At 43.2% G+C, this 288,358-nt stretch overlaps 1 protein-coding gene and 1 long non-coding RNA gene across 5 annotated transcripts; one reads left to right on the top strand and one right to left on the bottom strand.

Annotated features, from left to right (window-relative positions):
• Positions 1-89,205: 89,205 nt before the first annotated feature.
• On the bottom strand, positions 89,206-255,920 carry LOC140728256 (aryl hydrocarbon receptor-like). 4 transcript variants are annotated; one of them, XM_073046745.1, is made up of 11 exons: positions 255,531-255,920; positions 255,241-255,428; positions 155,512-155,633; positions 137,965-138,054; positions 118,122-118,245; positions 106,364-106,503; positions 103,273-103,475; positions 102,607-102,716; positions 99,209-99,350; positions 95,335-97,300; positions 89,206-90,005 (listed from the first exon to the last, which is right to left on the bottom strand). In XM_073046745.1, exons 1-11 carry the CDS (start codon positions 255,587-255,589, stop codon positions 89,988-89,990), a joined length of 3,162 nt encoding a protein of 1,053 aa, XP_072902846.1. In that variant the 5' UTR covers positions 255,590-255,920; the 3' UTR covers positions 89,206-89,987. The 4 variants fall into 4 exon arrangements, with proteins under 4 accessions (XP_072902846.1, XP_072902844.1, XP_072902843.1 ...); XM_073046743.1 differs by having other exon boundaries at positions 89,206-90,008; positions 255,531-255,919; XM_073046742.1 differs by lacking the exon at positions 89,206-90,005 and having other exon boundaries at positions 95,014-97,300.
• Positions 255,921-256,052: 132 nt separating this feature from the next.
• On the top strand, positions 256,053-273,668 carry LOC140728257 (uncharacterized). Its single transcript, XR_012099039.1, has 3 exons — positions 256,053-256,643; positions 258,694-258,827; positions 273,387-273,668. It is a non-coding gene; the product is annotated as an uncharacterized lncRNA (long non-coding RNA).
• Positions 273,669-288,358: the final 14,690 nt, after the last annotated feature.

Below are 288,358 nucleotides of genomic sequence, written 5' to 3'. Positions count from 1 at the left end.
AGTCGAGGATCCAGTTGCAGAGGGAGATACAGGGGTTCGGCAACCTTAGCCTTCAGACCCCTTGCTTGTTGTTGTGTTTAGTATATGTTCTCTTTTGTTCGTGGCCCCTCATGACGTGTTATTTTGCAATCTATTAGTTATCGCTCACCTCATCTCTGCTCCTCTGCTTTTGAGTCAAACCTCCTCTTCATTTCCTGACACCCTGTCACAGAGATGTAATGTCTGGCAGCAAAACCATCTCCCCACGTTATCTCCACTTGACTGATAACCACTTTACACTGCCATGGACTTACTTTTTGTTCTAATTGTGCTCTTTTCTTGCATAATTTATGTTTAATTTATATTGTTTTTATGAATGCCGTTCGTATGATGCTAGGTGCTTGTGATGCCAGTGCAGGCTTTTCATTGCATGTGAGCATACAGGTACAATAAACTCAACTTTGACACACTTCATAAAAATATAGTGATTATCCACATTAACTATGCCTCTTTTGATCTTGTATACCTTTAAATGGTCACACTTCAGCCTCCTACACTCCAGGGAATTTTTTTAAAAGTCCCAGCTTTTGCTTTTCATTCAAGCCCTCCAGTCCTGTCAACAGACTCGTGAATCATTTCAGTATCCTTCCTACTGCTGGGCACCTAGAGTTGCACAGAATACACCAAGTGTGATCTCACTGATGACTCGTATAATTGCAACATGATATGCCAATGTCGTCAATGCTGTGACTAACGAAGACCAGCATGCCAACCCGCTTCACAGGAAAAACTGAGAGTTAAATGGTATAATCAGGCGATTTTCCTGAATCATTTTTACCTGTTAGATCACCCATTAAAGGGTGCTCGGGGAAACTTCTTTCTTAATCTTCCATGTGGAATGGTGTAGGTGGTGGAGCTGCTGTTTCACAGCAGCGGAAATCCAGGTTCAATCCTGACCTCGAGCATTGTCGATACTGAATTCTCCCTGTGACTGTGCAGGTTTCCTCCGGGAAACTCCAATTCCTTTCCTTTTCTTTTCCAATCTTTTTATGAATATCAAGATAATGGATATAACATAATATCGCTACAGTTACTGGGATTACATTGTTAATGGATAACATATATAATTATATATTCAGTTAATACAAAGGTAATAAACCTCCCAAAAACATTCGAGTACAAGCGTAGAATACATAAAAAAGGATTAACATATCCAAAAAGAAAAAAAAAATACCCCCCCAAAAAAACTAATCTAAACAATACTAACCAGAAAAAAACTTGTCCTTTCCAATCCCGAGGTTGTACAAAGTGATGAAATCTGGGGGACTTGATGGATATGTGGTGAAAATACAATGGGAATGTTTAGAATTAGTGTAATGTTGGCAAGGATTCGATGGGCTGGAAAGCCTGTTTCTGTGCTGTATCTCTCCATGATATACACATCCACAGACTGTAGTATTAAATAATGCATCACATCTTTGTCTGTGACATGGGAACAAGTTCAGTGTCATAGTACTCCTCCCTCCTCAAGTACTTGGTACAAAGAGTGTACACCTTTATTGGAACTGGGGTATAATTACAGCATGATGCCATCAGATACCCTCATGATTCAAAGATTCACAGGGAAGCCAGAAAGCACAACTTTAGGAGGGAGATATCAGAGCAGAAAAAGGTTGTGGAAACATGTAGCTTTACAGAAAATGATGAAAAGAAAATATCTTTTTACATTGGACAAATGCCCACTATAGCCATCCTTCAATCACTAAGCCGGTAGTGTGAATTTTCTGCAGTTAAATACCCCTCTGGAACATCTCACTATAAATAGCTACTTGGAGTCCATCTCAGGAACAGCTGTCACAACAGATCTGTTCACCCTGCTGAAGATTAGCTGCAGGAACAATAATGACTTCCTCCCCCTGCCACTCACAGCCCTGCCTCAGAAGCAGAAGATGCCTGCGATGTAGTGACAGGACTTGGGCAGTTAATGGTTCACTTTACCGTCATAAAACACAGAAGTTAGCATACATTTAGAAATCTTTGCGATGACTCATTTAACAATTAAAAGGGGAAAAATAGATTTTATTTTATTTTCTTTATGAAATTGGGAAGGCTAAGGCAACACTTTGACCATAAGTAAGGCTGAACGTATTACAGGATACTGTGTCAGTACCTAAAACACAATATTTACAGCAGACTAAGGCAGAGCTTCCTGCTACAACCTCTACTGTGAAGGACTATGAGACGTTAAGGTATAGGAGCAGAATGAAGTCATTCAGCCCATCGATACTGCTCTGCCATTGTATCAGGCTGATGTTGTTAATCGAACCTGTTTTCCTACCTTCCTGTAACCCTTAACCCCCTTTCCAATCAAAAAACTATCAAAGTTCAAAGTAAATTTATTATCAAAGTATGCATGCCGACATATACCACCATGACATTCTTGATCTTGCAGGCTTTCTCAGCAGAGTGGAGAAATACAAAAGAATAAATGAAAAACTACACAAATAATAAATAACTAAATAAATAAATGCACAAACAAACAAATAAATAGATAAATAAGTAAGTAATACTGAGAAAATCAGTGGTAGAGTACTTGAAAGTGAGTACGTAAGTTGTGGAATCAGTTCAGTGATGAGGTGAGTGTAAGTTCAGGAGACTGATGGTTGAAAGTTAATAACTGTTCCTGAATTAGGTCATGTGGGGCCTATAGCTCCTGTTCTTCTTGCCCGATGACAACAGCAAGAGGAGAAGATGTTATGCAAACAGTCAAGGTACCCTGTACTATGCACCTATGGAGGATTGTCAATGGTTTAGATGACGTGCCAATCTGCACAAACTTTAAGAGAGCAGAGCTGTTGCCGTGCCTACATTGTAACGGCATTTACATGCTGGACCCGAGACAGATCCTCTAAAATAATAATGCCAAGAAATTTAAAGTTACTGACCCTCTCCACCTCTGATCCATTCCCCAATGAAGACTGGCTAATGGGCTTCTGGTTTTACCTCCTGTCATCAACAATCAGTTCCCTACCTTAAGTAGACATAGGCACGATCTCCACCACTCTTTGAGGCGACAATTTCTAGAAATTCACTGTCCTCTGGCTGAAAAAGTTTCTCCTCATCTCAGTTTTAAAAGGGCTTCCTTTTATTTTGAGGCAGTGCTCTCAAATCCTAGACTCTCCTACAAGTAGAAACATCTACTCTATCCAGGCCTTTCAGTAGTCAGTGAGCTTTCATGAGATTCCAGGTCCCCTCCAACTGTCATCCTTCTAAACTCCATCAGGTGCAGACCTGAAGACAGCAAATGCTCTCCATAGGTTAAGTCTTTCGTTCCAAGGATCATTCTAATGAACTTTCACCAGACCCTCCCTAGGACCAGCATTAGATACAGGGCTCAAAATTGCTCATGATATTCCAAATGTTGTCTGACCAACAGCTTATACAGCATCAGCAATACATCCTTTACTCCACTATGGACAGTCCCACACCTAGCCATGAAAGGAGGAGGGTTGGGCACGAGGCTGGTAACCCCATCCTGTTAAAACCCAGTGCAACGGAAATGCCAACAGAAGCTCCAAAGACCTCATCCCTGGGAGAGGAGTGCCCTTCAAAGTTGGGCTCCACCTGGGGACAACATGAAAGGCTGGCCCAGTACAGATGATTTGGGTGTGCTACTGTCAGTAGCCCATGCCCCAGTAAGGGTGATGGGCTAAGAAGTACATCCTTGCTCTGATATTCCAGTCTTTCTGGATGCTAACATTGCACTTGCTTTCCTTGCAAAACATGGAAGTACCAGTCCCTGCAGGTTCTCCTCCAGGTGGTACCCAATCCTATGGGAAACCGATTACTAATCCTTCATTGACACCGGACTTAAGTCTGAAACTCACTACTCCTTAGCACTGTGAGTGTAGCTTCATCAGAAGAAGTAGAGAGTTCAAGATTGAAAAGATTTACAAAAACATTGCCAGAACTCGAGGGCTAGAGATAAAATGAGGGTTTGGGCAGGCTAGGACTTTATTTCCTGGAGTATAGGAGTCTGAGGGGTGACTTTATAGATGTGTTTAAATCATGAGGGTCATAGATAGAGTGAATGCACAGTTGTTTTCCCAGGGAAAGGGAATCAAAAGATAAAGGGATAGGTTTAGGGAGAGAGGGGAAAGATTTAAAAGTGACATGAGGAGACATGTGTTATACTGAAGGTGGTGCATATATGGTTTGAAGAAGTGATTGGGGCAGGTATGTTAACAATATTTAAAATACATTTAGCCTGGTACATAGATAGGAAAGGTTTAGAGGGATATGGGTCACACACAGGCAAACGGGACTAGTTTAGATTAGCATCTTGGTTAGAATGGACAAGTTGGGCCAAAGCACCTGCTTCTATGCTGTATGACTCTATAAATCATTCAGCACCAGCTCATCAAAGGCAGTTGTGGATGGGCAATAAATGCCATCACATTCTCATGGAAGCATTGAGAGAGACAAGAACTGCTGCTCTTGACAGTGGCCAAAACCAAAAGATGATCATGTTCTCTCTCTCGCAAGGTCCAACTCCAGATCACTGACACACAACATCTGACGCAGTAAAATATATGAATCCAGAGAGCTAGAGGCATGGATAAAAGATGAGTTTTAAGGATAAGTACAATAGACACAGAGGTAGAGAGGGTTAGAGAGAAAATTCCAGGGCAAAGGCCATCCTCATTTGAATGCATTTTCACCACAGAACATAGAACAGTATGGAACAAGAACAAGCACTACAGTCCATGGAATTGTGCCATGCTAATTAAACTAGTTAAAAGTAACTAGTAAACTAGTAATTAAAATAGTAATTAAACCAATCCCTTCTGCCTACACAATGTCCATATCCCTCCATTCTCCACCCATCCATCATCCTGTCATGGAGCATCTTCGATCAGTGGCAGAATCTTTAAAATTGGGGTATTAATGGAACCAGATATGAAGGAGCCTAAAAGGATTACAAGAAATGGGAGATGTCAAAGGAAAATCAGGAAGGAATCAACTCCAACTGGAAGTCACTTAAGAGCAGGAGCATGGGGAACATGGCTGCACATGAGTCAGAATTACTTAGAAGATGGAATCATACAGAACAGAAACCTGTCCTTTGGTGCACTCCGTCCACCCCGACCATCAGATGCCATCTGAAACAATCCTCCATGCCTTCGGCCAATGTGTCCACCACTTGATTAGGTACACCTGTAAACCTGCTCGTTAATGCAAATATTTAATCAGCCAATCATGTGGCAGCAAATTAATTCATGAAAGAATGCAGATATGGTCAAGAGGTTCAGTTGTTAATCAGTCCAAACATCAGAATGGGGAAGAAGTGTGATCTAAGGGACTTTGACCTTGGAGTGATTGTTGGTGCCAGATGGGATGGTTTGAGTATCTCAGAAACTGCCGATCTCCTGAGATTTTTGTGCATGACATTCTCTAGAGTTTACAGAGGATGGTGCCAGAAACAAGAAAAAAGTAGTGAGTGGTAGTTCTATGAGCAAAAAGCTTTGTTAATGAGGCTTTGACCAGAGGAGAATGGCCAGACAGGTTCAAGCTAACAGGAAGGGGACAGTAACTCAAATAACTCCGCATTACAACACTGGCATGTAGAAGAGCATCTCTGAACGTACATTACATTGAACCTTAAAGTGGATGGGCTACAGCAGCAGATGACCACACTGTGCTCCACTCCTGTACCTAATGAAGTGGCAACTGAGTGTCTGATCTCATGGCATTGCCTCAATAAAGGGAAGTGTGTTTAAAATGGGGATGAGGAGGAAGTTCTTCAGCCAGACAGTAGTGAATCTGTGGAATTCATTGCTACAAGAGGACTGTGCAGGCCAAGTCATTGGATGTATTTAAGACAGAGATTTACAGGTCCTTAACTGGCAAGGGGTTTAATGAATACAGGTTGATGGCAGGACAATAGGGTTAAAACAAAATTCAGCCATGATTGAATTGCGAAGCAATCTCACTGGGGTGAATGGCCTAATGCTATTTCTATATCCTGTGGTCTTAAACTCTGTCCTTTGGTCTTGGGCATCCTGCCGTGAGGAAAAGTTATTGATTATCTGCCTATATTTTCTCCTATTAGTCTTGTACACCTCTATCAGGTCAAGCCTTAGTCTTCCCCACTCCATGGAAAACAAACCCAGTGTGTCCAGTCTTTCCTCATAAATGAAGCATTCCGTCTCAGTAAACACCCTGACGAATCTCCTTTGCATCTTCTCCAGCACCATGTGGACAGTTGAGTTTTGAATAACCTCGAGCTCAAGCTCACAAGCAGCAGAATGAAGGAGACCAGCTGAGAAAATGTTTTCAAGTCTAGCGGTCATAAAGAGGTGTCAGTACTTTCTGCAGCAGGACAGCAGAGGCTAGTGCAGTCATAGGTGAAGGCCTTGTTGGTGTCACGGTCTTAAGTAATCACAGCTTTAATCATAGCACTATAGTTGTGTACAGTCAACTTCAGCTTCACGGTTTATGGCAGAGCTGAAGATACTGGTTTCGCACTATCTAATTTGTAGTCAAATGTTTCACTTAGGGTATATTACAAAGACATCTACTGATCAGTATCCATCAGGACAGAAAGGAAAAAGACTAATCTAACTTGCTGAAGCAAAATACTGATAACAGTGGAAACAGGAAGAAAAAAATTATAATGCTGGAAATAGTTAACAAGCTGGAAAAGTCACAGGCAGAAATATCAACTCAACTTCTCTCTCTACAGATGATGTCTGACCTGCTAACTAGCTCCAGAATTTTGTTTTCAGTTCCTAACTCCTGCAAGTACAACTACAAGGCCCTGCCTTTCCTCAATGTAATAAGACAGGTGTTGAATAATTTGTCAATCACCTCTTTGCCATCCGCAAAAAGAGGTATTTTCCCAATTTCCCAGTGGCTAACTATTCTATCTCCTGTCCTCAATCCCATTCCAACATGTCATTCCATATCTTCCTCTTCTGCCATGATGAGGCCATTCTCAGGGTGGAGGAGCAACACCTCATATTCCATCTAGTTAACCTCTAACCTGATGGCATGATAATCAATCTCTCAGCCAGTAGCTTGCCAACCCTTCCGTCTTTTTCTATTTGTAATTCTGGATTCTTACCTCTTCTCCTCACCTGTCTATCATCTCTCTTCCTTCCCTTTCTCCCATAGTGCATTCTCCTCTTCTATCAGATTCCTTTTTCTCCAGCCCTTTGCCTTTTCCACCTATCACCTTGCAGCTTCTTAATTCATCTCCTCTCCCCACCCACATGGCTTCACTTATCACCTTCTAGCTTGTTCTCCTTCCCCTCCCCCCACCTTTTTATTCCTGCATCTTCCCCCTTCCTTTCCAATCCTGACGAAGGGTCTCGGCCATAAATGTCAACTGTTTATTCATTTCCATAGATGCCGCCTGCCCTGCTGAGTTCCTCCAGCATTTTGTGTGTGTGTGTGTTGCTGTTGAATAATTTTTCATGAGGCATATATTCAGTAACCTTACACATAAATCCAAAGAAGGTGATCATTTGGCCCATGAATTCCATTCTCCCTCTCCTTATCCTCCTGTGCCCCTGTAACATCTTACAAATGTCCATCAACTCCCCGTTGAGTTAGTTTTTGCCTAGGGCTGCTTACAAGCAAATTACCCAACCAGCAGATCTTTTGGATGGGGGGTGGGGGGGGGGGGAACTGGAGTACCTGGTGAAGAGTCACATGGCCATAGGGTGAAAGTGCAAACTCCACACAGACAGCACCCAAGGTCAGGATTGCACCCGAAGGCGTGGCACCAGCTCCAATGCCAATGGGCCGTAGATTCTACTAATGAACACTCATTAAGATAAAGATACACACATTGTTTACAGAAAAACCTCAGGCAGGATTGTGATCCATGACAAAAATCACGGATGCAAGAATTATTTTGGCTGTAACTGACAAATAAAGCTAAGTTATTTGTTTTTATTCAATAAATGTACTGTACATTCTTACAGCAACTTCTAGCTGAAGCAAGTGAGTGTTCACGTACGTCGGTGTACTTTAGTGCACGTACACTTGACCGTCGCTGGCCTGTCACTGTGCATGTGTTGCGATAGATGGTGTGGACTCCCTGCATTACAGTTAGACAAGACGCTGGCCAGGTGGACCCATGCCAGATACCTTCAATGAGTTCCAGGTTGCACAGCCCGGGTCAAGTTGCTCGTTTCAGTCAGTTGTGGATAAACATGGCCACTAGGCTCAACGCCCTGGGCCACTGCCACACACTCTGGATTAAGATCCACTACACACACCCTGAGAGATGGAGATCCAGACAGCGGGCAAAAAGGTCAAGCCTAACTCCTGTACCTCTAACATCAGGCTCCTGCCAGGAACTATAACCTTTGGGCAAGGGTAGGGATGCCACACCTCAAGGCTAGTAACCACTGCCGCAGAGTGTGGCCATCTCGAAGAAGGCAGTGAATAGAGATAAGAGGATGGGGAGGAGATGCTGACAGAGAAACAACGAAGAAAACGGGAAAATAAAGCAGAACTCAACTGTTACTACAGCTGCAAACTGCACAAACAGTTTAAACCAACCGCACATTCAGTTGTGACAGTTCCAGTCTGTTTGTATCATATTTGAGATTTCAGATAACGTGTGCGTGTGTGTGTGTGTTTAAAATATCCTGCACAGGAATGTTTCAGGAGCTTCTGATGCGTGCAGGGGGAAGCTATAGAGTATGAGAACTGCTGGTTTACAGGGCAGAATCAACCCACGTTGTACCTACACATCTCCCAACCTGATTGCCAGTACTGTACACAGAAGGGAAGGTATGAAGGGGTTCGCACTGAAATACTCAAGGCCGCTGTAAGACTCAGCATGGAGGATGGTTGCCGGGGATAAGGAGTCTGGAACCAAGGGCCACGGTCCCTGAAAAAGGGCGGCCATTTAGGACCACGACGAGGAGGATGGATTCCTTCATTGGGAGGGGGAGGGTTAACCTTTGGATTTCTCTCCCGTGGAGGGCTGTGAGAGTCAGTGAGTGCACTCAGGAGCAGAGACTGATTGATATCTCAGTGTTAAGATGGAGGAATTTGGCGATAATGCATAAAAAATAGCTCTGCGATAGAAGATCAGCCAGGATCTCACTGAGTGATGCAGCTGGCTGGAAGAGTCCGATGACCCATGCCTGCTCCTAGGTCTTGTGCTATTAAGTTATTGCCAGCTCTGACTGCCCTTGCCTGTGGATTAATGCTGTGGCTTCAAATCACAGTGCACTAACCAAAATCTCGGCTGACACCCTAACACTCTGATCTTTTACTTCTCCTCACCTGTCTATTACCTCCTCTTGCATCCCCTCCTTCCCTTTATCTATTGTCCATTCCCCTCTCCTATCAGATTCCTTCTTCTCCAGCCCGTGACCTTTCACACCCACCTGGCTTCACCTATCACCTTCCAGCTAGCTTCTTTCCCTTCCCCCCACCTTTTTTATTCTGGCCCCTTCCCCCTTTGGTCTCAGTCCTGAAGAAGGGTCTCAGCCCGAGATGTCGACTGTTTATCCATTTCCATTGAAGCTGCCTGACCTGCTGAGTTCCTCCAACATTCTGTGTTTGTTACCCTAATGCTGTACTGTTCAGCTGGGTGATATTTTCTAAATACAAAAGGTCCTCTGGAACGAGCGAGGATATCAGTATTATTCCTTGTGTGGAATGACCTGACTGTATGGCACAAAAGGATTTTCACTGTGCATGTGACAATATTATACCTACCACTGGTGCTCGGGATTAACTGCCTTGGAGTTGCTGGTGGGGAGATGACTATCAGACCACCATGATGTGCGTGTAATGAAGCTGCATTTGGAGGTTAGTGCAATGATTAATATAGACCATGATATACACCATGGCAGGATTCTAGGGAACAGGAGCTTGGTATAAAAGTCCAAGAAAACCTGAAGGCAGCAGGTGAGGAAGATAAGGTAGTTACGAAGGGAAATGGGATTCTACCTTCATTAGCCAAGTCACAGAATATAAAAGCAAGAAGGTTATTGTACAATTAGCTGTGTCAAATTTGGAGCATACTCTACATATAGAGTCTGACACCACACTTAAAGAAAAATGTGATAGCACCAGAGAGATTGAAGTGGAAATTTACCAATGTATTGCTCAGGATTGAGTACTTTGGTTTTGAGGGGAGATTGGAGAGACGGGGTTTGTTTTCTCAGAGAGGAGAAGTCTGAGGACACACCTGATGGAGGCATACAATATTCTGAGGGGCACAGGAAAGTATGACAGTGAAACCTTTCTCCATAGCAGACATTTATAAAACCAGGGGAAACTTAATTAGGGTAAGCAATTCGAAGGGAGTGGAGGAAGAATTATTTTCACCCAGAGGTTGGCTAGAAACTGGAACACACTGCTTGAGGGGGTGGTGGAGACAGGGACACTCACAACATTAATATCTCACTGGAAGAACACAAGGCAGAGAAGGCACAAGCCATATGCTGATTACAGGTGGATATTTGATGGTCAGCAGGGACATGGTGGGCCCACAAACCCATTTCTGTGCTTAACAGCTCTGTGACCCTACATGTGGCCGGGGCTGTTTCATGTTCAAAGCAATACACACCAAATGCCGGAGGAACTCAGCAGGCCAGGCAACATCGATGGAAAAGAGTAATCAGTTGACGTTTTGGGCCGAGACCCTTCATCAGGACTGGAAAAGATGGAGGAAATGTCAGACTGAAAGGGTGGAGGGGGAGGGAAGAAGTAGTACAGGGTAGCAGGTGATAGGTGAAACCGGGATGGGGGAGGGGTGAAGTAAAGAGCTGGGGAGTCGATTGGTGAAAGAAGTAAAGGACTGGAGAAGGGCAAATGTGTTAGGAGAGGGCAGAAGACCGTGAAGAAAGGGAAGGGGGAGGAGCAGCAGAGGGAGGTGATGGGCAGGTAAGGAGATAGGTGAGAGAGGGAAACAGGAATGGACAATGGTAAAGGGGGGGGAAGAGAAATTAGCAGAAGTTAGAGGAATCGATGTTCATGCCATCAGGTTGGAGGCTACTAGACGGAATATAAGGTGTTGCTCCTCCAACCTGTGTATGGCCTCATCACAACAATAGAGGAGGCCATGGACTGACATGTGAGAATGGGAATGGGAAGTAGAATTGAAATGGGTGGCCACTGGGAAATCGGGCTTTTTATGGCAGATGGAACGAAGGTGCTCGGCGAAGCATTCTCCCGATCTATGCCGGGTCTCGCCGATAAACAGGAAGCCACTCTGGGAGCTACAGTAGATGGTCCCAGCAGACTCAGAGGTGAAGTGTCGCCTCACCTGGAAGGACTGTTTGGGGCCCTGAACGGTGGTGAGGGAGGAGATGCAGGGGCAGGCGTAGCACTTGTTCCGCTTGCAAGGATACGCATCACGTTCAGTCAGCAACATCCTATTTCCAATCACTCGGTTGCAGAGAAGAAAGCAACAACTTTTGCCATGTGGGTTTGAGCACATATAAGATGTTTAAAAACTGACAAATCCTCCACTGATTAAAATCCTTTCTCCCAACAGGGCATTTGCTGGTTCCCAGTCAGCGAAGGCAAAGCCACCATCAACAATGCAGAGGGCAGCGTCAGTCAGCACATTACTGAGCGGTGATAAAAACATGTGCATTCCTTGATCTAACACCAGAGTCTGTAGTGAGACTGGGCACACCTCTGTGGGCCGCTCGCTTCAGTATTAACACTGAGACCCATACGCAGCCCAGCGCGTTATTAAAGTCTTTCTAGCACTTCCGTCAGTGCCCTATCTCATGTATTTGAACAGGTTAAATAGATTGTTTAATAAACTCCTTTAAAGGCACTGAGTGAATTCAATTTATTTGAACAATACATCATTCATTCAGTAGTTGTACTTTTAACTGGAATGAAAACAGAGATGGCTAATTAATGTGAAATCTTTGTATAATGGATGAATAGCCTTACATGTATAATTAATGGCACATCATCTTACTCACTGGCTGAATAAAGCCTGGTGCAAAGGGAGCCTGTTAAAATCCATCATTATTTCAAAAATAATGCAGATTGGAATTGGAACTTGGTTATCATTGTCACATGTACCAAAACACAGTGAAAAGCTTGTGTTGCTTACTGCCCATACAGATCAGATCACAGTGCATTGAGGTCGAACAAGGTAAACAGTTACAGAATGTAGAATAAAGTGACAGCAAACAACAGGGTGCAGGATCCTAACAATGCAGATTGTGAGATCAAGAGTCCGCTTTGTTACCTAAGAAACCATTTGATAGTCTTATAACAACAGCAGGGTGGAAGCTGTCCGTGAATGTGGTTGTTCAGGCTTTTGTATCTTCTGCCCCATGGAAGAGGGGGAGATGGGAGAATGGACAGGCTGGGAGGGGTCTTTGATTATGCTGGCTGCCCACTGAGGCAGCGAGAGGTATGGACAGAGTGAATGGAAGAGAAGCTGGTTTCCGTGATGTGATGAGTTGGATCCCAACTCTCTGAGGTTTCTTGCGCTATTGAGGCAGAGCAGCTGCCGTACCAAACAGTTATGCATCCAGATATTCTACTGTGCATCGATAACAATTGGTAAGGGTCAACGAGGATGTGCCAAACATGTTAATCTCCTGAGAAAGTAGAGGCATTGTCAGATTGTGTTTGATGCACCTTCAATACGCTAAGGGTTGATGAATGATATACAAGGATATTCTGCTGGGCTCACTTGTAAAACATTACCTTCTTCTTATCCTTTGAAAGACCCTGAGCTTCCATTCTGGTTTTGTGGTTTCTGAAGTAGATGCTAAGACCGAAGTGGGAACCACAGACAGGAAGAAGCTGAATGGGCAGAACATGGTTTTGAGAGAAGTTTCCTTCTGAAACTTCCACAGGGCAACTGTGTACTTCCAATGGGCAGGCTCAGTGTTTTCAATCCCTTCTCAAATGCTCTCTCACTTTGGGCAGTCATCGAACTTCACAGGACAGAAACACCCACAATGTCCATGGGAACGATCAACCACCCAACCACATAATTCTTATTTTATTTCACCAACAGTCCAATCAAAGTGGTTAAAGCAGATATAATAGTGGTGTTTAGGAAACTAACAGGAAGGCATGGAATGCATAGAAGGGGGGTGGGGGATTGTGATCATGTACAGGCAAAAGAGAATTTATTTAATTCTCTATCATATTCAGTGCACTCTTGTGGGCTGAAGGATCTGTTCCTGTGCTGTACTGTTCTATGTTCTACCAACTCCCTCTCAGACTCTGCCACTGACTCATACACAAGGGGAGATTTACTCAGGGGCCAATTAACCTACAAACTTGCCCATCTTTGGGATGTGGAAGAAACCGCCACTGTGGTAGGGAGAATGTACAAACTTCACACGGTCAACACCCATGGTCGGGATCAAACCCATATCACTGCAGATCTATGAGCTGATCCACTGTGCCACCTAAAATGGGCCGGAGATTCCCAGGAATCAGGAAGGACATTGCAAATCTTCAAGGAGTCCAGTGTTGGGCAGCAGCCGATGTGGACAGCCTGACTTGATTGTTGACGATGAGTTCTGGCCAGGAAGAGGAGAATCTCACTGATCTACATGGCCATCCAGTTTCCTGGGTGTCAACATATCCAGGGATCTACCCTGGGCCCAACACATTGATGCAATTGCAAAGCAGGACATCAGCGGTTCTATTGGTTAAATAGGAGTTTGAGGGCTTTTGGTATGTCTTAACGATGCTCGTAAATTTCTACAGAGGTTCAGTGGAGAGCATTCTGACAGATTGCATGATATGGGGCCCCCAAAACACAGAATCACTAGAGGCTGCAGAGGGTTAGAGACTCAGCCAGCACCATCACAAGCACAAACCTCCCACCATCAAGACATCCTCAAGAACCAGTGCCCCAAGAAAGCAGCATCCATCAGTAAAGACCGCCACCATCCAGGAAACGGCCCCTTTGCCTTACCAACATCAAGGAGGAGGTACAGGAGCCTGAAGATGCACACTCAATGTTTTAAGATCAGTATCTTTACCTCCTCCATCAGATTTCTGATGGTCCATGAACCCATGAACACCACCTCGTCGCTTGTCTTTTGCTCTTTGTATCTACTTCCATAAGTTACAGTAATTTTTATGACTTACATTGTACTACTGCCACAGAAAAACAAATTTCACAACATTTGTCAGTGATTATAAACCTGATTCTGAATTTGGAGGATTTTGCAAAGGGCGAGTTGGTCACATTCTCCCAGTATCCCGAGGAGACTGCTGCACGTGCTCCAGAGCAGGAAGCACTGTTGTCCTATCGACCAAGACCTTTGTGCCAGGCCTGCAGTCTCATCTTCAGCTACACTTTCCCTCTTCATCCACTAGCTATGTTGGCGTACCAAAGACAGTGGTGGCTTTTGTCATTGATGCATGTCTTCATCAAAGAGTGGCCCACTGGCTCTTCCCAGGGTTTAACTATAAGCCTTTATTGCTGAGTGACAGCATGGAGCAGCAGGGATGGTTAGGGGGAGGACATTTGGTCTTGCAGCATTCCTGGTAAGCTTCAGTGAGGAAGTCACAGATGTTTTGAGCATGCACGAACACAAGTGCTGCCTGCATACCCCAGCTTGACTACAGAGGCTTGGGTGAGTATGGGTCTGGAGTGTGGTCTCCATAGGTTGAATAACGTGCTCCATACCAGACAACATCCCAAATTTCATCTGCACTCTCTCCAGCATTAATACAACCACATTTCCACAAACCAGATGAGGGGGAAGACGGGTGGGTTAGGGAGGGAGGATGAAGTCAGAAGCTAGGAGGGGTTAGGTAGAAGGAGAGCTGAACAGGGTATCTAAGAGGAGAGGACAGTGGTCCATGGAAGAAAGGGAAGGAGAGGGCAACCCCAGAGAGATGATGGGCAGATGAGGAGAAGAGAAGGGGTGAGAGGGTAACCAAAATGGTGAATGGGAAAAGAGAGGAGAGGAGGCGAAGAAATTACAAGAAGTTAGAGAAATCAAAGTTCACACCATCAGGTTAGAGGCTACTCAGGAGGAATATGAGGTGTAGTTCCAGTTTTTGTGTGTGTGTGTGTGTGTTACACAAGATTTCCAGCATCTGCAACACTTCGTGTTTACCGTCCGCTGACCCTCGCCAGCTTTTGTACACGCACCGCGGAGAGCAGTCCATCTCAACGCATCACAGCTTGGTATGGCAACCGCTCTGCCCAAGACCGCAGCAAATTGCAGCCAGTTGGGAATTCAGCCAACGTCATGAAAACCAGCAACCCTCGAGGGGCTCTGCCTCAGGGAAGCAGCCAACGTAGTCGAAAGCGGCTCTCATCCCTGACATCCTCTCTGCATTCGGGCAGGTGATACAAAAACTTAAGAACACCTACCACCAGGAAGAAGGACAGCTTCTATCCTGCTGTTAGAAGGCCCTTGAATGGACCTTTTATGTGATAAAGATGAACTGCTGATCGCTCAGTTTAGCTTACCACAGCTCTTGCACCTTATTTGTTTACCTGCACTGCAGTTTCTCTGCCACTGTAACACTGTATTCTGCATTCTGTTATTGCCTTCCCCTTTGTACTCAATGTACTTAAGTCACTATGATCTAAACGGAATGATATTATAAAGCTTTTCACTCTATCTCTGTACATAGGACAATTATAAACTAATTACCAACTCTCTCACACTCACACACTCACCTACACACAAGTGGCTAACTAACCTACCGACCCACATCATTCAGACATGGGAAGAAATAAGAACATGCAGCAGAGCCTATATGGTCGCAGGGAGGACGTGCGAACCCCACACAGACAGGATTGAACCGTGTCTCCGAGGCTGTGGGGCAGTGGCTGTATTGGCTTTGTTATAAGCCTGCGGATGAACCCAGCTCAGTAAGATGAGCCACAGGGGGATTCTGGAATGAGTAAAAAAAAAAAAATCCCAACTTCACAATAGCTGAAGTTGATAGGAATTCTGTGGCATTAGTGCTTGGGCCTTCACTTGTGATGGAGGAGGGTGGGGGAGTGGGGGAACGGCGAAGCTGTGGATTAGCGCAGGCTTGGATTTGAAGCGTGGGAGTTCTGTGTGCTTAACAACAGGTAGTTGTGGCAAAGCACATTGGGAGCTATTGATGGATTCCACTTGCTTTCAATGGGGCTCTGTTCCATAATCCCTTCCCATTCTTTTACTTGACATAACATGCCCTTTGTGGCGCTTAATGGTCTGCATAATTTTCATGTAGAGCTTTGCACAGCTCACGTCTAATTAGGCAATGGAAGCTGCTTTTTGAATGGGAGAGGGCCTTGTCAGAATCGAAAGCCAACAATTGCTGTTAGATTGTCAGCGCCAAAGGTTAAGCCTGCTTACTGCTGAGCATTTGAAAATGAGCAGGGCCCTTCGGGGAAAGGATTTGCAGAGAGGCTGGTGGCGGTTGAGGGAGGCCGTGTTTTCCACTGAAACCAGGAGGCATCTCAGGTTGTCAGCCTGTCAGCGGCTTGTTGGGATTGGTGCTGGATTTGTTGATCCCAGCTGGACTGTGATCATGGAGAAAGGATTTAGGGTTCATAGAGTTCACAATGCAGAAACAGGCCCTTCAGCCCAATTCGTCCATACTGGCCAAGATGGCTGCATGCAAAAGAAAAGCTACGCACACTAATCTGCTGTTTTTCAGTCATCATTATCTATCGTTACCATGTTTACTGTTTATCCTGGGAACCTCAATGAGCAAGCATTATACCCTTGTGATACGGCAATAAACTAATCTGAATCAAGCTGCCTATCTACACTAGTCCCCTTTGTCTGCATTTGCTCTACATCCCTCTAAATCTTTCCCTTCCACGTATCTGGCTAAACGCCTTTCAAACATTGGAATTGCACCTGGCTCTGTCACCTCCTCTGGCAGTCTGTTTCATTTACCCACCACCTTGTGCGTGGAATAAACATGCCCCTGTGGCCCCGTTAAAATCTTTCCCCTCTCACCTTAAACTTACGCCTTGAGTTTTGGTCTCCCCCACACTGAGGAAAAGACTGTGATTATTTACTCTATCTATGCTCCCCTTGATTTTATACGCTTCTAAAAGGTCACTGCTCAGCTTCCTTCACTGTATTGAGTCGTATCCTCCTGCCTTTGCAATGTTTCTGTACCCTCACAAGCAGAGTTGCTTAACTAACAACTTGTACAACTGTACCATGTCCAAGCTCCTGTACTCAATGCCCCAACTGATTAATGCATCCTCCTAACCACTCCACTTACCTCTGTCGTTGAAAGGATGAATATTGGTAGGACATGCCTCATGAGTGACAAGACCCACAGTAGTACTGAGGAACAAGGGGGCCTCGCTAAGTCCAAAGATCCCTGGAAGTGGCAGCACAGGTGGATCGGGTGGTGAAGGACACTGCATTTATTAGTTGGGGTATAGAACATCAGAGCGGGGGGGGGGGGTGTTATGGTACACCAGCCATCTTAAGGGGCAGCACCATAGCCTAGTGGTTAACGCAAAGTTTTACATCGCCCGCTGTTAAGATCAGGGATCAATTCAGCCTGGTGTCTGTAAGGAGTTCGTACATTCTCCCTGTGACCACGTGGGTTTCATCCCATATACCAAAGATATATGGTTAGGATGGGCATTTGCTATGTGGGCTGCTCAGTGCAATCCTTGCTGACTTGATTCGGTGCAAAAATGACATATTTCACTGTTGGTTTTGACTTATGCTGCATTTAGCAAATAAAGCTATTCTTTATAAAATCAGTGATCTTGGTCAAATTTCTATGGAACGTAATTGGCCATGGCAGGCAGATGAGATGATGGGCTTCCGCTGGACCCCATGAGCAGCTCATTGAGACTGCAAACAGCAACACTCAAAATAAGGAGGAAACAGGAATGTTGCATAAATAAATGTGAAACGTATCAGATGGCTGAACGCAGCCGTCAATAGGAAGCACGCAAGGTATGAAGCATTGATATCAACAGGCACTTTAAGAGACAAGTTATTTGCTACCAATGAAACACAAAGATGTTCTTTCAACCTTCATGTGATCAGAGGAAGTCCCAGATGGCTATCTAGCCATCCAGCCTAACCAAAAATCTACATGACCCATCATCTGATAATATTCCCATATTATCATTGTGCCAAGGAGTTATAAAACTACCGTAGATTCCGGACTACAGAGCGCACCTGATTAAAAGCCGCTGGCTCTAATTTTAGAAATAAAATCAATTTTTTAATTGTAAAGGCCGCATCGGATTTTAGGCCGCACCGGATTTTAGGCCGCACCGGATTTTCGGCCGCAGGTGTCCCACGTTGTAATATGAGATATTTACACAGAAAGATATTACACGTGAGGATTTTTTTAACTTTTAATTAAATCCATATGGTAACAAAAACAAATACATATTGCAAATGCTTTTTTTCGAACCGTGCCCGTACGCGGCTACTTTTAAATATACGTTGCGTATACTTCTTTACTGAACAACATTCCAATATCTCCTAACGACTGGTAAAAAAATATATATATTGCAGCCTACCAGGAAAAGTTATTGATCACCTTTAACTTAAAAGCAGCGTTCGCTCGGATCCAAAGCCGCTCGCGTAATGCGCTCCCCCCCTCCTTTCCGTTTATTGCAAACGGCATTTAAAAGCAGCGTTCGCTCAGATCCAAAGCCGCTCGCGTAATGCGCTCCCCCCCTCCTTCCCGTTTATCGCAAACCGGCATTTTCCCACAAGACACCGCGAAACCGGGTGTGACGTCATAGCATCCCGCGATGTAGTACAGAAAACAAATATACCGTAGTTAAAACTCTTCTAACTTTAACTAGAAAATGAATTACTAAGCGAAAATATTATAAACTAAGTAGGCAGCACAATGCTTCGAGTGTTTTCCATGTTGATGAGGGTGAGTACAAATGACTGATTTACAATAATTTAATTGTGAAAGTGTGCTTGATTTATCGTACAATTTCATTGGACCTCTGTGAACTACTCATCAATTTTATTGGTCTACTGTTACGAGGCAAAATGTTTACGAGGCGGCATGAAAAAAAATCATGCATTAGCCGCTTCGGATTATTGGCCGCAAAGTTCAAAGCTGTTCAAAATGTGGGAAAAAAGTAGCGGCTTAAAATCCGGAATCTACGGTATTCATTTTAATTCTTGTGAACATTTGTCCATCTTAGTGAATATTTATACTGAGATTGATTCAATAAAAGTTTAACTGAGTTCCCCTTGAAGAATGGATACATAGACACCTCAGTACAGAAGGGGGGAGTCCCAGGAATACTTGGCTGCCTAGAGCACACAGGAGTGGTGACCCAGCTCATCTGGGAGGGAAGGGAAAACACAGCAGACCTTGCAGCACTCTGGCTAGACCTAATCAACGCCTATGGATCCACCCCACACAAGCTCGTTGAAACAGCTCTGACAAGACACTGTGTTCCAGAGATGATCCACAACCTCGTTCTGGACTATTACAGCAACTTCAGGTTGAGAGTCTTCTCAGGGTCATTGACATCCACCTGGCATCGGCTGGAGAAGGGCATAATCCCTGGCTGCACAATCTCGGTGTCACTCTTCTCATTGGCCATGAACATGATTGCCAAGTCAGCGGAGGTGGAATGTAGAGGCCCCATGTCTAGATCTGGCACTCGGCAGCCCTCTATAACAGCATTCATGGACGACCTGATGGTGATAGCAACATCCGCCCCTGGGTGCAGATGGATCCTTCAAGGGCTGGAACAGCTCATCTCATGGGCAAGGATTAAACCAGCCAAGTCCAGGTCTCTGGTCCTGAAGGAGGGAAGAATGGCCGACCGGTTCCGCTTTACCCTGGGAGGGATCCAGATTCCAACGGTGACAGAAAAACCAGTCAAGAGCCTGGGCAAGATCTTTGACAGTTCCCTAAAGGACACAGCCACACTTCAACAAACCAGGAGTGACTTGATAACCTGGCTCACCGCAACTGACAAATCGGGGCTTCCAGGAAAATTCAAAGCCTGGATGTACCAACACGGAGTCTTGCCAAGGCTACTCTGTCCCCTTCTAGTCTATGAGGTGCCAATGTCAACAGTGGAGGCTCTAGAGAAGACCATCAGTCAGTTTCTCCGGAGGTGGTTGGGGCTCCTCCGGACATTAAGCAGCGTTGCCCTGTTTGGGCATTCCACCAAGCTGCAGCCCCCCTTCAGCAGCCTATCAGAGCAATTCAAAGTCACTCGAGCCAGGGAGGTTATGATGTACCGAGACTCCGCTGATTTTAAAGTCGCTTCTGCAGGAATCCGCGTAAAGACCGGAAAGAAGTGGCAGGCACAGGAAGCTGGCAACAGAGCCGAGGCAGGGCTGTGGAACAACACTGTGGCGGTGGGGCGGGCAGGACTGGGTTGTTTTCCCAAACCATGCTACGATAAAACCTGCGGAAAGGAGAAGTGTCAACCGGCTCAGGACGCAATACGAGCAGAAGTGGAGGAAGAACGATAGAGCAAGATAGTCGGTATGTACAAACAGGGCATCTGGGCTAGATGGGAGCACACGGAACCTAGTGAGTTCACCTGGACAGAGCGCTGGAGAGCCGAACCATTGCACATCCAATCAGTGTATAACGTTCTCCCAAGCCCGGCCAACCTACACAGGTGGAGCATGGCAAACACTCCAGCATGCCAGCTGTGCCAGAGGAGGGGCACTTTGGAGCATATCCTCAGTTGCTGCCCGAAGGCGTTGGGGGAAGGGTGATACCACTGACGCCATGACCAAGTCCTAAGGTCTATGGCGGACGCAATCAGCACAGCAATTCAAGACAGCAAAAGTCAGTACACTCCCAAACAGTCCATCACCTTTATTAGAGCGGGGGGAGAAGGCTCAACATCGACCTAGCTCCTCAGAAGGGCTTCTTGCCACTGCCCAAGACTGGCAGCTCAAGGTCGACCTAGAGAGGCAGCTCAAATTCCCAGAGATCATCGCAGCTACTTCGCTCTGCCCGGTCATGGTGTTAATATTGGAGTCTACAAAGCAAGTGGTCCTGCTGGAACTTACTGTCCCCTGGGAAGACCGGATTGAAGAGGCCAATGAGTGCAAGAGGGCTAACTACACAGACCTTGTTGCAGAATGCTGGAGCAGTGGCTGCTGAGCCAGTCAAGGTTGGGTGCAGTGGCTGGAGAGCTTGCTGTGAGCCAGTCAAGGTTGGGTGCAGTGGCTGGAGAGCTTGCTGTGAGCCAATCGACGTTGGGTGCAATGGCTGGAGAGCTTGCTGTGAGCCAATCGACATTGGGTGCAATGGCTGGAGAGCTTGCTGTGAGCCAATCGACGTTGGGTGCAATGGCTGGAGAGCTTGCTGTGAGCCAATCGACGTTGGGTGCAATGGCTGGAGAGCTTGCTGTGAGCCAATCGACGTTGGGTGCAATGGCTGGAGAGCTTGCTGTGAGCCAATCGATGTTGGGTGCAATGGCTGGAGAGCTTGCTGTGAGCCAATCGACGTTGGGTGCAATGGCTGGAGAGCTTGCTGTGAGCCAAGCGACGTTGGGTGCAATGGCTGGAGAGCTTGCTGTGAGCCAATCGACGTTGGGTGCAATGGCTGGAGAGCTTGCTGTGAGCCAATCGATGTTGGGTGCAATGGCTGGAGAGCTTGTATTGAGCCAGTCGAGGTTGGGTGCAATGGCTGGAGAACTCGCTGTGAGCCAGTCGAGGTTGGGTGCAATGGCTGGAGAACTCGCTGTGAGCCAGTCGAGGTTGGGTGCCAGGGCTTTGCTGGCCATTCATTATAGCGGACTCTTAAACTCCTTGGAGTAAAAGGACTGCAGTGCAGAAGAGCCATCAAGAACATTCTGGAGGCTGTGGCTGTGGATCCGGAGAGGGGATCCATGGATTAGTGCACCTCTTGGACACGAGTCGGGGGCTGATCACCCCTGGCTGGGTCATCCGGGCGAGGGTGTCTGATGATTAAAGACCTGAAATATCCTATGACCCCGGGTTCATCACTGAAGACGTGTCCAAGTTGCACCAGAAGGTGTATTCTACAACTACGTACTAAACTATTACATGCATGGTTCTGGTATCTTCAACTACAACACATATTGTGTATCAATTTTTTTTAAACTATCTAGGACAGAGGGCCCTGGTCCAATCACCTAATCCTTTGACAACTCAAACCACTGGGTTCATTCAGCTCAGTGACCATCCTCTCGAAGAGCAATGAAAAGTAACTAAACCTATATAAGATTGCTACTTGTACTGGAAAATAAGCCAATCACTAGACTTTATTACGCATAATTGTAACAGACTTATAAAGCATTCCTAATTTTCCTAAGAGTCAGTGCAAATATAATTAATTTTTTCATATTGAAGTCCTAAATAAATATTTGGAGTGCTGCAGGCGCTGACTGCCCAGTTTTGAAGATGATAATCCATAATAATTGTTGGAGTAACAGTGCCCACTTGTTTTCATAAGGAGAGCACAATACACGGATGCTGCCCGACCTGCTGAGTTCATCCAGCTTTTTTGTATGCACAAGAATTGCCACTTGGGAAGCTGTGGGCACACAATGAAGAGCACACGAATTGCTGAAGTTCACAGTTGCGTGTCTACATTTTTATGAGACACTCCCTGGAGACTCACTTCCTGTTGGGAGTGGCACCTCACAGAATCACCCCTTCATTTTCAGTTGGGTTTTCAAAGTCCTTAATCTAACAACCATTATGCTAAAAGAATGGAAGCAGTTTAACAAGGCAGATCACCACCTCCTTCCAGGAGAAGCAGACAGAGATAATAAATATTGTGTTTTGATATGGAATATAAAAATACACATGCCAGTAAAGTCAAACCTGAGTCTCTTGATAAGAGTATCTTCAACCAAGTACAAATGTTTCTGTAGATCTGATATATCAGGACTCTCATTCAATTCTTTAATCACTTTTGAACAGGAAATGCTTTAGAAATCATTTTATAAATATCAAAATAAATTTAATTGTAAAATATTTACAAGAATAAACTGCACAATGCCTTTTCACCCTTACGTTCATAGACAATGTGTCAAGTAGTGTTCTATTACATTCTTTAAAACCAATAGGACTATTGCCACTCATGTGGCCCTCTCAGATGGTACACTACTACAGTACATCAGGGGCTTCCTCATCCAACCCAGCCCCTCCCTCTCTAGTAGTGGAAGAACCCTATAATGTTATCCTTTCCCCACTGAACCCTTGCAGTCGCTATGTATCCCTCAACATGGACTTCTGCAGCCTGCAATATGCCATTTGGCAAAATCAAAATGCTTCGAACCATTCTTTTCAGCTAGATGGCAAATGAAGGCTTAATCAAAAACTGTAGGCCTGAAATGCTGACTGTTCTCTTTCCACAGATGCTGTCTGACCTGATGAACATTTTCCAGCATTTTCTACTTTTATTTCAGATGAAAACTTAACAGACTTTGAACTTATTATGAAAGTAGTACCCCTGCACAGAATTTTCTGATAGGAATAAGGAACTTACATAAAGAATTTGGACTCCATCCCAAGCAAGCAGGCGAGGATTGGGTAAATGAGGGAGTGGTTTACAAAGTGCCTCAGTGGCTGGTGTCAAACACCATTGGCCTTCTCAGCCATTCTTCAGTTGACAGGTTTAATACTGGATACGGCCTTACCTCACACTGACCAGGGGTTAAGTGTCAAATAGGTTACATTTGGCACACACATCCTCACTGAATTGTTTCAAGATGAGCTTTCAGGCTCACTGGCTGCATTCATAGCCCGTCTCACAGTAACTGTCACACTCTGAACCAATGAGGAGAGCTGGTGCCTCACGTCACCACAGATCCTGACTCCCATCAACGCCCACCAAGGTTCAACTGCTCACCACACACTTGGGGGGGGGGGGGCACGATTTACAGTGGCCAATTAACCCATCAAACCAGCATGTCTTTGAGATGTGGGAAGAAACCGGAACGCCCTGGAGAAACAGATGAAGTCAGGAGGAGAACGTGCAGACACCACACAGACAGCGCCCGAGGTCAGAGTTGAACCTGGGTCACTGGGGAGATGGCGCAGAGGCCCTATTAGCTGTGCCGCTGCACCACCCCATTTCAGGTGGATGGCATAGGTGTACTTAAGGGGGAAAAAAGCCCAGAGGGAAACAGGAAATAGAAGGATATTCTGTGAAGATGACCAAGAAAAGGAAGGAAGCTACAGCCTTGGTGTGTTTTACCACATCAAAGGTGCCTTTCTCATAGAATCATAGAGAGAGATGCAGTGGAGAAACACGTCCTTCAGCCTACAAAGTCCATGCCAACTAACATCCACCTGCTTACACTAATCCCACGTTAACGCACTAATTTTATTCCCATCAGTCGCCTGCAGAGTCTAGCATACTGGCGGCAACCTCAGCAGACGAGTAACCCGCCAACCCACACATCTTTGGGAGTGGGAGGTAAGTGCAGCAGCCAGGGGGGAAACACACATGGTCACGGGGAGAATGTGCAAATTGCACTGTTCCTGAGGTCAGGATTACACACGAGACTCTGGTGCTGTGAGCTGGCAGCTGTACTGACTGGGCAATTCTGCTGTTCATTAGCTAGAACAATCTTGGAGAATGTTCTCAGGAATTAAAATGTCGTATGAGGACAGGTCTAGTAAAATAGGTGCCTTGACTAAATTCTAGAGCTCTAATGGTGGGTTTTGATCGATTGGAGAAGAAAGGGTTAGTGGTGAAATGTGACCCGACAGATGTAACCAAATGGCAAGGCAACCAGAATTGTTATTGAACAGCCAGCCAGAGGCTTGATAGGCATTTGTACCAGAGTGCAATGGCAAGAAGGATGTCAGCGTTGCAAATCAAAATAATTTCCTTGCCATAACATTTAAATAGAAGCAAATTTTACCAAATGCTACCATGGGATAACTTGTAGTGCACAGATCTCCACATCGACCGGGTCTCTGGCACAAAGTCTGGCACTGCAGCTCAGAAGAGGAATGGGGAGAAGACAGTGGTGATAGGAGATTCCATAGCCGGAGGAACAGAGACAAGATTCTGTGGGAGCAGTAGAGACACCTGAATGGTATGATGCCTCCCATGTACTAGAGTCAGGGATGTCTTGGATCAGGTCCACAATATTCGAAAGGGAAAGTGTGAGAAGGCAGAAGTCTTGGTAAATCCTGGCACCTACAACATGGGAAGGAAAAGCGAGGAGGTCCTGAAGAAATAATTTAGGGAGCAAGGTAGAAAGCCAAAAAGCAGGAGCTCCAGGGTAGCGATCTCTGGACTGCTGTTGCTACCTGTGCCATGTGCCAGTGAGGTTAACAATAGGATGATTTGGCAGATGAATGCATGGCTGAGAATATGGTGCATGTGGCAGGAGAATATGGATCACTGGGATCTCTTCAGAGGAAGGCATGGCCTGTACAAAAGGGATGGGTTACACCTGAACCCAAGGGGGAACAATATCCTCGTGGAAAGGTTTGCTATAACTGCTGGGGTAGGGGATGGGAAGCAGACTGATGGGGCAGTTGGTGTACAACTAAATGCAGTGCGTAGTCAGGAAGGACAGGCAATTGATAGAACAAAATTGAAGTCAGTGGGATGAGTTGCAGTATAAAGGGGTGACAAAATTGAAAAGGGTGTTGGATACAGGATTGAACTTTTTACATTTGAATGCAAGCAGTATACAGAATAAAGTAGATGACCTTGTAGTGCAGTTAGAGATTGGCAGATACGACAGGCTGTATCACTGTTTGGGATGGGGTGCGGGGGCAGGGGGGAGAGCTACTGCACAGGACCGAAAGAAGCTGCAGAGGGCCGTAAGTTTAGTCGGCTCCATCTTGGGTACTAGCCTACAAAGTACCCAGGACATCTTTAGGGAGCGGTGTCTCAGAAAGGCAGTGTCCATTATTAAGGACCTCCAGCACCCAGGACATGCCCTTTTCTCACTGTTACCATCAGGCAGGAGGTACAGAAGCCTGAAGGCACACACCCAGCAATTCAGGAACAGCTTCTTTCTCTCTGTCATCAGTTATTTAATATATATTATTTCTGGGTTTTTTGCACAATTTTTAATCTATTCTATATACATATACTGTAATTGATTTACTTATTTATTATTATTTTATTTTTTTCCTCTTTGTCTATATTATGTATTGCATTGAACTGCTGCTGCTAAGTTAACAAATGTGACGACACATGCCAATGATAATAAACCTGATTCTGATTCTAACTCTGATTCTGATAGGATGTTGTAGGCATCACTGAGTCATGACTGAAAGAACATTATGGTTGGGAGCTTGACATCCAAGGATACACATTGTAGCAAAAGGACAGCCAGGTAGGCAGAGTGGGCGGTGTTAGTAAAAAATGAAATCAAATCCTTACAGAAGGTGACACAGGATCTAAAGATGTAGAATCCTTGTGTGTAGATTTAAGAAACAGCGAGGATAAAAAGACCTTGATGGGGGATACAAACCATCCTCTAAACAGCAGCCAGGATATGAGCTACAAATTACAACGGGAGAATGAAAAGGCTTGTCAAAAGGGCAATGTTACAATCATCATGGGGATTTCAACACACAGGTAGATTGGGAAGATCAGGTTGGTGTTGGATCCCAAGAGAGAGAATTTGTAGAATACCTACAAGGTGGCTTTTTAGAGCAGCTTGTGGTTGAGCCCACTAGGGGGTCAGCTATTCTGGAATGAATTGGACTTGATTGGGGAGCTTAAGGAGTGATCATAATATGATAGAATTCATCCTGCGGTTTGAGAGGGAGAAGCTAAAATCAGATGTACAGTGGAGTAAAGAGAATCATAGAGGCGTGAGAGAGGAACTGGCAAAGTTGATTTGAAGGGGACAATAGCAGGGATGACAGCAGAGCAGAATGGCTGGAGTTTCTGGGAGCAATTCAGAAAGCCCAGAGAAAGGCAGGATGATGTAACCGTGGTTGACAAAGGAAGTCAAAGCCAACTTAAAGCAAAAGAGAAGGCATATAACAAAGCAAAAAGTAGTGGGAGGTTATTAAAAACCAACAGAAGCCAACTAAAAAAGCAATAAAGGGAGAAGATTAAATATGAAGGTAAGTTAGCCAACAATATCAAAGAAGATATTGAAAGTTTTTCAGATATATATAAAGAGTCAAAGAGAGATGAGAATAGATATCAGACCACTGGAAAATGATGCTGGAGAGGTAATAATAATGGGCGAAGAAATGGCGGATGAACTGAATAAGTAATTTGCATCAGTACCCACTGTAGAATACCTTGGCAAAGTTTGAGAGTGTCAGGGAGCAGAAATGAGTACAGTTGCTATTACTAGGGAGAAGGTGCTTGGACAACTAAAAGGTCTGAAGATAGATAAATCACCTGGGCCAGATGGACTACAAACCAAGGTTCTGAAAGACTATTGTCGTACAACCATCTCCAAACATTATTACACAGTACACTACACTCATTTCAAGTGTAGTGCTTTGTGATTTCATGTTACAAGCGAAAGATTTTACCTCCTCCAGTACAAAAATTGGAAGTCATGGAACCTTTATTGCTCCATAACGTGTTTTAGGAACTGGGGGATTACTTTTGTTATCAAGACTCTTACCTTGGTCATGAAGGAGCCAGCTCCTTGTGTGGCACTCCCCCATGACTACCCACAGCCCACCAGAGTTCCTCCTTCATGTGTTGGCCTAGTTAGCAATGGTTAGTCAGATACTGAGACCTGGAATAGAACAGCCAAGTCCCATTCAATCTTAATCTAAGAGCAACAATGTATTTTTCATGAATAAATACTGCCCCATCAGATGCAGGGAGCCTTGGTGGGTCTCTTCCCATGGTCTCAATGGGCTCCCGTTCACTATCTTAAACCGCCAATCTGACGACATAAATATCAATTTCTCTGCCATCCTATGATTTCTCTCCCCCTCCCCTTTTCTCTTTTTCAAGTACCAGTTCTGACTCCCCTCTTACCCCTTCTTGTTTCCTCAGCTGCCCATCACCTCCTTCTGGTGCCCCTCCTCCTTTCCTTTCTACAACTGCACACCCTCCTCTCCTCTCAGCTCTTCACCTCATCCACCTCTCCGTCTCAGCTTCTCAATTCAACCACTCCCCACTCACCAACCTATCACCTTCTCCTCCCCCCACTTTCTTAGTCTGGTTTCTTCCCCCTTCCTTTTCAGTCCTGATGAAGGGTCTCACCCCAAAACATTAACTGTTTATTCCCCTACCTGACCTACTGAGTTCCTCCAGTAGTTGCTTCACTTGAAATTTTTCAGGCTTCCTGGGGCCAGTCAGGGCCTTCATTCCGCTCTGCCAACAGAAGGGATGCCAGACTTCCACAGATACAACTGAAAACCCTCTGCCCAACCTGAACAAACACTGACCAGCAGAAAGAAATGAAGTATCTTGATTCCCATTCAGAGTAGTTGGGAGAGACATCAGAAATGAAAAAAACAATCATTTGCAGTAAACCTATGTTTATCAAGATACTTTGACATCTGGTGTGAATCCCAGCACTCTTCACCTTCTCTGTGATCTTAGTTCCCACTCTTCCTTCTCACTCACCAGAGCCCCATTCCCCATGTTCCCTCTCAAATTACTTTCCGTTCCAGACAATTTACGATCAGATTGTGTAACATCTAAAAAGAAATTAATGGAGTTCCAAGGTGTTAATAGAAATAACATTCAGTACTTCAGAGAAGTTTCTGATCCCTCACTGGAGTGTGCTGGACTATTAGTGTTTTCTGAGAAGTCTCACTAGCTCATTTCACTGAAGAACCTGCTTTCAGGTAGAGATAGACAACCCTGGAAATCCCAACAGGTCTGCGTAGTGGATAACTTCAGCCTAGTGTTCGGCGGCCCCTTCATCAGCAGTCTGGAGATTGAGGTCATGAGTTCATTCACGGTGTTGGTCGAAGCCCAGAAGTCAATCAGAGGTCCAGAAGTTGAGGCCCTATTGCCAGAACATGGGTCTGCAAGTCCCTGTGAGTACACTAAGGAAGTCAAAGGCCCAATGTCTGTGTGTCTAAGTCCACCAGAGGCTGGAGGCCCCGCGATAGCCAGTCCTGGGCTTCGAAGACTCAGCTTGTTTTGCTGTTGTTGTTTTGTTGCTATTGTCCTGTCGTGGTTGTTGCTGTGTGCGTGTTCTGTGAGCATCGTGGGCATGCTATATTAGCACCCCAAACCGCAGGCAGGCCTCCAGCACATCCTTAGGTTGCATTGGTTATTAACGCATTTCACTGTATGTTTCGATGTACATGTGATAAATAAATGATTCTGAATACGGATCTCTGCGGCTGTAGCAAAAGAAAATGTTGGAGGGAGCCAATTTAAAACAGGTCATATGAACAGGAAATTCACCTCATTCTCTTACAGGACTTTCCAACATTTGTCATGCCAATGAACCTTACCATTAACCGAGGGGTCTGTGGACCCCAGGCTGGGAACCCCTGTCCTAGACAGTCAGCAGATGGCACCAGTGAAAAAAATAAAGGCTAACAAAGGAGGTGGCATTCATCATCTCTACAGTAAATGTGCAGTGGGTGAAATGCAGCACAGGATTATCCCTCCCCTTCCATTCTTTGCACATTTAAAACTGGCCTTCAGTTAGTAATTTGATGTGTAAAAGGCAAACTAGTTTGCACTCTTCCATTTACCATCCCTGCTTTCCCTCAGCTGGTTTCACAAACTCTCTCTTCTACAGTTCACTTGAGGTAGAGATTGGAGATGGAGAGTAGGCGGTCGAGGGAAGGGAAAGGCTGGAAAAAGTACTGGCAAGACTATTAAGTTTCATAACCTTTTCTTGGCAGGAGAGCTTTTTGTGCCTCTACACACGCAATGGGGCTGCCAGTCATTGAGTTTTGCAGTAATCCTACTGCTAATTTCCAACAAAGAAATGGTACTTAGCCAAAATAAACCAGCCCATTGTTTCACAAAAAAAAGTTCTGACCAGAGATAATGTGGAAGGTTTTTGGATTACATTGGTGCATACCAAAAAGGCTTCTGGCAAAGGCCCAAGAAACTGCTTCCTCCATCACAGTGAGGTAGCTCTGTATTGTTAAGGGGAATGATGAGACACTGAGAAATCTGATGGTACTTTTGAAAGCAGGATACATGAGCCAAACAACTTCATTTTATTTTCAAGAAAAGTCAATGTGATGAACCAGTCAAGTCAAGTCACTTTTGTTGTCATTTCGACCATAACTGCTATGTACAGTACCTAGTAAAAATGAGATAACGTTTTTCAGGACCATGCTGTTACATGACACAGTACAAAAACTAGACTAAACTACGTTAGAAACAACACAGAGAAAAAAAATACTACTACACTAGACTACAGACCTACACAGGACTGCATAAAGTGCACAAAACAGTGCAGGCATTACAATAAATAATAAACAGGACGATAGGGCAGTAAGGTGTCAGTCCAGGTTCTGGGTATTGAGGAGTCTGATAGCTTGGGGGAAGAAACTGTTACATAGTCTGGTCGTGAGAGCCCAAATGCTTTGAAGCCTTTTCCCAGTTGGCAGGAGGGAGAAGAGATTGTATGACGGGTGCATGGGGTCCTTCATAATGCTGTTTCCTTTGCGGATGCAATGTGTAGTGTAAATGTCCGTGATGGAGGAAAGAGAGACCCCGATGATCTTCTCAGCTGACCTTACTATCCGCTGCAGGGTCTTGCGATCCAAGATGGTGCAATTTCCAAACCAGGCAGTGATGCAGCTGCTCAGGATGCTCTCAATACAACCTCTGTAGAATGTGATGAGGATAGGGGGGTGGGAGATGGACTTTCCTCAGCCTTCGCAGAAAGTAGAGACGCTGCTGGGTTTTCTTTGCTACGGGGCGGGTGTTGAGGGATCAGGTGAGATTCTCCGCCAGGTGAAAACCAAGAAATTTGTTGCTCTTAACGATCTCTACCGAGGAGCCTACAATCTGTACAATAGATTGTAGAGTCTACAATCAGAAGGAAGCTCAGTCACCAAATAGTTCTTACTGTGGAATCTCGGTGACATGGGTGATGGGCAAGCACAAACTAACTTTACCAAGGGTCAAGCTAATGAACCAGAAAAAGCACAAACCCATTGATCCAAAGAAAGGGACCCACGCTTACATGGCACTTTGCACAATCACAGGGTATGTTGGTGTGTTTTACAGTCAGCGAGTTACTTCAGTGTGGTCGATGTCAGAGAGTGGACGGCACAAGAGGCAGAAGACATGGTTCCCGGGTTAGCATGTTAGTGGTGAAACGCTATGTGACCCAGGCCTATTCCCACCACTGTCTGTAAGGACTCTGTATGGATCCCCATGGCCACGTTGGTTTCCTTCCACATAGTACCAAGGATACATGGGTTACTAGATCAATTGATCGCATGGGTGTAATCGGGTGGGGTGGGCTCATTGGGCCATTAAGACCTATTGCAGTGTTATCTCTAAGTAAAAACATAATGAAACAAAATGAGAAAATCAGGAAGCATCTGTGCCAAGAGAAACGAAGAGTCAGATCTGATTGCATATCTTTCTTTCCCAGTTCTGATAAAGTGTCCCAGGCGTGATGCACTGACAGAATCACTCTCCACGGATGCTGCATGACCTGTTGAGTGTTTCCACCAAAATTATGTTTCAGATTTCCAACATTTGCAGGTGGTTTTTTTTTACCATTTTGATAACCAGCAAGATCAAAATGCTGAGATGTTTTCAGTGATATTGATACAGAGGTAAAAGAAGGAGAAAGAGCCAGGAATAATTCCACTGCTTTTGGTTTAGTCTTCAGTCTGAATGCTAGTTAACATCTCTGTGCCCTGCACGTGAGTGGGATGTGAATCACAACCAGTGAAACTCGGAAGTCGATCAGAAGCCCAGATTGAATCCCGAAGGTCAATCAGAAGTCCAAAAGTTGATGCCAGGTGGCCAAAGCCCCGAGCCTGAGAATCCCAGCAAGTCCATTGGGGAAGTCAAAGGTCCAGTATCTGTGAATCTGGAGGCTGGAGACTGCTTTGAGAACACTGACTGGCACATGTTCAGGGAGGCTGCAAACGATGGCGACTCTACCAACTTAGAGGAGTACACAGCATCAGTGAGCAGCTACATCAGCAAGTGCATTGATGATGTTACTCTGTCCAAGACCATCACTATACGCGCTAACCAGAAGCCATGGATGACCGCGGAGGTGCGTGCGCTGCTGAGGTCCCGCGACTCTGCCTTCAGGTCAGGCGACAAGGCAGCTCTAACAACAGCAAGGGCCAAACTGTCCCGAGCCATCAGAGGGGCAAAGTGTGCACATGCCCAGCTAATCCACAGTTACTTCCAGGACAGCGGTGACACGCGGCGCATGTGGAAGGGCATCCAGGACATCACCAATTACAAGACAACATCACCCTCCCAAATATGCTGAATAACTTCTACGCCCGGTTTGAGGCGGAAAATGACATGGCGGCGAGGAAGTCCACCCCTCCTGCGAATGACCAGGTGCTGTGTCTCACCGTGGCCAACGTGAGAAGAACCCTGTGCAGGGTTAACCCACGGAAGGCTGCTGGACCAGACAACATCCCTGGTAGAGAGATCAGGGGATGTGCAGACCAGCTAGCAGATGTTCTCACTGACATCTTCAACACCATCACACTGAGCACGGGGGCTCCCCAGGGCTGCGTGCTCAGTCCACTGCTGTTCACTCTGCTGACCCACGACTGTACTGCAACACACAGCTCGAACCACATCATCAAGTTCACCGATGACACGACCATGGTGGGTCTCATCAACTAGAACGACGAGTCAGCTTACAGAGAGGAGGTGCAGCGGCTAACGGACTGCTGCAGACCCAGCAACCTGTCTCTTAATGTGAACAAAACTAAAGAGATGGTTGTTGACTTCAGGAGGGCACGGAGCGACCACTCCCCGCTGAACATTGATGGCTCCTCAGTAGAGATCGTAAAGAGCACCAAATTTCTTGGTGTTCACCTGACGGAGAATCTCACCTGGTCCCTCAACACCAGCTCCATAGCAAAGAAAGCCCAGCAGCGCCTCTACTTTCTGCGAAGGCTGAGCTTTCACCCCATCCCCCATCCTCATCACATTCTGCAGGGGTTGTATTGAGAGCATCCTGAGCAGCTGCATCACTGCCTGGTTCGGAAATTGCACCGTCTCGGATCGCAAGACCCTGCAGCGGATAGTGAGGTCAGCTGAGAAGATCATTGGGGTCTCTCTTCCCGCCATCACGGACATTTACACTACACGCTGCATCCGCAAAGGAAACAGCATTATGAAGGACCCCATGCACCCCTCATACAATCTCTTCTCCCTCCTGCCATCTGGGAAAAGGCTCCGAAGCAGTCGGGCTCTTACGACCAGACTATATAACAGTTTCTTTCCTCAAGCTATCAGACTCCGCAATACCCAAAGCCTGGACTGACACCCTGCCCTACTGTCCTGTTTATTATTTATTGTAATGTCTGCACTGTTTTTGTGCACCTTATGCAGTCCAGTGTAGGTCTGTAGTCTAGTATAGCTTTCTCTGTGTGTTTTTTTTATTATGTAGTTCAGTCTAGTTTTTGTACTGTGTCATGTAAACCATGGTCCTGAAAAACGTTGTCTCATTTATACTATGCACTGTACCAGCAGTTATGGTCGAAATGACAATAAAAGTTGACTTGACTTGACTTGGAGGTCAAAGACTCCTGGAGTGCAGGGGCAGTGCCGGGGTTCTGGGATTAGAGGGCTGTGTAAGTGTGTCTGCGGATGGGAGGGAGGGAGGGAGGAACAGGGGCTTGCTTTGCTGTTGTAGGTTTGTCTCTTGGCATGTTCTGTTTTGTTGCGTTCCGTGTTGTTCTGCAGAACATGATGGGTGTGCTATGTTGGCACCGGAATGAGTGGCGAAACTCACGGGCTGCCTCCAGCACATCCCTGGGTGTGCTGGTTGTTAATGCAAACAACACGTTTCACTGCATGTTTCAATGTACCTGATAAATAAATCTGAATCTGAAAAGCAATACTGTTGATCAGTGTCACCACACACAAAAAGGCATGGTTTTAAGGTGAGAGGAAGGAGTTTTCAAGGGTGCTTGAGAGGAAAGATTATGTTTTACACAGACCATGGCTGATAGGTGGAACTCGCTGCCAGAGGAGATGATAGAATTGAACACAATTTAAAAGCCATTTAGACAGACACTTAAATAGGCAAGGCATGTGTGGTGAACTACATATACCTGTCTGGACACGCCACCCTGCTGACTGCTCCTGTGGCTCCTCCCACTGACTGTGGCTCCTCCCACGGACCCCGGTATAAAGGCGATTGGAGACACCGCCCCGGTCTCAGTCTCCAGGATGTAGTGTGGTGGTCAATTGCTGCTTGTTCTTTCTTCCAGCCAATAAAAGCCTATATCTCGCCTCACGTCTCCGAGAGTTATTGATGGTGCATCAATTTTATTGGCTGGAAGTTTTAAAACATGGGAAGTATTTTACATCCGGAAAAATTAGACTTGGACCCCCAAGCTCCAGAAGCAGCTCTTGCCTTTGAACTCTGGCTTGCATGCTTCCAATCATACTTGGAAGCGATTCCAGTGACTGAGCCTGCCACAATGTACAAAATACTACTATCCAGAGTAAGTCCGAAAGTATTCTCCCTTATCAGGGACCTGCCGACCTACCAAGGGGCACTGGACGCCCTCAAAAGACAGTAGCTGCGGCCGGTGAACACCGTCTATGCAAGACATCGCTTAGCGACGCGGCGACAGCGACCCGATGAGTCGAGCGGGCAGTTTCTCCGAGCCCTACAGACACTCCTGCGGGCCTGCGACTGCAAAGGACTGATGGCGGAACAACATGCGGAGCTGCTAGTACGAGACACCTTTGTTACAGGGATCAGGTCAGTGTACGTGCACCAGCGGCTGCTGGAAAATGCTGATCTTACTTTACGCTCGGCGATCGAGACGGCCGACACGCTGGAGGCTGCTCTGCACAACACTGACGCTGTCCAGCCACGCGATCCCCCGTCGGTTCCATGGTCGCTGCAGACCCCGCCACCCAGATCCACCACCGCCACTGCCACTCGTGAGTCCACGAACTTCCCGAAACCAACCACAGCTGCTGCCAGTTGCAAGTCCGTGCAGTGTTACTTCTGCGGACTTGAAAAGCACCCCCGAAAACGTTGCCTGGCCGGAGAAGCTACCTGCTCCAGCTGCAGGAAGAAGGGCCATTTCGCCAAGGTCTGTAAGTCTAAACCACGAGCGGGGTCGGGCAGTGCTGCGTGTGAGGCATGGGGACCGCCATCTTGCCTGCCCGCCTCGTGCGAGACATGGGGGTGGCCATCTTTGTCGGCGCTACCTCACCCCGCCTTCGACCCACCGGTGCTTACCGGGCACCAAGACGGCGGTTCAACTCTGGCCTCCATAACCCTCGACCAAAGCGCCCCACACCAGCTTGCAAGGTCAATGATGGACATCCTGGTGGAGGGGCACAGGACTAGCTGCGTGTTTGACACGGGCAGCACTGAGAGTTTTATTCACCCGGACACGGTGCAATGCTGCGGACTCGTGACACGGCCGGTAAGCCAGAGGGTCACCATGGCTTCTGGGTCGCATTCCACAGACATCCGGGTGGGTTGTGTAGCGACATTGGTGGTGCAGGGCACAGAATATCGGGACTTTGCGCTACTGGTCATGCCTCAACTGTGCGTGCCTGTGCTATTGGGGCTGGACTTCCTGAGCCACCTCAAAAGTGTGACTATGGCATATGACGGGCCCCTCCCACCACTCACTGTCAGGAATCCTCAGTTTTGTGGGACTTCGTCATATACCCCACTTCTGACCACACACACACACTGACCCACACATCCCACCCAGCACCATGCCAACAGCTGCGCTACTGACACCACTTGCAGCCTCTCAACCCTCAAGATCCCTCCCCCATCGCTGTTCGCCAACCTGACCCCCGACTGTAAACCTGTGGCAACTAAAAGCAGGTGGTACAGCGCAGGGGACAGGGCCTTCATTCAGTCGGAGGTGCAGCGGCTGCTCAGGGAGGGGATCATTGAGCCAAGCACAAGCCCTTGGAGGGCCCAGGTGGTTGTTGTTCGGACCGGGCAGAAAAATAGGATGGTCGTGGACTATAGCCAGACCATCAATAAGTTCACGCAGCTTAACGCATACCCCCTACCCTGCATCACGGATATGGTCAATCAGATAGCTCAGTACAAGGTGTACTCGACAATAGATCTGAAATCCGCTTATCACCAGCTCCCCATCCACCCGGAGGACCGCCCCTACACCACCTTCGAGGCGGGCGGCAGGCTCTATCACTTCCTGCGCGTCCCATTCAGTGTCACAAATGGTGTCTCTGTCTTCCAGAGGGAAGTGGACCGGATGGTGGACCAGTGCCAACTGAAGGCCACATTTCCCTATCTGGATAATATCACCATCTGTGGTCATGACTGGCTGAATCACAACACCAACCTCCAACGATTTTTCCAAGTGGCCAAAGCCCTGAACCTTACTTATAACAGGGACAAGTGTGTGTTCGGAACCACCCGGCTCGCCATCCTTGGGTATGTTGTGGAGAACAGGGTCATTGGCCCTGATCCCGACCGTATGCGCCCCCTGTTAGAACTCCCTCTTCCCACCACCCTCAGAGCCCTCAGACGGTGCCTGGGCTTCTTTTCCTATTACGCCCAATGGGGCCCCCATTACGCAGACAAGGCCCGCCCCCTGGTCAAGTCCACCACTTTTCCCCCTCTGCTGAGGCCTGCGCGGCCTTCAGCCACATTAAAGGGGACATTGCCAAAGCAACGATGCATGCGGTGGACGAGACCATTCCCTTCCAAGTAGAGAGTGATGCCTCCAATTTCGCACTTGCTGCTACCCTCAATCAGGCAGGCAGACCAGTAGCATTCTTTTCTCGTACCCTTCAAGACTCTGAAATTCGGCACTCCGCGGTGGAGAAAGAAGCCCAGGCCATAGTGGAAGCTATTAGGCACTGGAGGCACTATCTCGCCGGCAAAAGGTTCACTTTGCTGACCGACAAGCGCTCAGCTGCGTTCATGTTCAGTAACCAACAGCGGGGCAAAATCAAAAATGATAAAATTTTGCGGTGGAGAATAGAACTCTTCACCTACAAGTATGGTATCCTGTACTGGCCTGGAAGGCTCAATGAGCCCCCTGATGCCCTATCCCAGGGAGCGTGTGCCAGCACACAGCTCGACCAGCTATACGCCCTCCATGCAGATCTTTGCCACCCAGGGGTCACCCGATTTTAGAATTTCGTGAAAGCCCGGAACCTGCCTTACTCCCTTGAGGACATCAGGACGATGACCAGGGACTGCCAAGTCTGCGCTGAGTGCAAACCGCACTTCTACCGTCCTGAAAAGGCGCAACTTAGCAAGGCCGCCTGCCCCTTTGAGCGACTGAGTGTTGACTTTAAGGGCCCCCTTCCCTCCACCGACCGCAATGTCTACTTCCTCAACATTATCGACGAGTACTCGCGGTTCCCCTTTGCCATCCCCTGCCCCGACACCACTGCCACGTCTGTCATAAAAGCCCTGCGCCAGCTCTTCACTCTGTTCGGATATCCCTGCTATATCCACAGTGATAGAGGGTCCTCCTTTATGAGTGACGAGCTGCGCCAGTACCTGCTGGCTAGGGGTATTGCTACTAGTAGGACCACGAGCTATAATCCCTGGGGAAATGGACAGGTGGAGAGGGAGAATGCCACAGTATGGAAGGCCACACTTTTAGCCCTTAAGTCAAAAGGGTTGCCGGTCTCTCGATGGCAAGAGGTCCTCCCCAAGGCACTCCACTCTATCCGCTCCCTGTTATGTACGTCCACCAATGCCACCCCTCACGAGCGCCTATTCTCTTTTCCCAGGAAGTCTGCCACTGGGACCACCCTACCAGCTTGGCTGACATCCCCAGGGCCAGTGCTGCTCCGGAAACATGCAAGGAGCAATAAATACTCCCCGATGGTCGAGAGGGTTCATCTACTACATGCGAACCCCCCAGTATGCCTACATGGTCTTACCTGATGGGCGGGAGGACACGGTCTCCATCCGTGACCTGGCGCCCGCAGGAGCAGCAGACCACTACCCCGAACACTCCACGGTAACTATGAACCCTGTACCCGAGGTGACACTGCGCACACCAAGCCCTACACAGACCCCTCACGACACTCCTATACCGGGCGTCTCGCACGCGCATATATCAGGCGCCTCGCACACGCATGAGGGATCACTGACGCCTAATGGGCTGACACCTCCAGTCAGGCCGGAACCAGCTCAACCACCATCTCCGGTGCAATCACCACCACCAGCACCTGTGCAATCACAGCCGGTGCTACGTAGATCGCAGCGACAGATTCAACCACCTGATAGACTTAACCTGTAAATATACTTGTAAGAAACTTCGCCCCATGGGGACTCTCTTTTAAAACAAAGGGGGGGTGAATGTGCTGAACTACATATACCTGTCTGGACACGCCCCCTGCTGACTGCTCCTGTGGCTCCTCCCACGGACCCCGGTATAAAGGCGATTGGAGACACTGCCCCGGCCTCAGTCTCCAGGATGTAGTGTGGTGGTCAATTGCTGCTTATTCTTTCTTCCAGCCAATAAAAGCCTATATCTCGCCTCACGTCTCCGAGAGTTATTGATGGTGCATCAGCATGGAAAGATACCCTCTTAATGCAATCAAATGGGACTAGTGTAGATGGTTAAAAAAAGATAAAAGTTTCAAAGTGCATTTATTATCAAAGTATGTATGCAGTATACACATTGATGAAGGAAGAGCAGTAGATGTAGTGTATATGGATTTCAGCAAGGCATTTGATAAGGTACCCCATGCAAGGCTTATTGAGAAAGTAAGAAGGCATGGAATCCAAGGTTACATTGCTTTGTGGATCCAGAACTGGTTTGCCCACAGAAGGTAAAGAGTGGTTGTAGACGGGTCATATTCTGCATGGAGGTCGGTCACCAGTGGTGTGCCTCAGGGATTTGTTCTGGGACCCTTACTCTTCATGATTTTTATAAATGACCAGGATGAGGAAGTGAAGGGATGGGTTAGTAAGTTTGCTGATGATGCTAAGGTTGGAGGTGTTGTGGATAGTGTGGAGAGCTGTCAGAGGTTACAGTGGGATATTGATAGGATGCAAAACTGGGCTGAGAAGTCACAGATGGAGTTCAACCCAGATAAGTGTGAAGTGGTTCATTTTGGAGCAACTAGAGACCAGAAACACATAATTGTAACTCATCCACAGGCAACAACAAACATGAGGAGAGAGCGATTGATCGAACCTTCCTCCGGGAGCAGCGAACAGGAGCGAGGGAGAGACCCCTCACTCGCACGCTGAACACCCACTTGCCTTCTGCTCTCATCCTCGTCACCTCGATTTCAATCTTCCTCGAAGCTTTGATTGTCGAGATCAGCAACAAGTAGAGTCAGTCATGGGCCTCCAGGCCACACACTTTGCTCGAACCTTCACCGAACACCCTCAGGGATCGTAAAGCACCAGATTGCTCAATCAGCCTGAAAACATACCATCAAACTGTAGATCACAGGCTGAATCATATTTGAAAGAGAAGCAATGAAAGTAGAAGAACTCCGTGAGCTGTCTGAAGAATGTCTCCCTTGATCATGTTGTTTGCTGGCGCCATCTTCTTCTAGCCTGGAAGCGGTGGGCTGAACAACGCGGTTCTGTGCTTAACAACTCCACGGGTCTATGACGCCCTTCGACAGATTTGGGCTATTTGCCAACATCATATGCAGCCTCCCTTTCCCTCCCCCACGACGCCACAAAAAGTTGGAACGAAGCCAAGCTGCACTTGAACGTTGTTTAAACCTTCGGCCTTTGGCCGCACTGACAACAGCTCTCCGGTAGTTCAGGAAGGATTGCCCTGGCTTCAATACTGTGCGTGAGATGACGGAGACAGAAGGCTAAAATTGACCCCGCACAGCCCAGTTCAAAGGAAGCAAGATGTAGCGGGTTGTGATCACCGGCAGGGCTTCAGCATTCAACTGGCATCCCGCCCGGGCAGCGTTCATACCCATCTGGCTGGCAGCCTTGCAGAGAGGGTGGATCAATCCCGCCCCACACAATACAGGCTGAACTCTCTCCTACACAGGGGACAGCCACTCGAAGGGAGTTCCATTTTCCAGTCAGGAAACGGGGAAGTCTGCAATTACATAAAAATAACATTCCTCATTACCAACTCAGGGCCATTTATTTCACCTGTTCAGTCATATCAGATTCTACATATCACAGCGAGCTCTTGCGTGATTTATTGCCTAACTGCAGGGCAGACAGGAAGCTGAGGTAAACACAGGAGACGCTATCTCTGTGTACAGCTGAAGGAGATGCACGAAAGCAAACCACAGGAGATTCCTCAGAACTGCGAGATTCCTGGGAAATTGGAATTGAAATTGGGAATGGGATTAGCCTCCAGAGCTCCAGCAGGACCACTGCAAGGGATAAGGTGCCCAGCTGAACTGTGAGGCACTGCAATGGCCCAGGCACACCAGGGCACAAGACAATTGAATTTAAATGAATTGAACTGGCTTGATTTCTAACATCCTTCATATACATGAGGAGTAAAAGTCTTTACATTACGTATCCATCTAAATGTGCAATGTGCAATTTATTGTCATTTATAATAAATAGTATGTACAACAGGATAGTCAATATAACATAGAAATACAATTGTATCAGCGTGAATTAATCAGTCTGATGGCCTGGTGGAAGAAGCTGTCCTGGAGCCTGTTGGTCCTGGCTTTTATGCTGTGGTACCGTTTCCCAGATGGTAGCAGCTGGAACAGTTTGTGGTTGGGGTGACTCGGGTCTCTAATGATCCTTCGGGCCTTTTTTACACACCTTTCTTTGTAAATGTCCTGAATAGTGGGAAGTTCAGAACTAAAGATGCGCTGGGCTGTCCATACCACTCTCTGCAGAGTCCTGCGATTGATGGAAGTACAGTTCCCAGACCAGGCAGTGATGCAGTCAGTCAGGATGCTCTCAATAGTGCCCCTGTAGAAAATTCCTTAGGATTTGGGGGTGCATACCAAAGTTCTTCAACCATCTGAGGTGAAACTTCTTGGTGTTCACCTGATGGAGAATCTCACCTGGTCCCTCAACACCAGCTCCATAGCAAAGAAAGCCCAGCAGCGTCTCTACTTTTTGCGAAGGCTGAGGAAAGTCCATCTTCCACCCCCTATCCTCATCACATTCTACAGGGGTTGTATTGAGAGCATCCTGAGTAACTGCATCACTGCCTGGTTTGGAAATTGCACCATCTCGGATCGCAAGACCCTGCAGCGGATAGTGAGGTCAGCTGAGAAGATCATCGGGGTCTCTCTTCCCGCCATCACGGACATTTACACTACACGTTGCTTCCGCAAAGGAAACAGCATTATGAAGGACCCCATGCACCCCTCATACAATCTCTTCTCCCTCCTGCCATCTTGGAAAAGGCTCCAAAGCATTCAGGCTCTCACGACCAGACTATGTAACAGTTTCTTCCCCCAAGCTATCAGACTCCTCAATACCCAGAGCCTGGACTGACACCTTGCCCTGTTGTCCTGTTTATTATTTATTGTAATGCCTGCACTGTTTTGTGTACTTTATGCAGTCCTGTGTAGGTCTGTAGTCTAGTGTAGTAGTTTTTTTTTCTCTGTGTTGTTTTTTACGTAGTTCAGTCTAGTTTTTGTACTGCGTCATGTAACACCATGGTCCTGAAAAACGTTGTCTCATTTTTACTATGCACTGTAGCAGCAGTTATGGTCAAAATGACAATAAAAGTGACTTGACTTGATTTGAAAGAGGCGCTGTTGTGCTGGAAGATGGGATTATAACCAAAGGGCACTCACTGGTCAACATGGTGGCGGGGGCCCAAAAGGCCTGTCACCATGCTAGATGAGCCTATAGCATTTTGAGGTCCAAATCCCAGCTCCAACAAGCCCATCCCAATGCCACACCCCAAACTCCCATCAACCAATCTAACAGGATGCTGTCTGGATTAGAGAACATGTCTGATGACGCAAGATTGAATGAACGAGCTAGCGCTTTTCTCTTTGGAATGACAGAGAATGAGAGGTGACTTGATAGAAGTGTATAAGATTATAAGGGGCATAGATCAAGTACACAGCCAACACCATTTAACCAGAGTAGCAGTGGCCACAGTCAGAAAATATCCATTTAATGTGAGTGGTGGAAAGTTTAGGGGAGATGTCTGAGGTAGGCTTGTCAGGTGTGGTGATAGTGGCTGATACAATAGGGACATTTAAGAGACTCTTAGGTAGCCATATGGATATAAGAAAAATGGAGAGTTATGGGCTGGTTAGGAGGGAAGAGTCACATTGATTGTGGAGTCGGCACAACGTTGTGGGCTGAAGGACACGCATTATGCTGTACTGTTCGATAGGCTGCACCGCTTTCAGTCAATTAAAACTTACTGGATTTTAACCATTCTCACTCCTCCCGGCAGTTAATTACAACATTTGTTTGCAGTGTAGAATTCAGGAGAACGGCTCACCGTCGACAACAGCCAGGAGCATGACGAAAGACCTTTCTGAGGGACATGAAGTAATTTAGAATTAAGCTCAAGCCACAAGATTAAATTTAGGTTAGCTTTATATGTCATATGTGCATCAAAACATCAAAGCATACAGTGAAATGTGTCGTTTGTGTCAAATTAAATCAGTGAAGATTGTACTGGGCGGTCCGCGAGTATCGGCATGCTTCTGGCTCTAAATAACATGCCACAACTCACTAACCCTAACCGTGCGCTTTGGAGTATGGGAGGAGATTGGAGTACATGGGGAAGCCTGTGCAGTCATGGGGAGAACATACCAACTCCTTACAGACAGCGGCGGGAATTAAAGCCTAACCAGTGATCGCTTGGTGCTGTAAAGCGATTGCACTAACCACAAGGCTACCATCCCACTCCACGCAGATGCTAGAAGAACTCAAACAACGCAGGTGCTGGAGGAACAACACACAAAGTGGGTCAGGCAGCATCTGCGGAGGAAAGTGGTCAGTCGACGTTTTGGGCCAGTCTGGGGACCAAGTAAAAGAAGCAGTGGAAGAAGGCAAGTGAGAAAAAACCGGAGGCAACATAGAAGTTGACCAGAGAAGCTGACTAGCTCTGCTTATAATGTTTCCACTGCTTCCCCCCACCCCACTCCTGGTGCCTCATCCGAACATGTGGGGCTTCCCTCCCTTCCGGCTAGGGAGGGGGTGAAGAGTCGGGCACAAAGCAATCAACTCAATGCTGAGGGACGCAAATTTCATGCATGCTGCCGTCTCTGTCACATGACTCCAAAGTTCAAAGTTCAAAGTAGAATTTATTATTAGAGTACATACATGTCACCACATACAACCCTGAGATTCTATTTTGGCAATTCTTTTTTTCTTTTTCTGCAGGCATGCTTAACACACATAACACAACTCTTCCTCCTGTCTCCCACGGTGACGGCCCATTGCACCGCCTCCCTCCTCCTCCCCCCACAGTGCAGCCATGTCATTTCTGACTAATCAACATGCTAAGCGGTTGTGATTCTGCCAGCTAGGACCACACCAGGCAGCGAGCCAACTCTGGAATTCAGTAATGAGGAAGGAGAAACCCAGTGCAAGGGAATGCATCAAAGTCCTCTGGGAACAGACGCTGTCCACAGCAGTGTCCTCAGACATCACAACTGCAGTTCAATCTGAGAGAGGAAGTTTTCAGAGAAATGGACAGGATAAGGCTGCTTTTAAATTCTGCTTCCAGTATTTAGTTAAATATGAAACAAAGTTTAAATTATTCAAACAGTTTCTTGGACTAATGCTTTGCATGGAGTGGAAATGTCAAGTTCCAGAGGGCATAGATTTAAGACAAGAGGGAGGAAGTTTAAGGGAGATTTACGTGACCTGGTTTACACTACTGCACAGTGCAGGCCTTTCAGCCCACAATGTTGGCTCACCTTTTAACCTGCTCTGAGATTTTTATATATACAAACACAGAATGTGGAAGATACCTGGGATATACCACCTGAGGTGCTGGTAGAAGCTGACACGATAGCAACATTTAAGAGGCATTTAGACAGGCACATGAACAGGCCAGGAATAGAGAGATATGGATCACGTACAGGCCTCATGTTCGGCACTGACCGTAGGCCGAAGGGCCTGTTCCTATGCTGTACTGCTCAATAGTCTATGTTCAATATTACACATCAATAAACAATTCATTAACAATGTTATCCTTACCCAGTCATCATTACTCCTCCAACTGCCCTTCACTCCACCCCTGAAAAGGGAACAAGGGCTTCTCAATGGGCGGGACTTTGGAGTGCAATTCTAGAGGTTCCTTCTGAACGTCACACTTCAGAAATGAAGATCACACTGAGGCTGTGGTGGCTGTAACAGAGAAGTAACACATAGATTAAATTAAAACCAAAGTAAACTGGAATACCTTGTTTTCCTGTAGTAAAGTTTTATTCAGTATGAAGCTTCGTTCTTTGGGTCAGAGTGATGTGAGCCCACAAGGGAGACTTAAGTGCCAGAGGAAGACAAAGGAGTTTCAATTCAACCCATTGCTCAGGCAATACTATCACAGCCACACAAGGGGCTACCTTTCCAAAATTCAGTGACAGCAGAATTGACTTTTGGAAGCTGAGCAAAACTTGCAACTGACGTTGCAGTGCACAGTCAGTGCAAGCTATTGAGAATGTATTTCAGTCCCCAAAAGGCAGCAAAATGATTAACAAAAGAGACAGGTAGATGAGAAAATGCAAGATTATTCACACTCGGAAGAAAGGAAAGAAGAAAAGTTGTTCAAAGTTATTATACCCTCAGTGGCCACTTTATTGGGTGTAACCCGGAGTGATCTCCTGCTGCTGCAGTCCATTCACTTCAGGATCGAACCGTTGTACATTCAGAATGCTCTTCTGCACTCCACTGTTGTACCGCATGGCTCTTGAGTTCCTGTCACCTTCCTGTCCGCTTGAACCAGTCTAGCCATTCTCCTCTGACCTCTCTCATTTACAAGGCGTTTCCACCCACACAACAGCAGTTCATTGGATTCTTATTTTTAGTTTTTGCACCATTCTCTGTAAATTCTAGAGACAGTAGTGTGTGAAAATCCCAGTATATCAGCAGATTCTGAGATATTGAAAGCACCCCATCTGGCACCAACAATCCTTCCGCAAAGTCACTTTGATCACAGTTCCTCCCCATTCTGATGTTTGGTCTGAACAATAACTGAGCCTCTTGACCATGTCTGCATACTTTTATGCAATGAGCTGCTGCCACATGATTGGCCGATTAGTTATTAGCATTAATGAGCAGGTGTGCCTAATAAAGTGGCCACTGAGTGTATGTTATATAGAGGGACCTTTATACCAAGCCTGGAATAGAACTTGCACATACAGCAAGCTACAAGGCAGGCAATAATACATTAGCCTTTATTAACACTATGCACGCTTTGAAAGGGAGAATAAAACTACAGCAATGAGGATCTGGTGACCCTGTGATCTCTGTCTCAGAGGCGGACGTCAGAACAGCTTTCAAGAGAGTGAACCCTTGCAAGGAGACGGGCCCCGATGATCTACCTGGTTGGCCTCTGAAAACCTGTGCCAGCCAGCTGTTCAAAGACATTTTCAATCTCTAATTGCTACAGTCAGAAGTTTCCACCTGCCTCAAAAGGACAACAATCATACCAGTGCCCAACGAAAGCAGCATGAGCTGCCTTAACAACTATCATCGAGTAGCATTTACATCTACAGTGATGAAATGCTTTGAGAGGTTGGTCATAGACTCCAACCTGAGCAAGGACCTGGACCCACTGTAATTTGCCTTTCACTGCAATGGCTCTACAGTGGAGTCGATCTCAATGGCTCTTCATGCAGCTTTGGACAATATTAATACTTAGGTCAGGTTTCTGTTTATTGACTACAACTCAGTGTTCAACACAATCATTCCAACAATTCTGATCAAAAAGCTCCAAAACCTGGGTGCCTGTACTGCTCTCTGCAACTGGATCCTTGCCTTCCCCACTGGAAGATCACAGTCTGTGCAGATTGGAGATAACGTCTCCATCTCGTTGATAACCAACACTGGTGCACCTCAAGGCTGTGTGCTAGCCCACTGCTCTACTCTCTCTACACCCGTGACTGTGTGGCTAGGCACAGCTCAAATTCCAAAGCAAATTTGCTGAATGCGGAATTTCAGATGGTGATAAGAAGGCGTACAGGAGCGAGACGGATCAGCTGCTTGAGTGGTGTTGCAGCAACAACCTTGCACTCAACGTAAGTAAGACCAAAGAATTGATTTGAGAATTCAGAAAGGGTGAGACAAGGGAGCACACACCAATCCTCAGCGAAGGATCAGAAGTAGAAAGAGTGAGCAATTTCAAATTCCTGGGTGTCAACATCTGAGGAAATATCCTGGGCCCAACGTATCAATGTATTTACAAAGAAGGCACGACAGCGGTTATATTTCATTTGGAGTTTGAGGAGATTTGGTATGTCACCAAAGATACTGGCAAATTTCTACAGATGTGGAGAGCATTCTGCATCACCATCTGGTATTGGGGGTGGGGGACAGGCACTGCACAGGATGGAAACAAGCTGCAGAGAGTTGTAACCTCAGTCAGCTCCATCATGAGCACAAACCTGCAGCATATCTACAGGGAGAGATGCCTCAAAATGGCTGCATCCATCATTAAGGACCCCCGTCACCCAAGGCATGCCCTCTTTTCGTTGTTATCATCAGGGAGGAGATACAGCAGCTTGAAGGCACACGCTCAATGATCCACCTACAGCTTCTTTCCATCTGCCATCAGATTCCTGGATGGATGTTGAACCCATGAACACTACTTCGCTACTGTTTTTCTCTCTTTTTGTTCAAAGTTCAAAGGAAAACATTACCAGAGTACATACATGTCACCACATGCAACCCTGTGGTTCTTTCTCCTGACGGCATACTCAGAAAATTTATAAAACAGTAACTGTAAAAAGGATCAATGGACAACAAACTGTGCAAATGCAAATATAAATAAAGAACAGCTGCGTGAAATAACAGGATAATGAGTCTTTAAAGTGAGATCATTGGTTGTGGGAACACCAGAATGAGTGTAGCTATCCTCTTTAGTTCAAGAGCCTGATGGTTGAGGGGTAGTAATTGCTCTTGAACCTGGTGGTGTGAGTCCTGAGGCTCTTGCCCCTTCTAGCTGATGGCAGCAGCAAGAAAAGAGCATGACCTGGGGGGGTGAGGATCTTTGATGATGGATGCTGCTTTTCTACATTAACGTTTCATGTAGATGTGCTCAATGGGTGGGAGGGTTTTTCCCATGATGTACTGGGCCGAATCCACTACCTTCTGTAGCGTTTTCCGCTCAAAGGCACTGGTATTCCCATACCAGGCCACAATACAGCCTGTCAACACTTTCCACCACACATCTAAAGAAGTTTGTCAAGGTTTTTGAAGACCTGCCAAATCTCCACAGACTCCTGAGGAAGCAGAGGCACTGTCGTGGTTTCTTTGCAATTATATTTATATGATGGGTCCAGGACAGGTCCTCTGAGATGGTGACATCCAGGAATTTAAAATTACTGGCCCTCTCCACCTCTAATTCTCCACTGAGTATTGGCTCGTGGACCTCTGGTGTTCCTCTTCTGAAGTCAACAATCACTTTCTTTGTCTTACTGACATTGAGTGAGAGGTTGTTATGACACCATTCAGTCAAACTTTCAATCTCCTTCCTGTCTGCTGATTCAGCATCACTTTTAATCTAGCTCATAACAAGGGGTGTCATCAGCAAACCACTCAGACAGGAGCTGATATGTTTCAGCACCAGCCTCTCAAAACACTTCAGGACTGTGGATGTAAGTGCCACTTGGCAATAGTCATCAAGGCAGATAACCATGCTCTTCCTGGGCACCGCAATGATTGAAGCCATTCTGAAGCAGGTGGGTGCCACACACGGCTGAAGGAAGAGGCTGAAGATATCTGTGAATACACCAGCCAGTTGGTCAGCACAGGTCTTCAGTACTCGACCAGGCAGTGAGGATCCAACAGAATGATTGCTGGACTGTCCTAGAAGGGAAAGGATGACCGATCTCTGCCTATTCTATCACAGTAAGGAAGTGGTGAAGAAAGGGTTTAGCATGCTTGCTTTCACAGGTTGGGGCATTTAGAACAAGATTACAACTGTACAAGTTGCTGCTGAAACCACATTTAATTGGTCTAGGAATGTTGTCATTGAGGGAAAGTGCAGGAGATATTCATAAAGCTGTTACTGGGATTGGAAGGCCTGAGTTGCAAGGAGAGGCTGGATAGACTGGGACACATTTTCTTGGAGTGTCAGAGGCTGATGCGCTACCTTACTAAAGAATATAAAAATCATGAGGGGCATAGATAGGGTGAAAGGTCACAGTGTCTTTCTCAGGGTCAGGGAATCTAAAATTAGAGGGCATAGGTTTAAGGAGAGAGGGTAAGAGTTAAAGGGGATCTAAGGGACAAGATTTTCAACAGACAGGGTGGTGGGTATATGAGATAAGCTGCCATGTGAAGGGTAGAGGAGAGTACATTTAGATAGGTTCAAGGATAGAGAAAGGTCAGAAGGACATCTGCCAAACACAGGCAAATGGGATTAGCTCAGTGCTGCATCTTGCCTGGCACAGACAATTTGGGTTGAAAGGCCTGCTTAAGACAAGTTGGGTTTAAGGGTCTGTTTCTATGGTGTAGTATGACTCAATATTCTCTAACAGCAGAGGAATGAAAAGTTCCTGCACTGTAAATTTCGGCAAAGGTAGATGCTGTGAGACATTTCCCCTCAAGCAGGAGAGATTGCAGTTGGTCACATTCACAGGACATGGGGATTTCGATCTACATTTAGAGAGTCCCAAGCTTTTGAGATTCTCAACCTCTGTTGGTTAAGCCAAGCCCAAGACTGATACATTCTTGGACTTTCTGCTGGTCAAGGGAAATGGGGCCCCTAACTTGAGGACCTGCCATAACCTCACAGAACACAGCGAGGGCTCAAGGGGTTACATGGCCATCTCTCTTCCTAAAATGCTTGCCAAGTTATAGCTTCAACTCCCACGCTCAGTTTGAGAGCCAGCCTAATTTCAGATGATTTATTAAATCTTGCCTGTTCCAACAGCTCAAGTAAATATGAAAGACTCAGCAGTCCATTTCAAACAGCAGAAAGAGCTTTTCCAATGGTAGCCAACATTCCTCTATCAAACAGTATGAATCAATGTTAATACTTCCACGGTTTGACACACAGTAATGAAATACTACCTTGATAGATGTGCTCTGTCTTCTTCTATCTTATGGACAAACTGAAAAGTTTAAAACTGAGCTCTATTTGTCACATGGACATCGAAACCGACAGCAAAATGCGTCCATTGCATCAAATCAGATCAGCAAGGATTGCGCTGGGCAGTCTGCAGATGTCACTATACTTGCGGCACCAACTTAGCATGCCTGAAATCACTAACACTAACCATATATCCTTGGAATACAAGAGGAAACCGGAACACCTGTAAGAAACCAATGCAGTCACAGGGAGAAGGCACAAACCCCTTACAGACAGTGGTAGGAATTGAACCTGAATGTTACAGCTATCACTGTAATAACATAACACTAACCGTCGTGCTACCATGACACTGGGAGCTTATCTTGACTTATATTATCCAATCTCATTAGCAATCACATCCCTTAACATAGAATTATCCAGCATGGAAACAGAACCATCAGCCCAACTCATCAATGCTGGCCACGATGACTGTCTACTCAATTCCTTTTGCCCATTATCCCACTGAGCCTTTCCTGTCCACATAACATTGAAGCAACAGCATCTGTCTCTCCCACTTCCCCTGGCAACTCATTCCTTATATCCACCATCTTCTGTGTGAGTAATTTGCTCCTCAGATCTTCTTTAAGTCCTCCCCCACTCACCTTCAACCTAGGCCCTCTACTTTTAGACAAGTTTACACTGCGAACATTTTAATAACTTCCAAGTAGTTGAATGAATGGTGAAGTTGGCTCCAGTGAGCTACTCCCAACCCTCTCCATCCACCCAATCCTGATTCTGTCAATTCTGGCTCCATTCATAAGGTGCCCTACCATTCTTGACCTGTGCCAACCATTAACTGAACACAATAGACCAGTGCTTCTGCATAAAAGCTAACGAGTCCACTCGGATCAGCCAGTATTTACCTCCTCAGCTGGGCATTAGCCCCACCTTCTGCTATTCTGCTCAAAAATCTCAGAATGCTGGAACCTTTCATGGAAAGATTTCTTCCAACTTCCTTGAGCTTTGGCTGTGGGGAGAATGTTAATCTCCTTTCTGGAAACAGAAGGTACTACGAATACTCAACAGGTCAGGCAGCAGCTGTGGGGAGAGAAACAGAGTTAACATTTCTCTTTCCACAGATACTGGCTATTTCTAGCATTTGCAGTTTTTGTTGTAGAATCACTACAGCACCTCACCTCCTGAAACATCCAGAGGCCAGCAGAACTAGAATTCATTTCAAAGTACTAAAGAAACCTGGTAACATAGGCAGATGGTCAGTGAGGAGCCACGCACAGTTTAACATTTAACTCCCTGATAAACTCATTGTATCCAGCTGCAACTGGTCCACAAGTCACAATGGAGTACCATCATTCTTCACCTAGCAGCATGCAGCTCTCCCTCCCACTGAAAAATCCAAACAAACAAAGAGGTATAGCAGTGAAAAGTTCACGTAGACAGCTTTGCCTTGCTGAACTTTTACTGACAGCACTGTGGGTTCCCCGATCGCTCCATTACTCACTCTACGAAGCCTAGGAGCAGACAACTGTCACTGAGATGGATGAAGTAGTTCACTTCTAATCGTCAATATTTCAAGGAGCGTGTACATGACCGCGTGATGTGACAAGGCTTCAGGCATTGATATGTACCACCAGCTGAGAAGGCTAGGGGGCTCCCAGTCATTGTGAGAGTAATCAGCCTTGATTATTTCATAAACATCATCTGAAATGAGTGAATGTGAACAGGAACACTGTTGGGTCAGATCATGGGTGAACTTTCAAAGTTCCTTCCTACTCATACAGAAGCAATGGGTTGGAAAATGTTCAGGTCCAGCAGTGTACCCAGCACCAGTCCACCACTGATATATTCAGATGTTACTTCCAGTCAGTTTTAATGCCACTCTCCCTTCATCCGATGCTACTTCTGTGGCCAGCGAGGACACAAAGATCATTGCCAAAGGAGCAGAAATCTCTTCCCTTGCTTCCCATAGTAACCTGGGGTGTCTCCCATCCAGCCCCTGGGATGCAGAGCAAGGGACAGAGAATAGTACTGAATAGGAACAGGACCACAATGTTGTGCTGAAACAATTAAACCAGTTATCAAATGGCCAACTAACCTACAATGCCCATATCCTTCCATTTTCCTCACATTCATTTGCCTTTCTAAACCTGAACTGTTATCCATCTTAGTGTTTTTCAAAAATTCCAGCAAATCCTCTTACTTAACCTCAGCATGTTCTACGCTGATCTCATATTCATCAAGGTTCCTCTCACTGGTGAATACTGAAACAAGGTATTCGTCAAGGGCCTCCCCTTCCTCCTCCGACGCTAGACACGTTTCCTCTTTTATCCCTGATCAGTCTTACCCTCACACTAGTCATCCTCCTGAGCTTCACATATGTGTAGAATGCCTTTTCCTTCATCCTGCTCATCAATAAGGGAGAAAAACTTTATTTAGGTTTTGCCTTTCACATTGGCCAGACATATGCTCCTGAAGTAGAGAGGATTGACAGCTTCAAGTTCCCGGGAGTGAACATCCTCAATAACCTGTCCTGGTCCAAACATGTTGACATCACTCACTAACACCTCGACTTCCTCAAGAGGCTAAAGAAATTTGGTGTATCCCTTTTTACCCTCAACTACATTTATCATTTATTAATCAATGCATCATAGAAAGCATCCTATTCAGACATATCATTGCTTGGTACGGTAACTGCCTTTGTCTACATTATTGCTGATTCAGATTTATGTATTTATCACAGTACATCGAAACAGTACATCTTTTGCATTAACAAACAACACAACCCAAGGATATGCTGGAGGAAGCCCGCAACACATCCTTAGGCTATATAGGTTGCTAACATATGCTCCGATTTTGTTTCATCACATCTTGTGTGGCATCTTACCAAAGGGTTCCCGAAAGTCCAAACACGTTATTTGGACTCCTTCTCAGCAATGTCCTCAAAAAGCTCAAAACACATTTTTTCATAAGTTCATGTTGGCTCTGACCAACCTTTTTCCGAGTGTTCTGTTGCCATGCCTGTGCTAACAGATTCCAGCATTTTCAGATGAACTGCTCTGTAATTCTACAACTTGGTAAAACTTGGAATTACGTTCCTTCCAATTTGTGGGGACCATTCTGAAATCTATGGATGCAGTGACTAATTTTGGATTTGAGAAAACAGAGGGCACTTTGTAAAGCAAATGTCTGGAAGCTGTGGACAGCTGGAAAAGATAAAGGCCCGAAAAACAGCCAAGGTCAATACTGAGACATCTCCCACCTTTCCGATAGTCTGATTAATCCAGTGCAAGAGAAACGTCCATCTCGAATCGTCCTGTGTCTGGTTTCTATCACACTGGGGTAATGTTAGTAAATGTCATTTCCTGAAGTAATTAACTGCTCTGGTCTTTAACCTTTCAGGTAACAGATGCTACATTGAAGAATCCTTGTGCTAGAGGGGATTTCAGTGACTATCCAAGAGCACTTAGATGCTCCAGGTATCCAGAGTTGCTGAAATGGGTGAATGGTGGGGTGGGTTGTGTGCAGTATTAACAAAGAACTAAAGGACATTTTTCCTTGTCTAGTCATTCACATGGCTCTTAACTACATCGAACAAAGGTAGATTCTTGGCTAGGAAGGTAAGATAGGTTTTTGATCAGTAAAGGCATCAAAGGTTACAGGGAGAGACAGGAGAATGGGATTAAGAGGATAATAAATCAGCCATGATTAAATGTGCTGCTCTTGGACTACAGTTCAGCATTTAACACCATAATTCCCTCCGGGCTCGACAAGAAGCTCGGAGACCTCGGCCTTCATCCTGCCTTATGTAGCTGGATCCTGGACTTTCTGTCAGATAGCCAATAAGAGGTAAGAATCGGCTCCCTCACCTGCCCCTCTGACCCTCAATACAGCTGCCCCTCAGGACTGTGTCCTAAGCCCCCTCCTTTAATTTCTGTATACCCATGACTGTGTCACCACCCACAGTTCCAAACTGCTAATTAAAATTGCTGATGACACTACACTGATTGGCCTAATCTCAAATAATAATGAGGCAGCCTCCAGAGAAGAAGTCATCACCCTGACACAGTGGTGTCAAAAAAACAACCTTTCCTTCAAAGTCACAAAAACAAAGGAGCTGGTTGTGGATTACAGGAGGAATGGAGACAGGCTAACCCCAATTGACATCAATGGATCTGGGGTTGAAAGAGTGAACACCTTTAAGTTCCTCAGCATACACATCACTGAGGATCTCATGTGATCTGTACATACCGGCTATGTGGTGAAAAAGGCACAACAGCACCTCTTTCACCTCAGACGGTTGAAGAAGTTTGGTGTGGGCCCCCAAATCCTGAGAACTTTCTACAGGTACACAATTGAGAGCATCCTGACTGGCTGCATCACTGCCTGGTATGGGAACAGTACTTCCCTCTATCACAGGACTCTGCAGAGTGGTGTGGTGCATTCAGGACATTTTCAAAGAAAAGTGTGTAAAAAGGGCTTAGAGGATGATTGGAGACCTGAGTCATCCCAACCACAACCTGTTCCAGCTGCTACCATCTGGGAAACGGTACTGCAGCATAAAAGCCAGAACCAACAGGCTCCGGGACAGCTTCTTCCACTCAGCCAGCAGACAGTTGCTGACACAACTGTATTTCTATGTGATATTGACTAATCCTGTTGTACATTCTACTTATTATAAATTACTATAAATTGCACATTGAACATTTAGACAGAGATGTAACATAAAGATTTTTACTCCTCATGTATATAAAGGATGTAAGAAATAAAGTCAATTCAATGCGATGGTGGAGCAGACTCAATGGAACAAATGGCCTAATTCTGTTCCTATATCTTATGGCCTCTTAAAGATTAGAAGGCAAAGTGAAAGTAACAAAATTTTAAAATGCCAACTCCACAATCATTGAATGGTGCTACTGTTAGATTTCAGTCCTGACCTTGTGTGCCGTCTCTGTGTGGAGTTTTTCATCGTTCCCCCTGTGACCATATGGGCTTCATCCTGAAACTCTGATGTCCTCCCACAAGCTGCTGGCTAATTGACTGCTGCAACTCCCAGCCAGTATGCACCGTTACTGACTGTACACCTTTGCTGCTCCCAGCTAACAGTATAATAGAGACACTTTCTCTTGGCAATGCTGAACTCCAGGCCATCTTAATTCAAAAGGAAAACACACAACAGATGGTCTTCAAATTGGATGACTCCTGGCAACCAGTGGAGATGGCGATGGTAATAGTACTCTTGCTTTGAGAAGACAGCAGTCTCTGTACATGCGCAGCTGTGTACGGAGACTTGTACAACTTCATTACACTCTCCTAAGGGGTAGCATCAAAAGATCACAACTACACAGACACTTTTAGAACAAGATTTGCCTTTCTAAATGAAGTTGCTACAAAGTTTTACAATCAAACTCCAAGACCCAGGTCGCCTTTGGACTTTGGTAGTGCTGGATGACTATCTGCTACTCCCATTAAATCCCTGACTTTTTTTTCAGTGTAATAAATTTTTTAGTGAACCCAGTGAGTTCAAAGGAAGTGGGAAAGGAAGAAGCACTACAGACCCCATCTCTGGCTATGAACATCCCCATGTTTCTGATTCCCGATGTTCCAGTCCCCAAACTCCGCTCCAGCTGCACACACTGACTCATATTCCAGACTAACGAGTAAGCCAGACACTGGATTTCTGAAAGACTGGAATATCGGAGCTTAACTGGGCATATCAGGACATCACTGCAGGAGTTCCTCAGGGAAGTATCCTAGGACTAACCATCTTCAGCTGCTTCATCTATGACCTTCCTTCCATCATAAGGTCAGAAGTGGGGATGTTTGCAGATGACTGCACAATGTTCTGCATCATTCATGACTCCCCAGATAGTGAAGCAGCTCACACCCAAATGCAGCAGGACCTGGACAATATCCAGGCTTGGACTGACAAGTGGCAAGTAACACTCGAGCCACACAAGTGCCAGGCAATGACCATCTCCAGCAAGAGAGGCTCTAACCATCATCCCTTGACATTCAGTGACATCACCATCACTGAATCCTCTACTTTCTACATCCTTGGGGCTACCATTGACAGGAAACTGAACTGAACTAACCATGGCTACCAGAGCAAGTCAAAGGCTAGGAATCCTGTGGCGTGTACTTCACCTCCTGACTTCCCAAAGCTTGTCCACCATCTACAGGAGAGTAATGGAATACTCACCACTCGCCTGGATCAACACTCAAGAAGCTTGACACCATCCAGTACAAGGCAGCCCACCTCACTGATACTCTTTCCACAGACAAAGAGTAAAATTAGGCCATTCTGCCTATCGAATCTGCTCTGCCATTGGATCATGGCTGATTCACTTTCTCTCTTAATTCCACTCTCCTACCTTTTCCTCATAACCTTTGATGCTCTGACTAATAAAACACCAATCAACCTCTATTTTAAAAATACCCAAAGCCTTGCCCTCCACAGCTGTCTGTGGCAATGAATTCCACAGAATCACTGCCCTCTGGTGAAAGAAATCCCTCCTCATCTCTTTTCTAAAGGGACATCCTATTTTGAGGCTGTGCCCTCTAATCCCTGACCCTCCCTGTAATGGAAACATCCTCATCACGATCGTTCTATCTAGGTCTTTGAATCTTCAGCATGTTTCAATAAAATCAAAAATTCCAAGAGCTTTGGAAGGATGGAGGATCAGGGAGTCAGTCTGAGGCAGCATGGAAATTGCTTCTCATTATCTTGGATAACAGGCCACACAACAACTTTGATTCAGCCCAAGTCTTCATTCTCTCTCTCCATACTTGCCTACACCCAGACTGGGGTTTTACTGGAGGGTTCGGGCTAGATATCAGCTTGTTTAAAAGATGTCAGGAAAAAAGTGCTAGGCAATTCAAAGTCCTTAAGGTGGATAAGTCACCTGGGCCAGATGGACTACATCCCAGAGTCCTGAGAGAGGTTGCTGAAGAGATGACAGATGTATTGGTCATGATCTTTCAAGAATCACTTGATTCTGGCATGGTCCCAGAGGACTGGAAAATTGCAGATGTCACTGTACTCTTTAAGAAGTGAGGAAGATAAAAGAGAGGAAGTTATAGGCCAGTTAGCCTAACCTCAGTGGTTGGGGAAGTGTTGGAGTCCATTATTAAGACCGAGGCTTCAGGTACTTGGAGACTAATGATAAAATAAGTCAAAATCAGCATTGTTTTAGTAAAGGGAAATTTTGCCTGACAAATCTGTTAGAGTTTTTTGAGGAAGTAACAACAAGGATGGACAAAGCAGAGGCAGTGGATGTCATTTTCAGAAAGCATTTGATAAGGTACCACACATGAGGCTGCTTAATAAGATAAAATCCCATGGCATTACAGGAAAGATGCTGGCATGGATAAAGGAATGGCTGACTGGCAGGAGGCTCCGAGTGGGAATACTGGTGGCTTTCCTGGTTGGCTGCTGATGACTAGTGGTGTTTCTCAGGGGTCAGTATTGGGACCGCTATTTTTCTCATTGTTTGTCAGTGATTTGGATAATGGAATTGATGGCTTTATGGTAAAGTTTGCAGACGATACAAAGAAAGGTGAAGGGGTAGGTAGTGCTGAGGAAGCAATGTGATTGCAGTAGGACTTAGACAAATTGGAAGAATGGGAAAAAAATGGCAGATGGAACACAGTGTTGGAAGTGTATGATCATGCATTTTGGTAAAAGAAACAGTAGTGCAGACTGTTATCCAAATGTGGAGAACATTCAAACATCAGAGAGGCAAAGGTATGTAAGAGTCCTTGTGCAAGACTCCCAGAAGTTTAATCTACAGGTTGAGCCTGTGATGCAGAAGGCAAATGCAATATTAGCATTTATCTCAAGAGTAATAGAATATAAAAGCAAGGAGATAACGCTCAGGCTTTATAAGATGTCAGTCAGGGTGCACCTGGAGTATTATCAACAGTTTTGGGCCCCATATCTCAGAAAGGATGTGTTGTCATCGGAGAGAGTTCAGAGGAGGTTCATGAGGATAATTTGGAGAATGAAGGGGTTAACATATGAGGAGCGTCTGCCAACTTTGGGCCTGAGCTCACTGGAATTTAGAAGAATGGGGGGCGGGGGAGGATCTCATTGAAACCTACCGAATGTTGAAAGGATAAATAAGGTGGATGTGGAGAGAATGTTTCCTATGGTGGGGGTATCCAGAACTAGAGGGCACAGCCTCCAAATTGAGGAGTGGCCTTTTGGCACAGAGGTAAGGAGGAATTTTTTAGCCAGAGAGTAGTGAATCTGTGGAATGCTCTGCCACGGACTGCGGTGGAGGCCAAGCCCATGGGTATATTTAAAGCAGAGGTTGACCATTTCCTGATCAGTCAGGGCATCAAAGGATATGGAGAGAAGGCAGGTGTATGTGGTTGAGTGGGATCTGGGATCAGCCATAATGGAATGGCAGAGCAGACTCGATGGGCTGAATGGACTAATTCTGCTCCTGTGTCTTATAGTCTTATGTTGCTGAAGGAGCAGTCAAGGAGTGCTCCACACACGTAAAACAGACCCAGATGGGACTAAAAGTGCAGTTGTCCATGAAACTAGGAAACAAATGGCCGAAAGCGGAATGGAAAATCAGTTGGTGTCAGGAGTTTTGAGGAAAACTCGATCATGTGCTTCAATGCTTATCAAGCTCTTTCCTCATTGGTCCAAATTTAAGGGAAGCATTCTTTGCCTCTTTGGCCATACTGATTGATAAACAAACCATGTCACTACAACCCACGAGAGGAGCAATTCCATATAGCCTCAATAACAATGGAGTTTCGCTGATCTACCACCAAAGCCTGTTTTACTGCTGACCTACAATCTTTAGTATGAATTTTCCCAAGTGCACTGGGCAAGACTGTAAATATTCAGGGTAATTCAAAATGTCCTTTCCTCTCCATATCTGTCTAACAAGATTCTGACAACGCGAAACATGCTACTCAAATGTGGGAGCAAATTAGCATGCAGGGATGCTATACAAACACACGAGGGAGAAGGGAAGAGGATTTGTTCTTGGGAGGTGAAGGAGAATGGGTGGAAAGCTCACATGGAGATAAGCAGAGGCCTAGGCTACTCGGGACAGGTGGTCTCCTAGGATCTATATGACCAAGTTTGCTCTGCATTGAGTCAGAAACAAGAGAAAACCTACAGATGTTGGAAGACCGAGCAACACACACAAAATGCTAGAGGAACTCAGCAGGCCAGGCAGCATCTAGGAAAAGAGTACAGTCAACGTTTTGGCTGAAACCTTTTGCATTGACTCTGACTCTGCATTGAGCCAGTTCTGCTCTGCCGTAAATCCCACAATAAGTGGTAGGAGAGGTCATTGAGACTTCCTGATTATGACACACACTATAGTTATAGAGTCATTTAGTCATAGAACACTACAACACAGAAACAAGCCCTTCAGCCCATTTAGTCTGTGCTAAAATATTACTCTACCTCATCCCCTCGATATGCACCTGAACCATTGCCCTCCCACCAATAGTATTGATCCAAATTTCTCTTAAATGCTAAATTTGAACCACATGCACCACTTCCACTGGCAGCTCATTCAACACTCTCACCACCCTGTGAGTGTAGTTCCCCCTCATGTTTCCCTTAGATATTGCACCTTTTATTAGACCACCAGGTTTGCGGATGACACCCAGACTGGGGTGTGGTGGACAGTGAGGAAGGCTATCAAAACTTGTGTGGTAACTGGAACAGCTGGAAAAATGGCAGATGGAATTTAACGCAGACAAGTGTGGCAGATTCGGTATTTCCTACCCATGGTCAGGAACAAGAACAACAACTTTGACCGAGAAGGCAGGGGCTTGCATGGGTGTCAAACTGGACCCCAGCTAGAGAGCCTTGGGTGACAAAGCTCGTTGATGTGGCAGAGCTGGGGAAAGGGGTAGTTAGGAAAACAAGAAACAGTCTGGTTCGCTAAGTAGCAATGCAGTAGCTAAAATCTATTGACTTTTTTAGAAAGTTACAAAACAAATTGATGATGGTAGTTAATGTGGTGCACAAGGATTTTCAGATTCAGATTCAGATTCAGATTCAGTTTATTGTCATTTAGAAACCATAAATGCAATGCAGTTAAAAAATGAGACAACGTTCCTCCAGAATGATATCACAAAAGCATATGACAAAACAGACTACACCAGAAAATCCACATAACATTTGGCAATCCCCAATCCAGAGTCCAGAGAGGCTGCTGCGTATTAATATCGTGCTACCGTCTTAGCGCGTTCCCCGGAAAGGAGCTCCAAATCCACCAGACAAAGAAGACCAAAAACTAAAGCTACAAGACCTGCACAAAACCACATAGTTACAACATATAGTTACAACAGTGCAAACAATAGCATAATTGATAAAAAACAGACCATGGGTACAGTAAAAATAGTCCAAAGATGTTAAAGGACTGTAAGTTCAAAAGAAATCACCAGTTTCCTCAAGTCCCCAGGGTCCCGACAGACTCGCCATCCCATGCTGGTGGCAGAAGGGAATACCCCCGCTATGGACGTCCACGGCACCGCACGACTCAGCCTCGCAGATGCAGCAGACAATGAAAGCTCCGTCAAAATCAGCCTCGCAGACGCAGCACACACCAACAGCGACCTGACCGCAGCGGACTCCCAGTCCGTCGAACCTCCGAGCCGACGACCATCCCCTCCGGCACAGCTTCTCCGAGCACCATCCTCTGCCGAGCGTATTAAGACGGCCCCGCCAACGGCCATCGGTAACGCGACCCCGAGGACTGGGGGCCTGTTCTTCCCAGCAGAGTCCTGGACCTCACAGCAGCAGCAGCAACGAAGAAGGTCTTCCTGGAGATTTCCCGATGTTCCTCCGTGCTCCCACGTCCGTTTTCAATTGATTATGATTGCGCATGGCACCCCACTTCACAAATAACAGATAATCAGCTCCTTGGAGTTAATAAAGCATTTGACAATGTTGCCCATGGAAGATTCATCCAAAAAGATATAATGGAATTAGTGGCAAGGCAAATATAGCCTGGGGCAGTTGCAGTCAGGTGAAACTGCCAGAGACACCTCTGCTTATTGCAGACAAGATAGACTGGATTGACTCTAGCTCTGTGTACTCAGGACAGAGGAGTGATGCCTCTGTAGTGAGACTTTCCCAGAAAGGTCTTCCGAAAACATAGATTCCTTTACACAATAGGAGGTGCCAGAGACTAACAAAATAATAGAAGGAAGTAAAACATACCAAACAATCAAGGGTCTATTGCCATTACTAACCTCAAAATATCATCGGCTGTCTGCTTGAAGTTTCGATTGACTTTATCACCTCTATTGTGAATAACAATTGATCTTGCGTGGAAGGAATTCAAACATATACATAATCAATATCGGCAAATGATAAGCCAATTCTGTATACAAATAGTAATTTTCTGTTCAGACTTCAGAACAATATGGGTGACAGAGGCCCATGCTGTTCTCCCTCTGCACAAGTAAAATAAAAAGTATGCTTGGGTTGTAAGAGTGTGTGTGTGCTGGGCTCAGTTATTTTAGTTATTTTATTATGGATTTCTTTAGGGGAGAAAGGAAATTAGCCCTGGTAGTCGATTAGTCCTAAACCCTACACTGTTCATATTTCAGCAAGGGACTGAGTTTACAACTGGAACGCAAATTTCCTCCTGTGTGGTGTAGTCAAGATACGTCACCTTAGTCACCAGCATCAGAAAGCTGCAACGTTAAAAAAAAGACAAGGTCGCAGTGGGCTGGCTTAGGGACCCCACGAGGTATTGCCACAGTTCGGGTTGGAGGCCATGCAAACCAGAGGAAAGTTCAGTAAGTATGCTGTTCAAAGCAGGGAATTGTGAAATAAACGAGTGTGTGTCTGTGCATGTGTGTGTGCGTGCCCTAATTGTGTATGCAAAAATGACAGCATGAAAGTCCCCTGTCCCAGGCCTCTAAAGGACTCTGGAAGCATGCATGTTTGTACCATTAAATATTAAGTGTGTCGAGAAGTATGTTGAAGTGTGTGGAATGGACTGAGTGCCTGCAGATGTCTTGTTAAAGAAAGGAAAAGGTGAGAAGATTGTAGATAGTTCACAATCAGGTTTGTTATAACTGGCGTGTGTTGTGAAATTTGTTAACTTAGCAGCAGCAGTTCAATGCAATACATAATATAGAAGAAAAAAAAATAATAATAAATAGATAAATCAATTACAATATACATATATTGAATAGATTAAAATTGTGCAAAAAACAGAACTAGTTGTATATTAAAAAAGTGAAGTAGTGTTCACAGGTTCAAAGTCCATTCAGGAATTGGATGGCAGAGGGGAAGAAGCTGTTCCTGAATCGCTGAGTGTGTGCCTTCAGGCATCTGTACCTCCTACCAGATGGTAACAGTAAGAAAAGGGCATGCCCTGGGTGCTGAAGGTTCTTAATAATGGGCGCTGCCTTTCTGAGACACCCTTGAAGATGTCCTGGGTACTTCGTAGGCTAGTACCCAAGATGAAGTCAAGTAAATTTACATTCCTCTGCAGCTTCTTTCAGTCTTGTGCAGTGGTGCCCCCCCCCCACCCCATACCAGACAGCGATGCAGCCTGTCAGAATGCTCTCCACGGTACAACTATAGAAGATTTTAAGTGTATTTGTTGACATACCAAATCTCTTCAAACCATAATGAAGCACAGACGCTGTCTTACCTTCTTTATTACTACATCGATACGTTGGGACCAGGTTAGATCCTTAGAGATCTTGATACCCAGGAACTTGAAACTGCTCACTCTCTCCACTTCTGATCCCTCTATGAGGATTGGTATGTGTTCCTTCATCTTACCCTTCCTGAAGTCCACAATCAGCTCTTTCGTCTTACTGACGTTGAGTGCCAGGTTGTTGCTGTGGCATCATTCCACTAGTTGGCATATCTCACTCCTGCATGCCTCTCGTTACCATCTGAGATTCTAGCAACAATGGCTGTATCACCAGCAAATTTAATGTAGATGTGAAATGCAAAAATGGTTAGACGCAGAGAAAGTGAGCAAAAGTTCAAGAAGAAAAGACAAAGAAGAGCAGGCAAAGTATAAAGCTACCACAGCGTTTGAAAAGAAACAATTATCACCAGAGTCTGACAATGAACTAGGTGCTGAACTCCTGCCTTCCCCAGGCACCGTTTCAACAAAGCCCATGCCAAGTGACACCTCTTGAGTACTCAGTGTGGCCGGCGTTAGTCAGTGCCCTGCCACAGGGTATGGTTCCCAATAGCAATACGGGAAGTGGGTGGGGGGCATTGCTGAAGGAATGAGTGAAATGTTGTTTAAATGTACCTTGAGCTGATAAATAGGAGCTCTAAAAAACTGTTTCCCTCCGCTGTAGATGGGCATTAAAAAAAAGTGCAAGACAGGAGACAATGATGTTATTGAATATATAGAAAGGGTGCATAAATGTTTTCAAAAGTATCCTGCAAGCAGGAACGCCCATCATAATAAATGTTTGTGTAAGTAAGTTACAACCTAGGTTAAAAGAAAAATATATACTGTTACTTGTGTGAGATGAAAGAATTAAGTAAGATTGTGTGGGTTTTACAATATTGCCAAAAGCAATTACAACATCAAAGGACATAGCTGTTGAGGGGAATGAGGACAATACTTGTGTGAGGCTTCCCGGCTGCTCCACTATCCCCTCTGGGCAATATTGTAGATTACAGTACTTTAAAGGTATTGCAATAGTTGCTCTATACAATTTGATTGTTATTTAACTTCTAGCTTTGTTTTATATTCAATTATATTGATGGTGACCAAATTTTGACTAATCATTACCAACTTAACTTCTGCTTAAAATTTCACCTTAAATTTCAGTTTTTACCATTACCTGCTTTAAAGTGAATTATCACAGAGATGCAGACAACATGCATGTATTACACCAGATGACCCTGAGGCTCTAAACGTTCTGGTCTGGTGTCTTACTGGCATGACAGAATAGATTAGTTCAAATTTCCTTGAACTAAATAAGGAAAAAACAGAAATTTTGGTTATTGATGGCAATAAAAAAAGTGTGAATCTTAGAAGTAACCTTGATCATCTGACCTTACAAATCATGCCAGAAGTAAAAAACGAAGATGTCATTATTGACTCTGAGCTAAAATTCAAATCACATATTAACCATATTATGAAGGCTGAGTTCTTCTGCTTAAGGAACATTGCAAGAGTTTGATTTCTTATAATATCTCAAGATGCAGAAAAATTGATTCATGCTTTTCTTTTTAGCTGAATAGACTACTGTAGTCCACTTTTTTCAGGACTGTCTTAGAAAGATATAAATCGGCTGCAGCTTATTCAAACTGCAGCAGCAAAATCTTAGCCAAAAAAAAATCTGAGCACATTTCTTCGGTTCTGGCATTATTGCCCTGGCTGCCTATACCCTTTAGGATCAAATTTAAAATACTCTTAATATAATATGTAATGCTCAGCTATATCGGCTTGTACGTATCTAGGGGAGACCCCGCCCCCCGCCCAACCTTGTCTCGCGGTTGCATCGGTTGCTGTGCAACGCCACCTGATACGGCCTCAAACATCAATCATCAGCCACAATGAAATGGTGGAGTAGACTAGATGGGCCAAATGGCCTATTCCTGCTCCTATATCTTATGGCCTTATCAGAATTGCATATGCTCATGTGGAGTGCTGAATCCTGTTATCATTAATGAGAATATATCCATATAAGTTTTATCTGAAAGTTGTGTAATTCTTTTGATGTCTATTACTCCTCTTCCTCCTTCTGTCCTAGATAGTGTAAATCTAAATGTGTTCAAGTGTACATAGTGTTTTCTAAAATATGTCATTTCAGTTCTTATTTTTCTTAGTAAATTTTCCCAGTCAGTTTGGATCAAAATATTAAGCAAAAGAATATGTTAAATGGGTATAACAAAAGTGTTTATTGCCTTTGTTATTTTCACTGTTGAGCTCTGTTTGACAGATATTCTTGAGCCTCGAAGTAACTTCTGCCAAAAGAGTTCCCTTGCTTGTGTTGATATCCCAGATACTTGTATGCTTCATATTCATCCATCGGTTGTATTGTATCCTGCTGCTCTATTTATATTCTGTTAGCTCTATTGCACCTTTCTTTAGGTTTAATGTTCTACAGTCTGAAGTTCATGTTTATATCATTACAAAATAGTTCTACTACTTCAATTAATTGCTTTAGCTTTACTGATGAAGGAGCGTATAATTTCAAATTGTCCATGTACTGTATAGAAGGTGTGTCAAGGTATAATTTGTTTGGGTCTCTCCAGTTTGGTACCCTATTTTCATCTGATTCAGTAAATTAGAGAGCAGGTTCAAAGCTAGAGAAAACCAGAGCTGGCTTAGAGAATCCCCCTGGAAAGTGCCTCAGTTTATTTTGATAATGGTGGCTTTTTTGGTTGTTAATAGATAAGGTGATTATAGTATGCCAATGCTTCATCAGATGTTGTAGGAATTTCAAAACTACTGGGAGTGTAGTTTATAAATATATTATGAAGTTTAATTAACCATGAGTGTTGGTCAGAGTCAAATGCTTTTTGATCGTCAATATAACAACATGAAAGAGTTCTATTTTTTGCCATTATTCTACTTATTATCAGTTGTTCTTTACATCCTTTCATTCCCTTACGACATCCTTTCTGTTCTTCTGTAAGTATATTGTGGCTATCTAAGTGAATGGTGATTAGTTGCGAGACGCATGATGTCACACGTTTATATATAGTTTGTAAACAAGTGACAGGACGATATTTTGATGGGTCATTTGTGATTTCTCCTTTAGGTAACAGATGTTCTATCTTCTGTCAAAAATATGGGTACCTTTTCAGGATTTTTAAAAACTGTTGATATTTATTAATAGGTATGGATGAAGGCAAGTAAAATTTTTATACCAATAGTGATGAATATTATCACTGCTGGTACTTTTCCAGTTGTGGGTATTTTTTATAACTGCTCTTAGCATATCCATTGAAACTTCAGGAAGTTGCATTTTTCAATTGTGTGAGTGTGTTCTTTGTCCTCCCTAATTCAGCTTGTTTCTTCATTGTTTGTGCTCCAGTTGACCAGATGTTGGACCAAAAGTTTAGATAGATAGATACTTTAACAAACCTCTTTGTTTGTTGATAATTCTGTGCTAGGGCTGGTGACATTTTAATATTAATGTTATTATTATTTATACACATATGGCTCATGTGACAATGTAGTTGTTTAGAAAATACTTTTCTAAATGTGAAATAAAATTCTAAATGGGTTTTACAGTTCTTTGATCCAACAAACATGGAAATAGGATGGTGGCTACCGTAGTGGTAAAGGTGGGGATGTCCACGAGGGTCATATTTTTGATTGTGGACAGCTGGGCTCAAAGATGCCCTTGGGCCAAGGCAACTTTGATAACAGTTTCTGTCTCCACCACCACCAGCACCCTAGACTGTGCAATTTAAATAATGCATTCCCAAACTCTACTTAAGAATTTGTACAATTTAAATTCTGACCATTTTAAAATGCTACCTGGTGTAAGCCCGCATATTATTTTTCTTTGATGGCTTTTCCTCCCGATCTGATACTGAAAAGAATTAGTGAAATATTTTTGTGAATATGTGGTGTGTGCACGTCCTGTAGCTGCTGAGGCTCCACACCTACCTTCCGTCTGGGTCTGTTCAAGAAGCTGAACCTTTTGCCTTAAGAAAGGCCTGAAAATCTACTGGTTAGGCAAGGAGTACATTCAGCCAGAGACTCATTCCACCGAGATGTAACACTGAACGTCATAGGAAGTCATTCCTGCCTGTGGCCATCAAACTTTACAACTCCTCTCTCGGAGTGTCAGACACCCTGAGCCAATAGGCTGGTCCTGGACTTATTTCCACTTGGCATGATTAAGTTATTATTATTTAATTATTTATGGTCTTATATTGCTATATTTCTACACTACTGGTTGGCGTGGCTGTAACGAAACTCAATTTCCCTCGGGATCAATAAAGTATGTCTGTCTGTCTGCAGTCTCACAGCCGGTGCACTGAACCTCATTATGCCTTAGGAACAGCACGTGGCAATGGACAATTATGGAAACTACATTGGTTTCTCATCTCTTTTGAACACCACTAAAACACAGTGAACTATGAACCTTTTCCTGCTTCAAGTAACTTCTGCAATTGCTGTTATAAACTATGTGGCCCATACCAACAGGAATGATGAAATAACAAAAGGGAGCAAACAAGCTGACTCCTTTGTTTAGGCAGCAACAACAGATCTGGCCACGTAACAGTCCACTGTACTTTCCAAATTGTATTGATGGACTAGTACAATTACAGCTGGAAAATCTTTACGGACTTTGTGTGCACTGTATGCAAGACTATGTGCGACACAATCCCAAGAGACATTGCCGGTATCAGCTGGTGCTGGGTCCTCCCTCAGGAGGTTATTTGTGCACCTCCAAAAGGCATCTACTAGAAGTACTGGCTGTGATTATGCCCCTGTTATTGCATTGTTTGCTCCATGGGTAGAAGTTTACCAAACTCAGAAAAATGATGCTGTAACTGTTGCTAATTTTTACTATGAGAATTTATTCTGTTTGGATCTCTGAGAAAAATATTGTTATCTCTCTTCATGAATAAAATTAATTATGAACTAACAAAAGCCTTTTAGTGTAAGCATCATTTCACCTGTCCTTACCAAAGTCAATCTTACAGAGCAGCTGAAAGACAGAATGGAGCCCTGAAAAACAGGTTAGCTAAATTGTGCAATGAGATCACGCCAGAGTGGCCAGAGGCACTTCCACTGGCCCTCGCGACAGTGCGCTGAATGCTGAACTGTGTAACAGATCTTTCTCCGCATGAGATAGTTTAGGAATACCCCATGTGCTTACCAGTCACCCCCTCCTTTTTTAATTAAACAGACAGACATCCATGTTATGAGCAAAAGCACGTTGCAGTATTGCATAGGACTAACACAAGCTTTGAAGGTTCCCATCAACGGGTACTTGAAGCCCAGAAGATTGTGTTTGCTGAAGTGTGTCAGACCCACCAACCAGGAGACTGGGTGTCGTTGGGCGCCTACAGACGAAAGAACTGTCTGCAGCCCCGCTGGGAACGTTCACTCCAAGTGGACATAACAACCATTGGGTGGATCACTGAGGCGTCCTTCCCCCCGATTTGTGGGAGTGTTGCAGACAAAGGGCCCAAAGCATTGTTGGGGATCTCAACAACCCATCCCACAATCTCTTTGACCCACTACCATCAGGAAGGAGGTACCAAAGCATCAGGACTAGTATTTCTGAACTGGGTAACAGCTCCTTTCCTTAGGCTGTGAGACTAATGAATACCCTGCCACCACCGAGGCTGCGTCACTAGGACGATGAGCTGATTACTGCTTACCTGTGCTGTGCTTTACTACATGCATTTCGAATTATATTTTACTAACTGATTTATAGTATAGTATTTTGGTGTATGTGCTTTGTGTGATCTATGGTGTGTGGGTACAACGTAGCCCAGAGGAACATGATTCTGTTTGGTTTTACACACGCACAGTCAGATGACAATAAACTTGAAGTGTTGCTGACCATATATACCACTTTAAGGGTCCAGGGGAAGCTGATGTGGGTAGGTGCCTCACACTCTAAACCAGCAGTGCCACCGGACCAGGGAACAGGTGGCAAGCAGAAGCTTGATAATAAGGATGGATGGACTGATCTTTGCTCTTTGCCACCTTAAGTAACAAAAATCTATTATACAATATTGGTTAATCTGGACGTCCATTTTCTGCCTGAGTGCAGAAGTGTCCCGGAACACAAATACTTCTACGCCTCAGCTATTAACATGCTTTGCGTACTAACTGGTCAGGTTATTGGGTGTGCTCTATAAATTCAGAAGGTGGATTGCCAATGCATTTCTACCCCTGGATCATAGCGAGTTTGATTCTGTGTTTTACTTTGATGATGAAATCGGGACTGTACAGGGAGCAGGGAACTGCTCTGCCTACAGGAATGACTCATGCCCACACAGCTGCTGGTATCTATCTACCCACAAAGGACTGCACAACTCTACTGTGCTGAAGCTGCTTCATGGGGATAGGGGTAAAGTACGTTACTGTATCCAGTTAGGGACGGCACTAGACTCAGGTAACACTAAATGCAACAACTATCCCACCGGTGACCCTCCGAGTCCTGTTAATGGTAGTTACTGGATCTTTGGCCTGAACCAAAGCCGTAGAGGGGCTTGTTATTATCTGGCCCATGTAGTACCATATGCGTGCCACCTGCCCACTCTCTCTCTACATCCTACTGTGTGGGGCACCCATCAAAGGACTATGGAGACCGAATGTTTTTGGATTGTAGCATTCCTGGTCTGGGAACCAGCCATACTGGCTTGTGAAAGCATTGACATGGCCTCAACACTGCTGCAGAGACTGGCTACTAACACAGCCTTAGCACTACATGACCTGAGCCAGGCCATCAATGGCATTACTGCCAAAATGCTGGCAATCTGCACTGTGGCTCCCAAAATCAGCCAGCGTTAGACTTCCTTTTGTCTAAGAGAGGTGGTACTTGTGCCAAGAGTGTTGCACGTGCATCCCTGATATCAACAGCCAAATGACCCTGATTAAACTGTCATGGAGTTTCAGAGGCACTGAGTTATTGAAATTCTGTAAAATTCACGTTGTCCTCTATGGGACAAAGAGGAGGGATGTGGAAGCAAGGATAACCTGGGGCAGCTGTAGTCAAATGAGGCCTTTGAAGTGAGACCAACAGAGAGACCTCTGCTTACTATGGAATGACAATGGCAATGTGTGCTCAAGTCAGATGAGTGAGGCCTCTGAAATGAGCCTTTTCCAGAAAGGTCAAAGTTCAAAGCAAATTTTATTGTCAGAGTAGATGTCTGTCACCACATACAACCCTGAGATTCATTATTCTGCTGGCATACTCAGCAAATCTATAGAATAGTAACTATTAACAGGATCAATGAAAGATCAAGTAGAGTGTATAAGACAGCAAACTGTGCAAATGCAAATACTGTATAAATAAATGGCAATAAATAACAAGAACATGAAATAACAAGATAAATAGTCCTTAAAGTGAGATCATTGGTTGTGGAAACATCTCAATGGATGGCCAAGTGAGTGTAGTTACCCACTTTTGTTCAAGAGCTTGATGGTTGAGGGGTAGTAACTGTTCTTAAACCTGCTGGTGCAAGTTTTGATGCTCTTGTACCTTCTATATGATGGTAACCCCACTTAAATAAGAAGATGAAAACACTTCTGTGGAGTAGCCGGATGGTGGCTGCAGTCCGGAATGTACTGCCTGAGAAGGCATTGGAAGCAGAGCATCTTACAGCAGCGAAGAATCACACAGGCTTAGAGGGCTACAGACCAAGCTCAGGGACAGGGCATTAGCACAGATGGATACTAGTTGTTTGCCTCGAGCTGAAGGGCCTGATTCTATGGATAGTAACTCTGTCTCTATGAGCAGGTGTGCTCTCACCAGTGCGCTGTTGTAGGAAGCCAGTCTCACTTCCACACGGCACCGAAGGCCAATTTAACTTCTGCTTTCCAATTTGTCGCTGTACCTGCCTGTTCACCATGTGTGTTCATTGATGACAGCATCCACATTCGCCTGCACTGGTTTTCTATTGTCCCTACTAACATTCCCCATACTGCAGTTCCCTCACCTTGCTTACCCACCCACCCACCCACCCTTGATCCACCTGTAGCTGCTACACACTCTGAACCTACCTCATCACAAATGTGGACTGTAACCCAGCTATGATCCCTGGAACACCTGAAAGAGACACTTATTCTGACTCTTGTTTGCCTGTTCATTACTACCCCTCGAACCAAGTTTCCACATTACACCCAATGCCGTGACTTCTGTCCTTGAGCAGTGACCTTCCCGGTGGTGATTTACTGAATCCCTTTTGTAAATCCTAGTTCACAGCATCCATACGTCATCCATCCTGCTCACTACATCCTCAAAGAATTTTAATATTTCTCAATTTCTTCTCCCAATATACCACGCTGGCCCTGATTCACTAGTTTACTGCTTTGTCAGTGTTATTCCACTGCATTCTTAATAATCGAGCCCTGCTAAGTGATGCAAAGCTAATTCCCCGCATTCAGTTTCCATCAGCTCTTGAACAGGGCGTTGCATTTGTACTGCAACCTTGCTAGAACAGCAGGGATCTTGGATGGCCGCAGTCTTTGCGTCCACCAACTATGCAGCCTTTTCCACTGAGCCAGGAATGCTAACTATCAGATCCAGGAACTTGCTAACCTTTCATCCCAGCACTGGCACCTTGTTTCCAGGAACAGTAAAGAAGGATTATGTAGACAGAAGAATGGAGAAGAGGGGAAGGCACTTCGCCAAAAATTTAATAAAAGCAGAAGATGGATTTAACATGATTTCAGGCTCATATTAAATCCAAGTGGGAACATCAATTCACAATGAGATGAGCCCACTCCCCAATCTGGATGCTCAATCGCCAAACAGGAAAATGACCAGGGCTCAAGCCCGACAAGTTTCTCACCACTTCTGACCCATAACCTGCAAGGATAACTGAGAAAGCTCTTGGCAAGTGTAAGAGTACGCACTTAACATCAACTATGGGAGAATAGTTTCTGCAAATTCACACACAACTCAGCAAAAATGCACATATTTCATCTGAAGGCAAGCAAATTGCTTGCTTCATCATAATGAACTACTCTAGTTACTCTTATAACTATAGCTTAGAGATCAGATTAAAAATAAAATTCAAACCACCACAATATCCAATCCCTGGGACAACTTGCTGTTGCTGGGTTACTTTATTAATCTGTGCTTGTTTTTTTTCACATTAACAACAGCAGTAACAAAGAGAATGGCAATAAAACTGACAGCCCAACAGAAGGTCCGTATGAAGCCACTGTCAGTGACAAAAGGCAAGTACAATCTGTACATTTGCTCTTTTACGGAGGCTACATTTACCATTCTCCTACACCTTCCCACTGGGGGCCTTTATTACTTGGAGTTCACGTATAAAAGCCTGCCTGATGTTTTCCCATACAACGACATGTCGGCTCCTCAAACAATGTTATTTCCGAACAATACTCAGAAAGTGTATATGTCCTGTGATGTTCTTTGCCCGATTAGGGTGAAATGCTCTCAACCCCATACACCTGCAGAAAGAACTAAACTGTTCTAAGAATAACCTTGTAGCTTTATACATTGTTCTATATTCCCCAACCTCAAACACCTAATGGCCAAATGTGGCCCATTCTATTTACCTAGGGAGTTCTCCTCCATAATCCTGACCACAGTTTATGTGCCACCAGTGTCTGACTATAATCAGGTGCCTGATACTGCATGATGCTGTCCACAAACAAGAAACCATCCATTCCTAGTTGGGGACTTTAACCAGGCTTGCTTGAAGAAAATCCTGTTCGATTACCATCAGCACATAACCTATAGCACCAGAGGTCCCAACACACTAGACCACCGTTATACTAAGATAAGGAATGCCTACCATTCCTTGCCCAGACTGCATTTCGGTAAATCCTATCACATGGCTGTCCTTCTCCCATCTGTACACAGGCAGAGGCTAAAGGGCACGGCTCCAGAGATAAAGACAACAAAGAGGTGGTCGAGGGAGGCAGAGAGCAGCACTGGAATTGCTTTGAGTTAGACTGGGCCATGTTCAAGGACTCATCTAGGGATCTGAATGAATACACAATGGTTGTCACGGACTTTACTAAAACAGCTATTGATGAGTGCATCCCCACAAAATCATTTAGAGTGTTCTCCAACCAGAAGCCCTGGATGAATCATGAGATCTGCTATCTGCTGAGGGCCAGATCAGAGGCATTCAAAACAGGTGACCAAGAAAGTTACAAGCGGTTCAGGTACAATCTCAGGAAAGCTATCTCACAGGTGAAGTGGGAATTCTGGACTAAACCTGAATTAGCAAAGGATGCTTGACAGTTGTGGCGGGGCATGAATACCATCACCTCTTATCAAGTTAAATCAAGCAACAGAGGGGACAGCAGTGCTTCACTTCCAGATGAGCACAATGCCTTCTTTGCTCGCTTTGACCATCAAAACATGGAGGAAACATCACAAACCCTTGTAGCCCCAGTGATCCTGAGATGTCAATTTGAGGCCGCCATCCGAGCAAGCTTCAGGAGAGTAAGACCACAAAAAGCATCAGGCCAAGTCAGGATACCTGGCCAAGCACTGAAGACCTGAGCTGCTCAACGGGCCAGAGTGTTCACTGAGATCTTCAGTGGTCTGAGGTCGCCACCTGCTCCAATTATACCGGTGCTGAAGAACAATGTTGTGACCTCCCTCAATGACTATCATCCAATAGCACTTACATTCACAGTGATGAAGTGTTCTGAGAGTTTGGCGATGAAACATATCAACACATGCTTGATCCACTCCAATTTGCCCACCAGACCAACAAGTCCACAGTGAATACCATCTCATTGGCTCTTTACTCAACCCTGGAAAATCTGGACAGCAAAGATCCATACATCAGGATGTTCTTTATTGACCTCATCTAGACATTCATTATCATCATTCCCTCAAAACCAATCAATAAACTTCAAGACCTTGACCTCAATACTTCCTTGTTCAATTGGATCCTCAATTTCCTCACCTTCAGCACACAGTCAGTTTAGATTGGCAACAACATCATCTCCACAATCTCCATCAGCACAAGTGCATCATACTTAGCCCCCTGCTCTACGTGCTTTACACTTATGACTGTATGGCTAAGCACAGCTTCAATGCTATATTCAAGTTTCCTGATGGCACCACTGTCATCAGAAGTGGTAACGAATCAGAATGTAGGAGGGAAATTGAAAATCTGTCTGAATGGTGCCATAAAATAACCTCTTATTCAATGTCAGCAAGACCAAGGAGCTGACTATTGACCCTAGGAGGAGGAAACCAGAAGTCCATGAGCCAGTCCTCATCAGAAGATCAGAGGTGGAGAGGGTCAATAATTCCTCGGTGTTATTATTTCAGAAGACCTGTCCTGCACCCAGCATGTATGTGCAATTATAAAGAAAGCCCAATAGTGGCTCTACTTCCTTAGAAGTTTGTGAAGGTTTGGCATGACAGCTAAAACTTTGAAAAACTTCTATAGATGTGCAGTGGAGAGTAAATTGCCTGACTGCATCACAGCCTGGTACAGAAACACCAATGCCCTTGAATGGAAAATCCAACAAAAAATAATGGATGTGGCCCTGTCCATCACAGGTAAAGGACTCCCCACCATTGAGCACATCTACACAGATCACTGTCCCAGGAAAGCAGCATCCATCATCAGGGACCCCCACCACCCAGGACATGCTCTCTTCTCACTACTGCCATCAGGAAGGTGGTAGAGGAGCCTCAGGACTCACACCATCAGGTTCAGGAACAGTTACTACTCCCTCAGTCTTCAGAGTCTTGAACCAAAGTGGCTAACTTCACTCAACTTCATTCCCCCATCATTGAAATGTTCCCACAACCTATGGATGAGCTCACTTTCAAGGAGTCTTCGTCTCATATTCTCAATATTTATTGCTTATTTACTTATTTTTATTATTTCTTTCTTTTTATTCGCACAGTTGTCTTTTGCGCACTGATTGAACACCCAAGCTGGTGCAGTCTTTCACCAATTCTTTGATGGTTATTATTCTATTATGGATCTATTGAGTATGCCCACAAGAAAACTAATCTCAAGTTTGCAGATGGTGACATATATGTACTTTGATAATAAATTTACTTTGAATTTTATATCACTGGGCAGGAGTCTTGAACACAACCAATACTGAAAAGATTCAGTATATCCAAAGTCCAGCTTAGCATGGGATACTCTACAGATGCTCTGCAATATCACATCAAGGTTTAACTTCAATAGTTTCTAGCATACTTGGCCAAAGTGGTCTCTGCTGGAATTTGCTACAGTCTTCACCAATCTCCCTTTTCTCACCCTATTAACATGCTCCTTCTCCTTGCTGACTGGCTTCTTTTGAAATGCATTTCATCTTACTCCCCTTATCTACATCCTCTAAATTCATGCTTCGTTCTAGATTCATGCTCTCATCCTCCAGCTGTAGAAATAAACAAACAAAACACATTCTGAAATACAGTGCATTCTGGTTAATTGGGGCAGCCACTTATTTGGGACAACTCTTAAAGAACAAAAACTAATCAAGTTAATTGTCTTGAGTCCCTTCGTTCACTTGGGACACTATGCCACTTTACTGAGGCTGGAGACTTGCCAAACAGTTTCTAACTAGCGCCAGTCACGCGCATTTGTGTGGGGTTAACAATTTTTAAATAGCATCACTTGCGTGTGTTTGTGTTCAAAAAGCAATGATCTTTATAACTGATAACTGGTGAGAAATAACTCGGAACTGTTTCGCTCAATGTGGTTTCAAACATTGAGACTTGTGATTGCCAGAAACTGCTGAGAGTGAGAATGAAATGATTTCACTACTTCAACTAGTTAGAACTGTGAAGAATTTGAAAGTATTGACAATCATCTTGAATGTTCCCTTTGGTCCCCACCAGACAGTCAGCTCTCACCTGTGGCTCAATAACCACTTGCATGCAACAGTGGCCAAGTCAGTACATCGCTTTGACTGGCAGGCTAGACCAGGTGAGGTTCACCAGCAGTTCTCATACCCCGGTGAGATAGGGATATGCACGCAAAGTCAGCTCCAGCGGACTGAGTGGATGAGGTATACAGTGAGATCCAATGGCCAGGAAAGCGATTCTGCGATGTTCCATGGGAAGTGAAGGGTATGAAAAGGCACAGTAGTCATGGTCATTGACTGAAACCAGGAAGATTCCAGATGTAACGTCTACTTGTATCACTGGAACAAGACCTCCAAGGTCAAGAGAGGGGAACTGCCCAAGAGCAGTGGCTTTTCCACTTTAAAAACCTTCCCACACAGGTTTCCTGTCATTGTTGAATATGATGGACAACCACTAAGAGAGAGAATGAAATGATTTCACTACTTCAACTAGTTAGAACTATGAAGAATTTGAAAGTATCGACAATCATCTTGAATGTTCCCTTTGGTCCCCACCAGACAGTCAGCTCTCACCTGTGGCTCAATAACCACTTGCCATTTGTATTGGTATTGTTTTAATTTATTCTGTATTTCATTTAAATGCATAATTTGCTACTCAGTTAAATAGCAGTTTGTTCTTTTCATACCTTTTAGACCATTTCCATGAAACTTTGGTTAATTGAGGCAGCTGCTTAATTGGGCCAAAATGTACTGGTCCCAATGTGCCCTAATTAACCGGAAATCCACTGTCTGCCTTCCTTTAATTTCCACAATCCATGCTGCAAACTAGCCCAGACCCAGAGAGTGAAGGATAAACTCCATTCTCAACAGAAGAGTTTGAGTCAGAAAGGAAAGAAGTTTGGCCATCCACTACTCAAGATCCATTAGGTGATAGTCTCCCTCTCCCAATGGGTAATGTCGGCACAATCTCAATTCTCAGTGGTGAAGCCAAACCGTTTCACCATGTGACTGGTAGCAGCGTGAGGGCAGTCTATGTTTGCAAGCAACAGACTGCCAGTTTTGTGAAGAGTGAGGAAAAGTTACAAGGCATGGGTACACACAGCTCCTCTCTGGAACACGTCCCTAGAAACTGTCCTACCATGCTTGATTGGTGACATAACCCCATATACCTTGCATTTAGAGTTCATATACCCTTTAATACCATTGGACTATAAAAAACATCCATTTAAAAAAAAATTAACTACTGACAGCATTAGTTGACACAGAAAGTTCCAAATTTCCAACTCCCAAAAAACCTGACTCCGATTTTACTCTCTGCTCACAGTCCCAGACACCCCAACCTATTGAAGTCCATTCCGTCTGCAATAATCACTCCTCAATTGCTTGAAAACCTTTGATGAAATGAATCAATAACCTTCTAAACTTCAGGTAATTCAGCTTGTGTGAAAAGTCTTTAGTGCTGAAGGAATGGACTGTACATAAAGCATAGCCAAGGACTGGAGGAAAGTTTCAAAAGTTATATACTACAGCACAAAGACAGGCCCTTCAGTCTAGAGAGTCTGAGCTGATCATCAGGAACCCATTTTTGCTAATCTGACACTAACCCCGTTTTATTCTCACCTCATTTCCGTGAACCCAGATTCTGCCTCCTACCTACAACACTATTGGCAAGTTCCAGCATCTCATTAACGTACCACCTTTTGAGTTGTGGGGGGAAATTGGACCATCCAAGGGAAAACCATGCACTCACGAGGAGAACCAGCAGACTCCACAAAGACAGCATCCGAGGTCAGGATTGAACCAGAGTCATGAGAGGCGAGGGGCATTGGCTCCAACAGCTCCACTGAGCTGCCCCACTCATACTTCTCAGTTTTGGAACCTTAACTGCTTATATTTTATCATTCCTGGCATACTTCCTTCTCTTGTTCATTGGCTGGCTTACAAGTAACTAAATGAATGTAGCAAATGGTCTCCAAATTAGAATGAGCCCCATTCACTACGTTTCAATACCAGCCCCGAATTTATTTAACCTTAAAAATAAATTATGTTGCATCCTCCTAACCTGAGGTGTACTTAACTGTTCAACATTTGATCCCACACCCTTATTCCTCAGGGATACAAGTTCTACACCAGAAGATGTAGGAGTAAAATAGGCCATTCGGCCTATTGAATCTGCTTCCCCATTTGATCATGGTTGATTTATTATCCCTTTTAACTGTAATCGCCTTCCTTCTCCCCATAAACTTTGACGCTCTTACTAATCAAGAACCTATCAACCACTACTTTAAATATACCCGGTGACTTGGCCTCTACAGGTTCACTAGTCTCTTGCTAAAGGAGGACTTGGGCTTAGAATCTCGTCTCTTACTCCAGTGTAGTGCTGAGAAACGAATATGCTGTCTGACCCGTCACCTTTTTCTCCATATCATCTACTCCCCTCTCAGGTGTGTATGCTCAACATATACTGTAGCTGATGAGCTGAATGTGGCCAAATGGACAGGCCTACTTGGGGGGGGGGGGAGGGGTGAGATGAAGGTGACCTTGCTCGAGGGTGACGGGAATTTAGCAAGTGCAATCTGCAGGAAATAGATAGGTGCCATCTCAGAATGGCTATTGCCACGTCTACCACCTCCCCCCCCGCCCCCCGGGACTTCTTCCTCCACCCAAGCCTTCCCTTTGGCTTCAGGTGCTCTTGTGTCCAGAACCATTGCCACTTCCCAATGAGTGGCAGGTGCCTTTCTGCCAGTAACCGTAAGCTTTGACCTTGGAAATGCATTGATAGCTGGCTAAATCCCGACACACCCCTCACCTCAGGGTTTACCAGCTATCAAAAGTACGATTATCTTTCAGAGACATTGAAAAATAATCAAAATATTGGTAGAGCTGTTAAAAAAAATTTTTAAATTGTTGGAAATAATTTGGAAGATGTGTAGCTCAGATGGTTGATGGTTGGGTTTAGTTGTTCTTTGATCTTGGCAATTCACTTGCAAATGTTTTGTCACCGTGCAATGAGACACCATCAGTCCTGTTGATTGTCTCCCAGCTTGGCCAACGTAATATTTGCTGCTGACCCCACAGTGGATTTGTAGACCACATTGGTCTTGTCTAATAGATTGGTTCACTCTTTTGGCCAAACTAGGAGAAAGCTATCCATAAGGATCTATTAACGTCAACTGGCTATAATGTGGTATGACCGACTCTCCCTCATCTCTACCCATGAAGATCGAGAGGGGCACAAATTCGACAGGGCATCAGTGGAAGTCATGGCACAAGCAAACATGTGGCATGCTAAATAATTTCCAGAAGTGTGGTTTTCCGCAAACTTGTAGACCTCAGTCTTATTTATGGGCAAAATTCCAGACCACAACGTACGAAGCTTACCACACACAATCAGCAACAAGATTTCCTACCCCATATCACAATTGTTTCTGGAATGAGGACTAATCAACTGATTAACAAGTATTTAAAGGCCAAGCATTCAGAGGACACACCACACTCAACAGTGTTAATGGTGTCCCCTCACATGGTGACAAAAAGTTTGCAGTGAATTGCCAAGATCTGAGAACAACTCAACCCAACCAATAAAAATAGTTGTTAAAATTAAAACATTTAAAGCAATTAAAAATAGTTCTAGGGACTCGATGAATTCAAAAGTTACCAATGACCTGAAATTTGCTCATCTCCTTTGAAGACCTTATCCACTGAATTTGACTTACTCTGCAGTGTAACCACCATGACGCTGCAGGAAGAACTAAGATCCATAAGAAATCATCACATAGAACGATACAGCACGGAAAAAGGCCCTGACGAGCAGTTTTGGTTGTGTCATCTACATAACTGGACCAGGACAGACTATTGGTGATATTCACTCCTAAGATCTTGAAGCTCTCAACCCTCTCGATGTCAGCATAAGTGTAAGTAGAACAGGTGCATAATCCACCCCCTCCCCACCACCCTTTCCTGAAGTCAATGAAAAACTCTTGTTTTGCTGTCACTGAGGGAAAGGTTGTTGCCATGACACCGTGTTCTTAGGCTCTCCATCACCTTCCTGTATTTCATCATTATTTGAGCTATGACCCACTACGTATCTGCAAGATTGTAGTTGGAATTAGCAGTACCTGGTCACACAGTCATGAGTGTGTAGGGAGTAGAATAGTGGGCTGAGAATGCAGCCATGTCAGGCACTAGTGTTGAGAATAACCATGGCAGGAGTGTTGCTTCCTATCCTTACAGATTGCAGTTTGTGGGTCAGGAAGTCAAGCATCCATTTGCAAAGGGAGATGTTGAGTCCTAGGTTTTGGAGTTTTGGGATGAATTGAATGGAACTATAGTATTAAATGTAGAGATGTACTCAATAAGCAATAGTCTACGATAGGTGTCTTTACTGTCCAGATGCCCCAGAGATGAGTGTAGAGCCATGTAGATGGCATCTGCCATAGACTTGCTTCAGCAGTAGATTAACTGCAGTGGGTTGACGAAGTCTCGAAGGCTGGAGTTAAAGCATCTCGTGTACAGCCTCCCAAAGCACTTCATGATGGTGTATGTCCGAGCCACCAGATGATACCATTAAGGCATGTTAGCTGGTTTTTCCTAGGTAACAGGATGATAGTGGTGCTCTTTGAGCAGATGGAAACCCCAGACTCCAGCAGCAAGAAGTTAATTCAAGCTTCAATTAGCCATTCCAGCTGATCTGCGCAGGATCTAAGGACATGGCCCGAGGTACTGTTCTGGCCAGATGTTTTCTACAGGTTCAAACTCTGGAAGACTCATCTTACATCCACATCTCTGACTGTGGGCTTTAGTGCATTGGTAGCTGCCCAGATGATTGGTGACATTTCAATTCCCTTCAGATCAAAACATTCATGGACTGTGTTTGGATGATTTAAACTCTGGGGCAGATGGACTGAAAAGGTAGGGTATCAGGATGAGATGCAAGGGTCGGACCTGTTCTGCTTACTACTGCAGAATGTTTACTCAGCTCTGTGCTGATCTGAGGCTGTGGCCTGCTCCGGGCTTCGTGTCTAAGGACTCACTTCTGTTCTGAATGCTATTTGTTCATTTGTACTGTTTGCACATTTTATTTTCTCTCTCTTGCTGTGCACATTGGGTGTTTGACTTTCTTTTTTTACTGGTTCTTTTGGGTTTCTTTGTTCTGTGGCTGCCTGTAAGGAGACAAATCTCAAGGCTGTATAATGTATACATATTTTGATAATAAATGTAGTTTGAACTTTGAAAGTTTAGAGGAAAGCAATGCGCTGTTGTTGGTGATACTGCCCAAATTCACTCTGTAGCCCATTGCAGCATGCCCGCCCTGCCACAACTGATGGCTTGTCTGGAAATTGGTATTGTCTATTGGTATCAATGGTTACTTTATGCAGGTCATATCTCAATATTGTTTGTAAAGGTCAGGGTACCTAACTTGAATGGTGCAATCCTAGACTTCAATAGCGGGTGAATCTCCCAGATCATTTATGGCTTCTGGATTGTCCTCCTAGGTGCATGGTTCTCAACACACTTGCTGACAAAGTCCACGACGTGATGACAGCTAAACATGGACAAGTGTATCGATTCAAAGCAATCATGTAGAAGTGCATTCGCCTCCTCAAACCAGCATGGTATGACTTTCTGTGCTGGAAGCCTATGCTTCAACTTTTATTTGTATATGGATGACAGGAGTCAAAGCAGGTCATGGTCTTGCTATTTAAGGCTATCAAAACCTAGTCTTAGGTGGGGGACGTAACTCTAACTTACGCAGGGGAAGGCAATAGCTAATGTTCATATTAATTGGCATTGAAATCTTCATGAACTAACTTATCCTTAGATATATGAGCCCTGTGCACTACTTTGAAAATTAGCTCGTTATCATTCTCATATAAGTCCAGTGTGTGATAGATGTCTCTGAGACAGCCTCTTTAACCCACATGTTTTGGTCATGTTCCTCTTTGAAAAGATATTGGGAAGATATCTTTGACATTATTTCAATGGTTTTGAATATTGATTTACAACCTCATCCTATCACTGCAATTTTTGGTTTACCAATGATAGAACCACACCACTTAACCTCTTCAGCGCGTTAGATGATTGCATTTCTTACATTAATGGCTAAAAGATCTATTTTGCTGAATTGGAGAGAGATTAATCCTCCCACCACATTTCATTGGTTCTCTCAAACTATATTATGTTTAAACTTAGAAAAAATCATAAGTGTTATATATGATCCATCCATTAAATTTGAAAAGACTTGGAAGCCTTTTATTCAACACTTTCATATGATGCGATTTGACCTCCTTCCAAACCTATTCTCATGTGTTAATCTATGCAGGGAGGTTCAGAGTTTACGACACTAATGGTCCTTTCTTTTTTTTGATGTTATAAACAGCCCACGTTCTTTTCTTAGTTTTTTTTGGTTAGTATTGTTTAGATTAGTTTTTTTTTGGGGGGGTATATTTTCTTTTTTTTCTTTTCAGGTATGTTAATCCTTTTTTATGTATTCTACATTTGTACTCGAACATTCTTGGGAGGTTTATTACCTTTGTATTAACTGAATATATAATTATTTATGTTATCCATTAACAATGTAATCCCAATAATTGTGTAGCAATATTATGTTATATCCATTATCTTGATATTAATAAAAAGATTGGAAAAGACAAGAAATCTTCATGAAGAGATCAGAGAAAGAATTAAGTTACCACCTTCTGTAATAACACATCATTACAGCAGGCATTCAGCCAGAACCAAGGTTTCTTAAGCAACACACACAAAATGATAGAGGAACTCAGCAGGTCAGGCAGCATCCATGGAGGGAAATAATCACTGAATATTTCAGCCTGAGATCCTTCATCAAGGGTCAAGTTAAAGGACACACATTTTCCTCTGCTTCATGACAGAGCAATATTTAGCTGTACAGCCACAGAGCCCCCTCAGTACTATAACTAAGGATGTATACATTGGGTGGCTGGAGTTTTGTACTTAGAACCCCTTGAACCGGTCACTGGCATGTAAACATTCAAATGAGTTCTTCCGGTTGTGATGTGTTCCCACTGTAATTTGTAATTCTGCAAAGTTACCTGTCCATATTCAAAATGTTCAAGTTAAGTAGAAGCTGATAGACTTTGTAGTTAATCACTTATAAGGCCAGAAGACATAGGAGCAGAATTAGGTAGAATTTATTGTCATCCTCAACCCATTCTTTTGAAGCCCTGACTAATCCAGAGCCTATCTACCTCCGCTTTAAATATGCTCAATGACTTGGCCTCCACAGCCATTCATGGCAAAGAATTCCACAGATTCACCCCCCTCTGGCTGAAGGAATTCATCCTCATCTCTCTTCTAAATGGATGTCCCTCTATTTTGAAGGCATGCATCTGAGCCTAGATTCAGCCACTAGAGGAAACATCCTCTCCACATCAACTCTATTTAGACCTTTCAATATTCAATGGTTTTCAATGAGATCCTCACCTCATTCTTCTAAACTCTAGTGAATACATACCCAGAGTAATCAAATGTTTCTCATATGTTAACTCTTTAATTCCCTGTATCATTCTCTGAACCTCCTCTGGACCCTCTCCAATGTCAGCACATCTTTTCTTAAATAAGGGGCCCAAAACTGCTTACAATACTCAGCCTCAGATCGTTCCTCTTATATTCTAGTCCTCTCAAAATGAATGCTAACATTACATTTGCCTTCCTTACCACTGACTCAATCTGCAAATTAACCTTTAGAAAATCCTGCACAAGTACTCCCAAGTCCCTTCACATCTCTGATTTTAGAATTTTCTCCCCATTTAGAAAACAGTCTATGCCTTTATTCTTTCTACCAAAGTGCATGAACATACAGTTCCCTACACTAAATTCTATCTGCCACATCTTTGCCCATTCTCCTGTCCAAGTCCTTCTGCAGACTCCCTGCTTCCTCAACACTACCTGCCCCTCCACCTATATTTGTATTTTCTAACTCCCTCTTTAGAATCTTCTGCAGCTGATTGAGGACCTCTTGGACCCCAGCACCTGGGAGACAACACACCATCCTGGCTTCTCTTTCAGCCACAGGATCTGCTGTCCATCCTCTAGCTATCAAGTCTGCTATCACCATCACTCTGCCTGACTTTACCCTTCCCTGCTGAGCCTCAGAGACGGCTAGAGTGCCACTGGCCTGGCCAATGCTGCTGTGCCCTGATAGGTCATCTCCCCTAGCAGTATCCAAAGCTGTGTACTTATAGCAGAGGGGAGCTGTGCACTGACTGCTTACTCCCCTTACTTGCCCTGATGCCCACCCATTCACCATCTCAACCTTGCACTCTGGGTGTAACCAGCTCAGATTCCCCTCATTCTTCTAAACTGCAGTGAGTACAGGCCCAGAGCCATTAAACACTCCTCATACGTTCATATTTTCACACGCGGAATCATTCTCATGAACCTCCTCTGGACCGTCTCCAATGCCAGCACATCTTTTCAAAGCTAAGGGGTCCAAAATTGCAGTCTCACCAATGCATTACAAAACCTCAGAATTATATCCTTGCTTTTATATCCTAGACCTTTCAAAATAAATGCTAACATTGCCTTCCTTACCACTGTTATGTTTTTCAACTCCAAAACATAAAATTAATTGGAAGAAAATCATGGATCTGGGGATAACTAGTTTTCCTTTAGTTTTATACTTTCAGTGAGGTGCACAGTTATGACATGGTGGCATCTTTCCTGATGAGGAGTCACTCTGCTTGGCAGGAGAGACTTGTGTCTGCGAAACAATCTCAGGTTCTGGGGCCTCCTCCGTGGTGGTTGTAGGAGTTGACTCTGGGACTGCAGGAAGTGGTTCTGACTGCTCTGGTTACCTTTCTTCTCAAACACTTGACTCTGGTCTCCTAAACAGACTGATGTGTCACCTCTAAATGACATCAGATACAATCTACACTGTGTAGGAGACAGGTCTGGTTCTGTCTTTAATCTTTCCAAGTACCCAATTTTGATCATTTCTGTAGCTTGTGCAGGAATGAAACATCGAACCTCCTTGTTTGAGGAGCCCTCAGTCTGTCTCAGCTGTTTGTCCTGCATACTCCTCCTGAGACAGGGTTTGAGGAGATCCAAGCGTGAGTGCAAGGGAGGACCCAGGAACAGCACAGCTGGTGAGTTGTTGGTTGTGGTGTGTGCTGCATTGTGATATGCAAGGAAAAAATTGGCAAGCTTCTGATTCAGTGTCGGTGTAGGGTGATCTACTGACATTGCACACAGAGCATTCTTTGGACCACAGGCAACACTTCCTGCCAAGCCATTTGTAGCTAGGTGGTACAGTGCAGATGTAATGTGTCTTATTCCATTCATTTTCAAGAATGGATGGAAACTATTCCATCTATGGTCCGCTGTCATTGACTAAGTGTTCTGGAACACCAGTCCTTGAGAAGAGGCTTCTCAACACATCAGTGCGAGGCTGTATCAGAGGCTACTGGGAACACTCTGGCCATTTGGGAGCTGCATCCACAACTACCAAGAAATATGTGCCGATAAATGATTCGGCATGGACAGGATGGGCCGAAGGGTCTGGTTCTGCCCATTATTTAAACTCCACTTCCACCACACACAATATTATGCTTTTAATCAAAAATCTGTCACGAAACACGACAGCAGCCAATGTCCTCCATGCCCTCCAACACCACACGAGGCCAGTTAGTGGCCTCTTTGCACTGCTGCCTATAAAAGTCCAAGAAGAAAAAAAACTATAATGGTTTTAAATTCACCTCAGACTTCAACATACTTAAGAATGTACAAAAAAAACTAAGCGGGCCTCCTGAACAAATACCATTATGCAGGTGATCAAAAAATGTTTAAGTGGCGACTCCATTTTATAAATTATTTACATAGCACTTCTTGAAATTATTAATGTCAGCCATAGGGGAAGAAGTCCTGCAGTGCACAAGAAAAAAACTAAAGCATCCAGGAAGATCATCAAAACGTACATTTGACTGCATTCTGTTGATTACAATGGAGGTAAAACACCCCCCTATCAATTCCGTTCACAGAAAAAGCTCAGGCTCCATAATTAAGTTCTATTGACTGATATTTTAAAATGATCAGCATATTTTATATCAATACTTAAAGAAAGTGTGAATGCATTCTTTGTAGCAGTAAAGCACACTTTTGTAAATAGTTGTCCATCTTTACAACACAGCTACACAAGAATAGCAAGTTCAAGCTTCAGTGCGCAAGAATGTCAAATCAAAACAAGTTACCCACTTTGCTAACACAAAAAGGAATGAATTTACCATGACCTAATCGCATCCAATATTTTTAAAACAGAATTCACTTTCTCTTAACTCAAGCACTACAAACAAATGTGTCGGCAAAGCAAAATGTTGCTCAGACTCTTCCTTGAAAAGTGTTTCTCTCCACACATTACTGAGAAGACACATTCCCAAAATTAATATGCATGAAAACAAAAATTCAAAAATATGACCCCGGTTTGTTTTTTAAGTAAAGAGGAAAGGCTTTATTTAACATTGAGACTGCTGTTCTTCCGGATACCCTTCAGGGACTGGGATATGAATTCATGAACAATCAAGCATTGTTAAGGACGAGGCGATGCTCAAAGTATACTTACTGGCTCAGACTGTGAGAAAGGAGATGAAAAGCTGGCATGAATGACTCTCCTTTCATTAGCTCAGGACATCCTACAGCCAATGGGGTGTTTCTGAGGTGTCGGCACTGTTGTAATGTAGGGGAATGATTCAGTTTAACAGTACACAGCTATGTGAGGTATATCATGGTCTGTATACCTGTATCCACAAAATGCTTGCAGTCTCCCACTCTCTGCTCCATTCATCTCTGCACTGTTGAGGCAGCCACAGGGAGCATGGGTCACTCATTGCCTCTCACTCTGTTAACTCATCCCAGAAGAAAGTTTGGATGCTCAGGTGAAGTATCAGGAGCTTGTCCAGAGTGAATGTAACTTCTTTATCAAAAGGGAGGAGGCCTGTCAGGCACTCCAGCTTGGAGTTTAACCTGCCCTGGTGCCTTTTTGAAGGGTTACATTTGACTCCATCAGCCATCACTGACTTCATGCTAGTAACAAGCAAAACAAGATAACATTACAATCAACGCACCTTCACAAAACAGCCTAACAACAAAAGACCTCCCCACCATTGAGCATATCTACACAGAGCAGTGTCGCAGGAAAGCAGGGACCCCATCATCCAGGCTATGCTCTCCTCTAACTGCTGCCATCAGGAAGAAGGTACAGGAGCCTCAGGACCCACACCGCTGTTCACAAAACAGCCTAACAACAAAAGACCTCCCCACCATTGAGCATATCTACACAGAGCAGTGTCGCAGGAAAGCAGGGACCCCATCATCCAGGCTATGCTCTCCTCTAACTGCTGCCATCAGGAAGAAGGTACAGGAGCCTCAGGACCCACACCACCAGGTTCAGGAACAGTTACTACCCCTCAAACATCAGGCTCTCGAACCAGAGGGTGTAACTTCATTACCCCATCACTGAAATGCTCCCACAACAAATGGATGGACTCAGTTTCAAGGATACCATCTCATGTTTTCAATATGTTTATCTATTTATTATTATATATTTCTTTTTGTATTTGCACAGCTTGTTGTCTTTTGCACACTGGTTGAACACCTAAGTTGATGTGGTCTTTCATTGATTCTATTATGGAGTTATTGAGTATGTCCACAAGAAAATGAATATCAGGGTTGTATATGGTGGTAGATATGTACTTCGATAGTAAGTTTAGTTTGAACTTTGAAGTTTCAGTTAAATGCCATGCCATAGTTGCATTAATTGTCCCATAACAGCTTACATCAATCCTCATGCCAGACTGCATTAATGCCCTACAGCGATGATGATTCATTTCCCCAGAGCACAGATGGTATTAAATGCCATGACATGGTTTGCAATATTACATAAAAGCCATACAATGCTTTGTGCTAACCTACTTGCCAGAGCCTGGAGTAAGTCCTATATCACTGTCTGCATTAACCCTATTGCAATATTCTTCTTTAACCACAGTACAACCTACATCAACGCCAATGCAACATTGTAAACTAACCCCAATGCAACATTCTGTATTAACTCCCAGACTCAAAACGTCATTACTCACAATAATGAAACATTCTACATTATTCACGATTAAATATTCTGCATTAATCCCAATGCAACATTCTGCACTTACTCGGAATCCAACCAAACTCCCGACCCCACCCCGAGCCAGTACCAGACGTAATCCCAGACTCACTCACATCTTCTGCTTCCCTCCCACGTATATCTCTACAACTCTGTGGACTCGGGCAGCTGTCCACCTCCCCCCCCCCCCACCTCCTGAGTGTCCAGTCCCCTCAGTTCCCTGCTCCGGACATCCACGGTCCCATGCAACGCTGCACGCCCCGAGGTTCAAAATAACCAAGCAATTCAATCAAATAACAGCCACTCCAAATGCACACACTCCCTTTTCTCTGTACCCCTTCCCTCCTGGATAATTCTCTGTAAGCATAGATCATTCATTATATCCCACACAGATCACTCAGTACCTCCCTGATACTTTCACCAACTGTAACCCCACTTCCCATTACTCTGCACCAACACCTTCACCCATCCTTCCCTGTCTACATAGAGAAGAAACTTCCCCAGTTTTATTATGTTTAGTCAAAACCTTATTTTCCTCTTTCTTTCACAGCCCACCTGACTGTCAGCTTCCTTCAACAAACACCAATCCTCTAAAGTAGGCGCTTTACCCTTTCTCTGAATGACATTTAGAGGCATTCCCTCTGCCTCCTTCAGGTATCTGAAGATCAAATTCTGGTTCCTGACCCCCAAAGCTTTAGGAAGTGAGGCTCCACCTTCACCCTCCCTACCCTGTCATAGTCATACAGCACAGGAACTGGCCATTCGGCCCAACAAGTCTGACCCATTTACTCTAATCCTACGTTAATCCCATTTTAAATTCTCTCCATATTCCCATCAAGTCAATTCAGATTCAGCCCCTCATCCCCACACATGCAGCCATCTAATTTCAAAACCCCACGTCTTCCACACGTGTGGAAACCAGAGCCTTCAGTGAAAACCTGCATGGTCACAGAAAGAACATGCAAACTCCACGCGGACAGCATTCAAGATCACAATTGAACCAAGGTCACTGGAGCTGTAAGCCAGTGGCTCTCTTGCTTCCCCTAAACATCTAAACGTAAGTGCTGATAACATTTCCCCAAACTCTTTATAAAACAGCTCCCCTCATCCCTGGCACCAACACAGTATATTTGTGCAGCTTCATCTCCAAGTTTTTAATCTTAGTGGGGCTTATAGTTCGTGTGGAAACAGGTCTTTCCTCTCTACTGTCCACATTGACCAAGATTTCCATCTAAGCTAGCTCCATTTGCTTCTCTTTAGCCCTTATCACCCTAAACTTTCCCCATACAAGATCCTTTTAAATTGCTGCACTTGCTTCAACTACTTCCTCTGGCAGCTCATTCCATATACTACTTACCTTCTGGGTGACCATGTTACTCCTCAGGTTCTTAAAAAATCTCTCCCCTCTCACCATAAACCTATGCCCTCTAATTCTTAATACCCCAACCCTGGAAAAAAAGTGCATCCATTCAGCCCATCAATGCCCTTCCTGATTTTACATGCCTCTACTAGGTCAACACTCATGCTTCTGCACTCCAGTAGATGAAGTCCCATCTCACTCAATCTCCCCCCATAGCTCAGACCCTTGAATCCCAGCAACTCTCTCATAAACCTAAACGGAAGCACAGCAGCCCAATCCCTAAGCTCAAATCCTTACTGATGAAGCCTTCTTCACCACCCTGTGTATCTGCGATGCCACTTTCCGAGAAACATGCTTCTGTACTGCCAGGTTCATCTGTTCTACAACACAATCTAGGGTCCTACCGTTCATGTGAAAAGTTCTATCCACACGTGGCTTCCCAAAATGCAAATCTGAATACAATTATACAAAATAGACAGGGTGAATAGTGAGAAGCTTCTCTCCTTAACCAAGGAGGTCATAACCACAGAGTCTTATTTAAGGGGAAGGAGATTAAGAGAGTTTTTGGAAATGAAACTTTTCACTAGCGAGTGGGTGAAACATTGAACACACTACCTGTGGGTGGTGGAAGTAGGCATTCTCACAACACTTCAGAGGCAATACATCTGTGATCCTACAATGTCTGGAAGAGCCTGCCAGCATTGCATGTTTGGATTTTCCTGCAAAGCATGTCAAGGATGCAGTGCCCTCCACCTCATGCACCATTAGATTACAAAGTGCAGAGAAAACATCAAAAACAAAGAGTGGAATGAGGAGAAAAATTATGTTAACTGTATCCACACAGTTGTGTATCACTTGCGCTCTAACTTAGTGACATAAACAGTGAAACCATTAGGGGGATAAAGTAATAAGTTTTTTTTGGGAATGATGGTTTACTGCCCAAAAAGTGTTTTAATATTAAACAAACTGATACAATTTGTCAACAGCCATCTCTGCTTAGACATTTATAAAACATAACATTTCAGTAAAAAGTAGCAGTAAACTGTTTTTTGGCACAGGGCTGAACAAAGTCTGGTTTATCAACTTACATAACAGATAAATCCTTTATTGTGACATTTGAAATATCAAAACACAATCTTTCTCATACAATATGTCTTACACAATTCTGATCTTTAAAGTACTGATTTAATATATAAATAGCTTAAAAAGTTGAAATGTTTCTGCTGTTCTTTTCGTAAAAAAAAGTTTCCACTTCAGAAGTTATACCGAGCGAACTCCAAACTCCAATGTCTCACTGGCATCCACCTGGGTAGTGGCTTATATCTGCCTGTTATCGCACCTCTGCACTTGGATAGTTAGGCTCCAAAATAAATGTCTTTGCTTTTCAATTAATACTTAGCAATCAGTTAAAATATCCTCAGTGAAAGGCTGCTTTTGGGGACCGACCCTCTCAACATCTCCTTCATTAAAAGGTTCTCCATTCACAAAGCAGACAAAAAAGCAGCAGTGAGCTTTAAAACTTCGATCTTGTCAAAAAAAAAGATGAAGTGCTTAGCTCATGACTATACAAGAAACATCGATGCAAAGGATTTACATCTCTTTCGATACAAAAATATAAAAGTTAATGTTTTATACAGGGCAATAGAAAAATCAATCACAAAACATGTGGAGTATATGATGCTTGAGATGCATAACAGTGGATCTGCATCTTTAGTCACTTCCTCCTTTTTCTGAAAGTCCTGCTTATAGGAAACACTATTAAACATTCAGGCATCATGGATGACCTTCCTCAGTCCGATAAAGCACAAACAATGATGGCTCGGTGCTCTTGGAAGAAACAGAACAGTAGGGACATCCAACATTTACTTCCCTCAATTTAGAGCTTCTCCCTGCTGGAACATAAGCAAGTAATGCATTGAGTACAGAAGGGGATCAGAGAATTATACATTCAAAATGGAAAAGTCTTGCACTGATGAGAATGACAAATAGTAGTGGCTACAGGCCAATCCATCACAGGAAAAGCTCTCCCCGTCCTTGAGCACATCTACAAAGAGATAAGCATCCATCATCAGGAACCCCCATCATCCAGGCCTTGCTCTCTTCTCACTGCTGCCATTGGGAAGGAGGTACAGGAGCCTTAGGTCCCATACCGACAAGATCAGGAAGTTACTACCCTTCAACCATCAGGCTCCTGAACTAATGTGGATAACTTCAGTCACCTCAACACTAAACTGATTCCACAACCTACAGAATCATTTTCAAGGACAGGACTCTACAACTCATGATCTCAGAATTATTTATTTATTATCATTACTATTATTTGCTTTTTTTGTATTTACGCATTTGTTTTCTTTTGCACATTGAGTGCTTGCCAGTCTATGTTTTTCATTGGTGAGGTTGTGTAGTTTGTCATTGATTCTATTGTATTTCTTTGTTCTACTGTGAATGCCTGAAAGAAAATGAATCTTAGGGTAGAACTTGGTGACATATACTTAACTTCGATAATGAATATACTTTGAACTTCAAACCCTTTAGTTCATTAGAGTCCTGATCTTCATATTCATACAGAGATACAGCATGGAAACAGGGGCTTCATCCCGTCTAAACTCTGCCATCCCATCAATCTCCTACATTAATCCCATCCTTTATTTAATGAATCACTTTCAAGTGATCGACACATCTGTCAGTTGATGCAGCCATTTTGTAAACAAGCAGGAACCACGTGCAGTGATAAAATGAAATGTCCAATAAATAAGCTGGTAAAAGGGGAACAAAACTTACATTCATATAGCACCATTTATATCTAGGATGCTCCAAATAACTCAACAGATGACAGCTACTTCGTAAATTCTTTGTTGTAATGCAGGAAGTACAGCAGGCCAGGTACACACCTTAACTCACCAGAAGCAACAAAGAGTCCGAGGGATACAGTACAGGAGAAGACCCTTTGGTCCTGTCAGTCCATGCTGATTATCAACTATTTTTTAAAAATATAAACACACTAATCCCACTCTAACCCATTTTATTCTCCCCACTTTCTAATCAACACCCCAGCCGCTCTTGATCTGCTCACCTGCACACTAGGGGAACTATACAGTGGCCCATTATCCTTTCACCCAATAAGTTTTTGAGATGTGGGGAGGGACCTATGCAGACACAGGAGATCATACAAATTCCAATAGTCAGCGGGTCTACAATAATACTACAGTCGGCCCTCCTTATCCGTGAGGGATTGGTTCCAGGACCCTTCGCGGGTACCAAAATTCACGGATGCACAAGTCCCTTATTCAACCTGTCTCAATCCGGTGGACCTTAGGACCCAGCAGAACCCCAGACCTTATTTAACCTGTCTCAGTGCGGAGGACATTAGGACCCGGCACCAGAGCTCTGAATGCACAGTGTTTCTGTTCACGAAAATAATCACGATCACAATTGAAAATAAAGTGGAAATAATAAAGCGATCGGAAAGAGGTGAAACACCATCAGTCATTGGAAAAGCGTTAGGCTACGTCAGTCAACGATTGGAACAATTTTAAAGGATAAAGTGAGAAAGGCCCTGCCCCGATGAAAGCTACAATTATTACTAAGCAAGGCAGTGGTTTAATTATTGGGTTTTGGGGTTTTGAGTTTTTGATCCTCCACATCAACCCAGCACGGTGGAGAGCGCATTCGGAAGTGATCTGTCACTGGCTCGCACTCGGGAACGGTTCCCGAGCCCGGCACTGAAACATACGTTCTTAAGTGTTTTATATGCATAGAAAGGTAAAACATATACTATATACTAAAACAAACGTTTGACTAACTGATGCTTAATAATACCGGACGTACCTGTTCCGACTTTCCGACTAAAAGAACTTGCGATTTTTTAAATCCCGATCCACGATAACCCATGTACATCCTCCCGTATACTTTAAACCATCTCTAGATTACTTATAATACCCAATACAATGTAAATTCTATGTAAAATAGTTGCTATACTGCATCGTGTATGGAATAATGACAAGAAAAAAAGTCTGTACATGCTCTAACAACAAGTGCTGGAAGAGCTCTTCCGGGTTTTCGCGATTCGCCATTGGTTGAATTCGCGGATAAGGAGCGCCGACTGTACTATCCTCCTCAAAGGCAGTGCGATGATGACCAGATGATCTACTCTTTCTGAAAGCATGTTGATTGAATGATAAGGACTCTGCTCTTCTTCAAGGTAGTGTCTGAGGAAGCACACTGGGGTATGGATTAATGTTTACTCTAAAAGAAGGTCTCCTGGACTACTGCTAATGGGGAAAAATGTAGAAGGAATGTTCTTGCGTTGCATCTGTAAAGATCTTCCGATGGATAGGATCCTCATTCTTTTCATAACTTTGGTATAAAGTCGACTGTACCCTATCAGATCAAAATACACAATACCCACACAAAAAGGCAAAAGGAACCTTAAGTAAAAACAGCGAAGGATGGAAATGCTCCATGGGTCAGGAAACACTGGCAGAAAGAGAAGCATAATTAACATCAGAATTGGGAGCAAGCGAATAAAAGGTGGTGGGCTGGATGGACAGGAGGAAGGACATGTCTATGGTTCGGTGAAAACAGCACAAAAAAGTTAATGGGGAGGGGGGAAGAGTGTGATTTGAGGACAATCATTCTAGCAGGCTGCCTGTGTTGTGTCGACATACTAATGTAGATTTTGTTTTTGATTTTCAGAAAGCTACAGACAAGCCACATTTCATGAGGTAGTCAGTAGTGTCAACGGGACAAAAATGATGATGTACGTGAACAGTGGGCACACGCCCATGGTTTTGTTGTTTCAGGGACAGGTGCACAGCTACTATCTGCAGTCAGGCCGTGGAAACCACATGGAGAATTGGGATTTATCTTCAGTGGCAGTCCAACATAGCATGGGATAAAAGCAGACTCAATTGGCTGGTCAGCAGAGAAAGAAGCAGAGTTAATACTCCAGGCTGATGATCTTTCTTCAGAACTGTGCTGTTCCAATGAGAGGTCATCAACCTGGAATACTGACTCTGTCTCCCTCGCCACAGATGCTGCCTGGCCTGCTGAGAATCTGCAGCTTCTTCAGGGGTTGTCTCCTTTCCAGTGCCTGCAGTTTCCTTTCCCCTTTCATGAAAATGAAGTTTGATCTTCAGAACAAGGTGGTCTCCAAGAAACACAAAGTCACATCATCAGCATTAGAGAAATTTGAAGCAACACTGAAATAGTTTTAATTGTTCTCCTTCCAGGGAGAACCATTTTCATTAGCATGGCACTGAGTAAATTGTACTTTGTAATCTGGTTTATAAGGTTTCAGTTATTCCGGAACAGTTTCAATCATGCTGGCATCATTGAAGGGAACAGCTAACATTTAGCCCTTCTCTACCCAACACAGTATTATCAAATGTCACATTGAAAGGAGTGTAGAAAATTAAATTGGCAAACACTTCCAAGCATTCAGTCCCGGCAGAATAAGAGGATATAGACCCAGGGTGAAGAAAGGCAGGTTGAATACTGGGCTTCATTTGAAAACTGGGCTTTGAGGATGAAATCATTTATGAACCACTTAATTATACTCATTGGCTAGTATTCCAACAGGATAAGATCAATTAAACAAAATGGACCATCAAACAAAGACACATTATCAGGTACAGCCCTGGAGAGTTTGAAGGCCATTGACTCGAGGCAATTTCCCTCTCATTAGTCATTGTTATTTTCTACTTCTATTAAGTTACAGAAGGGAGAGAGTACAGAGTAAGCAAGATCAAGAGATCAATAGAGAGGGAACTCTCCAACTCCAAATATGTGTACCTATCAGCTCCCCTCTTCATTCCCCCTCCCCTACCTACCCACCTTCTCCCTCACCTATCAATTGCCAATCCTTTCCCTGTCCCTACATTCTTATTCCAGCTTCTTCCCCTTCTTTTCTAGTCCTGATGAAAGGTCTCAGCCCGAAACATTGACTGTTTACTCCTCTCCACATATGCTGCCTGACTTGCTGAGTTCCTCCAGCATTTTGTGTTTGTTGGTCTAGATTGCCAACATCTGCAAAATCTCTTGCAGTTCCGAGGAAGTCATGTTTTCTCATCAACACTAGGATGAATGACCACCGATGATGCTGCAAAGTTTTATTTGGCTTGAGGAGTATTTCCTGTCAGAGTTGGCTTCATGAGTTACTGTTTGTGGGTGTTGGAGATGGAAAACTGATGGAGTGTTGCTCTAATTGCAGGGGTTAAAGCATCATTGGGTTTGGTGTACAGAGCGAAAGGTGCATCAAGGGAGTGATGAACTGAGGGAGAGGAGCATTGTGGAAGTAGTGCAGTGAGGGAGTAGTGTGCTGAGGTAATGTAGCCCAACATTTTCCCATTTCTCCAAATAACTTCTATTAAAAAATTGAGCATCAACTATTGCGAATGTAACAGGCCCAAATTTGCCCCATTCATTTGTGAGTAAAATATTTTTTTCTGTTTTATTTAATTCTTTATTTTCCAACCATGTCCTGGTTATGACAACCTTCACCCCCATCTCATTAGCAGTGACCTTGTTCCCAGCCAAGTGATTGCAGACTTTCATTTATTTTTCAAGAAGTCAGTATTTACTGCCCTTCACCAATTGCCCCAAGAAGGTGGTGCTGAGTCACTTTCTGAAGCCACTGAGATCCTTTTGGTGAAGGTGCTGTTGGGGAGGGAGTTCCAGGATCTAGACCCAGTGACAATGAAGGAACGGTAATATATTTCCGAGTCTGGATGATGCGTGACTCAACTCTACCATGGATGGACCTCAAGCCAGGGCTGAAATGGCTAACACAAGAGGGCCCAGGTTTAAGGTGCTTGGAAGCAGGTACAGAGGAGATGTCAGGGGTAAGTTTTTTTTTAAAACACAGAGAGTGGTGAGTGCGTGGCGATGGTGGCAGAGGCAGATACAATAGGGTCTTTATTAATAGACTCTTGAATAGGTACATGGAGCTTAGAAAAATAGAGGGCATTGGGTAACCCTAGGTAATTTCTAAAGTAAGTACATGTTCAGCACAGCATTGTGGGATGAAGGGCCTGTATTGTGCTGTAGGTTTTCTATGTCTCTAGTCTACTGGTATATGCTGTAGCACACAGCCCTTCATTCTTGTGCGGATTCAACACATGTACAATAAAACATGTTCAAGTGATTCAACGTTTGACTTAAACGGACTCATTCCTCAATACTAGTCGTTTACCAGCTGCACGGACTTTTGATCCTCACCTTGAACTGATGACTGTAATTCCAGGTGACATGGCTAGTTGGAATTTCACAGATGGAGTTCTCTGACAGATCATTGAAATTTGGCTCAAACTGACAGGTAGACTCATAAGAGCTCAGATCCCCATTGGATATGATCGAGGAGCCCACAACAGAATTAGATGGCTTGTTCTCATAGTAACAAGTTGGCTGCAAGGGACTGTGGTTTGGAGGTATCTTAATTTTACTGTATTCTGGGATGGCAGCAGTGCTGCCAATGCCGGGAAATGTCAGTCCGTTCCTTGTGACGGGGATCTGGTTTTGGTATTCACACGAGGCAAACATGCAGCTAGGCGAGGCCCCCAACGACAGCGGATTTACTGAGGTTGTTTGGTCGACAGCAACACTACAGCTGTAGAGGAGCTGCGTGGCACCGGCCTGCTCCGCATTCGCCACAGCGGGAGCCTTGTCCTTGGCGGCCTGCGCCAACATGCAGGAGGACTGCGCCACCAGCTGCCGCATGTGGTCCCGCACGGCAGAGGGCTGCAGGGAAGTTTGTTGCCCACTCTGCACTGGGGGCCACTGCAGGGCTTGCTGCTGGGCTGTGCTTACAAAGTGCTTCTCCTGTTGCCCATTTACCCCCAAGTACTCAGGCCTCTGTTGTAAGGACTGCTGCAGGTCCCTTTGTAGCATCTCTGCAGGTGAGATGCTCCCCGACTGCTTTTGTCGCACAGTGGCTGAACCCCCACAGCCCACCTTCTGCACAGCAGACCTGCAAGGCCTCTGAGGACTGTACGAAATGGGGCTGGGTGTGTCAGCTACCACGTTGCTGCCAAATTTCATTCTGACAAAGTCTTGTGGGAAAGGTCCCAATGAAATTGGGTTTCCTGGCCGGATTTCAATGTGCTGGTTGGGCATGGGCATATGTGCATTTGGAGGTCCAACTAATGTTGCGCTGGGTGACTGAGAAACCACTGCCTTCTGAGAGTTTGCCAACACTGTGGTTTGACAGGCAGGTATCTGGGTGCAAGACCTTGTTGTGGATGGACAGGTGGGTATCAATGTGTTCTGTGGGGTGGAGACAACTGGATTTTGGGCCACAGCCATTACTGGGTTCTGGATTCCAAATGGTACTGGATTCTGGGCTCCAGCCAACACCGGGTTCTGGATTCCAAATGTCACTGAGTCCTTGGCAGCCGTCATTGCTGGGTACTGGGCTCCAGCTATCATTGAACGTTGACAGCCGGACACTGCTGAGGTTTGTGTATTAAATCCAAATGGCTTTTGCTCCATGGATTCAAGAGAGATTTGTTGATTTGGCTCAATCGAGTTTCCCTCTGTGCAGTCCAGACCCGCGTGTGAGAATTCATCAGCTTTTGAACTGTCTTTTGTCAGTATGTCCTCGACACATGAGAGTATAAAATCTGTGCTGAAGATCTCATTCAGATCATCACCAATGGGAGAACTACTGTTCATTTTCATTAACACCTCTTCCCATCGCTCCAACTCTGCCTGCTCCACATCCACATCCAGATTTTGCATAGTGTTGCAGAGATTGTCCTCATCAGCATTCTTATCAGACAGTATATCCATAACCGCTGCCAGAGGATCATCCTGGCCTGGGAGTGCCTCCTGAAGTTTAGAATAATTCTTTCCACCAAGGGCCAAATGACAGAAGTCCCCAGGCACATTCAGAACAGCACAGTCATCAGCAAAAGCTCTGTCTAGGTTAAACTGCGTTTCATGGGGTGAGACATATGCAGATAAATTCTGTGTCATCAAGACACCCAGAAGAGAGCTAGGATCAATTCCATTCTTCCTCTCCACGCTGTTCTCCCCATTAGAAAGCTTATTAACCTTGGAGCTTTTCCCTTTAGCCAGGGATGGATCCAAATGAATCATGCTGCTGTCGTACAGAACGGCCTCCCCTGTAGCGAAACTGAAGAGCCCGGACGCTCTTTTCTGGAGGTGCTCCTCGCCCTCTTCGTTCCTGAGGATAAAGAGAAAGAAAATCATTTTCAGCTCACATTAACCCTACTCGTGCATGGCTACCAGTCAAGATTCAGATCTGGTGTATCCCAACGAAGTGACTGTTCCCTCTTGATACAGCAGGAGTGGCTGAGTCGGCCAGGCTCAACGATTCTATAGGATAATAGCTAATCTTCTGTCATAAACCTACCAGCTGGTCATATCCCCATGTCCTCCGCTTAATAAGCTTCCATGACAACTGTGCATCAACAGACAATGCAGAATCCTGTTTCTGAGGATTAAAATGACTATTCCCCAACCTAATTGAAGAAATTTCTTCTCATCTCAGTACTTACTGGCTGACCTGTTATCCTGACACTATAAACCTAGTGTTATCACGGGAGGGGCAAGCTTCCTGTATCTGGCTTGGCTGTTCCACTTACTAATAGATTTTAAGCCAAGGTTGTTTAGGAAACCTGGCAGCACTGGGTTGATTGTCAGACTGCAGAATCTACAGTAACTTAGGGCAGGCCACAGATCCAAGTGGCCAATGATTTTCCAGAATTCCTCACCAGTGATAAACAACAGGAACTTTGTTCCTGATTCTAATTCTGGTCCATCAGAGTTGATGCCTTCAGGTCACCCTGACAGAAGAAATATAGAATGCATTGGGACTTGCTGAGATTGATCTATCAATCACCCATCACTCAGCAGTTAAACAACCAGCAGAACTATGGGGTGGACCTTGAATAGAAAAGTCTTCAAGCGATGAAACCAAAGAAAGCAAAAAGAATTTCTGAAATTACTTTGTATGCAATTCCTTAACTTACAAAGATTGAGGGACTGGTCTTCAATTTAAGCTAACCTTTGTTATAATAAATAATGCCCTACTTTCCATACCTCAGTTTATTTGACCCTGCAATCCTAATACAAATAAGTTGTTCTGTAATAGACTATGCACCAATCTCGAGCACTAAAAGCCGCTTGCTTCAGCACTTTAGCCAAGTTGGTCAAATGTAGTAAAAATGTACGTCGTGAACGTGAATATTTGCCCTTTGCCCTGTGCGGAAAATGTAGGGCAAATTCAATTTGTTTAATTACTGCTCTGCCATTCTATTCCAAACCATCCAGGAACATGTTACACAACTCACTAGCAATCTGTTTATTTATGTTCAATTAGTTTCAATAGGATCACTCAGCTCCAGATTTCAATTATGCCTTGGTCCAAACGTAGTGAATTGATCTCTCTATCAGAGGCAGTGAAAGGTGTCTAAGTAGAGTGGATGTAGAGAGGATATTTCCAATAGTGGGAGAATCTAGGATCAGAGGGCACAGTATCAGAATACAAGGACATTCCTTTAGTACAGAGATGTGGAGGGAATTCTTTAGCCAGAGGGTGGTGAATCTGTGGAATTCATTACAGCTGTGGAGATCAAGTGATCGGGTATATTTAAAGCAGAGGCTGATAGGTTCTTGATTAGTAAGGGCATCAGACGTTACAAGGAGAAGGCAGGGGAATGAAGTTGAGCGGGAATATAAATCAGCAATAGTCAAATGCCAGAGAAAACTCAATGGGCTGAATTACCTAATTTTCTTCCTATGTCTTATGGTATCAAAATACTCAGTTCATTTCGCTCAACTTTATTAATTAGCCACTTAATGAAGTTCCTAGGAATGAATCCCTTTCATAAACTGAGCAAAGGCCATGAGGACTAACTCCTTTCAACACCAGCATTCCAAGATGAGGACTGACCTTGGTGAACACATGGTTTAGCTGTCGGGAGAATGAACAGCAAGTCTGAGTTTGTTCAAGTGAATGGCCAAGCTAAAACAAATGTCTTGTGGAGTGCACGGCATGTGCCGCGAGTCCCTAGAGAGCATTGCGTGCCAGAAAATGTAAACAAAATGCTCATGCAGACACTGCACTTACGTCAGGACTCTCTGCTTGCAAATGATGTAGTCGGGTCTGCCTCCTCTGTAGATCAGCTTGGCGTTGGCCTGGACCCAAAGCCATCTGCTCTGTTTGGTTAGCAGCCTGAAGACTGTCATCCCGGTCTCCCCGGTTTTAATCACTGAAACAGTGCACAATTGGATCAGAAAGCACGGAATACGAAAAGGCTTTTCATCCTTTATTCATTCCTCACGTACATCAAATGCAATCGATTTGATTCTCCCCAGTCTATCCCAAGAGAAAGATCCACAAATCTTTGCCTTCAATATTTAAAATAATATCTTTCCAATTCTGCTCTGCTTTCAAGCAACATAATTTCATCTCTAATGCCCAAATATTTGGTTTTCAAACAAATTTCAGCTCAAGAATTTCCAGGTTTCCACAAAATAAAAGGCAGTCATGGTCAGTGAATGGCAAGGAGAGTTCTGTTCAGCTAGTCCTGTGGTCGACCCAGGATACGTTAGGACAGCTGAGTTCATTGGCAGGCAGCAACTGCCTGGAAAAATATAATTATCCTCCTAAAACTCTTCCTGTTGCTTGTTGGACCACCCAGGAAAAATTCCAAAAACTTTACAAGGGAAGGAAACTGAAAGTGGAGGAATACTAGGTCCAAATCCAAGGGGAGTGGTTTAACCAACATTTTTTAGAACAAGTTTATAGCTAAGGGACGGCAAAAGGTTACAGGTAGGAAGCTTGGAGGCAGAAAGGAGGCCTTCAAATAGCTGTGTGGAGGAAGCTGGGACAAGCGGAGGCATGGAGGAAGAAAGGGGAATGCCCCCCTTGTCCATACTTTGGAGAAGATGTTTCTATGAAGGCTGGGCTGTGGGGAAGGAATCCACTCTCTATTCTGAATGTGTGGTGCAATCATGAAGCCAAGGTCTGGGTGATGCCGTCAGTGTGCGTAACTCTTGGGACATCAATCATCTGCTCTGCCGGAGATTTTGCTCCTTGAGGTTGGTCCCATACAATGCTATTCAGATGACAGCTTTACTCCACGTCTGCCACTGAAGACATTCACAACGTATGTGCAGTTACTTCATATTCCTGTAATCTAACACATTCCCAAACACATCATTTTATCTATGTCCCTGTAAAATGAGAAGAAATAAAACCGGCAGGCATTCAGCCCCTTGTGCCTGTTCTGCCATTCTGAACAAACCTCTTGTGGCCCAATATCCAACATTCCATGAAGATGCAAGAAATTGCAGGTGATGGAAACTGAAATTTAGTGTAGTACAAGTTCCACCAGCATTTTGTTTCTTAGAGTCATGAGCACTACAGCACAGAAACTGGCCTTTTGGTCGAGCTAGTCCTTGCCAACCTGGTCTTCTGCCTAGTCTCATCTACCTGCACCCAGATCATAGCCTTTCTATCCCCACTCGTATACCAGAAGAAGAAATCGATGTTCATGTAATCAGGATGGAGGCTACCTAGACAGAATACGAGGTGTTGCTCCTCCGTCCTGAGAATGACCTCATCATGGCAGAAGAGGAGGTAATGGAATGACATGTCGGCACAGAAATGGGAATAGGAATTAAAATGGTTGGCCATTGGAAAATTCTGCTTATGGCAGATGCAACAGAGATGCTCAACAAAGCAGTCCTTCATTTTACGACGGGTCTCAACAATATAGAGGAGGGCAACTCTTTAACCTGATCCAACTCAGCCTCAGACACAGCTGCTTGTTCCTGTGACCTATGCACAGGCCACAACACTGGTTTGCCTATCTACAGAACATGTAGGTATGCTTACCTGTATCTATGCAACCTGCACAGGTACCATATCACTGGTCAGACAACCTATGCCTGTATGACCTTCATCAGTTGTCTGCTTACCTGTACCCATTGGTAGCCTGCCTGTGTCAGCTAGACAGGGACCACATCACTGCCCTGCCTACCTGTACCTGCCTTTGCCTATTCAGAGGTCTGTCTTCCAGCACAGTCACCACCCGCTCATGTCCAGAGGCTCACTCTGTTCTAAACCCACCAACTTTCTGTCTCACCCAGTCCCTTAATTCACACAGAAGATGAAAAATCTCCAGCAAACACTTCGGACTGGACTTAACAGAGGATGCAGTAACAAGTCTGATGTAACCTCTACCTCATCTGGTACTCATGGTTGGCCAGCTGACTGGCTGAACTGGCAGGTGATGGAAACGTAGGTACTGCGTTTTGCTGGCCAGACCCCTCCCTCTTGTAAGAGCTCAGACAGAATCATATTTGCATCCTACACGTGTCAGGGTGTCAGAGTGAGTTGATACACTGTGCCTGCCTTGCCTCAGTGGGAAGTTTCAATGCCTCCGAAACAGAAACCATCCCCTCCACATCCAGGGCCAAAACCAATGAGGACAATCAGCCAATGGAGTATTTCAAAATCAAAGTTCAAAGTAAATTTATTATCAAAGTACATATATGTCACCATATACTACCTTGAGGTTCATTTTCTTGCAGGCGTTTATAGGAAAATAAAGTAATACAATAGAATTTATGAACAAAACATTTAGCGATAACAAACAACCAATGTGCAAGAGAAGACAAATTGTGCAGATTTTAAAAATAACACTGAGAACATGAGTTGCAGAGTGGAACAAGAGTGTGTGGGTTGTGGAATCAATTCAGAGTTGAGGTCAGTGCAGTTATCCATGCTGGTTCAGGAGCCTGATGTTATCCGGGTGATAACTGTTCCTGATTGTGGTTCCTGTACCTTGTGCCGGATGGTAGTAGCGAGACGAGAGCATGGCACAGATGGTGGGGTCACTGATGATGGACACTGCTTTCTCCTGGCAGTGCTGCTTGTAGATGTGCTCAATGGCGGGGAGGGCTTTTCCTGTGATGGACTGGGCTGTATCCATAACTGTCTAGGGAAGCTTATATCTAATATTTGGAGAATATTACATTGAGTATGATCTCTTCTCTCAGATGAAAGATAGCACTGCAATATCAAGAGGGGACAGGAGTCATCCCTAATGGACTGTTCAATAACTGTCAGTAGACAGTGGCGGGAACTCTGTGTAAACTGTCTTTCATCACAGAAGATTAAATTTCATATGTTCTTTGATGTCCATCAATCGTTTTGTATCCTCCTAGGCTTCTGAAGGGCACAATATAATTGTATTATTTGATCTTTAATATATAGCCAGAGGTTAGTCTTTAATCTTAAAACCATCCTTTAATGACTTTGCAAAATGACAATCAAAACTCCTTCCCTATTTTCTTCCTCCGATCAACACACAGTTTGATTTCATCCATCTCCCTCCCCCACCCCCAGCACTGTGCCTCAAGTCCCACTTTGTTGCCACAGCTCTCTGTCTACCCAGACCATCCCCCCACCACCTCCAGTCACTTCCCCAGCGCCGAGCGCTCTTCTGCTATACTCACTTCTCAAGTGATTGTCGGCGCAGTACATCATGTCAGCTGCGTGAATGAACTGGTAACCGGTGCCTCGCATCCGCAGCTCCATTTCCGTGTAACCCAGTATAAATTTGCCCCTGTAATGACGGGGTAAAAACAACAGCACGCAGGTGAGAACGCGATTGGGAGGCCAGCTCAGAGGCAACCGAGCAATGCATGGCTCCTCATCCAGCCGGTCGCCAGCTCTGAACACACTAGTGCCCAAGGATTCCTTGACTGCAACCTGTTGTGGCAGCAGAAACGCTGCACTGATCCGTCTAATTGGCCCGGGTTTTGAAAACAAAGCGTGGAACTCTACCGATCCTTCAGGCAGTACCTCGAGCAGGAATGGGCCACTTGGCCCATTCTGTCAATGCTGACCTACTGACCAATCCCACCCCAGATTACAGTAATTTTCACTGTAACCTATTCTTCATACATTCCCAAACTCAACGTTTTACTATCCACCGACCACAAGGGGGGCATTTACAATGGCCAAACAACCCAGACCTCCCCACCACACCCACACTCAGTCATCTGCTGGCTGGAACAACCCTGGCTCTTCCACGGGAAGAGGGTGAGGGACAGAATTTAGGATTGACCACTTCCCACCCACCCGCCCGCCCGCCCGCCCCACCAACCCGCACAACGTACTTGGTGTCACATGCGAGTGGAGTGAAGTCGAGCTTATGCTTGGTCTGGAAGATGAGGGTCTTGGTGCGGACCTCCAGGATGGAGGGGGACTGGAGGGGAGTTGCCAGGGCAAAGAGGGCCAACTGCGGAGGGATGGGAGTACCATCTTCGGCTTTCTTGTTCTGTCCGTGCAGAAATTTCAGCCGTCCTTGGAAGTTCAGGGTCTGCAATTCAGACAGAGTCACTCAACAGGCACCAATAGAAAGAAGGATACGATCAGTGGAAGAGTGTGGGCATTAGTAGATCCCTGGCATATATACAAATAAATGTTCTGTAAAAGCAGGAGAAAGGCTCAAGTCCTGAGACAAGCTTGATCCCTGTCACCGTGTGGTTCGTTTGACCACATCCTTGTCTCCAGGTCAAGAGGCTGAGGTTTCATGTCAAGGTGCAGAAGCTCGACTACAAAACCCGAAGCAGACACTGCAGTTCTGTAGAGGGGGTGTGCGCAGCGGCATTTAACTGGATGCTAAACCAAGGTCGTATATGCTCTCCCAAGTGATAGATGCGGCATTCATTCTGAAGGAGTCTGTATGAACAACAATAAAAGAATTGGTCTTTAAATCCATATTGCTGGATGTGTGCAAACTGGTGGTCATGTCATCTACAGAGCAATCGTGACAACAATTCGGTAGTTTGGAACTTTGAGGTAATAGGGATGTGATTATAAATACAATTAATACACTCGGCAGAGGATGGTACTCGGAGAAGCTGTGCCAGAGGGGATGGTCAGAGGCTCGGAGGGTTGACGGACTTGGAGTCGGCTGCGATCAGGTCGCTTTCACTGTGTGCTGTGTCTGCAAGGCTGGGTCCAGTGGCGCTTTCACTGTGTGCTGTGTCTGCAAGGCTGAGTCGGGCGGTGCCATGGAAGTCCATAGCAGGGGTATTCCCTTCTGCCGCCAGCGTGAGATGACGAGTCTATTGGGACCTTGAGGAGTTCTGGAAACTGTGTGGTGGTTTCTTTCAAACTTATGGTCTTTTAACATCTTTGGACTATTTTTACTGTACCCATGGTCTGTTTTTTTAATCAATTATGCTATTGTTTGCACTGTTGTAACTATGTGGTTTTGTGCAGGTCTTGTAGTTTTAGTTTTTGGTCTTGTTTGTCTGGTGGGATTGGAGCTCCTTTCCGGGGAACGCGTTAAGATGGTAGCACGATATTAATACGCAGCAGTCTCTCTGGACTCTGGATTGGGGATTGCCTAACGTTATGTGGATTTTCTGGTGTAGTCTGTTTTGTCATGCGTTTTTGTGATAACATTCTGGAGGAACGTTGTCTCATTTTTTAACTACATTGCATTTGTGGTTTCTAAATGACAATAATCTGAATCTGAATCTGAATCATTTCTCTTTGTGGAAGTGAAAAGAGGTGCATACATGTTAGCTGAGTTGTGGGCATACTATATTGGCACAATCCTTGCTAACTTGATTTGATCGAAATGACACATTTCACAATTGCTGTTTCTTCCTCACATGGACCAGCAGCCAGCATTGCCCTCCCTCTCACCAACAACTTTCAGATGAGTGATCACCTCCCATCAATGGGAAAGTCTGAGAGGCCCATATAAATGCTTCCATTAATGTCACTCCTAACAAGTTGCCTGTATGAACCCACACTGTTGGGTCACCCAAGTGATTTTTTTCCTTCTTTCTTTTCTTGTATTCATTAAAGTGAACATGCTACCCTCTGTCATATTTTGACGCCATCTTTAATTCTAGTTTGAAGTTGCTGAGCCTCTTCACCTCTTCCCCTGATGAGAACTGACTCAGGGACCTCTGGTTTCCTTCTTCTGAAGTCAATAATTGGTTTTGCTGACACTCAGTGAGAGGTTGTTATTATGGCACCTCTCAGTCAGATTTTCAATGTCCCTTCTACGTGCTGATTTTTCACCACCTTTGATTCGGCCTATGATGATGGTATCATCAGCAAACTTGAACATGGCAATGGAGCTGTGTAAAGTGAGTAGAGCAGGGGACGAAGCACACAGCGTTGTGGTGCACCTGTGCTGATGGAGATTGTGGACGTTGTTGCCAAACCGAACTGACTGGGGTCTGCAAGTGAGGAAATCGAGGATTCATTTGCATAAGGAGGTAGTGACCTGCTTCATGAAAACAAAAGCAGCCTCTCCAGCCACTTCTCCTAACTGAAACACTCCATCCTGATGAATCTGCCCTGCATCTGCTCTAGCCTCAGGTGACATCCTGGTAAATCTTTTCTGGACTCTTTCATAGAACATAAAACACTGCAGTATAGTACAGGGCGTTCAGCCCATGAGTTTTAACCTAATCTAAAATCAATCCAACCCTTCTCTCTATTTTCTATCATCCATGTGCCTATCTAAGAGTTTCTTAAATCCACAAATGTATCTGCCTCTACCACCATCTTTAAAAAAAGAACTTACTTCTAACATTCCCCCTATGCTTTTCTCCAATCACCACAAAATTATGTCCCATTGAATTAGCCAATAGTAGAGCTGCTGCCTCATAGTGCCAGCGACACAGGTCCCAACATGACTGAGAGTCATCTGTACGGAGTTTGTGCATTATCTTTATGACTGTGTGGGTTTCCTCCAGGTGTTCTGGTTTCCTCCCACATCCCAAAGACATGGAGTTGTTGGGTTAATTGGTCGCTGTAAATTATGCCTAGTACGTTAATGGTAGAATCTGGGATTGGAAGTGCTGATTAAGACTTGGAGGGGTTATGGGAATAAAAAAAATACTAAGTATAATCGGTATAGGATCAGTATGAATGTTGATCAGCATAGACTCAGCAGGAAAAGTTCCTGTTCTGTCCTACTTCTCAATGAGCACTTGACATCTGTGTCACCAAGGCTATGGACCAAGTGCTGGCAAACTGGAACGAGGAGAGGACTTGATGGTTAGTGCAAACACGGTAGGCTGAGGGGCTTGTTTCTGTGCTGTATGACTCTGATATTGTTTCAGCTGGGACGGCAGCTGGTAGGGAAGATAGCTCGACAATTTGAATGAATTGTTTCAGTTTTGTGCGAGGCCTCTACATGTTGAGAAGAAAGTTAAGAGCTCAAGGTTTACGTACCAGGAAACCTGACGAATTGTCCAGAAGACATCGGAATCGACAGACAAAATTCCTCTCCATAAAAGAGGAATTCTCAGGAGGAAGTTGAAGAGGATCATAAGTGACAACATTGGGGCAGAGGTTATTGCTGTCTGGATTAGCTGGATGGTGAAACAGAAAGAGATGGTTAAGTCAAATTAATACACAACTATGAAATAAAAAGGCTTGAAATATTCAGACATTTTGGACAGAGTATGTAAAGCTGTTTACTGAAAACATGCCTTTAACTAAACAGGATGGGACAGACTTGCCTTGTGGTACCAGTGCCATTCGTTAGGAATTCATGAATGAGTTGCTCTAATCAACCAGAAACACCGTTCTCCCTCACTCTAGTTCTGTGCCCGTTTTCCCCCACCTTCTTCTTTCTGCCGGGATTATGCAGCTCACTCAAACCTTACCCGTTGCGTGCTCACAGACATAAGAAAGGGATGCACATCTTGAGATGACACACTGAACAGCACAGGCTTCAACCAACCCGAACCCTGATGCTGATTTCTTGCTTGTGTCTGCTTTCTTTACAAGACTGATTAACGAGTCACATGGAACATTTGTAATAGATTACTGCTTGAGTGGATTACCAAATCATGATCGTATTACAATGTTTGGGTGCTGTATTTTACCATTAGTAACTGGCACAATTCATAATTTAAACCATTCTTTGGTAAATGAAAAAAACAGAAACCATTTAGACAAAAAAAAATGCCTTACACCAGCTATGGGAATTTTGCCAGATACCAGTGATTGCAGAACCTTGGTTGAACAGTTTCTGGTTCATTTCTGTTGTTCCAAGGAACAATTGAAGGGAAAAAAAGTTGCGTTAGGTGAAAATTTACAGGAAAGTCATAGCTCGACATTGACAGTGCCAATATAAAGCGTCTCTCCAAAGGATCAACTGACCATCTAAAGAAATCCTATCCCTCTGGCTCTAGACAGGACGTGATATTCTGCCTTCACAATACTTCCTGTATTGTCCTTCTGGCCAGAGGAGTTATTATTGAGGCCATGTCAAACCTGCAACAGCAAACCAAAACATACCCACCTCCCCCGATCCATTCCTTACCTCTCTCTGCAACTTAAAAATAATACTCTCTTTTTAATTAAAAAACAGGAGATTCTGCAGATGCTGGAAATCCAGGGCAACACACACACAAATTGCTTGAGGAACACAACCAAGTCATGGAGCATCTGTTGGAGGGAATAAATAGTCGACGTTTCAGCCCAAGATTCCTCATCAGGACGGGAGAGAAAGGTGGCAGAAGCCAGAATATAAAGTTCTCCCCCTAAGGAATGACCAAAAGCTAGAGAAATCAGTCTTCATGCCCTTCAGGTTGGAGGCTACCAAGGCAGATATTAGGTGCTGCTTCTTCAGACTGAGTTTGGCTTCATCATGGCAGTAGAGGTGGTCGTGGACAGACATGTCAGAAGCGAATGGGAAGTCGAATTGAAATGGATAGGCATTGGGAGATCCTGCCACTTGCAGCAGGCAGAGCTAACATTAGCACAAGAGATTCAGCAGATGCTAGAAACCGAGAAGGAACCTTTTCTCAGTTCCTTCAACTCCGCCTCATCTGTTCCCAAGATGAGCTTTGCCTTTCCAGGATATCAGAGCTATCAAAGAATGGCATTTCTCTTCATCCACCACTGATGCTGCCATCATCCACATCTCCTCCATTTCCCGGTCATGCGTGCTCACCCCATCTTCCTGCCGCCATAACAGGGATAGAGTGCCTCTTGTCCACACCTTCCACCCCATGAGCCTCTGCATCCAACACATTAGTCTCTGTAACTTCCGCCATCTTCAACAGGATCCTACCATCAAATGTATCTTTATTTCCACCCACTCTCTGGTTTCCGCAAGATTGCTCCCTCCATAATTCCTTTCTCTATTTGGCCCTCCCCACTAATCTTTCTCCTGGTACGTATCCCTGCAAGTGACAGAAAGGCTACACCTGCCCATTCACCTCCTCCCTGACCTTCATTCAGGGTCCCAAACGGTCCTTCCTGGTGAGGCAATGCAAATCTTTTGGGGTCATCTGTTGTATACAGTACTCCCAATACAGCCTCCTCTGCATTGGTGAGATGTGACGTAAATTAGGGTATCGCTTTTTCGAGCACCTCTGCTCCATCTGTGTAAAGCAGAATTTCCTGGTGGCCAATGGGAATTCTTCCTCTTCTGACGTGTCCATCCATGGCCTCATCTTCTGCCACGATAAGGCCACAGCTCCAGGTAGCCTCCAACCTGATCGCATTTGATTTCTCCTTCTGGTAATTTTTTTTCTTTTCTCCATCCCCTTCCCTCTTCTTCTATTCCCCACTCTGGACTCTTACCATCCTCCTCACCTGCCCATCACCTCCCCCTGCTGCCTCACCTCCTGCCTTTCTCCCAGATTCCTTCCTCTCCAGCCCTGTACCTTTCCCACCCACCTGGCTTCACTTATCACCACCTGGCTATCCACCTTTTCCTCCCCCCCCCCACCAACCTTTTTATTTGGGTGTCTTTCCCCTTCTATTCCAGTCCCAATGAAGGCCCAAAACATTGACTGTTTATTTTAACCTGCAGTGTTTCTCCGGCATTGTGTGTGTGTTGCAGAGCTACTTTCCCCTCTCTCTCTTTCACAAGGTTTACAGCCCAAGACATGAATTTTGTTTCTCTCATTCCACAGATGCAGTCTCTGACCTGCTAAGTGGTTCCAGCATTTTGTTTTTCCATTTCAGATTTCCACAACCAGTAGTTTTAATTTCCATTGAACCTAAAGAATCACTTCGTTAATACGTGATTAACGTATTGCATAAAGTAACCCTGTCACACCAGCAACAGGTGTGTTACACAGATCATGAGATCCTTTCCTCTTTCTGCTACAATTTATGATTGAATTGCTGATGGGCTTTTGTAGGTCATAAGGACAAAGATAAAAGAAATCTCCCCAATTATCACACTTCAACCTTATGTGCCTTCCCCTAAATTATTAGCATACACAGAGCAAACAATGGAAATAAAATCTATCCTTCTATCACTGTAAAAATAGCTGTGACAGCATCTTCTCTTTTTGTCATGTGACATTCCATCAACAATATTCAACAACACCAAGTCCCAAGCCCTGAGCAGAGATGGGATCAGTTCTCTTCAGTAATGCCCTGCAATATTTATATGGCCAGCATTAATTCCACAAATAATACACAGCAGAATTATCTGTCACTCACCTACTGGCCTGGTGGGAGCTTGCTAAGTGCTAACGGAATGCTATATTCATGACAATAGTGACAACCCATTAAAATGGCCTGTGTAAAGCAGCCAGCGAGTGAGTGGGTCAGTGAAGGAGTGGAGATTTGAGGCTTTGACTTGAGAGGCTTCGACGAGAAGAGGCGGAGGACGAGCTTGTTCCCAGTTATTCTTTACAATGCCTCCTGAGACGGTGATGTGCCTCTCCTGTGAGATGTGGCAGTCTTGGGGGAACTCCCTTCTCCCGCAGAGTCACTTCTGCCAGAAGTGTATGCGGCTGGGCGATCTGGAAGACCGTGTGAGGAATCTGGAGCAGCAGCTGGATGACCTTCGACTCATAAGGGAGAATGAGGCAGTCATAGATGAGAGCTACAGGGAGGTAGTCACACATAGGCTGCCGGAAGCAGGTCGTTGGGTGACAGTCTGAGGGGGGAAAGCGAAGGGGAGTAGACAGGTAGTGCAGAGCACCCCTGTAGCCATTCCCCTGAATAATAAGTTTACTATCCTGGACGCTGTTGGTGAGGACGACCGACCAGGTGTGAGCCACGGTGGCAGGGCCTCTGGCACTGAGTCTGACCCTGTGATGCAGAAGGATGGGACAGAGAAGAGGAGAGCTGTTGTCATTGGACACTCTATAGTCAGGGGAGCAGACAAGAGATTTTGTGGATGTGAGAAGGAAACCCACATGGTTTGTTGCCTCCCGGGTGTCAGGGTCTGGGATGTCTCTGACCGGGTGCATGACATCCTGGTACGAGAGGGAAAGCAACCAGAAGTCGTGATACATGTTGGGACCAATGACATAGGCAGGAAGAGGGATGAGGTCCTGAAGTGAGAGTTTCGGGAACTAGGCAGAAGGCCGAAGAACAGGACCTCAAGGGTGGCATTCTCAGGATTGCTGCCAGTACTACGTGATAGTGAATGTAAGAATTGGAGGAGATGGCAGTTGAATGTGTGGCTGAGGAGTTGGTGCAGGGGGCAGGGTTTTAGATTTTTGGGCCATTGGGATCTCTTCTGGGGAAGGTGGGACCTGTACAGATTGGATGGGTTGCACCTGAACTCGAGGGGGAGCAATATCCTTGCTGGTAGGTTTGCTAGCATGGTTCAGGAGGGTTTAAACTAATTTGCAAGGGGGATGGGACCTGGAGCGATAGAACAGTGAAAGAAGCGCATGGAGTAAAGCCAGATCTAACATATAGAGAGGCTTTGAGGAAAGAGCAGCAGAATAAAGGGTGTAAAGGTAGTAAGGTAGAAGGGCTAAAGTGTGTGTACTTCAATGCAAGAAGCATCAGGAACAAAGGTGATGAACTGAGAGCTTGGATACATACATGGAATTATGATGTAGTGGCCATTATGGAGACTTGGCTGGCACCAGGGCAGGAATGGATTCTCAATATTCCTGGATTTCAGTGCTTTAAAAGGGATAGAGAGGGGGGGGTAAGGGGAGGAGGGGTGGCATTACTGGTCTGGGATACTATTACAGCTGCAGAAAGGGTGGGTAATGTAGCAGGATCCTCTTTTGAGTCAGTATGGGTGGAAGTCAGGAACAGGAAGGGAGCAGTTACTCTACTGGGGGTATTCGATAGGCCCCCTGGTAGCAGCAGAGATACCGAGGAGCAGATTGGGAGGCAGATTTTGGAAAGGTGCAAAAATAACAGGGTTGTTATCATGGGTGACTTTAACTTCCCTAATATTGATTGGCACTTGTTTAGTTCCAAGGGTTTAGATGGGGTGGAGTTTGTTAAGTGTGTCCAGGATGGATTCCTGTCACAGTATGTTGACAGGCCAACTAGAGGGAATGCCATACTAGATCTAGTATTAGGTAACGAACCGGGTCAGGTCACAGATCTGTCAGTGGGTGAGCATCTGGGGGACAGTGATCACCGCTCCCTGACCTTTAGCATTATCATGGAAAAGGATAGAATCAGAGAGGACAGGAATATTTTTAATTGGGGAAGGGCAAATTATGGGGCTATAAGGCTAGAACTTGCGGGTGTGAATTGGGATGATGTTTTTGCAGGGAAATGTACTATGGACATGTGGTCGATGTTTAAGGATCTCTTGCAGGGTGTCAGGGATAAATTTGTCCTGATGAGGAAGATAAAGAATGGTAGGGTGAAGGAACCATGGGTGACAAGTGAAATGGAAAATCTAGTCAGGTGGAAGAAGGCAGCATACATGAGGTTTAGGAAGCAAGGATCAAATGGGTCTATTGAGGAATATAGGGTAGCAAGAAAGGAGCTTAAGAAGGGGCTGAGAAGAGCAAGAAGGGGGCATGAGAAGGCCTTGGCGAATAGGGTAAAGGAAAACCCCAAGGCATTCTTCAATTATGTGAAGAACAAAAGGATGACAGGAGTGAAGGTAGGATCGATTAGAGATAAAGGTGGGAAGATGTGCCTGGAGGCTATGGATGTGAGCAAGGTCCTCAATGATTACTTCTCTTCAGTATTCACCAATGAGAGGGATCTTGATGACGGTGAGGACAATATGAGTGAGTTTGATGTTCTGGAGCATGTTGATATTAAGGGAGAGGAGGTGTTGGAGTTGTTAAAATACATTAGGACGAATAAGTTCCCGGGGCCTGACGGAATATTCCCCAGGATGCTCCACGAGGCAAGGGAAGAGATTGCTGAACCTCTGGCTAGGATCTTTATGTCCTCATTGTCCATGGGAATGGTACCGGAGGATTGGAGGGAGGCGAATGTTGTCCCCTTGTTCAAAAAAGGTAGTAGGGATAGTCCAAGTAATTATAGACCAGTGAGCCTTACACCTGTGGTGGGAAAGCTGTTGGAAAAGATTATTAGAGATAGGATCTATGGGCATTCAGAGAATCATGGTCTGATCAGAGACAGTCAGCATGGCTTTGTGAAGGGCAGATCATGCCTAACAAGCCTGATAGAGTTCTCTGAGGAGGTGACCAGGCATATAGATGAGGGTAGTGCAGTGGATGTGATCTACATGGATTTTAGTAAGGCATTTGACAAGGTTCCACACAGTAGGCTTATTCAGAAAGTCAGAAAGCATTGGATCCAAGGAAGTTTGGCCAGGTGGATTCAGAATTGGCTTGCCTGCAGAAGGCAGAGGGTCATGGTGGAAGGAGTACATTCAGATTACGTTTTGTGATTTTTATTAACGACCTGGATGTGGGGGTAAAAGGGCGAGTTGGCAAGTTTGCAGACGACACAAAGGTTGGTGGTGTTGTAGATAGTGTAGAGGATTGTCGAAGATTGCAAAGAGATATTGATAGGATGCAGAAGTGGGCTGAGAAGTGGCAGATGGAGTTCAACCCGGAGAAGTGTGAGGTGGTACACTTTGGAAGGACAAACTCCAAGGCAGAGTACAAAGTAAATGGCAGGATACTTGGTAGTGTGGAGGAGCAGAGGGATCTGGGGGTACATGTCCACAGATCCCAGAAAGTTGCCTCACAGGTAGATAGGGTAGTTAAGAAAGCTTATGGGGTGTTGGCTTTTATAAGTCGAGGGATAGAGTTTAAGAGACGCGATGTAATGATGCAGCTCTATAAAACTCTAGTTAGGCCACACTTGGAGTACTGTGTCCAGTTCTGGTCGCCTCACTATAGGAAGGATGTGGAAGCATTGGAAAGGGTATAGAGGTGATCTACCAGGATGCTGCCTGGTTTAGAGAGTATGGACTATGATCAGAGATTAAGGGAGCTAGGGCTTTACTCTTTGGAGAGAAGGAGGATGAGAGGAGACATGATAGAGCTGTACAAGATATTAAGAAGAATAGACAGAGTGGACAGCCAGCGCCTCTTCCCCAGGGCACCACTGCTCAGTACAAGAGGACATGGCTTTAAGGTAAGGGGAGGGAAGTTCAAGGGGGATATTAGAAGAAGGTTTTTCACTCAGAGAGTGGTTGGTGCATGGAATGCACTGCCTGAGTCAGTGGTGGAGGCAGATACACTAGTGAAGTTTAAGAGACTACTAGACAGGTACATGGAGGAATTTAAGGTGGGGGGTTATATGGGAGGCAGGGTTTGAGGGTTGGCACAACATTGTGGGCCGAAGGGCCTATAATGTGCTGTATTATTCTATGTGCTAAAAGTAGCAGGTGGGGCCAGTTGTGAGATGCTTTAGAGCACCCTATAAGACTTGTGAAAAGTGCTATATAAATGTATTTCTTTCATTTTTTGCAGAATGATCATTGAAATTAAATTGCTCATAATCTGCATTTCCTTTTGTAGTTGCCAGTAACCTACAAACTCTTTTACTGAATGTTGTGAAAATACAGTGAACTCCGGTAATTCACTAATCGATTGTTTGGAAATTATCGTCTGGCTCAATGTGTGCTGATTCTTGCATTCCCTTGAACTCAGTTCCTACACTCCCTCTAACTCATATGGACCCCAGTTCCCAAGCTCTCTTCACCTCCTCGGAACCCCAATTAACACACTAACTTACCGGGACCCCACTTCCCACAATCCCTCTGGGACTCGACATTATGCAAAACGCAGGACCCCATCCCACACTCAGACCAAGATCCCACATTCCCTCTAACTCACTGAGACCCCCACACTCCTTTCAAATCACAGGAACCCCTGGTGACTGCCCTCCCTGTAAAAAAACTGGGACCCCAGTTCCAGTCTCTCTTCCTCTCACTGGGGACCTGATCCCTGGCTCCTTTCCACTCTGTGAGGCCCTGTTCCCACACTCCCGCTACTACACCAAACCCCATTCCCACTTTCCTTTGAATCTAACTGAGAAAATGTATTATCCTACACTGCAACATTGAAAGTGTGCTGGAGTATTGCATCCAATAGTCTGGAAAATCTCCCAGCTTGACACCACAGATTCACAAGCTTCACTGTCAGAAAAGTTCAGTCATCCCACTCGTGGACAATGAACTCTTGGACACTACCTCACTTTTTAAAATACGTATTATTTCTGTTTCTTGCATGATTTTTAATTTATTCAATATACATATACTGTAATTGATTTATTGATTATTATTATATTTTGTTTATTTTCTTCTAGATTACGTATTGCATTGAACAGCTGCTGCTAAGTTAACAAATTTCATGACATGTGCCAGTGATAATAAACCTGATTCTGATTCCTAGTTTTTCACAATGCTTGCGATGCAGCGCTGGGTGAGCGGCTCACATCCAGTGCGGGAACGCTCGTCAAACAAATAGTGGCAAGGCAGAGTCGCTGCCGAAACCCCTTCACCACATCATCAGTTCCTGGGCTACTGCTATGACTGGCACCCTTTCCTGACCCGAACCATGCCGGCTTCAGTGTTTGACTTGAGCCCAAGTTGACATTCCAACTTTATACCCTTCGTGACACAAAAAATACTACTTCCTCTTTAATGTGGCTGAATTCCACTCCTAACGTTGTCCTACTGTTACTGAACTTCTAATCCTGTTTGCACAGTGAGCTTGCTCCCACCCTCCGCGAGCTTCAGCTGATCCAACATTCCCCTCTGTAGGGAACCAAGTGCCAGAAAGATGGAACTGAGATTCAGGTTGATGAACAGTCCATGAATCCACTCACCATGTTGCTCTCACTTTGCAAAATTTTTATATAGTTCTCATTGTAACTTAGTAATTTTTTAATGTGTTGCACTGTACTGCTACCACAAAACAAATTTCACATCAAATGTCAGTGATGATCAATCTGAGTCTGATTCTGAAGGCAAGACCTTACTGAATGGAGGAGCATCCTCAAGAGGTACAGGAGCCTGAAGATCCAAACTCAACCCAGGAACAGCTTCTTCCCCTCTGCCATCAGACCTCTGAATGGATAATTAACCCATGATCACTCTTCCTCCTTTGCACTGTTTATTTATCCTTCTAATTATTTATGTAGTAACTTTTAAAAAATTTACACTGTATATTGTAGCTTTTAAAAGTTTGTGACCTACACTGTACTACTGCCATAAAACAACTAATTTCAGGACTTGTCAGTGACAGTAAAATTGACTTTGATGAGTTCAAAGGCCCATTCTAGCTCCTACTCTTCACATTGTAAGAAGCATCCAGGTCTGAACCTGAAATGTTGAAAAATGTGAGTCTACGAGAAACAGTGAAGATGGAAGTGATGGAGACCAGCTTCGAAATATATCCAGAGATTCAGCCTCTATAGAACTGGTGGGGAGTTCATAACCCTCCTGGAGCAGGGATTCCTCTTCAGTTCCATATTAATTGGACAATCCCTTATTCTGAAGCTGCGCTGCCTTAGTTTGCATGCCTCTCAACGGGAAACAAATCCGGTCTCACAAACCTAAATAAAATCACAAAACACTGGAGACACTCAGCAAGTCGGGCAGCATCCGTGGAAAGAGAAGCAGAGTTAATGGCTCAACTCCAACTACAAGTCTGCAGAAGAAAGTAGGCCAGATCTCAATATTGAAGAGTTGGAGTAAAGGAAGGATAGAGAGTTTACCAATTTGGTGTCATAATGGGTACAAGTTGCAAACGCCTGAAAGCACGTACACCAAGCAAGGTCAGCTACACCCTGCTGTTATAAGATAATTGAATGGTATAAAATATAAAATAGACTCTTGACCTCACAATCTACCTCGTTATGATCTTACCTGCTCTGCACTTTCTCCGTAACTGTTACATTTTATTCTGCAGCTGTTATAGTTTTATCTTGTACTATCTCAATGCAGTGTTGTAATGCATTGATCTGTTTGAACAATAGGCAAGGCAAGCTTTTCATCCTACCATGCTTGATGTGACAATAATAAACGCTCCAGCTCAATCAAACCAGGTGCCTGTCTCCCTATCCCCATATGTAACACTCCATGTACACAAAACATAGAAAGTATTCTGCCTTATTGTCCACTTTCTGAAACATTCCTTGCCTCCTCCATTGAAGCACTCTGTGCTAGTCACGAAATGAACTGCTACAACAGTCTCCAACCTCTGTTATTTGTGTTGTGGCTTTTGAATGTTTGTCATGACCCTTGTCTAGGCTGAATTTCAGTCCGTGTGCGTACATCTAACATCTGTGGGTTTCCTTGAGATGTTTTGCCCTAATTTTTCATTTCATTATGTCAATCAACTTTTGCCTTTTGAAACTATTTCTAATGTAATGCTCCCAGTGTGCATGGAAGCACACTGGCTCCAGGCTCTCCTCTGCCTTCCCTACTTGTTTGACTCAGAAACATACCACTGATCCTTCACTGTCACTGGGACAGATCCTGGAACTCCATGGACCACAAGACATAGGAGCAGATTTAGGTCATTTGGCCCATCGAGTATTTCGACCATTCCATCATGGCTGATTTATGATCCCTCTCAATTCCATGCTCCTGCCTTCTCCCCGTAACCTTTGACATACTTACTAATCAAGAACCTATCAACCTCCGCTTTCAATATACCCAAAGACTTGACTTCCGCTGCCATCCATGATAATGAATTCTGTAGATTCAGCATCGTCTGAAGAAATTCCTCCTCATCGCTGTTCTAGAGGGATGTCCTTGTATTCTGAGGTTGTGCTCTCTGGTCCTCAACTGCCCCACTAAAGGGAACATCCTCTCCACATCCATTCTTTCTAGGCTTTCAGTATTGGACAGGCTTCAATGAGAAACCTCCTCATTCTTCTAAACTCCAGTGAGTACAGGCCCAGATCCATCAAGCACTCTTTATATGTGAAACCTTTCATTTCTGGTTGTTCTCGTGACTCTCCTCTGGACCCTCTCCAATGCAGCGCATCCTTTCTTAGATCAGGGGCCCAGAGCTGCTCACCATACTCCAAGTGCAGTCTGACTACTGCTGAATAAAGCCTCAGCATTATATCCTTGCTTCTACATTCCTTACCCAGCACTGCCATGGCAGCATCCTCAAGCCCTGAGTCATGAAGACAGCTCAATGCCATTTCCCTCAGGCCATTTAGAATTGGGCGACTGTCACTGGCCTTGCCTACAAATCATTCAAACTAAAAGTGAAGCCGGCACTTCAGGATCCAGAAGCAGCAGACAATCGGCTGGGCGAGCTCAGTGGGCACTGCAGCATCCGTGGGAAGCAAGGAAAGCTGGTATCTTGCATGAAAACCCCGCATCAGGACCACCGAGTTCCTCCAGCAGACCGTCGCTCCTGATTCCAGCACTTGCAGTCTCTTGTAACTTCAAAGCTTACTTTCCTCCTTAAGTGAAGAAAAGTTTGACTTTTTTTTTCCCCACAAATTCTTTACAGCAAATGAAGAACACAAGAGGTTATGCAGCTGCTGGAAACTCAGAGTAACACACATAAAATGCTAGAGGAACTCAGTAGGTCAAGCAGCATCTGTGGAAAGGAATAAAGAGCCCAAGGATCTCAGCCTGAAATGGCAGCTTTATTCTTCTGCAAAGATGCTGTCTGACCTGCTGATTTCCACCAGTGGTGTCACAGCCAATGAAATATGAGTTTTGAGACACAGTCACGGTAATAATGCAGAAAATGTCATTCTTCAGGTGCACTTTGGCACTGTTCCCAACATGGTTAACATGAGTACAAAAATGAGATTTTGACAGAGAAATCAGCAAGTAACTCACTGTCTTTGTGGGGATTGGCTTCTTGACAAGCTGGTGGATTTAGGGCCCAGTGGAGCTGCCGTCGAAACAGGGGCCGGTCATCCGTGTGTATCAGCTCAAATACACTCTGGTGCACCAGGTCCGACTGGAAAAGAACAGAATAATCCCATCAAGCCAATTGACCGGTCAGGCAGCACAGGGCCCAGAATAAAGAGCAGCTGTGAAACCCAGTAGAGGCGCAGAAAAATTCTCCACATTCCTGGGAGCAAAGCATTAGCAAGCCAAAATAGAGTAAGGGGAACTAGAAATACTGGAAATCTGAAGCCTAACAAACAAAAGGATTAAAACTACAAAGCCAGTGAATCAGAAAGAATAGATGTTTGGTTGTCGTTATCCCTCAGAGCAGTCATGACAAGAGGAGGTCCTCAGAAAGCTGGCTGGACGAAAGGAGGGGCAGGGGCAAGATTAAGTTTCAGTTCAAGAAATATTAAGCACTTCCACACAGATGTGTTTAAAATCAGCTAATGGGTGGGTGGGGAGTTATCAAGAGAGAGGGACCAGGATTAGAAGTGGGTTCCATTGGTACAGTAGAGAGGAAGCAATACTTCGCATTTGTTGGTGAGAGAGAGGGGGCAGTGTGGGGAGATCTGAAGATAGAGGGGATAGTCAGAAAGAATGGAACAAACTGGAGGCAGCAACAGGAAAAACAGCTAAAGGAGTGTGAGAGAAAGAGGACTGGAGGAAGAGTGTGAAAGGGAGAGGTTGAGAGAAAAGACAGTGTGAAAGAAAGGAGAAGAGGAAATGAGAGCGAAAGAGAATAACAAGAAGGGGATAAGACAAAGTGGTAAGAGGTCATGCAGTGAGAAGGAAAGGCTTGACATAACTAACCATGTGATTCTCTGCTTACCCTCAACTTACTCCAATGTCATTGTCATAGTACACTGACAAAGACCCTTCAGCCCAACTAGTACATGCTAGCCAAGAGACCCAGCAAAGCTAGTTCTGCTTGCCCATTTATCTATCTAAGTGCCTCTTAAATATGGTCATTGTATCTGCCTCCTTAGTATTCTTACTGGTGTCCCAAATGAGTTAATGTAAAATGGGTCGGCCATAGACAATTTCAATACCAACTGGATGATAATTAAAATTAGTCATTCATTCTTTATTGAAAATAACTTGGATGATGACCCAAGAGTTCAATGTCACCATTATGGTCTTGAGGCTCAAAATATCACTTTCTCATTCCAAAGCCGAATGGCCGCTATTTTAGAACAGAGCTTTGCAATGGTGAGGTAGTCAATGGCTCTCCTTGAAAACTTCCTTCAGCCTCCATCTCCGCTAACTTTCACAGCCACCACTGGGACAGACTGGTGTGGAGAGACAGATTCCATTCTGAGTAGTCTGGTGATCACTGATGCCCTCAGACTCACTGGGGCCTGGCCTGGTAGCTGACAGCATGGATCCTGTCTTCCTATCCCAACGAGGCTCTCTCAAATTCAATTAAGGTGCTCTGGGACACTGAGTGCGTTTACTGTATCAACCACCCACTCAGAAATACACTGCTTTTAAGAGTTGAAAAAACTGTTATTGATATTGGCTAGGAAGCTTCCTCCAAGAGCAAGCAAACATAAGCAGTATCTGCTTCTCTAGCAAGCCAGGATACAACCTCATTCACAGCACAAAATGCAGACGTTTCCTATTAAAGTGAAGTCTATCCAAAAGTGCAGAGCAGATTTATTTCCTGATGCTGCTTTAACATTGTCAATGTTCCTTAAGCACAGCAGCAGGGAGTGGGGAATGTGTTTAGGCAGGGGCTTCCAGCAAACTAAACACTGTGCCGTTCAAGGGAAGCAACACCTCAGGCATGCAGCACTCCTGCACCACACAGTTCTGAGTTATCGGATAGTCAGTATCAGCTTACTCCTGACCATTCGGATTTAATCATTCCTGCTGGTGGAATAGGAGGCATCGCTCCCCCGAGGACAACACTGCATTCACTTAAATAGGGGCAACGAGACTCGGTTTGAGGTTTCTGTCTTCTGATACACTACAGGAGCCCACCTGCAACAGGCATCAAGTGAAACAGAGCTCGCCGTTCAACTTTCAGGAAATTATTTTCTGTATTAACTGCTAAAAGACTGAGCTCCAGACTGAATGCGTTGACGTGGGGCTCCGGGCCGACTGCACGAACCTGGATTGATAGCGAGGACACAGGATACTAGCAAATCTTAACTGCACTTTCAACTTCACAGTTCTGATATTCAGCCATCATAAGAACAATTGAAACAGGTTTCATATCAGGTCAGTCTCCAGTGTTAAGCGCTGCAATGCCCACATTGGTGCCTGATCCACATTGTCCCTTGGCTTTCCCAGTATCTAAAAACCTAAAGCCCACTCCATGAATACACTCAACGACTAAGCAGCCCAACTTCCTATGGCAGGAAATTCCAAAAGTTTACAGTCCATCAGATAAAGGAATTTCTTCTCAGAGGGGGCTCCGCTGTGATCATCTAGCTCTTTCTCATCTGCTCACTAATGCAGGATTTTATATCTCATTGACATTCTCTCTCGTTCTAGAGATAGTTATAGAAAAATACAGTACAGAAAGGCCTTTTGGCCCATCCAGTCCAGGCCAAGCCATTTAAACTGCCTTCTCCCACTGACTTGCATTGGGACGATAGCTCTCCATATTCCTACCACCCATGTACCTATCCTGACTTAAATGTTGAAATCTAGCTCACATGCACTTGTGCTGGCAGCTCATTCCACACTCTCACCACCCTCTGAGTGAAGAAGTTTCATCTCATGTCCCCCTTAAACTTTTCACTTTTACCCTTAACCCATGACCTCTGGTGGTAGTCCCACCCAATCCCAGTGGAAAAAGCCTTTGCATTTGCCCTATTTATACCCCTCATATTTTTGCATACCTTTATCAAATCTCCTCTTAATCATCTGCATTCCAAGGAATAACCTATTCAATCTTTCCTTATAACTCAGGTCTTCCAGACCTGGCAACATCCTCTGTACTCCTTCAACCTTAGTTACATCTTTCCTGTAGGTAGGTGACCAAAACTACACACAATACTCTACATTGGACCTCACCAATGCCTTATACAACTTCAACATAACATCCCATCTCCTGTACGCAATACTTTCATTTATGAAGGCCAGTGTGCCAAAAGCTTTCTTTACAACCCTATATACATGTGATGCTCCTTTCAATGAATTATTTGTATTCCCAGATCCCTTTGTTCTACCGAACTCCTCAGTGTCCTATCGTTCACTGTATGAGACCTACCCTGGTTTGTCCTACTGAAATGCAACACCTCGTACTTGTCTGCATTAAATTCCACCTGCTATGTTTCAGCCCATTTTTCCAGCTAGTCCAGATCCCGCTGCAAGCCATTTTAGCCTTCCACGCGGTCCACTATACCCACAATCTTGATATCAGTCACAGATTTGCTGATCCAGTTAACTACATTATCATCCAGATCACTGATATAGTAACAATGAACTCAGCACTGTTCCCTGCAGCACTCCACTAGTCACAGGCCTCCAGTCAGAGAGGCAACCATCTACTACTACTCTCTGGTTTCTCTCACAATCAAATATCTAATCTAATCTTCATCTTGAATGCTGAGTGACTGAGTCTTCTTGATCAACTTTCCATGTAGGACCTTGACAAATGCCTTCTGAAAGTCCATGTGGACAACATCCACTGCCTGCCTTCATCCACTTTCCTGGTAACTTCCTCGAAAAATATAAAATTGGTTAGATATGCCCTACCATACACAAAGTCACGTGTCTATCATATATATCCGGTTCCTTAGAACACATTCTAATAACCTTCCTACTGCTGATGTCAGTCTCACAAGCCTAAAATTTCCTGGCTTATTTTTAGAGCCTTTCTTATTCAGCAGAACAACATAGGTTATCTTCCAATCCTCTGGTGCCTCACCTGTTGCTAAGGATAATTTAAATACATTTGCTCAGGCCCAGCAATTATTGCACTTCCCTCCCATAGGGTCCGAGGGAACACCTTGTCAGACCCTGGGAGTTTATCCACCTTAATTTACCTCAGGACAACAAACACTCCCTCCTCTGTAATCTGTACAGGGTCCATAAGGTTGATGCCACTTTGCCTCACTTCTATAGACTCTGCATCCGTCTTCTCAGTAAATACAGAAGCAAAAAATTCATTTAAGATCTCCCCCTATTTCTTTTGGTTCTACACATGGATTACCATTCTGATCTTTCAAAGGACCGATTTTGTCCCTGGCCATCCCTTTGCTCTCAACATATCAACAGAATTCCTTAGGATTCTCCTTCACCTTGTCTACTAAGCAACCTCATGCCTTCTCTTAGCTCTCCTGATTTCTTTCTTAAGTGTTCTCTTGCATTTTTTAATACTCCATAAGAAACCTCAGCTGTTCTCACCTGCCTGTACCTGCTATGCACTTCCTCTTTTTTTGCTTAACCAGGGCCTCAATATCTCTTGAAAAGCAAGGTTCCCTACACTTGTTATCTTTACCATTTACTCTGACAGACACATAAAAGCTTTGTACTCTTAAAATTTCCCTTTTGAAGGCCTCCTACTTACCATACACCTTTGCCAGAAAACAGCCCATCCCAATCCACACTTGCCAGATTCTTTCTGATACCATCAAAATTGGCCTTTCTCCAATTTAGAATTACAACCTGTGGACCAGACCTATCTTTTTGCATATTTACTTCAAAACTAATGGTATTGTGGTCACTGGATGCAAAGTGTTCCCCTACATAACGTCTGTCAACGACTAGCAGATCAGATATCGCATGGTCTCTCTTTGTGATTTCCATGTACTGATTAAGGAAATTTTCCTGAACACATTTAACAAACTCTATCCCCTCTAGTCATTTACAGTATGAGAGTCCCAGTCAAAATAGGAAAGTTAAAATCACCTATTATATCAACCTCATGCTTCTTACAACAGTCTGCGATCCTTCTGCAAATTTGTCCCTCTAAATCCCACAAACTGTTAGACGGTCTGTAATATAGACCATTAACATGGTCATACCTTTCTTATTTTTCAGTGGCACCCATAAAGCCTCACTAGATGGGTTCTCAAGTCTGACCTGACTGAGCGCTGCTGAACATTTTCCCTGACCAGTAACACCCACCCCTCCTCCTTTAATCCCTCCCATTCTGTTACATCTAAAACGATGGAAGCCTGGAATATTCAGCGGCCAGTCCTGCCCCTATTGCAACCAAGTCTCACTAGTGGCTAAAAATCATGATTCCAGGTGTTGAACATTGCCCTTGGCCCATCTGCCTTTCCTATGATACTTGTTGCATTGAAATGTAGCAGCTCTGTCTGGTGACGTCATTGTCGGAAATGGCAGCTTAAGTCACTAGGTCCTCCGGAAAAACACATATTAAGCCCCATTAACCCATCAAATATAGTATTTTTCGAAAAATATTTGAACTGAAAAGAGGGGCAAGAATGGGGAAAAAGAATGAAAATAAAAAAAGTGACACTGCGGAGCCTGCGGCCGAGAGAAGTGCAGCGAGCAGCTCTCCTACCCAACCGCGTGCTAGCGAGGTGGACACTGGGCCTCGTTCAGGCAAAGCGGCAAACATGATCGAAATTCTGAAAGAGATAAGGGGAGTTCCAGAAAGATATAAAGCAGCAGCTATATGACATTAAGTCAGAACTCACCAGCGTCAATCAAAAAATAACGATAGCAGAGACTCAAATTGAGAAGGTGGAAGATCGCGTTCAAAACATTGAATGAATACTAAATAAGACAATAAAAATATTAAATCACCAAGAAGGTAAACTGCTTGACCTGGAGGGAAGATCACGGCGGAAAAATATCAGAATATACAACGTTCCTGAAGGAGCGGGGAGCTTGTCTATGACGAAGTTTATCGGAAAGTTGCTGTGGGACGCGCTGGAGCTTCCCTCGACTATGCAGCTGGAAATCAAGAGAGCGCATCGCGCGCTCGTCCCGAAGTCTACCCGGGATAAGCCACGCTCAATAATAATTAAATTCCTTCGGTACAGTACCGAGGCGGAGATTCTACGAAGGGCCTGGGGTAAGAAGAGGGTGTTTTTAGATGATAAGTGAATATATTTCAACCAAGATTACCCCCCCCCCCCCCCGCAGTCCTGCAGAAATGTAAAGAATTCTCTGAAGTAAAGCGAGTACTAAAGCAAAAAAGGATTAGATTTCAAACTCCATACCCTGCTAAACTTAGAGTGTTTTATGAAGATGGGACGCGGTTGTACCAGACAGTGGAAGAGGCGACTACAGACATGAAGGCCAGAGGGTTGCCTGTCAGCGTGATCAAACTGAGGGAAAGCCTGACAGAGGAATTATCCTGCTCCGCTTGGGAAATAGTGTGAGAATCGAGAAGGCAGGAAACAGGAGGAGGCCGAGAGAAGTATATCAGAAAGAGATCGGGAGTTTTCCAAAGACAGTCCTCAGCCCTTTCAGAAGAGCCATAAGGTTTGGCTAGCTTTAAATATGTTGAGAAGCTAAACGGAAGCACAAGTAGACAGTGATATACCTATCTCCAGAAATACTTATTATAATGTGGATTTTATATTACTTAGTTGTTATTCTTTATTCGCTCACTTCTCCTTTTTCCCCACCAAAATGAGAATATATATATGTGTGCCTATATGTGTATGTAGTGTATGTATGTAATATATATGTGTGTGTGTATGTATGTAATATATATGTGTGTGTGTGTGTGTGTGTGTGTGTGTATATGTATGTGTATGTGTGTATAAGGAGTACACAAGGAAATCTTTTCTGTGTAATGGATTTGTTCACTGACTTTTATGAATACTGCAATGGGGGCCCTCAACTCACAAGTAGGAGGGGTTATCCCCCACAGCTAGACATTTCCTCTAGCTCAATGCAGGGTCATCTACTAGAGACCTTAGCCTTGGAATCACACATTCGTTGCCATTTTTGTTATTATTTACGTTTCTTGGTTCTTATTTGTTCAGGGAGTAGATCAATTAGGTTTTATTCTAATTTCAATGATACATTGACAGATATATAGATAGCTAAGGACAAAGTAAAATTCATTTCTTTTAATGTCAATGGGCTATTAAATCCAATCAAACGTCATAGAATTTTATCCAAAATGAAAAAAAGAAGCCCATGTAGTATATTTACTACATTTAAGTGATAATGAGCATAGAAAACTAAAGAGAATGGGCTTCACTAATTTGTTTTTCTCCTCATATAAATCAGGACATAGGAGAGGAGTTACTATTCTTATCTCAAGTAAGCTAAATTTTGAAATAGTATTCAAAATGGGAGATAAAGAGGGCAGATATATTCTGGTAAGGGGGGGAATATAGATGGAAATTCAGTTACTCTATTGAATATATACGCACCCCTGGGAAATGATAGTGGTTTCTTTCAGAAGATTACTGATATTATGGTAGTGGAAACAGAAGATCTCCTGATATGTGGGGGAGACTTAAATTTACAACTACAACCAAACTTAAACTCTTCCAATGGAAAAACCTTTACATAAGAAAGTTAATACACTTTTTGAGGATGTTGGTTAAATTGATATATGGAGGGACCTTTTCCCCCGACAGAAGGGATTACACTCATTATTCTGCTCCCCATTCTGTATATACAAGAATAGACTATTTCATAACATTTGGAAAAGACAAAGACAAAATAAACACCTGTGGAATTGGAACAATAGATGTAAGTGACCATGCACCTATATATTTATCTGTTGATTTTGACCTACAACCAAAGAATACTATTTGGAAACTAAATTCAAGTCTACTCAATGATCCGTACTTTAAGGAACAAATTAAAAAAGAAATTGGTCTCTACTTAGAACTTAGTGATAATGGAGAGGTTTCATCTCCTGTTTTGTGGGATACTCTAAAGGCTGTCTTAAGAGGGAAAGTTATAGCGATACCTTCATACAAGGAAAAAAATAAGGAATAAAACATTAGAGGAATTACAAAATAGGCTGAAGGAACTAGAGAAAAACACAAATTGAATCTGGCACAGGATACATTAAGGGAAATTAAAAGAAGTAGGAATGAAATTAATAGTTTGGCTATGCAAGAAATCAGGAAAAATGTAATATTTCTGAAACAAAGACATTATGAAAGTGGATCAAAGTCTATGAAAATACTGGCGTGGAAACGGAAAAAAAAGATAGTAGAAAATACAATTCATAGAATTAGGGACCCAAGAACGAAAATGATAAAAAAAATAAGCTAAGGCTTTTGAAGTGTTTTACAAAACTCTATATTCCAAAGTTCCAGGGAGAAGCATAACCCAAATTGACACCTTTTTTGAATTCTCTAGAGTTACCCACTTTAAGCGAAGAACAAAATAGAACTAAGACTCTTGACATAACTGAAGTTGAATTAAAAGCTACAATTAGTAGGCTTAAATTAAGCAAGTCACCAGGATCAGATGGGTATACGGCAGAGTGGTACAAAGAATTTAAAAATGAGTTAATTCCTGTTTTACTCCCCACACTGAACTGGGCTCTAAAAAAGGCACAAATGCCACCCAGTTGGAAGGAAGCGATAATCTCAGCTATACCGAAAGAAGGCAAGAATAAAATGGAATGCGGGTCATTTAGACCAATATCTGTTCTTAATGTAGATTATAGGTTATTTACCTCCATCATGGCCAAACGATTAGAGGAGTTTCTACCCATACTGATACGTAACAATCAGACAGGTTTTATACGACAACGCCAGACTCAAGACAATATACGAAGGACACTTCACATTATGGATCATATACAAAAAATAAAACCAAAGCAATAGTGATAAGCGTGGATACTGAAAAGGCATTTGATTCAGTTAATTGGAATTTTCTTTACAGAGTTTTACATAGATTTGGTTTCCAAGACACAATTATTACAACTTTGCAGACACTATATGACAATCCTGCTGCTAGGATTAAAATCAATGGGTATTTATCAAATAGTCTTACCCTAGAAAGGGGCACGAGACAGGGTTGTGCATGGTCACCGCTACTCTTCGCATTATATCTGGAACCATTAGCTCAATACATCAGACAAAATGAAGATATCAGGGGAATTACCATTAAAGGGACAGAGCATAAATTGGCTTGTTGTGCGGATGACATTTTGATCTATCTAGGGCAACCAACGTACTCTTTACCTAAATTGATGCAATCCTTTGAACAATATGGTCAATTATCAGGATACAAGGTCAACATAGATAAAACCCAATTACTTTCATATAACTATAGCCCACCAAGAGAAATTGAAAGTAGATATCCCTGGGCATGGCACACACAGTCTTTCAAATATTTGGGCATCATTATGCCGAAAGATTTGGCAAAATTATCAGAATGTAATTACCAGCCTTTATATAAAATTTAAGGAAGATATGGCAAGATGGAACCTGATTCCTTTTCTCAGTCTCAGTTCAAGGATTGAGTCTATTAAAATGAATATACTGTCCAGACTGTTATATCTCTATCTCTTTCAGACCCTACCAATAGAGATTAATCAAAATCAATTCAATGAATGGAACAAGATGTTACCAAGGTATATTTGGCAGGGTAAAAGGCCTAGAGTTCATCTCAAAACTTTGCAATTAGCAAAGGAAAAGGGGGGGGGGGGTGGGGCCTACCTTCTCTTAGAGATTATTATTTTGCAGCACAGTTGCGAGCTGTGATATGTTGGTGCAACCCATCATAAGACGCTCAATGGAAAAACATTGAGGAGCGGGTATTTCCCATCCCAATACAAGCAATTTTGGCTGATAACAACCTGCAAAGGTACATAAATACTATTGATAACCCATGGATGAAATTGACTCTTAAAATATAGAAAACTACTATAAAAGAATATAATCTAGAGGGAGATATTGTAGTTCTTAAATGGTGTGCATATGACTTGGATATTACACCAAATAAATTGGATGCTAGATTTAAGGACTGGACAGCCAGAGGAATAACAGTTCTTTGCAACATAATGAAAGAAGGAACACTGTTCAGTTTTGAAATGCTTAAAAAGAAACACTTATTAGAAAAACAAGATTTTTATTGGTATTTACAGATGTGACAATATGTTAATAAGATGCTTAAAAATGTAACCAAGGCAAGTACATGCTTGATAGAGCTATTTAGAAAAGCATATAATTCAGATAACAGTAGTAGAATCATTTCAAAATGTATAAGGGATTGTCAAATCTTAAAACACATTCGACTTCATACATTAAAACAAAATGGGAGAAGGAAGGAGGGATAATTATATCTGAGGAAGAATGGACAATAATATGGAGGTATCAATGGAAGTGTACCAGTTCACAGAAATGGAGGGAGTTTGGATGGAAAAACTTGATAAGATATTTTATTACACCCTCTCAGAAATCCCATTATGATAGTAACCTCCCTGTTTGCTGAAGAAATTGTGGAAATTAAATGCAAATCATTATCATATTGTTTGGGATTGCCCTATTATCAAAAACTGTTGGAGGGGGATACACAATGCCCTTACAAGACAGCTTTAAATGTGAAATACCCTTAGAGAGTAAGACCATATATTTTGGATATATACCTCAAGAACGGTTGAAAAGAGATAAATATTTAATGAATATACTGTTGGTGGCTGGTAAAAAGACTCTTACTAGGAAATGGTTATCACAGGAGAGCCCAACTTTAAATACATGGATGGAAATTACAATGGACATTTACAAAATGGAGAAGATAACAGGATCTGTTAATCATAAGTTGGAACAATTTGATTCATACTGGGAAAAATGGTTTAACTACATAATGCCTCATAGGCCTGATTTTATTCTCACAAATCAATGAATATGTTGTAAAAAAAAAGATCACTCCTTACTTGTACATAGTTCTTTCCTTTTGCTTGTTTTTTCTTTCCACTCTTTTCTATAAGTGTATACCTCAGATAAATACTTTGTGGAGATTTGTGATATATATAATTATATGATGTATATGTACAATGTCTGAAATACATCTTATGGAAAGATGTTTGTTTGATGATGAACTTCAATAAAAAAATAAATTACAAAAAAAAAGAAATGTAGCAGCTCAGAACGTGTTCAACCATTTGATTACTGGCTTTGTCTAAGGACTTAACAACATCTATTTCCATCACTTCTCCATCAATTGTTCCGGCACTCTGGCTCCCATTCCCTACAACTCCAGTTTAAACTCCACTGTGCAGCATTAGCAAACCTTCCCGCTATGATATTAATACCCTTCCAGTTCAGGGGCAAACCATCTCTTTTGTACAGGTCCCACCTTCCCTAGAAGGGAGCCCAACGATCCAAAAATCTTATGGCCCCCCCCCCCCACACAATCACCTTAGCCACATGTTAAAACTATATAATCTTCCTATTTCAGGACTCCCTCGCTCAAGGCACAGGTAATAATCCTGAGATCACAACCCTGGAGGTCTTACCCTTTAACTTAGCACCTAACTCCCTGAACTCACTTTGCAGAACTTTGTCATTCCTCCTACCCATGTATGTCATTGCTACCTACATGGACCATGTCCTCTGACTGTTCACACTCCCACTTAAGAATGCTGAGGATACAATCCAAGATGCCCCAGACCCTGGCACCCGGGAGGCAACATACCATCTGGGAATCTCATTCTCGTTCATAGAACCTCCTTTCTGTTCCCCTAACTAATGAATCTCCTAACACCACTGCTTGCCTCTCCTACCACCCCCCCCCCCCCCCTTCCGAGTCACAGGGTCAGACTCAGTGCCAGAGACCTGACCACTGTGACTTTCCTCTGCTAGGTCATCCATCACCGCCACCCCAACAATACCCAAAGTGGTATACCTGTTGTTGAAGGAGATGGCCACGGGGTACACTGCACTGACTGTTAACCTCTTTCCCCTTACTGAGAGTCACCCAGTCTCCTGTGTCCTGCACCTTGGCTGTAACTACCTCTCTATATGTCGCATCTATCACCCCATCAGCCTCCCGAATGATCCAGAGTTAAGTTCTAGCTCCAAGTAACTCGCAGTGTTGGAATCTGCAGCTGGATGCACTTCTCACTGGTCAGGGTACCTGCCATCCTACATCCTGCAAGAGGAGCATTCAACTATTCTGCCTGGTATCCCTACTGATCAAATATGAAGAAACAAAAACAATAAAATGTGATGGGTGGGGGGTGTATTCTACCTATAGTTTTTTTTTGCCTTCTCTCACCGAAGCCTCAAAAAGCTAAAATCTAAAAGATCTCCACTCTATCCTTGACCACTCCAATGATAGCCACTTTAACACCAGGGCTCCACTTGCCCCTGCCTTACTTGAATTTGTTTTTGCCAATCAATCCCAAGTGCTGAATGAGATTCATTCTCTGAGATTCCAATGAAGAATGGTCAATCTCATACAGTTTTTTCTCATTCAAGCAGTTGCTGATCCCAGGAGATGGTCTGATAAATCTGAGGTGCAGAACGGCTCTGCACTTCTCTGATAATCGGAATAATATTCGAATTGTTGGATTAAAAGAGAAATCAAAATCTGCCAACACACTGGATTATTTTGCTAAAATGTTTCAGTCTTTATTTCCGGAGGTCTGTTCGCAACTCCCGGAGATCAAATCGGCTCACAGAATTGGTGCTTTAAAATCTTTGGATGAAGGTAAAAACAGGCATATTGTTGTTCGTTTTCTCCGTTTTAGAGACAAGGATCGCATTATTAAGCTTGCAAGTAAACAAAGATTATTTTCATTTGAAGGCTCAGAAGTCCGTTTTTTTGAAGATTTTCCACACAAAATTGTTAAGAAACGCGCTGCTTTTGCTCCTTCTATGAAACTAGCCTATCAAAAGAAGCTCTTCCCATTATTACAATACCCAGCAAAATTAAGGATCATTATTAAAAATTCTGGAGTTCGTATTTTCTATGATCCAGTTGAAGCTTTGCGTTTCATTAACTCTTTGTCTGACGACTCCGATGGCGAATCTGAAGTCTGAAGATTGAATGATTTATAATAGTTTGATTGACTCGTGGTGTAAAGTGAAGAAATTGGAAGATTTAATGGTTATAAACATTTTTACCTTAAAATGTATTTTTATCTCCGAAAAAGACTGGTTTGGGTGGTTTTAACCTCCGAAGTGGGAGAACTGTTGAAAGACTGTAGATAATTCTGAACCATCTAGACTTTTTTTTCCGTAGCATTTAAATGTACCAACTGTTTTTTTTTGTTCCGTATGCTTTTGTAAAGTTTCTTTTAAGTAATTACCTGGATTTTCTCACGTTTTAAAGAAAGACTGGACAATTTAAAGATGGCGATTGTTTTTTCTTCTGTGCAAATATTTCAATGACGACGAATTTGAAGCCTTAAGTTGATGATTTATAATGGTTTGAGTGTCTCGCGGTGTAAAGACTGATAAAATTGGAAGATTTGATGGTCACAGAAAGTCTTCATTTTAAAATGTATTTTTATTTCTGGAAAAAGACTTGTTTCGAGGGTTTTAACCTCAGAAGATAAAGTGCGAGAACTGTTGATAGGCTGTAGTTAAATTTGAACCATCTAGAACTATTTTTTTGTAATTGTTTTTTTTAATTCCGTATGCTTTATTGAAGATTTTTTAATTATTCGGATTTCCTTGTGTTTTAAAGACAGATTGGACAATTTAAAGATGGCGATTGTTTTTCTTTTGTGCAAATATTTCAAGAATTGTTTTGGGTGTGTTTTTCTTCCCTTATCTAATACTATGAAGGTTACTTTCAAATTGAAGGTCGTTTGGTTTTACAAGAAAAACACTATCCTTCCAAGTTAATTATACTGAGATATATGTTGACTGTAATGAGATTTATATTCGGTAGAGGAAGATAGAGATTACTTTTTTATTATTATTTTTTATTATTTAGCTAGGCGGAGTCGTATTTGCGTCTATGCTTTTCTTGGGGCTTGTGTCGATTGATATCGACTTGTTTCTGGGCTTTGTAGTTTGGGTGTTTTTTTTCTTTTTTTATCCCCATTATGGAATCCCGGAGCATACACAAATGATTTTTATTGTTGTTCATCTCCGCCATTTTCGATCACTTTATCCTGACATGCGTCTAACTACTTTTTTAAGATACAAAGTATCATGATGACATCTAAACAGTTAAATGTTTTAACTTGGAATGTTCACAGCTGGAATCACTTTATTAAGCATAAGAAAACATTCAAAGTTATAAACCAATTCCAGCCCGATATAATTTTTGCTCAAGAGACGCATATCAGGTTATGTGATAAAAATCGATTTTTTAAATTTTGGAAGGGTTCTCTATTTCATGCAAATTCCCAGAGTAAAACTAGAGGTGTCATATATTTTTATCAACTCTAATATTCCTTTTAATCAGGAGGATATTATAGCTGATATTAATGGTAGATTTTTAATTGTTAAAGGAATAATTTGTAATAAGAAAATGGTTTTGGTTCATATTTATGGACCAAATGTTGATGATCCCTCATTTTCTAAAGCCATTTTTGCTCTATTACCTGAATTAAATGAATATATGTTATTAATGGGTGGCAATTTTAATACTTGCTTAAATCCTTTAATGGATAAGTCATCATCCAAACATCAACTTGCTAACCATTCTGCATCACTTATTAATTCCTTTTTAATTGATTATGGCTTAATTGAGGTCTGGAGGCATATGCATCCTAGTAATAGAGACTTTTTCTCACATGTTCATAATAAATATTTGAGAATTGACTATTTTATAGTCGACCCTCCGCTTTTATGTAATGTTCAGAAATGTGAGTATGATGCGATTGCTATCTCTGATCATGCTCCTTTAAATTTAATATTTGAATTGAAAGATGTTGCTTCTACATTTTGGCGTTTTCCCAGAACGTTTATTACAAAGCGCAGAATTTGTTGAGTTTATTGAAACTCAGATAAGAGAGTTTTTTCTCTTTAATAATATAGGAAACGTCTCAAAGTTAGTAATTTGGGATACATTAAAAGTTTATCTACGTGGTCAAATTATATTGTATATAGCTAAATTGAAGAAACAAACAAGAATGGAATTAAATAAAATTTCTAAACAAATTAAAGAATTAGATAACATTAATGCAATCTCTCCAAAAGTTGTTTCATTTAAAAGAGTAGAACTACAATCACAGTATAACTTATTACTAACATATCATACTGAAGGATATTTGCTTAAATTGGAAAGTCAATTTTATATTTCTGGGGATAAAAATAATAAGCTCTTAGCTTCCCAACTACGAGCAGTTAGAGCTAAAAGACAAATTTTAAAGATTCGTAAAAACAATGGCGATATAGTAAGTAACTATGAGGATATTAATAACACTTTTCAAGATATTTATTCTGATATTTATAGATCTCAATTTCCTGCAGATTCCTCCAAAATGGAAGCTTTTTTAACATAAGATTAAATTTCCACAAATTTCTGATGATCAACAGATGCTTGATGCTCCAGTTACCAAGCATGAAATTCAGAAAACTATTTTATCAATGCAATCAGGTAAAGCTCCTGGACTTGATGGTTATTCGGTGGGATTTTTCAAAAAAATTGAAATATTTGAAAAATTGAAATATCCGTATCTTTTGGAAATATTTCATGAATCCTTTGAGAAGGGTAATTTACCTTCTTCTTTTTATGAAGCATCTATTTCCTTAATTCTTAAAAAACATAAAGACCCTGTTGAATGCTCAACATCTAGAACTATTTCACTGTTAAATGTGGATGCAAAAATTCTTTCTAAAATAATGGCTAACCACTTGGAAAATATTTTAATTAAAATCATCTCTATGGACCAAACGGGCTTTATTAAAGGCCGTTACTCTTTCTCTAATGTTCAAGATTGATGAACATTATTTATTCACCATTATCTAAGCAACCTCAATGTGTTATCTCTCTTGATGCAGAAAAGGCATTTGATAGAGTTGAGTGGCCATACTTGTTCAAAGTATTAGAAAAATTTGGTTTTGGTAATAATTTTAATAGATGGATTCAAATGATCTATAAGAACCCTATTGCCATGGTCATTACCAACAATTACAGGTCTTTCTTTTCACTTTCTCGTGGTACTAGACAGGGAAGTCCATTAAGACCTTTATTATTTAATCTTGTATTGGAGCCTTTAGCTATAACATTACGGGAGGCCAAAGTCATTCATGGTATTTCTATAAATGGAACCATACGTAAGATATCTCTTTATGCAGATGATCTTTTAATTTTTATTTCAAATCTTGAGCAATCAATTCCTAATCTTTTGGAAACACTTAAAGATTTTGGAAAATTTTCAGGATATAAACGTAATTTGAATAAAAGTGAGTTGTTTCCATTAAATGTTCCTGTTAGCACATATAATAATATTCCTTTTAGAATTGTTAATACATTTAGATATTTAGGTATCATAATTACTAAAAAAAATAAAGATCTTTATAAAGCTAATATAGTTCCTCTAGTAGACTCCATGAAATTACTATTTTCTAGATGGAATCCACTTACTCTTTAATAGGTCTTATCCACGCTGTGAAAATGATGATTTTACTTAGATTTTTATATATTTTCCAAAATATACCTATTTTTTTAACTAAAATTTTTTTTGATCAAATTGACTCTCTTATTTCTTCCTTTATTTGGAACAATAAGAGACCAAGAATTAACAAGTATCATTTACAAAAATCTAAAAATGATGGTGGACTTACACTTCCTAATTTAAGACTGTATTATTGGGCTGTGAATATTAGACAATTATGTTTTTGGTTATATTGGCTCGATAAGAGCCAAAAATCACTATGGGTTGATTTGGAATTAAAAGCTGTTAAACAATTTCATTTAACTTCAATATTAGGAGCTCCATTACCTTTGGAGCTCTCTAAAATTACAAATTTAAATTTTTACCCGGTTATTAAACAATCTTTACAGATTTGGATTCAGTTTCATAATTTTTTTAATTTTAAACAATTTAAGTTGTCTAGTTTTTTATACCAAAACTTTTCATTTAAACCTTCAATAACCAACCCCATTTTTCTCCTGTGGAAAAATAAAGGGATCCGTTTTTTTACAGATTTCTTTTGTGATGGTCAATTGATGCCTTTGAAGAGTTAATTAACAAATACTCTCTCGCTTATACACATTTTTTGCAATATTTTTAGGTTAGACATTTTTTACAACAATATTTACCTAAGTTTCCATATTTACAAGAATCTGATTTGTTGGATACCATTTTGAAATTGAATCCCTTAGTGAAAGGTTCCATTAGCAGAATTTATAATTTATTTTTGTTACAAAAAGAGAACCTATCACTAAAGGTTAAACAAGATTGGGAGAGAGAACTTAATATGACCTTCATGAATGAAGATTGGGTTCGAATTTTGAAAAACATAAATTCTTCTTCTATATGTGCCAATCACTGTTTAATTCAATTTAAAATTGTCCATCGTTATTATTTAACAAAGGAGAGACTATCTAAAATATTTCCTAGTGTAGATAATTACTGTGATAGATGTAAAACTGAAGTAGCTACTTTGTCACATATGTTCTGGTCATGTTCTTCCATTAAAACTGTTTTGGAAATCTTTATTTTCTACAATCTCTAAAGCTCTGAAAATTAATTTACAATCTAATAGATTGACTGTTCTATTTGGAATAGTTCTGCATCATATTCAGGGTATTTCATCTTCAGATCAACATGTATTTGCATTTGTTATATTGTTGGCAAGAAAGGCTATATTATTAAAATGGAAAGACATCTCTTCCCCTACATTAATTGAATGGTTTTCTCAAGTAACATTATGTCTCAGTTTGGAAAAAATTAGAAGTAGAACTTTTGAACCTCGATTTGATTTTGAGAGAAGATGGGGTTCTTTTGCCAAATATTACCATTTAATTTGAATTATTTTATATGGTTTCCGTCCAATTTTATTAATTTAAAAAAAAAGTGAATTGGCGGTTGATTACTTTTTTTTATATATCTAGATGACGGTTGAACGTTTTGCTTCCGGGGGATGATTACTAATGGGTTTTTTTTGTAGTTAATGGGGTTTGTTTTCTTAGTAGATGGGGTTTTTTCCCTTTTTTCTATATATAATTTTTTTTTTCATTTTTATATGTTACAATCAGTTTCTTTTTCTTCAGTTCTATTAATTGTATACATATTAATTTGTTGAAGTTTTGTATTATTCTATAGCTGTAGAAGATTATGTATCAGTAAAAAGATTCTAAAAATGAAAATGAAAAAAGTGAGAGTATTCTTCATGAGGGTGAACCCTCTGTCCCAGAAAGCATCTGTCCCAGACAGTGTCTGGCTGAGCAATGAAGGCCTGCGCTAATCAAACAAGCTGGAGTGTTTACTGATATCTTTAACCTCTCACTTCGGCAATGAGGTACCCACCTGTTTCAAGCAGGTTTCAATCATACCAGGATGGTATCTTGCCTCAATGACTATCATCCAGTAGCACTTACATCCACTGCGATGGAGTGGCTTGAGAGGTTGATGATAAAACGTATTAACTCCTGCCTGACAAGTGACTTGGATCCACTCCAGTTTGCCTACCATTACAACAGGAATTGCCAATTCATTTACTTTTCCCTCAGTTCTGGAACATCTGCCCAGTGGAGATACATACACCAGGATACTCTTCATTGATTATAGCTCTGCCTTCAACAGTATCAGCCCCTGAAAACTCAGATACCTAGGCCTCAATACCACCTTGTGCAACTGTATCTTTGATTTCTTCACTTGCAGACCTCAGTCAGTTCGGATTGACAACATCTCCTCCACAATCTCCACAAGACTGTGTGCTTAGCCCTCAGCTCTATACTTATACCCATGAGGCTAAGTACAACTCCACTAACTTAAGTTTACTGACTACATTACTGTTGTTGGCAGAATCAAAGGCATAGGATTCAGTAGGTGATTGCAGATCGGATTCAGAATTGGCTCAGCGTGAGGAAACAGAGGGTGATGGTCGAGGGCTGTTTCTCGAACTGGAGACCTGTATCTAGCAGTGTGCCACAGGGTTTGGTGCTGGGACCTTTGTTGTTGGCAATTTAAATAAATGATTTGGCTTTGAGTGACACATCATGGTTAGTAAGTCTGCAGATAATACTAAAATAGGTAGTGTTGTAGATAGTGTAGAAGGCTATGAAAAGTTACAGGGATATCTTGATCATCTACAGTAGATATCACTCTCTCACTCCAAAGCCCAATGGATAACATAGGCCGCTGTTTTGGAGCAGGGCTCAGGATGGTGAGGAAGTCAATGGCTCTCCTTAAAATTTTCTTCAGCCTTCTCCTCTGCTAACTTTCATAGGCACCACTGGCACAGCCTGTCTGGTGCAGAGAGGCAGGCAGGCAGACAGACTACCCAGGTATGTGGGCTTAGAATTGGCAAATGGTTCCCATCCAGATAAATGTGAGGCGTTGCATTTTGGGAGATTGAACCAGGGAAGGATTTGTACAGTGAGCGGTGAAGCCCTGATGATGTTATGGAACACAGGGATATAGGTGTGCATGTGCATGGTTTGCTGAATGTAGCACCAGAGGTAAATAAGATGGTGAAGAAGGCACAAGACAAATTACAACTCACAATGATGCGGAACCTATAACATATTAAAACACCCTAATGTACTTAGAGGAAATTTTGTCAAAATAACTTTCATGCAGCCCACTTATCTGGATAGAGAGCTTAAGGGCTTGGCTAGGGAGTTGGGACTTACGGGATGCCTTACATACCTCAGGCTTGAGAAGATTGAGTTTGATCCTGGCTTTACATATTGTGTATTTCTGACTTTTCTTTAAACCAGATTGCTGCCTGACCCAGAATTTAACAACAGGGGCTTCCAAAGGGTGCTCCTTCACTCAGCATGGTTTCAGACTCACCTGGTGGAAGCCAAGGTAATCCTGGATGGTGGGCGATGTATAGAAGACATAACCTTCAGCGGTGACGACCAAAATAAAGCCATTCAGAGCCTAGGAAACAGGACAGAGAAGCATAAGTAGGAGCATTGTGACCTTGAGTACATCAGCTGACCCCAACCACCACCAAGAACGTTTTGGATGTCGAGCCTGGCTGGCTGATGGCCATAATAAACACTCACCTTTAACCACATTGAAATGAAAGACAAAAATGGGGTGAAATTGGATTTGTCATCTTCTCTCTTTTGGTTGCTTATAGGGCCATTGTGTACAGCACATGGACCAAACAATATGCAGGACAAGCAAACCAACGAGTATCTTTGGCTTGTCATGCAGGATGGCATCTTTGAGCTGAGGGGGATACAGGATTTTCGCAACTCCAACAGAGAAGCGGCTCAACTCCACTCATGTAGCAGGCCACGTTTTCCGTGACCGGTGCTGTGATGAGAACATCATGTGAGGATAGAAGCCATCCCTCTCACATAGAGAAAAGTCTTCAGTATTGTTACGGATTCAAGCAACAATAAATATATGAGTTAGGCAGGGGTTTTTATAACAAATAGCACATTTATTAAACAGTGAAAACAAGCCCCCAAAAGTAAACAAATCACTAGCGTAACCGGAAATCAGCTGCTGTGCAGCAGTTTCAACAGTTCTTAAAGCGATGAAGCTTAAACAGTTTTTTTTTTCTTTTTTTAAAAATTTTATTTAATTGCGTTTTTAAGTAATTACAAGTGTGGGAAAAAAAGTATATATCCCTTCCCCCCTCCCCTTAACCCCTCCCCCCTAACTTCCCTATATAAAAAAAGAGAAAGTAAGAAAGAAAAAAAAAGAAAGAGTGCCTGGTTGTTGGAAGATCTCCACATGCTCCATGGAGTTCTTAATAACTTTAGTATATATATTTATTTCCCCAAGTAACCAATTGTTTCATCTTCAGAGCACCTATATATTTAATCCTGTCTTTTGTAAATAAGGGCACCAAATTTTCAAAAATATTTCATATTTATCTCTTAAATTATAAGTAATTTTTTCTAATGGAATACAGCCATAGATTTCTTTCTTCCAACAATCTATACTTAAATATGTATCTGATTTCCAAGTAACTGCAATAGCCTTTTTGGCTACTGCCAGTGCAATTTTTATGAATTCTTTCTGATATTTATTTAGTTTGAGTTTCGGTTTTATCCCTTCAATATCACCTAGTAAAAGTAATATTGGATTATGAGGAAGTTGTATTCCCGTAATTTGTTCCAGTAAAAGTCTTAAATTTGTCCAAAAAGGTTGAATTTTAGAACAAGACCATGTAGAATGTAAAAATGTACCAATTTCTTGGTTACATCGGAAACACTGATCAGATAAACTTGGATTTAATTTATTTATTTTTTGTGGTGTAATATATAATTGATGTAGAAAGTTATATTGCACTAATCTTAACCGAACATTTATTGTATTTGTCATACTATCAAGACATAGTCTTGACCAATTTGTTTCTTCAATTTTAATATTCAAATCACTTTCCCATTTTTGTCTTGACTTATGGACTCCTTGTTTAATTGCCTGTTTTTGAATCAAATTATTTGAATATATTCCCTAGACTACAATATTTATTTCAATCATTACCAATACAATTACCCCAGAAGTTTTTTCAAGAGTTAAACAAATATGTGAGGAAGTTTCTCTGGAAAGGTAAGATGTCAAGAATATCGTTGGAAAAATTGACATGGAAATTTGATCTAGGAGGGTTACAACTTCCAAATTCCAAGAATTATTATAAAGCAAATCAACTTAGATTTATTGCATCTTTTTTTGAGAACGATAAACCGGCATGGATTAGAATAGAACTAGATAAAATAGGAGAAAACGTACCAGAAGATTTTATATATAAATGGGAATCTAAATGGATACGGGAAAAGAAAGAATCTCCTATATTAAAACATTTGATTGATTTATGGAATAAGATAAATGTTGATGATGAGACAAAAAAATCTTTATTAGCAAAGAGATCTTTAATTCAAAATAGACATTCCTTTTACAATGGACAATCAACTTTTATATAATTGGTTTCAAAAAGGGATTAAATACATAGGAGATTGTTTTGAAGGAGGTATATTAATGTCATTCAATCAATTAAAGAGTAAATATAAAGTATCAAATAACACTTTATTTTGTTACTTTCAACTAAGGGCTTACATAAGAGAAAAACTAGGTCAAACAATGTTATTGCCGAAATCTAATGAAATAGAAATTTTAATTCAAAAAGGAAATATTTAAAAATTTATATCTTGTATGTATAATTTGATTCAAAAACAGGCAATTAAACAAGGAGTCCATAAGTCAAGACAAAAATGCTTAAACAGTTCTTAAAGCGATGTTGCAAAAAACAGTTCTTCAAAGTAGTATTGGAAAAGTTCAAAATGCTCACAGACCATTTAAGGGAGAGACTTTTTAAGACGATTTAAGTTCTCTTTCACGTCGTGATGCTTCGGTTCCCAAATCGAACTTTTCCCACAAAGAATTTTACGAAGATGAGATGTAACGGCTTAAAGGCACTGACTTTTCCTTTACAGAACTGTTCCCAATCCTTTCTGCTATTTCACAAGGATTAACACGATAACAGTCAACGAATTCCTTCCGAATAAGGATCAAACAAGGTCGAACCTGTTTCACCGTCGAAATCGATTCTCCTCAATCTTTTAACTCCCGAACTCCGATCTTCACTCTCCACTGATTCTCAACTAGCAGTAATATACAGAAACTGCTGGCAATGACCTTTTAAACTTTAGGCATTAGATAAAACTTCATCTTTCAACTAAACTGCGTCATAACATTAAATCACGCAGTGGCATGAAGTCAACATGGCAAATCCAGCCACGAACTGCCCCTCCTCACAAAGAGGGGTCTTCCTTTTATACCGTGTAAAAAAAAACTGTCACATGACCTCTACTGGCGGGAAAATGATGTCACTCCATCATCACAGGACCATTACCTCAAGTCCAGTATAACTTCAACCCCAGTCACGGGACAAGGGTACCACTGTCCCGTGTCACGGGTACGTAACACCTCCCTCCAAAAAAAAAATTTTGTCTGTCAAGAACAAAAATTTAAAAATTTACAAGAAAAACAAATGTATAAATTTTATAACATACACAATATACAATACAGTATCATCATATAACATCTTACAACTCACAATACAGTAGGAGTGTTACAATTGAAAAAAAACCACTCCAAAAAAAAATTACATTGTACATTCAACATCGAGATAGACAATCAGCAACCACATTTTTCTTTACCTTTAATATGAGTTATCGCAACATTGTACTCTTGTTACATCAAACTCCAATTTAATAACCTTCTGTTTTTGTTTTTCATCTTACTCAGAAAAACTAACGGATTATGATCAGTGTAAATAATAAGTGGTTTTTGAGTTGTACCAACATATACCTCAAAATATTCTAAAGCTAAAACAAGAGATAACAATTCCTTCTCTATTGTCGAATAGTTTCTTTGATGCTTATTAAATTTCTTAGAAGAGTAAGCTACTGGATGATCAACCTCATCACCCTCATTCCTTTGCATCAATACTGCTCCTGCAGCCTCATCATTAGCATCTACAGCTAATGAAAAAGGTTTTTCAAAGTCAGGTGCCTTAAGCACAGGTTGTTGACATATCATAGTTTTCAATTTTTCAAATGCTTCTTGACAAGGCACTGTCCACACAAATTTCACATTCTTCTTCAAGAGGTTAGTTAATGGAAGGGCAACATTAGCAAAATTCTTACAAAATTTTCGATAATATCCTACCATTCCCAAGAATCTACTGAGAGTTTTTTTTCCCGTTGGAGTGGGAATCTCTAAAATTGCCCGAAGTTTTGCTTGAACAGGAGCTACCTTACCTTGACCCACAACATAACCAAGGTAAGTCACAGCGGCATGTCCAAATTCACTCTTAGCTAAATTAATAGTTAAGTTAGCTTTTGAAAGCCTTTCAAACAATCTCTCCACCACAATAATGTGTGCTTCCCAAGTATCATTTCCTGTCACTAAATCATCAATATAAGCATCAGTATCTTTCAATCCCTGAATCACAGAGTTAATCATCCTCTGGAAAGTACCTGGGGCATTCTTCATCCCAAATGGAAGAACATTATATTCATATAACCCAGACGGAGTTACAAATGCAGAAATCTCTCTACCTCTGTCCGTTAATGGAACACACCAATACCCTTTCAATAAATCAATCTTTGTAAGGAACTTTGCTTTTCCAACTTTATTTACACAATCATCTACTCTAGGAATTGGATATGCATCTGTTTTCATCACAGCATTCACCTTCCTATAGTCCGTACAAAACCTAATACTACCATCTGGTTTTGGCACCATAACACATGGTGAACTCCAATTCGAGTTAGAATGCCTAATAATATTATTCTCTAACATATATTTAATTTCTTTCTCAGCAAGTTCACATTTTTCTATGTTCATCCTATATGGGTGTTCTTTAATAGGTTTGGCATCTCCAACATCTACATCATGTGAAGCTATAGTAGTCCTTCTCAGACCATCTGGAAACAAATCCTTACATTTAAAAATTAATTCCTTCATCTGTTGTTTCTGCTCTAGCTGTAAATGTGCTAGTTTCTCATCAATATTTTCCAGAAAGGTTGAATTTGGTAAACTAACAGAAACAATGTTGGCTTTAGAATGAAATTCAGATGAATCATCTATCATGTTCCTAGTTAAATCAAACTCATTCTCACTAACCACAACAGTCACATTATCAGATTGTTTCCCAAAATATGGTTTTATCATATTTATATGGCAAAGCTGTGTTGACCTTCTATGATCTGGAGTTTTTATCACGTAATCCACATCATTGATTTTAGACACAATTTCATAAGGACCATGAAATCTAGCTTGTAAAGGATTCGTTTGCACTGGGAAAAGAACCAACACCTTATCTCCAGGCTTAAACATCCTCACCCTAGCTTCTTTATCATACCAAATTTTCATTTTCTCCTGAGCCAATTTTAAATTTTCCTTGGCTAAGCTACAAGCTTTATGTAACCTGTCCTTAAATTTCAAAACATAGTCCAACAAATTAGTGTGTATTTCCTTACTAATCCACTGTTCTTTTAATAAAGCTAAAGGTCCTCTAACTCTATGCCCAAACACAAGTTCAAATGGACTGAAACCTAAAGATTCTTGTACCGATTCCCTTACTGCAAACAAAAGTAAGTTTATACCCTCATCCCAATCACTTTCATTTTCCACACAATATGTCTAATCATATTCTTGAGGGTAGAATGAAACCTCTCCAAGGCACCTTGAGATTCTGGATGGTATGCAGACAAAGTGATTTGCTTAGCTCCCAATTTATAAACTATCTGTTGAAACAATCCAGACATAAAATTACTGCCTTGATCAGTTTGTATTTCCTTAGGTAATCCAAAATAAGTAAAGAATTTTATAAGAACCTTTGTCACAGTTTTAGCTGTTATATTCCTAAGTGGTACTGCCTCTGGAAACCTAGATGAAGTACACATGATAGTCAACAAGTACTGATAACCAGTTTTTGTCTTTGATAATGGACCAACACAATCTACAATAACTTTAGAAAATGGTTCACCAAATGCTGGAATAGGTTGTAATGGAGCCACTGGTGTAACTTGATTTGGTTTTACCCACAATTTGACAAGTATAGCACGTTTTACAAAACATCGCCACATCTTTTCTTAGACCAGGCCAATAAAAATGTTTTAAAATCTTGTCCACAGTATTCCTTACCCCTTGATGTCCACCTAAAGGCACACTATGAGCTGAAGTCAAAATCTCATTTCGATAAACTTTAGGGACAACTACCTGGTAAACAATATTCCATTCCTCACTTGCAGGAATTGTAGGTGATCTCCACTTCCTCATCAACACTCCTTTTTCCAAGTAATATCCTACTGGCACCTTCTCAACTTCACTCTCTAGTAGAGCTTGTTCTCTTAATTTTATAATCTCAGGGTCTCTATTCTGCTCTGTTATCATCTCCTTCCGAGACAGAGATAAATCTTCATAGTCAGACTTACTCCCAGAATCTTGTTCAAACAACGAAGGTAAGAAAGTCTCTGACACATCCTCAAAACTCGAATCCTGAGTTGAACAGTCATGAGTAACAACCTCATTCTGCGCATCAATCTTTTTAGCCACAGCTCTCGTCACAACACAGGAAAAATCTGTGTTAGAATTCATCTCTGGTTCCTCTGACTCCATTGTCAAATGCACTTCAGGAAAAACTTGTCCACCTGCCAAGTCATTACCTAACAATAAAGAAATACCCTTCGCAGGTAAGCTATGCTGTAATCCTACCTTAACAAATCCGGTAACTAACCCTGACTTTAAATTTACTTTATGCAAATGTACAGGCATAAAAGCACTCCCAACACCTCTTATATAATTTACCTCACCAGTATCAGACTCCTCATTAAACTTCAATACACTGTCTAACATCAGTGACTGAGAAGCTCCAGTATCCCTAAGGATTTTTATTGGCACCAGAGTAGATCCTTCTTTCAAGGATACAAACCCTTCAGTTATAAAATGATCATATCCATTTTTAACTTTGTCAGACTCTAACAAAACCTCATTTGTGTTTATCAAACCCTGTAATTTTACAGTTCTTAAAGCGATGAAGCTTAAACAGTTCTTAAAGCGATGTTGCAAAAACAGTTCTTCAAAGTAGTATTGCAAAAGTTCAAAATGCTCACAGACCATTTAAGGGAGAGACTTTTTAAGACGATTTAAGTTCTCTTTCACGTCGTGATGCTTCGGTTCCCAAATCGAACTTTTCCCACGAAGAATTTTACGAAGATGAGATGTAACGGCTTAAAGGCACTGACCTTTCCTTTACAGAACTGTTCCCAATCCTTTCTGCTATTTCACAGGGATTAACACGAGAACCGTCAACGAATTCCTTCCGAATAAGGATCAAACAAGGTCGAACCTGTTTCACCGTCAAAATCGATTCTCCTCGATCTTTTAACTCCCGAACTCCGATCTTCACTCTCCACTGATTCTCAACTAGCAGTAATATACAGAAACTGCTGGCAATGACCTTTTAAACTTTAGGCATTAGATAAAACTTCATCTTTCAACTAAACTGCGTCATAACATTAAATCACGCAGTGGCATGAAGTCAACATGGCAAATCCAGCCACGAACTGCCCCTCCTCACAGGGAGGGGTCCTCCTTTTATACCCTGTAAAAAAAAACCTGTCACATGACCTCTACTGGCGGGAAAATGACGTCACTCCATCATCACAGGACCATTACCTCAAGTCCAGTATAACTTCAACCCCAGTCACGGGACAAGGGTACCACTGTCATGTGTCACGGGTACGTAACAGTATCTGCACTGAGACATGGGTTGGTATAGCTCTAGAGATAGTGTGATTCTTATCTTCACAACATATCTATGAAACCATTAAAAAAAAGCTAGAAAGAGAACACTTCTCCAGCATGTCAGCAACAAGGACCATCAGGTCGAAGGTCAGTCAGTTGAAGGCGTAAAACAATGCTCCATCCAACAGCACAGACACATGCCTGAGAAGCAAAATAGATTATTACATGTACAGTGAAAAAAGTTATTTTGCAACCATCCATACAGAACATTTCATCACATCAGTACGTTAAGGCAGTGCAAGGGAAAACAATAGCAGAATGCAGAATATACTGTTCGAATTTTTTCAAGTCAACAATCTCTCCCACTGAACGAGAGAAAGATTCCCTAGTCTGGTGGCGCAGCGGGAAAGGGTACCTTGATGATTCTGCTGTATAGATATTGGGTGGGAGAGAGGAGAATGAGGGTAGAGGGAGAAAGGAGGGGGAGGAGAAAATGTTGTGGGGGTGGAGGAGGGGAGGGAAAAACGGAGTGGCGAGTGGAGGAGGGGGAATTGGAGTGGGGAGGAAGTGGGGAAATGGAGTGGGGAGTGGGGAAGGAGAAAATGGAGTGGGGAGTGGGGAAGGGGAAGTGGATTGGGGAAGGGGAAGGGGAAAAGACAGAGAAGGGTAAAGAGGAGGAGGGAGGGGAAGAGGGGCACGTAGAGAGGGTCAGGGAGGAAGAGAGATTCCAAATGGTGGTTTATTGTGCACACAATAACTCTATTTCAATTTTAATATCAATAATAGGAGCTTCTGCAGCTCAGATTATCTTTTGACAACTCTTAGTGTTGGGAAATAAACCAACAAGGAAGTCCTGTGGAATTGCTGCACTCCTAACCTAGACCCACTTTGTTGAGTCAGGAGGGTGAATGCAAAGGCCCAGTCCCACTGGAGCACTGGGTTTGGGCCGTGGATTAACAGAGGGCCCCAGGTGCTGCCCCTTTCTGGTGCCAGCATTGTCAGTATGAGCAACAGAGTGTCCATCACCTGCAGCATATACTTAACTGGTGGGCATTCATGTAAAAGCAGAAGATCTCTAAGCACATCACCAGCCATATCCTTAAACATACCGTAAGGTGCTTACAACCTTATTAAGAAGCATAGTGCCTAGATTATCTAAACTCCTTGGGAGCCTTGCAGGACTGTACAAAGGTCTCCAATTTTCTATCTCCAAAAGGAAAACAGCATCTAGATTTTTGCTAGGTTCTCTTTGTACCCAGGCTAATTGGACAGCGTAATGCACCCACTTTCAATGACTCTACAACTCATGCTGTCAATATTATTCATTTCTTATTTTATTATTTTTTTCTTGCACTTGCACGGTTCGTCTTCTTTTGTACATTGGTTATTTGGTCATCTTTGTGTATAGTTTTTCATTGATTCTATTGTATTTTTTTTGTATCCACTATGAATGGCTGGAAGAAAATAAATCTCAGGGTAGTATATAATGACATATATATACTTTGATAATAAATTTACTTTGAACTTTAAACTTTTGAACTTTAATCCAGTCTTGAGATTTTTTTTGAAATACCACATTCTGTAAAAGAACATTTCCCCCTTACAGTGCCATTAATACTAGTAAACAGCCCTCACAATTAATGACTGCTTTGTTCTACTACAGCTCCAATATGAAAAGAAATTGCCAGCAAATAATGTAAATACAGTCCCAAGTCACGCAAGGGAACCTTTCTTCCTTCCAAACAATGTGCTCTCAGCTCTGAAGCAGTTCAAGAATAGGGAGGAGCCATTAAAGTTTCTATCAATGCCAAGATAAGTTGACCTTTTTGAGCCAGACTATTGATGATCTCACATAAAAGACTCAGGTCCTACACTTGGCAGGCGTACATTACACATCAAAAGCAACTGAAGGCTGATACGAGTTCCACAAAGGACACAGGCAACTTCCTCTAACTGCCAACAGGGCAAGTCCCTGGACCTGATGGCACCAGAGAGACGCACTTCTTGCAAACACGCTTCAGATATTATTCAGATCTAAGCACAAGAGATTCTGCAGAGCAATACACACAAAACGCAGGAGGAACTCAGCAGGTCTGGCAGCATCAAGAAGAGTCCATGTTTTGGGCCAGTCCTGCTAAAGGGTCTTGGCACAAAATGTTAAAACTTTTTATTCCTCTCCATAAATGCTGTCTGAGCTGCTGAGCTCTCCCGGGCATGTCTGTGCGTTATTCAGATCTAGGCACTGGATTCTGAACTGCCAGACCACCCATCCCTCTGACTAGCCTTCACCTGGAGAAAATAAAGAAACACAGAGTTTAAAGACCTCACTTGAATTTTGTCGATCCTTTTACCCAGTGTAAAATGAAGCAATAGGCAAGCACGTATCTATAAACGCAAGAGCTTCTGCAGGTGCTGGAAATCCAGAGCAAAGCATACAGAAGGGCAGCATAGCAGCGTAGCGGTCATCGCGAGGCTATTACAGTGCCCGCAACCCAGGGTCAATTCCCATGGCTGTCTGTAAGGACTTTGTATGTTCTCCCTGGGATCTCGTGGTTTTCTTGCGGGTGCTTCAGTTTCCTCTTCCGTTCCAAAAACATATCGATTTGTAGGTTAAACAGGTGTCGTTGGGTGGTGTGGGTTCATTGGGCTGGAAGGGCCTGTTATCATGCTGTACCTTCAAGTAAATAAATACAATTTCAAAATGCTGGAGGAGCTCAGTGGGTCAGGCACCACCTACAGAGAGGAATAAGCAGGCGATGCCTCAGACTGAGACAATTCATCAGGACATTCATAAGCACATATCAATTCTTCTTAAGCAACAATGCTCCCACTTTAGTTCTGTGGATCACAAGGTCACTGATAAGGCCAGTGTGGGAACATCTGATTCTTCTTCAGGTAGGACAAGTTTGTGAGACATCCGGTCACTCTGTCACGTATACTGCGTTTGTGTGTGGATTTCATTCGGAATTCTTCTCCTCCACTTTGAACATCCCAAGGGTCAGTATATCTTTAAGGAGGCTTCACGTACATCCTTGAATCATTTCCTCTCTCCACCTGGAAATCTACTTCCAAGACAGAGCTCAGAACAGCAAGTTTTGGGAATCTGATCGAGTGTCTTTTACAACCACTGGGGTATGCCAAAGGAAATTTATAGCCAACTTACTTTTTGAAGAGTCGTCATGGTCTGTTATGTAACAAGACATAACATCCAATGAGCTCCCACAAGCAATCTAATTACAACCAGATAGTTTATTTTTAGTCACAGACAAAAGAAAATCTGCAGATGCTGGAAATCCGAGCAACACACACAAAATGCTGGAGGAACTCGGCAGGCCGGGCAGCATCTATGAAAAAAAGTACAGTCGACCGTTTCGGGCCGAGACCCTTTGTTTTTAGTTTTCAGAGAACTTATTGAGGAATGAATATTGACCAGGACACCAGGAGTAATTCCCCATATCTTATACAGTCTTGTGATCATTAACAAGAGTGGAAGTACAGCCAGTGCAGTACTGTGCGTAATGTAGCTACCTGAACCTTTGCAGACATCTCTATGATGAAGCTTGCCTCTACAGCCTTCAAATATAGGTACACCAGGATGTTGGCTGGATCAGAGTGCATTAGTTATAAGGAGAGGCTGGACAAACTTGGAGAGCTGGAGGTTGAGGGCAACCTGACAGAAGTTTGTAGAAGTAGATAAGGTGGACAGCCAGTATCCCCCCCCCCCCCCCCAAAGGGTGGAACTTTCAAATACTAGAGGGTGTGGCTGATGGGTGGGGGGGGTAAATGAGATTTACGAGGCAAGTTTTCTTTTACACTGAGTCTGGTAGGTACATGGAATGTGCTGCGGGGAGGTGGTAGAAGCAGATACAATTACAACATTTAAGAGATATTTAGACATGAAAAAGCTGAGAACATAGGGATATGGACCATGTGCAGGCAAAGGGGATTCGTTAGATTGACATCATAGTTCGTGTGTTGAACGGCCTGCACTGTGCTCTGTGTTCTACAGGGCCAAGGCAGCTCGCAGGTGAACTCCAGCTGATCAGGTGCTAACTTAGGCTACGTCCACACTAGACCGGATAATTTTGAAAACGCCGGGTTCGAGTAAAAACGATAGGCATCCACACTGCGTTTTTGAAAATATCTCTATCCACACTGAAATGGAGATTTTGGCGAATCTCCTCCTCCTGCACATGCGCAGGACACATCTAATGAAAACAAGCGACATGTTTGGTGTCGAATCTCGCCATAAAAGTGCACGTTTGTGTAGTTACAGACTAGAAAAACTTAAAACGACAGACAGCTGTTGGCTCTCACGCAGGAGAACTTAAAACTAAAAAAAAAACAAATACTGGAGCGTACGGAGGCAACCAACAGGGAGTTCACGGACAGATGGATCCGGCTGACAACGAACATTGAAAAACTGACTAACTCTGTTGCATTAATAAAGCACCTTGTTAAATGTATAAAACATGTCTGCATCAGTGTTATCTTGTATTTCCATACAATGTTACATTAAGCTGTTACACATCTATTGGCAGAGGAGTACTTGCATAAATAGGTAAACCACCTTCATACAAGCAAGGACAGAAAACAGGGCAAAGTGAGTATACTTATTTATTCAGTAAGTTATGGGTCAAAGTATTTGGTGAGTACATTTCGAACTCTTCTGGCTTCAGTCTCGTTGCTGTCTGTTCTGAAACTGTTAGGTTGCGTTCAAGAAAACAATGAAATAGCGCGCTGCCGTCTGATAGCATTTTCAGAAGTCTCTGGTTACGCTGTCCACATTGATCTGCCCGAGCAACGTTTTCAAAAATAACCCACCCTGGAAAGCGTTTCTGAAAAGCTCTGTTTTTGGGGGATGAAAATGCCGTTTTAGTGTGGACGGAGGGTAAAAACAAAGAGAAAAGGCTTCAGTTACCGATTTATCCGGCGTAGTGTGGATGTAGCCTTAAACTATTTACTTTCTTTCTCTGCCCCCAACTCCTTCTCTAACCAAGATGATTCCCTTAATTAAATTGGAGTCACAAAACTACCCATCTCCCATCTCCACGCAAATTATATTGCAGAGGCTAGCAAAGGAAGAGCTGTGTACAACGACAGGGGCACAGTTCTGATGGTGCACATGGGGCATTACTGAGTTGTCCTCATGACTCAGATCTTCCCTAATACTGGAGGAAGAGGCTGCCTTAGCATAGCAGAGGGAAATGGACATTCTTTCTGGTACAGGAAGCATGGAAACTCAATCCGGGCTTTTCCCACCTCCACCTGCTGACTAAAATCGGTATATTTAAACGTCATCTTGGGAGATGGGAAATTCCAATGAGAAGCTGGAAGTGGTGTGGGTCAACTTCATGTGATGAGAGTTTGAGTTCACAGAAGAAATTAGTGATGAGTCATCATTGGAAATTTGATGCTGCTCCTTTGCCCACGTTCTACTTTAAGTGGAGGAGTGTTTCAAACACGACTAAGAGCTTTGGTTTCACAGAGTGGCCTTGTATAGATATTTGATACATCAATTCCCCTAAAAACTTTCCATCAGCTTGCCTCTCAGCCACCTCCTGACCCATTTATGGGCCAATGTTGGGTTTGTTATCAATACAGACTCTTCAACCCTCAGAGTCCTCAGGTTTAGATTTATTGATCACATGTGCATGGAAACACATAGTGAAATGTGGTTTGTATTAACAACCAACACACTCAAGGATGAGCTGGGGTAGCCCCACACATTCCGGCGTCAACATTCCCACAATGCTCAGCAGAAAAATACAGAAAGTAATAAACAACACAGCAACAGCAGCAAAAGTGCCCTTTCCTCCCTCCCACCATCCCTACACATGGACAGTCCTTCAACCCCAGGCCTCTGGGTCTCCAGTCCCCAAGCTTTGGCCTCAATCTTCCACTTCCAGTATCCAATCAACCTTCAGGCTTTGACTTTTGCTGTTGACGCAACTAGTCACTGATGAGACCACGAACTCCAGGCTCAAACCCTGGGCTTGCTGACACATCGGCTCTCGTCTCCTGCTCGCACGGACGTCCGATCCCAAGACCCACTGACCTGGGACAACCCAACATCACGGATGTCTGTCTTTCGTCACCTGGCCACATCACTGGCCTTTGAGTGTGGAGCAGAATTATGCACTTCGATATCCTTTGTCACCCATCCACAGTACTAGCCTTCAAACGTGGAGTGGAGGCCACTAAGCTCCCATTTCTATTAATCCTACTTTTATCTCCAATAATGCCAACAACTATCCCCAGATTCTACCACCCAACTACACACCAGAGGCAATTTAGAGTGACAAGTTACAACCTTGACATGTGGATGCAAACCAGAGAGCCTGGGAAAATCCAAACAGTCACAGGGAGAATGTGCAAACTCCACATAGACAGGATTGAACTCAAGACACTGGAGCTGCAAAGCAGTGGCTCTTCCAGCTGCACCACAGTGTCACCCAATGGCAGCGTAAAATTCCATTTCTCCCATTTGATCATCGAATGCTACACTCGAATCCCTTTTGGTAAACGTGTAATTGGTAACCTCAGAAACTAAATGGTTAATGGCTAATTCTGTGTGGGTACTATAGAAAGAGTGCAGAGGAGATTTACAAGGATGTTGCCTGGATTGGAGAGTATGCCTTGATGAACTTGGCCTTTTCTCCTTCGAGCGACAGAGGATGAGAGGTGTGTAAGATGATGAGAGGGAATGATCGTGTAGATAGTCAGAGACTTTTTCCCAGAGCTGAAATGGCTAACACGAGGGGGCATAGTTTTAAGGTGCTTGAAAGTAGGTACAAGGGGGATGTTCGAGGTAAATTTTTTCACACAGAGTGGTGAGTGCACGGAATGTACTGCCAGCAACAGTGGTGGAGACGGATACAATAGGGTCTTTTAAGAGACTCCTAGATAGGTACATGGAGCTCGGAAAAATAGAGGGCTATGCGGTAGGGTAATTCTAGAGAATTTCTAGAGTAGGTTACACAATCGGCACAACATTGGGGGCCAAAGGGCTTGTAATGTGCTGTAGATTTCTACGTTCTATGAATTTGAATGTTTATAAGCAGCAGGACTTCATAGCTGGAATTAATTTATTACGCACATTAAAAACATTTGTATATCTTCTGTGATTGCACATGTAAAGGTCGGAGCAGCCTGACTTCACCGATCTCTGTAGTCAACAACAGTTTGCAGCAGTCCACAGGGGAAGTCGGAGGCCCAGTGTCTGCAAGTCTACTGGAGTCCCAGAGGGAGCCCATCCTGGGGCTGGACGACTGTCTGTGTGTGTGAGTAGGTGGGAGGAGCTTGTTTTGCCATTGTTGTTGCTTGTGCTGTTTTGCTAGACATTGACACATTTTTACTGTACATTTCATCTGGATCCTCTAATGCAGTCCAAGCCACTTCACAGAGTGTCATCAAACATGGGCCAAGGTGTTCAGTGTAAATATTACCGAAAATTTGTCCTGGGCTAGCCACACAAACGATGCTGGCAAAAAATCACAATAATGCCTGTACCTCCCTTAGAAGGGTCAGGAACTTCAACATATCCCTGATGACCCTTTCAAATTTTTATAGCTGCAGCACAGAAAGCATCCTGTACAGATAGATCTCAACATGGTATTGGAACTGTGCTTCTGAAGTCTGGGAGAAATTGCAGAGCTGTGACCACAGCCCAGCCCATCACACAAACCAGCTTCCCCTCCACTGACTCTGCCTCAGGAGAGCGGCCAAATAAATCAAGGACTCCTTCAACTCCTATCATTCTCTCCCCTCGTCCATCAGGTACAAGATACAAAAGTTTGAGAACATGTTCTACTAACCACAAGGGTAGCTCCTATCCCACCATTATCAGACTCCTGAATGGACTAATCATATGCTAAAAGATGAACTCTCCATCTCCCAATTTACCTCAAAATGCCCCATAACATTATCTGCTTTCCTACACTTTCTCTGAAACTGTAACGTTAGTTTCAGTGGCCACTTTTTTTGGGACCTCTTGTACCTAATAAAGTGGCCACTGAATGTATGCTCATGGTCTTCTGTTGCTATAACCCAACTACTTCAAGGTTCAATGTGTTGTGTGGTCAGAGATGCTCCTCAGCACACTACTGTTGTAACACAGGGTTATTCGAGTTACTGCCGCCTTCCTATCAGCTTGAACCAGTCTGGCCACTCTCCTCTGATCTCTCTCGTTTACAAGGTGTTTTCACCCACAAAACTTCCGCTCACTGGATGCTTTTTTTGTTTTTCCACACATGCTCTGAAATCTCTCAAGACTGTTGTGTGTGAAAATCCCAGGAAATCAGCATTTTCTGAAATACTTACACCCTCACCTAGTACCAACAAATATTCCACTGTCAAAATCACTTAGATAACATTTCTTTCCCAATTCTGATGTTTGGTCTGAATAACACTGAACCTCTTGACCATGACTGCATGAATTGAGTTGCTGCCACATGATTGGCTGATTAGATTTGCATTAACAAGGTGTACAGATGTCCCTAATGAAGTAGCCACCGAGTGCATATTCTATATTGTTTTCTTCTTGTTACCTCAACGTAATTAGGTATGACGTAGCTGACTGTTTTGCAAAACAAAAGCTTTCCAGTGTGTATCAGTATATGCGACAATAATAATAAACAAAACAACAAATAAACCACAGTGGGTCAGCCGGCAAAAAACCAGGACAAAGATTTTGGCTTTAATGAGAGCCTAGATCCAGACGTTCTTTATCCTACACTAATCCTACTTTTATCTTCAGCTATCCCCAGATTCTACCACCCACCACCCAACTACACACCAGGGGAATCTTAAGAGTGGCCTTGGTTAATTTTAATGACAGCTGTGTGAAAAGAATGTTTTCCTTTCCTTCCCCTTCCCCCCCCAACAGGATATTAATGTGGAGAGAAAATTATCAGATTATTATCTGCTTATTCAGTCGAAAGCCAGCTGCAAATGTTAAGATTCCAGCAGAGCAGGATGAGCTGGGAGGAAGGGGCAACTTGAGAAGCTGCTGCTTTTGAAACCATTTTTCCTGGGAGCGCAGGAAGACATTTAAATGAAGAGCCCTTAGTTACGGGTAAATCAAAGTCAACCCAGTACTGGGAGTGGGTACTGTTCGTGTTACAGAGCTGACTGAGAGAAGCCACATTATAGCTATTAGTGAGGGTCAAGGCAAAGCAGGCTTCAACTTCCAACAAGCTCATCAAATGTGTCTGCACATCCACCACAGACAACAGCATCGCCTGAGCATCTGTAGCATGCACACTTGCCAATTTGTATAGTCACCATACTGGTATTGACATTAAAAGGTCACCCCTCTCTCAACTACCAGTTCTCCTTCAAACAATGCCCTCACCTCACACCTTCCCATTGACAATTTAAGTCTGTGGTTATCTTCCACCCTTTCATAGCCCATGGAGGTTTGCTCCTGGTGACTGAACCCTCACCTTTTCACCCTGTTGTCATAAGTGACCTTCCATTTTCCTTACTTCCCATTCATGTTAAGATCACCACCAGTATTCTGTGCAACCAATTAGTCAACTCTTCTGGATGGCCTGCATAGCCCTAATTAGTCAAGCCTACCCTTCTGATCTGCTTTTTCTTACCTACCCATCTTCTGAAAACTTCCAGCAAAACCTCTCTCACCAGCACTCTGTTTCAATCACTTTCTTCTGGCCTGCAATCATCATGACAGTATAACTTCCACCAATCTTCTGAGCAATGGGCTTGTACTTGTACCCAACAGGTACTTGGCTAACTACCATCCCTGTCAGTCAAAGAACAGAGAATGGTACAACACAGGATCAGGCCCTTCGGCCCAAGATGTCTCTGCTGGTCATGAAACCAATTTAAACTGCACACTGTCCACACCCATCGGTTTCCTGCCTGTTCATGTGTCTAACTAAATGCATCTGTTTTTCCATCTGCATCATCACCTCCCCTAGCAACATGTGCACTGTACCTACCACTCTATGAAAAAACCTCCTTTAAACTTCTACCCCAACACTCCAGAAAAACTTCTGTTTCCCTGCTTCCCCTAGTAACTACCCCACATTGCCCCTCTCAGATGGTCATAATAATCCACTCCATGCCTCATCTGGGCTTCACTGCTTCAGTCCTTACCTCTAGCAGCAGTTCTCCCTCAGAGAACACAGGCATGTTCTTCAGTGCCGATCGCTGTCCATTCCCTTGGAGGTTTGTGAGCTTATCTGGCATCCAGCCATCCTGGTTCTTCTTTATACTTGCTACAAACAAAAAGCAAAAGAGCATTTTAGAAAAGGAACAGGTGGTAATAAAGAACTTTGTGCCTTTCTTTTTACAAAGAACTAATGATAGACAGGACACAACTGACTCCATTCCTCAGTGCGGCATTGCTTTACTCTGGAAGGGTATGCTTATAAGTACACACTTGCTGTATATACATCAAAAATATCCCAGCAGTCAGTTTAGTCTACTTGTGATTCATCAATGGATCTTACAATTGACTGGACTCCCTTACAGTGACAATTCACATGTTTGCATTTCCCATTGAAGTTTCAGCATCGATTAAGGAACCTGTAGACCACACGTGCTCTGTTCTTTCCTCACCAGCTACATTGACACAGCTACTGCTTGATTCACAGAATTACTTTCTGCTGCATTGAAAACAGATCCATCTAAAGCCATACGGTCACACCAGCATAGATACTAGTCCACCATGTCTGAGTTGCTCATCCCTAGCCGGTCTTCCGCCAGCCTAGCATGTCTGTCACTTCAAAGTTCAAAAGTAAATTTATTATCAAACTGCTTAGTATATATCACCATATAATACCTTGTGATTCATTTCCTTGCAGGCATTTGAAGGAAAGTACAGAAATATAATAGAATTTATGAAAAACTATAAATACCAAAGACTGATAATAACCAAAATGCTAAAGAAGGTAAACTGTGCAAATATTTTTTTGAAAAAGTAAATAAATAATACTGAATTATAGAGTCGTTGAAAGTGAGTCTCGAGGTCGTGGAATCAGTTCAGTGTTGAGGTGAGTATCCACGCTGGTTCAGAAGCCTGATGTAGGTTGTAGGGTAATAACTGTTCCTGAACTTGGTGGGCTTCTGTACTTCCTGCCTGATGGTAGTGGTGAGAGGAGAGCACAGCCTGGACGATGGGAGTCGTTGCTGCTTCCTCGTGGCAGTGCTCCCTATAGATGTGCTCGATGATGTGGAGGCATTTGCTTGTAATGGACTGGGCTGTATCCACTAATTCCTGTCGATCGTACTCTGCCCACTTCTGCATTCTGCATCCCGTGTTTGGCTACCTGACTTGTCATCGAGCTTTCTGCTTACACTACTACGGTGATTGACGATCCCCATCTCCCAAGTTCTGGGAGGCTGTACAGAACACATAACCATCTAGCCCTGAATGCCCAGCAAATCCACACCCAGCTGGTTTCTGCGTCGCTCATCCCAGATAAATAAACCATCGTTGTGACCATGGGAAATGAGAGACACAATGGGGGGAGAGCCAGGATAGGTGATGAAAGGCATGGTCGACATGCTGAGAAGTGAGATTAACCTCAAGTCCAAAGACAGTCTGTTGAATCTACCCATTGCTAGATACACAGGCTGTGCTTTTGTGAAGTCAATCCTACCAGGAAGGCCAGTCATTTATAGCACAGGAGGGGGCCACTTTTCCCCTCAGAGTACACCTTCCAAAAATAGACTTGAGGTGAATTCCACTTCCCAGCCCTCTTCCCTGGCTCCTGCAGGTACTCAATAATGTGGCACGAGTTTTATCTGCATTAATCTGCCATTCCCCGCAGCTGGCAACATATGTAGATGGGGCGGTGAAGGTGGCATGTGGCATGACTGCCTTCAGAGGTGGCACACAGGATATAAAAGCTGCGATATTATATGGCACCTTGGCAAAACAGTGGTTAGACCACATCTGGCACATCATGTGTGGTTCTCATCACCATACTTTAGGAAGGATATGGTAAGCTTTGGAAAAAAATGGCACATCATTCACCGAGATGTTGCCTGGATTGAAGGATTTTAGTTACGGAAGAGATTGGCTAGATTGGGTTTGTTTTTCTGAGAACAAAGGGAGCTGAGGGGTAACCGGATAGAGAATCATAAAATTATGAGGAATCGACAGGAAAGATAGAATCTTTTACACATGAGGTTCTGCAGATGCTGGAAATCCAGAGCAATACATACAAAATGCCAAAACTCTTTAATCATTTCCATATTCATTCAGCCTGACCTACCAAGTTCCTCCTGCATTTTGTGTGTGCTTTCAGATTATTTTCCCCATGGTAGGGGTATCGGAAACCAGAGTACATAACTAGTGGTTGGTCTCACCAGCAACAATGATGAAAAAGCAAACAGGGAGGTCGAGCAACTTGTGGACTGATGTTAGTAACAACAGCCTGAGTCTCAACGCAGACAAGACTACAGAGATGATCGTTTACTTCAGGAAGGTACAGGCTGATCACTCCTTACTGCACATCAACGACTTCTCCACAGAGTCAGAAGCACCAAGTTTCTTGGCTTACACATGACTGGCGATCTCACTTGGCCCTTCAATACCACTTCTTTAGCTAAGAAAGCACAGCAGCATCTCACTTCCTGAGGGTACTGAGACAAGTGAGGCTGTCCTCTCCCCCACACCCCATTTTCACCACATTTACTGGAGCACCAGCAAGAGCATCCTGACCTAACCAGCTGTGTCACCGTCTGGGATGGGATGGATTTCTGAGGTTAGGAAATGCCTTCACTCAGAGAGTGGTGAATCTTTGGGATTCTCCACCCCAGATTTTTGTTGAGACCCAGCTGAGTTCATTAAAGACAGAGGTAGATTTTTGATCTGAAGGGATTTAAGTGAAACTTAGGATAGTACAGGAAACTGATGCTGAGATAGAAGATCTGTTCTGATGTTGAATAACTCTGGAGCTGGCCTCCTGCTGCTTTTAGTGCTTGTGTCCTTAAAAGATTAGCCTTCTCAAGTTTAAAGTTCAAAGTAAATTCATTATCAAAGTACGTATATGTCATCATATACTGCCTTGAGATTTATTTTCTTGTAAGCATTTATAGGAAAGTATATTAAGAAATTCAATAGATTTTATGAAAAACTATAAATAACAAAGACTGACCAACCAGTGTACAAAGGATGACAACTCATGGAAATAATAACGTAAATAAATAATATGCTATTGTAGAGTCCTTATGAGTGAGTTTATAGGCTGTAGAATCAGTTCAGCATTGGGATGAGTGAAGTTATCCACACTAGTATGGGAGCCTGATGGTTATCGGACAACAAATATTCCTGAATGTGGTAGTAATGGACCCAAGGCTCCTGTACCTCTTGCCTGATGATACTAGTGAGAAGAGAGCACAACCTGGATGATGGGGGTCCTTGACGGTGGAAGCTGCTTTCTTGCAACAGCACTCCTTGTAAATCTACCTTCTGCTGAACAGGACACAGTGTTCCTCTACTGGCTAATGCATCCTGTTTTTGTGTACTGCCTCACTGTACTTACTTAAGGAACGATCTGCCTAGATGACATGCAAAAGTTTCACTGTATCTCAGCACACATGAGAATAATAAAGCAATTCTAATTTGACTGAGAAGCATCACCGCCTGAATAGATGAAAGAACCCTTCAAGGTCAGAGGCAGTGGATCCAACAATGAGGTTAATATCTTCAATATATCAGCGTTGGGACTCTGAGTGAATTCTTTATACAGGACAACCATAGAGCAGGAAACAAATGGTGCTGACCCTGTAAAAATCAGTCTATGAAAGTCCCTGTCACTTTACTGCAATGCCCTCTTGTTTTTGATCCTCTTAACATAGGAGATCAGACTTGGACTACTGTGTGAAGTTCTAATCACCAAACTACAGGAAGAATGCCACTGAACTGGAAATGGAGCAGAAAGGATTCAAAAAGATGTTACTGGGACTGAAGGGCTCGAGTCAGAAGGAGAGATCAGAGATCCTTGCGCTGCTTTGCCTGGAATGAAGGAGGCTAAGGGGATGACCTATAGAACCATACATAAAATCATAAGGGATATACACAAGGTGAATGGTCACAGCCTCTTCCCTCCAGGAGGTTAAATAAAAGCTAGAGGGTATAGGTTTAAGGTGAGAGGGATGATATTTAAAGGGGACTAGAAGGGCAAGATTTCTGCACAAAAGGTGATGAGAAGTGGAACAAGCTGCCAGAGGAAGTGGTAGAGGACAGTACTATTTTAAAATGTTTAAAAGGCAGCTTTAGTAGATGGATAGGAAAGGTTTTTGAGAGATATGGGCCAAATACAAGCAACTGCGGCTAGGTCTACTAGGCACCTCGGTCGAGCTGGGCCAAGGGGCCTGTTGTATGATTATGTGCAGGCAATTTTTAATTTAGTCAATCTGTATACAAACCACAGTATGGAAATGTGTTTTTTACTGTTGTTGCTTGAGGAATAAATATTGCCCAGGAAATGGTGTCATTACATGTTTCACCAGCTGACACAACAAATACATCATAACATGTTGTTATAGTGTTGACCTCCTCTGCACTGGAGAACACGCAGATGAGTGCACAAGGATGCTGCCTCGATGGAGCAGTTCAAAACTGAGGAGGGACTGAATAGGCCGGGTTTAATTTCCGTGGAGTAGAGGAGACTAAGGGAGGACCAGAGGTGTACAAAATTATAAACGGAATTGATTAAGGTGGATAGCAAGGGAGTATTCCCATGGCAAAAGTGTCCAAGACCAGAGGGAGTAGTTTTAAGATCGGAGTGGGAAGATGTTTTCACGCAGAGAATGTTTGGAAACTGGAACACACTGCCTGAGGGGGTGGTGGGGGTAGAGATTCTCACAAAATTTCAGAAGAACTTGGATGAAAACTGGAAACCGCAAGTGCTGGTAAATGGGATTAATATAGATAGGCACTTGATAGTCAGCATTGACATTGTGGGCCAAAGGGCCTGTTTGAATCCATAAGAACAAGAGCAAGCTACTTACCCCATTGAACATAAATCATAGAAGCTTACAGTACAGCAAAGGCCCTTCGGCCCACAATGTTATGCCTACCTTTAACCTAGCCTATTTCCAGCATTGAGTCTTAGTGTCTTTGGTTAATAAAAAAATCTATCAATTTCAGAGTTATAATTAACAAGTAATGAGTATCAAATTTATCTTACAAAAGAGTATTATAAATGTCTGCCAGCCTTTCCTTGTAGAAATAGTTCCTAATGTCAGTCTTTATTAACCAGACTTTGATTTTTCTGCAATAACCCACTCTACACAGTCCCATCAATCTTCCTCATATTCCATCACTTCGCTTTCCACAACCCTTTCCATCTACCCACTAATTCCAGCAACATCTCGACTTCCCGTAAGCCTGAACCGGCCAGCGTGCTATGTTGCCATTTTAGATGACCTCCAATGACTCTAACCTTGGTTTCTCAATGTGTTAAACACCACACGCAGATCCTTTCAGCCAGAAACATGCATAATTGTAGAGCTGGAACACCACTGCCCTGCTTTGTTTTAGCAAATTACTACCAAATGAGGAGAAAGCCATGCCAACTTGAATTCTTTCTCATCTTAAAACTCGCAAACCTCTCCACAGCCAATCAACGCATTGTAAACATCACACTTTAGAGAAAACATTGCTCAGACTTCCACTGATGCAACAGTGCCCACATCAATCTTAATGTCAAACTTTCTGATGACAAAAATGACCACCAGGTGCACGGAAAGCTCAAGAGGATCTCTGACATCTCCCCAGAATCTGGTGTGGCTACCCTAACTTGAACATACCAGCCTTCCCTACATGGCCAAAAGATAACACATGAGCGAGTGGCAGGAGGCGGCTATTTGCCCCAAGCCTGCCCCACCATTTAATAAGATCATTGTTGATCTGAGTGTAGCCTCTACTCCACAATGTTGCCCAGCTCCAGTAATCTTTAACCTCCTTGATTGTCAAGAATTTCTCAAACTCTAAATATATTTTTAAGAATACTTCCACAACACTGAGGGAGTTCCATAGACTCCCAACACTCCAATAAAAAAAATTCCCCTATTTTGACTGGATTTCCTATGGAGGGTTAGTGAGTTGTAGACTGGTATGTTGGTGTCGACACTAGATTGGGCTGCCCAGCAAATCCTTTCACTGCACGGTTCAATGTCTGTATGACAAAGAAAGATTTTTCAAAGATCTTTTCTTTAATCATTAATTTCAAGTGGCAAGTTTTTTCCTAATGCGGAGTGGTGGGTTCCTGGACTGTGCTATAAGGGGTAGTAGTGGAGGCAAATATGATAGAAGCATTCAGAGTCTCTTACAGAGGTATATGAATATGAAAGAATGGTGGGATAATGGACATTGTGAAGGTAAAAGGGACCAGTTTAATTAGTCTGGCACTATACAGTGGACTGAAAGACCTGTTCTCGCACTGTGCTGCTCTAGTTTACTAGGCTCTAATTTTGAAACCATGATCCCTAGTTTTAGATTCTCCCACATCTTCGCCACATCCACCCTCCCAAGATCTCTCGGGAATTCAAGTTTCAACCAAGTCCCCTCTAAATTTTCTACACTCCTACAGATACAATCCCTTTTCTCATTCGACCATTTCCAACAGCATTCGAGCCAACAACACTATGGGAACAGCTTCAGTTTATAAAGGTGGCTCACCACCTCCTCCCAAGAGACAGCATTAAAGGACAATGTGCCCGAATGAACAGCGTCTTTCCTGGACCAAGACGATCAAGTATTTCACACAACACTGTTGTTACTCTGCAACAGTCAATAACAAGATGAGCAGAAGTCGGAGGGAAAGTTTTAGATGGAATGTGAGGTCAGGCAACTGTTGCTTTAAATTTTTATTTAGAGATACAGCATTATAACAGGCCTTTCCAGTCCAACAAGTCCGCCCTGCCCGAGTACACCCATGTAACCAATTAACCTACTAACCCTACGTCTTTGGAATGTGGAAGGAAACCGGAACGCCTGGAGGAAACCCACGTGGTCACAGACAAAACATACAAATTCTTTACAGACACATTGGTGGAAATACTGTTGGGTCGTTGGTGCTGCAACATCATTATGCTACGTTACCGTGCTGCCATTCACTGTTAAATGCTCAAGGCCCATGAGTGGGGCAACAATCAGGAGTTCAGCAGCTCATGGACGCCTGGCATCGAGCTTGCTCTATTGGAGACGACTCTGGCGCCAAACCTGGCTAAACCCTGGTGGTCTGCCAAACCAGCAGGACAAGAGGGGCCTAGTGGCCTATTCTCAGTAGAAACATACTGATAGTTTGTATGGTCACTTTTCAAATAGAGGGATATTTACTACCAGAGTCAGCATGTCATGAGAAACTGCTCTCAAACATTTAGTGCATTCAGCTTCAACAAATTAACTTAACCATGTCATAAAATCAATGGATTTTATCAAAGGCCATAGAATATAGAACAGTACAGCACAGGAACAAGTCCTTCGGCAAACATGATGCCAAATTAAACTAAAACCCTTATGCCTCCATTCCCTACATACTATACATTTCTTTAACACCTTCTTGAATGCCATTATAATGCTTCCATTACTATGGGCAGCACAGTCCAGGAACCTATCACTCTAAGTGTAAAAAAAACACCTGCTCATCTCTTTTGAACATTCTCCTTAAATGCATGACTTCCAGTATTTGGTATTTCCACCCCAGGTAAAAATTCTGACCATTTACTCTAGCTACACCTTTCATAGTTTCTCCACATCCATCAGATGCCCCTTCTGCCTCTTAAGCTCCAAAACAAAAAAAACCAACCCAAATTTGGCCAATATCTTCTCGTGGCTCATACACTCTAAACTAGGCAGCGCCTTAGTAAATCTCTTCTGTACCCTTTCCAAAGCTTCCACATCCTTCCTGTAATGGGCCGACCCGTGCTGCCAGTACTCAAGGGCTGTTTTCACATAGCATTTCATAAATCTTCAATCTGAAATTTGCTCTCACTCTCTTCCCTGCCCTTCTCTCTATTTATCACCCCGTACGACCTCGTCATCCCATCATTGACACTCATGTGCCAACTCTGGCCGAACTCCAGTCCATAAACTGCAGTGTCAAAGGCTGGCAGAAGAGATTGTGTAGCTGAAAACGAAGTAATTTACATCAACTACTGGCCAAATGGTCTACCACACAAGACCCTGAAACCAGACTGTTAGCTAAGCACTGCAAACACAGAACTCTGGAAATATTTAATAGCTACTTCATATTGTCTGCCACAAACAACTAGCACCTTAATCTTGAATTTCAGTTTAAGTATCATCTCCTGCCAGTGAGAGCCATCTCATTTTTGCCTTTGTTAAACGAACGAAGCCCTGCATCCAAAATAAATCTGCCTTCATTAACTTGTGCTAAGTCTTTGGGGAGAGTGGGATGGCTCCGTGGCATTCAGCAAACGCTGCAAATTTCAGTCTGAAGAAAATGCCTTCACATTGAACTAAGGCAACGGGAAAAGTTGTTTCAGTAATTAAAACCAGATGTAGCATTCTGCCCTGGCTATAGATAGTCCGCTTAATGTGGTGAAGGGGTACAGGAGGCCTGGCATACAGAGGCTGTCTTTTTTGTAGACCCTTCCAGCATGACCAGACGGCTGGGGTTAAGTGGGTTAAAGCACACACATGCAAGAAACAGCAAGATCACTCCTCCCCAGGATTTCTGAGAGACTCAATGAGTTATTGTTCTCTAAGCTTCCAGGAGTGTGGGTTTATTTCCAACAAGCCTGTGCGAGTCTGTGTATGAGACAGAGATAAATGCACTGTGTCAGCAAGAAAATCATAGCAGGTGTGTCCGGGCTTTATAAAGTTTCTTTACCCTCAGATGAAAGCTAATAATGAGGTTTAAAATTTCTCAGCTCAACCTCATAGTATTCTTTTTTTCCACATATTAGGACTCAATTGCCTTCTCCTGACAGCTGCTTGCTGTCTTACCCGATCTCTAAACCCTTAGAAGATCACAAGCAGAATCGTATGGCCCATCGAATCTGCCATTCGACCTGCAATGACAAACAAGACCATTCACAGGGGAAAGAGCAGCCGATCCGCTTCCTTCACATTTTCCAGTACCCACAGTCAGCTGAACTAGACTTGGACTAAGAAAGTTAACAAGCATGTCATGTTTAGGCCATCACTGTTTTTCTCTCTCTCCAGAGATGCAGCTTCAGCTGCCGAGTTTCCCAGCACGCTCTCCATTTCAGATTTCCAGTACCTGCAGTCATTTTATCCCACTTCTGTGCGAAGATTTTGCTCATCCATCTATATTGTAAGAAAAGCCAAATGCTGATGGTGAGGAAACATTCTCACACAAGGAACAACATTACACCAGAAGAAATGTTGGTGATTACAAGTCCCTGACTAAGCTTAACAGCAAATAAACATGTCGCACAACATTGTTGGTGCATTTCTTCCAAAGATTTAGAGTGAGTCATAAAATTAGTGATGACAATGATGATTATGGTATTTGTTCTTCCTGTTTCTTCTTTTCTGTAACAAACTGTTGACGATCCAGCCTTAAACCCAATTAGATGAAATATTGGGCAAGCCTACAAATATGAATTAAGTGACGTGCTTTGCCACCACTTTTAAACACATCTGTGGTAAAAGGCTGCAAGCAAATGGGGAAGGCTCAACTAGGACGACAAGTTAGAGAACCACACGACCCTCACACTCCTTTTGTCCACATGCATTTTCATGCCATCAGCTTTGCATGCCTTCCAAACGAAGGTATCATCAAGTTCTCTGCAATACACAGTTGGCACCATTTACTCAGCTAAGCCAAGACAGCTGTTATCCCCTCCAAATGCACATTCCTCAATTTGCAACTGATACTTCAACACACAGGGTGAGGGGAAAGGCACTGACAGCTGACAAGAACAGCGGACAATTCAAACCTTTATGTGCCACCAGCAATCTTACGACATAACAAGAGGCCTTGCTTATAGTAGTTCACATTTTTAATCATTTTGTTTTTTGCTTCTTTTTCATGAACCGTCATTTAATTAATAGTGAATGCTCAATATCTTCATCACCAAACAACTTTCTACCCAAGGCAAATTAATATTCAACTGCAGTTGAGCCACACGTGTGCTGTACACATTCACACAAAGCAATGCACAGTGCATGCAATCAGCATGCATACACACAAACAATTTGTAATGAATACACACACGTGTGTGACACACAGATGCACAACATACACAAACACATCAGTATACACAGAAACACACTCTCTCTCATTTACATTTCTGTGTAAAAAAACCGTACTAAGTGTTCAAAGGTCACAAGAAAAGTGATTTCATATACGCCCAGGTGCTGAAGGCAGTGGCAGGAAGTATCTCCTCGGCCATTAGAAAGGTTGGCACCTCCACCAACCCTGAAAATCCACAGTCTTTGTCAAAGCAGGAGACTAACCCCAGCATCAGCCCAGATCACTAGTAGGCAAGCTTTCCATGGCGTCTGTCTGGCAACTGAAAGTCAATCGTGGCAGTAATTAAAATTCCTTGACCTCATCAATCATCATCCCTAAAGCCTGACACAGGTCATTCTGTCAGAAACCTCGAAGCAGGTGGCCATGGTAGAACAGACAGTGCCTTTGCAAGACCAGACTGAGGAGGCATTTGAGCTTAAGAAAGCCTAATACCAGGAGCTGGCAGATCAGTGTCAGTGACAGGGGTGGGGCACAGTGGGAGCGTTGATGTTTTGCTGGCTGCAAAGGAAAGAGCTATCAGGACCACAGAGGCTGCTGGGGCACAAGCCAGGCCCTGATCAACCCTGGCTGGGTCACCTGGGTGAGAGCATTGAATGTTGAAAGAACTGAAATATCCGAGGACCCCAGTTACATCACTGATGGTGTGTCCCAGTGCATCCTAGGATGTATCGCAGCAGAATTATACAGTCGGCCCTCTTTATCCGCGGATTCCGCATGCACGAATTCAATCAACCGTGGTTCGCGAAAACCTGGAAGTGCTCTTCCAGCACTTGTTCGAGCATGTACAGACTTTTTTCTTGTCATTATTCCCTAAACAATGCAGTATAACAACCATTTTACATAGCATTTACGTTGTATTAGGTATTATAAGTAATCTAGAGATGGTTTAAAGTATACGGGAGGATGTGCGTGGGTTATCGTGCATCAGGATCGAAAAAAATCGTAGGTTCTCTTACTAAGTCGGAACAGGTACATCCGGTATTATTTAGCGTCAGTTGGTCAAATGTTTGTCTTAGAATATCGTATATATTTTACCTTTCTATGCATATAAAACACTTAAGAACTTATGTTTCAGCGCCGGGCTCGGGAACAGAAGTTCTCAGGACTCGGGACAGATCGCTCCCGAGTGCGCTCTCCACCGTGCCAGGTTGATGTGGAGGATCAAAAACCCAAAACCCCAAAACCCAATAATTAAACTACTGCGTTGCTTAGTAATAATTGTAGCTTTCATTGGGGCAGAGCCTTTCTCACTTTATCCTTTAAAATTGTTCCGATCGTTGACCGACGTAGCCTAACACTTTTCCAATGACCGATGGCGTTTCACCTCTTTCCAATCGCTTTATTATTTCCACTTTATTTTCAATTGTGATCGTGATTATTTTCGTGAACAGAAGCACTGTGCATTCAGAGCTCTGGTGCCGGGTCCTAATGTTCACCGCACTGAGACAGGTTAAATAAGGTCTGGGGTTCCGCTGGGTCCTAAGATCCACCGGATTGAGACAGGTTGCATGAGGGACTTGAGCATCTGCAAATTTTGGTATCCACGAGGGGTCCCGGAACCAATCCCCTGCAGATAAGGAGGGCCGACTGTATATCAAATTGCAGGCTACTCTATATGGAGAGAGCACATTTTTCATACAGCTGGCAATAATAAGGAAAAGAGAAATCTCAGCAAGGGAAAAGACACTAGCCCATTAATGAAAAATCCAATGAAACACTACATTTTTTAAGCAGCAGGAAAGCTAACCTCTTACTGAGAACATCTAAGATGACATAATATCAAGAAAAGCTTTCAAAAAGGCTCCGACACACAAGCTAGAATCAGAGGACAGCTTATTTCATGTCACTGATAGAAACAGTCACAATTTCTGCAGGTTGTAATATTTGATATCTGGGTTGTAATATTTCGGAGGGTCGCATGACACAGAAACAAACACTTCAGGCACGATGTCCATACTAACCACGTATCGATAGTATTCACAACTAACAGCATTTGATCTATCGACTTCTACTCCTTGGGGATTCAAGAACTCGCCCAGATGCTTCTTCAATGTTGTGAGAATCTGTGCCTGCAGGCCAGATTACAAACACCCTCTGGTTGGAAATGTTTTCCCTTTGAGCTCTGTTAAACTTCCTACCTGTCGGTATCTATGCTGCTTGCATTTGGAAAATTCTAACCTGCCAGTCAGTTCTGACTGTCTTTATCAGCAGTCTGGTCAGTGGTTCAACACTGTGGTTGGTGGCTTAGCTACAGCCCCCCATGTCTTCCAGCAGGTGCATTCTCCTATTGCGTGAGCTAAGGGCCACTCAGCAGCTGGAAAGCTCCCAGTAAACCACTCCATTGTTAGTGCCATACCAGGGTGGCATGGCAGCAAAGTGGTTAGAGCATCACTTTGCAGCACCAGAGATCACCGATTGACGCTCGATTCCCACTCCTGTCTGTAAGGAATTTGTACGTTCTCCATGTGACTCCATGGGTTTCCTCCAGGTACTCTGTCTTCCTCCCAATTTCCAAAGATGCGTGGTTAAGATGGGTGAGTTGTGGGCACGCTGTGTTGGCACCAGAAGCATGGCAACACTTGCAGGGTGCCCAGCACAATCACTACTCATTTGATTTGATGCAAACAACACACTTCTGTATGCTTTGATATTTTGATGCACTCATGACTAATAAAGCTAATCGTTAGGTAGGCCCTTCAGTCTACCACGTCCATGCTAACCTTTATGTCCATCCGTATTAATCCCATTTGCCCTCATCGGGATCTGTATTCTTTTCTATGTCGTGTCCTCGGATAGACAGATGGATGAAAGAGGGCTATGGGGGAGGGAACGGTTAGATTGATCTTACAGTAGGTTAAAAAAGTGGCACAACATTGTGGGCTGAAGGCCCTGTTCTGTGCTGTAATGTTCTAAAGAAAGTTTAGTTTTATTTGTCAAATCAGCAAGGATTGTGCAAGTGTTGAAATGCGGTGTTTGCACCAAATCAGCGAGGATTGTGCAAGTGTCGTCACACTTCCAGCGCCAAGATAACATGCCTACAACTCACTAACTCTAATTGTACATCTTTGGACTGTGGGAGGAAACCAGGCCACCTGGAGGGAAACCCACATGGTCACAGGGAGAACGTACAAACTCCTTAAAGATAATGGAGGGAATTAAACCTCGATCTTACACCATGCCACTCCTCAAGAAACAGGTCCACATTACCAGCACAATCCTTGCCATCTGCATCACCCTTCCTGGAATTTCAGCCACTGCCTCCTTTCATAAATGAAAAGGGTTTGGAGGACAGTGAGAGACAGAGTCACAGAAGATCAGGCTTGTCACATCTACTTCCTCTCACTAACTCTCCACCCCAATGGAAAGAGACACAGTCCTAGTCCTGTCCAAGGATGCCACTGACAGCTGGGCATCAAAGGCCTGAAGAATGAAAGCCACAATATTCCTTTCACTGACCTCGAGCCTTCACACAGACAACAGGCAATGCAGGGGTTAACTTCGATTGACTGCTGTTTTAGTGACAAGTCAGCACCACAGTTCTGATCAATGGATCCATGTAGCTACAGCTAAATACACAGAGAGCGCCCACATAAACAATGGGAGTCCTCGGGCACCGCAGGTGGATTGGAACCCAAAGACAGAAAGTAGTCTGCGTGAGTAGGAGTGGAGAAGGCACGAGAAATGACTAAACACTTCAAAAGTATCTGGAAAGAGCTTTCCCAGTGTTTGTGTAAACTTAAGCCTTTCCACTTCAAGGCTAGAGTTGAATGGCTTGCCGACGTGTAGCATATTTTACTTTCAAGATTCAATTTAAACTAACTCAGGAGAATTGCCTGTGATTTCAACACACCACAATGGCTATAGGTGTACTGCTTACAGGCACACGGATTAACCAGGCTGCATCCAACGTGAAGAAGCAAGGCTTATCAAAGGCTGTTCATCGTAACCTCAGAGGCTTAGAAATGTCCCAAACACATGCCTTAACACAAAGAGCACTGTTGCCATCTATATAGTGCGGTAAAATAGCCCAAGTTGAATACAAAACTTGATTTGACCCCAAGCCACACATTAGGAGTGCAGACCATGAGTTTAAATGGGTGATAGGTGGGTCTTCAGCAGTGACTTACGGAAGGTAACCAAGGGCTTAGGATACTGTCTCCAAAGACACAGCAGACAGGAATGATTGCAGATGAGAGTGAGACTAACTCAACTGGTACCAACTGCAGCCTGACCTTGTAACTTCAGAGGTTTGCCCCGTGTTGAGGGTCTCTTTTCTCTCTGTTGTCCTGATGACTCGCATTTCTCTGCCCTCCGATTGCACTTGCTCTCTTGCTATTTCCCCTTCGCCCCGTCCGTCTCTTTCTGACCCATTGCCCTTTTCCCTCACTCCCTCTCACCACCCCCCTTCATTTCTTCATTGCCACTCTCTGGTAGATGGAGACATTCCTTGCAGTTATGGTCAAAATGGAAGTGGTGAGTCGACGAAGGGGCTTGTTCCTGTGCTGTACTGTTCTACACTCCCGGATCCTCATCATTCCTGTTTACCAGCTCAGAGGATGTTCTACTCTCTGAATGATACACATTCTGCTCATTGGCTGCAACGCTGTCACAAACATCATTTGCTTTAAGTAACCTAGGCCTTTGAATATTTTGGCCCCTTCTTTGTTCTCCCTATCTCTTCATCGGTGTTCTGGTCCACTTGTTTCAAGCTTTAGCATTCCTGTTCTGTCCTGCTGCTAACATAACATAGGGTTGAGTGCTAAATGAGTGTCTTGCCTTTCATTTTCTGAAAGGTTTTACACAATTCTATTTCAGCACATTATTTGCAGTTGGTCATCCATCGTGCTCTGCTTCTCAATCTTCCACCATTTTAAAACTCTTTGCAAAGTAAAAACAGAAAAGATTGTAACTACTCAGCGGGTTGGGCCTCACCTGTGGAAGAGAAATGACTCAGGTCAAAGACACTTTGTCACAACTGGGAAAGTGACCAGGTGACCCCCGTTTTACCCATCCAGTGATCCCCTCCACTCCCAATCTCCCTGCAGTTTGTCTAATGTCTCCTGTCGCCTTGCCAGTTCTGATTAAGTCCTTGACCCGAAATGTTAACTTCATCCCTAACCACAGATGCAGCCTGAGTATTTCCAGCATTTTCTGTTCTTATTTTAGATTTTCAGATACTGAAGGGTTTCATTTTGACTGATACTTGGTTTTTTTTCCAGTTTTACTCCATTACACAGCAATATTAGACACATCAGAAACACTTTAAAATAGACTTTTTCCAGCCAGTTTGCAGTCAATAGTAACTTTCAAACATATGAGGCCCAGGACACTGTAAGATCTCCAGTCCACCTTCTTTAGCGAATCGCTAGTAACACAAAATCCCAACAATATGTCCTGCCCATCTTTCTAGACCAATCAATCCAACCCACCAGAATTGCTTCTTTTGCCAGCCCACCAACCTGCCTGGTGTCTGGGTCTCCTCCCCAGCACTAGGCATTGGTGCTGGCCTTTCAGACACGAGTCCCTGTGCCCACACTTTGCTTACAGTGTCAGGGAATGAAGGTCCATGCAGACTCAAACACAAGCCCACCTTGGCTCTGCATTCCAGCTATAGCAAAAGTAGAAGGTCAGGAAACTGCCAGATGGCCCTTTCTGTCTGAAACAGTTTCTTCTCCTCCACAATCAGGTATCTGAACGGTCCATTAACCCATCAACACTACCTTGCTATTCTTTTTTGTCTTTGCACTATTTATTCAATTTAGTAATTATTAGTAATTTTGTGTTCTTGCCACCACAAAGCATTAAATTTCACATCATATAAGCCAGTGATAATAAATCTGATCCTGATAGTTGCAGGTCTTTCTGAGTTCTCCAAATCCTCTTCAATAATTTATCCCAGTTTTTTTTAAAGTGTTGATTGAATTTCCTTCCACTCTTCTTTCAGACAAGCATTTCAGACCATTAGAGTTCACTCATCCTGTCTCTCTCTGGATTTTGCCTTAAATCTCTGTCCAATAGCTTTTAATCCTTCTGGAAGTAATTTCCTCATACTTACTCTTACAAACTATTCATGGCTTAGATTGAGAAATCTTTCCTGTTCTGAAAAACAGCATAGTTTTCTAGTCCCTTGTCATAAGTAAGGACCCTCCATTTGTGGCAAATCTTCTCTCACAAGGCCCAAAGAGTGTAGCACATAGAATGGGACCCAGATCTGGATCCAGCTATGACTCATTGTTTTGTTGTAAATGTTCTGCAGAACTTCCTTATTGCTGTTCTCAGTTAATAAAGCCATTATCTAATATAGCCATTGAATCGTTCTCGAACCTCTCAGCCAATGTATTCCGGATCCAAGCCCGACTAAAGACATCAACAATAATTGCAGTTGACACTACAGTTTGGTGCCGAGTTCTTTTTATCCAAAATCTTAAACAGAATTCAGATTTCAATTCCAATGCCGTCTGTAAGGAGTTTATATGTCCTGCCCACGAGCCGCGTGGATTTCCTCCAGGTGCTCAGGTTTCCTCCCAGATTCCAAAGACAAGATGCCGATTAGTAAGCTAATTGGGCATTGTACGTTGTCCTGTGATTAGGCTAGGGCTAAGTAACTGAGCTGCTGGGTGTTGCGGCTCGTTGGGCTAGAAGGGCCCATTCCACACTGTATCTCTAAATAAAGAAAGCCAGAGTACTCCGAACCCCAGATGTGTCTATGTGAACCTAGAACGGAGTCTACAAAGATACTTCTGCTGCTGTCAGGGCACAGAGCAACTCCAAGCATAGTGATATTCATTACTAACTGCTGGAAATCTGCACCCAAAGAGTACACGGTAAGCTCCCAAAAACACCAATGTAAAAACAACCACAATTTGTTTCAGGTGAAAAGAAATTGTAAAGCCAGGGAACAAACGAGCCAGGGCAGAGGGGAGAACTCCATTCCACTTGTTCAACACCGAGATTATGGAACCTTTTACAGCACACTCTGTTGGCCATATCCCTCCCAACAGATGCTTTCCCAACACCATCTCAGATCAGGTACTTTGACTCTGGTTTTGGTTGCCTTCCTGTTCTGTTTGAACTGCTGGTTCCTATAAAGCCATGACTTGACTTTCATGACTAGATAAAGGGAACATTTGTACTTATCACAAGTGTGCTTTTATAAATCTTTTGATTAAAAGAACATCTGAAGCTAATAAAGCTTCAGTCTGTTGGTGCGTTTTGTAAGGGCCATTAAAAGGTGAATGGTATTTCCCGCTCCCTCTCCCCAAAAAAATACAGCTGCTTGTTATTTGAACCTCAACAAAACATTTGTGTACAATTTTACATGACCCTTCACTTTCCAAGGCAGGAAGCTGCACAATGCCACAGGACATGGAGACAATAAAGCTCTTCTGCGTTCTACCTGCTTTGCAGCAGCAGTTATGGTCAGCATCATTCAGCAGGGACACAGACCATTCAGCCCACCGAGCTCATGTTGGCCAGTGGGCACCCAGCTGTATTAATCCCCTTTCCCAGCACTTGTGCCGAAGCGATTCAAGTGCTCATCTGGGCACTGCTCAAATGCTGTCATCACCTCTTTCGGGCAGTGTATTCCAAGTACTTCCCACTCTTTGGGTGATAAGTCCCCTTCAGATCTCCACCAAATTTCTTAACTTTTACCCTAAATCTACGTCCTCTGATTTTATTCAGTTTGATACAGGGAAGGGGTCTTGCAGACTATGCTATCTCTGTCCCTCAATTTTATATATACTTTATTCATAGAATCAGAGCACCACAGCACAGACACATTCAGTCCATTATGAATTAAACCGATTGACATGCACCTAGACCATATCCCTCCCATCACGTACTTATCTAAATTTCTCTTAAATGTTGAAATCAACCCCACATCCATCACTAGCAGTTTGTTCCAATCTCTCACCACCCTGTGTGTGTTAATAAGGACCCCTTCGTGTTCCCCTTAAATTTTTCACCTTCCATCCTTAACCTATAACCTCCAGTTCTAGTCTCACCCAGCCTCAAAGGATAAAGCCTGCTTGCTTTAAACATATCCATACCCCTCAAAATTTAGTATAAGTATGTTCCCATTCTAGGGAAAGCAGAATTGGCCAGTCTAGTCTCTGCTCATAATTAAAATGCTTCCATCCCAAGTAATGTCCCAATGAGTCTCCCCTGCACCCTTTCTGGCCCCCATACAGTTAAGGGCCCACCTTCAAGTGTGTACAGCATGCTGTGTCTTCATCTCCGATAGCATTACTTGGATAGGTCACAAAGAATTGGGAGCATAGAACCTGGCACCTGGCTCAACTGCTATCTGCAGGTACTTTCGCTCGACGAGTCCTCTCCAACGAGCAAAGCCTCTCACTCCCCTCAGTCGTCCAGCTACTTATGCCAGTACTCCACTTCCACGCTGACCACTGCCGACACAACAACGGATGCACAGGAGCAAGTGTCACAGTGAGTATCGGGTGTCAGGGTCCACAACGACTCAAGAAATTTCAATAAATTTTGGTGTGAGTAGCAATTCTCTTGCACTTGCAAGCACAAGCAAGGCAAGCCCTGAAAATAGCCTCTGTGCTGAGCACCCAATGACAAGAAATGCAAGCACAGTGCCATCGCAATCACCTGAAGGGTGGCTCCAGTATATGGTCAATTACAGTTAGCTCCAAGCACTGCAAAGGTGAAAGTAAATTATCAAGGTATGTATAGGCCATCGTACACTACCTTGAGATTATTTTCTTGCAGGAAATTACAGGGAAATAAAGAAATACAACAGACTTTATTAAAAGCTATAAATAACAAGGATGGACAAACAAGCAATTTGCAAAAGACAAATCGTGCAAATAATAAAATATGTAAAAAGTAAATAAATAATACTGAGAACAATGAGCTATAGAATCATTGAAGTGAGTGTATGGGTTGTGGAGTCAGCTCAATGTTGAGGAAAGTGAATTTATCCACACTGGTTCAGGAGTCTGGCGGTTTTAGGGTAATAACTGTTTTTGAATCTAGTGGTGTCAGACCCAAGGCCACTCTACCTCTTGCCCAATGGTAGTGGTGAGAAGGGAGCATGGCCTGGATGATGGATGTTGCTTTCTTGTGGCATCACTGCTCGTAAGTGATGGGCAGGGCTTTGCCAGCGATGGACTGACCTGTTTTACCATCCTTCATTTTTTTTAAAAAAACATCACTTGTGTAATTGACGACCCTTGCGAACTATGGGGCTACTCCCAGCAGCATGCACTGAGACAAATTGCTGAAATATCATTGACTTGGTGAAAGATATACTCTGGTCTGCCAGAAACTTGTCTGCCTTTCTGTTTAAGGGGATGTCCATAAAGGAATGCTGCCAACTGGCACATTCTAGGCTACAGGAATACGTGCAGAAGAATGCACTGAAGCCTAGTGCCGCCACTGGACCACAGTCAAGGACCCTTCTGTCACAGGACACTTAGGGATTGGGTAATAGCCTCTCAAACACTTCATAAGTACATTGCTTAAGGAGGAAACATGAGCAGGGCTGATGAATTATAAGAGAATATATTGAATTGATAGTATAATCAGTGTAGAGAAAGATGTGTCCAAGTTGTTTTTACTGTAAATATTATGAACAAAGTATATCTTTGCAATAAAATGTCATGTTCTACTATATCTAAGTTCATGAGTAAGTACCAGTGATATTTTGTTCTAATCCAAGTACTCAATAAAACTTACTTCATGAGGCACAAAGACAGGGTGCATGGAAGTCTTGGGCTGTGGAAAATCCAACCCAGCAAGCCTACATATCTGCAAAAGCATGGCAAAACAGAAGACATTCCTTGAAGCCTAAATAAAATTGGCACACACAGAAGGAGAACTCAAGATGAGATGGTGGGAATGACACACTGGGATATTTTGGGCAGCTTGGGAAACATTAAAACACTGGATCCATTTAGTGCAGCATTTGGACATTTCCTCCAAGGCTAATGGATTTGCAAAGGATATATATGGGTGACAATAACAGAATGCGTGACAAAATGTTACAGTTACAGAGAAAGTGCAGTGTAAGTCGACAATAAGGTACAATGTGATAGCAAAGTATATCAAGTGTCTATTGTAGGAGCAGGTTCACCTTCATCCCATTGAAGTCATTGATTGGCTCTTTTGATTTGCTGACATTGAGGGAAAGGTTGTTGCCATGACATGTTACTAGGCTGTCATTCTCTCTCTCTCTCTTCTTGACTCCTAACTTCTTGACCTGTTTGTTGTGAGATAACCTCACCTGCATCACTTCTCTGCCATGGCACATTGTTTTTGTATAATCCCAGTGTTGGCGAGGATTCCTTGGAGCCCATACATGGAAAGGTTGACAGCTCCAGGTAGATCCCATGGCAATACATTCATGTCAACTCAAAGGATGCAGAGCAAAATAAACTAACAGCTTTGCCCTCAGAGGACCGGCTGAGAAAGGAGAAGGTGAGTCAAACCCCAGGCATCTCCTCTAGCAGTGAAGGGACAATGACCATTACTCTATTGTGCTGGTGCCCAGTCTTCCAAGACAGGTAAAGCAGAACCCTTGATATTGCATGATGTTAAACGAAAGCAGTATCAATGATTCAGCTTTTTTCTGATCCTTTCATACACATTGCTTCTTTGCAACATTATCTACAGGCATGGAGGGTCTTCTCTGTGCAGGTACTCTCTCAACGTGTTTAGACGTGCACTTGAATCACCGAGTGCTGAATGCTGAAGACTGCTGTCAGTAGAGGTGACTGGCAGCCTCTGAAACAGCCTTCCAATGCCGTACCTTGGCTCTCCCATCACCTTCTCCACGTCAGCAACCCCGCAGATATCATCCTCAGCACGTGCTAAGTCATTCTTCAAAGTACTTAGGCAAGACCTTCTTTGTGTTTGAAACAAAAGGAAGCTGTAATACTGGCCGGGGACTTTGTATGACTGTAGTACTGAGCCACAAGAACCAGAAGATCCCAAATTCAGTTTTGAGCCTAACAATCCAATCAGCCTGAGGATATCTGACTGAAGCATCACAGTTCCTGCCCTCAATAACCACCCAGCCATCCCTGTTATAGTGACACTATAATAATTATGATTGATGTCAGCCGACAAGTGATTGATTCAGCCTTTAGGGGCAGATACCCAGCTGACACACTTTGGCCTGTATGTGGATGAATTACTGGACAAATTACCTATGGCAGTACGATGGAAATTTAGTTGCAGACAATCTCCTGGAAACATAAAACAGCAGATGGGACCACAGACAACCACGAAACAACACCAGACCACACTGAACCATGAGACAGTGCCAATGACCATAACCAATGTGGGGGCAACCACAAAGAGCATAACCAATCATGAACAGTAAAAACCAAAACCAATTGCAAAGCAGTGTCAAAGAACATCATCCAGTATCAGACATCATTAAGCATAATATCCTACTCTTTATAGAGCACGTTTAAAAAAATAATCACCCAAACCTTGAGAACAGTCTCTTTTAAGTCATAACTGGGATCTGCAAACATCATTTTCAATATACATACAGGACTTTCGTAGAGCGAGACCTCTTGTCCAACATACTAATGGACAGACAGATTGATGCATATAGAGAGACACAAAGGAAAGTGAACATATTCTCATTTACAAAGTGGATTCTTGCTCAAGGAGTTAGAAAATGTTAAGAGACCCTGGTGTGGACTCAGGCAAATGAAGTCTGTTCTCTAAACCTCATTAAATGCCCACTGGTGGGAAGAAGGCAAGGGCAGGTCGCCAGAGCTCGCTGTGGAGATACAACATCTGTTGCTGCAGAGCCAGCTGAGCTTGGAGTGTCTGAGGTACAAAGTTCAGTCCAAGTTGTGTTCATCCTATCATTGGGTCTTTATGTTTGATACAGCAGCCACTGCACATTGGTCACTAAAAATAAACACGATGAAAAGTACAAGTTAAAGATCAAAACACATGCTCAGCGGAGATGATCACCACCATTAACTCTAAAGTATGCTGCCTTGCTCTTCATACGAGTCCCAGTTTCCTCCTGCATCCAATGACATGCAAATTGGCAGGCTGATTGCATTTGGGCACGAGGTGAGTGATAGAATTGATGGGAATGTGGGGAGAATAGGAAAAAAGGGATTAACACAGAGTTAGTGTGAAAGCATGGTTGATGATTGGCATAGATTTGGTGGGTTGAAGAGCCTGTACCTCCCCATGATTCTTTGAGTTAAGTGTAGATTGGAACTCAGAAAATTACTATACTGATCTTTTTCAATCCTCCTTCTGTAAAGCAAGAACAAATACATCAGCAACACAAACGAGGAGATTCACGAGAATATTATCAATGCCAACACACACAGTTGGGGCTAATGTCGACTGTCATTAGCAAGACCACGGAATTGATTGTGGATTTTGGGAAGGAGAAGTCGGGAGAACATGCTCTGACTTCGAGGGCATCAGTGGTGGAAAGGGTGAGCAGCTTTAAACTCCTAGGTGTCAACATCTCTATGGAGCTGTCTTGGCCCCAACACATTGGTGTAATCTTGCAGCAGCTCTGCTACATGAAGAGTTTGAGGAGATTTGGTATGCCCTGCAAATTTCTGTAGTTGTACAGTGGAGAGGATTTTGACTGGTTACATCACAGCCTGGCACAGAGGCTCCCATACACAGAACCAAAAGAGGCTGCAGAGAGTTGTAGGCTCAGCTGGCTGTAACATGGGCACAACACTCCCCAACGGAAGAAACATTATCAACAGCCAGTATGGCATTTATCACTAAGGACCTTCACCATCTGGGACATTCGCCCTTCTCATTACTACCACTGGGGAGGAGGAACAGGAGCTTGAAGATGCACACTCAACCATTCAGAAACAGCTTCTCCCCTTCCACGTCAGAATTCTGAGCGGCCCATGAACCCAAGATCACTCTCATTACTCATTTATTGGCATTATTTATTTGCTTCTGTAATTCATAATAATTTTATGACATTATGCAGTACTACTGACCCAAAACAACAAATTTCACACCATATAAGACGGTGGTAATAACCCTGGTCCTGTACTCTACGGACCACATAAACATGACCATGGTTCAGGCGCTTTACAGTGGATATGTGGTTACCAGCGACAGTCATAAAAGAGGGTAATACAACTTGGTAACAGCTCATCAATGTCGACCAAGACACCCATCTAAGCTAGTCCCATTTGCTCACTCTTGGACCACTTCCCTCAAACCCTTTCCTATCCACATACCACAATAGAGTGACTATCATGACTGGCCCCTGTGCACGAAAACCTCATACATATTGCAGGTGGAATGTTTGGAACAGAAAGTAATTCCATGGTGACATAAGGTAAAAATTGTGAGCTACTGCATTCAACGAGGCATAGCAAGTGATGACAAATGAATACCTCCTGTTGCAACATGGAACCACATGATTTCATCAAAATGTGTCGTCCATATCCATTAAACAAAGACAAATAAAGTAAAACAAAATCAACCAGCTGAAGGAACAAGTCGAGCAGCATCTGTGGATACAAAGAGAAAGTCAATATTTCGGGTCATGACACTACATCAGGACTGAGAGTGTGAAGGGGAGATAGGCAGAAGAAAGAGGAGAGAGACAAGAATGCAAGCTTCAGAGTCCAGTTTCAAGGACTGTCCTAGGGTTGGAAGCTTGTCTACATCCGAAGAGATGGGTTGGTGGGTGAAAGGGAGGTAGGGTAGAAAAGGGGTTTGTTTTGCTCTTGTCGTTGTTTGTCTTGTTGTTGTCAGTCTTGTGTCGCTGTCGTTGTTGATTGTGTTGTCCCACTGAATATTGTGACATGCTATACTGGTGTCAGGAAATGTGGTGACACTTGCAGGCTGCCTCAGCACCATTCTTGGCCGTGTTGGCTGTCGATGCATACAACACATTTCCCCGTATGTTTTGGTGTACATGTTAACTAAAATCTGAAGTAAAAGCTGGCAAGCAATTGGTGAAAGCAAGTGCAGAGTGATTGGTGATGCCAGGAGGGAGAGAATGGAGATAACAACAGATTTTGAGAGGTGATAAATTGATGCAACAAGGGGTTGCAGATGATGGAATCTGATAATAAAGGAAGGTGCAGAGTGGATCTTTACCCACAATCCCTGCAGGTTGGTATCTGAACTGGAAATGTTAGTAGTGGTAATCTTTACCACTGTGTTCAGAACACAATCCATGATATTTGAAGAGGAAACTTTCCAACCACTGCACCTCAATGACCAACCAATGAGACATACACGATTAAAGATTACTTCCCAATCTAACCACTCCTTCGAAGTGCAACCCCTTGTTGCAACCCCTTGTTGCATCAATTTATCACCTCTCAAAATCTGTTGTTATCTCCATTCTCTCCCTCCTGGCATCACCAATCACTCTGCACTTGCTTTCACCAATTGCTTGCCAGCTTTTACTTCAGATTTTAGTTAACATGTACACCAAAACATACGGGGAAATGTGTTGTATGCATCGACAGCCAACACGGCCAAGAATGGTGCTGAGGCAGCCTGCAAGTGTCACCACATTTCCTGACACCAGTATAGCATGTCACAATATTCAGTGGGACAACACAATCAACAACAACAGCCCATTGACCAAATTGCTGTGGTAAAAGCTTCTGGTAGTTCAAGGGGCAGAGGTCCTCAAAGATTCAAAGTACATTTATTATCATAGTACATATGCAGTATACAACCCTAAGATTTTTTCTTTCCACAGCAATCATGAAACACAGAAACACCTTAGAACCCACTCAAAGAAAACATCAAACACCCAATGAGCAAACTGCAAAAAAATTAGCCAAAAAACACAATATAAAACATCAAAGCACAGAGAGATTGAGATAACCTAGCAACGTTCAGTTCAATATAGCCCAGTGTCATTCGTTGACTGCAGGCTGCAGAGCCAGTCCGCCTTGATCAAAATCACACAAAATAGCAACGAAAAGGGAGTAACCAACCAGAAACACATCAGAACATGAACTACAGAGACCAATCCATAAAATGCATTGATTGAAACCTGTCCAAGATACAGGACCTGAAATCCTGAAAAGACTGAAATGCTGCAGAGATTCTCTTGACATCATTACCTTTAACATCAAGAGTGGTATAGAGTTATACAGCATAGAAATAGGCCCTTTGGCCCACTGTATCCATTGTGCCTATCTACAGTGATGCCATTTACCTGCATTTAAGTCTGTGATACTTTGAGGCTTGGCAGTTCAAGTGTTTTTCTAGATACTGCTTAAATACTGTGAGTGCACCTGCCTCCATCACCCCATCTGGCGTGATGTCTCCTAAAATCATTATTTTTATGAATTAAACCTTCCCCTGTCAACTGATCAGACCAACTGACCCGCTCAGGTGAGAAGACACCACCAAGGTAAATGCAAAAGGTCTTTATGTATCAGGAAGGTTAACAAGCTGAAAACTTTCCTGGAACTGATTAATCAGGCTGTGTTGACTTTCAGATGAATCTGAAGCAATAATGAAAAGATTTCCCTGTAGCTGCCAAACCCAAAAGCTGAAACAAACCTGCTCCATTTTCTCAAAGCAGTTTCAGCCAGACTGGAATGCCCCAGATCACATGTTCCAAACATGAAGGCCAAAACACCAAATAAAAAAGCATTGCCAACGGAAGAGGGGAGGAAGGAAAAGAAAATCCCACAAGGGCACCTACTGTAATGTGTCTCTGGTTTGGGGCAACACTTCAATGAGCTGCAAACCAGGTCTCAGAGACACAAAGGCTCTGCATTTCCACGGTGCTGAGCTGATGCATTAGCAAATATAACAGGGCAGCCTCTTCTGACCCTCTACTCTGTGGCTGCCTGAGATTAACCTCTGCCTCATTAACAATCACCTGCAGGCAGTTGTTAACCAGCTCCCTTCAAAGGCCTGTTTTGACACTGAATGGAAAGGGCTCTCAGGTCAGTGAGTGGCAGTCAACTTGACCAAGCAGTGTACTCTGCTTCTCAGAAGGTTCACTGCTCCACCAATGCCTCATTTAATAACGATGTAACATGAGTCTATGTTACAAGGGGTTTTTTGCCTGGAGGAACAGGTCATCAGGAAATTCCGGGGCACTCAGTCAGCTTCATTGGCAAAAAGAATTTATGCTCATGTATGAGGTGATGCAGTATTGGAAGCCAAATAGAAGAAAGGCGTAAACAGCAAATGGTAGGCTGATGAACAAAGAACTTTCAGGACCAAGTCCATTGTTCCTTGAAAATGGGAAAAGGTAGATAGACTGGGAAGAACTCATCTCATGAGAGAGACCACAGAATCAAAGAGTTGGGATGCTACATTGAAACTGTGAAAAGCATACTTAGGCCGCATTTGTGCACTTCTGCTGACCAGATGAAGGGAGGATGGGGTTGTGCTGGAGAGAGTGCAGAGGTGATTCACTATGATGTTGATATGGTGATACAGGAAATACAGATGCTGAAATCTGGAGCAAAGAGCACACAAAAAGTGTTGAAAAAACTCAGTGACTCAGATAGCATCTACAAAGGGGAAATATGGCATTTTGGGTGCAGACATCACGATCTTACGGTGCTTTTTCACCAGATGTTGCCTGGATTGAAGGACTTTATCATTTTCCCTGGAGTGAAAGAGACTGAGGGGATAAAGGTATGCAAGATTATAATCATTAGTAAGATTATAAATTATGAGAGGCAACAGTAAGATGGATAATCAAAATCTTTTCCCCGTGATGGGAATATTAAAGTATAATGGTATAAAATGAGAGAAGGAAATCCAAGGGGTACAATATCTTGCACAGAGAGTGGTTGATATCTGGAACGTGCTTTCAGAGGAGGTGTGGAATCAGATACTATTACCATATTTAAGAGGCATTTCGACAGATGTTTAAATAGGCTTGGCATGGAAGGACATGGTCTTAATGAAGGCAAATGTAATTAGTGTAGATGGGCAAAAAGTTGGGCATGCACGTGGTGAGCTGAAGGGCTTGTTTCTATGCTGTACCTCTGTGATTCAACACATTAATAAGGATTAAAAATTAAAGCACAAGGAACGTCTGAGATGTAGATCTTGAGACAGAAGCAATCACTGTACCAAGCTGGATCACCAGCAAGCAGACAACTCGAGACTCCAGGTCCCACCTTTGCACCCTACAATTAAAAGTTGGGGTGCTCCCAATCATGAAGCCTGGTCTGAATAAGTTTCACACATTTCCTGCAAGGTCAGGGCCAAGTGGCTCACTGTTTCAATGAGTTGAACAAAACTTTGTCAAGAGAAAAATGTCATTGAATTATCTTTCACACAGCAGTACTCGAATTCTCAACATTTGTCTCCACCCAAACTGAAAATCCTTAAACAAATTACTCGGACCCAAGGCCCCCTGAAAAGGAAATGTTTGATACAAATTAATTAGCCTCTCCCTTCAAATTACAGAATTATCAGCCGGCAGGCAAGATTTACATAGCTTGCATAATTTTACACAAACACGCATTGCTGTGCACTTCAAACGGCTTCTAGAAAGTTTCAAAGTTAGGCTTCACTGGGCCTCTAAAATTACCAGCTATTACTAAATGCATTTCCCCAGACCATGTAAACAGATTGCTATCTGCAAGAATTCACTTCAATCGCTTGAGACTGGAATCTTTTCTCTTTGGGTTTAGGATAGGGAGAGTCGCGATGATGTTTGGGGAGGGGGAGAGAGAGGAGAAGGGGGAAAGGGGTGTTGGGGAAGGAAGATGGATGACTGGGGAGGGAGAGGGAGAGAGGGAAGGGGTGGTGGGAAGGAGGAGGGTCTGTGAGGAAACAGGAACACTGAGCAAGCCTGCATGCTTCATGGTAAAATATTGCAAACAACCTATTTCTCAATAAAGTCTTCACACGCGATGTACTGGCAGAGCGAGCTGTTCTTGGCCACATCTGTCAAGTCCTGTCAGCCAAGGGCTTTGTGCAGTACACTGCTCCAGAACTTGGAAAGACAGCTTCTTTGTTTTGTTTTGGAGTGGAGTCAGAGGATTAACCCCATGAGTGCCAAGGGCACAGAAGTAGCTGGGGGCTAACAACGCCGAGGTTGGGCAAGTAACCTGATCAAAAGGCAGCTCCATCAGTGGTGACTGGGTGATCTTTACTATCCTGGAATGCACACAGTTTTATCAAGCCGAGAGCAACTTCATCTTCAAATCAATCTGTTGCAGTTAGCGATAGAACATGTTTGGATAAGTTTGTCTTAGGCTGCCACACTGTAAGTGTTTACACTTTCCAAGTAGGTCATAAGACCAAACGACACAGGAGCAGAATTAGGCCATTCAGTCTATTGAATGTTCTGTCAATCCCTCATTGCTGACTTAGTTTCCCTCTCAACTCCATTCTCCTGCCTTCCCCCTGTAACCTTTGATGTCCTTATTAACCAAGAACCAATCACCCTCCACTTTGAATATACCCAATGACTTGCCCTCCATAGCCGTCCCTGGCAATGCATTCCAGTTTTGCCCCTCCACCCCCGTCTAAAGAAATTCCTCTTCATCACATTTCTAAAGGAATGTCCAAGTATTCTGAGGCTGTGTCCTTTGGCCCTAGACTCCATCCGACCACCCCCCCCCCCCCCCGCCCCACACCAATGGAAACATCTTCTCCATATCCACTCTATCGAGGTCTTTCAATATTCGATACTTTCTATGAGACCTCTTATTATTCTAAACTCCAGTGAGTTCAGGCCCAAAGCCATCAAATGGTCCTCATATATTAACTCTTTCATTCCCAGGATCTTCTCTACTGTGAAATAATTAATGGTGTGCTGAGGTTGTGCAATACACAGGAAAGTACTTTGACTGTTGAGTGACCTTTCACATCCACTCCCCAGATATATGCTTTTATTTAATAAATGATAAAACTTGCCCCTTCCATTCCCCTCATTTCAGACATCATTAGAAGGAAAATGCAGTATTATTCACATGAATCATGTCATTAGGCACATAAGAAATTGGAGCATGTACAGGCAACTCAGCCCCTCAAACCTACTCTGTCCATCATCCAGGACATAGCTGATGCCCTATCCCAACTTCATTTTCCTTCCCTACCCCACATCCCTTGATCCCCGCAATATCCAGAAATGTATCTCAGTTTTGAATGAAACATTCAAAAGATGGCCCTTACTGTAGAGAATTCCAAATGTTCACCCCCCACCCCCCAGCCCTCCCGCCATTTCAGTCTGGAATGGCAAACCGCTTAACAACCAGGATTGGCAGGCTATTGGCAATTGGAGTACAGGCGCTGACCGACCTGAGAAAAGGACACAAAGTGGAGGTTAGCAAAACGAGTGGATGTCTTAGTCAAGTTTAAAGTAAATTTATTATCAAAGTACATATATATCACCATATACAACACCGAGATTCATTTTTGTGCAGGCATTTACAGGAAAATAAAGAAATAGAAGAGAATTGATGAAAAAAAACTATACAAGAACAAAACTGGAAACACCAATGTGCAAAAGATAACAAATTGTACAAATAAAATAAGAATAATATTGAGAACGGAAAGTGTCTCAAAGCAAGTCTGTAGTCAGTTCTGAAGTGAGGTGAGTGAACTCATCTACACCAGCTCAGAAACTTGATGTTCGTGGGGTAACAACTGTTCCTGAATCTTTTAGAACGGGACCAAGGCTTGTGTACTTCCTGCTCAATCATAGCAGTGAGAAGAGAGCTTGGCCTGCACTTAATCCATCTGTGGTCCCTACTGATCAACGCAAGTTGTACTGGCCAAGCAGAGGAGTCTCCTGGTTATTTACCAAGAGCAATTTGCATTGGGACCACAGATATTCCAGGTCCCAACCCATCACTTGTCCACGTGGATGATAATTTGCTCAGATGTCCAATATCCAAATAATGCAAAATGGCTGTTCTTTACTCCAGCCAAGTGCAAACTACTGTTGCATGACCAAAAGAAGCTGCAGATTTTAAGTGAAGTACTGCCAGTTTAGAACAATGCGAAGAGCAGCATGCCCGATTATCACAGCTGCAGGTGGCACTGTTCCCCATTCATCATCACCCACATTCTCAGTGACCATCACTCTGAAAGGATTACCAGTCCACTGTGGGTTAAGTGATAAGTAGTAATTAGTTTACTACTGTCACATGTAACAAGATCCAGAGATAAGGTTTGCTCTACATGCCACCAGAGGTCTTTCCATACTCAAATGTATTGAAGAACTACAAAAGGAAACCAGCAACAGAATGCAGAATACTGTGCAATGGACTGGACTGTGCTTTTAGCTGCGAGGGAAAAAGTGAGAAAGGAAAAAAAAATACAGTGATTTAGACGTGCAGCAGTCCTCAAGGATACACAACAGAACCTTCAGAAAGGTTCATCTCCTTCTGTCTTGGATCGGAAAGCTGAACACATTCTCTTCTAGAGACCCCACCCCAAGTATCAGCTGTATCCTGGATCCGTCTGGTCATGCACATGTGCTCATCTGAACTGTAGGAATACAGTTGGACAGAATGGAAGCCAAGGAAACATTGAGCCTATACCAAGTCTTCAAAACATAAAACTTTCTGAAACTAGTCAATGTTAGAAAGAGAATGGACTCACTAGTATTTACTCCAGTGTTATACAGTGATAGTCTTATCCTCACTACTACTGTACCCCAGTGTTATACAGCAACAGACCTTTATTTACCTGAACTGCACACCAATGATAGACAGTGATAAACCTGTCCTCAGCAGTACTACAACCAGTATTATACAATGACAGGCCCATCCCCGGCAATGCTGTGCACCAGTGTTTCACAGTGCTAGTCTCATCCCCGCCAGTACTGGGCCGTAGTGTTACACAGCAAACAGCCTTTCTCCACTAATACTGTATCAATGTTACACAGTGACAGACCTGTCCCCATCAGTACTGCACCCCAGTGACAGGCCATTTCCACTGGAAGTTATTCATCTGTGACATTAGCTCACATTTTTCTGTCACTTAGTACAGCAGATGAAAGGTCGGCATTTTGCAATATTTTATACGTTTATACGTCCATTTGTTTGCAATCACTTTCCGACTACAAATTTCACAGATTTAATCATGTATTTATTTCAAGCCTAATCACAGGACAATTTACAATAACCAATTAACCCACTAACCAGTAATTCCTTGGACTGTGGGAGGTAACCAGAACACCCAGAGGAAATCTATACACACACAGGAAGGGCGTCAGAAACTTTCTTACAGAGGATGCTGAAATTGAGCTCCAAACTTCGATGCCCTGATCTCCAATAGTGTCACACTATCTGCCATGCTACTGTGGTACCCCACGGTAGCACAATTTACTTTCTCTCAACACCCCCCCCCCCCCCCACAACTTATCCCTACAGTAATCCTGGTGCTCAGCTATCACGTACTGTATATTCCCCATCCTACCTATCTCTGAAAATTAAAACAAACTTTCTTGAACAGTCCTGAAGAAAAGGTTTGATCTGAAATGCAGACTGTTTCTCTTGTCGCCAGTACTGTCTGGCTTGGTGCATTTTCTGTTTTTGTTCCAGACACCAAGGGGAGTTGAGTTTTTAAATCTGGTGATTTAAGATGCAGGTTCCACAGTAACTCTTCCCTGGCTGATTGAGATGTGCGGATTACCGAGTAAAGAGTACAGTCGCAAAACAGACCAACACATTACATGACATTGGCAGCATGTGAAGAGGGGAAGAGCTAAGCCAGTTCCGAAGTTTTTACCATCTTCATACACAAATCAATGGATTAGTTGGGTCAGCAAACCTTGTTTAACCTGAAGCCACTGCCTTTTAAATAGGAAGCACATTGCTCTTCCTTCTGTGCTTCAATTTGAGCACACCCTGTTTTGGCACCATTTAACTTAACAATCAAACAACTAATAAAAACACAAAAGAGCACGAATTCAGACGTTGGAAAGGAAGAAACAATAATGCTTTAAAGATGTTCTGACATCCATAACAAGCTGAAAGATTCTTGTTAAATTGTAAGCTGCTAGCTACCAAGGACCCCTCAAACTCCACGGCCTACAGGTTTGCAGAGGAGGGCACTGTGATAACCTGAAGCACTTGGACCCACTGTTTCTCTGTACTATGATCCTGATGTCATCAATACCCTAATGAATGAGTGGAAAATAAAGAAGGCTGCTCCCCATGGTCAGTGCATTGTCACAGATCTCAGGTGGTTTTGTTGTTTCCACTTGGTACCAAGATTTACAGGAGGACACCATCATTTTAGTTGTGGACATGAACTAACCAGGATTTAGAATACCTCAATCTTTCAACATACTATTTTGAGGGAATGGAAATCACCCTCTCCCCCTTCCTTTCGGAGATGGATGGTTGACATGACCTCAATCATACAGATGGAGAAATTTAGGCTCTTGAGAACCAATTCAATTTTTAAAAAATTTCGGCTATCTGGGATCCATTCCTTGCCTACCTGGACGAGACCGGGGGCGGAGGAACAATTTCCCCCCAGCTGATTTCTCATGGCCCTCGTTTAATGTTTAGTACTTTTGAGCACTTTGTACAATAGGCATCCCTCTAAAGTTATATCCCTTTTTTTTGCTTATTTCATTTTTACACATGTCTGAGCTGGTATGTTCTTGTTGATTTCATTATTTTCAAAATTTTCAAAAAAAAACAAAGTATTAAAAAACAACATACTGTGTGTGTGTGTTTTAAAAAGTGTTACAATTACAGATTATTAATTGTAATTTACAATTAAAACTTATTAATTACTATTCAAATATCTATATACATCTTTCCTTTTGTACTAACTCAATGTACAAAGTATATCGATTGAACTGGACAGCATGCAAATCAAGTTTTTTTCACTGTAACTCGGCACATGTAACAATAAAAAACTAATTATTAGTGTTTTAGGGGTGCTTGTAATATGTAAAATGAAGTTCATCTTGGTTGAGTTGCGCAATAACATAATTTATCCCTTTCAGCTGACTTTCATCAACAAGATCAGTTGGACTTGCATCAGTTGTGTAATCCCATTGTCAAGGCAAGATGACCACATTGGTGCTTTGGTTTCCTTTAATAGTTCACAGACTGAAAAAGTTGAAAGGATGCAATTTTTTCTGACTGATGTTCATTCCAGAACAGAGGAAGCTATCAATCACGACCTCTTGTGAGGGTGCTCAAGTCAAAAGCTTGGTGGCTGTAACCAAACTAGAAGGTGGGTTAATGCACGGTTTTAACTAGCTGCACTACAAGACTGCCCCATCTCCAGTCAAACCATCAATAGTAGAAATTTTAGCAGCATGAGTCAACATCTGGCTGCAAACTCTGCAGCACACTGTGTGCATGGTATGTGACTGGTGAAGATATATAGCTTCTGGAATCCATGTCACTGTTCAGTCAGAAGAAACTGAATCTCAAGTAAGTTTTCGACAATGCCAGACAATGGGGACAACAGTCTGGCCGGGATAGGATGTGCAACATCACCCAGTGGTAAATCACGGGAAGGAATCACAATTCACAACATAGCAATACACAAGGAAAATTCCACTGGTGCTTTAAATGCCAGGAGATACCGAGTGATCAGTTCCTTCCCAGCTGATTGGATCTATCACGGTTTTCCCTGGCGTAAGAGTCTCAGTCTTGTTGCTAGGTGGCAAATGCAAGCAAATATACTCTTCCCTCATGATTGGGTTTTGAATTATCACTGGAGTGCCAGCATGCTTATTTTGAACTCAACCACATCATCTCACTCCAACGGATGTCGAAATTTACACTCATCTAGAGCAATGGAAATGGGCTAGCTTCATTGCAACTATTCCCAAAGGAACCCAGTGAATTCAGTGGGGACAGAATGTGTGAGAATTCTAACAAAAGCCTAAACCATAAATGGAAACAATGATATTTATAAGGATCAAAATACAGCAGTGTAAACCACAAGCTCCACTTTACATGGAAACAGATTTTTGCTCAACCACTGTAAACACGGTTTCAAAAGTCACATTTTTCTACAGAGCAATCTTGTGGTTTTACATCTTTTTCTAACTCTGCCATACAACCATTGTGCCAATAAAAACTATTTATTCATTGATGTGCTTATCTGATAGAGAAGTTACTAAGCTCCAATAGATGATGAAGCGTCAGGCCCAATGAGCCACAGCGCTCTTCGTCATAACCAGAGAGAGGCACCTGCCATTTTGCTCGCTCCATCCATCCCTGGCGCAGTGCAGAAATTCAATGGAGGAGGCAAGAAACAACCTATCCAGATGAAGCTCTTTAATAACACCACTTGGCTGGGGACCTGAGTGATTCATTAGGCCTCGTCTCCTCTGACACTGGGTGAGCTACACCTTTCTTTTCCCCCCACCCCCACATCTGTCTGTTGGTCCATTAATTGCTGGATCATCAGGTATTCCATCTCTACAACAGTTCACTATCAAGGACACCACAAGAGAGGCGCAATGCCAGGATTTAGAGTCACAATATTCAGTACAGAAACACACCCTTTGGCCCAAGCTACCCATGCCAACCAAGATGCCCCTCTAAGATAGTCCCATTTGGCTGCATTTAGCCCACATCCTTCCAATGTTTCCAATTCATGTTCCTATCTAAACATCCTCATCCATCATCAGAGATCGCCATCAACCAGGCCACACTCTTTTCTCACTGCTGCCGTCAGCTAGAAAGCTCAAGAGCCTCAGGTAACACACCACCTGGCTCAAGAAGTCATTACTCTCAACCATCAGACTCCAGTACAAAAAGAGATTGCTGCACTGACGTCCATCCATTGAGAAGGCCGACAACCAATGATCTCACTCACTTTAAGGACCCTTTATCTCATGTTCTCATTACTTATTGCTATTTATTTATATCTGCATTTGCACAGTTTGTTGTCTTCTGCACTCTGGCTGATCTTTCATTAATCCTTTAAAGTTATTACTCTATTGCTGAGTATGTCCACGGGAAAATGAATCTCAGGGCTGTATGTAGTGACATATATGTACTTTGATAATAAAATGTACTTTGATACTTTAATATGTTGTGGTTGGACCTGCCTCAAGCTCTTTCTCTGGCAGCTCATTCCATCTTTCCGTGAAGTTGCCCTTCAGGTCTCTCATGAACCATTCCCCTTATAGCTTTCTTATGGCCCTATCCACATCTAGCCACACTTTCAGTGAATTATGCCTGTGTAACACATATGAATGGAACCTTTCACTTGTAATACAGCTTTCACAAGCTCAGGATGTCTGAAAACTCTTCAAAGCAAAGGAAAGGACTTTAGATGTGATGTGGAGAAAGTGAGTCTCACAAGGAGAAAGTAGATGAATGCCCAAAGGATAAACGATGATAAACACACAATATTCTGCAGTTGTTGGAAAATCTGAATAACATGCAGAACTCAGGTCAGGCAGCACCTAAGGAGGAAAATAAACAGTTGAGATTTCAGGCAGTAGCGTTTCATCAGAACTGGAAAGGGAAAGGGAAGAAGCCAGAATGTGGTGGGGGGAGGGGAAGAGGTACAAACTACAGGTCATAGGTGAAACCAGGTGAGGGGAGGGAATGTGGATGGGTGGGGGAGGAGAGTGTTAATTAAGAAGCTGGGAGATGACAGGTAGAAGATATAAAGAGCTGAAGGAGGAGGAATCTGATAGGAGGGAATAGTGGACCATAGAAGAAAGGGAAGGAGCTGGGACACCAGAGGGAGATGATGGGCATGCAAAACATCAGAGCCTGCTGGTATACCTCCAAGGGCACTGAAATCATGTACCAATCAACTGGACAGAGTGCTCAAAGACATCTTCAATCCCTCACTGCCGTATTCAGAGGTCCCTAACTCTTTCAAGAGGGTAACAATCTTAATCGTGATCAAGAGCAAGGTGAGCTGTCTCAATGACTATCATCCAGTTACACTTACATCTATGACAAAGTGCTTTGAGAAGTTGGTCTTGGCCAAAATAAACTCCTGCCTATAAAAAGACATAGGCAAATTGCAGAGGGTCCATCACCACAATAGGTCTACAGCTGCAACATTCATGGTCCCTAGGACTTAAGACCATATGTTTTATGTTTGCCTGTATTTTACGTATGCTTGCTATACTATATATGCTTGCTACTTCATATGTGCTATATATGCCTTGTGTTGTGTATGACTGTTGGGACCTTGGCACCAGAATAACACTGTTTTATTTAGCTGTATTCATGGGTATTCATGTATGGTTGAATGACAATTAAACTTAAACTTGACCTTGAAATGAATGTGTCACTAGGCCTTCTGAAAATCCAAGTAAACAACATCCACTGACTTTCCTTTGTCAGTTATTCCTGTTCATTTCCACAAAGAATATCAACTGATTTGTCAGGCAAGACTTTCCCTTCAGGAAATCATGCTAACTTTGGCCTAGTTCATCATGTGCCTCCAAGATCCTCAATACCTCGGCCATAATAATGGACTCTAACATCTTGCCAACCATTGAAGTCAGGCCAACTGGTCTGCAATTTCCTTTCTTCTGCCTACCTCCCTTCTTAAAAGAGTGGAGTGACATTTGCAATTCTCCAGTCCCCTGGAACCATTCCAGAATCTAGTGATTCTTGAAAGATCAAATCATACACTCAGCACCAAACAAGAAGCTCCAACACCTGGGCCTCTATACCCCCCTCTGCAACTGGATCCTTGACTCCCTCATCAGGAGACTGAATCTCCTCCTTGCTGACAATCAGAACGGGTGCACCTCAAGGATGTGTACTTAGCCCACTGCTCTATTCTCTCTACACCCACAACTGTGTGGCTAGGGAGACCTCATCTATAAACTTGCTAATGACGCAACTATTCTAGGCAGAATTTCAGATGGTGATGAGGAGGCCGATAGGAGTGAGATAGATCAGTTGGTTGAGTGGTGTTGCAACAGCAACCTTCCACTCCAACGTCAGTAAGACCAAAGAATTGATTGTGCACTTCAGGAAGAGGAAGTTAAGGGAATACACACCAGTCCACATTAAAAAAATCAGTGGATAGAGTGAGCAATTTCAAGTTCTTGAGTGTCAACATCTCTGAAGATATATTCTGGGCTCAACATAATGTTGCTATTACAAATAAGGCACAACATCATCTGTTTTAATGGGAATTTGAGGAAACTTGGTACTTCATTAAAGTCTTGCAAATTTCTACAGACAGACCGTGAAGAGCATTCTAACTGGCTGCATCTCCGTCTGGGATGGGGGCGCCACTGTGCAGGATCAGAAAAAGCTACAGGAAGTTGTAAACTCAGCCAGCTCCATCATGGGCACCTAAAAAAGGGGATGCCTCAAAAAGGTGGCATCTATCATTAAGGATCCCCATCACCCAGGACATGCCCTCTTCTCATTGCTACCATCAAGGCAGTGGTACAGGAGCCTGATAAGACACACAATGTTTAAGGAACAGCTTCTGCCTCTCCACCATTCTATTTCTAAATGGGCGTAAACATATGCATACTACCTCACTATTTTGGATTTTTCTTTTGCAATATTCATTTCATTTCATTTTTTCTATATTCATTTCTTATTGTAATTTAGAGATTTTTTAAAATTATGGATTGCACCATTCTGCTGCCACAAAACAAATTACTTGAGATATCCCAGTTATATTAACTCTCATTCTGATCCTGAGAAGGGGAATGGAAAAGGAGGGAAGGGTGAGGATGGGAGAAATTACCAGAAGTGGGAGAAATCAATGCTCATGCCATCAGCTTAGAGGCTACCCAGACAGAATATGATGTGACGCCCCTCGATAGGTTTCAATGAGATCTCTCTTCATTCTTCTAAACTCTAGTGAGTATAGCTCCAGAGCCATCAAATACCCCTCATACATTTACCCTTTCATTCCTGGAATTATTCTCATGAACCTCCTCTGGACCTTCTCCAATGCCAGTGCATCCATTTTTAGATAGGAAACCCAAAACTACTTACATCTTTTGATACATTTTTTTGCAGTTCAGCCCAGATAACACCATCCTAGGTAGCCTAATAAACAAAACACGGATCTAAATTGGAAATAATTTACTTCATGGGAAAACATTAAGCACTCAGAAGTGGTAGTAGCAATTCCTGTCCACAAATAGGATGACACTGGAGAAACCAACTCCATATATTATAAGAAAGAACGACAGGAAACCTTATGTGTAGTAGCACACAGGTGCCTGCAGCTCTGCAATAAATCAAGGCCACAGCAAGAAGAGAAAGGAAAGGAATTCTACAACATAGCACAATGCTGCCTCCAGTAATACACAAGCTGTGAGAACAGGTGTTGGAAAGCAGTTAATACCAACGACAAGAGGAAGCTATCCTTCACAGGCTTTCCCCTACCGACCCCGAAACTGGCCTCTGCACTCATCATCTCATCATTACTTCCTTGTGAGTTACAGTGGCATGTGGAGCGGCCAGCTTCTGATACCTGATCCAACACACCAATACCAGCTGGTGAGAGGGGAAGGCCCAGGAGGCTGATATCTACATCTCTTGGCGCTGTGGAACAGGGGATGATATTGAACAGGACAAAGCAAGGGATATCTTTTGGCTCTCACCTTAAACTTATACCCTCTATTTTTAGACTCCACTACCTTGGGAAAAAGATCTGATCATTTACTTTATGGGAAAGTGCGAGAGAAAACAAATTGGATGAATGTAAATGAGTGCCTGATGGTCGACACAGATTCCACAGGAGGAAGGCCCACTTCTGTGTAACTCACTTAGATTTGAAGCAACAACACGTACAAAATGCTGGTAGAATGATGTTGACGTTTCGGGCCGAGACCCGAAGGGTCCTGACGAAGGGTCTTGGCCCGAAACGTCAACATCATTTCTCCCTATAGATGCTGCCTAGCCTGCTGTGTTCTACCAGCATTTTGTGTGTGTTGATGTTTGAATTTCCAGCATCTGCAGATTTCCTCATGTTTGCTCTTTAGATTTGAAGGAGATACTTTCTGTGTGCACATGACCTAATTCATATTGTAATGAAATTGCTCATTCATTTCCCCTTTCCCAACAGGCAAGGCCTCCACTTTTGGCAAACGCACCACAGGAAGATCCCCAGGACTTTCTAGGAATAACTTTTTTGAGCTGATGCAGCTGCTTCTAGAAGGGGAACTGGTGGAGAGAACAGGAGAGGGAAAATAAACACAGAACAGTACAGTACAGGAACAGGCCCTTCAGCCCATGATGTTTATGCTGAACAGGATACCAAATTGAACAATTCCCCCTGCCTGTACGTGATCCATTTCCATTCTTCCCAGAAATATTCATCTCCTGAGGTTATTATCATATCTGTGGGGGGGGGGGGGAGGTGATGGAAGTGGAATGGAGAGGAAATTAGAAAGGTTCAGGAGAAATTGGAATGGGAGGAGTACAGGGGATAATTACAAAGCGATGTGGAGGAATCTGAAGGGAATAGTCATGGAATTGGAGAGAAAAGCTGTGGAAAAGTCATAGCGAAATTGGAAGTGGAGTAATGGGGATTTGGAGAGAGTCAACAAGAGAGAGAGAAAAGTGATAGCAGCCCACCACCACCCCAACCTCTCAGTAGAATAAACTCCTTGCTTCACCTCCATCGATGCACAGCTAAACGACATCTGGGAAACCTGCTTCAGGAGTGACCCAAGTGAAAGAGTTCCAAGTAACAAAGCAGACCAAGGGATGGCAGGGGCTGAGACAATGTTAAGTGAGCAGTGCCTGCATGCTAAACAGAGGCAAGTCAATGCAAAACTCACAATATCACTTTACCTGACTGTGCTCAGCTTGTAATTAAATATTTTTCTGCCTGTGCAGCAAGAGCTACAGGCTTCAGGAGACTCTAAGCATTGTTTTAAGCTGTCCAGAAATTGCAAGGAGATCCAATTACATTTTAATATTTGCTCACTGACTAACGCACTATTTTAACCCTCTCTCCCTCACTTCTCTTGACAGTAATTGTTTCATTTTCCATGAGGATTTCCTCACTACCCCTTCAGTGTGGCCAACACACAGACACCACCTTTTCTTAGCAGCTGGCATTGCCCATTACCCTGCTGCCCCAGTTCCTGACCAACACCTTATAAATTTAATCTAGAGTCTGCAGTAATCTCATTGGGAGGGTGTAAATTATATCACAAAAAATCATATCACTGATCTATTGCCAAGTTATTTAATTTCAGCTGGAGCGATGACAGGAGAAATACAATTAAAGAGTCACAGGTGCAGGCCCTTCAGCCCACTAGATCTATGCTAACCCTTAGCACCTATCTAAACTAAATGGAGGCACTAGAGACTGCAGGTGCTGGAATCTAGGCCAAAGAAAAAAAAGATGCTGGAAGAACTCAGCGTATCAGACAGCATCTATGGAGTGAAAAGGATAAATGCACTTTCAGGTCAAGAGCCTTCATCTGGGCTGTGCAGCGTTCTACAAAGATTTCCTCACTGCTACTTCAGTTTGCATAACACAGACACTACTTCTTCTTGGCAGCCAACCAATGCTTCTCACACCTGGCCTCCTGGCACATTGAAGCTTCAACAATCCATTTCCCGCAGTAGGCGCAGCCTGATCTGCTGAGTTCCTCCACCACCTTGTTTATTGTACCGATCTATACTAATTCCACTTACCAGCGTTGGTCTATACACTTCTCTGACTTGGTGATTCAAGTGCCTGCCTAGATGCTTCTTAAACACTGCAGAGGTTACTCCAAATTGTAGCCACTTTCTAGGTATAATAACTCTTCCTCAGATCTCTCTACACCACCCTAAACCAATACTTTTCAGTGTTAGCTACCTCTGCTGTGGAGAGGTCCGTAAGGACAGCCAGCAACACTTACACCACAATTACACTCAACATTCGCGCTTCACAAGGCTGCATCCTCAGCCTGTTAAGTCTACTCCTTGTGCATTCATAACTGCATCTATTTGTCCACAAAACAAAAGAACCGGACATTGATTCAGGGGAGGGGGGTAGGGGGCGGGGTGGTGCACACATATGCCATTATCTACATGGGTCCATGGTAGTGCGGCAGTTAATACTATGGTATTACAGCTTCGGGCGTTCCGGAGTTTGGAGTTCAGCTCTCACACCATCTGTAAGGATTTTGCTCTCCCTGTGAGTGCGTGGCTTTCCTCCAGGTGCTCTGGTTTCCTCTCATAGTCCAAAGATGCATATGCACCAATGAGTAGGTTAATTGGTTTTTGTTAATTGTCCTGTGATAAGGCTAGTTCTGCTTGGCTAGGTTGATTTGCTGGGCTGTAAGGGACTGTTCTGTGCTGCCATTCTAAGTAAATTAAATAGATTAATGTTGCTAAGATTGAAAGGGTTGAGAAATTCAAGTTCCTAGGAGTAAACAACATCAAGCCTGTACTGGTCCAACCATATTGACACAACTGCCAAAAAGCTTACCGGTGCCTCTACTTCCACAGGAGGCTAAAGAAACCTGGCATGTCCCCATCGCCTCTTACCAATTGTTATCAATGCACTGTAGAAAGCATCCCAGCTGGATGCATCCTGGCTTGGTATAGCAACTTCTCTGCCTATGATGGCAAGAAACTGCATAGCATTGTGGGCACAGCTCAGCACATCACAGAAACCATCCTCCCAGTTACAGACAGTCTATAATTCTCACTTCCTCAGTAAAGCAGTCAGCATAACTAACGAGCCCATCCACCCCGAACATTCTCTCATCTCTCCTCTTCCATTGGACAGAACATACAAAAGTCTGAAAGCAGATACAAACAGGCTCAACAACAGGTTCCACAGGATAATAAAATGGACCCTTGACCTCACAATTTACCTTGTTATGATGGCACACTACTGCTTACTTGCACTACACTTTCACTTTAGCTGTTACACTTCGCTCTCAACTCTATTATTGGTTTTACCTTTCACTACTTCAATGCATTGTTGTAATGAGTTGATCTGTATGAACAGTACTCAGAACAAACTTTTCACTGTCCACGGCACATATGACAATAATAAATCTACCCTAATTTGCTATTCATGCCTCTCGTAATTTTATAAACTTCTATCGCGTCATCGTCTCAGCCTCCACAATTCCAGAGAAAATAGTGAATTGAATTCACTCTATTCCTTACATCCTTCACATACATGAGGAGTAAAAATCTTCACATTACATCTCCATCTAAATGTGCAATCATAGTAATTTATAATAATTTACGATAAATAGAACAAGTTTGTCCAAACTCTCCTTATAGTTGATACCCTCTAATCCAGGTAATTTCCTGGTAAACCTTTTCTACACCCTCTCTGAAGGCTCCACATCCTTTAAATAATGGGGCAACCAGAAATGAATACACATTCATATGAACATAGTTGTTTTGGTGGAGGTTGAGGAGCCTGAGCCTCATGTTTGACTGTTCAGATATTGGTGGGTTGGCTGAAAATTCTAATGGTAGGAGAGTTGCTGTGCTCCTGTTCCTGCCTCAGCATTTTTATGGACCAAACAACTGGGGTGTAAAAGTAGTCTGCATTCCTTATTTACAAACACAAGGAGATTCTACAGATGCTGGAAATCATGGGTAATACACACAAAACGCTGGAGGAACTCAGCAGGCCAGGCAGAATCTATGGAGAAGAATAATCAGTCAATGCTTCAGGCCAAGACCCTTTGTCAGGACTGGAAAGTAAGGGGAAGAAGCTGGCAGGTGATAGGTGAAACCAGGTGAGGGGGAAGCTGGGTGGGTGAGGGAGGAAGGATAAAGTAAGAAGCCAGGAGATGACAGGTGAAAATGGGAAGAATTACCGGCCTGTCAGCACTTGGATCTGTCCCTCTATCCAACAGGGATAGGCTGATCTGCCACCCAATTCCTTGTACCCATGATGGACCCAAGAGTCTCAGTTAACGAAACTTTATCAAATGACTCAGCACCAATTCCCCCTTCGTAGAGCAGCTTCAAACCTTCACCACCTTCATAAGTCATCCTGAACCATCCTAGTCTGAGGCATCATGACCCCAAGCTCTAAGTTCTCCAATCAGCATTAGTTTATTTTTTTTATTTGCTCTTAATTAGAATCAGGTTTAATATCACTGGCAGATGTCATGAAATTTAACTTTGCGGAAGCAGTACAATGCAATACATGATGATATGGAAAAGAAATTGAATTACACCAATTATAAATGTATATTAAATAGTTAAACTAAATAAGCAGTGCAAAAATAGAAATTAAAGAGTAGTGAGAAATTCAGAAATTGCATGGCAGAGGGGAAGAAGCTGTTCCTGAATCGCTGAGTGTGCATATTCAGGCTGCTGTACCTCCTAGCTGATGATAAGAATGAGAAGATAGCATGTCTTCGATGGTGGAGTCCTTAATGATGGATGCTGTCTTTTGAGACATCATTCCTCAAGAAGTCTTGGATACTATGGAGACTAGTACCTGTGATAGAGTTGACTAATTTTACACTCTGCAGCTTTCTTCAATCCTCTACAGTAGCACCCCACTTCCTCCATACCAGTCAGTGATGCAGACTATCATGGTAATCTGTAGAAATTTGAGTGTTTTAGATGAACTACCAAATCTCTTCAAACTCCGAATGAAATCTAGCCACTGTTTTGCCTTCTTTACAGCTGCATTGATACGTTGGGAACAGTTTAGGTCCTCGGAGGTATTAACACCCAGGAACTTCAAACTGCTCACACTCTCCACTTCTGATCACTCTATGGAGGACAGGCGTGTGTTCCCTCATCTTACACTTCTGAGTTCAAACCAAAGAACCCTCTATCTACCCAAGAGCTCCTTATGGTCAGTCCCAAGTCTTGAGTCTCCAGTAATTTATTAAAATTCTTGTGTTTCTGTTGTCCTCGGATTAGCCTTGGAATCACATGAAAGCACTGTGTACCCAAGTATACAAAAACTACAGCGAACTGTCAGAACAGCAGGAAAGGTCATTGGCTCCAGTCTAACATCACTTCAGTACATATGTGGCCAGGACAAAGAAACAGGCAGGAAAAATCACTGCAGACACTACCCACCCAACAAACTGCAGCTAGCAAAACTAAAACATCACGTCATCTTGACAGTTGCTTCTACCGTACAGTTAATCTGATCAATCATTCTAGTTAGCTCGCGCCCCAGCCCCTCTACGTCAGTAACTGCACTGCACTGTAAACACTTCAACCCACTTTTTGTAATTGTGTACATTGTAAATACTTGCTGGTATTTATGCATTTATCACATTATATTCCATATTCGTACCTCTATTTTTATATAATTCTTTATAATTGTTGTTTTGTTGCATTTTGTGCCAACACCACACAACAAATTCCTAATGCATGGAAATGTAGATGGTGAATAAATTTAATCCTTGATCCTTTGACCTTTTCTCTTAACTGCAACAACTATTATGGGGGGGGGGGGGGAGGGAGGAGGAGCAGCGTGTTAATATAAAGACACAGTAAGAGATCAGTTACCGTGGTTGTGTTGGTTCTTCCCCCACGAGTCTGACATATCACTGTGCATTGTGGTAAAGGTGTCGGCAGCATTACATGTATTAAAGGGGTCTGATTAACCTGCAGTCCTAATGCTCCGGTTTCCTGTTCTTACAGTCTCATGTCGCCTGATTCACTACAGCCTGAGCAACTCAAACAGACACACTGTGAGATGCACACTGATGAAAGCCCGGGGCCACGGATACAGAGTGCACAGGGGAATCTGGAATTTTCAGGAATGTGCGGGGTTGGCCGAGAAACGAGAATGATGGAAACACCAAGGAAAAAAAGAAACTGCAGAGTGGAGAAACAGCAACTGCCTGCCCATTCTTAACAGTTAAGTGATCTTAGGGCTACATTTATATGGGTGAAGGAGACTCTCATGGTCAGTAGGTTCAAATGATTCCCTCCCTCCAGCAGCACATGGCTCTGGGTGGACTCGTGATAGACTGGCCACACCTGCGGTAACCTTAGGCATTGAAAGCTGTCACTTGTTATTCATAACCCTTCACTTTAGGGCAGGGCACTTCAGCCCAAATCAAACCTCGGCTCGGCAATCCCTTCAGAACTCCAATTGCTTTCTGTACCCACAGGGTTGTAATGATTTCTTTCCATGGAATCCCCATGGTCTCTGGGGTCTCCACGGTCTCCAACTAAAGTATCCACTGACCAATCCCCAAGTTCTGAAGGTGACTTGCATCGGACCTCATAACTAGGGCCCATCTGGGAATCACTGATGAGTAAATGATATTGTGAAATAAACCACCTGTATCCCTGAATTGCTAACTTATAACTCTCCACAGATGCCACTATTCCACACCTTATTGCTTTTAATTGGCAATATTATTTGAATTATTAGGTGGCTCAATCTCTCTTTAATGATATTGCTTAATTCTAATCACTGGAGAACCTGGTTTGCTGTATACTTGCAAATATTTATTTGAATGATGAGGTAAAGAATGGAAGGAAATTCTTTTAAGATCTGCATCAGCCTGTAACAAGGTTCGAGGCGGGGCCGGCTGTAGGCCGGCTGACTGAAGGTTGCTCTCTGCATGGTGAAATGGCAAAAGCAGCAAGTTCACGTTCAGTTACTCGAAACATCGGGCTCAGCCTGGAAGTGCTGCATTCTTGACAGTGGTCCAACAACTCCCTGAATTTAGGCATTTACTGCAGTTCCTGTTTCTCCTTGTCCCAAGCCTGACCTGAAACTAACTACAACTGTTTACAAGAGCAAGGCTGTGATTCAGAAGCAAATCATGTCTGACAGCTGTATAGAAATGAGTGCTTTCGAAATGTCTGATCAAAGGTCCATGCAGTTCTGCAGGGTTCAAAGTGTTTTATTAAACACATCATTTTAATGCAATATGCATGTTATGCTAAGTCCATACTGATCATCAACCATCTAGTTACATTAATCCTACATTAAATTAATATTTTAAAATTCTCCCCATGTTCCCTTCAACTCTCTCCAGGAACACATGAGAGACAAGCTGCAGTGGTCAATTAACCTACCAACCCACATCGTTGAGGCATGTTGGAAACTGGAAGACTGGGGGGGAAGCCCGCACTCTCACGAGGAGAACTTCCAAACTCTATATATTCAACACCAGAGGTCAGGACCGAACACGGATATCTGGTGCTGGGAGGCGGGAACTCTACGAGCTGCATCACTCTACCGAGGCAAGCCATTATTGGCAAAAGGAAGTTGGTACAAACAAATACAGACTATTGCATAAGAAAGGATGACCAAATGGGACAGACAGAATTACTACCTGGCAACTTCTAATAGTTCAGTCATTCATAATTTTATCAGCCACCTGTTTCAAACCCCCATTCTGTCCCTCTGAGTGGAATGGGGGAGTTCGCTCAGTACCTTTAAACCAACATATACTTGGGCCTCAATTTCTGTGTCACCAAGTGACTGATGAATATCATTTTTACTGTTAAAGTGCACTTATGTATTCACCTTGGTAATGCTAAAAGAGGTGCCTACGCCTTTAGGCAAAAACTGTGATGCCATTATGCACAAGTGAAGTAGAAAAAGCTACAATGTTCTGGAAAGAACATTGAATGCTAGTCGTACGGTGAGGAAAGGTGAATAATATTTGATAATATCCATGTAAATTCATTTATACTTGTTTGTAAATCTGGAATATCGGTAATTTGACATGTTCTACACATGGATGCTCTAGATTTTCATGAGTCAGGTATCGGTGCTGAATAGCATGGTTGCGTGAAGTTCCTTATTGGCCTAGTAGGTTAGTCTTTTTAGGAATGTAACTACAAGGTAATATATTGTAAATGTTTTTGTAGAAGTTTATTTTTGTCTTACTTTATTACCTCATGACCAAATGAAAATGTTAATCCCTGTTCACGTAGTGCGAGCGAGGAGAACTCACTGCAGCCTAGCCTGTGTGTTTGGAAGTTAAGCATGTCTGTGCGAAAGTGAGTATATCTCTTAGATGCATTTATTGATATTTTTGATGTTTTGTATAAGATACAGGGTTGCTGGGATTCTAATGTTGTTTGTATTGTTTTTCAGAATTGCCACTACCATATTGATTCTGTATATTTTATTTATTATTCACACTGCATGTACAACTAATTGATACACTAGGGTGTGGACCAAATTTAAACTGAGATTGTAACAGCAGGAACTGTGTTTTCTTAAATTCCTTTTGTCATTTTAATTTTGATACCCTCTTTCTGCACTAAAACATCAAAAACAGATAAAGGAATTAAAGACCCAATAAAGTATTTGTTGGCCTGAGTGTGTATTTTTGCCAGCCTACAAAATCTGTAACACTGAGGATTCACAGTGTTAAGTTAAACCTCAACTCAAACTTTCATACAGACTTTCTGGAAAGTGGCAGAGTTTGTGTTTTAAGTCTCCCGATGACATTTTATACTCAGGACCATTACAGACATTGTGGGGCAAGTGGGGTATTTTTGGAAGCAAAGTATTTGTGAATTGATAAACGTCTTTAGAAGAACAAGTGCAGAAGATTTCCATGAGTATGTTGCCAAGACTCAAGGGACTGTATTATGAAGAGAGATGGTTCAGGATGGGGCAGTCCTTTGAAGAATGAGGAATGATGTTACGGAGGCGCAGGAAATCTTTAGGGGTATGGGCATGGTCTTTTCCTCCCAAATCAAGATCTAGGCACAGGCACAGGTTCAAGGTGAGAAGGGTGAGAGTTACTAGGAATCTGAGGAGCAATCTTTTCATTCAGAGTGGTCAATAAATGAAATGAAATTCCAGAAATACTTGGGACAGTTACACATTTACAAGAAGTGCTGCCACAAGAAAGCAGCATGCATTATGAAGGACCCCCACCATCCAGACCATGCTCTCTTCACAATAATACCAATCAGTCAGGAGGTACAACAGCCTCGGGTACCACACCTCCAAGTTCAGAACCGTTATTAACTTCAACCATCACCCTCTGAACAATTCAGGATCACATTAACTTTGAACTGATTCCACAACCTATGGACCCACTATCAAGGACTTAACATCTCATGTTCTCAGTATTATTTAGATTTTTTTCAAAAATTCGCATAATTTGGACTTTTTTTTGCACATTGGTTGTTTGTCTAGTTTTGTATGTATAGTTTTGCATAAATTATTTTTCTCTCTCTTTAAATTAATCTCAAGATAGTATGTGGTGACATATACCACTTTAATAATAAATTTACTTTGACTTTGAAATGAATAGGAAAAGTTTTAAGGGATATGGATCAAATTCAAGTGAATGGAGATGAGAATCTTGATTGGCATGAATCAGTTGGGCAGAAGGGTTGCTCCACACTGTAGGTATAAGTATAGATTCAAATCTTTAAGAATGAAAGCATTATTTTAACATTCATCTGCTAGCCAAAGGTTATAAACAGTAGAAATCTTGTTCTTATATTTACTAATAACATAATCATTCCACTGCTACAACAGAACATTTAACACCATACCAGGCTTCCCGGTTTGTCGGCAGGATTAAAAGTGTGTTGATTCTATTAGCTTTCCCCACACCGTAACAGGAGTTCACTTGTGTATCATCCTTAAGGGATAAGGTGCTCTCACAATAAAACAACCACCAACAGAGTCGAGCATCTCGCCTTGTACAAACCCTTACCAAGCGGCCTCTTTACCACTCTCCTCAGATGGCTCCTGAGGTCTGCGTCATGGCTGAGGGGAAAAGACAGCTCAAACTGGAAGAGATGCTCAAAATCTTCATTTCTGCATTTACGTTTCTGCCAAGTGAATGCAATAATTTAAAGCAGGGTAGACTTCTGTTCTTGACACAAGGTTGTTTGCTTGATGCAGTGTGACAAGTGATTATACAGAAATCAAAAATAATTTCAACAGATAAATTCAACAATCCAATTATAGCAAGCCTGGTCAACTATCATCACTGCACATTGCTGTCTCAGATTATTCTACTTATCTGATGTTACCAAGTGGCACATCTTCATGGTAGTGAAATAAAGATTAAAGTGACATGCAAGCTTGATACTAGGCTTCAATCAGAGACTTGGCCTTGACGTAGTGTTGCCAGTTAACCTTGGTTGTTAACCACATAAAAGTAGCACACAGATGGTTACATCTGGATTCAATTACAAGTTAAAAATACTCAGCCACAAGAGAGTTGACAAACTTCAGGGAGCAGCATTGTCAAACAGATTACAAACTACAGAAGACTAAAATGGGCTTGAAATAAACTCATCCAGGTAACAGGCAATCCTTGGCTTCATTCCCAAGAGCACCAAGTGGTCACCAGTCTTGGCCTTCCCTCACTTGAGTTAGCTTCTTCCAGGCAGGCGGAGCTGGAAGGTGTGTCAGTGGTAGAAAATGGCACTCAGCCATCCCAGGAAATCTTGGGATTGCAGCTTCAAGTTACAACATTAGCTGTTTGATGAACTAAACCCTTGCTATAGATGGAGTTACAGGAACAGAGTCCTGATGGCTCACAACAGCACCATTATATTGTAAAATAGAAATTTAGTTTCCAAGTTAGGGGGAAATTAAGCAACTGCTCTAGTCTGGTCTGCCTTTGAACAATGAGACCCTCCCCCCTCCTCTGTTCTGGCTTGTAATATGTGGGAAACAACCAATCATTATAAAGCCAGTCCTTTTGACTTGGTCAACAATGTCATGGGAGAATGACGTAATTTGTTTCTATAACTGGCAATGAAGTGAGTTGTTCAGATGAGAGCAAGTGGGTACGAACAGACCCTTTCCAGCTCCTTCACTGAAATGACAGCCTCTTCAACCTCTCAATCAGCTAATGTGCGGGCATGCTGGAACTTGTAAGCACGTAGAAAGTTTTTGGCTAGTTTCCTTTCTAAAAATGTGCCTCTTTGACTCTGAAGCTAATTATCACCAGGCACCCTCAACAGCTACTCTCCAGTAAGAATCTGGCAACCTGCCAGTCTCAGTATTAAACCAGGAATAACCACTAAACATCAGCTCGAACAACATCCCCTCACATCTGTCTGGAGTTATTAACCAATCCCAGACAGAGTAAACATCCATTCAGGCATTCATAAGAGTTAACTCTTTGCACTGGGGAGGTATTTTGAAAACCTAGCTGCTTCTGATCACTATCTACATTCCAATGCTTGATCTGCTGAGGTATACTTGCAACAGACTGCTTACAATTGTCTGACTGCATGAAAAAGGAGACCCAGACCAAAGCATCTCAACATAGCCACAAAACTTCATTCTGGCTCTCTCCCCAACTTCCCACTGGGTAAGTAAACACTGCAGGTTCCAAACAAGTCCCAGTACCTCCTTACAGAGATTCTGTGCAATTCGATGGCATGCAGGAAGGAGCAGACAAGCATCTCTACAGCATCCTGTCACATTCTCAGAATGTGCTGCTGACGTGGTTGACAATGCCTGTAATGGTTTTCAGTGAAATAGGTGGAATTGGACCGGGTTCATGGAAACACAAGTGAAACTGAACTATTCACATCTGATCAGAATAGAACATGTGTTGGAGGGGAACCAGAAGGTGGTGGCACACCTATAAGCCTCCCTAACATAGAGGACATCTTCAGAAGGCGGAATACATCGTTAAATACCCCCACCACTCGGACATGTCCTCATCAGAGGAGCCTGAAGACTACACACTCAACATTTTAGGAACAGCTTCTTCCCCTCTGCCATCAGGTTTCTGAATGGTCCATGAATCCATGAATACTACCTCACTATCTTTGCTCTCTTTTGCACTACTTATGTACTTGATTTCTCTATACTGTATATTCCTTATTGTAATTTATAATATATTTTTACATAATACACTGTACAAAAATGTCACAACAGATCAGTGATAGTAAATCTGATTCCGATCCTATGGGCCTGCAGTCTCTGTGGTAGGGTGCTGGGTTTAGAAGGTGCAGGCAGGGCAGCTCAGCCAAGTAACTTTAGTTCCTTTTGCAGATTGCACACACTGCAGTCACTTTGTACCACTAGTGGTTATGGAGATGGAAGACAGTGGGTAGAGGCTATGTGGAAAGAGCTGTCACAGGAGGTGGTTGAGGTTGCAAAAGACATTTGGAAGTGAAAAGTTTACAAGGATATGGGGCAAACCTAGGCAAACGAGACTAGTTCAGGTAAGAACCTTGATCAGCATAGATAGACTGGATGGAAGGGTTTGCTCCTGTGCTTATATCACACCACAATTCTTTAGCACGTCTATCAAGCAGACTTTTTGCCCTGCAGGCTGTCAAAATTATGCCAATATAGTTGGAGCCACACAAAGGTAGCTGGAAAGTTATTGACTTGTTCAAAGTCAAATTTATTATCAAAGGGTTTACATGTCACCACATACAACCCTGAGATTCCTTTCTCTGCGGGCATACTTAGTAAACAGGATCAGTATGCTGTAAACGCGGTCGGTGGAATGTCTTTGGATGTCAGGAAACAAATGACTCACCATAGAACACACAGCCTCTTGATCTGTCCTGTTAGCCATGGTACTGGTGTGTAGTTTCAGTTAAATTTCTGATCTACACTGACCACTGATATGTCCACACTTGCATCTCAGTGGAGGTAATACCACTGAATGTCAAGGGGATGAATGAAACTTCTCTTGTGGGAGATGGACATTACCTGACAAATGGCGCTAAACTCAAGATATTTTGCAGATGTTGGAAATCCAGAGCCATTCTAATGAAGGGTCTTGGTCTGAAATGTTCCTCTCCATGGACACTACCTGACCTGAGTTCCTTTGACATTTTGTGTGCTGCTACAAACAGAGCTAATCATTAATCTCAAATGTGCATCCTTCTGAGTTGACGATGAGTGTGCTGTGACTGTTTCTGGGGCCAGGACAATTGACATTCAACAACAGTTAGAGTCTAGGCCCATAACGACATTGCAGTACATGCAATGAAGCAGGTAATTTGTTTGGGTCTCATCAGTGAGGACTGTGCTGGGCAGCCCGCAGGCTCTGCCATGCCTCCAGGACCAACACAGCATGCCCACTACTCATATGTCTTCAGAATGTGGGAGGAGACCAGAATACCCAACCAGTCACAGGGAGACCTTGCAGACAGCAGCGGGAATCGAACCCCCATCTTACGGTTGCTTCTGCAAAGCATTACGCTAACCACTGTGCTGCTCCAGTCCAGTGACATTAGAACTAGCAGCAGGCTGACATTACACTGCAAGAGTACTGAAGGACTGTTGCACTGTCAGAGATGACGCTTTGCCAAGACATTAAATGGTGATCTCTTAGACAGACACAGGGATGTGAGAAAATGGAATCAGTGGGGAAACTCTCCTGGTACCTTGGCCAATGATTTCTCACTTCAATGACATCGTTTTACTTATGTTTCTATGAGACAATCCAATTCACTGAAAACCTATATGGGGATCAGCCACTACTTTTATCATCAACTTGCTGAGCTTTTAACAGCAAAGCCATAGGGGAGCTGTTGGTAACGTGATGGAATGGGTTTGTCTGCCTACATTCTGGGTAAATCTTTCCAATTATATACTTCCATGCCCAGGTTTCTGATGTCTGCCAATAAAAACATCACATCGTAATCACGAGGAAATCTGCAGATGCTGGAAATTCAAGCAACACACACAAAATGCTGGTGAAACACAGCAGGCCAGGCAGCTCGTAATCACCTTTCCCCAGAGAACCACAACAGCTTTGGTTTGAGCACATAGATACCAAGAGCAGCTGGCATATAGCCACAGAACACAGAAACAGGCCATCATATCCTTACTAACCCTTAAGTACCTATTCATATTAACCCCAAATACCAACACTTGATCTGTAACCTGCTCTGCCTTGGCGGTTCAAGGGGATGTCCAAATGCTTCTTAAACGCAGTGCTTTCTAGAACACAACCACCCTCTAGATAAAACAGTTCCCCCTCCAATCCTGTTACTCCTCATCTTAATCTACACCCTCTGGTTTCAGATACTAGCCCCATGGGGCAAGGTTTCTTACTATCTACTACTTCTCGTTATGTTGGACATCGCTACCAGATCCAGCTTCAGTCTTTTTTCAATGGAAAACAACCCCGGCTGTATTTCAGAGTGGGGAGGGAAGAGGAAGAAACAGGGAGGGCCAAGTGAGTGGTGAGTTTATAATGCAATTCAATGGGTTGAGTGGTATAGCCTCTCAAGCCAGCGCTGTTAATCTTCATTGTTCCCCCTTCTTTTCAAGCTTACTTGGCCTGGGCAATCTTGAAGTAGATGAAATAAATACAAAAGGGAAGACAATTGAGTGATGGAGGCTCATACCAAATAGCAGAAGTGCAAGTTAGTCAGAATGGCAAGCAACCAGCATAAATCAAAGATGCCGCTCACCCCAGACAGTCTCTCTTTGCCCACCCCCCATTGGGCAGAAGCTACAGGAGCCTGAAACTGCGTACCACCAGACTCAAGGATCGCTTTGATCCTGCTGTTTAAGATTATTGAACCATTTCCTAGTATAGAAAGATGGAATCTTGTCATTACAACCTACATTGCAGCTTTTTGTCTCCCAGTACTGCACTTTCTCTGCGACATTTTATTCTACACTCGTTTATTGTCTCGCTTTGTACTACCTAGGGGCACTGTTGTAATAAACTGATCCGTACAAATGTCACACAAGACAATTTACCACAAGGAGGGGAGTGAGAGGGGATGTCAAAGATTACAAGGCCAGCCGTTCACTTCCTTATCGCAGGGAGAATCTCTGCAAGATGCTATCACCTGGCCCGTGTTTGTTTCAGCAAAAGAAAATGAAAAACACAACAAAGAATTCAACAGATGTTATCTTGTTGCTTTGTAACTACAATGATTGGTTAGGCACAAGGAGAATCTGTATTAACTGACAAATACCTTATGCTCAACGTAATCTCCAAGTTTCTGACATGGTCAACCACTTCCGCGATGGTTGGTCCCAGAGTTTCTGAAGCTTGTTCAGCCAAAATCCTCCATTCTCATCCTATTTCTCATCAGGTTGGACTATTGTGTTTTGATTTTGTTCACTCAGGCTCATCTAGCTGGCCTGTGTCAACTGTAAAGGCTACAGGCAGCATTACTTTACTATTCTTCCACTGTATTTGTGACTCATGTAACTTTCTATGTTCTCCCCGAACCAGACCAGCTCAAAACCAGGTCAGGTAAACACTAATCTCAGGTTATTGCAGGTCACAGGCTGTTGGTTCCATATATCTTGCCATTTCTACTTAACCAAATAAACAGCTTCTTATTTGGAAATGATCTCAGGTCTAGCAGACCTCACTGTGTCCACTCTCAACTGCTCTGGTCGCCACCCCTGAGCAGGAACCAGTAGACAGAACGGTTTCACAAACTGTTTGCCGCAAGGACAGGCTCACAAAATGCAGCCTCCGTTCGTTTGACCACGTGGCAAGAACAAAGTCTATCTGCTTCCACTGCCCTCAGCTCATTCCAGAAAGCTACTTTGCAGATTTTAACTCCTTATGGCTGATAATCTGAACCTGGGAAAATATCTCATTACAGCAGACCAGAGAGAGGTTCAGCTTGCATTGCAATGATTTGATCCAGAGGTAACTCTTTTCACTGCACTCTCAGCAAGGCACACCACCTCCCAGCTCTGGCTCCTATCCACGAAATACATCCCAACACAGGACAAATAGATGCAACATTGAGTGCAGAAGAAAGGTGCTATACTACAGAACTCCTCATCATGAGACACGTCCCCCACCCCATTGCTTTACGACCAATGAAGTAACTTTGAAGTACGGTCCGTGCTATAACGTAGAACAGCACCATGGGTTATTTGGATTTGCAGACTTTCCCTATCAGTGGCTATACAGCAGAGGACTGAACCTGACACATCCGAAGGTCCTGTGCTGGATAGCTTATATCATCTACATGGGATGTCCGAGATGGTCAAACCAGCCTCAACAGATTTGGGATTCCTCCTGGAAAGTTGCTGATAAACTTCCACTGATCCTACATGGATGCATCACAGCCTGGTGAGACAATTGCTCTGCCCAACACAAGAAATTGCAGAGAGTTTTGAACACAGCTCAATCCATCATGAAAACCAGCGTGGGCTCTGTCTACACTTCCCACAGCCTCAAAAAAAATTGCTGCTAACATGGTCAAGGATACCTCCTGCCCCGGTCATTCTACCTTCTGCTTCCTTCATCGAGCACACGATAAAAGAAGCTTCCATTAGGCTCAAGTAATTCAGCCAAGTAACCAGTCCACATTGTGCCTGGTAGATGTTGACTAAAAGATTTAAATGAACAACAAAGACAAAAACTGCTGCAAGAAACACACCAAAGACCGCTTTTCATTGCTACTGTCTGGGCCTTTAATCGACTGTCAAATTGGGTGTTTGCACCTCCTGTCCCTCAAATAGTCCCAAAAGTCCACCTCAATGAAAAATTAGTCCTCCAAAAAGCCAGTAACACAGGATTTTTCCCCTTCCCTTTTTAAAAAGGAGCCAAATGGCATTCTAAAATATACAATGTACTTAAGAAGAAGATGCCTAAATCCTGTTTAAGAGCTTCAATTGCATGTGCACTGTTGGCCACAAAAGAAGGAACTGTTTCACTCAGTCTTCTGTCACTGTTTCACTATTATTCTGCGGCTTATCTGTCAAGCAGTAACCATGGAGCTTGCTGCAATATTTCTAATTGTTGGTTTGCAGATACAGAATAGACTTAAACACAAGTCCAAGTGTTCTTGTTATTTATGAAGTTTCACATCACATTTTATTCTAGACCTTTTCATGGAATGAATACATCTTTAAAGAGCTAGCTTCTAATAGCTAAAACTATCTCAAATTACTAGGAACGAATGTGAATATCCATTTATAGCTTGGGTGACCATCGGTGAACCATTCTTAATTTGGGCAATGTTTCACAACGACCTAACCTTCATCATTCCTCCTCATGCAATACCCTGGCTCAAGTAAAGAAATTATGTACATATCTATCATTCCTTCCTTCTCACCCTTATCTTCATTTATCCCATCAATCAGTTCATGCTTGGTGTTATACTAAACTTAACACTTGGTTTCCCTGAAATCTGAATTTACTAATGCTCACCTCCACCATGACTGTTTTAAGCTGTTGCTCCACGAAGTTGAGTCCTCAGCCCCTTACGTTACTCTGTGCACACTCATGGCTGCATAGCCAGAATCTGTGCTAACTCCATGTACAAGTTGCAGATGATACCATGGGCCTTCTCTCAATTAACAATGCGCCAGACTACAGGAAGGAAATGAGGAGCTCAGTAACTTGGTGTCATGGCAACAACCTTTTTCCTCAAAGTCAGCAAAAGGAGTGAGCTGGTCACTGACTTCAGGAAGGGGGCAGGGGCAGTGCACACACTTCTGTTCAAACAACAGCACTGATGGCAAGAGGGTTGAGAGCTTCAAGTTCCAAGAGTGAACATCACCAAGAGCCCACTCTGGTCCGACCATGTTGATGCCACAGCTGGGAAAGCTCACTGGTGCCTCTACTTCCTCAGGAGGCCAAAGAAATTTAGCACATCCCCTTTAACTGTCACCAATTCTTATAGATTCATCATGGAAAGCATCCTATCTGAATTTACTCACAAGAAAGAGTGCCGGATAAATGAAAGACCTCAACCCAAAATGACAACTACCAATTTCCCTCTATTAATGCTGCCTGACCCCTTAAGTCCCTCCTGATGTTATGTCCCTGATATGGCAAATGTTCTGCCCATGATTACAAGAAATAGCAGAGAGCTGGGGATACAGCTTGGCACATCACAGAAACCAACCTCCCCTCCACAGACTGAGTTTAAAAGAAACATATCAGTGGGACCCCAGTCAGCCAGACTTATGATCAATAGTGGATGATCAGAGTTTTACTGTACAGGAGCAGGAACAGAGCAATTGACATCTGGAACCTAGTCCCTTCGCATCTCTGAGGGCAGGAGGGTGGATACACTTGAGGAATGGCAATTTACTCCAAAAACGTAAACAAAAAGTTAAATATGGGGTGCAAAAGAAGAGCAAAACAGTAAAGTAATAATCCCTTCAAAATGGTGCAGCCAGAATCAGGTTTATTATCACTGACATGCTGTATATCATTAAATTTGTTGTTTGCAACAGCAAGTCATAAAATATAAATTACAATAAGATAGATATATTTAAAAATTAATTAGTGGAAGGGAGCAAAAGTATTGCGATAAGTTTTCATGGGTTCAGTGTCCTTTCATAATCTGATGGCAGAGGGGAAGAAGCTATTCACTGTGTGTGTGTGTGTGTGTGTGTGTGTGTGTGTGTGTGTGTGTGTGTGTGTGTGTGTGTGTGTGTGTGTGTGTGTGTGTGTGTGTGTGTGTGTGTGTGTGTGTGTGTGTGTGTGTGTGTGTGTGTGTGTGTGTGTGCGCGCGCGGGCGCGCGCGGGGTTCTCTTTTGGTATGGGAAGAGAGAAAAAGAGTGTGTGAAGTGTTTTGGAGCTGTAGTCCTAAAGGTCTGATAGTATATATCTGTATTTTTCTTTTGTCATTTTTGCTATTTTGCAACTTTTTCCACTGTGAGACCCAGAGACAATTACAGTTGCTTCTCAGTGCTCTGGTTTCCTACCACATCCCAAAGGTTGGTAGGTAAAGTGGCCACTGTAAATTTGTCCCTAGTTTATTGATGAGTGGTAAAATTGGAGGTGGCAGTTAAGAGCAAATGGGAAGAGGAAAAACTAAGATGAATGCAGGATGAGCGGAAATGAGTGGTTGATAGCATGGATCCAGTGGGCTGAAGGGCCTGTTTCTGAGTTGTATCCCAGTATGACTGGTACTTTATTTCCAGACTGGTGCAATGCAGTCAAAGACCCGCTGAAATACAAACATGCTGGTAAGGAACTTGACAACTGTAAACAGCTCCTTTATTCTGGTAACGCAATCACGCAGGAGGCAGTGGATCCAGGAGAAAGTTGCCCACCCAAGATCTCAAGTCTGGAGTTCAACCAGCAGAGGCGAAGGGTAAAAATGAGGAGAGTGAGAGAGCAGAGATGTGGTGTGGGGACAAGGCAAAGAAATCAGAGCTAAAGCACCTTTTATTCAGGGCAAGCTAATCAAAAATGCCACAGAAAATGGACCACGAATAATCATTGTTAAGTGCTCCATCTATGAGCTTTATTTCTTGACCCACACCCCCACCACATCCCACCTTGGGAAAACTGGAAAGTCCTGTTTTTCTTTCAAAACATTCTAAGCCATTTTATCAGACTGGGTTATGTTTGACTTGGTGGGTAACAAAGCTGCATTCCTTTTCTCTTCCCACCACCCACAACATGCACATTTGTGAGGAAGATTTAACGTTAAAACTAAATGGCTCCATTCTATCAGCAGCTACAGCTTCTCATCAACAAGGGTTGATAGACTAGGATGATAGCCGCTCTCCAGAGCAAGTCTACTGACATGCCAATCCCAGAGATTTCAGATAACAAATCTATCTTGCCCATTTTCCAGCCAGACATCGCTGAATACCGTAGCTCATCAGAAACTGTCCCTGTGCACACAAAACAAAAACAGGCAATCCCCAAAACACTAGGACATCAGAGGGGGGGGGGGGGGGGGGGGGAGGGGGAAGAAAACATCAAAAGAAAAAGGGAATAACATTTCAAACATTTCAAGCCAAACAGACCACAGAAAACGTAAAATGTTGAGTCAGGCTCAAACCTCACAGAAACCATGGGCCCATCACCCTGTTCCTTTCCTCTCCTCCACCTTCTCCATCTGTCCATTAACCACACACTCCTCCCTCCGGATCCCACCTCCCCTCTATTCCCCTTTGCCCTCCTGTATTCCCTCTCTCTATTCCACTATTCCATCCCCTACCAGATTCCATCACCTTCAGCCATTGCCACTTCCACCCATCACTTTCCCGTTTCTGTGACTGCTCCCACTCACTCCTCTTCCACCCGCCTGAATCCACCCATCACACTGCCAGTTCCTGATACACCCCTTCCTTCCATTTTTCAAAAAGTTGCCATCTCCCCTCTGCATTTCAGTCCAGGTGAATGGTCTTGACCCAAAGTAACGACTATACATTTCCCTCCACATTCTCTGCCCGACCTCCCAACTTCCTCCAACATCTCACTTGTTCCAGAAACTATATGTCCACCTGAAAGAGACTGAGAAATTAAGTGTCCCTTCCAAAAAGAAAGAAACCAATTGGTGATTCATAGTAGTGTAGCATTTTACAGTGCCAACTACAAGATTGGGGTTTGATTGCCTCCACTATTTGTAAGGAGTTTGTAGGTGCTCCTGATGACCATGTGGGTTTCCTGCAGGCTCTCTAGTTTCTTCCCACATTCCAAAGATGTACGGTTAGTGTTAGTGAGCTGTGGGTATGCCATGTTGGTAGCAGAAGTGCGGTGACACCTGTAGGCTGCCTAGCACAACCCTCACTGATTTGATTTGACTTGACACACACAACGCATTTTACTGTATGTTTCAATGTCTGTGTGACAAAGAAAGCTAAACATTACCTTTGTCTTTAAACACAAAAGATCAAATCAGATTAGCACCGTTTTCAGGGGAGAGAGAGTTTGGGCACGTTGAATTCAGCTGAGGGAACAGACCTCCTATTGTCTCCCCGATATGCTCGTTGGTTATTTATGGGATTAACAAGGCCCTCACTCAAAGCTCAATTATGCATTTGGTTCCCATGCTCCCAACTGCCACTGGGCGGGTTAAATGACAGGACACAGGATGTGTTCTTTAAAGGGCAATGTGATACCACACGTCCGAGACAGAACTTTATCATCAATCCAAAGCCCATCCATGCTCTTTGTCAGACAGCGCTGTGCAGACGGTGCAGCAGGCTTGGCTAGGGGTGGTTTAACTGGTCAGCGTTCAGTGACAAGCACAGCCATGGGACCCTGTCTATACGCCAGGAGAAAGGATTTTATCTCCAAGGCAGATGGCAATGCTGACAATTATTGCCCAATAAGGTTCATTCAATAAGCTGATGGCCATCGCTGGAGCAGACTTGGAGATGACTCGATGTGGCAGAACAGAGGCGAGGTGGGCGGAGGCGGCAGGGCCTGGGCCCAAGAAGGACACAAGGTTTGATAGATTTAAGCACCGGGCCAAATCGAAGCGGCAGGGCCCATGCCCAAGAGTGTACTGAAGCAGCAGGGCCTGGGTCCAAGAGCGAGGAACAATCTGAGGTTTGAACAATTTAAGTGCTGGGCCAGATTGAAGAGGTCAGGATGTCGAGGCTAGAGGCGAGGGACGGACCAATTCAGCTCACTGCTTCATGAGGTCTACAGTTCTCTGCGCTGAACTGAGGCTGCGGCCTGCAACGAATGGACTCTTGAATCAGCAGCAGCGATGACTGGCTTTGTGGCTGTGGACTCACTTTCATGAACTTCAGTTCTGAATGTTCTCTGCTTACTTTTATTGTTTGCACAATTTGTTTATTCCCCTTGCACATTAAATGTCTGACAGTCTTTCTATTGGTTTCTTTGTTTTGTGTCTGCCTGCAAGGAGACAACTCTCATGGTTGCATATAGTATATACACTTTGATAATAAATGTACTTAGAGCTTTGAAATTCCTGCATCTCTGATCACTCCTCTTTCCTTTGCCCTAATAAAACATCTTGTGGCGACCCACTTTCTGCGCAGGCGAACCGGCTCACAAATAGCCAGCGCGCGGGGAGAGACTTTGGTAATGCACCTCTGATGTCATTTCTGCCCGGAGAGGGTGGGCGCTAGGGATTAAATGCCAGCGTCGCAAAGTTTGAATAAACCAGTCTCGAAACTACTTACCGACTGCGTGTCGTTATTTCAGCGCTGTGTGTAGCACATCGCTACAATCTATTTATTTTCTCCCTCGTCTGCCTTTCAATTTTCCCCTTTGCAGTGGCTTGTTTAAACCGCTCCTTGTGGTAACTTGCTCCACAACTGTGTCTCTCCTAGGGTAAGGATGTTTCACCCAAAATCCCTATTGGATTTGGCGACTGAGGGGCAGTTTGATGTGATGTGTGAAATACTCAAAATTTCAACTTCAGCCACATCAGGACATTTCAGAAGGTCACAATGCTGGGGAATAAAAGTTCCACACTGGTTCAGATTTCCTCCCAACTCAAGTTGATGATCTGGCAGCTATGTGGTCAGGTTTACTGATTCTAGCTTTCCATTTCCACTTGCGTCCATAAGGAAAATCAACAGAGAGGTCCAAATGGGAACTCATCGCTGTGGTGACATTTCTGATGTGAACAAGCCATATTCAAACAATGTTAACATATTGGATGACCTGCTCTGGGCCCAGCATAAAGACACAGGCAAGATGCGCTAGCATCTTTACTTTTTTTTAAAAAAAAGTTTAAGGAAGTTTGGCATGTCATTGAAGACTGGAGATGTACTGTTGACACTATCCTGACTGGCTGTATGATAGCCTGGTATGGCATTTCAAATATGTAAGAACATATGAGGCTGCAGAGAGCAGTGAACTCATCACAACCTATCACAGGCACAATGCACAACGCCATCCGTTACAAGCTACATGAGGCTACATGATGATCTGAAGAAGGGATCATATATCATAAAGATCCCCACCACCTAGTCAATGCCAACTTCTCACAGCTCCATCAGGCAGGAGGTAAATAAGCTTGAAGTCCAACACTACCAGGTTCAAGAACAGCTCCTTCCCTTCAACCATTTGGTTTTAGAACTAACCGGCACCAACCCAATCACTACCTCAGTATAGCAACACCATCACCACTTTGCACTACAATGAATGTTTTTTGTGTTCTAATTGTATTCTCTCTTCTAGAATTTTGTACAACATATGTTTAATTGTGAATGCTGTGTGCCTATGCTTCTGCTGCAAGTATGTTTTTCATCGCACCTGAACACATGTTTACTTGTACACATGACAATAAAGTTGACTGAATAATCCCTTTGGAAAACAGTTCTTTGCACAATGTATAACAAAAAAAAATGCAATAGTACTAATGTCCAAATTTCCATTCACCCCCACATCTCACTTTGCTCCCCTCTCTGTACTTCACTCCCATTACTCCTCTCTAGGGAATCCACCTCCCACAATTGTGATCAAATCAGCCACAGCACTAACAACAGTGGCCCCAGGCAATCTGAGTATCCGATGCCAAAAAAGATTTCCGAAGATATCAGACATTGTTAGCTAAGGTCAACAGCAATGGCAAGGATGATCAGATTCTATCTGGTGTCCATAACATGGCAATCTGGAAGTTCTGGAAACTTTCAGCAGGCCGGGCATCTGTGAAGAGAGAAACATTGCTGACATTTCAGACCAAAGGACGTTAACCTGAAACATTAACTCTAAATCTCCCTCCATTGATACTGCCCGACCTGATGTGCCTTTCCAACATTCTCCTCTTCCCATCCCAAGGCTCTTGGCAGTTTTGCTAATAAGATACTGGCCACTGAATGACAATAACAAAAACTTAGTCAATTAACTTTTAAACAATCAGACAGCAGTAAAGAAAATTTCAGAGCTTGGGGCATTGAAAATAAAGGTACATCAACAAAAAGGTGATTGAAATCAGAGATGATCGAAAGCCAAAGACTGAAGACGTGCAAGTATCAGAAAACAAGAGACTACAGATGCTGACATCTGGAGCAAAAAAGAAACAAAACACTGGAAAAACTCAGGGGGTCGAGCAGCATCAGTGGAGGCAGAGGGAAGGTCGACGTTTCAGGTCAAGATCCTGCAACGAGACGAAGAGGTAGAGGAACAATGGGCCAGTGAGAGGGGAGGAATGAAAGAGAATCTCTCAGGTGGGGTGGTGGTGCATCGGAAGGGAGATGGAGCAAGGTGCAGGTGGTTACAGGTTGCCTTACTCGTGGTGACAGAAGGGGCTGGACTGATTGTTTATAAGATCCTGGGGTTGCTCAGCTGGGAGTCAGAGCAACAACACAGAGGTGCCAAGCACTGATGCAAATTAGGAGGTGGTTAAACATAATGAGAAAGTAAACACAAGGAAGGAGAGACGGCAAGGAGAAAGCAAAACCTGGAGTGAAAACAACAGGGTGACGGAGGAACACAGACAACAATCGCAGAATGAACAAAAGGGACAAAGATTACACAGAGTAAACAATGGAATTAACAAAGCGGTTTTGGTGGAAACCTTTTGCATTGCACACCTCTAAAAGACGGAGTCGCTGAAGCACTGGCTGTAGCTGTTCCAGTGCAGCAGGGGAACCTCCGGAGAAAGAAATTATACAGTGGATCCCAACTGCTTGGAACACATCAGGACCAGTACATTTTGGCCCAGTTAAGCAGCTCCACCAATCAGCCAAAGGCACATGAAAATAGTTAAAAGTTATCAAAAAGATGATCTGAGTAACAAATTACGTATGTAAATGAAATGCAGTACTAATTAGAACACTATCAATAGTACTACAGAAATACAAAACTGTGCTATTAAGAACTAATACAATTAACAGAGGAATTCATCCAGTGTGTGAAATAAACAAGATCGGCATGGGTGCCAAGTGCCGATGATGGACTTCCTTCATACAATGCTGTTTGAAATTACAACCTTCAAATCTTCACTTTAATTGTACCATTCAAGATGATTGTCAATACCTTTAAATTCTTCATAGTTTCTAACTTTTTGAAGTAGTTAAACAGCTTCATTTTCACTCCCAGCTGTTTCTGGCAACTCCAAGCTTGAAAGCTTGAAACTGCAGTGAGCAAAACAGGTCCAGAAACTGCTTATTTCTCAACGACTAGCACTGACACTGCTTTTTGAACACAAACACACGCAACTGATGTTATTAAAAACCTGAATGCTCTGAACGTGGTATAGCAAATAACAGCAAAACAATTGGGTGCGAGTGGCACTAGTTAGAATCTTTCCAGAAATAGTATCCTGCCCCAATTTAGTGGCATAGTGTCCCAAATAAACGCATGGAATCCCAGCAATTTTCTCGATTAGCTTTTGTTCTTTAAGAATTTCCTAAGTAAGCAACTGCCCCAATTAACTGATGGCCCAATTAACTGAAATCCACTGCATTTCCATAACCACAACCTTTTGCATGACGAGCATAAGCCCAAGCAGCTAATTGTACAGTTACTGTTATAATGTAGGAAATACCACAGCCAATTTGCACACAGCAAGCTGCATGAACAACACTGTGATAAAGACCAGATAATCCACTCTAATGAGGTTTAATCCTTGGCCAGTACACCAGGGATGCCAAACCCTCAGCTGGCAACAATTATCATTAACTTCGAGAACTTTTTACCCCCACCACCCCCACTTGTTTTAATACATCTCTGTTCTGTTTAAATGCTGAATTCAAATGGCAATTAAACTGACAAACTTAGAGAGCTGCTGGCTGTTATGATTGAGTGGATTTAATAAGCACTGTAGTATGAAGGAGCTGGAGTCATATTGGAGGGGTCCAGCCAAAAGCCATTGCTCCATCAGTCTCAGGAGCAGTCCTGCTGTGAGGGCTTCAAACACGCTGACCCACCTTGTGTACCTGGCCACAGAATCAATAGGCTGAAAGGTTTATACTTAGACTTCTCTGATTCTCCATAAAGGGAGAGGAAAATATTAAGCTGGAGATGTAACAGCTTAACCAAAATAACTTCAGCTCGAAGTGAAGCACGAGAACTTGTAATGGATATTCAGAACATAGCAGACTGAAGGTTTATGAAAAATACAGCATTCATGCCAACTGCCTGCCCCTGACAGTGAACTGCTTAATTAGGGACAGCAGGGTTACCACAGGATTTGAGGACTGTGCCAAGGATCAGATCAATCAGCAGAGTTCCCAGTCTTTAAAGGGTCGAATGCTAATCAACGCAGAAAGCGCCTTTTGTCTATTACCCGAAGTTTCTGCTCCAACCCTATCATTACACGAGGGCAAAGGCTAGAGTTTGCAGTGACTATGAACTACCTCATGCACACCAGACTCTGTTGTGCCATTTGTATACCGTCCAGGGAAAGGGTTTGTTACAACTCAAAATGAGCCTCAAGGCTTTCAATCCCACTGCGAGAGACACTGAACCTCTGTAGGACTGAGTCTCAAGGCCAGGAAGCAAACCAGACAAAGCAAAAATGGAAAGAGAAATAAATTAGAGAAATTAAGAATTACAAGGCTGCAATAGTACAGACTGTCCTGTAGTTCAACCATCATTGAGCTACCGCAAGGATGAGTGACAACAGATAACCAACCAGATCTACGCCAAATACCAGTTGTAATACACAGTTGGTTCTAAAGCACCAAGTTTTGGGTTCAAATCCTTCTCCAAAGACTTTTGCGCTCTGTCTCTTTCAGGCACGAACATAAAAACACAGCTGACACTCTACAGCAATGCTAAGAGAATCCAGCCTCATAAGATGAAATGTAAGATAAAATTAGTTTTATTTGTCACATGCACATCACACCATACAGTGAAATGTGTCATTTGTTCCAAAGACCAACACAGTCTATGGATGTGTTGAAAGCAGCCCGCAAGTGTCGCGATGCTTCCAGTGTGAATGTAGTATGCCCACGGTTTACTAACCCTAACCATGCTCTTTGAAATGTGGAAGGAAACCCAAACACACAGAGAACACCCTTGCAGACACAGAGAGAACGTACAAACTGCTTCCAGAGAACCGCAGAATTAAACCCAGGTCATTACACTGACTGCTATGCTACCATACTACCCACAGTACACCCACACAATAGATGTCAACTACGTGGACTCTTTCCTTCAGATACTAATGACTTACTAAAGGTGTGACTTCAAGCTGAAGCAGGTGAGTTGTCCAACATTTATCCCCAAATCAACCCTGGCACTGTGCGTGGTAAAAACTTACTGTGTGCTGTTGGATGCCATTATCTCCTCATTACATTTCTCATTTATAAGGGTGTCTGTAAATTATAAAAATCCATTTAAATGCAAGTCTCTTTGTTCTATTTTTCTTCTGACAAGGATTAAAAACTGCATTCAGTAATTCAGCTGTCACCCGCAATCTAGCCCACAACTCCAAATAGCGCTTCTGATCCTGAAGCCCTGTTTTTAAAGTCCATGACAGAGATCTGACCACATAGGAACCGAAGCTGACATTCCAGGGCAGTACAGAGAGAGTGCTCTATTGTCAGAGGCACTGTGATAATCACCTCATTAGAAAGACTGAAGTGCATACAAAAGACCTCAAAGATTTAATTTTTTAAAGATTCATTAATTCATTCTTCTTAATATTTATTCCCATTCAATAACTATTAAACAGCTGATCTGGTCATCAATGCTTCTCTGTTTGAAGTCATGTTGTGAGCATGTAGCTGCTTTGTTTTAAGGAGCACACTAATGATCTAGAATCCACGCTGGGTGTGCTGAGACAATCCAGGGGTACAGACTTGTCCTTCAGGCTGGCTAATCCACTTGTCACTGCTGGAAATGTACTTGCATGTGAACACAAGGAGTTCACAGAACCACCTGCCCAACAGCCCAATGCCACACAGACTTCAGGCTCCTGCGTGAATACTGGGACCGCAGGAAGAGGGCAGCCCCCGGTGTAAATCTGATACACTGTGAAGTGTTTTTAATTCTAAAAACTCGAAATAGGGCAATAGGAGTAGGAAGCAAAGTGAGGCAGGAGCCTGAAGCACTCAGGTAGAAGTTCTAGAAACAGGGCTGTGGTAAAGACAGGGAATTCCAAGAAACAAGGACAATAGTGGTGAAGGCACAAAGGGAGGAATATTTATGGAAGAGAAAGGAGCAAAATACCTTTTTAAATTAAATTGCACATAGGTTACCCCTCTCCTGTTTGTTCTACTTACAGAATCATAGAGACATACCGCCTCTTTGGCCCACCAAGTATTCACTGACCATCAAGCCCTGTATGTCAATTACATTCATCCTTTTAGTCTCCACACATTCGTGTTAACTCCCTCTACATTCTTGCACTTGCCTACATACTGGTGCAAGCTCCAGAAGGCAATTAAGCTGCCAACTGCTACAGTTTTGATTTTGAGAGGAATCCAGAGGAGCCGGAGGAAAACCATGGAGTCACAGGGTGAACGTGCAATCTCCAGGCAGGCGGGTTCAAGGTCAAGACTGAACCTGTGTTGTTGGTGCTGAAACAGCTGCGCCATTGCACTTAGGCGTTCTTAAATCCCATTCATAATTAATGCTCAGGGGAACTCATACCTCCATGGGCTGATCTGGCTTGTATGCGACCCACTGGACTCAATGTTCAAAGGAGCAAGGCTATAAGGAGATTTAACAAAGGTACTGAACGTCAGTAAGGGTCAAGCTCGAGTAAAGAAGGAACTGAAGAATAGACCCAGTAAAACAGAAAGTGTGGGTTGCCACTAGTAGGTTGGGCAATGTAGGGAGAAGATCAAAGTTTCGAATCAAAGAAGATCAAAGTTTCGAGAAGTGAGAAACAAGTGCGTTGTACGTGGTAAAGATTGAGGCACAAAGAGGAGTAAGTGAACACAACGAAAGTGAGACATAGTTATGTCAGATTTGTCCAGATGCATATTCCTGGAAGGGAAATGGCAGCAAACTGGAGCAAAGTAAACAGGAAACGTGAAACCAATGTGCTCCTGGCATTTTCAGGTTTTGTTTCAGATTTTTAGCATCTGCAGTTCTTTTTCAGTGCCCCAAAAGCACAGCATGAAGGCGAATGGCAGAAGAACCAGAGGCAACAGGCAATGCCTTCTCTGCCATGAAGAGCTGGGATCTGTAAGGTGCTGCCCAGAGGGCTGGTACAGCACAATTCAGTCTGTGGCTTTAAAAAGGGAACTGGATGCATAACTGAAAGCAGAATATTGCATGGTTACACTGAGCCTAGCTGGGGATTGTTTGAAAGAGCCAGCAATAAGTTAATATACTACAGGCCAGTGCTTGACTGCAGCTGGAGTTGTATCTTTTAGGTAAGAGAACAAACTAAAGTCAGGTTTACATGTTGGAGCAGTACAGGAGATGCCCCAGCATTCACACGAAGAGGAGCAGGATGGGTGGACGGACATCTCCCTACGTCCATTATCAGAATGGACAGTGACACAGTTCCAGAGACCTGGATTCACTCCTGACTCCTGATGTGGTCCGAATGGAATTTGCACATCCTCCGTGACTGCACGAGTTTCCTCTGGGCACCTTGGTCTCTTCCCACATCCCAAAGTCGTGCGAGTTGTTGGGTTCATTTTGCCACTGTAATAAGCCCTTAATGTGCAAGTGAGTGATAGAAATTGGAACAGGGGTGGAGGTTGATATGTGGGAATCTGTGTGAAAATACAAGAGAGTCTGCAGATACTGGAAATCCAGAGTTACACACAAAATGGAAGAAGTCACCAGGTCAGGCAGCATCTACAGAAAGAGGCTGACCAATGCTGCGTACAGGAGTGAAGTAGAGTGGTTGAGTGGTGTCATAACAATCTTCCACTCAACATCAGTAAGACCAAAGAATTGACTGCAGACATGAGGAGGAGGAGGTTGTGGGAACACACCAGTGTTCACAGAGAGATTAGCAGTGAGCAGTTTCAATTCCCTGGGTATCAAGATTTCTGAAGATCTATCCTGGGCCCAACATGTTGATGAGATTACAAAGAAGGCACAACAGCATTTATGTTTCCTTAGGAAACTGAGGAGACTTGGTATGTCACCAAAGACACTCACAAATTTCTACTTATGTACTATGGAGAGCATTCTAACTGGTTGCTTCACTGTTTGGTATGGAAGGGCTATTGAACAGGATCGGAAAAAGCTGCAGAAAGGTGTAAACTCAGCGAACTTCATCATGGGCACTAGCCTCCATTAAGAACACCTTCGAAAGGTGATAAGGACCCCCCCCCCCCCATCACCCGAGACACGTCCTCTCTTGCTGCCATCAAGGAGGGGATAGTGGAGCTCAAATTTCAGGAGCAGCTCCTTCCCTTCCATCATCAGATTTCTGAAGGGACAATAAACTCATGAATACTACCTCACCATTTTTTGCTCTTTTTATATATGCTGTACTTATTGTAATTTATAGTTTTTATTATTATCTATCATTAGGTATTACAACAAATGGCTGCCACAAAAGGAATGCACATCATATGCCAGTGATATTAAACCAAACTCTGACTCTGAGAGGAATAAAGAGTGGATGTTTCAAGCCGAGATGCTTCATCGAGAACTGGAAAGGAAGGAGGAGGAAGCCAGAATAAGAAAGCAAAAGGAAGGAAAGGAGGACAAGCTGGCAGGTGATAGGTGAGACCAGGAGAAGGGGGAATGAACTGAAAAGCTGGAATGTGATAGGTTAAAAAAAAGACAAGGGCTGAAGAAGGAATGACGGGAGAGGAGAGTGGACAATGGAAGAAAAGGAGGAGGGACACTAGAGGGAGATGATAAGCAAGTGAGGAGAAAAAAGGGATAGCAGGAGAGACAGAATAAGGAACGGAAAGAGAGAGAAGGTGGAGACAGGTAGAAATTACCATAAATTGAAGAAATCAATGTTCATGCTGTCAGGTTAGAGGCTACGTAGACGGATTAATCTAGGATTAGTGTAAGTGGATGGTTGATGATTGCTGTGGATTCGGCAGCTGAAGGGCCTATTTCTGTGCTATATGATTATCAGCAACAGAAGGTAATTCAGCATTCTTCCATTTGTTGCTGCAGCACAAGGCTTTGAACAAACTGTCTGCTCACACGGGAGTGCAGAACACACTGTAAAACTAAGTAACGGGCTGCAAAGCTGATCAGGACGTCCTTAGGAAATTAACGCACTGGGATTAGACTCCAAGAGCCCAGGCAGGATCTGTCACTCAGGAATTGTGGAGCTTCAGTGAGTGAAATTCCATACCCACACCCACACAGAATGGAAAGTCTGCTTCCACCACCACCCCTGACAGCTGGTTCCGGACACCTAAAAAATTACCCCGCATGTCTCCTTTAAACTCTCTTCCTCTCACGTTAAAAGCTATGTCCACTGATATTTGGCAAAAGTCTCGGAAAAGTCTTGGAAAAGTCTCGGATGATCCGGAGAAAAAAGTCCAGTTATCACTAATACAGCAACATTCTGGTTAACGCTTAATTCACCTCCTTCCAGTAATGTGACCAAGACTACACAGAATCCCCAAAATGCAGCCGAATCAAGAAGTTTTATACACCTGCAACATCGATTTCTGACTCTGGTACTCTATGTCGCAACTAATGAAGGCAAGCACACTGTTTTCTTCACCATCACATCTACTTGCATTACCACTATCCACTCTACTAGTTACATCTTCAAAAAATTCTATAAGATTCATCAGACATGATTTTCCTTTCACAAATCCATGCTGACTTTGTCCGATGATTTCACCTCTTTCCAAATGTGCTGTTATCACATCTTTGATAACTGACTCTAGCATTTTCCCCACCACCGATGTCAGACTAACCGGTCTATAATCCCCCGGTTTCTCTCTCCCTCCTTTTTTAAAAAGTGGGGTTACATTAGCCACCCTCCAATCCTCAGGAACTAATCCAGAATCTAAGGAGTTTTGAAAAATTATCACGAATGCATCCACTATTTCTTGGGCTACTTCCTTAAGCACTCTGGGATGCAGACCATCTGGCCCTGGGGATTTATCTGCCTTTAATCCCTTCAATTTACCTAACACCACTTCCCTACTAACATGCATTTCACTCAGTTCCTCCATCTCACTAGACCCTCAATCCCTTACTATTTCCGGAAGATTATTTATGTCCTCATGTTGGTCAAAAACAGGATGAGACAATGGAACCACTTTCTTCACTTAATCGCCTTTACTCCAGCTTTGACTGCAAATACCAGCAGCTGTTTCACATCCAGACAGTCCTGAAGCACCAGACCCACCCTCATTTCCACACTTGAACCCTATCCCGATGACTGGCCAATACTTGCTGGGCACAGCAACTGTACCAACCAGCGGAGACTGCATGATCAGTACGAAACAGACACCCTCTTAGCAAATATTATTCTACATAGCTGCCTCCACTTCAACCCCAAAGGCTTGTGTATTTCTGAAAAGCAGTCTGAATGGGATACAAGAGAGAAATTCTATATTCAAGTGTGAACATCTTTAAAGGAAAGGATGAAATAAAACAAAGACGCTAGAAGACAACAGATGCTAGGAATACTCTGCAGGCTGGGCCGCATCTGTAGTGAGAGTTCCAAAACATTGTCTCTCTCCACAGATGCTGCCTGACCTGCTGAGAGTTCGCAGCACGAGCTGCAAGGGTTCGACAGATGCTGCGATTCCCCCTGCTTTCTGTAACGTTCCCAATTTGGGAACACCAAACAGCTATTTCCTACAAATTCAATTTTACTTCAGTCCCTGTTAGCAATATTGAAAGGCTTCCTGGGAAAGAGCAATTCCTCCAGGACTCGTCATAGTGAACTGCGGCAGCTAGGCTCAATGGCTTCAGGCCAGTGCTCCCCTCTCACAATGTCACTGCAATGGTGTTCACATCAATGACAAAAATCCAAAGAAAAAAATAAAAAGATCACATTTCAGAACATTTGGACCGGGGACATCTATCTCCTACCTCACCCTTCCAAATACCCTCGGCAGTTACTTTGATTTCTGTTCAGCTGCAGAACAAATCTCCTTCCTTGCTCAAAAATCTCATTTCTTCTTCCTTATTTCTTTTGCCCCGACGCATCAAATTTCAGAGATGATAAACAGAGTAAAATTAAATCCACCTCATTAGCCTTCAGCAAGGATTAGAGGAGAACCACTGAGAACACAACGAGCTTGAGATATAAATACACCAGGGATGCCTGGAGCACCATGCTCGACTTCAAACCACAGTTCATACTCCAGGAAAAAGGGCAGTCTCATAAACCGACAGCCATTCAAGTTCAATTCCCAAATGCAAAACAAAGCTATTTTGACTCCACCTGGTTTGAAGAAATGACACTGCAGGGTCAAATGGAGAGTGGATTTACCTTGGTTGCCTCAGACTTGGGCCTAAATGTTGCTTTCAGAACCCAAAGAATAATTCAAATGGGAAAGAGCAAAAAATAAACTGGAAACATAAAAGTAGGGAATGCTGACCACAATTTATATCTAAATCAGCCTAAAAAGTCTAATTAATATTGATTATTACTACTTAACTCAGCTGGTCTGGCCAAGGGAGAGCCACCATTTGTTTCTCTTGCTGCAGGTATGGCCTGACTTGCTTTTCAGCATCTTCTGTCTTTATTTTAGATTTTCTAAATTTTCATTAACATGACCTATTCACTGTAGCAGTAGTTAGTGTGCATAAATTAGCAAGGGAGAAAGGTAGACTGTAATATAAGGGAGAAAAAGGAACTATTTTGGCAGCAGTGCTTTTGGTGCATCTCTGTACTTCAAGTTATTAGTGCTTTTATATGTGAGGTGTACACCAGAACACTGAAGGAATGCTATCAATTATCAAACAGAACCCCCTCAATATTTGTACTGCTCCTTCAGTCACGTTGCAGCTCAGGTATTCAGCCAAATCATCCTGATAAATAGTCCTGACATTCGCAACCAGAGCTATTTTCCAATTACCGTAGCTGTGCAGCAATGATTTCAAAAGGCATCACTTTATATAGATTAAAAGCATTACGAACAGCAGCACGGATCATGAAAACATTACAGTTTTTAGCAGAAGTTCTTAATGCTCAGATCAATGTCATTAACATCATAGTGAGTTAGTCAAAGTAAATTGTTGTCAGGAAAGTTTGTACAAATTGGCTGCTGTGTTTTCCACATTACAACAAAGTGCTTCAGTAACTACTCATGCGATTTGAAGAACTTGAGGTAGTGAAAAATGATTACAAATGAGGGCCTTCTGTCAGAGTATTTTCATATACAGAATTTTAGGGACATGTGAATCTTGGGACAGTTTCAACCCTATTGTTATAAAGCTATTGAATGGCTCCCTACTATGCTAAGATGGATCTCTGACCTCACAATCTACCTCTTTATGAACTCCCACCTCCATTGCACCATTTCCAATCAGGAAGCTTTGAGATGAATCCTTCAAACCTTTCAAGTGTCTTTTTCCTCAGTGAAGCCAGCAAGTTGGACAATCGGGGCCTTTTTAACTGCTTTGGCTGGCTCTCGGATGATTCTTTTTATTTGAATTGGCTTGAAGCCTGACAGATCCTGGAGAAGGACGGAGCACATTTCCCAACTGTGTTGGGTCTGGGAAAAATCAGTAAAGTAGAAACTGGATAAGGGAAGAATGGATGGAATCCAGGACAGCAGGGAAAGGAATGAGGGATAGGAATGGCATCGGCACTTCAGAGTAGGGAGAGGAAATAGACACAGATGCACAAGGATAGAGGTGAAGAGGTATAATGTTCCCTACTCTCCAGGCAGAAGAAACTTATGGGAAAAAGCAAAACAGCACATCTATTTTGGAAGCGGGGGGATAGGGTGAGGAGTGGGGGGGGGTTAATCACATGATCTGGTATTGAATAAATGGTACATTAGTACCATAGATAAACATGAGGAAAACTGTGAATTAGTATAGGGAAGTGATGTCGAAGTAAAACATTATTACATTCAGTGATGAATTAACACCATATTCTGGATGGACTCTTCACTTGTGAAGATCAGAAACACCATGAGGAACATAGTATGGCAAAATAAAAAACACAGAAAATACTGAAGATAATCAGCAGTTCAGACAATGGCCCATCTGCTAACTGTCTTCAGCATTTCCTGTTTCAGCATCTAGATTTTTTTTAATCCTTTTCACAGTTTGGCAAAATATCACATCCACAGAAAAAAAACACACTAAAAAAAAACAGGTTCACTCTTAATTGTTTGTCATTCAACATAATACTTTAACAAAGAGCTATCTCATTTATCATTATGGCTCCAGTAGGAGCATTGCAATGACATGTATCAAAGGACCGCTGTCACCGCTGTTTTATCTTGTGCGTTCCAGTCATCTTTGGCGGTAACTGCATCACTTCTTTTGATATTAAACACAAAAAACATCTTTGAAACCATTCTGGACTCCTGTCCTCCACTGAGGGCTCCCACCTGAACGTGAATGAAGAAATGCCGCTACCAGATTCACTGAGCATACTATGGTCCAATACAGCTACAGTGAAGACTACACCCAACAGTACACTTTCATGTTCAGCCAAAACACCTCAGTGAACACTTAATTCATCACTCCTCGACTGCCAAAGCCTACATCAGCAGCCACAGACCTCCAATCAATTAACACTAAAGCAATGACTGTACAAAACCAAACATTTACATCGACTACTGTAAATATAGTAGTGTAGGGAAGCGTATGGTCATGCACTTCAGTGGAAGGAATAAAAGTGTAGACTACTTTGTAAACTTAGAGAGTATTCAAAAAAAAATCAGAAATGCAAAGGGAGCCCTCATGCAGGATTTGCTAAAGGTTAATTTGCAGGTTGAGTCGCTGGTAAGGAACACAAATGCAACGTTAGCATTCATATTGAGAAGACTAGAATACAACAGCAAGGGTATAATGCTGAGGCTTTATAAGGCACTGGTCAGACTGCAGTTTTGGGCCCGTTATCTAACAGATGTGCTGACATTGGAGAAGGTCCAGAGATTGTTCATGAGAATGATTCTGAGATTGAAAGGGTTAATGTATGAGGAGCATTAGATGGCTCTGGGCCTGTACTCACTGCAGTCTAGAGGAATGGGAGGTGGGGGGAGGTTCTCATTGAAACCTATCAAATACTGAAAGGCCTCAATAGAGTGGATGTGGAGAGAACCAGAGGGCACAGCCACAGAAGAGGGCATCACTTTAGAACAGAGATGGGAAATTTCTTCAGCCAGAGGGTGGTAAATCTGTGGAATTCATTGCCGCAGATAGCTGTGGAGGCCAAGTCATTGAGAATATTTAAAGCAGAGGTTGATAGGTTCTTGATTAGTCAGGCATCAAAGGTTACGGGGAGAAGAAAGGAGAATAGGATTGAGAGGGATAATAAATCAGCCGTGGCAGAGCAGTCACAATGGGCTGAATGGCCTAATTGTGCTTCTATGTCTTATGGAAATCTTCAAATGGCAGGCTCTGAAATCCTTGGAACACTCCTGGACGGGACACTCGCAGGTACCCAGAGGAGTACAGCCAGACAGGTATTGCAACATGCTCACAGCTGGGATGTGGAAGTAGTAATATTGGGGACGGCTCAGAGGAAACCGCTGGAAATCAAGTCATCTTACTCTTGAAGGCAGTTTAGTCATATGGTTTACAAATCAGCCAAGCTTTACACTTCACTATTGAACAGTCCTGTCCTGTTATTGACTAAAAACAGTCCGCAGAAGTTGCTCTGCTTGAACTCCACATTAACTTGAGAGGCTGCCAACATTGGTTATGGACGAGAAACACACCCTACCTGCTGAGGCTTGCTCGAGGTCCAAGCTGCACAATTTGCCTCACCAGTAATGGGGAATACAGAGAGATAGAGGGAGAGGGGTGGGGAGGGGGAGAGACAGACAGAGAGTGAGACACAGAGAGAGACATACACAGAGACAGAGAGAGAGAGAGAGAGAGAGAGAGAGAGAGAGAGAGAGAGAGAGAGAGAGAGAGAGAGAGAGAGTGCGAGAGAGAAAGAGAAAAAGTGGCAAGACAGAGACAGACAGAGAGAGTGTGAGACAGACAGACAAATAAGTAACTTTGTGATTACTACATCCACACAAAGTGCACCAAGAGCCTCAGCTTCTCAGTGACTGTATTAAGGAAATGGAGCTGCAGCTGGATGACCTTCGGCACATACAGGAGACTGAGAAGAGACAGATAGACAGCCAGTGCAGAGTGTCCCTGTGGCTATTCCCCTGAATAACAAGTATACCACTATGGACACCTTGGCGGGGTTGGGGAGGGAAATGACCTAGCAGGGGGAAGCCACGGTGACTGCATCTCTGGCACTGAGTCTGGCTCAGAAAGAAAGGGGGAAGAAGAGGAGTGTAGTAGTGATAGAGTATTCCATAATTAGAGACACAGAAGGCAGATTCTGTGGACATAAAAGAGACACATAAATGTTATGTTGCCTCCCTGTGCCGGAATCAGAGATGTCTTGATCGGATCCACTGCACTCTAAAAGGGAGAGGGTGAACAGCCAGAAGTTGTGGTACATATTGGTACCAATGACATATGTAAGAAAAGGGAGCAGGTCCTGAAGATTGAATCTGGGGAGTTAGGCAGAAAGCTGAAGATCAGAACCTCCGGTGTAGTAATCTCTGGATTGCTGCCAGTGCCACGTGCCAGCGAGGTAAGAATAGGATGATTTGACAGGTGAATGCATGGTTGCTTGAACTTCATTTCAAATTGAGAGGCTGCCAACACTGGTTATGAACGGGAAACACACCCTACAGGCTGAGGCTTGCTCGAGGTCCAAGCTGCACAATTTGCCTCACCAGTAACAAGAGAGAGAGGGAGGCAGAGAAAGAGAAACCCCAAACATCAATCAGAAGTCCGGAAATCAAGGCCCGATGGACAGAGTCCTCAGTTTGCAAGTTTGCTGGAGGAGTCAAAGGCCAGTGCCTGCAAAACTGGAGGATGAAGACAGCCTTCCCTGGAGTGAAGCACTGTGTATGTGCATGGCTGGGTTGGTGGGAGGGAGGAACAGGGGCTTCCTTGCTGCTTGTTGTGTTCTGTATTGTTCTTCTGAGCACAGTGGTCAGTGCCAGAATGTGTAGCTACACTTGCGGGCTGCTCGTAGCACAGCCTTGGGTGTGCTTGTTGTAAATACCAATGATACAGTTCACTGTTTGTTTCCTTGTACAGGTGATAGACAAATGAATGTGAATCTGAATCTACCTGCACTACTCTGCATCTGGCTACTTGTGATAATAATAAACCAACACCAGCTCATGAAAGTATCCAATAAAATATGGCGGCAGCATAACCATGAATGCATAGTTACTGAATCAAGTGAAGAGAAACCAGATCGGCCTTTAAAATACATCACCAAATGCAACACAAACTCCACGGTACGAGTGTATTGCCAGCCAATCCATTGAAAGTTATTACCTGAATGCAACTGTCTTGGTGAACATTAAGTTTGGCAATTATCCAGGTTAAACTTGGCTGTGCTGAGGGAAAGATGTGGATTATTTTCATTGCAGCCACGACAATTATTTATCAGCACGAGAACATCTCCTTGGTTGTACATCTTTGAGAACATGAAGCACTCCAACTAGGTATCACCAACTTGTCTGTTTTGGGAACACCACATTTTAAAATCGGTCTTGTACAGCCACCTTTCAAACCCCTCCAGTTCTGAGCCCCATGCCAGCGAGAGTGAGGAGCAGAAACAGAGAGATAGTGCAGAGAGGTATTTAATCTATTCCCACTCAGTTATTACCCAGCAATCACTCCAGTTCAAAATTCAAGCTTACTTTGAAACTAACCACTTTCACACACTCCAATCCACCTTTTGAGACATATTAACCACAACCACCTGTGTATTAATAGAACATGGAATAGTACAGCACAGAAAAGGCCCTTTGGCCCACAATACTGTGCTGGCCCTCAAACCCTGCCTCCCATATAACCCCCCCTTAAATTCCGCCATATACCTGTCTAGTAGTCTCTTAAATTTCACTAGTGTACCTGCCTTCACCACTGACTCAGGCAGTGAATTCCACGCACCAACCACTCTCTGAGTAAAAAACCTTCCTCTAATATCCCCCTTGAATTTCTCTCCCCTTACCTTAAAGCCATGTCCTCTTGTACTGAGCAGTGGTGCCCTGGGGAAGAGGTGCTGACTATCCACTCTATCTATTCCTCTTAATATCTTGTACACCTCTATCAAGTCTCCTCTCATCCTCCTTCTCTCCAAAGAGTAAAGCTCTGGCTCCCTTAATCTCTGAACATAATCCATACTCTCTAAGCCAGGCAGCATCCTGGTAAATCTCCTCTGTACCCTTTCCAATGCTTCCACATCCTTCCTATAGTGAGGTGACCAGAACTGGACACAGTACTCCAAGTGTGGCCTAACCAGGGTTTTATAGAGCTGCATCGTTACATTGCGACTCTTAAAGTCTATCCCTCGACTTATGAGAGCTAACACCCCATAAGCTTTCTTAACTACCCTCTCTACCTGTGAGGCAACTTGCAGGGATCTGAGGACATGTACCCCCAGATCCCTCTGCTCCATCACAATACCAAGTATCCTACCCATTACTTTGTACTCTACCTTGGAGTTTGTCCTTCCAAAGTGTACCACCTCACACTTCTAGTCCCTACCTAAACCTTATCACTTTGCTGTCATCCTGAAACCAAATCTTGGCAAACTTTTGATCACTTGATGACAACTTCTGTCAATGATTACACTCCAGCAAAGAGCTTTTAGAATACTTTTGTGCACTAAAGGAGCTACACAAACACAGGTCATTGTTGACATTGTGGCAGAAATCCACAATGAGATTCGATACCAGAACTGTACAAACACTCAATCTACACAGGCATGACTCAAGAGCATAGGTGTTCAACCTGCCCCTGGCCTGTACCATATTCCCTCCCAAATGAGCTGTCATCCATCCATTCAGGATGTGAAAACTCAGCTCGTATCATAGAACAGTACAGGCCCTTCAGCCCATAATGCACTGCAGCCTTTTAACCTACTCTAAGATCAGTCTGACCCTTCCCTCCTACATAGCCCTCCATTTTTTCGAAGATTCATGTGCCTTTCTAAGCTGCTTAAATGCTCTTAACGTATCTGCCTCTACTGCCAGCCCTGGCAAGGCGCTCCATGCACCCACCATTTCCTGTGTAAAGAACTTCCCTCTGGCATCCCCTTTATACATTTACTCAATACCCTTAAAATTATGCCTGCTTGTATTAGCCATATCTGCCCCAGGAAAAAGTCCCTAGCTATCCAATCTATTTATACCTCTTTTCCTCCTGAACACCTCTCACCCTCCTTTGCTCCAAAGAGAAAAGCCCTATCTGCAGATCCGATCCATTCCACTGATTGTAGATGCCCAGTATGTCTTGTGAAGTTCCCTACCAATCGCTGGAAACCCCCAAAAAGAAGCACAAGGACGGTATTCTACACACGAAAGGAAAAAGCAACAGCAAGGTAGTGTAGCAGTCAGCACAATGCAGGATTCAATTCCCACCGCAGCCCATAAGGAGTTTGTATGCTCTCCCCATGACCTTTCTCCGAGTGCTCCGGTTTTCACCCACAGTCCAAAGATGTACCAGGTAATAGGTCAACTGATCATTGTAAATTGTCCCATGATTAGGATAGGATTAAATTTTAGGATCGCTGGGCGGCGCAGCTAGAAGCGCAAGCAGGGCCTACTGCACACTGTATTTCAGTATGTAAATACTGTAAGTTCAAAGTACGATACTTCAGGTTATTATGTTTCTCTCAGGCAGGGGGAAAACACGAGGATGCCATCTTCCCTGCCCCCAACCCAAAACAAGAGCTCCCAGAGGAGAGGAAATGATCAGCACACAGAAATAGCGCAAGACCTGGTGGAAGTACAATTAAGATCACAGCAATGCACCGTACTAATAGTGAGGCAGAGAGTGAGTCAAGTGGAAACTATGTGTTTTAGCCCCTTAGCACTTGAAAATATGGAAGCTAGTTATCAACAACCTCGCCATTAGAATTGGAGAATAATGATTTCAGGCTGATCGCTTTAGGCTGGTCCTTCTTCCCCTTCCCAACCTACAATTAACCACCCTTTTGAAGCGAATAGCCAAGCCCATGCATCATTCACAATTCCCTCAGCCAATGAGAAGAGGGAGGAGGAGGGGCATGTAAAGGTGGCAAGTGCGTGCGAAATCCAGAGCAGAGCACTTTAATCTGTTCTAAAATCAGCTGTGCTGTTTCAAATTACTGCCTGGCCACGCTTTTCCCTGATAACCTTGTTCTCAGAAACTCTGCTGCCGCCTTTGGAAAGGCTTTGCCTTAGGAGCTGATGTTGATGGGTTGCAAGAACTGAATTCTTAATAACAGAATACTAGAGCTATTTGTATAATTTAATAAAGGGCCAAAGGTTATTGGCGTGCTGAGCCTAATACAAACATCACATTTGCTGGGGGGGGGGGGGCAACATTTCTGCAACATCATTTTATTCTATCAGAACAGAATCACAGACATCACTACCATCAATAAGCAACTTACAGACAATAAACCATCGTCAATGTATCACACACAAAATGGTAGAGGAACTCCGGATAGGCAGCATCGATGGAGAGGAATAAAGAGCTGACATTTCAGGCCAACACCCTTCATCAGAACCTGAAAGGAAGGGGGAAGAAGCCAGAATAAGGTGGTGGTGGGGGGGGGGGGGGGCAGGAGTACAAGCTGAAATGTGATAAGTGAAACCAAGTGAAGGGGGAGATGGGTGGGTGGAGGAGAAGGGATGAAGTGAGAAACAGAGAGATGATAGGTGGAAAAGGTGAAGGGTTGAAGGAGGAGTCTGATAGGAGTGGACCATGGGAGAGAGAGAAGGGGGAGGGATTGAGAGAGAAATTAATGTTCATGTCATCAGGTTGGAAGCTATCCAGACACAATAAGAGTTGCTCCTCCTACATTGTCTAATGCTCTAACCTGAGAGTGGTCTCATAGTGGTGATGGTGGAGGCCATGTTGAAGTGGGAATGGCCGCCAGGAAATGCAGCCTGTCATGGATGAGGCAAAGGTGCTCAACAGATGGATAAATCAATACACTTTTCTTCCAGGGTAGAATTGGTGAATATAAGAGGGCAAGGGGTTTAATTGACGGCGGGGGGTGGGGGAGAGTTTATTTATTTTACACTCAAAAGTGATAGTACCCAGAACACACTGCTAAGTGGTTGACAGAATCAGATAGCATAGCAATGCTTAAGAAGCATTTAGAAAGGCAAATGACTTGATAGGAAACGAAGGGATACAGATCCTGTGCAAGCAAATGGGATTAGTTAGACTGACACCATGGTCAGTACAGACCAAGTGGACCAAAATGTCTGCCCCCGCGCCGTGTTCTATGCCCCTGGTACCATCATTCCACATGAAGCTTCGGAAGGAACACCTCAATTCAGTCCAATGAAGGAAATCACATCTCCTCCCTTTTCTTTGAAGGAAGAATGCAGAGAACAGAACTGAATTCAGTAGAAGGATTTTGAAATATCTCAGAATGTGCAGGAGATACCATCTTAATGAGGGAGTCAAACTGGGTGGAGCAACAGCCTTGAAATTCCCATCACACACCCTGCATATACTTCTGAAGGAAGATTAATATCTGCAATTTTAATCCACCATCCCCTCTTCTCCAGCACCAAATCTCAACTCAGGAAACACCATTAGTCTCTACATCAGGACTAGGTTTCAATGCCCAATTTTACCTAAGTTTACTGAAGCGAATAACAGGGTTAGTGGGTTCTCTTCTGAGGAATACTGGACAGACCAGGCCAGTATCATTTAGAACTTAAAACAGCAAGAGACAAAATGATTGAAACTTCCAAGATCCTGGGAAGATGACGGTTTAAAAATAAGGGGCCACCCACGCAAGATAATAATGCAGCAAAATTTTGTCTCTAGGTCATGGGTCTTTGGAACTCTCTTTCCAAAAGTGAAGCCGATATTTTTAAGGCAAGGGGAGATGTGTGCTTGATAGGCAACATGTTGAAATATTATTGGGAGAGGCAGGATTGCAAAATTTAGATTACAATCAAATCATCCATGACCTCACAACAACATGGAGCTGAATGCTCTCAAAACCATGGAAATGACTTCAGGAGAAATGTCTCCCCTCTCCGCCTGCTCCTCATCGATAACCCTACAATTAGCACCATTTCAATATTCAGGATCCTGGGCATCATTATTTCACAGGACCCCATGTGGGAGAACTACATCTCTTTCATTAGCAAAAAGGCTCTGCAGAGAATGTACAGTACTTCTTATGAGAGGTGGTACCTATCATCTTTTCCACCCATCACTTCCTAGCTTCTCACTTCATCAACCCCTCCCCATTCATCTGGCTTCACCTATTACCTTATAGCCTATACTCTTTCCCCTTCCCCCCATCCCCACCATCCTGTTCTGGCTTCATCCCCCTTCCTTTCCTGTCCTGATAATGGGTCTTGGCCCAATACATTCAGCTGTTTATTCCTTTCCGTAGATTTGCCTGACCTGCTGAGGTCCTGCAGCATTTTGTGCATCTTACTCGAGCATGAGCTATATCACAGCAGAGCCCAACATTTATAAAGGCACCTCTGCTCCCTCACAGAGGCATCCTGACTCCACATACACAAGCTAACCTCAGTATCTTGCAATAGCTCCCAGCCTGAAAACACATTGCCAGAACTGCAATGCAAGCCTCGATCCAAAATTGATTTGCACACAGTTAACAGGCAGTCTGAAAGGTGAAGCCTGCTGTAGGCCAGGTCTTTGCAACAGAAGGAGATGGTACTGAAAAGCCTTCAGAATTCAGGCTTCTGGAAGCTGCTGAGGTCTGAATATCAGTCACTGACAATTCCACATGTCTCTGATCTACTGTTTCTGTAGGAAAACACTTGACATAAATGATTCATTCTCACTCCATCATTTTTTCATTAATGTTTGATTCATGTCAATGGAGCAGTCCTAATGTCTCTTTCAAGGTGCACTGCAAAGGAATACAGGCTTGAACCAGCTTACACACAGCATTGCCTCAGAACCTCAAGTGCAAACTGCAGCTCCAGGGGCCAAACTAGGAAACTGCCCCTCAACAATGTTATTTAATAGAAGACAGCAGCTAATTAGCCTGGTTTTGGTAAATGCCAAACCAGTACTGACATGTGCAAGGCACACTGGAGTGCGAGAGAATGCCATCAATTGTGTGTCAAACACATGAACCAGTCACAGTGATTAATGGCTGTAAAACCAGAGTTCATTTTATTGTAAGGTGTGTACGTATGCTGCAGGGTGATCTGACATGACACTGCCAAGTTCTGTCGTATATTACTCCTATCAAGGTCCACGGGTCTGTTTCCAATAGCTGCAGTTGCTTAGCTGTGAAACGTATGGCTGAATGACAATAAACTTGAAACTGAAAGGGACCAAATAAATACAATCCCTTGTCATGTAAAGCATATGTAGTCATTGGTGTAGCTCTGAACAGGAAAGCCTCTGCTTGGTTGACTGTCTTGTCTCGTGATTGCTGCCAGGCCAAGCCAGCCCTAAAGCGGCCAAGAGGGCAGTCTGAAAAGAATATGGACCACCTTGCCCCCTCTCAAAGCCAGTGCAGCAATCGAGGGGCCTATAATGCGACAGAGCTCCGCATCCTTTTCTAGCTAAACGCCTTTTGAAAGGATAAGATCTACTGCATTTGTATTTATCCATTTTAGAATCTGAGCATCAAAGTGAGCAGCATTTACTGTCCATTTCTCATTGCCCTTGAGGTGGTGGTGATGAATTGCCTTCTTGAATTGAAGTCCTTGTGATGAGGGAGCGAGTCTCCAGATTTAGATGACCATTCCTTCAGTTGTTGCTGGGTACATGTCTAACTCAGGAGACATAGGGAGCAGGGTTGGAGAAGATCTGAAGGTATCGATGCTTCCATGTACCTGCTGACTTGTGTCAGATGTGCTGTCGCAGTAATACTGGTTCTGTTCAATGTAATTGAATTTCCAGTTTCAAAAGTCAAAACTAGACTTTAAATCAAAAATTAGCCCTAGTTTACTACAGCACAAAAGGTGGTCCTTCAATCAATGCAAACTCTGTTCCAGAACCCAACCTTCCCTTTCACAACACTTGGTGCAGCAGTAGAAAGCACTGTACACTGATTTGTCATCCATTCTCCATAGCACACTTCCTCACACAGACCAAAATTAAAACTAAAATCTCATTTAAGATCATTAGCAAAGCTTGTGGTTGGTAGACAACACTCAAAACCACAAATCAATCACAGCCTGGCAGCTGATTCAGCAAATTCTTGTTTATAAGTTACATGCAATATTCAGTAAGGAAGACTGTCAATCACCATCATCAATCCTCACTGTACAACAACAGCCACATCTTGCTCAGTCAGGCAGTCACTTTGCAGAGCAGTCCAGAGGAAACATACCGTATAGTTAGTCAGTGAGTAATGTACATCAGAAGCTCCCAAACTCAGTTTCAATCAAGTTCAGCTGTAATAGTTGTATTAATATCGGAGGCACACAAAAAATCATCTGAGAAAAATGCAGTTCTTTAGTAATGCAGCAAGGATTAAAAAACCTCATCTCAATGTGACTGCTCCTCCATGAGAACGAAGCTTAAAATCATATCTTCATTACTCCAGTGATTGAGAGGAAGAAAAAACAATCTCATCCTCAACTCCTCTGCCTTATTATGGTCCAAACCTTGCTAAAATTCACAAGGAGAGAAGCTTTAGTTTCCTGCATCTGTGACAGAAATACAGGAAGCTAAGCACTCTATTTTTAAAACCACACATCCAACAGCAAGCTCCAGCTTTGAGTCACATTAGTGCAAGAGTAGCAGCTTCGACTTTAATGTGTCACTACTCTGATTATATATGAATCGAAGACACTTTCATTCAACAACACAGTGCAGCAGTACATCGGGTTTAAAGAAACAAAGTAACAAAAATACAACAACAAAATGTGAAGTAGTTCAAAAGCGGGGAAGAAGGGAGATTAAAAAAAAACAAAGAAGCCTACAGGGCCCAAAGTGCCCTAGATAGCCCGTATTTCAATATTTCTATTTAGACTTTAATCTTATAATGCGGAAATTGCCCAGAGACTTTCTAGAATAAAAAAAACCTGGCATCAGTAACGGTCTTACAAAGCTAAAGGGCAGTCATAATAAACACGCAGTGCATCAGAGCCCTTTAGGGAAGGAAATCTGCCATCCTGCCTGCTCTGGAAGTGGTTAGTCTATTTGGGGCTCGTAAAGCACCACTCAGTTCAAGCGTAAATGAAGATGCAAAATAAATGCTGTTCATGCCAAGCTCCCAAAAACTCAAAGTCACCTATTTGACTTGACAGCAATGGCAGCTGAGTTTGATGCTAGATAAATGACATCACAGACTTATTTACAGCAAATAGGGTATTGATAGCATCCTCTTGCCCACAGTCTTCATTAATGTGTCTGAATAAAAACTCTCTCTGCAGAGTGGCCAAATCAATCATTTCTCAAGAGGTGGGCAGATGCTGCAGTAGAAAGAACATTGCTACTCTGAACCTAAGATTCCTTCCACAAAGTGCCCAATGTTATTTCACATTGCCCTCGTGAGTAGGTGTAGTACTCCACAGCAAGCTCAAAATGGACTTCGTCTTCGCTAATATGGAGTTTGAACCCAAGCCAAGATAAGACCCTCCACAAACTAAAATATTTTTCCTACCCTGTTATCACTGTGGGACATTGTTCTCTTTCCCTTTTCTTCATTGCTAGCTACAGGTTCATTTTGATCAGCTGTGCACTAATTCCTTCTCCAAGGATCTGACTATCACTGAAATGCTTCCTACCAGAAAACTGGTACCCAACTAATTGACCACAGGTAGCATCGCAACCAGTCCAGTCCCCACATAAACACCCTACTCAGTCCAAGTCACGGGATAAAACCACGAATGGAAACACGGGTTGATTATTCTCCTGTTGAACACAAAACATTGAACCCAAATCCACCTCCTTCCCATATCACTGATAACTACTACATTGGGATAAGTATAAAGAAGTTGCTAACTTCAGCAAGAAAATTTACCGACATCTCAAGTTAACTGTCGGATCATTCAGGAGAAAAGTTTCTTCCTCAAGAATAGTGAATTATTGAAACTTTGAAGCTTGGGAAGGTTTCCCTGATAGTAATGTAAGTAGAACTGTGGATAACCTAGCAGATCACCTGTGGACAAATAGAGGTTCATCTGATTTGAAAATGTTCTGCAAAGGAGGAGGGGGAAGAGCCCATTTAGAGCAACACACTTCCAGATGTCCCTGCAGGGGTCTTGTGTACAGGATTCTGCAAGGGCAACAAGGAGGAAGGTACTGGGGGAGAAAAAAAAGACGAGACAGCAGTTCTATAGTGAAGACCTTTCCTCCCAAATACTTCGCAGCTGAATTATTGCCGGACTTTCCTGGAAGGGCTCTCTTCCATTGCTTGCTTTTCTGAGCCACCCACAACATCTGCTGAGAATTTTCTGTTAAACCCTAAGCCTTTCCCTGACACCATAAATGCTGATCCTACTCAAAAAAGCAGAATTCATCATCAAGATCCCCCACCATCCAGGCCATGCTCTCTTTTCGCTGCTGCCATCAGGAAGGAGGTAAAGGAGCCTTAGTTCCCACAAAGTTCAAAGCAAATTTATTATCATAGTACATACATGTCACATATGCAGTTCTGAGATTCATGTTCTTGCAGGCATATGCAGAAACTCGAAGAAGCATAAGAGAATCAATGAAAGACCACAGCCAACAGTATGAGCAAACAACCAATGTCTCAAAAGACAACAAACTGTGCAAATACCAAAGAGAAAAAGAAGATAATTTTTAAAAATCAAGAAATAACTATAGAGACATGAGAGGGTAAGTTTTTGAAAGTCAATCCATAGGTTGTGGGAACAGTTCAGTGATAGGGCGAGTGAAGTTATCCGACTGGTTCAAGAGCCAGATGATATGAAGTGTAGTAACTGCTCCTGAACCTGGTGGTGTGAGTCCTGAGGCTCCTGTACCTTCTTCATGATGGCAGCAGCAAAAAGAGAGCTTGTCCTGGGTGGTATGGGGCCTTGATGATGGTTGCTGCTTCCCTGCTCAATAGTGGGGAGGGCTTTACCTGCGATGGACTGGGTCACATCCACTACCTTTTGCAGGATTTTTCATTCAAGGGCATTGGTGTTTCCATACAAGGCTGTGATACAACTAGTCAATATACTCTCCACCACACATCTATAGAAGTTTGTCAAAGTTTTAGACGACATGCCAAATCTTCACAAACTTCTAAGTAGAGGCACTGACATAATTTCTTTGTAATTGTACTTATGTGCTTGGCCATCTGAAATAATAAAACTGAGCAATTTAAAGTTGCTGACCCTCTCGCCCTCTGATCCCGCAATGAGGACTGACTCATGGACCTCTGGGTTCCTCCTCCTGAAGTCAATAATCAGCTCCTTGGTCTTGCTGACATTGAGTAAGAGGTTCTTGTTGTGGCATCACTCAGCCAGATTTTCAATCTCTCTCCTATATCCTGATTCGTCACTACCTTTGATTCAGCCAACGACAGTGGTGTTGTCAACAATCTTGAATATAGCATTAGAGATGTGCTTAGCCACACAGTCATAAGTGTAAAGCAAGTAGAGCAGGGAGCTAAGCACACAGCCTTGTGATGCATCTGTGCGTCACAGAGCATAGGTGTTCAGCGAAACGGTCTCCCAATCTGCGTCGGGTCTCACCAATATATAAAAGGCCACACCGGGAGACCGGACAGAGCAGACCACACCGGCCGACAGTCCATGTTCCAGGCCTATATGGGTATCCGTCCCCCTCTTATCCTTCGCTACGTTGACGACTGCATTGGCACTGCCTCCTGCATGCTGAGCTCATTGACTTCATTAACTTTGCTTCTAACTTTCACCCTGCAGACTGGGAACCATTTCACTGAACACCTACGCTCTGTCTGCCAGAGAAAGCAGGATCTCCCAATGGCCACACATTTTAATTCCACATCCCATTCCCATTCTGATATGTCTATCCATGGCCTCCTCTACTGTCAAGATGAAGCCACACTCAGGTTGGAGGAACAACACCTTATATTCCGTCTGGGTAGCCTCCAACCTAATGGCATGAACATTGATTTCTCTAACTTCCGTTAATGCCCCTCCTCCCCTTCTTACCCCATCCCTGATTATTTATTCCCCCCTCCTTTTTGTCTCCCTCTCTCTCTGCCCATCACTCTACCTGTTCTCCATCGTCCTCTGTTGCTCCCTTCCCCCTTTCTCTTTCCCTAGGTTTCCCGTCCCATGATCCTCTCTCTTCTCCAGCTCTGTATCACTTTTGCCAAATCACCTTTCCAGCTCTTAGCTTCACCCCACCCCTCCTGTCTTCTCCTATCATTTTGTATTTCCCCCTCCTACTTTCAAATCTCTTACTATCTTTCCTTTCAGTTAGTCCTGATGAAGGGTCTTGACCCGAAACGTCGACAGTGCTTCTTCCTATAGATGCTGCCTGATCTGCTGCATTCCACCAGCATTTTGTGGTGTTGCTTAAATTTCCAGCATCTACGGATTTCCTCGTGTTTGCTTATATAGCAAATATTGATTTCACCAGCAACCTGAAAGTGAATTGTACATTGAACTTAAAATGCAGCCCTGAACAGTAGTTTTCCAGGAACCGTGGACTGTAGTTGACTACAAACCAGACAATGCTGGTTAACATTCATTTTGGGTTTCTGAAGTGTGGGTGAGAAGAAGACGGTGTATGAAAATAATGTGATTCGAAGGAAGCATTGTAGATAGATTGTAACTACATTATCCAACTGTTACCTTTAATCTTTAGCATATAAAAATGTCATATAATATTAGGTCGGGAGGCCTCTTCCTCCAAGATGTCTATATGATGCCTGCTGCTCATTTTTGTTGAATAAAACACTTCTATATCCACTAACTTCAGTGTCTCTCTGGTGACATTCCCATTACTAGCCAAGTGATCAGATTTCACAAAATGCCGTTTAAGCATGGAATGGTAGGCATTCTTTAGCCATAGAATGGTAGTGGTCTAGTGTGTTAGGAGCCCTGGTGCTGCACGGTGGTGGTAACTAGGTTGCGATTTCTTCAAACAAGCTTGACTGAAGTCCCCAATTATGATTTGAAATGCATCGGGCCAGGCTGTTTCTTGTTCGGTGATAGCAGTATTCACTATCTCCAGTGCCTGATTACCAGGTTCAGAAACAATTATTCTTCTTCAACCACCGGTCTCCAGAACCAGTGTGGATAATTTCATTCCCTCAATACATTATCGATTCCACAACCTGGAGACTCATTTTCAAAGACTCGACAGCTCATGTTCTCAGTAATTTTTAATTTGCAGAGTTTGCCTTCTTTCGCACATAGGTTGTTTGTCTTTGTGTGCAGGTTTTCATGGATTCCATTGTTTCTTTGTTCTACTGTGAACGTCTGCAAGAAAATTAGTCACAAGGTGGTATATGGTGACGTACATGTACTTTGATCATAAATTTACTTTGAAGATTGACAGAAAATATTAGATACTTGTAAATGGGTGGGGGTGTAGAAAAAAATAACTGAGGAATGGAATTATAATACTGCCATCACTTGCACACTGTTCTATCATACACAATAGGGCAGGGCTTTACTGAGGAACTTCTGAACATTTTCTGTCTTGGCCTCCACAGATGCTACCTAACCCTGAGTTCCTCCAGTAGCTTGTTTAATGGCTGCAGATCCAAGCAACTGCAGTCTCTTGTGTCCCCTCCATATAGTGCTCTTTGCTCTCAGTCCATATCTTCAAAACTGACAGTTCTGTTGGCATATGACAAGTCCACGTAGGTGGATTATCAGTGAGCTTGTTTCACTGGGAATACTAATATTGTGACAGGTATGTTTCTGGCGAGTTGTAAACAAGAAATCCAAGGGAGGGGTTTCACTAAGTACATAATGTGCTGAAATTGTGTGCGCTCCACAGTAAAATGACCACAGTTAAATGAATGAAATCTCCACCATCTGACCATGGCATCATTCCAGCTTCTTCTACATTTCAATTGAGCACAGGCAATGAACTGGAAACTCAAAATAAACACAGGAGTGCACAGAAAAAGACACCAAAGGGGAAAAAAAATGTGACAGCTGAATGCAGATCCAACAGATGACCGAGTTTTTTTAAGTTATGAATCACAGAACAACTGGGTGAACTTAGAAAGGAAGAAGGTATGCATTTATAGTACTCTCGGTGACATTCCCCTCAGGTTCAGAACAAAGCCACCACAATGTCAAAGACACAAGGAATGCACCATCTCTGACCTTGCCTAATTAATATCATTATCAGTGCAAGTACTGGGGCTGGACTTTCTGACAGATTATTGCTCTACCCCTTGTCCATGTCTTAATGGAGCAAAGCAAGGTCTAGGAACCCATGCCGGGTTTTGGTTCAGATGCTGTCTCTGAATGTTACACACAGGCAGTCCAATTCAAAGAAAACTATCGCCATTGTGGTTTGAACAGGTCAGCTGGTAGCTGCACACAGTGGGCACCCATGTCTGTAATCAGACAGCTCATATAGCTTGCTGACGTTCACAGTTTCTTGTTTGGGAATAGACACCTGAATGACAGGCATTTTCATTCCCCCAAAAGCTAGCAAGGACTGACACTTTCTGTCAGGGATGGGGAGAAAGCAGCTGGGAAGTACCGGAATTGAAGTGTCCACAACTACCAAGGCATGGTAAATGATATGTAGAAATATAGAAACATATAAAATAGGTGCAGGAGTAGGCCATTCGGCCCTTCGAGCCTGCACTGCCATTCAGTATGATCATGGAGATCATCCAACTCAAAACCCTGTACCTGCTTTCTCTTCATACCCCCTGATCCCTTTAGCCACAAGGGCCATATCTAACTTCCTCTTAAATATAGCCAATGAACCAGCCTCAACTGTTTCCTGTGGCAGAGAATTCCACAGATTCACCACTCTCTGTGTGAAGAAGTTTTTCCTCATCTCGGTCCTAAAGGGCTTCCCCTTTATCCTTAAACTGTGACCCCTCGTTCTGGACTTCCCCAACATCAGAAACAATCTTCCTGCATCTAGCCTGTCCAATCCCTTTAGAATTTTATACGTTTCAATAAGATCCCCACTCAATCTTCTAAATTCCAGTGAGTATAAGCCTAGTTGATCCAGTCTTTCTTCATATGAAAGTCCTGCCATCCCAGGAATCAATCTGGTGAACCTTCTCTGTACTCCCTCTATGGCAAGAATGTCTTTCCTCAGATTAGGGGACCAAAACTGCACACAATATTCTAGGTGCGGTCTCACCAAGGCCTTGTACAACTGCAGTAGAACCTCCCTGCTCCTGTACTCAAATCCTTTTGCTATGAATGCCAACATACCATTTGCCTTTTTCACCCCCTGCTGTACCTGCATGCCCACCTTCAATGAGTGGTGTACAATGACACCCAGGTCTCGTTGCATCTCCCCTTTTCCTAATCGGCCACCGTTCAGATAATAATCTGTTTTCCTGTTCTTGCAACCAAAGTGGATAACCTCACATTTATCCATGTTAAATTGCATCTGCCATGAATTTGCCCACTCACCTAACCTATCCAAGTCACCCTGCATCCTCTTAGCATCCTCCTCACAGCTAACACCACCGCCCAGCTTCGTGTTATCCGCAAACTTGGAGATGCTGCATTTAATTCCCTCGTCTAAATCATTAATATATATTGTAAACAACTGGGGTCCCAGCACTGAACCTTGCAGTACCCCACTAGTCACTGCCTGCCATTCTGAAAAGGTCCCGTTTACTCCCACTCTTTGCTTCCTGTCTGCCAACCAATTCTCTATCCACATCAATACCATACCCCCAATACCGTATGCTTTAAGTTTGCACACTAATCTCCTGTGTGGGACCTTGTCAAAAGCCTTTTGAAAATCTAAATATACCACATCCACTGGCTCTCCCCTATCCACTCTACTAGTTACATCTTCAAAAAATTCTATAAGATTCGTCAGACATGATTTTCCTTTCACCAATCCATGCTGACTTTGTCCGATGATTTCACCTCTTTCCAAATGTGCTGTTATCACATCTTTGATAACCGACTCTAGCATTTTCCCCACCACCGATATCAGACTAACCGGTCTATAATTCCCCGGTTTCTCTCTCCCTCCTTTTTTAAAAAGTGGGGTTACATTAGCCACCCTTCAATCCTCAGGAACTAATCCAGAATCTAAGGAGTTTTGAAAAATTATCACTAATGCATCCACTATTTCTTGGGCTACTTCCTTAAGCACTCTGGGATGCAGACCATCTGGCCCTGGGGATTTATCTGCCTTTAATCCCTTCAATTTACCTAACACCACTTCCCTACTAACATGTATTTCACTCAGTTCCTCCATCTCACTAGACCCTCAATCCCTTACTATTTCCGGAAGATTATTTATGTCCTCCTTAGTGAAGACAGAACCAAAGTAGTTATTCAATTGGTCTGCCATGTCTTTGTTCCCTATGATCAATTCACCTGTTTCTGACTGTAAAGGACCTACATTTGTCTTGACCAATTGTTTTCTTTTCACATATCTATAAAAGCTTTTACAGTCAGTTTTTATGTTCCCTGCCAGCTTTCTCTCATAATCTTTTTTCCCTTTCCTAATTAAGCCCTTTGTCCTCCTCTGCTGGTCTCTGAATTTCTCCCAGTCCGCAGGTGTGCCACTTTTTTTTGCTAATTTATATGTTTCTTCTTTGGACTTGATACTATCCCCAATTTCCCTTGTCAGCCACGGGTGCACTACCTTCCCTGGTTTATTCTTTTGCCAAACTGGGATGAACAATTATTGTAGTTCATCCATGCGATCTTTAAATGCTTGCCATTGCATATCCACCGTCAACCTTTAAGTATCATTTGCCAGTCTATCTTAGCTAATTCACATCCCATACCTTCAAAGTTACCCTTCTTTAAGTTCAGAACCTTTGTTTCTAAATTAACTATGTCACTTTCTATCTTAATGAAGAATTCCACCATATTATGGTCACTCTTACCCAAGGGGCCTCGCACGACAAAATTGCTAACTAACCCTTCCTCATTGCTCAATACCCAATCTAGAATGGCCTGCTCTCTAGTTGGTTCCTTGACATGTTGGTTCAGAAAACCATCCCGCATACATTCCAAGAAATCCTCTTCCTCAGCACCCTTACCAATTTGGTTCACCCAATCTATATGTAGATTGAAGTCACCCATTATAACTACTGTTCCTTTATTGCACACATTTCTAATTTCCTGTTTAATGCCATCCCCAACCTCACTACTACTGTTAGGTGGCCTGTACACAACTCCCACCAGCGTTTTCTGCCCCTTAGTGTTATGCAGCTCTACCCATATCGATTCCACATCCTCCAGGCTAATGTCCTTCCTTTCTATTGCGTTAATCTCCTCTCTAACCAGCAACGCTACCCCACCTCCTTTTCTTTCCTGTCTATCCCTCCTGAATATTGAATATCCCTGGATGTTGAGCTCCCATCCTTGGTCACCCTGGAGCCATGTCTCTGTGATCCCAACTATATCATATTCATTAATAACTATCTGCACATTCAATTCATCCACCTTGTTATGAATGCTCCTCGCATTGACACACAAAGCCTTCAGACTTGTTTTTACAACACTCTTAGCCCTTATACAATTATGTTGAAAAGTGGCTCTTTTTGCTTTTTGCCCTGGATTTGCCTGCCTGCCGCTTTTATTTTTCACCTTACTACTTTTTGCTTCTACCCTCATTTTACACCCCTCTGTCTCTCTGCACTTGTTCCCATCCCCCTGCCACATTAGTTTAAAGCCTCCTGAACAGCAGTAGCAAACACTCCCCCTAGGACATCGGTTCCAGTCCAGCCCAGGTGCAGACCGTCCTGTTTATACCAGTCCCACTTCCCCCAGAACTGGTTCCAATGCCCCAGAAATTTGAATCCCTCCCCTTTGCACCATTTTTCAAGCCACGTATTCATCTGAAATATCCTCCTATTTCTACTCTGACTAGCACGTGGCACTGGTAGTAATCCAGAGATTATTACCTTTGTGGTCCTACTTTTTAGTTTATCTCCTAACTCCCTAAATTCACCTTGTAGGACCTCATCCCGTTTTTTACCTATATCGTTGGTACCTATGTGCACCACGAACACTGGCTGTTCACCCTCCCATTCCAGAATGTCCTGCAGCCGCTCAGAGACATCCTTGACCCTTGCACCAGGGAGGCAACATACCATCCTGGAGTCTCTTCTGTGGCCGCAGATACGCCTATCTATTCCAATTGGTACAGAGTTTTATACCAATCGGGAGGGCTCATAAGAAGTTCTCTGGCCAATCGGTCCCCAAGTGTGGATCAGGTCCAATTCCTCCTATAAAATTTTTTAAAACTTCCTACAGTACAACCCTGAGACCAAAGCTGAAATACTATGGAATTCTTCCAGACTTGGAACCTAGTAAGATGTACATAGTAACTGAAAGGAACCCCAGTAATCAGGATCTTCACGGAGACTGGATGCAGCATCACTGAGATGAACGTACCCTGCACGTACCTCAAGTTCACTAATAAATCCAGCAGGTGGTTGGCTTAGGCAATGGCTTGAAACAAGTTCCTGAAGATGACCCCATTCATTACTTGTGGGAAACAGGCCTGAAAGCTGGCCAAGGATGAGACTGGGCACAAAGGCTCCTGAACCAGTGTGATAACTTCACCCATCTCAATACTGAACTGACTCCACAATCAATGGACTCACTTTCAAAAACTCTATAATTCATGTTCTCAGTTTTATTTGTGTTTTTATCATTTGCATGATTTGTCTTCTTTTGCACACTGGTTGTTTGTCAGACTTTGTTATTTATAGTTTTCCTTAAAATCTATTGGATTTATTTCCCTGTAAGATGTCCGTAAGAAAATGAATCTCAAGGTATACATAGTGACATATACATACTTTGATAATATATTTATTTTGAAGGTAAAACAGGCTTTTGCCCGTTGATGGTAGAGGGAATCAAATATATAAAATGTCGCACAACCAAGGAACTGAACTTGGGACCTCAGAGCATTACCCTCATCCCATCGGAATATCAGAACCTCTCTGCGGATGTCCAATCTCCTCCTCTGATTAGGGAGGAGAAGAAATGAGGCAGTATACATTTGGCCAGCAGCAGGGAGATAACACAGGCTCTCAGCTGAATTTTGCTGCTTCTTCTTTACAGGACGACTCCTGCAGCCTTTACACTCCACCACATCATACATATTTAATAAAATGCAGAAAACCAAATTAAAATCTAGCATCCTTTCCCTGTATGCTGTTGAGTTAAAATATATCATCTAAAATCATATATCTTGTTAAAAAATTGAAGACTTTTAAAAAAAGTTTTGTTCAGTTGTCACAGGTACACCAAAACACAGTGAAATGCATCATTTTGCATCAATAACCGACACAGGATTGTGCTGGGGGCAGCCTACAGGCTTCCAGCACCAACATAGCATGCCCTTAACTTACTAACCTGCACTAAACCTTTGGAATGTGGAGCACCTGGAGAAAACCCATGCAGTCACAGGGAGAATGTACAGACTCCTTACAGACAGCGGTGGGAATCGAACCTTAATGGATGACTGCCAACACTGCAAAGCGATTACACTAACCACTTTGAGTGTAAATGACATTTCTTAAAGAGCAAAGCAGTTTGGAAACTCAGCTTCACTGGCTTATACAGTCACGTAAAACACAGAGATAACTGCCACCCCACAGTGTCACTGGATATGCATGAACAACAGGAGCTGGAGTAAGCCTTCAGTCCCGCCCCACCATTCAATAAGATCACGAGCTGGCCTCAACTCTCTATGCCGCCATTTCTCCACCCCCACTATTCTTGATCTATCAAATATTTATTCACAAACACCTTAAGTATTTCTAATAATCCAGCTTCTACCATCCATCAGGACACAGAATTCCAAAAATTCACACTTCCTGCTAGAAGAATTTTTTTACATACCTCAGTTTTAAATGGCTAGAACCTTATCTTGTAGGTTATGGCTCCTCGCTGGAGAATCTCCTACTAATAAAAACATCTCAACATGTACCCTATCTAGCAACCCCTCCCCCCTTAGGATATCTTAACAAGGTCACCCCTTATTATTTAAACTCCAAGGGACATAGGCCCAAACCAGCCTTGCTGTTTAGTCACTATATTAGCACCAATACAAAATAGTTTAGATTCATATCTGCATAAACTGAATACAACATCCAAAGTAAGCAACCTTCCTTTATATACTGCTTCCAAATGCTAATGAAGTGTTTAAGTAGTCACTGTCCAGGTGACTGAAATACTGATACATGGTCGTTGCCATATGATCTGTTCATAGGATGGAGGATAAGCGCTGGTCAGGACAGCAAAAGCTAACCTGTTGCTCTTCTTCAAAAGGGTGCTGTGGGTTCTTTCAAACCATCCTGAGACAACAGGCGGGCAGGCTTCAGGTTAGCAACTTAAAAGGGAATCACAACGATCTGCTATTGACTGCTCAAATGGGATCTGTTCACCTCACCTTACCAAAGCTCCCAGCTGGCTTACCATTTTCTAATGGTACATCACCTCCTCAATGGTTCAAGCAGCATACTCAAAATTAGCTGTTATGTTTACCCTAGTATTTAACAATTACTAATGCGGGGCTTATGCAAATAAACTAGGTCACGAGCTAATAAACACAACCGGAATCTGCAAACATGACACACCTGTAAGTGTTTGCATAGAGACAATAAAAAGATTGTTGGGCATCAATAACTGTCTGAGCCCACAGATAACATGCCGGTAAACAGCCTGCAGAAATATTGGGAGAACTGCTCACACCGAGTGCTGCTCTGCATCACTGAAGCTGTCCTGTTGTTTATATCGGGATACATAGCTGTGCTTACTGCATTGTGAAATAATGAGATTCAGAGGTTTCCCAGTATAGTGACCACACCTACACCTGCCTCTGCCAGTGGAAGCCATCCAGCTCCTGTCTTAGATAGCGTCATTGCATCCATGCCAGCTTATCCCTGGAGATAAATACGCTATCATACTATGACTTTTCTGAAAGTGCCAGCTCTTTGTTTATTCAAATTTATCCTGATTCATTGAAAAATCCTTTCCCTCTCCCACAACAGAATGAGGCTCAAAAAAAAAGGAACCAAATAAACATGGATACTTGTGCAATTAAAGCAAGATTTTATTTGTTCAGTTAATAATGAAGAATCAAAGGCCTTCTTTAACAGAACATCGAATGATACAGCATATGAAGAGGCTTTGCAACCCACAAAGTATGCGCTGAACATCATGCCAAATTAAACTAAATCTCTTCTGCCTGAACCTGATCAATATACATATGCCTTTGTTGTGAATTCTTCTGCATTTCTTTACTTTCCTGTAAATGCTAGCAAGAAAATAAATCTTGAGGTGGTATATGGTGACATATATGTATTTCAATAATAAATTTACTTTGACCATTCCCTGTATATCCTCGTGTCCAGCAAAAAGGATCTTAGGCAGCACTATGATAGACACTTCCACCAGCAACCCTGGTAGTCTGTTTCAGAAACCTGCCACGCTCATGTAATAAGACATCTCGGCTCATCTCTTTTAAACTTTCCTCTCTCACTTAAATGCATAACCTCAAATATTTGACATTACTACTTTGGATAAAAGTTTCCAACAATCTACTTTATCTATGCCTCCTATAACTTTATAAACTTCTACAGGTTACCCCTTCTTATTCATCCTGGATAACTATTCTAACTCACAGCCTTGTGATAGCTTCCCTTCTTTGCCACTCTTCCCTCATACAAGCTGCAACATTTCTTGCAAGTTTGTTCAACTTTGGGAGACGTTGCTGCCAAGCCACATCCTGATGGGGAGATATGATGAGAGAGCATTGAATATCATCCCATCGGCGCATGTGTGACAATGGAGCAAGTTCCCATGACTGGGCTAGCCTTCAGAGTGCAATCTTTCCAGCAAGATCCCACCAAAGAACGGCACGTATATGTGCATTTGCCCTCTTGCGGATTCAGACTGGTAACATACACCAACAAGATTTCTTGCTGGCACGTAGATCACAGAGCAAATCATATATACGTCTTCCACACCTAGTCAAATGCCAAGGCCCAATTGACAGCCCTTGATGGTCCTCACCAACAACCCCCTACAACTGATCACTGATCAATGAAGGAACACAGACCAGGCAATTGGAACAGAAGCCTAAAGTCCCACACTACCAGTGACTTCTCTTCAACCATGCAGTTCTGACACAAACGTAATCTCTACATCAGTGTTGCGACATTGTCATCACTTTGCACTACAACACTTTTTATTGCTGATTGTGTATAAATTCTGTTTTTTTCACAAGTACTGCTTAACTGATGCTATGTGCCTCTAAAGGCGTTGCAAACAAGTATTTCATTGGACTGGTCACAATAAACTTGACGTTGACAAAGTCCGGGGCACGGAGAGAAAGCAGTGGGGAGTCAGTGTAGCAGGAATGAACTTTGCCTTCTGGAGATCCCACCACATTGGGCTTCTCTGTGTTCTCCACATGTTATCATACACCCAGCATACCCTAATGATCCTGGGAGGACATGCTGGGGTAAAATTGATGTTAACACTCAAACACCATGGCGATTTCATGAGAGCCACAGAATAGCACATAGGTTTACGATAGGCAGACACCAGGCTAAAAATCAACCAGCCCCAGCAATGGGCTGTATGGGGCTACAAAAAACTCAAATCTCAATATAATTTGGGTCAGAAAGACTTCATTTGCCCCACATCCAGGTGTCTGAGGTGGGATGTGATCAACTATCCACTCCCCCAGCAGAAAATGAGAGAAGCATACAAAAAATGCGGGAGGAAATCAGGTCAGACTGCATCTATGGAGAGGAATGAACAGTAGCGTCTCAGGCCAAGGCCCTTCATCCTTGTGTTTAAGATAATGAGAGGGAAAGAGGAACAGTGAACATGTAACCTTTTTAATCAGTTCCCCACTGTCAGGGAGATCTTTAAAAGCGGCGTCCTTACCGACAATTGCAACCTGCGACATGATCACGCCCCTTCCGATTCACTGCCTTGACACTTGCTGGGGTTACAACTACACACTCAAAGTGAGGTGAGGCAGACCTGTCTCCAAAAGCCCCTTGAATGAATGGACAGATACCGACTTCTAGCCAGACACACTCAAATTTCTACTTGATCACTTTTTGTTGAAAAGTTTAATCTTTATCCCGTGCAATTTAAGTCTCCTCATGCTAAACCAGTTTAAAATCACAAATGGATCCGAGGATATACGCAGAGAGAGGGAATGCGCTCACGATCCCTCAGAATTGAGTTATTGGGTGTACAATAACTATTATCCTCAGAAAGGGCAAGATAACGAAGAGTGAACATTTCAGACGGGGAGTGGGGTCCAAAAAATACAAGTTTGAATAAAAGAGTGCAAAAAAACAAATGTCACGCCCACCCAACGCTCAGTAACCACCGTGTCTGGCCGGTCCGGGTCACTCTACTCTCCGATTGTGCGACCCGGCAGAACGCAGCACCACAAACCCGTCTAACCGCCCGGATACATATTCAACTAAATTCCTACCACAACAGTATTTTACAGACCGGAGGGAGGTCAGACTGGGACAGCGCAGCGCCGTCTCTTCCACCCCTCCCCCAACAAAACAGAAAAAGTAGCCCAAACTTCGGAGGGATTACTTGGTTTTCCAGCTTGTGCAAACTCATACACAGTATACACGGTGAATATACCCTCCCTCAGAACGACAAAAGGTTACACACAATCCTAGCCACACGGAGTTCACTCTGAACGCCCTCTTCCCCGCTCAGACCAGTTTAAAATGTACATTCCGACGTGCGGCACGCATAATCTGGAACCCCTGCCAAAAAATGTGTGCGTGTCGATAGCGAGTCTGGGCCAAATTAGGGCAAGAGAGAAAAACACCGGGCGGGTGAGGCACACAACCGATGCCGAGGTACACTGTGGCCCCGACATTGAGCCCACCTGCGGGCGGTTCTGTCTGTACCGGGTGTGCATACAGATCGGCCTGATTGTCTGTGTACATCCACGGACTGCAGACGCTTCATGTATCTGTCTGCCTGAGTGAGTGTGGTGGCGCCCACGTCTGTGTGTTCCTCTGTAACTCGCTGCGTCCTGTTTAAAGAGTCCGTCTCTTACCGTTGAAGAAGCTCTTTGCTTTCAAGTATCCAACGCTGAGGCGCAGCACGGAGAGTTTGTCAAGCCGAGACCGGACATCCTCGGGAAAAGGCAACAGGCTGGTCAGTTTATCCAGCTCGCAATTCAAACGGTCCCGGTGCCTTTTGGACGGGTTCGACTTCACGCCTTCGAGGAGAGAAGGTTTGGGGCTAACGATGTCAAGAGGAGAAACGAGAGTTAGACTTTCCCCCGAATGTTCGGAACCCCTCCCCTTCTCCCGGACCGGCGCTGCCTCTCTCGATCTTACTTACCTCTTTTGTACGGGCTTCTTCCTCTTTTTCACGGCGTAAATCCCACCGCTGCTCAACATGTTGTCGGTAACTGCCCCCACAGGGTGTTAACCACAGTGAAGTAAATCCACACTGGCCGAAGGCGGCTTGGGTGCCTGGTTCCCGGAGCGGGATGGGCAGCGGCTTCCAGCGGAAACTCAGCCTCACGGCGCCACTCCGTCTCCGGCTCCGAACAGTGCGAATCCGTGCGCACTCAGCAGATCCCAAACGTCGCCTTACTCCTGGAACTCAATCCGTCAGACACTCCGACAGTCAGCCCTACGTGTCCCGATCTTTCCCTCACTCGCTTACCGGGAACTTTTCCTGCCTGCTTCGCTGACACCCTCCTTTCTCTCCTGTTCCTGGGCTGGGCTGAGCTGAATACAATCCGTCTAACATCGTTGGCTCCTCCCTCCGCAGTACTCCCGGAAAAGCAGCCGCGCCGAAGGAGGAGACTGCTTTAGGGGGTCCTGCACTTGGAACAGCGGGTGACAGAAGCTGGGGTGAAGAGGAGAGAGGCTCCACCAGAGTGCGGTTAGATCACGACAACGCCAACCCTTAAATTCTAGAGTTATGTTTTCTTTTCTTTTATGGGTCTTGCTGAGATGTTGCAATCGGGGATGGATTCCCTGTGCGCTGACAACGAAATCTATTTGTTTTTTTATCTGTTCGTTTTGAGAGGCGAAAAGGTACAAAACATATCTAGAACAGTATAGCATAGGATCAAGCCCTTCGGCCCATCACATCTATGCCGACCACGACAGCAAACTAAAGAAATCCTTTCTGCCTGTACACGATACATTTCTCTTCGCTCCCTGTCGGTTCATTGATCCTGCTAAATGCCTCTTTAAATGTCTGAATGCACTGCTCTCCACTCTCTCCGCACCAATCCCAACCTTACCAACAAACCCATAGACAAAGGAGGGACTGCTGTAGTTTGGCGAACTGACCTCTATCTACATTGCTGAGGCCAGGCGGCCCCTCTTCTTACCTATTCCTTCAAAAGGATCCCAGTGCAGACCATCAGAAAATTATCTTCGACACTATCACTGGCCTCATCAACTCTGGAAAAATCCCGTCCACGGCTCCAAGTTCGTAAGTTTCCTTTCCCTTCACTGCTCGTTTGTACGTCCTACCCAAAATCCACAAACCTTACTGTCCGGGTAGGCCCATTGTCTCTGCCTGCCCCTGCCCCACTGAACCCGTGCCAGCATACCTTGACTCCCGAAAGGAGTCAAGGAAACCCCTTGGTTCAATCCCTTCCCATCTACATCCAGGACACTTCTCATGCTCTCCAGCTCCTCACTAACTTTTAACACTCCTGACTGCCTCATCTTCACCATGGATGTCCAGTCCCTATACACTTCTATCCTGCATCAAGCAGGCCTTAAACCTCCCTGCTTCTTTCTCAGCTGCTTCCCCTCCATGACCACCACCCTTCTGGGTTAGCAGAACAAGTCTTCCCCTCAACAATTTATATTTTGGTTCCTCCCACTTTCTAGGACATCAGAAATGATTTCCTTTTTCACAGAAAGGGGCTTCCTTTCTTCCACCATTGATACTGCCCTCACCTGCCATTTCCTGGACATCCACCCTCACTATGCCTGTTAGGCGACAGGAAGATGGGGAGTTCCATTTGTCCTCACCTACAACCCCATGAGCCTCTGCATCCAACAGTCCATTCTCTAGAGCTTCTGCCTTCTTCAACAGGATCCCTTGTCTGTTCATCCCTCCCCACTGACCTACGCCCTGACATATATCCTACAAGGGAAAGAAACACTACATCTGCCCATTCACCTCATCCCTTACCTTCATTCAGGGGCCCAAACAGTCCTCCCAGTTGAGGCAACATTTCACCTGCAAACTGCCTGGAGTTGTCTATTTTATCCAGTGATCCTGATGCAGCCTCCTCTACATTGGTGAGACCCAGTGTAAACTAGCGGAAGGCTTTGGCGAGCACCTCTGTTCCATCCACCAAAAGCAGAATTTCCTTGTGACCCTCCATTTTAATTTGTATCCCCTTTCATGTCCCATCATGTCAGTCTATGGCTTCTTCTTCTGCCACAATGAGGTCACTCTCAGGCTGAAGGAGCAACACCTCATATTCCGTCTGGGTGGCCTCCAACCTGATGGCATGAACATTGTATTCTCCTTCCAGTAATTGTTTTTGTTTTTCCCCTTCACCCTTCCATCTTCTGCTGTTCCTCACTCTGGCCTCTTACCTCTTCTCGTCACCTCCCCCCAGTGCTCTTCTTTCTTCCCTTTCTCCCATGGTTCACTCTCCTCTCCAATCAGATTCCTCTTCTCCAGCCCCTTGGCTTCAGCTATTATCTTCCAGCTAATCTTCTTTCCATATCTCCCCCCCCCCCATTTTCTTCCGGCATTTCCCCTTTCTCTTCCAGTCCTGAAGAAGAGTCTCAGCCAAAATACTGATTTTTTAAAAAAATTTCCATAGATGCACCTGACCTGCTGAGTTCCTCCAGCAATTTTTGTGCATGTTGCTCTTAAATGTCACTATCTTTTTACCTCCTACCAGCTCCCCTAACAGAAGGATCAAAGAATCTGTGTGGAAAAATATAGCCCCGCACAACTCCCTTAAACTCTCTTCCTCTCACCTTAAAGCCCTGATATTTCTACCCTGGGTAAAAATATCACTATCCACCTTATCTATGGTTCTCAAAATGTTATAAACTTATGTCAGAGCTCTGCTTAGAAAACAACCCATTTGCCCAACCTCTCCTTATAGCTAATACTTTCTGATCCAGAGAACATCCTGATGAACCTCTTCTACACCCTTTCCAAATTCTCCACATCCTTTCTGCAGTGAGGCCTCCAGAATTGGACACAATGCTCCATAGGTGGCCTAACTAAAGTTTTATACAGCTGCAACCAGACTTCCTTGGTCTTAAACTCAATCCTCAAATTCATGAATGCAATCATGCTGTATGCCTTCTTTACCACCATATTCCCTATCTTGCCACATCAGTGCTGTGGGAAAAGTAATGAATTAGTGTACTGTTGTTGACAAATTGTTCTTTGTTGGTCTTTGTTTATGTACCATTTTCCGTAAATGCTATTGTATTCCTATTGCCTCTCAATGTAGTATATGGTAATGAATATGTACTATGATCATCAAATTACTTAGACCTTCAAAGATGGATGCCCCAAAGCTGAGTGATGGATGAAGGGCAGCAATGTGCAGGAGATTTCTCAACAATACTCCAAAATGCATCATCGTCTTACTGAAAGGAAACATGAGGTGCAGCAAGGAGGCAGTTGGTATGTCAGCTTCACTACAAGAGGATTTGAGCTTAGGAACAACTGTCTTGAAACAGCTTTACTTTTTTGGCAGTCCTTCTGGATCAAGTATGACTTGGCTGTGATGCTGCCTAACCTGCTGCTTGTTCAGCGTTTTCTGCTTTCTTTTCAGATTTTCAGGACCTGCGGTTATTGTTCATTTTTTATGACTTGCTCTCTCCTTGGTTTGTGGGGTCTGGAGTGGCTGATATTGGGGCTGCATATTTTCCCATTGATGGTGACATGGCATGTGGGTCACTTTTGAGATGACCCGGTCTTTCCACCATTCCAAAGGGCTTCCATGCTCCCAGTTCATGAAGTCAAGGAGTCAAGAAGTAATGCAATTTGCAAACAGGCCCTTTGGCCCAACCTGTACATGCTAACCAAGGACCCCACCTAAGCTAGTTCAATTTGCCTGCATCTGGCCCACATCTCTCTAAACGTTTCCAGTCCGTATACCTGCCTTTTAAATTCTTTTATCATACCTGCCTCAACTCTGGCAGCTCATTCTATATACTCACCACCCTCTGCATGAAGACATTTCTCCCACAGGCGCTTTTCAATATTTCCCCTTACACATAACCTGTGCCTTCTAGTTTTTGGTTCCCTTTTCCTGGCAAAGAGACTGTGTATTTACCCTCTCTGTCACCTACAGTACATGCCAATGAATAAAATCAAAGCCCACCCAATCTCTCTACAACTCATGTCTTCATGGACTCAAGGTTCTCAATTCCATCCTGAATGATCCTTCTTCATTTTGAACTGCCCTGAGACAGAGTTTCAGAGAAGGCAGTGGGGATGTCGTAAGGAGGCTTTGACATATCCTTCAACCTTTCCCTCTCTCTGCCTGACAATCTCTAACCAGAACATAGTAATACAAAAGGCTGGAGGAACTCAGCAGGAGAGGCATCATCTGTGACAAAGAGCAAACAGTCGAAGTTTTGGGCTGAGACCTTTCATCAGGACAGCAAGGTGTCAGCCCGATACGTTCACTGTTTACTCTTTTCCATAGATGCTGCCTGCCCTGCTGAGTTCCTCCAGCATGTTGTGTGTGTTGCTTTGGATTTCCAGCATCTGCAGATTTTCTCTTGTTTGTGATTGAGAACAAAATGTCTCTTTCCAGAATGTGATATCAGGAGCCCGACTGATGTAAAGGAAGGCATACCTTCTTCTAGAACAGTACAACATAGGAACTGGCCTTTTAACCCACCATGTTGTGTCAGACCAATTAAATTAGTAATCAAATGCCAAACTAAACTAACCTCTTTTGCCTACACAATGTCCACATGTTTTCATTGTCCTTGTATTCATGTCCCTATCTAAACAACTCTTTATAGTCTCCAGTGTTTCTGCCTCTAACAATATACCAGGCAGCACATTCCAGGTACCTACCACTCTCTCTGTTTAAAAAAAGACTTGCCTCTTGTATCTCCTTTGAAATTACCCATCACCTTAAATCATGCCTTCTGGTATTAGACATTTCAACCTGTGCAAAAAGATATTGTTTGTCTACTCTATCTACTGTATGCCTCTCATAATCTTATGAACTTCTGTCAGATCTCCCCAGGCCTCCACCACTTCAGAGAAAACAAACCAAGTTTGTCCATCCTTTTGTTAGAGCACATGCCCTCTAATTCGTGCAACATCCTGGTAGACATCTACTGCAGCCTCTCTAAAGCCTCGGTATCCTTCCTATAATGAGGTGGACTGAACTTTGTGTTACACCAGATGCAGTCTAACAAGAGTTTTATAAAGCCGAAACGTAATTTCTTGACTTGAACTTAATGCCTTAACTAATAAAGGCAAGCATGCCATATGGCTTCTTAACCACCCTATCAACCTTTGAAATCACTTCCAGGGAGCTATGAACTTGGACTCCAACATCCCTCTGCTCATCAATACTGTTAAGGACCTTGCCCTTAACACCGTACTGGCTCTTTGCATTTGACTGGCCAAGATGCAACGTTTCACATTTGGCCGTGTTAAACTCCATCTGCCATTTCTTCCTGCATGTCTGCAACAGATCTGTTTCCATTTCCATTGTATTCTTTGCCAGTCTTCCACACTATCCACAACTTCAATAATCTTCATATCTTCTGCCAACTTACTAACCTATCCACCTTTATTTTCATTGGGTCATTTTATATACAGTACATCACAAACAGCAGAGTCCCAGTATAGTCCCTGCAGCACACCACTAGTCACAGACCTCCAGTCCCTTCGACCACTGTCCCCAGTCTTCTATGGACAAGCCAGTTTTGAATCTAAATGGTCAATTTGCCATGGATCCCATGCATCTTAGTCTTCTGGATGAGTGTGCATCCCATGAGGGGCCTTGTCAAGCACCTTACGACAATCCAGAAAACAACATCCACAGCTCTACCTCCATCACTCACCCCCGTCACCTCATCAAAAAACTCAATCAAATTAATAAGACACAACTTGCCCTGCACAAAGCCAAGCTGGCTCTTCTTAATTAGGCCATGCATTTCCAAATGCCCGTAAATCCTATAACTAAGAATTCTCTCATGTAACTTCCCTCTACCTGATGTGAAACTCACTGACCTATAGTTTCCAGCATTATTTCTAATTCCTTTCCTGAATAATGGAACATTAGCTACTCAGCAGTCTTTCGGGACCTTGCCTGTGGCTACAGAAGACACAAATATCTTGGGAGGCCACAGCAATCTCTTCTCTTGACTCTCTCAATAACCTGGCCAATATCCCATCAGATGCTGGGGACATTCACCTTAATTCACTTGAAGAGACTCAACACTACTTCTTCCTTTACCTCAAGGTGCCCTAGCATATCAATACCCTCAGAACAGATCTCCCTAACTTTCATATCCTTCTCCTTGTAAAGTACTCACAAGCAAATGTTCCCCTCTTTGCCCATGAGTGGTCCTACCCTCTGCGTAGTTCCCCCCTTGCTCTTGATGTTTGTATAGTATGCATTGGGAATCTCTTTAATCCTACTTGCCTATAGGACTATTCATGGCCCTTCCTGGCTTTCCTAATTCTCTTCTTAATTTCTTTTCTGGCTTCTTTATAATTTTCAAGAGCTATGTTTGATTGTAGTTTCCTAAGCTTGACATTCTTTTTCTTTAACTTCTTGACTAAATTCATCTCCATACTCAACATCTAAGGTTCTCTTGTCTTGCCATCCTTGTCCTTTCTTCAGACTGGAACATGCCTGTACCGTACTCTGTGCAGTTGGTCTTTAAAGACCCTCCATATGCCAAATGTGGACTTGCCCAAAAACAGCTGTTCCCAAATTAACACTTCCTAGTTCCTGCTCAATGTTCTCCTAACTCGCCCTGCTCCAACTTGTACTCTTTCTCAAGGTCCATTCTTATCCCCATCTAAGGCTATTTTAAAAGTTAAGGAGTTGTGGTCACTGTTCCCTAACTGCACCCTCGGTGTGACCACCTCAGTAAAAGTTTCATCTATGAGATTTTCAACCTCCTGGATGGTCATGAATACATCCAGCTCCATCTCCAGTTCCCTGACCTTGTCAGTCAGGAGCTGAAGTTGGGTGCACTTCCTGCAGATGTAATTATCAGAGAGTTAGGTAACCTGCAACCCTACATCTTACAGGAGGAGCATTCCACTGCCTTATTTACTATCCTGCCTACACTTGTTATAGATTTGTCTCTAATTTCTTAAGCTTAGGTTCTACAAACAAATGATTCCAAAAGACTCCGCACCCTTTGCCTCTGTCTTTCCTTGCCGAAGCCTGTTGAGCCAAAGTTTCTCCCTCCTACCCTAGCTCACTCCAACAATGGCCATTCCTTTTAATTGGCACCTGCAAAGTTACTAATAACCCAGACTATCTCCTGCTCCATAGACAAGTACCAACAAGTCCCACTGGTGTTTTAAAACTGAGAAGTAAGGAGATTCCTCATGTCATCTAAGAGTCTGACAAACTTCTGCGGATGTACAGTGGAAAGTATTCTGACTGTTTGCCTGGTATGGAAAATCCAATGCACAGGAATACAAGTGCTACAGAGAGTACTGGGCTCAGCCAGTTTTATCACAGGTATAGTCTTCCCCATCGTCAAGGACATCCACATGTAGTGATGCTTCAGGAAAGGGATATCCATCATTTGGGTCCCTGACTATCTAGGCCATGCTTTCTTGATGTTGCCATCAAACAAGATATGCAGGATTCAGATTGAGATTCATTTATTTATCATGTACAGCGAAAATACAGTGGAGTGTGTTGTTTGCATTAACAACCAGCACTATCTAAGAATGTTCTGAGGGGCAGTTTGCAAGTGTCGCTACACATTGTAGTGTAAGCATAGCAGAACAACACCAGCAATGAAACAACAATAGCAAAACATGCCCCTCCCTCCCTCTCACCAATCACACATACAGTGCTAAGATAGCATGCCCACAATGTTCAGCAGAGAAACAGCAGCAAAACAAACCCCTTTCCACCCGCCAACACACCCATTCATTCATACACACGCACAGTCCTCCAACCCCAGGACAGGCCATCTCCAGGGCTCTGGCCTGAAGACCCACACCTCAAGGTTCAACAACAGCTTCTTCTTCGGTGCCATCAGGTTCATGAACTGGCCTGAAAAAAGCACAACCCTACATCAGGCTATAATTCTTTTTCACTCTCTCAATCTACCACTAATGTCATCATGTTTATTTTGTTGTTTTTATTCTCTCTCAACTCACACTGGTGTCATGTTGTTTATTTTAGTTTATCATGAATGATATGTGTAATTGATGTTAATTTATTTCTACGTTAACTTGTGTTGTCATGTTTGTAATGTACAGTGCTTCTGCTGCTTATATCTCATATTTCATGGCATTTGTGCCCTTGACAGTGAACTTGAACTTGAGCAGACAGCAAAAAGACATTGTGAAACACTCTTGGTGTAAAGGTGGGAAAATATTTAGAATAATCTGCTGAGCAAGTTAATGACAAGCATAATAAAGGATACTTTTATAAAGCAGCTTGGTTTCAAAATGGGAGTGTTAGATGGGACACAAACACAAGAGATTCTGCAGATACCGGAAATCCAAAGTAAGGTGCACGAAATGCTGGAGAAACTCAGCAGGTCAGGCAGCAACTATAGAGAGGAAGAGTCAATGTTCCAGGCCAAAACCCCTCCTCAAGACATATTTTGGTGGGAGACGGTACTGTAGCAAAATTTCAAAGGAAGAAGGCAATAGAGCACTGAAGGCACAAGAGACTGAAGACATCGGAATCTGAAACAACAAACCATGTGCTGGAGGAACTCAGCAAGTCATGCAGCATCTATTGAGGCTTTTAGTCACAACCCTGCATCAGGATAGAGCAGGGAATTTGGAATTTCCCAAAACAATTTGCATGGAAGAGAGAGGACATTTAGAGCCAAGGTTGAATGGAAGAGTTAAAGACTGGAACATTAAACTTTATTTGGAGAAGCAGACGTTTGAAAAGGGTGTGTGTGTGTGTGTGTGTGTGTGTGTGTGTGTGTGTGTGTGTGTGTGTGTGTGTGTGTGTGTGTGTGTGTGTGTGTGTGTGTGTGTGTGTGTGTGTGTGTGTGTGTGTGTGTGTGTGTGTGTGTGTGTGTGGTGAAAGAGAGAGAGAGGCAGCCAGATCTTCAGATGGGGAATTGCTCCTCCACCTCTCCACAATACTACTGTACAGACCCGAGTATAAAATAATACATGTGTACAATACATACTGAAAACAAAATGTTAATATGAACAAGAGAAAATCTGCAGGTGCTGGAAATCTGAGCAACACACACAAAATGCTGGAGGAACTCGGCAGGTCAGGCAGCATCTATGGAGAGGAATAAACAGACAGGGTCGGGCCGAGAAAGCGTCTTGATGAAGGGTCTGGGAACAGAAATTCGACTTTTATTCCTCTCCGTAGATGTGTACCTCTTCTTTAAATTAGGGCATATGGATGCAAATTCCTTTATTCATACCAGAAATGATTTCAACGCCTTCTCGCGTATTTTAACTACCATTTATGCGTAAATCTGATTTTTTAGAAGATCACTAAATGCGCTACTAAAACGACAGTCTTTCAACTGGACCGGGTTTGTCAGCTCCGGGCAGACAATCAAAGGTTCCAAAAGATTGCCTTCACTGTTTTCTCAGGAAATCCTTTCCATGGGAATGTGAGGCTAGGAGGCCGAACTCCGCTCTGTTTTGTACTTCTATCGATTGGCACTTTAATCTCAGTGCCCAAGCAATAGCCGGAGTGGAAAGAGAAGATCGCGGAGAGGTCGCCAGTGGGTGTGGAAGAGGTGTTGGATGGCAGTTAGGAGAGTTTGGAATGCGGGTGGGAATGAATCTGAGCCCAGTCCTTTCTCACTTGCCACTCTGCGGAGACGGTGCTACTTGTCCAGGGAGTGGTTAGTGCTGGCTTGCATCGCCAGCTTTAACCATCTCCTGCAGAAATACGGCTGCATTTCCTCTGGACGTTCAAAGAGTTGGGATTATAACGTCACCTGACAGGTGGTATGATGTTACAAGCCTGTTTGTCTTGTTCGCAGTAATAATTCGCGCACTCCAGAGAGTGAATTTCACTGAAGTTATTAAGGGCGGCAGAAGCACCAGCTCATGGAACGGACTGCTGCGTTAATCATTAGAAAGGAAAGGTAACCTTTCCCAGTGTGGAATTTCAAGCTGACTCGGAAGGGACTTTTCCCAAGAAACGGTTGCTCCACCAACTAAAACGAGAGTCCTGAACGAAGTATTTGACCGCCTGCCAATTGTCTAGCCGGAGTTCCTGAGCTGCAGACAATAGGCGGCGGGAACTATTTCCCGGTGTGAGGGCGGTGTTACTGAATATGCCACCCGCTCTACCCTGCTGTCAAGTCTACATTGACTCGCACTGGTCTCTGCCAAGGGAATAGTATTGTGAATGTCGTACGCCATCTACAGTCAAACAGACAGCGTGTCTCAGCTGATGGGCGCTTGCTTACTCTCCATTTTTTCCATTTATTTTACTTCTATGGGACATTCTGGCTCCAACAGACTAGTTTTAAGTTGGATATTACGGATACTTTATGTTCTGTCTGTTGTCTGGAACTACGTGCCTTGGGTGGCGCTACACGCAAGTTTTTCACTCTGCCTGTACCTCACCACAATTCTCCACATGGCAATGAACTCGATTTAAATCCCACAGATCAGTCCCCATATATCAAACTATTACCCCTCTTGAAGCCTGGATTCCAGTCACCTTTTCAGGCTACTTCACTTTTCTGCCAGAGCCGCCCCCATCCCGGCCCCCTTTCCCAGCCAAAAGAACCTTCTGCAACTACAGGAAACGCTGGAGCTACCCTATAACATTCTCCCTTATCCCTGTAACACCCCTCCAGGCAAAACTGCGATTCAGTGGCCAGTAACAAGCCTTTCTCAATGGCAGAGGTCTCTAAGACCATAGGTCACTGTTAGGGTAAGAGGGCTTAGAGGGCCTCTGAAAGAGAAATTTTCACCCAGAGAGTTGTGGCAATCTGCAACACTGGGCCTGTGGGGTAATAAAAAGAGTTAAGTGGTGGAGGTAGCAGCAGGGATGAGAAACAGCACTTTCATTTCAGATTGAGGACCCTTCTTAAAATTTTTTAAGGGGGTGCTGGAGGCAAAGGCTCTCACAACATCCAAGGTGGAGAAGGTGAAGAACCAAATGCTGGTACATGGGATTAATATAGATGGCCTGCATGGACTGTGTTGTAAGACTACATAACTATGAAAGTTCACAATTACGTCAAATACCATCTATAAATTTGCTAATGATGCAACCATTGTTGGTAGAATCTCAGATGAAGACGAGAGGGCGTACTGGAGCAAAATATGCCAACTAGTGGCACTCAATGTCAGTAAGATGAAAGAGCTGATTGTGGACTTCAGGAAGGGTAAGACAAAGGAACACACACCAATCCTCACAGAGGGATCTGAAGTGGAGAGAGTGAGCAGTTTCAAGTTCCTGGGTGTCAAGATCTCTGAGGATCTAACCTGGCCCCAACATATCGATATAGTTATAGAGAAGGCAAAACAGTGTCTATACTTCATTAGGAGTTTGAAGAGATTTGGTATGTCAACAAATACACTCTAAAACTTCTATAGATGTACTGCAGAGAGCATTCTGACAGGCTGCATCACTGTCTGGTATGGGGGGGAGGTGCTACTGCACAGGACTGAAAGAAGCCTCAGAGGTTTGTAAATTTAGTCAGCTCCATCTTGGGTACTAGTCTACAAAGTACCCAGGACATCTTCAAGGAAAGTGTCTCAGAAAGCAACGTCCAATATTAAGGACATCCAGCACCCAGGACATGCCCTTTTCTCACTGTTACCATCGGGTAGGAGGTACAGAGGCCTGAAGGCACACGCCCAGCAATTCAGGAACAGCTTCTTCCTCTCTGTCATTGGATTCCTAAATGGACATTGAACCCATGAACACTACCACACCTTTTTAATATATATTTCTGCTTTTTGCATGATTTTTAATCTATTCAATATACGTGTACTGTACTGTAATTGATTTATTTGCTGCTAAGTTAACAAATTTACCAACACATTCTGGTAATAATAAACCTGATTCTGATTCAATGGGAAGCCCAAATGCAAAGCGGATGATTGATTTGTGGGGTACCTCTATTCACTACCAATTGCTCACAATTTTAGTTCTTTATCCCAACCTCCCACCTTGCATCTCTGTTCTCAGCAATCTCCAACACTGATCTAATAAAATAGAGTGCAAGCATTTTGTCATTCCATTGGCTTTCCAGATTCAGCTCCCACCACCTGAATGAGAGTCTCTGGCGACAGTGGGATTGGGGCACCTCGTGAACTATTGTGAAGGCAATTCCTTTCCAATGTGCAGCATTCCTTAGCAATGATGGATGTCTATCTGGGGTCTATCCCTTGCTTTACCAAATTCACCTCACCTCCTCACCAGATGCTCACTTACTTTACCAGATTTTATGTGGGTTCCCACCCTTCTTCCATTCATATTAGCTCTGGAGTTATCATAACCATATGTGCTATGTGCAGTGGGCTGCATGCTTTTGGTAATGTGTTTTTACTCTTGGCCCCAGAGGAGCACTGTTTCATTTAGCTATATTCACGTATGTTGAATAATAATTAATCTCTTATTCCATTTTACATTTTTTTACACAGTGACATTTAGTATTTGGTATGCTCTGTCAGAGGTGGCAATGAAGGTCAATTGAGGTGGAGTGTTCCGGAAGGAACTGGTTAGGTTCTAAAGTAAATTCAAACAACAGGAAAAAGGCCCTTAGGCCCACACATCTGCTTCAAACATCAAGTATTCATCTATATTACTTCCATTTGTCAACTTTCATCCTGCTCAACTCTGCCCCACACTCCAATTTCCCTCATCAAGTCTCCTGCTATCCACCTACGCTAGCCAATTTCAGTAGCCAATCAACCTTTCGGTACCTGAAAGGAAACAAGTTGCTTTGGGGCAATACTGGGTCTAGCTGGATTGCTCTTACATATTGAGTGTATGTTCTTGATGGACCAAATAGCCTCTTTCTATGTTAGAACCATCTTGTGATTCTTTCCCCTTGCACTTTTATTGTTTTTATTATATAATTACTCCTGCACTACCCAAAATTTTGCCACACTATTCAATGCCACCTACCCCTGAATGCACTTACTTCAATACACCTGTTGTATCAATCCTTTACTGAAAATCTCACTAATTCAATTGCCTGAGAAAATATATTTTCTTTTCCTCAGTGTCAGCTGTAGGTCACTTGGCAGCATCTTTACCTCTGAATCAAAATGGTCTTCTCTGAAGACGAGCCTGGAAGTCCAGGCTGACAACCCACTAGAAGTGTCAACATACTTTGAATTGAATTGAATGATCTTTATTGTCATTATACATAGGTACAATGAAACTCTGTTTGGCTTCCTCTCAGGCAATCAAACAAAGCTGTAGATAAAATCAAGACAGTAATAAAAAAAACAGTATTAGAACATAGAATAGTACAGCACATTACAGGCCCTTCGGCCTGTATTAAATAGATAAGTAACAGAAAATAAGTTGCAAATAAGTTGCAACAGCACCAGAATATCACAGTAATGCACAAAGTGCTGTTAGTGCAAATATTTGAGTCCTTGTGTGTGCTCACAGTTTCAGTCATTGTTCTGTGGGAGTGGTGTGGTGGAGGCCACAGCTCTAGGGTAGAAGCTGTTCCTCAGTCTATTTGTTCTGGCTTTTAGTGTCCTGAACCTTTTGCTGGATGGCAGTGGGTCAAACATGAAGTGGCCGGGGTGTGTGGTGTCTCTGGTTATGCTGATTGCTTTCCTCCTGAGTCTGCTGGAGTAGATGGTGTCCAGTCCTGGGAGCTCCAGCTTGATAATTTGCTGGGCCGCCTTCACCACGTGATGCAGGTCTTGTCGCTCAGCGGCTGTGCAGCTGGCATACCACACTGTGGCGCTGTTGGTCAGGATGGTTTCAATTGTGCTCCTGTAGAAGTTGAGCAACAGCTTGTGTGGGAGTTTGGCCTGTTTCAGCTTTCTGAGGAAGAAGAGTCTTTGTTGTGCCTCTTTTTACAAGCAGCGAGGTGTTGGTGGTCCATGTCAGCAGTTTTGACAACATAACTCCAAGGAACTTTAGGTTTTCCACAACCTCTCCATGTATATGGAGGTGGGTGTGTACTCTGTCTTTTGATCTCCTGAAGTTAATGATCATCTCTTTTGTTTTAGAAGTGTTGAAAGAAATGACCAGGTCATTGTCCTTACACCACTCCATCAGATGATCCACCTCAAGCCTGTTGGCTATTTTTAAGATGAGGGTGGTGGAGGTGTGCTTACCAACTCTGACTTGCTGTGGTCGGTCTGTGAGAAAGTCAGTGACCCACGAGCACAGGGAGGAACCAAGGCCAAGAGTGTTCAGTTTGCTCACCAGTTTATCGGGGATGACTGTGTTAAATGCAGAACTGAAGTCCACAAATAACATCCTCAGATTATTGTTAGGTTCCTCTAAGTGAGTCAGAGCAATATGGAGGGCTGTGGTGATTGCATCCTCTGTGGAGCGGTTTGCCTGGTGGGCAAACTGGTGTTTCTCCAGATCAGGTGGGATTGTAGCCTTAATGTGTGAGAGCACAAGTCTCTCAAAGCACATCATTGCTATGGGTGTCAGTGCTACAGGGCGACAAGTCATTCAGGCACTTCACAGCTGATTTTTGGGCACTGGGATGATGGTGGAGGTTTTAAGGCATGTTGGAACAGCAGCTTGTTGCAGTGAGAGGTTAAATATACTTGTAAACACCTCAGCAAGCTGGTCGGCACATGTTTTCAGTACCCAGCCGGGCACTCCGTCTGGGCCAGCTGCCTTACTCGCATTCACTTTCCTCAGGGTGGATCTCACTTGATGTTGCTTAAGGACCAGTGTGGACTCATCGTCAGGTGGGTTGATGAGTGGAGCAGCCTCCTCCCTCTGAGTATCAAAGCGGGCAAAGAACTGGTTTAGGACATCAGGCAGTGTGGCATCATCACCTGGCAACAGATTGTTGGTTTTGTAGTCTGACAGCGCCTTGATGCCTTTCCACATACTGCGGGGGTCGTTGTTATCAAACTGATTTTCAATGCGCAATTTGCATTTGCGCTTTGCATCCCTGTGGAGATTCCCCCGTGCTTCACTGAACAAAGAATATTGGTTGGAAGTTTTTGAGTAAGTTAAAATTCAAACGAATATTCTTTGTTGAGCTTCTTATGATAAATGGAAGGCAGTCTTTAGTTCTTAATCTAAATGGGAAGCATTGATAAGTCTGAAGGTAAAAGGACAGCTTTGCAAACAAACAGCACTGCATACAGAGCACAGACGGCTGGCCCACAGCACAGGGCTGACAGCTCAAGAGATGCAGTATAAAACAATGGGGTTATGTTAATTGGCCCGCATCAAACCAGACACACTGGCTAAGTTATTTAGTTCAAGAAAGTTTGCAGACCAGATCGATACTATCACTTCGCACATTAAATAGCTGATCTATCAATGGTTGGAAGATTTGTGTACTCTGAGAGCCAGCCCTCACAGGATTAATTGTGGGTGTTTGGGATCTCTGTTGCCAGAAACTTTGACTATCTGTGTGAAGTCACCTAAGTGGCAAAAAAAAAATAGAACAGTATAAATGTTAGAGAACAGTCAGGCTTGTTAGGAATGGTCAAGGGCCAACAAGAAGAATGACAGAAAGATGGGTGACTAGAATCCATTCTTCTGCCTCTATTTTTATGGTGGATGATTCATTTATCTGCAGTTTGTTGGTATGCCTATTTAGTCTACAGGAATTGTACCCATGTTTTGGAAATCCTTTGTGTTATAGAATTTGTAAATCTTTTGTAAGATAGCAATTCTCTGTGAGTTTTAAATGTGTTTTAAGAATTTTACCTACATTTAAATGTGTATCAGTAAAAATAAATGAACTGTGTTTAAACTACTTTGCTAGCTGTAAGTATCTTGTTACTATGGAGGGGGAACTAACAACACTAATGGTGGGTATTGGCAGCTAAACTCACCATGGGAAGTCATCAAGCCTTTGAAGAGTAGGTGGCTACAGTATAACCTCCCTTTAGTGAGGATAACAGTAGCTATCTATATAGGACCGGGCCTGAGATCTTCATTTGATTTCAGAAATTCTTGCACAGCAAAACCAACACCATCATAATTCATAGGATTGTGTAAAGCTACAGAGGGATGTAAACTCAGCCAGCTTCATCATGGACACAAGCCTCCCCACCATCAATGAAATCTTCAAAAAGCAATGCCTCAAAAAAGGCAGCATCCATCATTAATGACCTCCCCACCCCCACCCCCACTACTCAGCACATGCCCTCTTCTCATTGCTACCATCAAGGAGGAGGTATAATAGCTTGGAAATGCACACTCAACATTTTAGGAATAGCTTCTTTCTCTTCACCATCAGACTTCAGAACCCATGAACATAATCACACTATTTTGCTCATTTTTTGCACTAGTTAATTATCATAACTTAATGTAATTTTTATGTATTGCATCGTACTGCTGCCATAAACCAACAACATGATGATGTATGTCAGTGATAATACACCTGATTCTTGTTTACTTTCTGATTCTGATTCTTTGGATGGATGTTATTCTCTCAGACATAAAAGATACCACAGATGTAAAGCAAGGCAGTTATCCTTGGGGTCTAGGTGGATATTTATCTCTGTAACATCATTACCAGATGCAGATTTTCTTTATTATTAATGGGAGTCTATTCTAAGAAAATAAGCTGCCACATTTGCCTATTATCAAATCTATCACTAAATACATTAGATCAATCACAACTAAGTGTTGAATGCAGAGATCAGCCTAATTCCTGGGGTACTGTATTCCAGACACATACCAGATCTCCCGTTTTATAAACCCATGGATCAAGAATAGCTCTAACTTTTGTGCCGTCATCATGGAGGCGTAGCAATTAGCATTATCACTTCACAGCACCAGCTGTCATCGATTGGGGCTTAATTCCCATCACTTTTTATAAGGAGTTTGTATGTTCTCCCCATGACTGTGTGAGTTTCCTCAGGTTTCCTCCCACATTCAAAATACTTACAGGTTAGGATCAGTGAATTGTTGGCATGCTATGTTGGTACTGGAAGAGTGGCAATGCTTGTGGGCTGCCCCCAGCTAATCCTCTGACCATGTTGGTCTTTGATGCAAACTACACATTTCATTATATGTTTCAATGTTTTGATGCACATGTGACAAAGGTAATCTTTATAATCATGAATCTAACTCATCTTATCCTCACTGGGGTAGCACAAATATGTTCATTCACAAATAGACTGCATCTTAAAACCACTGATTGTTTACTCAGATTGCTGGGAGGTACAGAACAGGCTTGTAAACAAATTGATCTTTGGAGAAATGTTTTATTTGACAAAAGAAACAACTGCTGATCTCACTTCAATTCCCCTAAATTTGTAGATGAAACATCAGTAAAACTCTCAATTTAGCCTTACTGGACTATGATGCTCGTAGAGTCATGCAACACAAAACCAGGATTTATGGCCCACCATGTCTTGGCTACCATTGCACTTACCTATACCAGTTCCACTATCTATACCTGCAAATGGTCTACTGTCATCTATGCCTTAATTATTTAAGTGATTACTGTCAGAGAAGACCAGCAGTTGTGGAGTTAATACACATTGTTGTTAGGCATATGGGACAGAGTGTGAATCATCCCTGGAATATCATACTTCTCATTTCACAAAATGTTAGTTTCTGGATGAAATCACTCAAATTATTAAAAATCTAAAAACTGCAGATACTGGAAATATGAAACAAAAATGGAAAATTTGGGAAAACGCAACAGGTCAGCTACATCAGTGAAATGAGAAACAAGATATGTTTTAGGCCAAAATGTCAAACAGTCCTAACAAAGGCCATTAAGCTGAAACATTAACTGTTTCTCTTTCCATGGATGCTGCCTGACTTGCTGAGCTTTTTTAAAAAAATATTTTCTGTTTATATTTCTATCAAATTATTGTTTGAATGAATTAACCTGCTTTCATTTTTTTTTACAGATAGAAGAGGTTCAGGAGAAAGGCAGCGGGTAGTGCTGCTACTTCACAGCTTCTTCCCCTCTTCCATCTGATTTCTAAATGGACATTGAACACATGAACACTACCTCACTACTTTTGTATTCTGTTATTTGCACTACTTGTTTTAACTTAACTATTTTATATATATCTACTTGATAATGATGATAAACACTTCATTGATCCCAAAGGAAATTGCAGTGCCACAGTAGCATTACAAGTGCACAGATATAAATATTACAAGAGAAGTAGAAAGAATAAAAAATAAGTTACCACAATCAGGCTAACAGGATGGTGTCATCATAGGTTGACTCATTATAGAACCTAATGGCCGAAGGTAAGAATGACCTCATATAGCACTCTTTGGAGCAGTGAAGTTGTCTTGGTCTATTACTAAAAGTGCTCCCTCTGTTCAGCCAAGGTGGCATGCAGAGGGTGAGAAACATTGTCCAGAATTGCCAGGGTTTTCCATAGGGTCCTTTGTTCTACCACAGCCTCCAGTGTGTCCAGTTTGACTCCCATAACAGAGCCAGCCTTTCCAATCACTTTATTGAGCCTGTTGGCATCACTAATGTTGATGTCACTGTCCCAGTACTCTACTGCATAGAAAATTGCATTGACGACAACAGACTAGTAGAACATGTGAAGGAGATGCCTGCATACTCCAAAGGACCTCAGTCTCCTCGGGAAGTAGAGGTGACTCTGGCCCTTCTTGTACACAGCCTCTGTGTTGGTGCTCCACTCAAGTCTGTCATCTGGGGTTAATGTAATGTAACTCAATATAAATCAGACTATTTTCTCTCTATTTATTTATCATGTATTTATTTCATTGTACTACTGCCATAAAGTTAACAAATTTCACGACATATACCGGTGATATTCTATCTGATTCTGATTCACAGCTCCACCCACCTACAGTAGGGTCACTTCTGGCCTCTGGTTCTGTCTGTGTGTGGAATGTGTACATTTTCCCCATGACTCCATGGTGCTCCAGTTTCTCCCGCATTCCAAAGACATACTGGTAGCTTGTTAGGCTACTGCAATTTTTGTGACAGGAGAATTGGGTGGAGTTAATGACTATGTGAAAGAGAATAGGTTATAAAGAAGATTATAATGCATCATGGATCACCTACAGCAGGCACCTGAAAGACCGAGAACAGAACCACCAAAGATCTGTACAAAACATTTGAAAATCAGCCGAATTCACTAACACCAGCGTACTGGAAGAAGCCAACAAGAACGGCATCTTACAACACCTACTCTGATGAATAGGTCATGTTATCCATGCCTAACTCATGTCTCCCCAAACAGATCCTTTATTCCCAGTTCAAGGAAGGTCAGCGAGCCTCTGGTTGGCAAAGGAAACACTTTAAAGATAACATCCAAATCAGTCTGAAAAAATTCAACATTACATCTAAAAACTGGGAAAACTTTGCACTCAACAGGATGAATCCCAGATCAGTCTCTAGAGCCAACTGAGGACCCACCAACCTTATTAGGTGAACATCATACTCAACTCAAATGATACTAATACTACTACACTACAAACTACTATTACTACTACTACAATTACTATTGTTACTATAACTATTACTACTACTACTATTGTTACCACTATTACTACTACTACCACACCACTACTACTCCTACAACTAATAGGTATACGTATTCTAAAACCCAGTGTGGATTTAATGGGCTGAGCAGCTTCCTTGTATGTCATAAGAAAATATTAGAAACATTAGAATGGCAAAAAAAGAGTGAAGTGAGGATTGCTTCAGGTAAGTAGCATAATAGCAAAAAATTGTTTAGAAATAGAGGGGACAAAGCAAGGTACAATATGAAGCAGGAAAGGAGAAAGCACATACATAAATCCAGAGAGAATGGTGAATGAACTTCATAGGCCACGTGGAACTGTGATATGGACTGTATAAATGAAGAGAACTGGCACAAAGAAAGTCACTTCACAACAAATCTGAGTACTGGGTGTTCAGGATAAGAAAGGTAATAAAAAGGAAGGTGTGGCAACATTGATTAAAGAAGCTATTGTAGAACTAGAAAGGGATGATGTAGTTGAGAGGACCCAAGGCGGGGTTGATTTGATTAGAATTAAGGAACAACAAAGGGGCTATTGTGTCACTGGGTGGAAGCTAAAAGCAACCAGTAAAACAGAAGATAGTGCTGCAAATCTGCAAGATGTGCAGAACAGTGTCGGGAGGAGGGGGCAGGGGGTATTCAGTTATCTAAAGGTGAACTTGAATAGCAAAGAGAGAAATTCCTGGAATGTGCAATAGGGCACCTTTATTGTGTAAACATTCCTTTCAACGATGATAATCAGTTTTAGAATTAACATGAAAAATTACAGACTAAAATCTGCAATAGTGAGACCTGATGGTATTTGAGCAGAAATTATTGAAAGTGGTGGCTCAGTTAAGAAAGGCATTTTTTAAGAAGTCAGATAGATTCCTTAATTTCATCATTAGAATTACCGTATATAGTACAATGCAAGGAACTTATTTTAAACTTCTATCAAACTGGATGTACATCTGCTTTTGAATGAACATAGCATTAATAGCACTGATAACAATATTTAGCCGTGATGATAGTTCTTTGGAAAGGTGATCTGGGTGCTCTATATACGAGGTTATATATTGTTAAAACAAACTACAGGCCAAAAGAGACAGGAGGTGGGTTGGTGATGTTCAACAAGGATAGTACCAGAGTAGTGTCAACTTGGTATACAAAGGCAATGGATAGTAGTGTGGAGTCCAACAGACTTCTCAAGCTGTGACCTCTCGATAGGACAGAGCATAAGTGAGGAAACGTTTGAAGGGAATTGCAATTAACATCTCTGCAAGATGTTAATCTCCATATAGAATAGAGGAACCAATCTGGCCAGGATATCATAGAAGAATTTGTGGAATCAGTCAGGAATTGTTTTTGGAGCAGCACATTGGAGTGTGTAACTTACTCTTTGCGTTTTTATGTTATGTAATTCTGGCATATGGGATCATATGTCATCAAATGGGATGAGATTTGCCAAAGTAAAGATGTAGAGACATGACATCCAAACTGAACTTTACTGATTCAGCAGAATTAAGCTGCATACCACATTTTCTACCCATTAACAAGACCAGGCAATGCTATTACAGCTTGGGGCATTGGAGTTCGGAGTTCAATTCTGGTACCACTGGTAAGGAGCTTGTATGTTCTCCCCACAACCGCATGAGTTCCCTCAGAGTTCTTCAGCTTGCTTCCACATTCCATTGACATACCAGTTAGAAGGTTAATTGGCCATTGTAAATTGCCCTCTAATCAGGCTAGTGTTAAATAGGTGGGTTGCTGGGTGGTGTGACTCGAAGGGCCTATTCCACACTGTATCTCTAAATATATAAGATAAATTAAATGGAATATTTCAGTAGTGAATTTCCCCTAAACAAACCTTTGGTTTCAAACAATATTGAAGATAATCGTGGTAGAGGTTTTGTTATTCTTATTGATTGTGGTCTGGTTGCAAAAGTCAAGGATCCAGTTTTAGAGGGAGGTGCTGAGTCCTAGATTTAGGAGTTTGGATATGAGTTTGTTTGGAATTATGGTGTTGACAGCAGAATTATAGTCAATATGCAGCATTCTGATAAGGGTGTCTTTGATAACAGATGTTCCAGAGATGATTGCAGGGCCAGTAGGTGAATTGCAGTGGGTCGAGGATGCTGGGAAGTTAGAGTTGCTGTGTGCCATTACCAGCATCTCAAAGCAATTCTTGACTTATATACTGCAATAAAATTTACCTCTGAGTCTCCCTTTATATAAAGCACAACAAAAATTCTCCATTAAATGAAATCCAAAAATCTGCAAGCACTGGACATCTGAAATGGTTTCCCCAGTCCTTACAGCAAAACTGGTCAGACTTCCCTGCATCCTGTCCAGTACTATCACATGTTGTGTGGTGACCAGAAACCTACACAGTAATCTAGTGGTGGCGTCAATAATGCTTTGTACAGTTCAGCTTGTACCTGTACCCTTTCTTTTCCTCCTTATATAACTGTCTGCTACCCTTAAAGTTCTGTAGACATTAACCTCCAGAACCCTCTATTCCACTATACTTTTTAGCACTCTACTATTTACTGGGCATTCCTTGCCTTCTGTATTCTCTCTGTCCTTTCTCTCTTTCAATGATACTACCAATTTTCCTATCATACCAAGTTTCCTCGCAAAACTCACACCTTTCTTCTGTGAAACGATGCAGTAAACCTCTTGAGGCTCAGAAAGTGTCTTTTAAAATACAGGCAGCAAGAATGATCACAATATCCAAAAGCATCTAACTAGGGACTATAACAGTATAAGCAGAAAGAAAGAAAGAGAGAGAGAGAGAGAGACTCTTTAGCATACAGAAGTCGCAACACTCATCTTAGTATATTTTGACTTAATCCCCCCAGTCACATATTAGATATTTTTATTTACCCCCTATGAAAAGCCTCTTTGTCTTTGTTTTAATTAGTGCTCTAAGGATTTGATATGCGTTGCTAAGTAATTTAGCAGGCAACTCCAAAGGAAATTGAATAGAATCTAGATAATAATCCTGTGAAGATTAATCAAAGTGCTGCCAGAGGGTTTGATGTTTCACAAGGAGATGTTACTTTTAGATGTTACTTTTTTAGTTTGTTTTATTACATAATTTTATTAACATCTTCCTTTAAGTGTAAAGCTTTACCCACACTTCCAAGGATGAAGGCAGGTAAAGAAGCATTATTATTATTTCAACATTTAACATTTAACAGTGTCTACTTCTCCAGGCTTGGTATTCATCTGAGGTGTTCTGCAAAATGGTCACCCAATCTGAACAGTGAATACACCACACTAGATAGTGTATAGTTGCTTCACTTGGAAGTAATGTTTGGTTCCAAGTTGGGAGAGTTGTAGCTGAAGCAAGCTGTAGCAGACTGTAGGTTTGCAATGGATGTTGTTCGTTAATACCTATTCTAAAATGGAGATGGAGAAGTCGAGTAGGAAGGGAAAAGTCAAAGTTAGATCCTGTGAAAGAGTCAGATGGAACTTAACAGCAAAGGTGATGAAAATTCCAAGTTCTGTACGAGAATAGGAGGCAGAGATGAGTGAATCTGTGGAATTCATTGCTACAGATGGTTCTGGGGACCAAGTCATTGGATATATTTAAAGTGGAGGTTGATAGGTTTTCGAGTAGTAAGGGTGTCAAAGGTTACAGGGAGAAGTCAGACGTGATGGGATGGCATAACAGACTCAATGGGTTGAATGGCCTAACTCTGCTCCTATGTCTTATGATCTTCTGGTCTAGTCTCTGGACATCAGCAGGGATAGTCCACTATTATCAGCACTCGTATCTTATCTACAGGAGACTAATTACCACATCAACAGGTTAATGCAAGATCATGTAGTAGATTCCTACACGTCCCTTTTATCTCTGCACCTTGAGTTTGAAATCAAGCCCACCTGTTATATAAGCACATTTATTCATCTTTGAAATGGGAAGGTTATCCAAATTAATGCTAAAACCCTGATTTATTTGTCCCATGCATAAAAATGCAAGGCCTCCTTGGCATGTGGTTCTTGATAATCAAAGGAGACTCAACAGTGGAGGTTTTAGGATCTGTGAACCAGTCCTTAACATTCACTCTTCCATCAGTTTTCACTCACTGTAAAAACACCCACTGTCATCTTCCCCTACACAAATCCAGAGAACCATTGTGTCAACCCTAAACCCTGCTCCGAACTAGTGTTGTCAACATCAAACGTTAATTATCTTTACATAACCATTACTTCTTGAATAATTCTAATATCTATTCTAATATGAAGTCTGGGCGATGTTCTTAATCTTAACATTTCATGATAAGTTTCTGTCAAATATCTGCCTTTATCAATTTGATATCTAAAACATTTGATCTTAGAGTCATAGTCATAAGGTTACACAGCGTGGAAACAGGCCCTTATGCCCAACTCATCAATGCTGACCAAGTGGCCTATGTGAACAGTCCCATCTGCTCATAAGACCATAAAACATAGGAGGAGAATTAGGCCATTCAGCCCATCAAGTCTGCTCCGCTACTCCATCATGACTGATCCCGAAACCCACTCAACCCCATACACCTGCCTTCTCACCATATCCTCTGACGCCCTGACCAATCTGATCTTCAAATGGAAGGTCAGATTATTATTTAAATAGTAAAAGATTGCAGCATGCTTCTGTGCAGAAGGACTTGGGAGTGCTTTTGCATGAATCACAAAAAGTTGGTTTGTTTGTGCAGCAGGCTGTCAAGAAGGTAAATGGAATGTTGGCCTTTGTTGCTAGAGGGATTGAATTTAAGAGCGGGGGGTTATGTTGCAACTGTATAGGGTACTGGTGAGGCCGCATCTGGAGTACTGCATGCAGTTCTGGTCTCCTTACTTGAGTAAGGATACACTGGTTTTGGAGGTGGTGCAGAGGAGGTTCACCAGGTTGATTCCAGAGATGAGGCGGTTAGACTATGAGTCGCTTGGGACTGTACTCACTAGAATTCAGAAGGACGAGAGGAGATCTTATAGAAACATATAAAATTATTAAAGGGATAGATAAGAGAGAGGCAAGGAAGTTGTTTCCACTGGTAGGTGAGACTAGAACTAGGGGACATAGCCTCAGGATTCGAGGGAATAAATTTTGGATGGAGATGAGGAGGAAACTCTTTTCACAAAGGGTGGTGAATCTGTGGAATTGTCTGCCCAATGAAGCAGTGGAAGCTACCTCAGTAAATATATTTAAGACAAGGTTGGATAGATTTTTGTATAGTAGGAGAATTAAGGGTTATGGGGAAAAGGTAGGTAGATGAAGATGAGTCCATGGTCAGATAAACCATCATCTTATTGAATGGTGGAGCAGGCTCAAAAGGCCAAATGGCCTATTCCTGCTCCTATTTCTTATGAAACTATCAACTTCCACCTTAAATATACCCACAGACTTGGCTTCCACCACAGTCTGTGGCAGAGCATTCCACAGATTCACTACCCTCTGGCTCAAAAACTTCCTCCTTACCTCCCTTCCAAAAGGTTACCCCTCAATTGTGAGGCTGTACCCTCTAGTTCTTAATACCCCCACCATAATAAACATGCTCTCCACATTCACCCTATCTAGTCCTTTCAACATTCGGTAGGTTTCAATGAGATCCCTCCCCCCATTCTTCTAAATTCCAGTGAGTACAGGCCCAAAGCTGTCAAATGCTCCTCATATGTTAACCCCTTCATTCCAGGAATCATCCTTGTGAGCCTCCTCTGAGCTCTCTCCAATGACAGCACATCCTTTTTGAGATATGGGGTCCGAAACTGTTGGTAATACTCCAAGGACAGCCTGACTAGTGTCTTATAAAGGCTCAGCATTATCTCTTTGCTTTTATATTCTATTCCCCTCGAAATAAATGTCAACATTGCATTTGCCTTCTTTACCACAGACTCAATCTGTAAATTAACCTTCTGGGAGTCTTGCACGAGGACTCCTCAGTCCCTCTGCACTTCTAATGTTTGAACCTTCTCCACATTTAGATTAATAGTCCTTTTACTAAAATGCATTATCATACACTTCCCAACACTGTATTCCATCTGCTACTTTTTTGCCCATTCTTCCCATCTGTATAAGTCCCGCTGCAATTGCATTGCTTCCTCAGCACTACCTACCCTTCACCTATGTTTGTATCATCTGCAAACTTTGCCACAAAGCCACCAGTTCTACTATCCAAATCACTGACAAACAATGTGAAAAGCACGGTCCCAATACCAACCACTGAGGAATACCACTAGTCATTGGCAGCCAACCAGAAAAGGCCCCTTCTATTCCCACTCGCTGCCTCCTGCCTGTCAGCCATTCCACTATCTATGCCAGTATCTTTTCTGTAACACCATAGGATTTTATCTTATTAAGCAGCGTCATGTTTGGCACCTTATCAACTGCCCTCTGAAAATCTAAATAAATGACATCCACTGCCTCTTCTTTTTCCACCCTGCTTGTTACTTCCTCATGTTTGTGTCATATCCCTCCAAACTTTCCCTACCCATTCTATCCAAATGCTTTTTATGTATTGTTATTGTACCTGTCCCTGCTGTTTCTTCTGGTAGCCTTTTCAAATACCCACCACCCACTGAGTGAAAAATTTGCCCCTCAGATTCCCTTTAGATCTTAAACTGGTCTTAAACCTGTGCCCTCCAGTTTTAGATTTCTTCATCCCGGGAAAATCATTGTGACTGTTCATCTACTCAATGCCCATCATGATTTGATGTACCTCTATGATACCCTTCAGCCTCATTTGCTCCAGAGAAAACAGTCCCAACCTATCCAGTGTCTTCTTATAACGGAGGCCAGCAACATATTTTCTGTACTCTCTAGCTAATTCAACTCCTCCCTCTTGCTGGGTGACCAGAAATGAACACATTATTTCAATTGCAGTCTAACCAGCTGTAATGTGACATCCCAAATTTCATAATCAGTGGCCTGATCAATGAAGGCAAGAATGCCAAGCACCTTTGTCAGCACTTTCAAGAAACTCCTTTATGTACATGTACCCTTGTGGTGAACTACATATACCTGTCTGGACACGCCCCCTGCTGACTGCTCCTGTGGCTCCTCCCTCAGTCTCCAGGATGTTGTGTGATGGTCTCTTGCTGCTGACAGTGCTCCCAATCTATCATTTTTTCATTAGTTGTTGCATTATCACTTGCTTTTGGTTTCTCTCAACATTTGCAAAAATTTAATTTTGCTCTATTTCCAAGTTTCTTTCTTGCTCTTTCATCAACCACCCCACTCTCTACTCTTTCTCAACAGCTTAAAACCTGTTCATCTCTAATAAAAGGTCACAGATGGCACCAAAAAAATTGACTCAGCTGATCATTTGCAAATGTCAAGATCTTTGTTGATAACCATTGGGAATGAAGACCTGTTTCATATGCATTGTAAATCTGATCTGGTTGTAACCCTTCTTTATCAGAAGAATTCTGTGAACTTTTATTGGGAACTTCAGAACAGACTTGTCTGTATTTAACTCCTCCCTTTGAATGCCGATCTTGCAGATTACGTATTTTGTTTTTAAAGGGAGCAATCCAGAGGAAGACTAAAACTTTCCTCAATTCCCATAGTGTCAAATGAACTATGGCCTGTTTAGCACAATGGTTCTCAATACCGTTGTATCATCATCCCATTCAAACATTGCTTTGTCCTAAGCCTCTAACCTATCTCCTTTGTTGCTTTTTGTTGGAAACACCACTTGAAAGAGGAGATGATTGCATACGAAATCAGCGCAGCCTTATTTTTCTCATCGGTTCACGTGCTAGCATATTCTGCTGAGATCTGACTCACTCATTAGCCAGGATTGCAGTCTGTAACATCAGAGGTCAAGAATGTTGGGAGGTTTTCAGCCAGAGCCAGAGTTTGGATTTCTTGTATATTTCCCATTCTCTTTAAACTGAGTTCACAGGAGAATTTATTATACTACAGTGTGACATGTTAAAATAAGCAAACTAAAATTGTGTTGGGATATTAATATGATTAACATCGAACAGTCCAGGCAATCTGCTAGTTGAGCAGCAACAAAGTCCCTAGGGTGTTGGATTATTAGAGTTTTACTGTTTATGGAAGATCAGAGTGTGCAAGCTAGCCATCGAGATTCCTACTGAGTGACTGCACTTCAAAAGGCACCTCATTGGCTACAAAGAGCTATATTATGAAGTGCAAATCCATACAACTGCATACTTGTAAAGACCAAGACATTGTGATGAACATCCTTCACAGTCTGGTCATCAAGGCCAGCTTCCTTGTGGTTTTAATCTGATGCAGTTTGCTACAGTTCTCACCATTCATAATCTATCAACTTTCCTTTGCAGAATTTTGCACTGTATATACATCACCTCAGTCTAAGTTTCTCATGTAAGGCAGGTCTGTCTGAATGCTATATAAGTGTTAAGGATGTTAATTTACTTCTGAACAATGTCAAAGTGCACAGTCCAATTTATATCCAAAACCCCTTGTCCTATCCTCCATTAAGTTTACTTACAGTTCTTATAACATAGGGTTGTCTACAATAGGTCTGAGACAAATTTCATATATTTGAATCTACAGAAAGAACTTTGTACTGAGCCATCAACATATCTACAGGTGCATTAAGTAAGATCAAATAATTACAATATTCATCTAGTCCCATTCCGTGTCACTCTTCCTTCTGTGGTGGTTCTTAGAAGTACTTTAGTTTAATGGACGCATTGTTATTGTAATGCTATGCAGCACCAGCTGGGAGATTGGGGTTCAATTTTAATCGCTGTCTCCAAGGAGTTTGTATGTTCTCCCCAATGTCCCATGTGTTTCCTTCAAGTGCTCTGGTTTCCTCCCATATTCCAAAGATGTAGGGGTTAGAGTTTGTAAGTTGGGGGCATGCTATGTGTCACCGGAAGCGACACATGTGGACTGCTCCCAGCACGTCTCAGATTCTGTTGGTAATTAACCATAAGATGTAGGCACATACTCTGTCATTCAATGTTGGCTGATTTATTATCCCTCTCAACCCCATTCTCTTGCCTTCTTCACGTAACCTTTGACACCTTTACAAATCAAGAACCGATCAGCCTCCATTTTAAATAAACCCAATGACTAGGCCTCCACAGCCACCTGTGGCAGTGAATTCCTCAGATTCACAACCCTTTGACTAAAGAAATTCGTCCTCATCCCTGTTGTAAAAGGACACCATTTTATTCTGAGGCCGTGCACCCTGGTCCAACACATTTCACTGGATGTTTTGATGTACTGTACATGTGAAAAATAGAGCTAATTTTTAAAATCTTGATAACTCAGCAACACCGACTGCACTTGCAATAATTTTGCTTCAGATATTTGAGGTGGGTATTTCCTTTTTAGTTTGAATCAAATGTCAGTATGTTTAGCTATTCAGTGACTAATCTTTTGAGTGGGTGTTATCTTAATTCCATATGATTGCATGATTTAAGTTTATGTTTTTCATTCTTGTGAGTGTTGTGTGTCTGATGCTTTGTGCCTGTGATGCAACTGTGTACCCGTGCATTTGACAATAAAGTCAGCATTGACTGAGCAATAATCAGTAGGACGTAACTAATTACAAAAGACAGTTTTACAGGGAAGAGAAAGGAAAATGAAACTCATTGAATAGTTCTTTCAAAGAGCCAGCACAGATACAATGAACTGGATGGCTTCCTTCTCTGTTCTATGGTTCTGAGATAAACCAATTTATGTCAGTACAGAAGGGGGATGATTGACATCTTGGGCTTGTTAAGGGATGTGATGTCAGTAGAAAAGTTTTGCAGATTACAGATGATGGATTCTGGAAATTCAGAGTTCATAAATATTACTCATGGCTCAGTGAGGAGCATTCGTATCTCTGAGTCAGTAGATTGTAGGCTCAAACCCCACTTCAGAGATGAGCATGGATGTCTCGGCTTTCATTCCACTCCTGTAATGCAAGAAAACAGTGTTGTCAGAGGAGCTAAGCTTTGATGAGCTGTTGCCTAAATAAGGGCAAAATGTTCATGGTACTAGGACCAAAGGAATTATCCCTATGGTCATGCCTCAAGTTCAAGTTTATTGTCATTTAACCATATACACGTATACTGCCAAATGAAACAACATTCCTCTGGATCAGGGTGCACAATACGCAATGCATAAAACAATATTACCATAAATAAATTAACAAATAATAAAACATATTCCTGAATGTTGACATTTAGTATAAAGTGCATTTGTATGTCCTTCATAAGTGATGAGAGCTGGTGGTTAACAGGGAGTTTAGAAGTCTCAGCCTGGGGGAAGAAACTGCTTTTAACCTTGAGGCAATGGTGATGGAGGCTTGGCCATAATTATGTTGTAATTTGTGAGAGCCTGATTTGAGCATAGTAGCTGTCATGCTTCCTACATTGGATCAGTGACTTCAGTCCAAACATACAGTATTGCATTGGCTGAGAAGCACTTCAAGATGTCCTAAGGTTCTAAATGTCCTTCAGTGCTAGTCATTCATTCCCCCACCCCCACCCCGCCGCCTGGTAATTGTACCCAGATGCAGGGTAACCCAATTATATATATTTAGAATCTCATCACTGTGATCACTGTGGTAATTGCCCTTTAGTAAGGCAAGGACAACCCCCCCTCCACAACCCGATTATAACTTCTGGAAACCATGATCTTGACTAAAATCAGCTGTAATTTGAATTGTAGTTGCAAGGCAAAGTTAACTGTCCAAAATGTTCATTATAAGTGGTGCCTAAGTAATTGACTCCATATGGCAACAGCTAATATTTTGTGTAGCATTACAAAAGGAATAAGGAGCTTCAGGTTTGGTGGCATTCTTGAAAGTTACAAATAAATTTGCTCTCATTGCCCCTTAGACATGGACTGAATTTAAAACCTTTGTCATTATTTATAGACCCATCCATTACTGGTCTCGCCATATCTCGGCTCTCCCTCCGCTCCTCTCACTGGAGCTCCATCTCTAACCATGCCCACCCCTCTTCCACCAAATTCTAAAAATAAAGCTTTGGTAGAGCACTGCTTGACTTTTCTGCAAAGGGCCTCTGGACTCCCCCTGACATTAAAGTGCAGCATTAGAACTTGTTTGAAAGTAACTGCAATCAAAATATGACTTGACATCTCTCACTCTTCTTGTGTCGAAAGTAGTATTCAACATTTATGAGTGCTCAATGCATATAAACCTGGGAATGGGGCAGAGGGGAAGCTTCTGGCAATTGTGTTGGGAGGAACAATTGATGCAGGAGAGAGTGAGGAGTTTGACATTTGCTGCCCTTAAAACAAAATTACTGTTTAGATGGGGCAAGAGGATATAAAGGTCTGCCCTTGGTGCTAATGATACTTGAAGATGAAATTATTCTAAATTTTATTATGAATGATGAGGACTAATCACTGGTGTATGATACACTACAGTCCTTTTAACAGCCCCTGTTAGTCTTTGGGCTTTTGGAGGAAAATCTTAAAGGTACTCACATCTATATTTTCACTGCTGGTATTTATTTAACATGAAAGTTATTCACTCCATTGTGTTGGGAATATGCAAGTGTACATGAAAGCAGATGGGTGAACTGGTTCTTCTGAAACAGGCAATAACTGTTGATTGTTCCCATAGAAAACTTGGAATTCACTTATATTTATTCAGCTCCTTTCATGGCCTCAAAATTTTGACAGCCATTGAACTTTAATCAAGGTTATAGTGGGGAAACAACAGAGGATTTGTAGTCTACTAATGGTGATCAGACAAATGATTGATAAGTTTTAATTTTTTTTGATGTAATATTTGACACAGAAGTCTTCAAGCATTGCTATGTGATCTTTAATATTTACTCAAGGACTGTATTACATTCTTCTTGTTCTGCGCTATTGAGCATGACATAAACTTGCTTAGAGGGGGAGCATAATGAGAAATGCACCTGTTTATTGTGATTGGATCAAAATACGACAGATGTCGCAAATCCAAAACAATCTAGAGAATGAGGTAAGTGCTTAGTTCGCCCAGGCATTATTCCTCACTTTTACAACTCGTTCCCACTATCTTTAATGCTAATTGAATTGTGTGTGGTTCCAACATTTTCTGGTTTAGTTCAATATAAGATCCATGCTTTCATAATCCACGTGCCCAGTTATGAAACCATGATTATACTTGCTTAATTAAATGCTCTCCTATCACTTATAAATCAGAAGAGATTTACAATTTTGTGGGTATGTAGGTGCATATCTCAACGTGTTCCATTCTAACTAGCACATAAGTAGCAAATATGAAGAGTAACCCAAGTAAGTTCCTCAGATGTAACAAATGAAGGTGGCTCCAACATTATTCGTCATAAAGTGCTTCCAGAGGTTGGTCATGGAACATCTTAACTCCAGCCTCCTAGACAAACTTGAGCCACTGCAGTTCACTGACCACTGAAACAGGTCAACGACAGAGACCGTCTTCTTGGACGTACGCTCATCTCAAGACCATATGTAAATAATGACAACCTGGCTATTGTTTATTGACTACAGTTCCACCTTACCTGGGATTTAATAATTTCCTTTGCAATTGGAATCTTCACTGCCTGACCAACAGACTCTGGTCAGTCACAATAGGCAGCCACACCTCTGCCATGATTATTAACAACACTGGCACCCAGAATTTTGGGTCAACGTGACTGCATGGTCAGGTTGTGCTCTAACCTCATCTACAAGATTTCAGATCATTCCACTGTCCAAAGTTTCAAGTTCAAAGTAAATTTATTGTCAAAGAACATATACTGTATGTCACCATATACAAATCAAAGATTCATTTTCTTGCAGGCATTCACAATAAAAACAAAGAAACACAAAAGGGTCAATGAAAAACACACAAGATGGAAGAACATGTACGAAAGACAGGAAACTGTACAAATACAAAAATAAAAATAAACACAAATAATAATAAAAATAAGTAAGCAATAAATATTGAGATTATACCATGAAGAGTAATTATAAGTAAGTCTATAGATTGTGGCAACAGTTCAGTGTTGGGGCAAGTGAAATTGAGCGAAATCATCACCTGTGGTTCAAGAGGCTGATAACTAATCCTGAACAAAAGGTTGAGAGCTAACAACTGTTCCTGAACCTTTTGGTGTGGATACTGAGGCTCCTGTACCTTCTTACTGACAGCAGTAGTGAGAAGAGAGCATGGCCTAGATGGTGAGGGTCCTTGACGATGGATTTCGCATTCTTACAACACTGCTCCTTGTGGATATGCTCAAAGGTGGGGAAAGTTTTACTCCTGACGGACTGGGCTGTATCCACCACTTTTTGTAAGTTTTTTCATTCAAGGGCATTGGTGTTTCCATACCACAGCATGATGCAGCCAGTCAATATATTTTCCACTGCATATCTATGGAAGTTTGTCAAAGTTTTTGGATGACATGCCGAATCTTCACAAACTTCAAAGAAAGTA

This window comes from Hemitrygon akajei, chromosome 5, assembly GCF_048418815.1.
Source record: "Hemitrygon akajei chromosome 5, sHemAka1.3, whole genome shotgun sequence".
In the NCBI taxonomy this organism is placed as follows: Eukaryota; Metazoa; Chordata; class Chondrichthyes; order Myliobatiformes; family Dasyatidae; genus Hemitrygon; species Hemitrygon akajei.
This window is presented reverse-complemented; position numbering and strand designations above follow the sequence as displayed.

Coding starts and splice junctions, on each gene's coding strand:
- LOC140728256 (XM_073046742.1), bottom strand. CDS start 255,589: ATGTTGAGCAGCGGTGGGATTTACGCCGTGAAAAAGAGGAAGAAGCCC. Junction 138,055..155,511: donor AGGGAGAACTGCTGCTAGAG/GTAAGGACTGAA, acceptor CCTGTTTCCTAG/GCTCTGAATGGCTTTATTTT. Junction 102,717..103,272: donor CCACTCGCATGTGACACCAA/GTACGTTGTGCG, acceptor CCGTCATTACAG/GGGCAAATTTATACTGGGTT.